Source organism: Thamnophis sirtalis, unplaced genomic scaffold (genome assembly GCF_051295495.1).
Source record: "Thamnophis sirtalis isolate CommonGarterSnake01/CBP01778 unplaced genomic scaffold, rThaSir2_p1.2 scaffold_5, whole genome shotgun sequence".
NCBI classification, from domain to species: Eukaryota; Metazoa; Chordata; class Lepidosauria; order Squamata; family Natricidae; genus Thamnophis; species Thamnophis sirtalis.
In genome coordinates this window covers 82914742-83203099 of record NW_028261385.1, presented here as the reverse complement: position 1 = coordinate 83203099, position 288358 = coordinate 82914742, and positions in this window count along the sequence as shown.

Sequence of the window (288358 nt, the reverse complement as noted above, 5' to 3'; positions counted from 1 at the left end):
CAATATTTTTTACTACCGGTTCTGTAGGCATGGCTTGGTGGGTGTGGTGTGGCTTGGTAGGCGTAGCTTGGTGGGTGTGACAGGGGAAGAATACTGCAAAATCTCCATTCCCACCCCACTCTGGGGCCAGCCAGAGGTGGCATTTTCCGGTTCTCCGAACTCCTCAAAATTTCCGCTACCGGTTCTCCAAAGCCTGTTAGAACCTCCTAGGTTTCACCCCTGTTTGAGGGGCTCCAACAAAGATAATGGGATCAAATTATTTTCCAAAGCACCAAAAGACAAGATAAGAAACTGGATATAAACTAATCAAGGGGGGGAAAAAGCAACCCTAGAACAAAAGGAAAGATTTGCTAATAGTGAAAACAATCAACCAACGGAATAGCCTGCCTTCAGAAATTGTGGGTGTTTCATCACTCTTTCAAAAAGGCAACTGGACAACCATTTGCCTGAAATGGTATAGAGCAGGGGGTTGGACTAATAGACCTCCAAGGTCCTCACCAACTCTACTATTCTATGTTCTATGGGAAGGAAAGCTACTCAGAGCCTTGGGACTGCAGTAAGCACAAGAAATGTTGTTTCTTTAATACAAAAACGTGAGAAGAAACATGACTACCTTGCAAAATTAATTACAACAAAAACTTTTAGAAAACCTTAATTGTCAGCTAAACAGCCAAAGTTTTCACACTTTTATGCTAGGGAAAAATGTGTAAAACAATAAGGGATCTTTGGCCTCATTTACATTCACGTGAGAATCTAAGCTATCCCCGTGTGTTGCTATCCTTCCATCTTTGCATGTATTCTCATGTTGAATTTCAGAAAGCTGCATTGCAACTTAACTATTAATGAAAAATGTGATAACAAAAGAAGTTTTGTTTGCATTTAATCTGACATGAATGGGTTACATGCAGTAGTGGGATTCATTTTTTTTACTACCTGTTCTGTGGGTGTGGCTTGGTGGGCATGCCATGGCTTGGTGGGCGTGGCTTTGTGGGTGTGGCAGGGGAAGGATACTGTAAAATCTCCATTCTCCCCACTACTCCAGGGGAAGGTTACTGCAAAATCCTTATTCCCTCCTGATCAGCAGGGATTTGGGAGACAGAGAATAAATGGGGTGGGGCCAGTTAGAAGTGGTATTTACGGGTTCTCTGAACTACTCAAAATTTCCACTACCGGTTCTCCAGAACTGGTCAGAACCTGCTGAATATCACCTCTGGTTGCATGATTTTGTAAAGGAATTAGGGAAGAAAGTAACTGCTTTCATTCAGCTTCTCATTTCTACACTTGAGATACTCCCGATTCATAAAACAAAAATAAAAGTCCAACATATATTTGTATGCCCATTTTTCATATTACACCCATTTTGTGTGTACTTTTCTAAGAGTCTGGAGTTTTGAAAGCATATCCCTTTAGACACTTGGGCATATTATTTCTACCATCAGTAGCATTTTTTCCACACACGTGACCAGGAACATATATTTATTCGTTCATTGTTTCAGTTTTCAATGCAAAATCCAAAAAGGTGTAAATTAACTGATAGTTGTATAGTCATGGATCCACTGCTTCAGAAAGTGATTTGTCATCATTAATGGGAATTTGCAAATATAAAATGACCCATGTCTTTTCTGCTTACAATATTGGAAAGAATGGGCGGGGGAGTTCTGTAGGGAAATGATAGGTGAGGACAAAGATAGCATCTTTCTGTTACATCAGCATTTTTTTCAAATTGGATGCTCACTTACTTTATATATATATATATATATATATATATATATATATATGTATGTATGTATGTATGTATGTATGTATGTATGTATGTATGTATGTATGTATGTATGTATATATATATATATATATATATATATATATATATATATATATATATATATATATATATATATATATATATATATATATATATATATATATATATATATATATATATATATATATATATATATACTTAAAGTCTGAATTTAAAATCAACAACAATAACAACAAAGTAATTCATTGCACAAAGTGTGAAGCCAGATGTTCTGATAGAGAGCTTTCTTTCTGGGGTATGGCATCAAAATATGTTATGACTGCAAATATTGGCTCCAGTGGCCAGACAGTTCCTTTAACACAAAAGTCTTTGGTGATTTAAATTGAAGGCCCCATTAACCCCCCCTGTACCTGGCCTTTGTATTTAATTGATTCAGTTTCCCTCTTAATCATTTGCAATCTTTCCCCTTCCTGATCCCGGCACAGCACCTCCTTCCCAACTTACAAGCCATAATGGATCTCTATATCATACCGAGTTTGGAGGACTTATTCATTTTTCCTGCAAAAGTTAAATAAAGTGCAAAACTTTCAGCCCATCAATCCTTTAGCAAGCTGTCCAAGGTGACATTTCATTAGCACATTTTGTCAGTGGATAAATTGTACAGCATGCTCGGAAAGGAAGGTGGAAAACATCCAGTCCTTTTTCATTAGATCCATCTGAAGTTGAACCACTGGAGATTACATACAAAAAGCATGTGAGACAGTGGAAGCGGTACCCTGTCTATAAAGTACATTAATCATTCATTCCTTTCTGAGTGCCTTAAGTCAGTGCCATGTCTCTGGTTAGGCCCAAAACTGGCTATTCAATTTTGAGCTGCATGACAGATGCATTTCAAGGAAAATCACAGACATAACGACTCCTGCCAGGCTTGATAAAGTCCTCATTCATCAATTAAGAAGCTTCCAATAAAGCAAGACGGATTCGGCAAAATGAGCCCAGGCACGCAATAATATCGTCTATTTTGCCTTCTCTTCTCCGGCTTTTGCTGATCTCAGTATTTAAGGCTGATTTCATTTTTTCCCCATCCCTGTGAGCTCCAGAGGAGAATATATGCATGTTTTCAGACTTAAATCTTGGCATCAGATCTATGAAGGAAGCTAAACTGGAAGGTAGCGAATGACTTAAAGGCTTCCTATAAGTTTTGTGTCTGAAACAGATTTTTACAGTCCAGGACTTAGTGACGTGTGCTACGAAGGCTCAAAAAAAGCATCTTGACAAGTCATGAGGAAGCTGAATAAAAAAACTGAGTGGATGAAGGATGTATGGAACTATGCCATAATCCATGTTCCAAATACCTGGCAGCTATTCCACAGGGTGACTTCCAGAAACAGGAATGAAAAGACTGATACAATGTATCTATCCATACAGCTGATATAGGTAAAGATAAAGGTTCCCCTCGCACATATGTGCTAGTCGTTCCCGACTCTAGGGGGCAGTGCTCATCTCCATTTCAAAGCCGAAGAGACAGCACTGTCCGAAGATGTCTCCATGGTCCTATGGCTGGCATGACTAAATGGTTATCCCAAAGATATTTTTTGAAGCAGTAGCTGGACTTTCTGATTTTTCTTTGGAAACATTTCATTTCTCATCCAAGAAGCTTCTTCAGTTCTGAACTCAGTTGCTTCTTTAAAAAGCATCCTTGGTATAGAAAGCATAAATTCAGAATTAAAATAAAATAAGATTTCCTTTTGGAACATCATCCCAGGTTGCTCCTGGGAGGGTCCCCCCTCCCCCCGGATTGCAAAAGTAATACTTCGAGAAAACAAGAAACAGAACGAAAGAAACGCGAGAGGTGCAATTTTGATCAAGGAAGCGAAAGTATGAACGGCAGACCTGGACTGCAACTTGGGGTGGTGTGTGTGTGTGTGGGGGGGGGGGGGGGGAGATGGCTGAAATTCCTATATTGATTTTAAATAATTAAATTTTAATTATTGGGTGTAAACCCAGTTTGGGTTTTCTGTGCAGTCTTGGTTGCTTAAATGGCTTGAAATACCAATATGAGCTTTGGTAGGTCTCCATAGGAGGTAGCCAAATCTGACCATTTCTGATCAGACCACAAAGCTAAGCTGGTGATTATTTGGATGGAACAAAAGCTGCAAATGCCAGAACTGTAGTCTAAACTAAAATATAAAATAAAATAAAAAAACACAGAATAAAGGAATTCTAACCCTGGCCATTGTTGCCAGGAAAATGGCATTGATAAAATCCAAGTAATCACCAAGAATCAAACTCCACTCAAAGACACCTTTTTTTTTGTTTTAGCTCTCAATAATAAAACTGTCAGGCATAAAATTGAATTTTACAAAGGAATAGGTGGACAGGCAAGGGGAAAAACCCTCTAATTACTATAAAGTTATTGAAGTGACAATTTCAAGTTCAAGAGCGTTTTGTTGCTCTTTTTTTTTGAAACCCTCAAACTAAATGGCTGCACAAATCCAAAGTAACTTATCTATAAACCTTTGAAGAGAAGGAAGATTGCTCAAGCCGCTAATTGAGTTTCTTCTCTCCCAGAAGCTGTTTTGTGTTTCAACCCACTTCTCAGTGTCCTGGTGCTCCCCATAACTAAAACTATACTTGGGCTACAGCATAGTATGCTATAGTAAAATTATGAGAATCGTAGTGTAATAGGATAAAGTTATCCAACGTGTTTTATTTCCATCAGAGTTTTGTTTCTGGGGCTATCATCTATCCGCTTTATGGTGGATCCGTGTATAAATGAAATACATTGTGAGTGATTTTATTGCAGCCTCTCTCTTATTTCTGTAATTTGTTTGTGAGCTCAGTAGCTCTTGTCATTGCTGGTTTTCAATGCAAAATGCTATTGGAGGAACAGTTTGAGCACTGATCCACTGACATTCTGTTGCTTGTGGCTATTTCCAACTTCTGCAAATGAGAAAATCGTTCCCTCCGAATGTTTATTCTGATATATTGTATTTGCACCTTCATAATTGATAAGTGAACTAGTGTGCATCTTTGTGACCAAATTTCTGCCATTTTCTGAGGCACAAATCATTGGAAGAGGACAAAACAGGGTTGGTTTCCGGAGTAAGCGATAAAAATAGCCTGCCTCTTAGGGTGTTAGTTTGGAGTTGGTGGGTTTAATTCCAGCTTAGTATGAGTGGAATGGTTTTGGCACAGTGCTATAGAAGTGTTGCCAAAGGATCTTCATCCGATAGGCATCAGGATGGAAAGATACAGACCCAGGAGAAGGATGACTAGTTAATGCTTCAACCAGCAATCTTGCAGGAGCATCAGTCAATCAAATAATCACCTTTTTATTAATGTCAAAGACCAGCATGAGGAGGAAAAAAGTCACCAAAGGCCAGCACTTTAAAAGTATCTAAGGTACAGGTCATCCTCAACTAACAACCACAGTTGACTCCAAAATTTAGGCTGCTAAGTGAAACATTTGTTAAGTGAGTTTTGCCCTATTTACGACCTTTCTTGTCACAGTTGTTAAGTGAATCATTGGAGATGTTAAGTGAATTTGGCTTTCCAATTAACTTTGCTTGTCAGAAGTCACAAAAGCTGCTCAGGCCACTGCAACTTTTGTAAATATGAATCAGTCGCCAAGCATCTAAATTTTGATCCCATGACCACAGGAATGCTATCAAAAGAGTCATAAGTGTGAAAAAGGATCATAAGTCACTTTTTTTCAGTGCCATTGTAACATCAGATAGTCACTAAATGAACTGTTGTAACCTGAAAACTACCTGTACGTCAAAAGCTAAAAAATAATAATATATAAAAGGAGGATGTGTAACAATTTAGAAAAGAGCAGGGTGTTTTGTATATAGTTTTGGCTGCCATCTTAGCTTCTTTGACTTTCCTTGTGACACTCAGGCCTGGACAAAACAAAAAGTTTTGTCATCAACAACCGCAGCTGTGGGTACATCCTTTGAATTTACACAAATGAACACATCTTTGATTAACTGATCAAAGGAATGTAAGGCGTTGTCTTGCAGTGGGATATGACTGCAGCACGTAGCACAATCTTTTTATTTTATCAAACTAGGGGATGCTAAGTTGAATAGGCAATGCTAACTCATGTGCATAGGACTGCTAATTCATTATATACTAAAATATATTTGGGAACATCAAAACTTTTACTTAACACTGTAGTTTCCTGAATGCTTTTTATGTTTTTTTTAATCATTTTGTGATATTGTTCTATGTTCTTCTTTTGAGCTAACTATATTGTTAGCCACACAGAGTCAATGTTCAGCTAGACAATCACATAAAATCAATTTTTTTTAAAAAAAATACATTTTAAGGGTTGTATGCAGACTGTGACTTGTATATTGTTCACTCCACTCTTAACAAAGAATCATAGGGACTAGTCCTATCTCTGAGCTTTAAAGGACTTGGCTGCTTAGCAGTTAGCCCTTTTCATTTATTCCTTCATTTTTGGCTTAGGAAGATACTGCCACTTCCCCCTATGGCACCATTGCTTTGTTTTTACAATATTTTATATTACCATCCAATTAGCTCTGCTGCACACAGCACCATTTGGTAAGTGAGAATTTTGCCTTCATTACATTTTCATTACATTTCCAATAGTCTCTTATGCAACTGAGAAGTGGTTTATAGTATGATCAAAGACCTTAATGTACCACCTGTTCCAGGCTGTAATACTTGCCCTGTTTAATGGAATAAAGGTCAACATGGGAATTCCTTTAAACATGCAAGGGACAGAATTCATAAAGCTAATATCTTATACTGCAGATTACACGAGGGGCCCCATATATCTCCGTTTCGGTTTTCCCTTTCGCACATTTAGCGGAGGCTTGGGTCTCTGTATATAGTGCCAATGATGAATTTAAGTGTGGAGATTGCAACAGGAAAAGGGTTGTGTCCCTCTTGATGTTATTTTTAAAGAATATTACAGTGAAATAGCATCAATGTTGTTGCCATTTTTTATTTTTGCAGGTTGAAGATTACTTTAAAATATTTCACTCTTCCTTGAATCATATTTTGTTTTGGGATGTTTTCATCTATGAATGCCTTGCAATATTCCTGCCATATACATTCTCATATACATGAGAGCCAGTTTGGTCTAGTGCAGGGAGGAAGTCCCGGGGTGCTTAGATATGGCCTGTGGGGCTGCCCTGGAAACACTGAAGACTGGCATTGCCTCTGCCAGCAAAAACGAAGCTCGGAAGGGCTGCATGCAGCCCTCCCAAGGTCCGTTTTCACTGGCAGAGGGTTGCAGGAGGACGTGATAGCTGAAAATGGAGCTCAGGAGTCCATTTTCACAGGCAGAGTGCTTGGGCCACTACAGGTGCCCCTGACACAAGTGATGTAGAGCTGAGCATGCGCATGCTGGCCATGCCCCCTGCCCTCCCAACTTCAAACACAACGTTGATGTGGCCCTCAATGAAATTGAGTTTGATACCCCTAATCTAGTGGTTAAAGCCGGGCACCTCAACCTGTGGGCCATAGCCCATAGTGGGACATGAAGGGTTTGAAACTGGGCCATGGAAACCATTGACGAGTGCACTCATGTGCACATGCATCCTCACTTGGGTGAGAAGTGGGTGAGTGCCATCCCTTTGTGTGAACCATCCTCTCTCTCTCCCCCCTGCCAGTCGCAAAAGCTGGAAACGTTGGGGAACTCTGGTTTAAGACATTAGGCTAGAAACCAGGAGATTGTGAGTTCTAGTGCTACCTTGGGCATGACAGCTGGCTAGGTAACAATTGAAGAACTACAGGTTCCCCAGCCTTGTTCTATTTGATATGAAAATATGTTTTACTTACTTTGTGTATTGATATGTGTTATGCTTTTATGTAATTTATTTCACATCTGGGGACCTTGATGAGAAGCAAGGAACTACAGGCAATGCTGATGTCGCTTTCCTTGCTCATTAAAATAAGGTCCTTCAATTGTTCTGCCTCCTTGCAATCTAAACATGTTCTTCTGGTCTAATCTTCTCACTTAATTTTCTGCAACCTGCAAACTTGCTTTTGTTCTGCTGACTGAGAAGCAGAATGCCAACGCACCCAAGTAAATCTGCCCAGTGGTGAGATTCAAATAATTTAACAACTGGTTCTCTGCCCTAATGATTTCTTCCAACAACCAGTTCACCAAACTGCTCAGAAAGTTAATAACCGGTTCTCCTGAAGTGGTGCAAACTGGCTGAATCCCACCACTGGATCTGCCCCTCCTTTCTGTTTGTGTGTTGCATGTGCCTGATGTCATGATGTATATACAAAAGAATTGGAAAGGTGTTTTTTTTTTGTAGTGGCACAACACTGCTTTCATCATTTATTCCCTTTACAATATAAGTAATATAATAAAAGTGGTACTGACCTACATGACATTGGTTTCCTAGTCTGATCTACCTTGAAGGCCTGATTATCTACAATGGTGGGGAGATGAAAACAATATCCACAAACGTCTCTGTGATCTTCTAACAAGCCTTCTGCAACTCAGCTTATAATTATACTGCAAGCCTCCAATGGGTGTCATCCATTGATAATAAGACAGGCAGAGGTATCTAGACTATTGTAAGGATGTTGTGATGTGAAATGTCTCTTTGTAGTTCTCTTGGTGATTGATTGTTTTCTTTTTTAGTGCAATGAAAGTGACTTAGAGTCTCAGCGACTTAAGGAGGTGGGGTGGGGGGAGGAAGAGAAAGGGGCAGGTACAGGCTTCCAGAATCAGGACATTTATATTCTTAGATATGCTAAAAAACAAGCAAACCTCAAATTGCATGGTTGTTAGTGGAATAAATTAAGTCTATCTCTAGACTTTAGTTTGGGAGGAAGGATAGACTAGAAAAATGCAATCGGAAATTTGCAAAAGAGTTATGTCAAACTTGCCGACAGAACTCAAATTTTAAAACAACACAGATGCAAACAACAGCTTTGTTAAAAAGGAACGAGATAAAAAAACTATATATAGCACTACCATTTGGCAGTTCAAATGTCTCCAGGCTCAAGGTTGACTCAGCCTTCCATCTTTCTAGGTCAGTAAAATGAGGATCCAGATTGTTGAGGGCAATATGCTGACTCTGTAAACTGCTTAGAGAGGTCTGTAAAGCACCATGAAGCGGTATATAAGTCTAAGTGCTATTGCTATAAATATACATTTATTTATACATTTCTCTGATTTGCATGCACTTCAACATTCTGGAAATTCCAAAAACTTAGCCATGGACCTTTGTAGGAGGGGAAGTTATTCTACTGTAGAAATAAGCCAGGGGTTCAGCCTCTTGATCTTGGACTTGGGAATAATTGAACACCATACACACATACACACATGCTCACATCTGCGAACCAGTAGGGAAGGTAAGTGAATACCACCCCTGAGTCTTACCACGTTGATTCTTAACAACCCATGCACTATCCGCTGATATTTCAAGAGCTAAAAAAGAAAAGATATAAAAAGAACAAATACAAATATATAAAAAAATATCCTGTAAAATCCAAAGATAACACCAAGCTCCAAAGGGGGTAGCAAAGAACTTTATCCCATTAGATTTAGTTGCCATAAGGAAAAAGTTATTCTTAACCGAACAGAGGAATGGGAGTTGTGCTGAAGTATCCAATTATAGGTAAATCACTTTATATAAAGTTCAACAGAAAGACAGAACTTACACTATAGAGAGGCATTTTGGAAAATAAGAGCACTTAAGGAGTGGAAAATTTATTTGACTTAGACAAGGTATCCAAAGCCTGCCGTGATATTTTCAGTGAGTATTAAGAATTTATGGCAGGTTTGCAAACAGCAATAGATTCTTTGGTGAACTGTTGTGTTTTCGCTGTTGATTTAAAGCTCCAAGGCACTTTTCTTTGTTATGAGCAACTTTTCCACTGGTACATGGCAACCTGACAGCTCCAGTGAGCCCGTGTTGTGTTTATTTTTTTTAGGGATTAATATTAGAGGTTACAAATGTTAAGAGGTGTGAGTGTTGCTCAGACCGCTAAAACAAGGAAGAGATAATTATTTCCAGATGCATAAAAATACAAGCCAGGCTACATTAAGGTTTCACAAAGAAGGAAATAGTTTTGAAAAGGCACAGAAAAATGCAATAACAACACAATGATTTAACTTACAAGGGGCATTCTACCTCCTAAGAGGATAACAATGTTAAATGAAAGCTTGCATTTATGAATATATCAAGACAAGTCCTAACTGTTTTTGTATTGAAGATTTGTCTTCAAGTCATTTTCAATTCTTTGAACCACTTAGGTAGCTTTTCTGAATGAGGATATATATCAAGGGTGCCCAATCTTGGCAACTTTGAAGCTTGTGAACTTCAACTCCCAGAATTCCTTGGCCAGTCCACAAGTCTTAAAATAGTCAAGGCTGGATACCCCAGAAATAGAATGGAATAGAATGGAATGGAATAGAATAATAGAATGGAATGGAATAGAATAGAATGGAATAATAGAATGGAATGGAATGGAATAATAGAATGGAATGGAGTAGAATAGAATAATAGAATGGAATGGAATGGAATAGAATGTAATGGAATAGAAGAATAGAATAGAATAGAATAGAACCTTGGAGGTCTTCTAGTCCAGCCACAAGCTCAAGCAGGAGAACCTATACCATCTCAGACAAGTGACTGTCCAGTCTCTTCTTAAAAACTTCCAGTGATGAAGTGGCCACGATCACTGTTAGCAAGCTTCTCCTTAATTCCAGGTTGCTTCTCTCTTTGATTAGTTTTCAACTATTATTTCTTGTCCTGCCCTCTTGTGTTTTGGAGAATAATTTGACGCCCTCTTCTTTGTGGCAGTCTCTCAAATACTGACGTACTGCTCTCATGTCACCCCTAATTCTTTTTTTCTTGACTAGCCAGACCCAAAACCTGCAGCCATCCTTCATATGGTTTAGTCTCCAGGCCTTTGATCATGTTAGTTGATTTTTTTCTGAACTTTTTCCAAAGTCTCAACATCTTTTTTTTGTAGTATGGTGACCAAAATTGGTTGCAGTATTCCAGGTGTGGTCTTACTAGGTTTTGTAAAGCAGCGCTAAAACTTCATGTGATCTTGATTCTATGCCTCTGTTTATACAACCCATGACTGTATAAATTTATAGCTTTGTACATTCATTTATTTGATAGGCAGAATTTATCAGAAATTGAATGTGGGGGAACAACAATATAGTGAGGGATAAGTCCAGTTTCATTTTCTTGCTGGCATGGAACTCAAGTGAGCCAGCTGGGAGGATCTGTCTCTTTACATATGCTTCTCTCTGTGTGTCTGTGTTCATTGCATATTCATTCTTAAAAACATAAAAAATTAAACAGTTTAGTGATAATTAAAGTATTATATGGTCAAATTATAATTAACTTGTTAAGCAATAAGTTAGAAGCAATTTATGACTAATAATAACAATAGCAACATTTACTACTATATTTAAAATATTTAACGCCGTTAAAGCCGTTCTTGTACAGGACATCACAGAACAGAAGGCAGAGCAGCATGGCTTGAACCAAAACTGTGAATGAATGGGCACATCTTAAGCTGACACTGAAAGCTCGTAAAACTCAGCACCAGCCATAGCTGTTATGCAGATTGGTTTTCTTTCATCTAGTCAAACCTTTTGCCAAATGACTATATAGAATGACTCCAAGTGTTCATATTATGAGGTTAGGAAAAACTCTCAACATCTCACTTTTTACAAGTCAGCGGTTAAAGATGCTGAGCTTGTCAGCTGGAAAGCTGACAGCTCACGTTTGAAACCCGAGCGCCACACAATAGGTGAAAGCTCCTGTTCTTGTTCCAGCTCCTGCCAAACTAATAGTACAAAAGCAGGCAAATGCAAGTAGATAAACAGGTACCATTTTGGTGGGAAAGTTACGGTGTTCTGTGCACCTCAGCATATAGTCATACTGGTCACATGACCACAGATATATCTTTGGATAAGGCTGGCTCCTTTAGCTAAAAAATGGAGATGAGCACCATAACCCAGAGTTGGACATGATTGGGTAGAGGAATCCTTTAACTTTAGGCCTTATTATTTATGGTCCCTCTTAGCAACCTCTCTTTTCCCCTAAATAAAAAGCAACCTGAAGTTTTATTTTGTAAAGAAAGGACATTGGATTTTGTTCTGTACGTGTTGGATTTTTTTCTTTTTTCTTTTCCTGTGCAACAATGCTGAAATAGCATTTCTTCCTTTGCCACCTCATTCTATACTTTGGCTGGTCCTGAATTCTCTGTCTCTAGTTATTCAGATAGTAGGTGTATATGTTTGCCTGTATATTTATTTATTTATTAAATTTATGTACCACCCATCACACCTAAGTGATTCTGGGCTGTTTGCAAGATAGCCTTGTGTGTTTGTGTGTGTGTGTGTGTGCGTGTGTTCCAGAGTAACTCTGGAATGCCTAGAGCAATTTCATCCAAACTTGGTACACAGTTGACTTTACCCTCTGGAGAAAAATACTGTGGGGGTAAGACACCCCTAACACCCCACACGGTGTGTGTTTGGTTAAGATACAGCCTATTGTGCCATACTGCCATACTGGCTTCTACCATACAGCACAGTGGAGTTGCCATGGTAACGGCTTCACAGTACTCCACAAGGCGGTTTCCTCAGGTAAGGGGGAAAATCCAACATTAGAAATTACATTTGGTCCAGACATTTACCCACCATAAATAAAGACCCGGGCAATGCCAGGTTATTGGGTAGTATAACAATATAAATATTTGAATAAACATGCAGGTTAGAAAAGGTTTTTAAAAAATGAAAACTAACACGTTAGCAGTAAGGATGACTATGTTATCCATTCAGTCATGTCGCACACTCGCAAATCTAAGGGATGGGTCTCTTCACATCTTCTAATCTTGCAGTGCTTAAGTTTAGTTTAGTTTAGTTTAGTTTAGTTACTTTATTTGTATGCCGCCCTTTTCCCTGAGGGGACTCAGGGCGGCTCACAATTCAGGGGGAGGGAAGGACAAAACAAGTTACATACGTGAAGACAATACATCATTAAAAAGTGCAACAGTCATACTATTCGGGTGGGGTTGAAGTCTTTAGCCCCAGGCCTGTCGGGACAGCCAGGTTTTAAGGGCTACACGGAAGGTCTGGAGGGTGGTGAGGGTACGAATCTCCACGGGGAGTTCGTTCCAAAGGGTCGGAGCAGCCACCGAGAAGGCTCTCCTCCGGGTAGTTGCCAGTCGACATTGACCGGCTGATGGAATTCGGAGGAGGCCTAATCTATGGGATCTTATTGGCCTAGTGGAGGTAATTGGCAGTAGGCGGTCTCTCAAGTACCCAGATCCAATACCATGAAAGGCTTTGTAGGTGACAACTAGCACCTTGAAGCGCACCCGGAGATCAACAGGCAGCCAGTGCAGCTCGCGGAGGATAGGTGTTACGTGGGTGAAACGAGGTGCACCCACAATCGCTCGCGCGGCTGCATTCTGGACCAGCTGAAGTCGCCGAATACTCTTCAAGGGCAGCCCCATGTAGAGCACATTGCAGTACTCCAGCCTAGAGGTCACAAGGGCACGAGTGACTGTTGTGAGAGCCTCCCAGTTCAGGTAGGGGCGCAACTGGTGCACCAGGTGAACCTGGGCAAATGCCCCCCTGGTCACAGCTGACAAATGATGTTCAAAAGTCAGCTGTGGGTCCAGGAGGACTCCCAAGTTGCGGACCCTATCTGAGGGGCGTAGTATTTGACCCCCCAGCCTGAGAGATGGAACACTTGGCCAATTAGTGGGAGGGAAGCACAACAGCCACTCGGTCTTATCTGGATTGAGTACAAGCTTGTTAACCCCCATCCAGTCTCTGACAGCCTCAAGGCCCTGGCTCATCACGTCCATCGCTTCATTGAGTTGGCACGGGGTGGACAGATACAACTGTGTATCGTCCGCATACTGGTGGTATTTTATCCCGTGCCGTCGAATGATCTCGCCCAGCGGTTTCATGTAGATATTAAAAAGTAGGGGGGACACGACCGAACCCTGCAGCACCCCATACGTTAGGGGCCTAGGGGGTCGATCTCTGCCCTCCGACTAACACCGACTGCGACCTGTCCGAGAGGTAAGAGGAGAACCACCGTAAGACAGTGCCTCCCACCCCCACCTCCCGCAGTTGTCGCAGAAGGATACCATGGTCGATGGTATCGAAAGCCGCAGAGAGGTCAAGGAGTACCAGGATGGAGGCATGGCCTCCATCCCTGGCTCTCCAGAGATCATCGGTCAATGCGACCAAAGCGGTTTCTGTGCTGTAGCCAGGCCTGAAGCCAGACTGGAATGGATCAAGATAACTGGCTTCCTCCAAGGACCGCTGGAGCTGAAAGGCCACCACCTTCTCAACAACCTTCCCCATAAAGGGGAGGTTGGAAACTGGACGATAGTTGTTTAGAACGACTGGATCCAGAGATGGTTTCTTCAGGAGGGGTCTCACCACCGCCGCCTTTAAAGCGGGGGGGAAAGCCCCCCTCCCGAAGGGAGACGGCAACAACCGCCTGGATCCAGCCCCGTGTCACCTCCCTGCTGTTAACAACCAGCCAGGAGGGGCACGGGTCCAGCCCGCATGTGGAGGCACCTACAGCTCTCATGGCCTTGTCCACGTCCTCGGGGGTAACAGCTTGAAAATCAATCCAGCGATGACCTACCAGATTATCCCTTAGTGCCTCGGCTGGTTCTGCAGAATTGGAGTCCAGGTCCGCCCGAAACCGAGCAACTTTATCCGCGAGGAATTGGACGTAGTCCTCAGCCCTGCCATGAAAGGGGTCACCCGTATCCCTCCTATTTAGAAGGGAACGGGTTATCCTGAACAGGGCGGCTGGGCGCGACTCAGCGGAAGCAATCAGAGTGGCAATGTAAGTTCTTTTTGACGTCCTAATTGCCCGGATGTACTCTCTGATGCAGGATGTTAAAAGTGCTCGGTTCGATTCGGATTTACTGGATCTCCATTGGTGCTCTAGGCGTCTCTGTACTCTGTACTCAGTTTGTCTGTACTCTGGCTGGTGTCAGCATTGATGGTGTTCAGTCATTGTGTTCTTTGGCAGCCTGGTTTCCTTTTGCCGCTACCTTTTCCCAACATGATTGCTTTCTCCAGTGAATTCCCTCGCATGACATGTTCAAAATAAGTGCAATGCAGTTTTGTAATTTTGTCCCCCCTTCCAGTGACATGCCTGGCATTGTGCACTCCAGTACTACCAATATTAATATATTGTGTGCATTGTATACCTATACGTGTATGTTAGATGTATGGATAGGAAACAATACATCTGAGAATTAATCTTTGTGTGACAAAAACAGCACCAATCCATGAATAAGAGAGAAATATCATTTCAAAGAGATGTAAAAATGTCATCAGGAAAGAAATCACTCCCAAATTGGAAATCATGGAAGATTGACTATTGTGAGAATTCCTTGAAAGAGTACCAAAAAAAAAAAAAAAAAAAAAAAAAAAAAATCAGCCAGCTTAGCAACCATTTGTTGCAACTCTTATCTTTGTTCTAATGGTAATTCAGAAGTTGGAATATGCTACAGGTAGTCCTCGACTTATAACAGATTTTTTAGTGACTGTTCAAAGTTACAATGGCAGTGAAAAAGATGACTTATGGCCATGTCTCACAGTTACAACTTTTGCAGCATGCCCATGATCATGTGATCAAAATTCAGTTGCTTGTCTGTTCATATTTATGACTCTTCATATTTATCAACTGCAGTGATTCATTTAGCAGTGTAGGCAAGAAAAGTGGTAAAATGAGGCAAAACTCACTTAAATGTCCCAATTAACAACAGGAATTTTGGACTCAATTGTGGTTGTAAATTGAGGACTACCTGTACTAACCCTAAGTGGAGTATGTCATTTAGGTTAGTGATGGATTCCCACACCTTAATAAAGCCAAACAGATTCCTTGACTCGATTTTAGTGGCAATCTTGTCTTTCTGTCCTTTGCTGATGTATAGCTGCTCAGGTGACACGTTTTAAATTAGCTGTGTACAAAGTTAACATATGTGGATACACAGAATAATCTGAAGATGACATCTTCACCCAGGTGTAGAGGTATTTATTTATTTACCTGCAAGCACAAGTGAAAATAACTGCAAAGAGCTAAGAATTGAACTAATCTGTTGAACCACAGGCCCTTGAATGAGACATTGCCATTAAAAATGGAGTGTTTCCCTCCCACCCACCACCTTCATTCTGCTGCAGGAAACAAGTTGAGATAATTCGGAACTGTAAAACATTGGAAATTCTGCAGAGCAAAATTACAGGAACATCCCTAAAGGAAGAAGAAGAAAAAAAAGAGGAAGCATGGGGAAATAAATTAGTCCCATGATGTCAGATCTAGCTTCCAATTCTTCCTAGTTGTAATGCTAAAATGCTATAGTAGCAAGGAACCCAAATTATTATAAGGCAGGCAGTTTTGCATGAATATTAACCCTCCAAAGTTGTGATTGAGGGAGCAATTATAAATGTCATGTTATGCTGATACTGAATATAAATCACAACCACTTGAATTTAAAACTTACTGCTAAGTAAATGAAAAAGATATCCATAGAAAATAACCCATAGAACAGAAATTTCCCATCTCTTCCTTCCTTCCTCTTGGAATTCACTCCAGCTAAATATATTCCTGGGATTTTGGGGTGTGGGGAGAGCATGATGCTTTTGTAGATGTGCAGGGAACTTAATACTTTTCTCCTTTCACCTGAATAAAGGAACAACTTAAGATCTAACCCAAAATCTATATAGAGGTAGCCCTCGACTTAAAGTGTCTTATGACCATTTTTCACACCTACAATCATTGCGGCATCCCTATGGTCATGTGATCAAAAGCCAGATGCTTGGCAACTGGCTCATATTTATGACGATTGCAGAGTTCCAGGGTCATGAGATCACCTTTTGCAACTTTCTGACAAGGCCAACTCAATGGGGAAACCAGATTCGCTTAAAAACTGTGTAACTGAACAAATGCAGTGATTCACTTAATAACTGTGGCAAGAAAGATTGTAAAATGGGTCAAAACTCACTTAACAAATATCTCACTTAACCACAGTAATTTTGGGCTCAATTGTGATCGTAAGTCGAGAACTACCTGAAGATTTTGAATATCCCAAAATCAGCAAAGAGAAGGGGGTACATAAGGTTTTGAGAAAGCGTCACCTTCGAACATCAGGGCCACCCTGCTCCAGCCAACAAACAGGGCTTTCATATGTATGTGCAACTCATTTGCAAAACTTTCATTTCATTTCTTCTTCTTGTGCCATATCTGTCATGGGATGTTGGTGATCATGTTAGCAATCCTACTTTTATCAACAGCTGCACGAAAAAGTGCTGCTGAGTTTTGTTCAAATAAGTTCCTTAGATTTTGAAGCCATGATGTTCTTCTTCTGCCTGGACCTGGTTTGCCTTCAAAATCTTTCCTTGGAGGATTAAGTGAAGTGTGCCATATTTTGTGTCACATCACATGTCCAAAATATTCTAACTTCTGCTTTTTAATGGTTTTGATGATTTCCCTTGGCTTTCATTTAATCATTTCAATAATGACCATTAAAACACATCAGCCCATTTCACAGTTTCCCTAAAGTAGAGAATCTTGAAGTAAAATATCATATGCAGATTTAGGACCTCCCTGAAGGAGAGACATGCTATTTTTGCTGGATGTTTAACGGGCATCAAACTTTATATTTAAATATGCATCATTTGCTTTGTGAAGGTGTGAAAGCCTATCATTCATGTGTACTTGTGTACTTGTGTTACTGAAGTATAAATACAGGTGTCTAAAACTTGGTGTGTCATGATTGCTGAAAGCTGGGATGCACATGATTTGCCAGGTTGTTGAAAATTAAGTTACCATATTTTTCGGAGTATAAGACACACCGGAGTATAAGACGCACCAAGATTTTGAAGAGGAAATTTTTTTAAAAAAGTTTTTGCACTCTGCAAACCTCCCAGGATAACCCGCTCCCTCCTTAAGGGGAGGGATGTGGGCAATCCTCTACAGGGTAGGGCTGAGGAGTTCATCCAATTTCTCGCGGATAAAGTGGCTCGGCTTCGGGCAAACCTGGACTCCAATTGCGCAGAGCCAGCCGAGGTACTGGAGGAGGGTCTTGAGCGACATTGTTGGATTGATTTCCAGTCTGTTACTCCTGAGGAAGTGGACAAGGCCATCGGAGCAGTGAGTGCCTCCACATGTGTACTGGATCTGTGTCCCTCCTGGCTGGTCACGAACAGCAGGGAGGTGACACGGGGCTGGATCCAGGCGATAGTGACCGCTTCTCTTCGGGAAGGGTCCTTTCCCCCCCCTAAAGGTGGCGGTGGTGAGACCCCTACTGAAGAAGCCGTCTTTGGATCCAGCCGTTTTAAATAACTACCGTCCAGTCTCCAACCTCCCCTTTGTTGGGAAGGTTGTTGAGAAAGTGGTGGCCTCCCAGCTCCGGCGGTCCTTGGAGGAAACTGATTATCTAGACGCCTTCCAATCTGGTTTCAGGCCTGGCTACAGCACGGAAACTGCTTTGGTCGCACTGACCGATGATCTTTGGAGAGCCAGAGACAGGGATCGGGCCTCCGTTCTGGTTCTCCTTGACCTCTCAGCAGCCTTCGATACCATCAACCATGGTATCCTTCTGCAGCGGTTGCGAGAGGTGGGGTTGGGAGGCACCATCTGGTGGTTTTCCTCCTACCTCTCGGACAGGTCGCAGTTGGTGTTGGTTGGAGGGCAGAGGTCGACCCCTAGGCCCCTTAATTATGGGGTGCCGCAGGGGTTGGTCCTGTCCCCCCTCCTGTTTAACATCTACATGAAGCCGCTGGGAGAGATCATCCGACGGCACGCGATAAAATACCACCAGTATGCAGACGATAGTCAATTGTATCTGTCCGCCCCGTGCCAGCTTATTGAAGCGGTTGACGTGATGTGTCAGTGCCTGGAGGATGTTAGGGTCTGGATGGGGCTCTCAATCCTGACAAGACCGAGTGGCTTGTGTTTTTGCCTCCCACAAATTAGCTAGGTATTCCATCTCTCAGGCTGGGGGGTGAAATTATACGCCCCTCAGACAGGGTTCGCAATTTGGGAGTCCACAGCTGACTTTAGATCACCACTTGTCGGCTGTGACCAGGGGGGGCATTTGCCCAGGTTCGCCTGGTGCACCAATTGCGTCCCTAGCTGAATCGGGAGACTCTTACAACAGTCACTCATGCCCTTGTGACCTCAAGACTGGACTACTGCGATGCGCTCTACATGGGGCAGCCCTTGAAGAGTGTTCGGAGACTTCAGCTTGTCCAGAATGCAGCCGCGCGAGCGATTGTGGGTGCGCCTCGGTACACCCACGTTACACCTATCCTCCACGAGCTGCACTGGCTGCCTATTGGTCTCCGGATACGCTTCAAGGTGCTAGTCGTCACTTATAAAGCCCTACATGGTATTGGACCTGGGTACTTGAGAGACCGCCTTCTGCCAATTACCTCCCATAGACCCATTAGATCCCACAGATTAGGCCTCCTCCGAATTCCATCTACTGGCCAGTGCTGGCTGTCGACCACCCGGAGGAGGGCCTTCTCTGTGGCTGCTCTGGCCCTCTGGAATGATCTCCCCGTGGAGATTCGGACCCTCGCCAGCCTTCAGGCCTTTCATATAGCCGTTAAGACCTGGCTGGCCCAGCAGGCCTGGGGTTGTTGAGTTCCACCTCTACTCAAATTGGTTGTGCTTGTTGTGTTTTTTAAATTGTTTGTATTGTCCTGTTCTTGTTTTTGTCTTACTTTTTGTATTTGTTCTCCCCTCCCCTTGGCTTTTGTTCAGCCGCCCTGAGTCCCTTTGGGAATAGGGCGGCATACAAGTCGAATAAATCCAAATCCAAATCCAAAAATGGCCCATTTTTCATGAAAGCAGGCCTGTTTTTGTGAAAAAAAGAGGCACGGATATCCTTTAGGAAGTTTATAGAGTGCTGCTGGGGGCTGGGTGGGGAAGGAACTGGCTGTTTTTCGCTCATTTCTGCCCTCAGCCCCAGGAGCTCTCTGAAAGCCTTCTAAAAGCTATGCACAGCCATTTTGGTAAAGGGGCAAAGTTTCAGGAAGCAAAAACTGCTGTATTGAGTGTATAAGATGCACCCAGATTTTCAGCCTCTTTTTTGAGGGAAAAATGTGTGTCTTATACTCCGAAAAATACGGTATTTTCTATTATGGTGTGCTAGAGAAGGCAGGGAATGTGTCTTCTAGTAGGACTTATCAGAGTTTAGTGAGTTGCATCTGAGATGGCAAGTCAGAGTTTTCCTTTCCTTTTTGGCAAAAAACTTGCTGAGTGAGCTGGAATGGACCTTCCTCTGCCATATTAATGAAAATTTTGCAAAGCAGAACAAATGAAGTGACACATGGCTGGGTGGTTCTGAAAACAGAAATTGGCCATGGTAGTTTATAATGCAGCTCCAAGGGAGTGTTTCTCTTGAACCTTCATCAAAGTGAACCACACCATTGAAGATTTGCTCAGATCTAGTAGATAAGGTGTTCTTTATGCCATGGCCTTTTCTCTCTGTTTTTTTTCCTTTCACTGAGCTGAAATTCTAGCCTGAACAGAATAATTATTAAAGCTTTCAAGCTAATCTGGTTACTTGTCTTGATCTACTAAAGAATTTGTGTTAATCTATTTATATTTAGGACAGTTTAGCAGGCTTTGATCCTTTGCTTAATGAAGAAACATTTTAGAGTCTGAATGCTCTGCTACTTGCACCATGGGCATTTGGGAGATATTGTCAATCAAATCTTTCCCGCCACTGATCATCCATCGATAAAAGCCTCACAATTATGTGAAAATCCACTTTGGCTATTTTAGTAGAGAGAAGAACCTATGTGCAATTGAGTTTCTGACTTACTCAAGACACTTGGGCAGGAGTAAAGTCTGTGTTCCCTGAAATATCTCCTCTCTTTTAATGCAGAGACATAAAAAGTTCTTTTCAGCCTCAATCAGAAAGAACTATGGTTTAAAAAAAAAACCACAATCCTCACTAAGTCAAAGGAAAATTCACATTTCCTTATTAGGACGACTGATTTTAGAGGAGAACTCAAATATACTCTCTTTCTCAAAGGTGGATTCTCTTGTGGTTTCCAGGAAAGTTCAGTGGAACAATACATACATACATACATACATACATACATACATACATACATACATACATACATAAATGGCTCTGTGTGTGTATGTTCCAGCATAACTCTGGAATGCCTCAAGCAATTTCAACCAAATTTGGTACACAGATCTTTGTAGAAAAATGCTTTGTAGAAAAGACACTGCTAACACCCCCTTTTTTGGGTGGGTGTGTGTTCTGTTAAGATACAGTCTGTTGTGCCTTAAAATGGCTTCTACTGTACTGCCATAAAATGGCTTCTTCTGCACAGCGCAGTGGAGTTGTTATGGTAACGGCTTCACAGTACTCTACAAGTGGGCTCCCTCTGGTAAGGGGCGAAAATCCAACATTAGAAATTACATTTGGTCCAGACATTTTTCCCCTAAAAATAAATATTTGGACACACTGGGTTATCAGCTAGTATCTGATAAGAATTCCTGATGCTGAATCACTAAAAAATATTTCTCCAGAGGACTTGGTTTGAAGTGATTTGATTTTCTGATGAGAAATATTTTGGATCCTTATAATGATCACTGAATTTCCCCCAAATGAAAATAATGATTGGCACAAAACTGTATTCATTTCCAAGCAGGGACATGCAGTCAGGGGAGGCAGTGGAGGCAGGGCCTCACCAGTGTCATTAGGAAAAGAAAAGAATTTTTAAAATAATAAAAAGGCTGAGGTAGTTGCTGCCAGACTCCAGAGTCACAGTGACTCTGAGTCTGCTTAGTGCTAACTGAAGGGGGAGGCGAGAGAACTATGGGCCTCCTTTGCATAAGGATTTTTTTGGCTTTTAATCCTTGCTTAGAGTTAAGCAAGGGTTAAAAGGCGAAAAATTCCTTATGCAAAGGAGGCACGTGATTCTCCCGCCTCCTGATCTGGGAGCAGCAAATCATGCCTTGGCAGCCTTGCCTAAGTAAGTTGCTTTTTTATTTAATTTTTTACATTTTCATCATGGCGGGCGGACAAGAGGAGAGTTGAAATCCACAGCTGGAAAAGGTATGTGGATCAGACGGAGGGAGGGGAGGATTCAAAATGATAATTTAATTTGTAATTTTTTCTGAGGAATTTGTGTGTGTGTGTGCGTGTGTGTTTCTTTCGGGGGGTGAGGTGGCGGAGCACGGCAGCAGCAGGGACATTCTTGTCGCTGTATCTAACAGGCCAGGCGTCTCATGTTTATGTCCGCCATAAACACAAGATGCCTGGCCTGTTGGACACAGCGGTGGCGGGGGGAGGAATGGGCTGGGTGGGCTGGCTGGCTGGGGAGGGGGGAATCATGGCCGCTCAGGCCCCGGCGGCAGGGCTTTAAAGTGGCGGCAGGCACCGGTGGCAGGACTTTAAAGTCCCAGCACCATCCGCCATAGAGCGGGACCCAGTCCTTCTCTATGGCGGACGGCCTCAGGACTTTAAAGCCCTGCTGCCAGGGCCCTGCCGTGGCGGCAGGGCTTTAAAGTCCAGGTGCCACATCCGCCTAACTTGGCAAATCTGACTTTGCCTGACTTGGCAAATCTGCTCTCAGTACTGTTAGACAGGTCTTTTCTATTTCAAGAAGAGGCCTCCAGTCTGTACCACTGAAGCGTTTACTTTCCTTGCTTAGATGGCTGGACTGATACAGCCATAGAGTTTAATTATTAGCACTTTGATCCACCTCCTTTTCTGCCATGAAGCTTACTGAAGATCATTAAGCATGTAACTGTCTCTCAGGTTAATAATAATAATATATTGGGAAGAGAAAATTAGATAACCTGTATGTGTTGCCTAATCTCCTTGTAAAGACAAGCTATAGTGATAGTCAGATATTTGCTGTTACTTCTACAGTCTGACCTATAATCAATCCTAGCAAAACTAAATTATTTACCTGGACATCTACAGCCTGTCCAATAATTAATCTGGGGGGAAATGGATTAATTACAAATAGGTCTGGTTTCTTGGCCTTTTTGCATGCCCTGTAACCATCAGAGACAAAGTGCTGGATTAGACGAAGCTTGATTTGTATTCCATCAGAGCACTTGTTATATTTAGTTAAAATCTATTTTCTCATCCCAGTAGTGTGGTGGTTGTTTTGCTTCCTAAAGACATGTGGTGAGTCTCACGGCAGCTGAGCTTCTCCTGAAAATTTGCTGGGATTTGCAAATATTGCTTGCAAATGCGGCACCATAAACTGAGATTCTAATTGATGGCAACCTTCTTCAATTCATTGCTCAAGAGAGGAAATAATGGAGGGCGTGGGGAGAAATAGAAGTACACTTAGATGGTGATCTGGATGGTCTCATTTTCCAAAACTTTCTGTACTGTGGATATCTGCAAACAGTGGCTAACATTTTAGTCCTTTGGAATAGCAATACCATTGGGCAGAAGACATCAAAGTATAGCCAGCCGAACAAATAGGTTTAAAGATAGTTTCTATCCTTGGGCTGTCAGACTGTTCAATACAACTACAATCAGTCCATGCACACGCTAGTTTTTTTTTCTTTTTCTTTCTTCTTTCGTTTCTGCTATAATTTTGAACCAGTGAGGTTAAAACCAATTTCGTTGTATTTAAGTACAATGACAATAAAGATTATACTTAGTTTTATATAACTCCCCATAGTGTTTTACAGCACTTTCTGCGTGGTTTACAATGTCAGCATTATTTGCATATTGCTCCCAACAATCTGAGTCCTCATTTTATCAACCTTGGAAGGATGGAAGACCATGAGCCTCATCAAGATCAAAATCCAGGCTATCCGCAGAGTTTGCCTGTAATACTGCCTTCTAACCGCTGTGCCACAAATAGACAAGAGAGGAATCTTCTGTTTGGGTTCTTTCCTAAGCCATTGACCAACATTGTGACTGACTTTCCTCTACCCCTTTTTCTCCCTCTTGTCTCACTCATGGCTTGTCTGTGGAAAAATGATAACTTTCATTTTATTGACAACTAACTTATCAATAGTGTTATCAAGATTGATAACGAGATTGAGTGTTGTATCCAGAGGAAGTGGTCTTCTATATGACAATGTCCTTAGAGAAAACATCAGTTATGGGATGTTATACAGGTAGCCCTTGAGTTATGAATGTAATGGAGCCTGCCCGTTCTATCCGGGCAGGTGGCGCAGTGGTTAAATGCAGCACTGCAAGCTACTGCTAGATCAGCAGTTCAGCGGTTCAAATCCCACCGGCTCAGGGTTGACTCAGCCTTCCATCCTTCCGAGGTGGGTAAAATGAGGACCCAGATTGTTGGGGGCAATATGCTGACTCTCTGTAAACTGCTTAGAGAGGGCTGAAAGCCCTATGAAGCGGTATATAAGTCTACTGCTATTGCTATTGCTATCCATAACTCGAGAATTCATGGGAGTGAATGTCGTACCTTGATCAAGATCACTCCCTGCTTTTTGCCATATATTTGCTAATTTAATGCATGGGTGAATGTGTGGCTTGTTAAGTGCACATGAGATAACTTTGGATGGGGAAGGCCATGGGGGGGTAATGATGGAACAGACCACCCAAGGACTCCCCTGACCCATAGATTGCTCATTCTCCCTCTCCTGTGAATCCCACAATTGCTTCCCCTTCCATCTTGCTGTGCCGGGTGACTTACCTTATAAAGATCTCTCTCCTCTCCAGCCTGTTTCTTTGCCTGCTCCCTCCTTTCTCGTCAGCAAAGTGCTTGAAAATTGCATCCCTGTAGGTTTTGGCAGCCCTTTGCAAAAAGCTTTTGCCGGTAGAAACAGGGTTTCGAAGGGACGCACCCGCTCCTGCCCACTGTGACAAATCTGGCTATCCTATGAGACCCTCTCATCACTCAGGATGTGATCCTTTCGGGGTTGTGGTTTGCAGAAGTACCCAACTGGTTAGACTTCTGAAAATGGAGCTGTAGTCTAAGTTCTATGCAGAAATGTGATATTCACTCAGCACAAGCAAAGCGGCGACTATTATGGCTGGTGAGATTTACATTGAGAACTGGGAACATGAATGCCAAAAGCAAAGTTTAAAAAGCCTGATAGCAAGTATAAGGAAGTACATCCCATGGCCAGCTGGTTATGCCAATACCAGAGAGCCCACACTATTCAACTCCCGCTTCATATCAGTAATATATGGATATAAAGTTACATCATTATACATGGTCATACCAATTGCAGAACCACAAAAAAGAGCTATCAAATCTTCAAGGCCCTTCACAATTCCCTGATGCTTCAGAGCATGCTGGTACATCTATTTCACCAATTCTATGTGAGGCTGTGCCCAGCCCTATTTCATAATTCTCACTTGTGATGATAGCTGATTTGGCACATATTAACATCCTGTTTGGCACAGGCTAATAAAGGGCAACAACAACAGAAAACAACAACATTATCCTCTCTCCACTTACCAGCTGCATTATTTCAAATTCATTTAGAAATATATGAGATCCATCAGCTGCTATGATCCTTTTATCGTGGATGCATGGTAACCCACACAATTTGGTTTGCAACCCCTTCTGTTATCTCAGCTGAGCTGATAAAGTGTTGTGAGATTGTTGATAGCTTTCCACTAGATTACAACTAACAGAATTAAACAGCGAGTTAGAGAGAGGAGGTGCCCCCAAATGGAGTCAAACGATGCTGGGAAGAAGAACAATTGAGCCAACACAAACACTGTTTTGACACTTGACAAAAATGAACACAATATGAGGTAAGTAGTTTTGACTCTTCTCCATATTAATATACAAAGCTCTGCTAAAAAGAAAAAAAAGCACCAGATGCTAAATTATAGGAATTATAGCTTGCAATCATTTTAAATCCTCTTTTTTAAAAAACATGGGGGATAAAAGCAGCTTTCATTTGCATTTTGCACAAAGCAAGTACACCTAACCAGTCTCTCACGTAGTTCCCCCATCTTTGCTAATCAGGGAAGCAACCAAGCATGGCTTCTCAAATCCTGAGGCAGTGAGGCAAGCAATACCTCCTGCACTGAACTGAAGCTGGTGAAGAGGAATTAACTGGGCCAGCCTGAAGTTCTGATTGCAAATCTAGCTGTCCTCTGAGTATTTTACGGCAGATACAGTGCCATTTCCGCCGCCCTTGAAAATAGCCACAACCACCACCACCAAACTGGTTCTTATGAAGTTCATTACCTAGAAAATTAGCCCCACAAGAGAATGCAGAGCGTGTCAAGACACATTGAGGCTTATCCCATTCTGATTCATAGCAAAAGATTTCCCAGTAGCTCTCGTTGACTACTCAGTCATGCCTTTTCCTAGGAATTTTCTACTCCGGTCATGCTTTCATTTTATTGCTACTCTTGGGCCTTCAGCAAAGCCACTAATGCTTTAGCTTTGCCCTCCACTACTTCCTATTCCAAAGGGGGATATGATAATAGAGCAATTGATTTTGCATGCCGGCTTATAGCATTGACTGAGAGAATGGATTGGAAAGTGTTTTGTAACTTCAGCTGCTCCCAAAGGCTGCAGTTCAGACTGCCGCTGAAAGCTTAAGTGGAGGGAGAATCCCACTCTCTTCTAATCGTAGGGGTTGTAGTGACCCACTCCAGTTCAAAAGGTCTAGGGTAGGCCTAAGCTTCCAGAGGAACCAGAAACCCCAGGCTTAGTTTGTCTGGGGAGCATTCTGATTAGCTGAGAACTAAAAAAATAAATAAAACTAGGAAGAAGAAAGAAAATTAAAAAAATGACAATGCTACTGCAGTCAAGCGGCTACAAAAACTCAGTTAAAAGTAGGCATGTAACCCAGTGGTGAAATTAAAAAAAAAATTACTACTGGTTCTGTGGGGGTGGCTTGGTGGGTGTGGCAGGGGAAGGATACTGTAAAATCTCCATTCCCACCCCATTCTGGGGTTAGAGGTGGTATTTGCCGATTTTCCAAACTACTCAAAATTTCTACTACCAGTTCTGTCAGAACTCCTTCAGTTGAAAATCTTTCCTTGATGGTCATCAACCAGATAAAGTATGAGGCTTGCAGAGTAAGATTTTTTTGTTAAAAAAACCTCCCAGCAATTTCTGAAAAGTAAACCTCTGATCTTGTTAGATACTTAAAAGGGATGTTCACTGGTGTGTGTGTGTGTGTGTGTGTGTGTGTGTGTGTGTGTGTGTGTGTGAAAATCAAGATGATGACTGCAACTTTTTTTGATCAAAATCCCCCTCTTTTAAGCCTATGTGTCACAGCCTCCAGAAGTTGTGAATGCTCCAATACTGGAAGTTTTTAAGAAAATATTGGACAGCCATTTGTCTCAAATGGTATAGGGTTTCCTGCCTAAGCAGGGGTTGGACTAGAAGAGCTCCAAGATCCCTTCCACTTCTGTTATTTTATATTTTCACACGATGCACATGAAAGTGGATGAAGCATCAATCATACTATCATAACTTTTTTTCTTACTTTTTAAACTCCCATACTCCATGCCTGTGGACACCTTTTTTAGGTATCCAACATTGTCAGAGGTTTACGTTTCAGAAGCTGCTGCTTTTTTGAACTTTCTTCTCCTGCAAATTTCTTTGCCTCTTTGACGTGCATCAATTAAAGGTTTTCAACTGAAGTATTGTTGAATAGCTAATTTTAACTGGGTGATCTGAACCAGGCTTTCTTAAAAACCAGGAAGCGGAGTCTTGGTCCCAGAAAAACCTCCTTTATTCACACAACTGTGAATTCCTTTCATTCACAGTAAGCAAGACTTGGCAAACAGTCTTTCAGAGGAATATTTAACAACACGAACCTATCTCTATTGGAGAGCTGCCAGATAATTGTTTCCAAAGTCAGGGCAAGGCAGCGCTTGGCACAGTCTCTTATAGTCACAAACAGAACTTTTCACTCTTGAAACGACTGAATGAACAAATTGTTTTTTGCAAAAGCCCATTCCCCATTTGCTCCTCTTTTGCTTCCTATCAATCACCAATCTTGGGAATAAAGCCAATCACCTCCAAGGTGTGGCTTTATTCCCAAGTTGACCCTGCACACACACAGTTGAAACAGGCTCCAGCTTTTCCTGTGCCTCACTGCTGTCTAGCTCTCTCTATGCCTCTGATACGGAGCCCTCATCTGAACTTTCCTAACCCCCCAGGACTGACCCATGTTCCTCCCAAGCCTCCTCACAGGGTGTTTTGGGCTGGGTGTTTTAAATGGGCATTTTCAACCAAAATTGACTAAATTTGGCATAGGGGAGAGAGTGTCCTCCCCTCATATAATCATTCCAGAAAATTTATTGTCAGTTTGTTATGCCATTGTTTAGCCCCACTATGTCCAACCCACAGCCCACAAGTGGCATGTGACCCCAGATAGCTAGAATGCAGCCCCACAAGATTGTATAATTTAAAATAAACACATAAAGGAAGTTTGTTATTTATGTACATTAACTATATTATATATTTTATATGTAGCCCAAGACAATTCCTCTTCACTCAATGTGGCCCAGGCAACCAAAAGATTGGATACCCATGAATTAGCCCTTCAAGAATATTAATACAGGTAGTCCTCAACAATAAAGTCAAGTGAGACTGGAATGGAACAATTTTCCATGGCTAATTCGACACAGCCAATTCGCCATGGCCAACATGCCATGGCCAATTCACCATGGCAAACTCACTGTGGGATAACTCACTATGACCAACTTGCCATGGGATAACTACCATATTTTTCGGAGTATAAGACACACCGGAGTATTGTCAAAAATGGTATAGGGTTTCCTGACTAGGCAGGGGGTTGGACTAGAAGACCTGCAAGGTCCTTCCAACTCTGCTATTGTATAAGACGCACCCAGGTTTTGAAGAAGTAAATTTTTAAAAAGGTAGGTAGATAGAGGGATAGAGAGGGACAGAAAGAGAGAGAAATACAGTAGGTAGGTAGGGAGAGAGAGAGTAGTTAGGTAGGTAGGTAGATAAAGGGATAGAGAGAGAGAAAAAAGAGAGAGAGTAGGTAGGTAGGTAGGTAGAGGGATAGAGAAATAGAAAGAGATAGAGAGAGAAATACAGTAGATAGGTAGGGAGAGAGAAAGTAGGTAGGTTGGTAAGTAGATAAAGGGTTAGAGAGAGAGAAATAGAGAGAGAGAGAGGAATACAGTAGGTAGGTAGGGAGAGTGAGTGAGGGTAGGTAGCAGGGGTGGGTTTCAGGCGGTTCGCGGCGGTCTCCGCGAACCAGTTGGTCGGCGAACCCGGAAGTAAGTAACTTCCGGGAACACCGAAGGGTCCACCCGCCTGCGCACGTTTCTTACCCGGTTTTGACGAGTTCTGCGCTTTCACGCATGCGCAGGATGCATACAGCGCCTGCGCGATCCTCCAGGAGCAGCTGGAGCATCGCACAGACGCTAGTACGCATGTGTGCACTGCGCGCGTGCACAAGGACGCCGCCGGCCCCGTTCCAACCGAACCGGTTGGAACGGGGTGAGAAACCCACCCCTGGTAGGTAGGTAGGTAGGTAGGTAGGTAGGTAAAGGGATAGAGAGAGAAATAGAGAGAGAGAAAAATACAATACATAGGTATGGAGAGAGAGAGAGAGAGAGAGAGAGAGCGAGTACCGTATTTTCACGACCAAAAGCCGCACTGGATTATAAGCCGCAGTATCAATTAACGTTAATTTTTCAAACTTTTTCCACATATAAAGCGCACCGGGTTATAAGCCGCACATTTCCCGACGCTTCTGGACATCTGTTGCAGTCGCGAGGAGCGGCACGAGGGTTCTTGGCGCTCCGGGGGGCGCCGAGGGCGGCTGAGAGGGGCACGCGGCTTGGTTTCTCCTCCCTGGACGTCGCAGCGGCGGCCCCGGGCGCACCGATCTCTGTGTTTTTCGCATCGGGGCATGCTCTTGCAGCGCGCCCCGATGCAAAAGGCACTGGGATTGGTGAGTTTGGGGCTGCTGCTGCGGCGTCCAGGAAGGAGAAACCAAGCCGCGCGCCCCTCCCAGCCACCCTCGGCGCCCCCCGGAGCGCCAAGAACCCTCGTGCCGCTCCTCGCGACTGCAACAGATGTCCAGAAGCGGCTTTTGGGGCTGGTGGGGATTGGATTTCCGGCTCGGTGGCCCCTGTCGCTTCTGGACGTCTGTTGCGGTTGTGGGGAGCCGAGGAGAGTGTGGAGGGGAGCGCGCGACGGTTCTTGGCGCTCCGGGAGGCGGGAGAGGCGCGCGGTTTGATTTCTCCTCCCTGGACGTCGCGGCGGCGGCGGCCCCGGGCGCACCGATCTCTGTGTTTTTCGCATCGGTGCGTGCTGCAAGAGCATGCCCCGATGCGAAGGGTGCGGGGATCGGTGCGCTTGGGGCTGCTGCTGCGGCGTCCAGGGAGGAGAGGCCGGGCCGCGCGCCTCTCCCGCTTCCCGGAGCGCCGGGGGCCGTCGCGCGCTCTTCTCCGCGCTCTCCTCGGCTCCTCACAGCTGCGGTGGACGTCCAGAGGCGACAGGGGCTGTCGAGCTGGGGGTCCGGTCCCCATTGGCCCCAGGGGCCGCTTCTGGACATCTATTGCAGTCGCGAGGAGCAAAGCAGCTGGGAGATCTTTTTCCACATATAAAGCGCACCGGGTTATAAGCCGCACTGCCGATTTTGGATCAAATTTTAGGATTTTCAGTGCGGCTTATGGTCGTGAAAATACGGTAGTTAGGTAGGTAGATAAAGGGATAGAGAAAGAGAGAGAGATAGAGAAAAAAATGAGCACAAAATGACCCTTTTTAGCAAAAACGGGCTCATTTTTTGTCAAAGAAATTGCATGCATAGCCTTAGGGAGGCTTATAGAGTGCTGCTGGGGGCTGGGGGAAAACGGCCCATTTTTGGCTAATTTCTACCCTCCACAGCCCCCAAGAGCTCTCTGAAAGCCTCCATAAGGGTATGCACGGCCATTTTGGTGAAGGGCAGAGCTTTGGGAGGCAAAAAATGCTGTATTCGTTGTATAAGACGCACCCAGATTTTCAGCCTCTTTTTTGAGGAAAAAAGGTGCGTCTTATACTCTGAAAAATACGGTAGCTGCAGGACAATTCAATTCAATTCAATTGTTTAAAATAATTAAACCATTATTTTAGTTTTTGTCATTGTTCTGTCCCTTTATTGCATCTGTTAGTTCCCACATGGTTACTTTTCGTTATTTAGTATAATTCTAAAATTTTCTGGGACTTTAGGTAGGTTGGCTTCTTCTGTTGTGTAATTTTTTCCATAGATTTATTTTTTGTATCATATAACTTTTCATAATATTCTTTAACTATTTCTGTTATTGACTCATTTTGCAAATGTGTGTGACATTCCCATTTCACTTTGTCCATCCTTTTGCATTCTTTCTTTAGTGATTTTATTCTACTACTTCTTCAATTTTAGTCTAACTCTTGTCCTATGGTACATTGTCCTGTGGCAAGTTGGCCATGGCAAATTGGCTGCAGTGAATTGGCCACAGTGAATTGGCATAGGGATCAAATAGTCATGTTGTCGTGGTGGCTCAGTGGCTAAGATTCTGAGCTTGTCGATCAGAAAGGTCGGCACTTTGATGGTTCAAATCCCTTGTGCCGCATAACAGAGTGAGCTCCCATTAATTGTCCTAGCTTCTGCCAACCTAGCAGTTTGAAAACACGTAAAAAATGCAAGTAGAAAAATAGGGACAACCTTTGATGGGAAGGTAACAGCATTCCGTGCCCCTTCAGTGCTTAGTCATGCTGGCCGCATGACCACAGAGATGTCTTCGGACAGCTCTGGCTCTTCGGCTTTGAAACGGAGATGAGCACCTCCCCCAAGAGTCAGTAACGACTAGTATATATGTGCGAGGGGAACCTTTACTTTTAGCATGGCTCCAAGGGTGTATATTTATGCATCTGATGAACGAATGTGAACTGGCTTTGGACTGATCTGACCATGGAACTACCTGAAAGAGGCCTTACAATGCTAAAAACAACCTCCTTCTTTTCATCTGATGGATTGTGGCTTGCAAAGGTAGATGCTGCTTGAGTGCTACTGCCTGTCTTTGCAAGCTTTGAATAAATAAAGCTATACTCACCTTTCAGTTTCACTGCTGGGAAAGAGGATTTTTATCTTAGAGCAACCTCTCCAACCAAGGAGACGTTTTGCATATATACATAATGTTCATAAGAATTTTGACTAAATATAATGGATTTGGAGGCAATTTTCCACATCTGTTGGGTTGTTGTTGTTGTTGTTGTTGTTGTTGTTGTTGTTTTGCACAAATGTATGTTAGGGGTGATTGATGTACACTGCATCAGAACATCCAGCAACTGAATCTTGACTTGTGACTTTCTCTCTATGTATTTGTCTTTGTGTGTTTTGTGTATGTGAGCGTGATAGATAGACAAATAGATGACAGAAAAGAGATGATAAGGATAAATGATAGAGGATGGCTGGAGAGTTAGATGATAGAGATAGATAGATAGATAGATAGATAGATAGATAGATAGATAGATAGATAGATAGATAGATAGACAGACAGACAGACAGACAGACAGACAGACAGACAGACAGACAGACAGACAGACAGACAGACATTTTTATAGAGATAGGTTTAGAATTTTGAAACTCAGTGTTTACATTAGAAAGCAAACTGATTAAAATATTCCCCCATTCCTTGCCAACTCAGATCAAGCCGCATTATGTGCAGTGGACTTTATTCCCTTGCAAAAATATTCAGGCATGTGATCTATAGCATCTGAATGCTGGCTTTGTGGCACATTTATCAAAAGAAACCACCCTCTGCCCCCAGTCTAATTTACATTAGGATTTTCTTTTCCGCCTACCTTTTATTTAGCACCCCAATCAAGTCACTCCCTAAAGCTCCTGGTAGCTAATGAAAATAACCATCTCTTTCTTTCCTATTACTTAGCTTCATGGAGCTTTCCATTTTCCTCCTTACCAGATTGCTTATGCTGTTAAAAAGCTTTCTAGTTATCACCAATATGGTTATTTATGTTGCCACTTAACCACATTGGCCTCTGAGGCTTGTTTTACATGGCTGGACTTTCTGGAGATATATTCTAATGCAGAGTTGTCTTCTTTTTCATTCGTTTTTCTTAAACTGCCAGAGCAAAAGTTCTGTGCACAACATATTAATAGGCCACCAAGAAGCGGGAGACTTTTTCTCTTTCTAAGTAGGTGAGACAGGCAACCTATTAAACATTGCCATCTCATGGGACTAAGGAAGCGTGCTTTGCCTGTTGTGGTTACACACAAACACACACACACACACAAACACACACACACACACACACACACACACACACACAGACGTTGTGGAACAACCTTCCCCCAGAAATATGATGGCATCTTCTTTATTTTATTTTTATCACACCCTAACTTAAGGCAGGGACATGGTGGCTCAGTGACTAAGACGCTGAGCTTGTCGATCAGAAAGGTTGGCAGTTTGGCGGTTCGAATCCCTAGCGCTGAGTAATCGAGTCAGCTCCCGTTACTTGTGCCAGCTTCTGCTAACCTAGCAGTTCAAAAGCATGTAAAAAATGCAAGTAGAAAAATAGGGACCACTTTGGTGGAACAGCGTTCCGTGCGCCTTCAGCATTTAGTCATGCCAGCCACATGATCATGGAGACGTCTTCAGACAGCGCTGGCTCTTCGGCTTTGAAACAGAGATGAGCACTGCCCCCTAGAGTCGGGAATGACTAGCAAATATGTGCGAGGGGAACCTTTACCTTTAACTTAAGGCATTGAACATACCTAATGATCCTCTCTTCTCCTGCGTTCTACATAACAAGGTTGTTGTTATGTGGAATACAAGAGAAGAGAGGATCATTAAGTGGGGCTTAGAGGGGATGACTAGCCCAAGGTCACCCAGCTGACTTTTATGCTTAAGGCAGGACTAGAACTCACCATCTCCTGATTTCTAGCCTGGTGCCTTAACCATTAGACCAAACCGGATATTAATTTTTTTGTTAGCATAGCAGCATTCTTGTCTAAAGGGTTATATTTTATTTGCTGTTGAAAACTATTGAAAACTATGTTATTTTATATGCAATATTCCCTAACACAAACTTTTTTTTTTCAGGCCATGCAATCTGTTTGTTATAAAAATAAAAACTGGAACTCTATGGTCAAGAGGCAAAGCTTTAGTGACAGAACAGCAGCTACTGTAAAAAAAAAATTGTTTTGTTTTGCTCTTAGCCTTTCAGAAAATCCCATCAATTTTCATGGAAGCCATTTTGAAAAACCCTGTTTTAGCAAATAGTACAGAATCTTTATAAACATTTCATTGTGTACCCAGTTTTTAATTGAACTTGTTCATGCACAGGGAAAAAAATGTGGATCATCCTGCTTTCGTTCTCTGGTGTTTTTTTATGCAAAATTCCTAACTAGAAAATATTTTGGACGAGGGGAGGGTAAAGAAAAACTATTGATTTTTTTAAAATGAAGAGTTTAGTTTCTTACACACATTTCAGGCTTTTTAATGTTCCTCTCCGATAGATTTTTTTTAATTGAAAAAGATGAACATAAACGGTCTTTGATGTATGTATTAATTCTATTGCCCAATCCAGAATGATTAGAACATCCACATAGACTTCCAGTGGAACTGAATCTGTATGTATTTAGGATTGGATTAATTTAGTTTTCGTTTCCTAGGAATTAAAGGGATGAGTTGCAGTTTACGGAGACATTTACTCACCTATGGTCAGATAGTATGTTTCAGTAAATCCCCAAGTAAACAAAACCGACACTGTCTCTGCATGGAACAAAGTTAAGCACAATCCAAATGCATTCAATTTATCTGTGGTTTGTTTACAAGTTCAAAATAAGGGAACAGGGAATACGGCAGGGCAAAAATTTGGATGCCTTTTCTATCAGTACTTTGTAATACTTCCTTTGGTAGAAATAAAACTTCAAAATGGTTCTTGTAGCTAGTTAAGAGTCCCTTTATTCTTGTATTTGAATATTTTTCTACTCTTCCTTGTTGAATTCTTCTAACTTAAAGTAAAGGAGCTATGGTGGTGCAGTGGTTAGAATGCAGTAACTCTGCCTTCCACTGACCAGCTCCAGGGTGACTCAGCCTTACATCTTTCCGAGGTGGGTAGAACAAGGACCCAGATTGTTGGGGCAAAATGCTGACTCTGTAAACTGCTTAGAGAGGGCTGTAAAGTACTATGAAGCAGTATATAAGTCTAAGCATTATTGTTATTGCTATAAAGTAAAGGTTTCCCCTGTCCAGTTGAATCCAACTCTAGGGGGCAGTGCTCATCTCTGTTTCTTAGCCAAGGCAGCCAGCATTGTCCGAAGACACTTCCATGGTCATGTGGCCAGCCTGACTATATGTTGAGGCCAGAAGGGGTATTCTACCAGTTCAGACCAGTTTGCCCAAACCAGTAGCAAAAATCATGGGTGGCCCCACCCAACAGCCTGGCTCTATGGCATCCCATTAAGGCCCTTTCTTCGCCAAAGCCCATGTATGGAAGGCTTAGCACACATGCGCACACTCACATTTGTGAACTGGTAGGGAAGGTAAGTAAATACCACCCCTGGTTGAGGTACACAGAACGTTTTTACCTAGTACCTATTTATCTCCTTGATTTGCATGCTTTCGAACACTAAATGGGTAGGAGCTGGGGCAAGTAATGGGAACTCATGCAACACTTGAGTCTTGAATCTGGGCTGTCATGCTTTCCAGTTGACAAGCTCAGTATCTTTAACCACTGACTCCTTGTCCCTCTCCACCATCTTCTAGCTTTGCTCTCTGCATAACCGGCATGATTTAGAAGTCACAACCCCCCACAGCCCCCTGAGGTCGAACACAATCCTGATGTGGCCCTCAATAGAATCAAGTTTGACACACCTGTGTTACAGTCTCCTTCCAGAGATAAATGTGGCTTACCAAGGATCTCACCTCATTTTATCAGCAGTGGAGTTGAAAGTGACAATAACTGTCTTAAACTCCACCTGGGGAATTTCAAAAATTGAGGTTATTCTTGAATTTAGAACTTTTAAGTCCTAAAGCAAAGCCCTCTCTGAGGGCACACAAGCTGTTGCCCCAGCTCATCTCTATCACACATGTGCACGCACCTCCTGCTGGGCAGCTGATTTTCAGGTCTCTGCTGTGCATACACGGGGGGCATGCACACATGTGTAGGGGTGAAGGGAGCACGGGGGATACGATACTCCCCCTATGGTCCGTTTTTGGTTCCAAGTGGCTGCAGGGAGGTGTGCCAGGCTCAAAATGGGGTGGGGGGTCGTGTGTGCATGCATGGAGGGTGGGGAGGATCAGGGGGATCATGCATGCATGCACAGGGAGGTGGAGCACACAGGGCAGTGTCAAGCGCACATTGCATTTTTGGTATGGGCACATGAGTGTGTTTGCTGTCGCATGTGCACTTTCGGCACACAATGACAAAAAGCCATCACTGACCTAGGTCTTTCTTTGGATGGTTTTGGGCTAGCTGGTTCATCTCCCGCAAACCTTTTTAAACTTTATCAAAGAGATGAGAAAAAAAAGAAGGCGGCAAAATCTATTAAAATATAGTGGGGAAATGAAACAACAGGTATCCCAGCATCAGTGAACACTTCGAGCTCCATTAACTTGTATGCAGTTTTGCACAATGCCCCGCGAAAACCACCGAGTCTCATAAAAGAGCAGTTTGCATATTTTGCGCTTCAGGAAAAAAAAAAAAGAGGAATAAGGATGATTCAAACAATCAGGGACAGGATGTCTTGAAGGAGGAAACAATAGGGGGTTGTGTTTCTTCCTTGTGTTCACTGATACATTGTTTAAAAAGTGTTTGATTGAATGCAAGAATTCCATAATCTCTCTCTTATTGCTCATAAGCTTTGGTGCCATAAACTTTCCTAAATGCTAAGTTTCTGAAAATGCTGTGCAGGCAGATGGCAAATATGTGCCTAAATTCTATCCCAAAGCTGCAAACATGGCCATCTGTTTCTGTACTATCTCTCCGCTGCTTGTCCATTGACAATGTTTAGACGGTATTTGTAAATATGATCCAACATTACATGCTCAAGCCCATGACTGCTCTTTCATGAAAACAGGAGCAGATTGAAGCTTCTTTCAACTCTTCCCAGGACTTGATGACTTCATTGGCCTTTGAACTCATGAGTCTAGCTGGCGATTTGGATATCACAAATGTTGTGTAACAAATGTGTTGCTGCATAATGGGAAAACCCAGACACGAAGCTCACTGCTAGACTAAAATGATTTTGGAGCACCCAGTCTGAGAAGGAACTTGGTGTCATACCTTTTAACAGCAATTGCAGAGCAAACAAAAATTGAGTTCAAATACAGCGATTGCAAACAGGAAGAACATATCAGAAGATGTGAAGATTTAAAAAAATAAATTTAAAGGGAAGAAAGTGTGTGTGTGGGAGGGTGCATAGAAGTATTTTAAAGCTAGGCTTTTTCTTAAATAGCTTTTTAAGAAACAATGTAAAAAGTGAGCATACCTTTCAATGTTTTGCTACCTAAACAATAAGAGTAAAATATTGTTGTTGATGATGATGATGATTTGGGTATCAAATGGCTCTGTAATTTCCATCCATTGTGTCTCAGGCAGATGTCGGTGGCACAGCCTATTTGGCCATCCTAGGTCACTATTGAAGAACTGTAAACCGGGGGAAAAACAATGTTCATGTGAGAAATGTTGGGAAAGGTGATGCAGTCCCGTCTTCCTTGGTCAGCTGCAACCGTTTCTGCAATCTGCTTCTTTTTAACTGGAAATCTTGGCAAGGAACTAAGAATCGGGAAGGAGGCTTTTGGGAGAATAGAAGCACTAAGCTACTCTTAATCATCACTCCTCTTCCACATATCACTTTGTGCACCTGTTTCTTTGCAGCTGTTCAGCAAACAACTGGCTGTTATCAAACCTATAACTCTAAACTCAGTGCACTCTTCCTTTCTGGGTTTGAGTCTCTCAGTTGTGCTTTCACAATAGTTGGGACATATGGCCAAGACACTCTTAGTCACCTAGCCTAGTTTTAAGGATCACTTGCATCTGACTGGCTGATATAACCAGAGTAGCCCTGCCTACAGATACTAGAAAGCAGCAACTTATTAGGGGAGAGAGAGAGAGAGAGAGAGGGAGGGAGGGAGGGAGGGAGGGAGGGAGGGAGGGAGATGAGAAAGAGAAGTCAACTCTGTGCAGGTCTCATCCTTAAACCCTCAGATCAGTTGTTTTTCTTGATACAAACTATTTTATCACAAAAAAAGGTAAGGAGGACAAAGAGACCTTCTGTTCAAGAGAATCTGTTCACCGAAGTATTGGTCCTCAGTGACCCTAACAGATTTGAGCCAAAGTCAGTTAGCAGATGGCAAAGGGGTGAGAGTGCGGGAAAGCATGGCTAATACTCAATAAAAGTGTTTGCCTTTGTCCTATTTTGAATTTTTGAAAACTGTGAAAGAATTAGACATTGAAACAGCTTTAAGAATATAAACTGGATATTGGTCTGCATTTTTAACTCAATGCTGTTTTAGGGTTACCCTTTTTTACTGGCTTTTAAAATGTGCTAGATCTGGTTTTCCAAGATTTGTTTAGAATTATGCCTGGTTTCAAGATCCTATCTCTCAGGAAAGATCTACCATTAGGCATATCAAGATAGCAGATAGTGGAGAATAAGGAAGAGGAAAGATGTTTGATAATTGCAGAGCATTGTGTCTCACGTGACTGCTCCTATGGTGAATATGCTGTACCATTACCACTTTTAGAATAAATCAAATTGCCAGTCCAATCAGGATATTGGGATTAAAGAATTTCTGGAACCTTAATATTCAGATAAACCACCCATCAATAGACACATTGAGGTAAACTATATTTACACACCGTTCCAAATAGACAATTAAAAAAAGAGAAGACCAAAACACATCCTCTCCAGCAGCCAACATTCAGATAAGCAGGAATTAATACTAGACAAACAAACAGAAAACAATATCCAAATCAAGGAACCACCAATAAGAAAACTGCCATCAAAACTGGCAGGGTAAGCTAGTGTATAAACAGGAAGCAAACCCCACATCCACTACAGAGGTGATATTCAGCAGATTCTGACCAGTTCTGGAGAACCAATAGCAGAAATTTTGAATAGTTCAGAGAACCGGTAAATACCACCTGTGACTGGCCCCGCCCCCATCTATTTTCTGCCTCCTGAGTCCCAGCAGATTGGGAGGGAATGGGAATTTTGCAGTAACTTTCCCCCAGAGTGGGGTGGAAATGGAAATTTTACAGTATCCTTCCCCTACCACGCCCACCAAGCCATGCCATACTTACCAAGCCATGCCCACAGAATCGGTAGTAAAAAATTTTGAATCCCACCATTGATCTACTAGTCCCTGATGATATTACCTAGTTAGGTAATGAAATGTATGCAAGCAAATAACTAAGCTTGGAAAGCAGTTTTCCACAGCATGGGTTTTTCAGTTATCACTATCACTGCCTATGTGTTAATATTGCTTTGTTTTGCCAAGCCCACAAATACTTATTTGGCCAAAGTGCTCACAATAATTATAGGGAAATTCAGCATCTCTGGCAAGATGTCCAGCATGGAATACAATATACCATGTTTCAGCAATGAACAGTTTTAGAAATAAGTATGATGATCTGTTTCTTTTCAGTTTGTCATTATCATGTTTAATATTACTTCCTTCTCATGAGAAAAGTTCAGGGACATCCCAATATTTTCATAGAACACGTATTGTATTTGTGAATCTGAATCTACCCACCAATCCCCAAGGGGTCCATGGACCAATGATAAACCACTTTATCTAGCATCTGATTTAGATATTCCATATCATAAATGTCAAATCCATCAAATTACACCCAGCAAAGAGGTATTTTTTCTTTCTTTTTAAATCCAGGAAAGATATTTTCCATTAACAAATTCCATTGCCTGGCTGTGTTATTAATGACCAGTTTCTGGCTAACCTTCAAAAACTGTCCTGTCTATCATTCATTGCAGTAAGGAAGGTTGAATGTCATCAGAGCATTGAAACTCACCAGAAAGCTACAGAAATGAATAGCTGCCATTTAGAACTAAGGGAGAAAAGAAAGTATTATATCAGGGCAGCCTGCCTTGTACCTTGCTGATGGGGGTTTATTCAGTATTTCCATGCATACCAAGTAATGAAAAAAACTGTAACATCTACATAGATGTTCCTGCAATAAACTTTTCATAACCCTTTTTCATTCACTGAAGCTGTCATTGGTGGCATACTTGACTGTTGTTGTTAGTTGCGAAGTCATGTCTGACCCATCACAACCCCATGGACAACGTTTCTCCAGGCCTTCCCTACCATCCTCTGTAATCCATTTAAGATCATGCTGGCTGCTTTGGTGACTCCATCCAGCCACCTCATTCTCTGTCATCCCCTCCTTCTTTTGCCCTCAGTCTTTCCCAGTATTAGGCTCTTCTCCAGTGAGTCCTTCCTTCTCATTTGGTGGCCAAAGTATTTGTGTTTCATCTTCAGGATCTGGCCTTGTATAGTATAGTATAGTCTTTATTGTCATTGTACAAAATAAATACAATGAAATTGGTTTTAGCCTCACTGGTGCAAAATTATAGTGGAAACGAAAAAAGAAAGAAAAAGAAAAAAAACTAGTCATACATTTCTGCGTGTGCATGGAGTGATTGTGGTTGTATTTAAAAGTCTGACAGCCCAAGGATAGAAACTATTTTTAAACCTATTTGTTCGGCTGGCTATACTTTGATGTTTTCTGCCGAATGGTAGAAGTGTGAAGAGACACAGACTAGGGTGTGAATCATCTTTGAGTATCTTCCTTACTCTGCTAAAGCAGCAAGACCTGGCGATGTCATCCAGTGGTGTTAGAGGGCTACCAATGGTTTCTTGTGCTGAATTGATCACTCTCTGTAGTCAGCTGTTAAACCAGTATACCATACTATAATGCAATATGTGAGGACACTTTCTATGGTGGACCGATACAAAGAGGTCATTAACCATTGTTCCACCTGATTTTTTCACAGGACTCTAAGGAAATGAAGTCTCTGTTGGGCCTTTCCAATCACCAGGGATGTATTGTTTTTCCAGGTGAGATCTTGACTAATAAGCACTCTCTAAAGAGCAGTCAGGGTTGATCTCCTCTAGGACTGACTGGTTTGATTGCCTTGCTGTCCAAGGGACTCGCAGGAGTCTTCTCCAGCACCAGAGTTCAAAGTCCTCAATTCCTTCTTTCTTATGGTCCAACTTTCACATACTTCATTAGGTATCCTTTAATGGTGATACAGTGTGAACATCAAGAAACAGAGGGAATTAGTTGCTATATTTTTGTCTTTTACCACATGATGATGGAAGAGAAAAGTCATATTTGTTTAACTCAAATGCGGCTTTTGCTTGGATGAGTTTTCTCATCTGCACATTCTTTCTGCAGAACTCTAGTTATAAGTGTCCTGGGCCTATTCAAACCAATGAACCAGAATTAAAAGGTCCATTATCTGTTTGCTTAATCCCCAGTTCCAGCCATTTCCTACAAATTAAGCTGTGCTTAATGCATGATTTACTTTTACAGATATATGTCAATAAGAAGACAACTAGCTTGGTTTTGGTACCGAGAGGATTAAAGCCAGAGGGCTCTCAGATATGGCAGAAATGTACTTTGTTTTGGTAAGCCCTGTGATATGGATTTAACTATTCTGACAAATCTAACTATTTTCAATGAGTTTATAAATCAAGTATTGCAAAGAATCACATCTTCCTCCTCTCCACAATGTATAACCCAAGTATGAACATAGAAAGCAAATAAAAACTTTATGATAAGAATTGAAAAATTATAAGAATTTAACTTTTACAACATATTAGTACATTAAAACAGGTGTTTGTGATGCAAAATCTTCAAATAGGAGTATCACATGCCCTGATGAAAAAAAAATTGCAAAAAGTGACTTGGGGAAAATTGCCTCACCAATATATTAAAGTGAAAATTAGTTGGTCCATCCATCAGTCTTTCTGCAATTTACTTTTTCTCTTCATTAAGTATATATAATTTAATTTCCCTTGATTAACTACTAACCTTCAGTAAGAAAGCCTGTTTTGTTTAGTGGATAAATACACCAAGCTGGAAAGAGGGGACTGTAAGTTCTATCCTGTCTAAGGCACAAAGCCAACTGGATGACCTTAGGCCAGACACTCTATCTCAACCTTAGGAACGAGGCAATGGCAAACCATTTTCAAACTCTTGCCAAGAAAACTATGGGGACATGTTCAGATCATCACCAGTATTCTAGTGACTAATAGGAAATCTTCTGTAGGAGAACCTGACTAGGTGGCTCAGTAGCTAAGACACTGAGCTTGTCGATCAGAAAGGTTAGCAGTTCAGTGGTTCAAATCCCTAGTACAGATCTCCTGCATGAGCAGAGGTTTGGACTAGATGACCTACAAGGTCCCTTCCAACTCTGTTACTGTTAGATGACCAGCTTGAGCTTGAGGGAGGAGCCAAATGTATCATCAGTCCTGAGTCCCTTCCTACCTACAAGAGACCTTGAATTCCTTTGACTCTTATCAACCACCAATTTACTTTGATTGTTAGTAGTTCAGGTTCTTGTAGAAAGCTTAAACTTGCCATAGAGCTTTTGACTAATTTGAACTGCCTAGATTTTCTTATTTCTCTGTTGCTTGACACCTTTAATAAAAAGAATTGTATTTGGCTGTTCAAGATACCTTTAAAAACAAGTAACTAACAGAGGTAAGTGATTATTAAAGATATTATAAATCAGTGCAATGCAATTATTAGTCCAGTCTTTGTAAAAAAAAAAACATCCCACCAATCAGTTTACCAATAGACATTTTAGCTAAATAGAGACAAATCCAATCTATTACATGGAGGAATAGTGGGCTGCCTCCTCCTTAATTATAATAATGTGGCAAATGAAATTGTCTCCCTGCTTAACATTGGTTGTCTGAAATAGAAGCCTAAGGTTTAAGCTCAGATGGAAACATTCATGTGTATGCAAAACTTTCCTAGTGTAGGTTATTGCCCTACAGGCATAGTGTCCATCCCTTCACTAACACTATTAGTGCAAATGAAAGGCAGGAAGAGTTGTGAGCTAGTTCTAATGTGGTGGGTAGAATATGCAAAGGCAGAAGTCTTTGAAAGAAGTCTCAAGAGAAGTACGGAAACTGATGTGATTCATTGTATGATACCCCTAGTTCTGACTTATTGTCTGCAGCTGGAAAGGGGAACCGAGATTGTACTGTGATGTGATGGTAGCCACAACACATTCTTTTTTTTTAGTAATTTTTTTTATTTTTTCATGTTCATAATATATAATCACATGTATACTATTACATAGCCAACATCATTTTGTATTATTAAATGTTTACATCAATTCATCTTACCATCAACTCCCAAAACACAATTATTAGCTCTTCTGCTCTCCATACACCATATTTGTCCTTATCTATCACTTTCTTTTCCCTCTCTCCTCCCCCTCCCTACCTCCTTTCTTCCCTCTGTCAACCTTCTCTACTCTACTTCCCCTTCCTCTCTCCTTCTCCTCTCCCCCCTTTCCACTCCTCATTTCTCTCCTCCTCTTCCCCCCTCCTTGTCCTCTCTCTTATTCCTCTCTTCATCCCGTAGCTCTCTCCTTTTCTTTCCACTCTTCATCTCATTTACTTGGTGTATTTCAGCTTCTGAGCAAGCTCCATTTTATGTTGATGGTATTTATAGTTCCTTTTCGATATACATATTTAATTTTAACATATATTCTCCTCTTTTCTTAAAAAAATAGAACAAAAAAGTATACATATATAGTCATTGTACTTTAAAAAAATGCAGCCTAATTTTGGTCGAGATGTAGACCTGGTTACAATTCCCAGCTATTCTCATCATTATCTTTATATAATTATACATCCTTGCAAGCCCCCAATTTGTGATTCTGTCTTTAAATCCCAGTAATTTCCCACAACACATTCTGAGGAAGTGAAAAGTGTTTGTGTGGGTTTTTAAAAACCGTTTCTTGATTTGCATCTGCTGAAACCTATCACACAGACTGTGAATGGATGGATGGGTTCCCCCCTCTCCCCCAAAAAAGTATTTAAATGATTTGGGGAAGATATCTGCATAAATAAATAAGCATGGGCAACAAGCACACACATAACACACACACACACATTTATTATTCAATTTTTATCCCACTTTTATTACTTTTATAAGTCATTCAAGGAGGGGAACATACCTAAAACAGGTAGTTCCCAACTTACCACTCCAATTGAGCTCAAAATTTTTGTTGTAAAGTGAAACAGTTGTTAAGTGAGTTCGGTTCCATTTTATGAGTTTTCCTGCCCCAGTTGTTAAGTAAATCACTACAGTTGTTAAATTAGTAGCATGGTTGTTAAGTGAATCTGGATTCCCCATTGACTTTGCTTGTCAGATGGTCAAAAAATGGGTTCTCATGATCCCGGGGATACTGTGACCATCATAAATATGAGTCAAGCTTCTAAATTTTGATCATGTGACCATGGGAATGCTGCAACGGTCATAAGTGTGAAAAGTGGTTATAAGTCACTTATTTCAGTGCCGTTGTAACTTTGAAAGTCACTAAATGAACTGTGGTAAAGCAAGGAGTATCTGTATTTCTTTCTTCTATATTCTCCATAATTCTTCCACCCCACTCCACTCCTGGGAGATGGGTTGGGCTGAGAGACAGTGACTGGCCCAAAGTCACCCAGCTGGTTTTCATGCCTAAGGCAGAACTAGAACTCACAGTCTCCTGGTTTCTGCATCAGCACCTACCACTACACCAAACTGGCTCTCAGTGTACTTGTCACTGCACAGAAAAGAAGAAATGAATCTAACCAACAAATACTTCCACTTCTTTGCTTGCTTGTACAGGTGAACCTTCTTTTACACACAGAGTTCCCAGACTGACTGGGAAATTCTGGGAGTTGAAGTCCACACATTTTTAAAGTTCCCATAATTGAGAAGCAGTGCACTCAATGAAAAATGCAGCTTAGCTGTTTGATATCCACAAGGAGGCCTGTTTCTGCATGTTATATTCTCTGCATGAAAAGAATTAGATTCCCCTTGTGTATGTCTTTTAGTTTATTTATATTGTGATACCACAAATGCTTTCTTAGAACTAAGCCCCACTGATCTTAATGGAGCTTACTCCCAGCTGAGCCATATAGTGTTGCAGTCATCATAGATGGAAAAGCTGTTTGTTTGTTTAAAGCATTTATAAAATCCTAGCTGCTTTTCTGAATGACTTTGAAAGGTTCGCAAACAAATTGCGCTGATTTTGAATAATTACCTCTTTGGAACAATAGGCAATTTTACTACCTCATTTGCAGACTAGTGAGCAGCTTCTGTCCACTATGGGGAAACAATCAGAAACTTGGCTGCTATATCAAACAGGCAATAAAATAGCTTATTTAGCAAATTAAATTAGAAATTTTAATTTACTTGCTTTGCAGAGTCAGCAACAGTGGGATTGCTTGAAGATGTACTAAAAATATTTTGATGGAAATGTTATAAATCTTTGAAAAAATATCTTACAGAAAATGTAAGTCCATTTCTGTTCAATCATATCTTCAGAATATTCATTCCTCTTAAAGTGATATGCATGTTTCATTTTATTCTCTTATGTATTTATAGAAGTATTGTGAAATCTTCCTTCCTTCCTTCCTTCCTTCCTTCCTTCCTTCCTTCCTTCCTTCCTTCCTTCCTTCCTTCCTTCCTTCCTTCCTCCATCTGCTTATATTATAGGCTATAGAAAACATATGAGATTTAGTCCATCAATTGAATAACCCAATAAACTAGTGCACAATAAATAAACTATTAACTAGTACACAGTGTAGGAAATACAAACTATTAATAAGAAATAATATATCATTGGCATACAATGACCACTAGCAGTCAACTCGAGTCCTGGTTATAGGTATTGTAGCTTCCCATTTTTTAATAAGGCAGTGTTAGTGTTAGGTTTTTGAATATCAAATTAAAAATTTAAAAAAATATTATTGATGTCTTCCAATAGAGATAGATAGATAGATAGATAGATAGATAGATAGATAGATAGATAGGTAGGTAGGTAGGTAGGTAGGTAGGTAGGTAGGTAGGTAGGTAGGTAGGTAGGTAGGTAGGTAGGTAGGTAGGTAGATAGATAGATAGATAGATAGATAGATAGATAGATAGATAGATAGATTTAATTGGCTCTATGGATGGATGTTTAATCCTCTTCTAATAATAAAAAGTATCAGATTCTGAGTAGAATACTCATATTAATCTAATTAACAAAAGAAGAAGGAAATGCATATTTAAAGCTTCTTCAACATCCAAGGAGACCATCACTCAGGTTCATATTTTCTGAATACGCATCCAGAATGTCAGTTAGTTCTTTAGAATTATCAGACCTTCAGTAATAATTTATAAAGGCAGTTTGTGCAGGATGAATGATCATAAGCATTACTCCCTACAGTCTACCTACCAGGGTCACTGTCAACCCTTTTATATCATTATTTTAGTTTAAGCAGTCAGAGGCTCTTTTTCATCCTTCAAAATCATAGTTACCAAAATCCTACTGAAGGACGTTGGGAAAAAGATTTATTTAAGAAGTGGTTTTTGTAGATCTCTCATAATAATGGGGCGGAAAAAAATCAATATACATCTTATTTCATTCAATGAGATAACCATCCAGAACAAAAGCTTTTCCTGTTTTTATACTTTCAATAGAATCTATAATTTCTTGGAAAAATAAGAATGTAGCTGAAGAAGTCGCTTGCCTCATGCTTAATCTCACTGAGAACTATTTTATTCAAAAGATTAATTTCTTTGGTTATGTTTGACTTGATCTTTTATAGTCGAGAATACATTAATTTTCAAAATGTTGACTTGTTAAACCATAATCATTATATACTTTACACTGGGTGTCCTTAATAATAAAGATAATTGGTGTGTACCAAGGACCCGTGGGTAGCCAGAAGAACTGAGGCAGAGACAGGAATAAAAGGCTAACAAGTTTATTCCCTTAAAGTACAAGCTAACACTTCAGAACCGGCTTAGATAGGAACGCGCGCTGCTCGTTTGGACAGCTCCCTATTTATAGAGGAGCTGTCAAACGATCAGCCAATCGGCTGTCGAGCGCTTTCCCGCTCAAACCTTTAGTCAGCGCAAACTCAGAACACAACACTCCTCCCCCCTTAAGTTCGCGCAGGCGTAGTCCTGCAAGTAAGCTGGACGCCGCCTGATGCGGCCTGATGCCCTAGGCCCTTCTGCTTCGCTTGGAGGCTCTGGCTGTTCGACCGAGGACTCTGCATCGGAGGACGGCGATCGCCTGGGCCGCTGGAGAACGCAGGATGGTGCTGGCCCACCAGGTAAGTCGCCGCTTCGGTTTGGGACTGAGGCTGCCGGATCGCGGTTGACCTCCTCGTTTCCTGGCTCTGCGTTGGTTGTCGTGCCCGTCTGGGTTGGCAGGTCGGTTGACTGCTGCTGGCTTGTTGGAGGTTGGTGCCTGCTCCGCAACTGGTCGCAATGGCGCTTCCAGACTCTGCCGTCGAGGAGCCTGACCCTGTAGGAGCAGGGCCCGGTCTGATCGGTTATTATGCCCGGTAGCCACAAGGGATGTCCTACATAATTCCGGGCATACACTGCCTCCCCCTGGCTGAAGGAACGGGGTCCCCCCCGGGAATCTAACGGGGTGGCCACGGAGTAAGTGGGGTGCAAACGGTCTAAGGTTGTCCGCAGTCGGCGTCCCATAAGGAGCTCGGCCGGGCTAGTGTTAGTCTCTGGCGAGGGAGTCGTATGTTGGGCGAGTAAAAAAGCGTCAATCCTTTCCTGCCAGGGAAGGTGGTCTAGCTTGGCCAGAGACTCTTTGACGGAGCGGACAGCGCGCTCCGCCGAGCCATTGCTAGCGGGGTGGAACGGGGAGGTGAGGGCATGTCGGATGCCTTGGGAAGCAAGGAAGGCTTCAAACTTGGCAGCTGTCAGTTGCGGTCCATTGTCGGACACCAACACGTCGGGCAGGCCATGGGTGGCAAATAAGCGACGCAGGGTCGCTATTAGCGCATCTGCAGTGGTAGTGGACATGTGGACGACCTCGAGCCATTTCGAGAAAGCATCCACAACGACAAGGAGCATGCGGCCGTGAATTGGGCCAGCAAAATCAATGTGAATGCGGGACCATGGAGCCGAAGGTGGCTCCCACGATCGCGGCTCAGCTTTTGGTGGCAGCGCCTGGGCACTTTGGCATTTCAGGCAGCCGGCGACATGGTCGGCGATGCCTTGGTCTAGCTTAGGCCACCATACATAACTTCTACCTAAGGCTTTCATCCGGACAATTCCCGGGTGAGCGTGATGAAGCTGCCGCAAGACAGTAGTCCTCAGTGAGGCAGGTACGACAACCCTATGGCCCCATAGCAAACAGCCGCGCTGAACGGAGAGCTCCGCTAGGCGAGATTTAAAGGGAAGGTAAACGGTGTCTACGGGGTCCTTTGGCCACCCCCGCCTAACCCAGTCTAGCACCCGGGAAATTACCTGATCCCTTGCGGACTCCCGGGCGATGTCGGCGGCAGAGAGAGGAAGATTGAGGTCGTCGATTAGGAAGACCGGCGCGGCAGCAGCAGGGTCGTCCACGGCCTCTGGCAGGGGGCAGCGGCTGAGAGCATCAGCGTGGGCGATCTGCTTCCCTGGTCTGTGGTTCAGCTGATAATCGTAGGAGGCCAGGAACACGAACCAGCGGGTCATGCGTGGGGAGAGAACCTGTGGGGCAGGGCGATCTCCTGCCATCAGCCCTAGCAGGGGCTTGTGATCGGTGACAATTTGGAATGGGCGGCCGTACAAGTAATGGTGGAACCGGCGCACCCCAGCCACAATGGCAAGAGCCTCTTTATCAATTTGGGCATAGTTACGTTCAGCGGCAGAGAGCGTGCGGGAAAAATAGGCAACTGGCACCTCTGCTCCGCTGGGTAACTGATGAGACAGGACGGCGCCCACCCCATAGGGTGAAGCGTCACAAGCGAGCACAAGGGGCAAATGCTCGCTGTACTGCACCAGCACATCGTTGGAAACAAGCAGGTGCTTGACTGCTATGAATGCGGATGCTTCCCGGCGGCCCCACACCCAAGGGGCACCCGAGTCAAGGAGGCGATGCAGTGGCTCAGCGACTGTCGCCTTGTGGGGAAGGAAGACAGCGTAAAAATTAAGTAGGCCTAAAAAGGCCTGTAATTCAGCTCTGTTTTTCGGAGTAGGGGCCTCAACGATGGCTTTGGTTTTGGCAGCCGTGGGGTGGATGCCCTTGCCATCGATGAGGAACCCTAAGAATTCTATCTGGGATACCGCAACCTGGCATTTGTCTCTCTTAACCTTCAGGCCCACTTTCTGGAATCTTTGGAGAACCATGCGCAAACGTGCCATGAGTTCCTCCATGGAGGTGGCTGAAACAAGGACGTCGTCGAAATAGGGGACGACGCCTTGTAGTCCTTGGAGCAGCCTCTCCATTAAGCTCTGGAACAGTCCCGGGGCAATGCTGACCCCAAACTGCAGTCTGCGGCAACGGAACGCACCTCGGTGCGTGACAATTGTCTGTGCTTCAGCGGCTTCATCGTCCACGACCAGCTGTTGATAGGCTTGGGCGAGGTCGAGCTTCGCGAACACAGTCCCCTCGCCCAAGGTGTGCAGCAGATGTTGAACCACCGGTACTGGGTATGCGTGGGAAGGCAAGGCACGGTTGATGGAGCAGCGGTAATCAGCGCAAATCCTCACGCTGCCATCCGGCTTGATGGGTAGCACAATGGGTGTTTCCCATCTGGCATGGTCCACTGGCTCCAAAATGCCCTGAGCCACTAACTTGTCCAGTTCAGCGTCCACTTTTGGTTTGAGGGCGATGGGCACCCGGCGAGGCTTCATCCGCACCGGCTGTACGGACGGGTCGAGGTTAAAGGAAACCGGCGTGCCCGTGTACTTGCCTAATCTGCCATCGAAGACTTCGGGGAACTCGTTGACCAGGCAGTCGAGTGCGTTGGAGCTGAGGTGGTGAATTCCGTTGATCTGCAGACCCAGGGACTGGAACCAGTCGAGGCCGAGAAGGCTGGGCAGCCGTCCGTCGACTACGATGAGGGGTAGGCGGCCGTCAAACCCCTTGAACTGCACTCTGACCTTGCGGGTGCCAATTATTGGGATCAGGTTGCCCTGATAGTCTCTCAGTGTGATATGGCAATCGTTCAGCTGGCGTTTCGAAAGCTGCGGCACGATGCGTTTGATGGTGCTCCATGACACGATGGATGTGGCAGACCCAGTGTCGAGCTCCATCTCGCAGGGCTTCCCCTCGACCATGACTGTCAGTTGAATTTTCTTCTGAAGTTGGTTGCACGAGAGACTATGGTGAGAGTTACGGAGAATGGAATGGCAGTCCACTCTCGCTTTCTTAGGGCCCTCTGTTCTGGGACGATATGGCCGCGACCTCTCAGTCTGTGACTCGGACGAGGACATGGGCTGTGCGGCTCGGCACACTCGAGCGATGTGACCTTTCCTGCCACAGCGCTGGCAGAGGGCTTGCCTGAATCTGCACTCAGCTCTTTCGTGGTTACCTCCGCAACCACTACATGCAGATTTAGGCCTGCCCTTTTTCCGTTGCCAGCTCTTTCTGCTCGCCTCATCAAGGCGGTTGATGTCCTCATTATCTGCTTCAGCATCGGAATCTTCGCTTTCCGAGTCTGGCTGGCTGGTTACTGTGTTAAAGGCATTGGCAGGCTGCGCGGCGTTGGTGGCCCGGGCTTTCGCGATGGTGGCTAGGGAAGCAGCAGCTATTTCGGAGGCTCGAACTTCTTCGAAGGCCTTCTGGAACGACAAGTCTGATTTTGTTAGCAGCCTCTTCTGTAATTTGAGGTCGCGGAGGCCACACACTAAACGGTCGAGAAGGGCTTCATCTAAGTCCCGGAACTCGCAGTGCAGGGCGGCGGATCGTAGGGCAGCAACGTAGGCACTCACAGACTCCCCCTCAGCTTGGCTGCGCTGATGGAAGGCGTGCCGGCTGGCTATCTTAGACGGGGACGGAGCGTAATGGCTCTTCAGTTTGGCCATTAGCTCAGGCCACGGAACGGCCTTTATCGGGTCAGGAGCTGTCAGAGCTCTGGCTGTGTGGAAAACGTCTGAGCCACACACCGACAAGAAAAACGCGCATTTCCTCTCATCTGTCAGCTCGGTAAGGTCGTGTGCGACCAGGAAGCATTCAAATCGAGCCGTGTACGACTCCCATGTCTCGGCTCCATAGTTGAATGGCGCGAAATTTAACGTGGCCATTCCTGTCAGAACCAACGACGTCTCGTCGCGGTATGATTAAGCGCGGTTCTAGTGACTCAGCGAGTGACTTCAGCTATCAGTGACTTCAGCTTCTCGTACCTCAGTTTGGCAATCCCACCCTCGTCGCCAGTGGTGTGTACCAAGGACCCGTGGGTAGCCAGAAGAACTGAGGCAGAGACAGGAATAAAAGGCTAACAAGTTTATTCCCTTAAAGTACAAGCTAACACTTCAGAACCGGCTTAGATAGGAACGCGCGCTGCTCGTTTGGACAGCTCCCTATTTATAGAGGAGCTGTCAAACGATCAGCCAATCGGCTGTCGAGCGCTTTCCCGCTCAAACCTTTAGTCAGCGCAAACTCAGAACACAACACTCCTCCCCCCTTAAGTTCGCGCAGGCGTAGTCCTGCAAGTAAGCTGGACGCCGCCTGATGCGGCCTGATGCCCTAGGCCCTTCTGCTTCGCTTGGAGGCTCTGGCTGTTCGACCGAGGACTCTGCATCGGAGGACGGCGATCGCCAGTGGTGTGTACCAAGGACCCGTGGGTAGCCAGAAGAACTGAGGCAGAGACAGGAATAAAAGGCTAACAAGTTTATTCCCTTAAAGTACAAGCTAACACTTCAGAACCGGCTTAGATAGGAACGCGCGCTGCTCGTTTGGACAGCTCCCTATTTATAGAGGAGCTGTCAAACGATCAGCCAATCGGCTGTCGAGCGCTTTCCCGCTCAAACCTTTAGTCAGCGCAAACTCAGAACACAACAATAATGGTACAGTTGTAACTGTTTCAGCCAAGAGACTACTTATTCCCTTCAATCTCCATATCTTTTCTTTATATGATTCAATGAATATTTTGTTTCAAGTACATAAAGGGAATTTCGTTTCTGTTTCGCACCAATAAAAGCTTTTTTATAATTCGGATGTAGGTCATCTTGTATGTGTTTTCAAAAGTTTTCTTACTTTTCCCTCTACTTTTCAGCTTTTTTCCCCCATGATGCATTAATACTAATTTTGCCATAGATAAAAAACTGCCCTAAGACATTCCAAACAGAAAATAAATTTGCAGAATGAGTCTTGCTAGGATGAATATCTTCAAACACCTGTCCTATCAAACATTAGTAATTATTTACACTAAGTATAAAATGGATTGGGGATTAATTGGCATTACTGGAAATATTCATATATCAATTAATGTAAGAAACAGCAAGATAATCCCTTGTGGAAGAACATGCATTTCCTAGAAAAAAAAAACTTCAGATTTTAAGTTTCCTGATTTGGTGAAAGACTGTTTCTCTAGGACAGACTTTTATGTTCCAAGAAACTAATAAAGTAGCATATTGGACTAAAATATTTTTTTAAGTTTTAATGTGTAGGCATATGCATGCTCCAATATTTCTGTAGGTGAAAGAAAAAGAAAAGGTATTTATGTATCAGTAAGGGAGAATATTTGTAGTTCAGGGTTGAAATGAGGAGGTGCTCTCTGACTTCAGATGGGTTTTTGCAGACATTTCATTACCCAAACTAGGTAACATCATCAGTGCTAGTCTGCAAAAAAACCCAACAAGCTCAGAGAATACCATGGAGCCCTCATGTATATGTGTTGTGAAACCTCAATAACAAACAAGTAACAAAAAAAGGGTGGGAGAGAAGGGGAAGAATGGAGAGCCAGACCAAGATCTAAAGCAACAACAATAAACCATTTTTTAAAAAAACCTAAAAGAAGGAAGTCAAAACGAAATAAAACTATTCTGGATAGGTTTTACTGAAATCATAACAACTCCTTCTCCAGAGTTGGATTGGTGATTGCCTATTCCACATTTTAAAAAATGAAACTGTTAAAAAGACACTTGAAATATTGCCATTATTTAATTCAGATTAATTAAATTTGCTCTTGAATTATTATTGAAGAATATCCATGAAATATTTACTTCTTTGCTTTCTGTTCACGATTATAACTAGCTATGACTTATGCAGAATAAGGCCCCCTATTCAGAGGTGGTATTCAGCAGGTTCTGACCAGTTCTGGAGAACCAGTAGCAAAAATTATGAGTAGTTTGGAGAAACGGTAAATACCACCTTTGACTGGCCCTGCCCTCATCTATTCTCTGCCTCCCGAGTCCCAGCTGATCGGGAGGAAATGAAGATTTTGCAGTATCCTTCCCCTGCCATGCCCACCAAGCCACCCCACATAACCAGTAGTAAAAATCTTTGAATCCCACTACTGCCCCTATTGTATTTTTCAGGAATTTCCCAATAACAGAACAAACTTTTTGGGCTGAATGGAAATGGAAACCCATCTGATCAACACTTTTGGTTTCAAGTTTATAATCTGGTTGAAGTGGTAAAATTTCAGACAAACATTTTTTTCAAGAAAGCCACTGAAAGACCGATCTTCCTATATAATATAAGAACGTTTAGAAAATATATAGTTTTTTTCTTCAAGAAAATTTCTGCAGATGGCTCATTTTTTCATGAAGATTTTTACTTATTCTCAAAGTTTTTTCAGGTCTGTTGCAAATTGTTTATCACAATAATCAAACTGAATATTAATTCTCTGCTTTCAATTTTAAACAAAATAGCTTCAATTGTCTGTTCAAATCTTCAAATTTCTGGTTTAAATTCTCCACAAAATCTTTTATCTATATATAAATGGTCATTTGCATATCACTGGAAAGACCATTGAATGTAATGAGATCAGTTTAATTTTGATTTTTTTCTGATACCTATTAAATTTAGCCAAGATTATTACTGCATTCTCCCTCTTAAAAAGGTTAACATAATAAGGAATTCATTTTCTCAGTGGAGACCTTGGTGGTCTCCTAGGTTAGTTTTTTGCTTACAGCCATTTCATCACATAACTAGGTAACATCATCACTGCTCTTGCGTGTGGGGTTTATTTCCTGATTGTATTTAGTAGTTTGCATTGTTAGTGTGGATGGGGGTGTGGTTTTCTTTTCCCTTGGCAGTTCCTTGATTTCTCTTGATTTCTGTTTGTTTGTTTTTCTAGTATTAATCCATGCTTATCTGGGTATTTGCTCCTGGAGGGAACATGTTCTTTTTGTTTCCTTCTTTTATTGTCTCTTTTGAATGGTATGTAAATGAAGTTTTTTTTTCTATGTGTTTAATTATGGTTGATTTCTCTGAGTTCCAAATTTCCAAGAATTTTCTAATTTTCTTGGATTTAGCTTGGACTAAGATCTCGGTTTCCCAGTTGAAACAATGGTCTGCTAAATAGTCTGTTTACTGTTGTTAAATTAAGAAGTTCACATTGCATTTCCCCAATCTATTCAATCAGTTTAGATGAGTTCCTTATGGGGAATGGGATTGAAGTCCCTACAACCATAATAGGCTGCACTTAGAGGGAGGAGTTGCACATCATTGAGGCAATGATCTTAGCATTGAAGCTACGTTCTTTCAGTTATTATGTAGTATAATGCGTGTAGACCAGGAGTGTCAAACTTGCATCATCACGGTATCATCAGATGACATATCATAACTTTTTTCCCCTTTACTAAACCAGGCGTGGGCATGGCCAGTATGTGATGCATGTGGCCTGTGTGCCGCAAGTTTGTCAGCCCTGAATTAGACAGCACCAGAGGTGGGTTTCTGCCGGTTCAGCCTGGATCGGGAGAACCGGTAGTGGTGATGGTAGGAGCTCCGCCCACCCACCCGGAAACTTCTACATTTACACAGTACAATAATAATTAGCTCTGAGGTAATGATATTGTATTCTCTTCCCACCAAATATAATGTTTAGTTCTTCCTTTAGTTATGCAAGAGGAAAAATAATCAGCTTAGTTTTGTTCTATAAATATATTTACATAGATTGATATTCAATATTTTATTCAATATTCAGGTAAAGGATATATGATCCACCCCTGTACTGCAAGATATGGTGTTGTGGTCACTCCTAAAGTGGGCAACTTTGGACATGGAAGTATTTGAATATTGTAATACATTCACCCAGATCTGAACGATGCAACTGAATTTTAGTTTCTTAGATCATACAGGAAATATGTGTATTATGTACTATCCTGCACTTTCCTCATGTAAGGCAGGAATCTTCTGGATCAAATACATTCTTACTGGCCATGTGAGGATCATAAATAGTTGTGATCAAGACACCATAGAATATGATTACTTGGACAGAACAGATTTTTACCATCTTGTATAACTGCAGGATAATTGCTTTGGCACGAATAGAATTTTAGCACTTCCAGAAGTACCAATTTAGTTAAAACTGAATTAAACTAAACTTGTATGCCCATTTAAATCCTGTATATTTCTCTTTAAATGGCTTGTATTTGGACCTGCATAGTTCTGTATTTCCTGGAAACCTCTTAATCAGGCAATTTCTAATTAAACCACAAATTGCTGAAAGGCTGTGATCTCTTTACGAGTTTTCCAATGACAGGTGGGTGAGATTAGCAAAAGACTCTGTGTTTTTGTAGATATCACTTCCTTTCAGCCTCTCTAGGCCGGATTATATTGATGATTCAACAGGGTTGCTTGGTCTTCCAAGGCTGCCTCTAATCCATTCATCTACATCCATTTTTTCCCCCTGAGTTTCATACAACAAAAATAACAACTTACCAAAACATCAGAAGGCAGGCATTTAATCCAGGATGGAATTCTGGAGAATTACATAGTCACTCCAAGAAGTTCAAGATAATAATCCATTAACTGAATACGTTCAGTGTCTTATTTACACAAACAAACAAACAAACTAAATGAGATAGAGAATCTGTTGGCCACCTTGTGAATTTTAGAAAGCAAAATCAACCACCACTTCTGGAAAATTTCAGGGAACTTTTCCTAGCTTTTTTTCCCCCCAAAGAAAAAAGTAATATTAAATGTATGTATTTATTTATTATATTTATATGACAAGTATAAATTAAATTATAAATTAAAATTATAAATTGTTAAAATTTACATAACAAAGATTTTGTTATGGGCAGACTTCATCCTAGCGTGGATCTGCTGATAGTAAAACATCCATATTTACCTTCCATAAACTATCTTGCAGAATTCTTTTTAATCCTTAAGACTGGCAGATTTCCTCCCTCCTCCCTGTTTTTGAAATAATTCAAATTGTTGAAGGAACAGGTTTACAATGACCATGTATCCACATACCTTTGTACATCACTATTCAATTTAGAAAAATATTAACATCCCATACAAGAACATCATACATATATATATGTATATCAGTAGTGGGTTTCAATAAATTTTACTACCGGTTCTGTGGGCATGACTTGGTGGGAGTGGCATGATTTGATGGGCATGGCTTGGTGGGCATGGCAGGGCAAAGATACTGTAAAATCTCCATTCCCACCCCACTCTAGGGGAAGGTTACTGCAAAATCCCCATTTCCTCCCGATCAGCTGGGACTCGGGAGGCAGAGAATAGATGGGGGCAGGGGCAGTCAGAGTGGTATTCACCGGTTTTCCAAACTACTCAAAATTTCTGCTATCAGTTCTCAAGAACTGGTCAGAACCTGCTGAATACTACCTCTAATACATATACATATTCTTTTGAATAAAAGGAATTTGTTTTCTGTCAAGCTGAATAACAATGGTACAGAAAGTTATTGACAAGTATATGAATGCAAACTTCATATTTGTGGGTACATTTACACATATAATTAATAGATACATGCATATGTAATAGATAGCAGTATGCAATAGACACATCTTCCACAAATTTGAAGATTTTTCTGCCTTTTTTCTATTTCCTGTAACAAAGACTGAAGTTAGACAAAGCAATTTGCTGTCCATATCTTCAGTTGTTTGCTGAAGATATGGGCTGGGAATCACAATCTATCTGAGATAAATCAACAGTTAGAATTTTTGCTGGCGTACGTTTTGTGATGGCATCTCAGGTGTCGACCTGAACGGCTGGGGAGAGACAGAGAGAGAGAGAAGCAAGCTCTGGTGATTTAAATAGGTTTAGATGGCAAGTAAGGCACAACTAAGTGAGTGACTACGCAGTCACTTCAAATCTGGGTAATGAAAATCCACTCTGCTTGGAAACAGAACCGCTCTTGTGGCATGACAAGTAGACAATGAGGAAAGAAAGGCTGATACCATTAAGAATGCTTAAGCAATGTCTGATGCTTAAGTGGAAACTGATATGTAATTGGCTTTTACTTAGTGGCATCGTAATTACACCCTAGTACTAAATAGATTTTAAGTTGTAAGTGATTCAGGATTTGAATATTCCCTCCAATGCAAACAGCTCTGTATTGGCCATCAAGCAGTGTGTTGGCTTGGAAGAATCTGCTTCCCTCCATCTTTCCTTCCTCGGTGATTTATAACAGCCAATTCTTATTTGATCTCTCCGAGAACCGGGTCACTGTTATTCTCCAAGGGTAAATCAGAGGCCCAATAATCTGCAACCAGCCCAAGGCAAGTGGAGAGATAGTTACAGCGTTGAAGCGTTTGACCCTGATATACAGATTAAAATCCAACCGAGGTCTCTGGAGAACAAATACCTAAAATTACCAAGCCAAAGGGCTGGCAGGTATTGAAAGGTCTCTCTGGTGTTTTCTGGCTGCTTCTTGCTAATCGCAACAATCCATCAAATCTGAAGATCTCGGGAGGGGGGGATGGCCGGGACCTGCCTGGCCTGAAGGGGAAAAATGCCAGACATAAAAGAGAAAGAAAAGGAAGGAGTCACTATATAGCAGGGTTTAGGAGAAGCTGCCTAGGGAAGAGGAGACTTACTGGCCCTCTAGAGGAACAGGGACTCAGTACAAAAGAAGGACCAGTTTTATCTTTGACTAAAAGCTCTTTGATGGACTCCTTCAGACAAAACAGCAATCAGAAACACCCTGGGAAACATATATATTCATTTTTTCCCTCAATAATATTGACAACAGCTGTAAATGTGACAATAATTTTTGTTTTTTGATAAAAACAGGAAATATTACAAAATAGTAAGAAAAGATTCTCTTTCTTTCTTTCTTTCTTTCTTTCTTCTTTTCTTTTCTTTTCTTTTTTTCTCCCTCCCTCCCTCCCTAATTTCATAAGAATTCTATTCATTGCCAACCTTTCTCTAGTATGACCAACATAATGGGAAAGAAAGAATATAAATAGCATGATAGGTTGTTGTTTTTTAAAGAAGCCAATGGATAAATAAAGCATTCTGAGTTCCAGAAAAAAATAAGGATGGAAAATGTATGGGTAGAAAGACAGAACCTTTTTTTAAACAAATAAGCAAGCCAGCATTTTACATACTAAGAAAAAACCCTCATTTGTATCTTGTGATATCTTAAAGACTGAGGTATTTGTGTCTCATCCTGTGTCAGAAATACAGGAACTGGTAAGTGAAAATCATTCATTTAAATTTAAGAAGATTAAAAACTTTAATATTGAGATTTATTATTTGATATTTGGTTGTGAAGTGGTAAAATAACACTTTAAAAGTTTTGTAAAGACTTAAACTGAACTTTAGTTTGAAGAGCTGGAAACATAATGGCAAATCTAACTGCCCATGATAGACAGAAACTATTAAAATAATATGGGTAGTCCTCATCTTACATTAGTTTAGGAACTGTTTGGATTTATGATGGCCTGAAAAAAATGAATTACGACCAGTCCTCACTCTTATAATTGTTGTAGTGCCCCTCTGGTCACATGCTCAAAATGCAAACACTTAGCCACCATCATATATTTATGACAGTTGTCAATTCTACTAAAAAAATTGGTCCACTTTTATGACACATTTAGGATTTATACATTTTTGATAAATAAAATATTAATATTCTAAAGGGTTTGAAGTTATCAACTTATCATTACGAAGAGGACAAAAATTACATTTCTGTAATTTAAATATCTTTGGGTTATATTCTTTTCCTTTTTAGAGGAGTCTTGGTGAAGTCAGAGAAAAAACATTCAGAAACCTACCTGTAGAAATTTCCAGGGTCCTTCCCTTTACAACTCCAGTTGAAGGAATCAAGGAGCAATGCGTGCAAAAGAACATAGTTAGAAAAACTGGAGAACTTTGGTAAACAGAAAAATCAATCAATGTTAGCTGCATGAATAAGTGAAAAAAATCAGGCATAATAAAATGCTATGATTTCTTTATGTTTGATAACTCACTCCTAAATTCACTCTCCAGTCTGCTTTCTCTTCTTGGGGAAGACTTCACTTAGTGCTTCAAGATAGCGCCATTAATTGTGAGATCTGAATTCAGAGGGTTGCAAATTATTTAAATCTACAACTGGAGAACAGATCAAGATCTCCTTGTAGTTCAAAATCTGGCTTCTTTTGGAATTATGGGTTCAACCAGGGTTGGGGTAGCATTATTTGAATCTGGTAGTTGGAAAGGGAATTAACTAGCCTTTTCCTCCACCTACTGTAATTTCCCACTCAATACTCCCTATGTGGTAATCAGATTTAGAGGGGAAGATCAGAATTGCTTGATTGCAAGCATTTTCTAGCTACTGCATCAGGAGAGCTGGTTAGAAAACTCACAGCATGGGATATTTTGTTTGCATCTTTGAAATTAGCATTTAACAAAAGGGTTGTCAAAAATATTCTCATTTTTGTGGAGCTTATTATAAAAATACAAACAAATACGTTTTAATAACGGAAGACATAGCTTCCTTGGAGGGAAGGTGAGATTAGAGTACATCTCACATTCCTTAAGTCCTCTACACTGTATTTGGTACTCTCCAATGGTGGAATTCAAATAATTTAACAACCAGTTCTCTGCCTGAATGACCAACTGGGTAGGAATGGCTCGGTGGTCATGTCGATGTGTGCTTCGCCTTAGCTGTTACAATGTAATAAGGGTAACCGGAGAGGCAGTTGCTGTAAGCAGGGCAATAAAGGCTAGAAAGCAGGCTAGAAACAACACCAGAATGTTTCCTTCCTCCCTTCCTTGCAGGGTTAGCCCTGTAAAGTGGAAAAACAAAAACAAAATGAGATTTCTTCCAACAACTGGTTTTCCCAACTACTTAGAAAGTTAACAACCAGTTATCCTGAATACAAACTGGCTGAATCTCACCACTGGTGCTCTCTAAGGTCAAGAAATGGATGGTTGGAAAAAGGGAATTGTAGGAGAGTATGAAGTAAGTAGAATGGGGAAGGCTAAGGATTTCATGGGATCTAAGGCTTCCCAGCCATTGCAGCATATCTCCAATATTGGTTTTCAAAAATGAACCATGGGAAATGAGCTTAAGATTTGTATAATTTTCTCTTTGGAGTAAGAGAAAAACTTTTAAGCTGAGAGGGGAAAAATAGAACACCAATAGAAATCAACTCTAATATGGCCTCCCTGTCAGTCCTGCCTCCTCTGCTTGTCTGATAAATTTTAATGGTGTAGGCCACGGATGTCAAACACGTGGTTGTAACATTACCATCATGTGACACATCACGATGTTCTTCCCCTTTCCTTCAGGTGGGCATGTCTTATTTTCCACATATATTTTATTTCTGTTAAGTATATAAATGTTATATATGAAAAGGTTAATTTCATCTCATTTGGGACTTAGAACGCTATTTACTCATCGTATAATTTCCAGTGGGCTTTGAAAAGTTTCGTGCTTTCTGAGCTAGATATATTTTTCCTTATTGTTCATGTCTCTCTCTTTCCTTTCATCCTGTTTTTGCAGATTAAATGTTTTAGGCGCTTGTTAATTTTAATAAATAAATATCAACCTATATATAACTGTCTGAACTGAATGACATGTGCACTTGCTCTGATTTGACTGGGTGAAAATTCAATTGGAAATTGCCCATAATAAATTTCCAACAATATGAATATTTTCCTACAGTCAAATAAGAATATGAAATAGTTTGATCTCTATTCATTTATAACACAGGATATTGAGGACTGCCTAAATATGAAAGATGACATGTAAGTTCCATATGTCTCTGAATATTTCTAAAACATAGCTACTGAAGACCCATCTTCACCTATGAAATGTGACATACCAAGCAGGTTCCTTTATATACATCCTAAGTTGTTTTCATGGGACACTTTTTTTACTTTTTAAAGATCTGGCAGGATGGGCATGTTCCAGGTCCCTTCTGTGAAACAATGTCCTCAAATGGGACTCAGGAGGGGTGGCATTTCTGTAGTGACACCTGCCTTTTCCCATGAAACCTGGATGGCCCCAACCTTCTAGGCTTTCCATGAGTTTCTAAAGATCTGGGTTTTTCCTTGGTTCTCGGGCCAGGAAATCAAGATCGTGGAGCCCAGAATGTGTGTTGGTTTGGTGTGGTTAGACAGATTGTGAGCATTTTTAATTATGTGTTGCCTTATGACTTTGACCATTAGAGAATCTGAAGGATCAAGTTAGGGATAGATTGTCATGAAGAACGTCTATCTATGTAGTTGCTGAGATGTCAGGCTTAGCCCCTGAATTGCCAAAATCAATTCATCCAGAGCTTAACTCTTTATTTGATTACACACAATAATCAGGATCTTTCCAGACTAAACCCTTACTTTTCTCATCCTAACAGATATACTGTGGGAGATTCTAAAGAGTGGCTATCTTTACTCTCTTGCTCTGTATCCTATACAATTCCAGGCTGTGTAACCTCTTGTGTCCCATCCACCCCCAACCTTTCTGGGATGTTCTCCCTCCTTTCTGGAAAGCTGCTGCTTCACTATTGTCCAGTGATGGGTTACCTTTTCCGGACTGAATGCCCAAAGTGCATGCCCAACCTCCCAAAACACAATGTGTGCATGCCCCTGCATGCAACCCACCCCCCTGCGTATGTGTGCATGGCTTCCCTGCACATGCCCTGCCCCCGTGCATGACACACAGCCCTGTGCATGCATGCATGCATGCCCCCTGCATGTGCCCCGCCCCTGCTCGTACATGCCCCCCAATGCACCCCTCCCCACATGTGCAGCAGAGACCTGACAACCAGGCCAGCAGGAGGCACGCGCACATGTGCGGCGGAGATGAACTGGGGTGACGGCTCATGTGCCCACTGAGGGTGCTAAGTGCCACCTGTGGCATGTGTGCCACAGGGTTCCACCACAAAAGCGCGTAGGACAAAATCGCGCTCGACAAAAGCGCGCTGTGACGTCATCACAGCGCGACGAAAAAGATCGAAAAAATGTAAAAATAAAGCTAAAACCTTCCCCTAACCCCCCCAAACCTAACCCTAAACCTAACCCTAAACCTAACTCTTAACCTAACCCTAAACCTAACCCTAAACCTAACCGTTAAAGTAACGAAAAACGTAACGCTAACCCTTATCCTAACCCTAACGCTAACGCTAACGCTCTAAAGCTAACCCTAACCCTTAACCTAACCCTAACCCTAACCCTAACCCTAACCCTAACCCTAACCCTTACCTTTATGTGAATCGGCTTGCTTTAATTTAATTTTTATTAATTTTTATTTGAATTTTTCGATCTTTTTCGTCGCGCTGTGATGACGTCAAAGGCGCGATTTTGTCGATCGCGCTTTTGCCGTCCGCGCTTTTGACGGGTCACGGTGCCACAGGTCCGCCATCACGGCTATAGTCCATCATACCGGCTCCCCTCTGTAGATGCCATCTCACACATCAGAGTTTGACAACAACTTTTGATGGCACATAATTGATCAAAGGATGTGACTTTGATATTGTGTTATGTTTGACATTATTTTATGTACCTGTCTGTTAAGTACCCAGGATTTTGTAGTTAAGATGGACAGCTATACAGTCTTTAAAACAATTCTTGTTTTGATTTAATTGTATAATTTAGCATATTCAGAGATAGTCATGCAATGTATCTCCATATCCCGGAAACTTCCCTTCAAGGTGAGAAATGTCCCCACTCTTAATGGAGGTCCAGAAAGTTTTAAAGACTTGGTTTTCCCAGATGGCCTATAGAGATGGATTTGGGAACCTTCCATGCAAGACTGTTTTACAGTTTATATCAAATCTTTATTTTGTTTTATTATAATAATCATTATGGTACTTTATTTTATACACTATAAACATCCAAATTAATTGAGATGGGGTGAACTTCAAGGAAGAATGGATAGAATTAAAGTACACTTGCTAAATTTATTTTAATTTGATAAAATGGAATATAACAAACTTAGGAATGATAGTGAAATGCAATGCTAAAGCTGAATGTAGCAATATAGCAAGGACTGTGATCAGGTTTAAATACTGGTTTCTGCAATGGGAAGAAAGAATCAAGGAGTGAATGATAGCATGGTGGCCATGGGCTCTTCTGTAAGCAGCAGAACAACAATTGTGATGATGCTCCATCAATTTCATTCCTTTGGGTTCTAAGTGTGGCAACTTCTTCCATGATGGTTATGGATCTGTTTTGCAGATGCTGCTGAATGGCAATCAAGAATAGCAATAGCACATAGACTTATATATCACTCCAGAGTGCAGGGGTGTCAAACTCAATTTCATTGAGGGCATGAGGGTTGTGTGGCCAGGGTGGGCATGGCCATCTTGATGTCACTCATCATGTTTTTTGACCTTTTTGGCCTTCTGCAGCCCTCTGCCAGTGAAAGGGGAGCTTGGGAGGCTGCATGTGACCTGCTGGGTTCCATTTTCACTGGCAGAGGACTGCAGGACACATCGTGGCTGAAAAAGGAGCCCAGGTGGGCCACATGCAGCCTCCCTAAGCTCCATTTTCATTGGCAGAGGGCCTTAGAAGGCTGTCATGGCCAAAAATGGAGCCCGGGGTGGGGGGACATGTCACATGTGGCTCTCCGAATTTCCACTTTCACTGGCAGACGCACTGCAAGCCGGTCCTTCACTGTTTCCAGAGCAGGCCCGTGGGCCACATCTAAGTACCCCATGGGCCAGATCCAGCCCCGAGCCTTGAGATTGACATCCCTGCCATAGTGCTTTACAGCAGGGGTCCCCAACCCCTATGCCATGGCTCACTCCAGGCCATGGCCTATTCAGAACCGGGCAGTATGAGTGATGGGCTGACATGCAGGTGCACATGCAGCTCCACTCGCATGTACAATAGGGTGGCACACACATGCATGCATGCTGGCCCACCACTCACATGAGTGGAACTGCACCTATGTGCATGCCAGTCTGCCACTCGTGTGCTCAATTCTCCTCTCCTCTCCAGCTTGGCCATCAAGCTGCAAAGGTTGGGGATCGCTGTTTTACATCCCTCTTTGAGCTGTTTACAAGTGTCAGCATGTTGTTCCTCACAATCTGGGTCTGTATATATTAAGTGATTGTACAGTACAGTGTTTCTCAACCTTGGCAACTTTAAGATGTATAGACCTCAAATTCAGAGACTTGAAGTCTACCCATCTTAAAGCTGCAAGGCTAAAAAATGCTGATATTCAGAAAAATGAAGCTGGACTCAACAACCAACCCCATTTTCACCTTGATTTCAAAGTAAAGACATGGTGGCTCAGTGGCTAAGACGCTGAGCTTGTTGATCAGAAAGGCTGGCAGTTTGGTGGTTCGAATCCCTAGCACCGCGTAACAGAGTGAGCTCCCGTTACTTGTCCCAGCTTCTGCCAACCTAGCAGTTCGAAAGCGTATAAAAATGGAAGTAGAAAAAATAGGAACCACCTTTGGTGGGAAGGTAACAGCGTTCCGTGTGCCTTCAGCATTTAATCATTCAGACAGCACTGGCTCTTCAACGTTGAAAAGGAGATGAGCACCACCCCTTAGATTCAGGAACAACTAGCACATATGTGTGAGGGGAACCTTTCCCTTTCCCTAATCCTTTGAGCTTGGTGTGGTAATGTCTTCTCCATAGATCCTACCTTGAAGAAATTCACCCATCCTCATTTCAGAGAGAAGCTTCCCACGCAACTCCTTTCTCTCCCATTGCTTGTTTTCTGGAGAATGTGTGAACAGCCTTTCCTCCTAAGGCTCTTCTAAACAAATGGATAATCTGTTGCCTACGTCTTGGCTTTAGTTAAGCCCAGCCTAAGACTCAGAAAGAATCTAAATTGCTTACCATCACTTCACACAGATACCCATTTAGCTCAGGATTCAGGCTTAGGCCTTTCCCAATTAGCAGGCAGCCATTGTTGAATAAAGTAATTTAAGTCTCTCTGGGATGTACGATCACCAGTGGCTTTTCTATTAAAGGCTTCCGTTTTGATGTGGAGCTGACAGTTCTCTATTCTTGCCTCAGTGCTTCCTGTGTTGTGCCGGTAATGTTTTCTGACATTCCATCTCTTTTCAAAATAACCTGGTGGCTTGTTTTTCCATCCATCTGTTTTGACTTTTGACGAAAGGAAAAAAAAAACATTCCTTGGAGAGCACTGAAGAGAGTTTTGAACCAGAAAAAAACTCTGCTTAAATAACATAAATTAACAAACACATACCAAAAAATAAGAAGCTGGTAAGCCACACAAAATTACTTCTTGTTATCATCAGCTATTAAACCTTGAAAGCTATTGCAAGGGCAGGGGAAGGCAGGGGGAGGAAGAAAAAAAAAAGGAAAACACATTAAGAAACAGAAGGATGCTCCAAAATGCCACGTGTCCTGCTTACAAACCAATTCTGAGCTTTCCCTGGTGAATCTAAATAGGTACCTTCATCCAGCCATTATTTTTAAGTGTAACTGGTACTAGAAGTTTTAGGGTAGTTGTAAAGTTGATGTTATAGGAACTCATCACCTGCTACCAGTCAGTTGCAATACTGATTGCATCCTATGAAGTAGGGAGACAATTTTTAGGGACAGAAAAATCCTCTTTTGGGGCAGTAGGGGAAGTGAAGGCGACAGCTTACATATAAAAACATTATATTTTATAAAGTATTGACCAATTCTTCAATTGATACCTTTTCTAATTGGAAACAGAGTTGCCCAACAGGAGCCAATCGTATCATATCATATACCCATGATGGTGAACCTATGGCACACATACATGAATTGCCTGGCATGAGCAGTGCCTTGCACAGCAGCATCACCTGTTCCTCTTTCGGATTTCTGGCGTGCATGCACATATGATGATCAACTGTCTTTGTGCGTGCGGCAGTGCCAGAAACTGGAAAAGCTGGTCTTCCATTTTCCAGCATGAGCATGCACTCTGGCCAGCTGATTGTCATGCATGCAAGCGCACCAGTAACCAGAAGTCTAGCTGGCCAGTACGCATGTGCCTGCCATAAACTGGAAGTGCATTTTCCGGTGTGCACATTCCCCCTGGTCGCATCCCAGACGAGTGTGCATACTCTCTTTTGGCACTTGGTGCCGAAAAGATTCACCATCACTGTCATATAATGTTGCTCCAACAGATGTGAGAAACAGGGTGGTGAAAAATGGCTACCCTCTTTGGGATATTATAGTCATTGTTGCAACCTTTCAGGATCACTTGCAAAGAGTGGTCAAAGGTTTCCTCTTTTGCGTGACTTTAATATAAATTTTTCCCTCCCTGTTCTGAGAGTTTGCATTTTTGGGTCATTTCCCCCTCTATAAAATAACAACATCATTGTTGCAAATTTATCAATCCTAATCAGATGAATAAAATGATTTTAATGAATAGATTTAATGTAACTTGCAAGTTTATGACTTGTAAAGCAGCTTGGTAAAGAAAATGTAACATTTTCTTATGATCTTGTCTAAAATTTGGGCTTAGAAATGACTCCAGGTTTTTGGGGGTGTATCTAAATCATATCCATTTTTAAGCACTTCTCAACTGGAAATAAATGCTGAGGTACTCTCTTATTTACAAACACACACACACACATACACACACAAACACTGTTTGTGTGTGTGGGTATATGTATATATCTCTATATCTATGTATATCATCTATATCTCTATCTATCTAATCTATCTACCTATCATCTATATCATCTTTCCTCTTTCTCTCTCTCTCTTTCTCTCTCTCTGTACGTACATACATACACACATGCCAGTTATTTTATTTACTTTAATTATTATTTTAATTAACTATTTTGAAAGATTTACATAGCGACCCAACTTTTCAAAATGCCACAATATAAGCAAAATGTTGTAGTTTTTTAGTACAAGACTCCAAAGCAAGAACCAAACACAAGGTCTTCTAATGTCCTAAAACATCCAAAAAGCTTCATCAGTTGTGATTAGATAGAGTGGGGATGGAAGGACTTTGAGACAACAATGACCTAGATAACTGAGAATTTCCGTAAACATTAAAATTTCAAAGACGGTAAAAGAAAATCAAAATCCATTGGTAAAGCAGGTTTAGTAAAAGACTACAAGTATTCTCTCTTCGTTTACAATTACTATAATTATGATAGGCAAACTCCATCTAGTTTTTGGCATAATGATTTACTCATCAAAGACGTTATTGTCTCCAGTTTTTAGCCTTTCTTGTAGATATTTGTTTACAAGAGAGTCTCATGGAGTGAAAGTCAAACTGACAGTCACAACACATTAAAAAGTGATGAGCCTTTGATTGGACAGTCACAGAAGCTATCTTGACTTTTTTTTTAACTGCCTCTGGGGAAGCCCCGGTTTATTGTTGATTGTGCCAGAAAGGGCAGTAATAAGTTCTAGCTCCATCATCCAGGTGCCTGAGCTACATATTTTAGGTGGCAACATCTGTGCTAGTTTCTCTTCTCTAATTGTAAAGCTAAGTAACCTTTGTGGGATTTATAGTTTAATTTGGAGGGGGGAGGGGTACAAATGTTGATTAGGGATGTGGTGACATCACAGTGGCTGCAAAGACCATTCTGTAGTTTTGGAGGTTTCAGGTACACAATGTGTGGAAGGAAAGCCAAAATACGTATTGCTGAAAAATTGTGCTTTTAGTAGCAACTTTCTGCTGAAGTGTTCTGGGGAGATCCATACAACCTTTAGATAATAGGCTGCTACCCCTATACCAGGGGTACAGTTCAGGAGGTTGTGACAGGTTCTGGAGAACTGGTAGCAGAAATTTTGAGTAGTTCAGAGAACCGGCACATACCACCTCTAACCGGCCCAACCTACATCTATTCTAGTTCCAGCTGATCGGGAGGAAATGGGGATTTGCAGTAACATTCCCCTGGAGTTGGGAGGGAATGGAAATTTTACAGTATCCTTCCCCTGCCATGCCCACCAAGCCATGCCCACAGAGTGGGGTGGCCCCAGAGTGGCGTGGGAATGGAGACTTTGCAATATCCTTCCCCCAGGAGTGGGGAGGAAATGGGGATTTTGCAGTATCCTTCCCCTGGAGTGAGGTGGGAATGGAGATTTTGCAGTATCCTTCCCCTGCCACACCCACCAAGCCACGCCCACAGAATTGGTAGTAAAAAAATGAATTTCACTACTTCCTTATACTGCGGATTACAACTTCTAAGAATATTATTGTATTAAAAGATTGTAATATTGCAGAGCCTTGATGGTGCAGTGGTTAGAATGCAGTACTACAGGCTACTTCTGCTGACTGTCAACTGCCAGCAGTTCGGCAGTTCGATTCTCACCAGCTCAAAATTGACTCAGTTTTCTATCCTTCTGAAGTCGGTAAAATAAGGAGCCAGATTGTTGGGGTAAATAGGCTGACTTTGTAAACCACTTATAGAAGGTTGTAAAGCACTGTAAAGCGGTATATAAGTCTAAGTGCTTATTGCTATTGCTAACACATCACATTCAATATGTTCTTTAAGCAAGAAAGTCTTTATTTTATTTTATTTTTACATTATAATTGATCTCAGACACACTTGTATAAGCCAGAAGGCGTTTCCTTTGTCATTTGTATTTCTTCCTTTGGAATAAAAATAAAAATGAAAATGTGTCTTCAAGGTGATCTTCCTGCTGTGGATTTTAAAACAATGAAGACAATTTCCTGTATTCTTGCCTGCAGTCACCCATACTTTACACATAAACTCTATAATGTTCTTCAAAGATTATTAGTGCAACATTTGAACAAAGTGTTTTCTCCACTAAATTATGCTCTGAGCTACATTATACACACACACACATACACACACACTATATATATATATATAATACTGGATTTGTTGATCATACAAATATAAAAGCAGAATTTAATCCTGTAATTTTAATTCAGACATCCCTCATATAAAGATCATAAATATGTAAATCAATTTCTTAAAAAAATGATGAGGGTTATTTAGTCATTGAATAGTCTGTTCTATAAATGAGTCTTATTACAAATATTTACTAAGCTTCAATTTAATTCATATTGATGATAATGTCTTGTCTTTTGAAGCTCTACAGTGGCTTGTCTTTAGAAAATTCCATTAGAGGCAAAGTCTGAAATATGATGTAAGTGCAGAAGGAATCTTTTGTATTTCAATGCTTGCAGGTTTGAGTAAAAACTGGAAAATATAAGTTATGTTGTACACAGGTTCTTAAAGATCCATTGTTTTATTAAATAATATTTAAAGCATACCAAGTGCATATTTACCGTGTATCTGTAGCAAAGGTGAACACAAGCAAGTTCTGGAGCACATAACACCAGACATGTTACCGGAAGGAAAAAATCGTGTCATGTGAGGGAATTAACTGGAGAAAGCAATTATGTTTTGCAGAGTTAGCCATAAAAGGAAACCAGGCCTCCAAAGAACATGATGGTTGGAGACCACCAAAAGCATAGAACAACTCAAAGAAGCAGTGCAAGATCAGAAGATGATGGAGAGACCTGACCCAGAGAATCACTAAGAGTCAGACATGAATGGATAACATTTTCAATGACATCAATGTGGGAACGACCTTGAGAGACCTAGAAGAGATGCAGCCAAGGGAATGGCCAGATAATGGGCAGCATAGCCCACAGCAGAAATGTGGACAGGGCAAGCAACTCAAAAGGAGCTCTCTCTAATTTCCTGGATTCTAATCGTAACAGAAAAAGAGAAGTACTATCAGACTTTCAAAATTCTGTTAATGTGACCATACCTTGAAGTAGAATTATTTCATCTGGGTAATGTTTTCTGTCTGGATTACCTTACAAAACTGGTAATATCAGAGTCCAGCTTTGGCCAAAAGCCTATGCAGGAAAATGTAACATATTGCCAGTCTCCTCCCAAAGGCTATAAAAGAACAAAGATATCTGCATCCAGAATGAACTTTTTCGATGACTTGAAAGCATGGGAGGGACAAAGTGTTCACAGACTGAGTACTGTTTGGATTTCATGTTCTCTGCATTTTGGCAGAGCTTGGAAAAGTATCTTAGTTGACACAGTTATTCATTACTGTTGTTGCACATCACACCTCTTAATACAGTCATTACATCTATAACTACACTAAAAATGATGTGTGTTCTGTATTTGTTGTTGTTAAACTGAATATTAGATAGATAATATTAAGTAGAGCTTTTTCCATATCCCCTTCATAGCCCTCCAATTGGCAAATGCATGCTAATAATTTATTTTCACATACCTTGCTCTATGATAGACTGAGCAAAAGACCCAGAAGCATTCAAATCCACAAACTTCCCACCTACATTTTTTGCTGAATAGCCATCATAACATAGTTTTTTGGTTTCCACTAACTTCCTGCTTAGGAATTTCATCAAAAAAAACGAGTTGAAGGGAAAAGCATCGCCACCAAGCTGATTATTCTTCTATGATGGTTTCTTGAATGGGCAACAGTCTTCCTGTCCCAGCAGATAATCAAAATCAGCAGCAAGTTATCAAGTCCAGCTTTAGTCAAGATATTTGGCATTATGGAGTGTTTGGGTTACAAGATTATAAATAGTTCACAGTTTAGTTACAACTGCATTTGCCACTGAACTATTCTTCATGATTCTTCTTAGGATTTTTAGCTAAATATTCTGCCATATTTATGAATCAATTAAGTATTGCAGTTGCAAATGACAACTCCAAGATCACTGATGATTCCATTATAACCATCAAGCTTCAGACAGGTTGCCCTAACTCATCATGGTTGCCTCTGCCTGTAAGGTCCCTCAGAGCAAATTCTTAGCAACATTTCACCCAAATTCCAAGGATTTCAACCATTCTGGTTGAAATACATTAAATAATATTATTGCATCCAGGGTGGGCTTCGAAATTTTTAGCAAGGGGTTCTCCGCCTAGTTGCTGGGTGGGCATGGCCATGGTGGACATGGCCTAGTCGGCCTCCTGCACCATGGGGGGGGGAGTTTTCACCCTCCCCGGACCCCAGAGACTTTCCTCCAAAAATGGCCTCCCTAGGCTCCATAGTCTCTCTGGAGGCCAGAAATTGGCCTGTTTCCAGCCTTCCCAAACTTCTGGTAGGCCCATTTTTTGCCCACCCCAAGCCTCCATGTGCGCCCTGCACTTACCTGCATCAAAATGGGTCACATGAGGACTCTTTGGAGAGGAGGGGAGGATGGGTGGGTGGGCCAGTCAGGAATGGGATTTGGGGGGGTTCTTCGAACTGTACAGAATCTTAGATAGAGGTTCCCCCAAACCTATGTGAATCCCCAGCAGCCTACCCCTGATTGCATCTAAAATATTATTTAATCCATGTTTTCTCTAATAAAATGATCCCACTTCTGCATGGCTTCTTTGCAATTCAATTTTGAGGACGTCATCTTTTTCCCATGGTAGAGATGTTTTAAGTGGTATGCTTTTAGGATCTGGGAAGAATTAAAACAAGTAAAAATATATATTCCAGTATCCTAAATACTTTCATATGGGTCGGTCCAGGCTACAATGCAGCGTTGATGCTTTAGTATCTACAATGAAGCTTAATATTTTTTTAAAAAAAACAGTTATATAAAAGCTGAATTTAAGGGGGAAATGGTATGGAAGGGGGAATGGATAGGTTTTTATCCATCAATCAAAGCCAACTTGATTTGAAATGTAGGTTCTTGGCTAAAATATCACAAGAATTATAACTATCTTAGCTACTGAACAATTTTTTTTTGAAAAGATTAAAAATGACATGTCAGCTCCTGCCTTCCGAACTAAGCATCTGTAATGCACAATCACACTGTGTCTTGCTAGCAACTTTTTCCCTTGAGAGATATTAAAATCCTTTTAAGAGTCTTCCTTCATCTAATATATAATCCCCCTGAGGGATCTTGGCAATTAACATGAGGGAGTTGATGCTTTAACTTACACACTAGCCAAACATATTTTAGACAACAATTTCATTTGACTAAATTTGCTTGACTATAAATAACTTCCTGTTGAAAATGGTAAATACATTTTAATAGTTATGTCTTATTTCTCCTCAACTTGACTGAACTACTGATCTCCAACAAGCAAAAACTAATTTCTAAATGCAAAACAATTATGGAATAATTTGGTTGGACTATAGTAAATGAGATGATTCAACTCCCTGCACAGTCCAGATTTATGGCATATTCAACAGATGGCTGTCTACTATGAAGATTGGCAACAAATAATAATTTGAATGCTCATCCTCAGAGTTCTATGTATTCGCCAGAAATCTATCTCTGTTACATTTCAGCAATATTTCCCTGAGATTTAATGAGTAGACTTCAGAATTTTATGATATCTTGGTGAAATGTGAAAATTGGATTTTCTTATCAAATGTCCAGCAAAATTTTGAAGTCCTGTAAGATTCTCCAATTTTAACATTTTATTTAAATTTGGGGAAGTTCTATTACTGTTCTGAGAAATAATGAACACTATGATACCCCATAGAAGATGGGTGTCAAACTCAATTTCATTGAGGGCTGCATCAGGGCTGTAGTTGACTTTGGAGGGCCAGGCAGGCATGGCTGACTGGGTGGGCATGGCCAGCTTGACACCACTTCCCAAACTGGTGGCATATTTCCTCTTTGCACTGGGTATACTGGCTGAAGCCACTCTGGCTTGCTGTTTCCTCTTTGCATTAGATAGACCAGGCTGAAGCCATGCTGGCTTGATGTTTCCTCTTCACATTGGGTAGACTGGGCTGAAGCGACACAGGATGCCCCCTTTCATTTTCCAGGACAGTTCCACAGACCAGATCTGACCACATCACTGGCCAGATCCGACTACATCCAGCCCTCAGGCCTTGAGTTTGACACTCCTGCCATAGAATGTAACTTCAAGGAAAATGTTCATTTTTAATTTGCCTAACAATAAATGGAACACAGTGGATCAGTGGCTAGGACTCTGAGCTTGTCAATCGAAAGCAGTTTGAATCCCTGGTGCCATACAATGGAGTGAGCTCCCTGTCAGTGTTCCAAGTATCATGTAGAATTAAATCAGAGTCCAAGGCAAAATGATCCTTAAAGTTCCAATTTAATAAATCAGACATCTTAGCACATCTGTGTAATCCCAATTCTGGATGTTACATCACATTCCCACCCAGTTGAAAGTTCATGATCTTGTCCCCACACCCACAAATCCATCACATGGTCCAATCTTTTTGTTCCACACTGGCATCTCCACCCAGCTGCTTCCGTTCAGGTGTAAAAGTGCAGAGACAAAAGATGACCTTGGTCTTCTAGAAAAGACTGACAACAACACATTCCACAATCCTACTCCTTTCTATTCCCCCCTCCCATCAACTATACTAATGAAACAGCATAATGAAATAAGAGAAAGTGTGGCAGGCCAAAATTCTAAAAGGAATATAATTGCAGGCCTGACACTCCCGTTACTTGTTCCAGATTCTACCAATCTAGCAGTTTGAAAGCACATAAAAATGCAAGTAGAAAAATAGGGACCACCTTTGGTGGGAAGTTAACAGCGTTCCATGCACCTTCGGCGTTTAGTCATGCCAGCCACTTGATCATGGAGATGTCTTTGGAAGCACTGGCTCTTTGGCTTAGAAACGGAGATGTGCACCACCCCCTAGAATCAAGAACTACTATCACATATGTGCGAGGAGAACCTTTACCTTTAACAATAAATGTTTAATGTCTAACTATGTAGCAACTCCTAGTCAGCCATTGCTGATCCTGGAATGCTAAACAGGAGGTGAATATTAAGGTATATCAGACCTTTAGGCTTCCTCAGGAAGTCAAATGAAACACCCAGTAAAACACCCTATCAAATCACCTCCAAACTTTTGCAAGAAGACTATGCAAATACAGATGTGTTCATGAAATTCCCAGGGGTCTTGCTTACCTCAAAGAGGTTTAATCTCTTCCTATATGCTTGCTATATGAGGAGAATAAATTACCTTAACTGTTCTAAATGCAAACTGGGAGCAATGAGAAATCCCAGTTTTGACAAATGTGTGAGTGTTGTTTGTACCTTCCTTTCCCTATTGTTTTGTAGCAAATCTTAGCTTCTTTTTTTATTCTCTCTAATGCATTTATTCTGAAAGCATGTGCATACTTCCATCTGACTTTATATTTTAAACAGGGTGTTGTGTCCAGCTATGTTGTTTGCCTCCTGATTTCTCTTTTAAGTTGTGAGTTTGCTTTAATTCTTTGAATTAAGACGATCACTTTTCCAACAAAAATAACATCAACAAGAAATTGTACTTAAGGTAAAAGTAAAGGAAAAAGCAACTGTTTTATTAGCTAGAGAGAAGAGATTGGCAGCATCCATAGGCAAAATATATGAGCAAGTTTCTTTTTATACGCACCTGACTGCACTTTTAATAGATTCTCATTACTGTCTGACCTTAATGATTGTAAACCTGCTGTGTACATCTGCTGTACTTTTGAGCTAGAGGCTGGTTGTGGTCTAATGGCAGCTGGTCTGGCTGTTTTTCTGTTTCCATCTTCAGTGTGGCCAACTCAATAGCTAGCTTCTTCACTGAAGCAAAGATTACTTGCATATTCCACACACACATATGTAAAGAATGAAAGAAGCAAACTGGCTCTCTTCTTGGGAATATGCTAAGAGCATATACCAAACAGATTGACAGTGGTAGGAGTAGATATTCGTAAGAACAGAAAATATCCAGCCCTCAGCTTTCCTGTGCTTTTCCCTGGTCAATTCTTGGAACTCACCTAATTAGTTATGGACTTCTGGACTATGAATTCAGCATTTCTCAAATAACTGTCAACAGTTGCAGTCATATATTAGCTTTCGCTGATTCTGATTAGGCTTCATTTAGCTGACTTCTGGAGTCAGCCAAAATGTAGATTGAGCAAAAACAGGACAAAGGAGTTGAAGGACTAATTATGGAATAAGGCGAGTAGAACAAGACGTTTGCCAAAGAAACCTTGACGGGCTGACAGCAACGGAAGTGATTGTGACAGACTGTGTGACACTCTCAAGAGAAGAAATTTGGAAGGACAACAAATGAATGTTCAGCATAATGGAGAAGCCAAAATATGTGAGGCAAGACTGTTGAGTGGCAGAGAGGTCAAGAAGAGGTGAAGAATCTGTTTTTTTAAAAAAAAACCTGGTTAATTCCCCAAGAAATGTACTTCATGATTGGGCCATCCTTCCCTTTGGCCTTTAAGGAACAGGGAAGTTGTTCTTGGCCAGAGTCTTCATCAAAAGGCCACTGACAAGGGAGTTATCAGTATTTGGGGGTAAATTGTGGCTATCAAAGTAGTTGGAAGAGAACAAAATTGGTGTAAAACTATCAATGTAACATAAATAATCCATCATCTTCCTTGAAACTGAAAATGAGGCAAACCCCCCCCCCCCCATGACTAAACCTGAATTATTGATGCAGATGCTCTGCATTAGGAATAACAAGGAGGGTACCCAATTTCAAGTATTCCAAATAGCTTTTGGGTGCTAGGCGCTTATAGTTCAGAGAATGTATGATAAACATGTTTACTGATTTATACATCTTGAACTAATGTGTGGATTGAAAGATAGTTACTGTTCCAGTTCAGCAATTCTCCAAATGTCCGGCTTTTTAAAATGCATGTTTTATCATAAAAGGCTGATCAGAATACGTTTATCATGCAATGCATATAAAAGTGCCTGCTGTGTTCCAAAAAACATTCATAGAACTTCTGTGTGCTTATTATCATTTTAAAAGGCTGACTAATGAAGAACTAGAATGGATTGAACTTTTGCAAAACTGACACAGATCAGCATTTCCCTGACCATAATTTTTTAAACAAAAATTAGACTAAGCAAATATTTACTGCAACCTGACCTAGCAAACTATTAAAATATAAGATGATTTTTTAAAAAAGGCTTACATACTGTTAATTTTCAAACAAATCAAATATACTGTTTCCAATTTTTAGCATTCCACTTCATTGACACCTATTGATACTGACATCTGAATGAGCATTTTAGGTATATTCCTTATTTTTCTTTTCTTCCATTAATGCCATCTGATGAGATTTATAATGTCAACAAGAAAGATACCAATATGGCAAAGGGGGAGGAAGAAAAAGATGAGAAGCAAGAGGAGGATGAAGATGAAGGATATCTAAACATGTGACACATCAATGTGTTTTCATTCTTACAAGAATCTGGTTATGTAAGTTGGTAATGTCACATTGCAGGTGAGATGAGATGAGGGGAAGTCAAGAAATTACCTTCCCTAAGACAATCTTGTAGATTTCAATGACAAAGAAAATTTTAAAATATGTTATAAGGAGAGGGATCTTTCTTGAGAATACCTTAAGCGACAATCCTATAACCCATTGACCTCAGAAAGATTTCTTTTTCAACAAGGATGCTGTCAGCTTTTCTTTACATGCTTCCTTCCAGATGTGGAGCTCCTACAAGCTTGAAGACTTGGGAATTGTAGGTCCTTACAACTGGAGGGCATAAGTTGTGGAAAATTTATCCTCTGCCCAAATGAAGCTAATAAAAAAACATCAGCTCCATTTACCTGGGAAAACATAATTCATAATTTTTGAATGCATGGCAGTAGCCAATCCTTATGAGACCTTTGCAGTGTGTATCTGATTAGCATGTCCCACAGCACTGGTAAAAGAGAGCTAAAAGGATTATGTGTTCTATTTCTGAAGTGCACAGATCACATTTAGCTGAGTAATTTTTCCTAGCTGGAAAAACCAGTAGTTCCTCTTCACTTTGAAATGTTTCAGCTGCTTGCAGACAAATGTTCACGTAGCCATGTGTAACTTATTCTTTCTCCATGGAAGACAGTATAGTCTTGCTGGCTAAAGCAACAAAATCTGGGGTCAAGATAATAGTATCCTGTGGGAAGAAAGTGACACAGAACCATTTTCTTATGGAGCCAAACTTCATAATATATGATGTCAGCAGTTTATCAGAGGAAAGATTTGTTTGCTTCTGGACTAGTTGCATGATATGGGGAAAAATAAAACACAATTGTACCTAGATAGAAGATGGTAGTATAGTACATTTTAAGAGAAATAGAAAGACTTAAAGACTACTATGTTCCACCTGGTCCTTCTTTAATGTTTTCCTTGAATATAGACTGATATTTCTGAATGTATTAAACATACATGGATATTGGCCTTTTTTAACAGTGTCATTCCACATCACCAATCATTTCTATGTAATGATGCACAACATGACTTAATTAATTATATAAGTAGATGAAGGATCAGCTGAATAATCAAAAACTAATTAAAGGTTTAGAAATTTGGGGGAGCTCCTAGCATGCCAATAGTACTTCACCACATTAACAGAATCTAACCCAATATGGAAAATCAGGAAAGATGGATAAAATACTTTTCTTTTGATCAATGATTGATTAGTTTATTTGTGCTTAATTCTAACTCTTGGATTAAATCAAGAGACTGGAATTAGAATCACCACCTACAATGCGTCTAGTTCAAATGCAATATGTCTACCTAGACAACCCACCAACCTAATAAATTGAATTTGATCTCACCAAATAATATAGTTAAAATAAAATCATCTGCTATTTAATAATCAAGCCAAATAGTAATTGAATTACTAATAGGATTTTCAATGCATTTGATGTCAAGAATAGACTTTTTCCTAGTGAAATGTAATCTGTGACACTGACTTAAAGATAGAAACAGTGAAACATCAGCTTTGCTGCAAGCTTAATTGTTGGATAATAAACTTGGAATGAGAAGTTCCCAAACAAGAAGAAAAGGCTCTCATATGATAGAGATGTAGGAGTGATGATTATTTCCAAAGTTCAAATATTTCTAGTTTCTAATGAAGAAACATGTTTATAAATGGTTTGCCCTTGTCTTTTTCTTAAAGCTGAGGGAAAGTTGTGGGCTTAAAGTCACCCAGTTGGATTTGTGCCCGAGGCAGAACTAGAACTTCAGTCTCTGGGTTTCTGCCCTAATGCCTCAAAGACACTAAATGACTAAACGGATGAATAACATGGATATCTGTAATAGCATTGAAGCTGATGTGACTTCACTTGACTAGACAGCTTATTTTGCAGAAAACAACCACATAGACAGGGCCAACTAAAAGATTGGTAAGCCTGGAGAGAAAGAATACCTACTGAATGTAAATTATCTACATTATTGACCCCTCTCCTACTTCCTAGACAAAATGGCTTATTCAAACCTTATATCAAGCTTTGGGATCAGACTCCATTGAGATTGCTTCCATCATGTATATGTCTGCATGTGAAGGATCAGGTTCACACATGAAGATTCAATTAAACTGATTTATTGGTAAAAGACTATGCACAGGAATCTTCTCATCTGTCAGCACCTGGTTAGAGTTAGATAAGATTCAATAACATTCAAGGGGGAGAGAGGGGATTGGACTTAGTTTGCTTGTGATACGTAGGAATTCTAGGTTGATACCCCTTTTCACTCTGCCCCCCAGGCTCTGCCATTTCATCCCCCACAGTATGTGCAAGAGAAAGAGACAATGAGGAAGGTCATAGAGAAAAAGTCCACTTCTGATGACCACTAGATCATCTCCTTAATGCTTCCAGTACTGATTTCTGATTTGATTTGATTTGAAATGCCAACCGTCTCATCATTTTTCTGCCAAGTTAATGATATCATTTCAGGTATCTTCAGTTAATCTCGAAGAAAATGATTCATTATGAAGTCAGTATTAGTTATCTTTTCCTACATGAGTGCAATCATTAAAGGGAGGAAGAAAATTTAATGAGATTATTTTTTCATCAACAATATATAACTTGAACTAATTACCATTTAATTTAATTTTCCCTGCTTGTGAAGATTAGAGAGCAGAAAGGTGGACATTTTCATTGCTTTATTAACTCCCTTGTGAATTCATGTGTACTTCAGCTTCTGCTTTGTTCTTTTTTTAAAAAGCAGTGGTTGTGCACTCTACTGCTTAGACACTGGTTTAAAATTAGTCTAAGGGGCAACACTGAAAGACTGAAGTAATGTTTAATGAAATAAAGTTCTTATTCATGAGAAGTAAGGAAATAAGGAAAACTGAGTTACTTGTCCTTTTGAATCAGTTCTTTGCTTCTTCTCTATTCTTCATTGAATCCTCAACATTGATGTCTCTTTGGAATCAATGGGACTTAGATCTATATTGCCAGCTATGGACTACATCAAAAATTGCTAAATAAAAATAAATATACCTTCAGTTATATCTCCAAATTATGGAAGCCTTCGTGTTGAGGAAATGGATCCTGGATTTTTCAGTTAACCATCATCATGATATACGTAAGAAATAATTCCTTCTTCAAAACATGCTTATTTATTATTTTATCACCAAAGATAAAATACAAAACAAAGAAAAGAAATGAAATGAAATGAAACTAAAAAATCAACACTAAAAACAACAACAAAAAAGCATAAAAAAGAAGAAAAAACCAAGTATCAAACTAATCTAATATTAAACAGAAGAAAAAAATCCACACTGGCTGAAGGCTGAAAGATACATCAAAAATATATTCTTACCCCTTTACATTAAAGGTAAAGGTTCCCCTTGCACATATGTGCTATTCATTCCTGACTCTCTGTTTCACAGCCGAAGAGCCAGCACTGTCTGAAGATGTCTCCATGATCATTTGGCCGGCATGACTAAATGTTGAAGGTGCACAGAACACTGTTACCTTCCCACCAAAGGTGGTTCCTATTTTTCTACTTGCATTTTACATACTTTTGAACTGCTAGGTTGGCGGAAGCTGGGACAAGTAACAGGAGCTCACTCTGTTACGTGGCGCTAGGGATTTGAACTGCCGAACTGCTGGCTTTTTTGATCGATAACCTCAGCGTCTTAGCCACTGAGCCATGATACCTCATGTGTCCCTTTACATTACAGATCTACAAATAGTTATAAACAGTCCCATCTGTATCTAACAAAAATGTTATATTCCATAAACAAATATCCTTATTTGTGGAAATCTATTTATCTAATAATTGAATTGACCCAACATTCATATATATCTATGGAAGCCTTGATGTTCAGGAAATGGAGCCTGGATTTTCCAGGTAACCATTATCATGAAAGAGAGTGTTCCTTCTTAGTTCCCCTCATGATGTTGATTTCCTCCATCTTCTCTTCTAAATAATTGATTTATTTAAGCCACTTTTCCCCACCTTGAGATGACAACAGATTGCTGTAATGGTGGGTGAATGATCTATTACTTTCTGAAAATAATGAGGAAGCTCAAGAAGACCATTATCGGTAGGTGAAACAGCAAACAGAGTCAGGTGAGACTTGCAGCTGTTCGGTTTCTCTGTGCCAGCTTGTGTATTGCCATTTCATTTGCTGTTCAGCTTCGAAGAGACTTTTAAAATCAGCCAAAACATTTGAATGTCTAATTGCTGTTTTTCATGGTGCCATGAAAAATCAAAAAGGAAATAATTAGCATCAGTCTTTGGTAATAAGGAAATGGTATCTGTCTTAGTCAGAAGAACATTTTGAATATTAACAAGATGAATGGGTGGGGGGGGAGAGAAAAAAATTCACAATCTATATAACTATATATCAATATATAGTGATATTTATACTGGTATAACTTTACTAATATTACTGAATATATGGAATGTAAAATCACATACTACTGTTTGTTGTCTCAAAAGCAAAAATGAACAATAAGATTAAACTTAAACAGGGAAAAACACTCAAACATTGAAATCCACACCTAACTATGTTTCCATTCAGCATGAAATATATTTACTTGGAAATAAATCCCATTGATTTCTAGTACAACTTTCATTCCAGAACAAATGCATGGGGTTTCAATGTTAGATTCCATTTTTACCATGTATGAACTATTATTTTTCTGTACTTTGGACTGTAAAAGAATTGAAGAACAAGACTTGAGTTAACTCACAGATCAGTGGTGGGATTCAATTTTTTTTTTACTATCGGTTCTGTGGGTGTAGCTTGGTGGGCATGGTGTGGCTTTGTGGGCGTGGAGGGGAAGGATACTGTAAAATTTCCATTTCTTTCCGATCAGCTGGGACTCATGAGACAGAGAATAGATGGGGTGGGGCCAGTCAAAGGTGGTAATTACTGGTTCTCTGAACTACTCACAATTTCCACTACCGGTTCTCAAGAACTAGTCCGAACCTGCTGAATATCACCTCTGTCACAGACATTTTCTTAACTTGTTTGAGGTAACTGAGAAGTTCTATTTCAAGGAAGTTCTGCTACTATGCCACATACATTATCTTTATGGATAGAGTGGTGGAACAAGAATTAAACAGGACGTATAATACTGCTTCATAATGGGAAGCTCAGAAGGTATTGCTCCTTTTTACAATGCTTCTCTTGAGGACTTTATCTAAGAAAAAGCCAAGAGAAGCCTTACTACATAATTACTCCAAAAAATTGAATCATTCCTTGTAGTGATAACACCATGGCATATTAAAATTGGACTCTGTTTAAAATGGATCAGTACTCAATCCATAAAAACTATAGCATCATCCCATCCTAAACCCCAAATGCTTTTTAGACAAAAGTCAATTTTCAACAATATCTGGAAGGCTACCATGGAGGATGATAATGCAGCTTCTTTTAAAAGGTTGTTCCACAGGAAAGATGCCATTATAGAAAATCATCTCCAGGCCTTGGCTTTTCATAACTAACAAAAATGGAGACCTACTAGCAGTTATTCCTCAGGAAGAATATACATAATAGGTCAACCACAGTTCTATCTAGAGATACAAAGATTCTGACTGTGCTACAATGGATCACTTTTCTGTCTGTAATTTAGATTCTAATCTGCAGTGGTGCAGTATTGCAGGCTACTTCTGCTGACTGCTGTCTGCCTCCAATTTGGCAGTTCGAGTCTCATCAGGCTCAAGGTTGACTCAGCCTTCCATTCTTCCAAGGTAGGTAAAATGTGGACCAAAATTGTTGGAGGCAAGATGCTGACTCTGTAAACCACTTAGAAAGGGCTGTAAAAGCACTGTGAAATGGTATATAAGTCTAATTGCTATTGCTAATCAAGGCGAATTGTGTCTTGGGACTGAGACTGGGTTCACCACAAGTTTCCAAAGCAGTTGTTCTCTGCCTTTTCCCTTTCTGGACTGCTTTTCTTGCTGGCTTGGGTCTAGAAAGATAAGACAATTGTCTTTGTGTAGGAACTAAGAAGGAAGATGCATTAATGATGTAATTAATATTGAATGATCCTCATTCCTTCTAGGGCTCCAGGGCAGTGTTTTCCAATCTTGGTAACTAGAAATGGTGTGGAACTCCCAGAATTTCCAGCCAGAAGTCCAAACCTCAAGTTGCGAAGACTGAAAAACAACCAATCTAGGGAATGTCAGCAATCAAGGTGTGTAGTTTGGCCCTTGTACCCAGCAGCTGCTGGAAATAGCAGGTGGATTGCTATGGAGAGCATGAGCACTAGAGCAAATTTCCAGTTTTGACTAATATGTGCTTAAGAACAATAGTCATTATGACACCACTTCCAGATGAAAAGCAGGTCGAATAGGAAAAATTGTGCCAGTCCCACTCAGATATGTCCTAAGCCTGTGATGGCGAAATTATGGCACATATGCCACAGGTGGCACGCAGAGCCGTCTCTGCAGATACGCCAGTCATCACCCAAGCCCAGCTCCACCATGCTTCTCGCCAGCCAGCTAGTCTTCAGGTTTGTGCTGTGCATACGTGGGGGTGGGGTGCATGTGCAGGGGTCCTTGGATTGCATTTTGGGGGTTCATGTGCATGCATGCTCCATGCCCCATTTTGGGCCTGGGAGGCCTCCTACACTAACCTGGAAGCCAAACCGGGACAGGGGGCTGCTCACATTGCATTTTGGGGTGCGCACAAATGGACGCGCATTCGCACATGTGCACGCTTTGAGCACTCAGTACCAAAAAGGTTCGCCATCACTGTCCTAAGCTGTGCTACACTATGTTCTTAAGCAAATGTTCTTTCCCTGCTTTTTCTACAAACCTTTGTAGAAATGTTTATTTATCTATTTGGAAATGTTTGTTTACCTTAAACCAAGGAAATTTTCTACTACAGCATGAATTCTATTTAACCTTTTACCTGTTTGATCATCGTTCAGGTAAATCAACTGGATTGCCCAATTCTATGCTTTTCTATGTACTGTCCTTTTCAGATCTTTTAATTTTACACATCTTCATCTTCACATATTTTATTTGTCTCTGACTGCTGAACACCAATTTTGATTTGATGTGGAATTCAGCCATAGAGACTGCAGCTACATTGAGAGGTGCTGGGCCAACACTTGTAAGGCTCTTGGGCAAATCTAATGGAAAAATAAAAAATGCAAATGATAAGGACAGTAAGAAAACAGGGCCATGCGAAAAGGTGGTCAATGGAAGCACCGGTAGCAATAAACCTGCAATAGAAGCAATGGTGACAGAATCAACCGAAGATCCCTTGCAGAATCTAGTTCGGATCTCTTGATCTAGTTTAGATTCTCTTTCTGTGCAGGTTACATGTTAAAAATGACTTTAAAGGCAGGTCTCACACTTATAAAGAGCCTGCATAAGACCTGATAAACACTACGGACAGTTTATCTTTTAGTGGCCACCTTATTCCTGGAGCTCTGAAATGATGATAAAGGACAGTGCTAACCACCTGCAAAGGATCATGCTTGCAGCAGCATAAAATAGCCAGTAAGCGTTGGACATATCCCAACCTCTGATCACATCAGAAGTGAGGATCCATTCTTATCCACTGCAAAAAACAAACTAACAACCTATTCTGAAAGTGGAACATTTTAGGATAACTGAGGTGTAGGCAGAGGATAAGAAGAAGATAACATTACAAGGACAGGGCAATAAACTGAGTGTGCAATTGCATTTTTTTTTGTCATGATAAATGGCAAGAAGGGAAAAGCCCACAGTGTTACATAATGCAGCATTGAAAATAATTACTGTATATTCAGTCAAAGCCTCTTGCCAGTAAATTTATTGTGACACTCTACACAATCTGACAAGTAAGGAAATCTCCCTACTACTTTTGTTCTCCCACTCATGACATTTATTACAGTGGTTTACTTATAGGAAGGGACATATTTGCTAGCTAGGCAATTTACTGTAGCGATCTTGCTAAAATGGCCCTCACACACAGCATCCAAAATTCAAGGTCTTAACTTGGTTGTCTTGGCACATGTCTTGAGATTTAGTTCTCATGTAGGATTTATCTTTCAAATCAGTTTGGTTACAGGTTTTATAAAGTTCCCATGAACAAATAATAGCAATGTTTGTAGTGCAGCTTGTCCAATAACTTTGATAACTGTTTCATAGTCAATTTAAAAATAATAATAATCCAAAGCTTGTATGAAGAAGATCTTGCCAACTGTGTATGAGTCATTGTCCCTGATCGGAGCAGTGACTCATGGCAGAATGGATATAGAATTATAATAAAGTTCTATTATTATTTTTTGCATTTGCAAAATATTGAGGCTATATACATAAAAGAGAAGGATTATCCTTCTCCAGATAGATCAAGGGAATAGATGCTGGTTTGAGAATTGTGCAGAATAGGTAATTAATATATACTTGGATGGATGTGAACAGGAATACCCAAGGAAGTAGGGAGAAATGATGCTGAATTCCATTCTGTTTGTGTCAAAATATTTCACCATGGATGCTAGTGAACCTCATTATAAGGAATTGCTGGAGAGTTGATGGCTTCTGGTAGCCAACTGACCAAATGAAGGGCATGTTCAAAATCTGCCTTCCTGTGTTGGAAGAAATGATGACCATCTAGCCCTAGTGGCATGGTGGTTAAAGTGCAGTATTGCAGGCTAACTCTGCCCAGAGCCTAGAGTTTGATCCTGATAGGGCTCAAAGTTGATTCATCCTTCCATCCTTCCAAGGTTGGTAAAATGACAGCCCAGATTGTTGGGGCCCATATGTAAATAATGCTTACGGTGTAGATCACCCAGAGAGATGTAAAGCACGATGGGGTGGGGGAAGGGGATGCAGTGGCCCAGTGGCAAAGACAATGAGCTTGTCAATCAGAAAGGTCAGCAGTTCGGTGGTTCGAATCCCTAGTGCTGTATAACGGAGTGAGCTCCTATTACTTGTCCCAGCTTCTGCCAACCTAGCAGTTTGAAAGCATGTAAAAATAGGTACCACTTTGATGGGAAGGTAACAGTGTTCTGTGCGCCTTTGGCATTTAGTCATGCTGGCCACATGACCACGGGGACATCTCCGGGGACAGCGCTGGCTCTTTGGCTTTGAAACGGAGATCATCACCACTGCCTAGAGTCAGGAATGACTAGCATATATGTGCGAGGGGAATTTTTACCTTTACCTTTATGGGGGAGGGATATATAAACCCAAATGCTATTTCTGTCTAGATATGTATTTAGGTCAGCAAGAAGCTTTCCATGATGTCATTCTAGTGCAACATTGTTTTGTCATTGCTCACAATTTGGAAAGAGCTGTTGTGGCATCTTGGCTGAATGACATCACGTCAACATGGGCACTTAATGGTGGGGGCAAGATGGCTCTAGAGATCAAAAGATCAGCTTTCTCTGAGAAACGACACCATATCATTTGTATTCACTGAGGACAGACACTGAGCCTCTGCTCATTTCATCAAAGAACTATTTATGAGGCTGTAAAAAAGATGAGTTTCTCCGAATAGTCTCCAAATTAAACTTTTTAAAGTTTAATGTTGGCACACAAGAATAATTACAGTTATAAACCATTAAACATTTAGAAGAAATTTATAGGATTAGAGGGAGAAAATTTACAGCTGTGGCCCTAATGCAATAAATTTCTCCTGCAAAAGCAGCTTCATGTAACATTTCAATCTAGCACTCTGCTATTATTATTATTATTATTATTATTATTATTATTATTATTATTATTATTTTCTTCTCTCTTTTTTTCTTTTTTTGAAAAAAAAAATACAAATATCATCAAAAAGCTCAGGTGATATTTTCAGTTATTATTTATACAGGAAGATGAATATGTTTCTTAAAAGCATTGATTAAAATCCAGCAGGAAATAGTCAAGATTCTTAAAATATATATTTTAAAACCAGCATAACCAATATTGGTCTTTACGCTCATTCTGTGACAGCTAGCTGCAGATCCTATAAAATCCTAGAAAGTGTTGCTGTTGCTGTTTATTTCATCCCCCAAATTACAAGCTAGCAATTATCTCATGCTCCAGGGATTTGTTTTGCACATTCATAAACCAGGGATGAAGATATATGACACTACAACTGAAGTAGACTATTTTCAGTGATGCATTATATGCCTTGTGGAAAACTTACCTGAATGCAAAATTCATTATTTAATGAATATATCCCTATCTCTATCCGGAAAAGAAAGTGAATATTGGTGCAACGTCTCACATAACACAGATCTGCGACTAAAAAGCTGTTTGATTATTTTCATCTAGTTTCCATGTATTTCCATGTATTTTGGTGTGCTGAAAACAAATAAAATATTGAAAAAACTCCTAGACATCATGATTTGCCACAACATGCAAAATTGTCTTCAAATTTATCATTTAAAAAAAAATGGTATTTTTTTTTATTATGGGCTTTTAACCTAATTTAAAGTCCAAATTACTATTAATTAATTCATATAAGTGCATTTAAGATATAAAATGCCAAAAAAAAAAATTAAAGGGTTTGTCCGAGTTATTTAAAAAAATTATAGGACTGTAAATCTGATGGTCAGCAATATATACATAAGCTAAGCAAGTTTTAAGTCTGTGCTTCTAATGGTAGAAGGGGTTAATCTTTCCTGAAGAATCTAGGGAGGAAGACAGAGAGCAGATAGCAGCATCTCCGGTCAGTGCAGGGGGCGTGGCCAGCACTGTGACGTCTCGTGTACAGACACAGAGCTGCTCTCTCTTGCATGCCACACTTGTGCATGAATCATCATCAGGTTCTTGGTTCTAGGCTGTTCAGACTTTTTCATCCCAATTCATGTTAGCTCGTCATTCTTCAACCATTATGTTATGGCTCCATGAAAGTGTATTAATTTGCCAGACAATTTCTGTTTCATCTGTGGTGAATATATAGTGTTTGAAGCAACAGCAGAATATTACAGACTTTGTGAAAAAAAGTATACTTTGCATACTTTGGACTAAAAATTGGAGATCAAGATAAAGTTTGGGCGCCTCATAAAGTGTGCAAACGGTGTGTTGAGGACCTCTGAAACTGGTTCAAGGGTAAGAAAAAATCTTTCCATTATGGGATTCCTATGGTATGGCGAGAGCAAAAGAACCATAGTGAAGACTGTTACTTTTGTTCATGCAATGTGAAAGGGTTTAATTCCAAATGGAAGCATTCCATTTCATACCCCAATCTTCACTCAGCAATTCGTCCCATTCCCCATGGCACAGATATACCAGTACTCAATTCCCCTGCTACCTTGGAAGAGATACCTAGCTCCAATGAAGTTGAAGTCATACCTGAACCAGATGATGAATCAAGTTCTCACTTTGAAGATGATACAAGACCAAAATTGTTTTCTCAGGAGGAGATGAATGATTTGGTAAGAGATTGAATTTTCCCTAAGATGCCACTGAGTTATTCGGATCAAGGCTGAAAAGCGGGAATTTATTGTTGCCAGGAGTGTCATCTTCATGGTTCAGACATCGTGAAAAGGAGTTCGTTCCTTACTTCACCCAGGAAGACAAGTTGGCATTGATGTCAAAGGTCTGATGGGTCGATTTAAAATCCAATATGATTCAGAGCAATGGTGTCTTTTTATAGATTCTTCAAAAAGAAGTCTCAAAGCAGTTTTACTCCACAACGGTTTTTATGCTTCCATACCTATAGGTCATTCCGTACAGTTGAGGGAAACTCATAAGAACTTGGAATTGGTTCTTTGTAAACTTAAATATGAAGACCATGGTTGGCAAGTGTGTGGGGACTTGAAGGTCTTGTGCATGCTGCTCGGGCAACAAGCTGGGTATACCAAATACCCTTGTTTTCTGTGTCTATGGGACAGTTGAGATCGACAAAATCACTGGACCAAGAAGAGTTGGCAGCTGAGGGTGCTAACAGTCGGTGAAAAAAATGTCCTCCGAGAAACTTTGGTACCTTCCCATAAAGTTCTTCTACCACCTCTCCACAAAAAATTGGGATTGATGAAGCAATTCATAAAATCACTTCCAAGAGATGGAGAATGCTTCAAATACTTGGTCACCAAGTTTCCATGCCTGTCGGATGCAAAATTAAAGGAAGGTGTGTTCATTGGACCAGACATTAGAAGGCTTATAGTTGATCAAGAGTTCGTCAATACCATGATGGATCCTCAAAAAGAAGGGTGGATTGCATTTAAAGAAGTCGTACAGAAATTTTTAGGCAATAACAAAGATCCTCACTACAAAAAGATTGTCGGAAGAATGCTGAAAGCATTTCAAGCTTTAGGTTGCCTGATGAGTTTGAAAGTGCATTTCCTCCAGTTCCACCTTGACTACTTTCCTGAAAATTTGGGAGCTGTGAGTAAGGTGAACGATTTCACCAAGACATTAAAGAGATGAAAAGGAGATACCAGGGAAAATGGAGCATTACAATGATGGCGGACTACTGTTGGATGCTTCAGAGATACATTCCAGATGCTACTCACAAGCGTAAATACACCAAGAGGTGCCTCACAAAAAAGAATTGAGTTTAGTGTGTGCAGGTGAGCTCATTTCAGTTAAAAAAAGGATTTTCATGAAAATATTGTAATAAAACTTTAATTTTTAAGTCTATTTCCATTTATTTTGAGGTATTGCCTTATTTAACACAGTTACCTAAATTGTCAAGAACCATGATGTCCTAATGGAGGTCATTTTCGGATTCAGTGCACCCAAAAACATAAAGATTACGTGGAATAACCAAAACAGCTCTTGATTATTATTATTTTTTTGCAGAATGTGAATTAGCAGTTCCATTAAGAGTGCCATCCAATTTGGGAAGGAGGAGCCACATCGCGACGTTACAACGTGCTGTCTCGATATTCTGAGACTGCCGTTGACACTTTTGCCACTGAGGGTTCCATTGAGACCTACACCATCCAGTAGAGATGGTGGTCAGGAAGACAAAGTCTTGCTGGTCTCAGGGATATCACAAAGTCCCTGATAGACCCAAGGGAAGTGCTTCAAGCCCATGGTGAACAGGCAGCCCCTAGGCTGATGAAGTCGGGACGCTCCGGAAGGAAGGAAGTGAAAAGAGAAAGTGAGTCCATCTGGTAAGTTTTTTTTCTATTTTGCTAAAGACTGCCCAAAGAAATGTTTCCTTAAAGCCAAATTGATCCTTAAACAAAAGAACTGAGCGGCGAAGATAATCCTAATGGGATCGCTGTAGAAAGTTTTTTTCCTTTGTCATTGTAACTATTTTTTGTGGATTGAAATGCTCGTCACATTCTCCATTTTTCCTCTTAAAGTGAACGAATTGATTTTTTTCCTTCTGCTTCTTGTTGCTTTATTTTTTGACTTCTGGATTAAAACCTTCCTTTTTATTTTAACAATTCTTCCTACTACTTGTTATTAAACCACACGAAAAGCAATCTAAAGAACTTTGTTTCCTACAGAAGGTGAAAATTAACTGCCAGTCAGAGTTTTTTTGAAACAATGTATCTCTTTCTTTATTTGACTTCACTAACTTTGCAGCTGAAGGGTTTGCAATTTGTTTACAGAAACTCATAAAAAACCAAGGACATGAACTGTTTTCACAGGTGCCTCTGAGAACTATTTTGGCAGAGAAAGAAAGAAAGAAAGAAAGAAAGAAAGAAAGAAAGAAAGAAAGAAAGAAAGAAAGGGGGAACAGAACCCTTCCTCTTTGAAGCCTCTGAGAACTATTTTGGCAGAGAAAGAAAGAAAGAAAGAAAGAAAGAAAGAAAGAAAGAAAGAAAGAAAGAAAGAAAGAAAGAAAGAAAGAAAGGGGGAACAGAACCCTTCCTCTTTGAAGACAGTTTTCCTACCTCATCATTAGGGACTACTTGGGTGTCAATAATTACATTATCATTTGTTTCTAATTTATTTCACCCCACGTGTTCTATAAACTTAGTACTAGCGCTACAGTGAACCTTAGCGGTGCCTTTCTCCCAAAACCTAAATGATCTATGGTTAGCCTCATATCCACAAAAAATAACTCACTTGTGATGGTATATGCATCCATGCTGGGGCTCTGAATGTATGTAGGTAACTCAAATCTGGTTTTCTGCCATGCCACCTAGTGAATGGCAACTCATCGGTTGTTGTATTCACCACATTATTTAAAACATGGTTACTACACATCATAGCTTCACCCCACAGTGTTTCCAGCAAACCTGAATCAGCTATCATAGTTCGAGCCATGGCCTGTAATGTTTGCCCCCTTCTTTCTACAAATGAGTTATGTTGTGGCCTATAAGGAGCAGAATGTTTGTGCTTGATTCCAGCTGTTCTTAACATTGTTTGGAATTTATAATTGGTAAACTCCATCCCATTATCAGTAACTACAGTAATAACCTTGGCTTTCATTTTTCTTTCCGCAAACCTCAGCCAATTAAAGAAATGCTGAAACGTTTCTGTTTTGTTTTTCATCAAGTAACAGAAACCGTATTGGGAATAATGATCCATGATACTCAAAACATAACAGGCATCTCCCAAACTGGGTTTCTTAGGTCCTATTATATCAGCAAAAACAACCTCCAGAGGTTCCTTTGTTTTAAAGCCATTCAGTCTGTTTGCTGGAGTAACTTTGCTTTTCTCCTGATTGCAAACATTGCAGTTTAAGTATTTTCTGCATGGTTTTAATTTTACTCCTTCTGCCAACTTAACAGTTTGTTGCAGCATCTTGAAATTAATGTGCCCCTGCATCTATGTAGTAAATGTATGCATTCGTCATGGGGTTTAACATTATGATAAGCTGTGTTAGCCATCTGGCCATCCGGTACAACATACAAACCATTTTTTAAAGTAGCAGTAACCCTGTTATCTGTTTTTTCATTAATACAGATGTCTCCCCTAATGGTTACCACATAGCCAATGTTAACCAGAGCCCTAACTGATACTAAGTTGAATTTCAGGTTAGGTACATATAACATTGGCAACTTCTCATTTAGGAATGAACAACATGCATTACCTTCACTAGATGCTTTCACCTTCCATCCATTTGCCAAACATACATGTTCCTTGCTCGTGGTCATTTTTACAAACCTTTTTCTATCTCTAGCAATGCACTGTGATGCTCCACTATCAACAACCTGCAAATCATGGTTGCTCCTGAAAAACCTCTTTCATAAAGGTTAAATCAGCTAACATATCTCCACCTTTCAGAAGACGTGCCCTAAATAGTTTTCATGTAAGATGTATGTGTGCATCTACAGTGTCACATACATAAATTCTCTTCAAATTCTCCCAACATCTTGCAGCAGAATTTTCTCCACAAATGTGTACTAATTGTTGGTCATTCAGTGTTAGACCCATAATACACAATGCCCGTTCATTGCATCACTGAAAATCTGCTATCTTCTGGACATCATCATCGTTATCTGAATTCCATGCAGTTATATCCAGTGGATTCTGTACAGCATCCTGTAAACCTTCCCTATGCAGGAGTAGACTGCATTTCATAGACCAGGAAACATAATTTGTTCCATCCATCCAGGTATAACTGCATGGAATCCAGATAACGATGATGATACCCCGAAGATAGCAGATTTTCAGTGATGCAACGAACGGGCATTGTGTATTATTGGGCCCATAACCAATAAGGTAAACTCCCCATTGGGAGAGCGAGTATGTTCAGTGAAGCGTTGTGAGTGTTGGAGAACACACAAACCAGCATACAGAGACACTGCAGTTTAAATAGGCTTTTACTTCCATGGAAATAGAGGTAGCAGAGTCCAACAAACAGTCCAAGTCATACATGGATAAGACAGTCAGTCATCAATGTCTTAAATTAAATTAAATTGAAGGGGAGAATGAAGAAATAGAAGATAAAGATAAGACAATAGATGAATTTAATAATGGAGCAAATGTTGGTAAAAATGGAAAGGGAATGTGGAAAATGGAATTCGACGAATTGGAGCTCTACCCCAGATTCCAGGACACAGAAGAGAAAAAAATACTAATGATGATAGACATAAGAAGAGAAAATTTTTCAGAAGCAAGATTGACAAACAAAGACAAGTTAACTTTAGTAGCAACTAGTGAGCAAGGAGATCATCTAAGAGACCCTTCAAGCAACAAAGTGAGGAGAGAAGCCTATAAAAACCTTATAAAAGAGACAAAAAGAAGACTGACTCCACAATTGGCAAGAGAGATAAGACTGTTTTGTTACTGGAAAGATACAGGTTGACAATGAAAGTTGGTAATAAAAAAATAGTTTTTTATTATTATTGGTGATTAATAAGTAGGAACTTTGTAACTCCTAGATTGTTTTAGATTGTTATTAAATTTTACTCACTAACAATTAATTAACCATAAATAATAATAATAATGAAATGATAATGGATACAGCGTAATGATATATATATATATATATATATATATATATATATATATATATATATATATATATATATATATATATATATATATATATATATATATATATGTTATGTTTATGTTATAACACACACACACACACACACACACACACACACACACACACACACACACACACACACACATATATATATATATATATATATATATATATATATATATATATGTTATATTTATGCTGATAAATAAATAAAGGGAGACTAGTATAGATCTATTTCAAGCTATTTAGCTCTCATCAGCTAGCCACACCCTTACTGGGAATCGAACCTGTGCTCTATTGCCTCTAAGGCAGATGTGTTAACCATTGAGCTACAGGGCTCGACTCCTTATCAACGAGGCCAGGGTGAAAGGTATATATTTAAAGTCACAACCCCTGGTATGCCCAAATATGGGAGGAAGGTCACACTTCCACTCTCTGTCTTCGGCTCGTCACAAGAGACCATCCAGACAGAAACCCAATATTTTTTACTGTTGCCTTTTTGTTACATTTGTTATATTTATGCTGATAAATAAATAAAGGGAGACTAGTATAGATCTATTTCAAGCTATTTAGCTCTCATCAGCTAGCCATACCCTTACTGGGAATCGAACCTGTGCTCTATTGCCTCTAAGGCAGATGTGTTAACCATTGAGCTACAGGGCTCGACTCCTTATCAGCGAGGCCAGGGTGAAAGGTATATATTTAAAGTCACAACCCCTGGTATGCCCAAATATATATGTATTGACAATTTAGTAAAAGAAATTTGGATATAAATTGTAAAGTGTGTCTTGGAAAAAAGACCTATAAAATTTTATTAACAAATTTTCATTTAGATCTTGTTATAAAGGTGTAAGGGTTTTTTTTGGGGGGGGTGTGTGGGGGCCCTGATGAGAGGAGATGGGGCATAAATAGTAAATGATTTTTAGCCAATTATAATAACAACAAGGAAATGTTAATGGTCATTGTTTAACAATATATACATGCTATGGTATTGGCTGAAGTAACTTAGATATAAATATTAGTCAGTGAGTTGGAAAAAAAGGGGGGAAGACTTAAAAATGTTATCTATTGACTTTTACTTAAAAGATGCTACAAAAGTGTAATGTTATTGGATTTTTTGAAATAGCTAATGAATGTCATTATGTGTTTGTGTCTTTAAGTATGAATGATTTGAGGTAAAAGCATGTTCAAATAATTGTAGTCAAATGAGAATTGGGGTACATTGATAGTAAGATATACAAAGACTTTTGACTTAAAGTGTATAATCTAATATGAACTGTAAGTAATGACTGTGGAAGAAATGCATGAAAGTTATCTGTAACCAATCGACACGCTTTCTACAAGATGTAAGGAAGGATGATTTTTTTGTGTGTGTTTTTGCTTAATTAAAATAAAAAAATCCAAAAAAAAAAAAAAAGAGTGCCATCCGATTTGGTTAAATCCTGCCACCAATATTTAATTGAACAAATTGCAAAAGGTTGGAAGATATATAAACTGAGACCAGGTTCTTTCAATGTAGGCAAATTAGAATGAGATCCCACCCAGACTTTCACTGGTGTTCTGAAGGAACACAGAAACATAAATATTTCTCCCCATATAAGGTAAACGTCAGTGCGGTGATGGACAGTTCTATCTTCCTATCCCAGTGAATGTGCCCCCCCTCCCTCAGGCCCTCCAATCTCAATCTGGAAAGAGATGTTAGAGATGCATCAAAGGACTGTTCACTGCTCTTTCCTAATATTCTCTTTCTGAAAGCAGGAACATTAAAAGGGGAGTTTGAATGAATCTTGGAAGGGCATATCAGTGGGTGTTTGCCTGAGGATAGATGGATGTTTGTCTTTCTATCTCAGTTATTTTATGCTCTACCATCATCCAGTCATCTACCTCACTCCTTTGCCTTTTTTTAATCCCCTTACAGGCAGGATGGGCAACATAAAAATTTAAACAAACAAACAAACAAACTAATAAATAAATCATACATACTGTACATACATACTGTACATACATACATACATACATACATACATACATACATACATACATACGGGATGCAATGGCTCAGTGGCTAAGACGCTGAGCTTGTCAATCAGAAAGGTCAGCAGTTCAGCAGTTCAGATCCTTAGCGTCGTGTAACAGAATGAGCTCCCATTACTTGTCCCAGTTTCTCCAACCTAGCAGTTCGAAAGCACATTAAAAATGCAAGTAGAAAAATAGGAACCACCTTTGGTGGGAAGGTAACAGTGTTCTGTGTGCCTTCGGCGTTTAGTCATGCCGGGACGACTAACACATATGTGCGAGTAGAAACTTTGCCTTTACCTTTACGTACATACATATTAAAGTAGCATTTGAGCACACTGCTTAAAAGTCTGTTCTTATTCATCATAAATTTCTAACCAATCTATAGATCCTTCAAAAATCGGGTAGGTTTTCATATCCAAGCACATTATTTGCCCTGATGTATTGGCTTCAAATAAAACTGTAAACAAACAAGACTGAATCCTAGAAGAATTTGCTCTCTTTATCCACAAAAAGGCCCAACAGGTAAGGTAATTGCAAACATAAATGGGAGGTGATTATAGTACATCTAGGGTAGGGCTGTCAAACACGCAGCCCACGAGCCAAATGCATCACGCACTGGCCAAGCCCATGCCCGGTTTAATGAAGCGGGGGAAAGTCATGATACATCACATGACAACACTGTGATGATGCGAGTTTGACACCTCTGATGGCCAAAGTGAATCCGGTAGCAGTAGGTTTTGAATTCTAGCCAGGAGATGTGGCTTCAACACATCCCAGGAACAACATCAGAGCTCTCCATCTAGAAGCCTAGTGTTGGGAACAGCTAAGAAACTGCTCAGGCAGGCGTGTGTGCACACACATACTCAGAAAGAACCAGTCCCTGTCACTATCGCACTTAGTAAAAGAAACAAGATGTTTCCTGATCTTCACATCTTTCCTCCAGGTATTTCAGAGGATGGAGATCTTGCACACCTTCAAACTGGAAAGGCTGTGCCAGCAGAAAAAATCCTTACATCTATTCATCTAAAATGGTGGGGGGGGGGGGAATTCCGGCTGCTAACTTCAGCATGGCTTATGTTCAGCTACAAATAAAAAGTAAAGGTGTTCTGGCACAAAGAGAAAATAAACCCCAGACCCTTCTGCATCTGTCTGACATTTGACAGGCTTCGTATCCTTATAAAAGTTTACTGTACCTGGAAATGTCACTGAACAGTTCAGCCATTTGTTGATTTCTAAATATAGAGGTACAGAATTTTGGATTTCAAAATAGAGAGAAATTGGGTGGCCTCCAGACTGGTGAATCAGTTTTGTGAAGCGCTGAATTAAGATCTGCACTAAATCTAACATTGCTACTCATGCTTACAATTAACCCATCACAAATCAATGTCAACGGATTTCCTTAGTATTGTATATACTCCAAAATAAGCTGGGTATCTTAGGTGTCAAAATATACCACACAAATTGAGTTTGGCTGATCTACAGATGAGTTTAAAAGTAAGTAATCAGAATAGAGTTAGAAGGGACCTTGGAGATCTTCTAGTCCAAGGGTGTCAAACTGAATGCCTGTGGGCCGGATTCAGCCCACGAGGTGCTTAGATCTGGCCTGCGGGGCCACCCTGGAAACAGCAAAGCACCCCACGTGAGTTCCATTTTTGCTGGCAGAGGGTTGCAAGAGGCAGTTGCAGTTGAAAATAGAGCTTGGGAGCCCGTTTTCGTGACAGAGTGCTCGAACCATGGGTGCCCCTGAAATGAGTGATGTAAAGCTGGCCACACCCATCCTGGCCACAGCCCCCTGAGGTCAAATACAACTGTGATGTGGCCTTCAATGAAATTGAGATTGCCACTCCTGTTCTAATCCAAATCCCTGCTCAAGTAGGAGAACTTATTCAGATAGGTGGATGTCAGGTCTCTTCTTAAACACCTCCAGTGATGAAGACCCACAACTTCTGAATGCAAGCTATTCCACTGGTTAATTGTCCTTGCTATTAGGCAGTGTCTCCTTAATTCCACGTTTCTTCTCTCCTTGATTAGTTTCCATCCATTGTTTCTTATCTTGCCTTCCGGTGCTTTGGAAAATAAGTGGACCCTTCTTCTTTGTGGCAGCTCCTCAAATACTGGATACATGTATCTATGTATATAAGGTAGGTGTGTGTGTGTGTGTACATGTTAGTTAGTATTTTTCAAAGTACCCGTATAACCCTTGTATCAGGAGTGGGATTCTACCGGTTTGGATTGGTTTGGGCATACCGGTAGTTCTGATGATCAGCTGGGAGTGAACCGGTTTGCTCCGACGATCAAGTGGGCTCACTTGCCCACCCCTGCATTTTACTGACTTTTACCTTCTCATTTGAGTGGCGTGGCAGAACAGATTGCCGCTCCTCAGCTTTTTTCCTCCCCAGCAGTAATGCAGAAGGTAATTTTTCTCTAAACTGATCACTCGCGCGATCACCGAACTGGTTGTTAAACCAGTAGGATCCCACCACTGCCTTGTATATTTGTGAATAAATCCATCCAGAGAAAAGCTGACCTTCACATTTTTAACCAAAATACTGTGAAAATGGATACTCCATATATGCAAATATATACCGTATGTACTATATTATTGCATAATAATATAAGTGATATGCTGAACATAACATAACATAACTTAGTTCAGCATTCTTAGCAGGAATCCTAATAATCAGCAAAGAATAAATTTGCCATTATTGGTAAGCCCTTGTTCTAAAGAAGCATACCAGCCTTTTAATATAGTCAGAATTCTGTGCCTGTTAAATTTAGGTTATCTAGTCCCAACACTCACCTAAGACTTTTCCTGATCTCCAACAAAAAACTACTTTCTTATAAACACATTATTTCCTGTTTTATTTTCTGGAACAGCTCAGGCAATCTTTCAAATACTTGTAGTTCTCAATTAATAACCACCCATTCAGTGATTGTTCAAAGTTATGGCCATTGTAGCACCCCTGCAGTCAAGTGATGGTGATTTGGGTACTTGGTAAACCACTTCACATGACAGTCGAAGTTACATGATCATCACTTGTAATCTTCCTTGCTGATTTTTGACAAGCAAAGTCAATAAGGAAGTCAGCAGAGGAAAAGTTGCAAGTTGTTCCTGTAAGTTGCTCCTGCTGCTTTTTATCCCAAGGAATCCATTATGGAATAGGAGATCCCAGGTATCTCTTACTCTGTAGTACAAGCCCACTCACAGCACAAACACACACACTGTATTCTGTAGTACATCCCCACTTGGTACTGCGTCACATGATCCCTTCCCTTACATCAGTGATGGCGAACCTATGACACGCGTGTCAGTGCTGACACGCGTAGCCATTTGGGGTGACACGCACAGGATTTCATGCGATTCATCCTCGGCTCCTGCACGGCCGCCGAGGATGAAAGAATCTGTGCTGGAGGAACGGGGGGGGCGGGACGTGTGATCTCCCCCGCCCACACTCACTTACTGTATCGCCGCCGCCCCTTTCTGAGCGCAGGGGCTGCTGATAAGGCGTGCGTGCCGTGCGCACACACGTCATCAGCGCGGCGAGGGAGGACCCGCAGGAGAGGAGCGCGGGAACAGTGCGCGCCTCTCTCCAGTCAGGCCGGCACAGAGAGTCTTATGTTTTTGTCAAAGTGAAACACAACGCGAGTTATGCTCAATTTTTTGCCGATTTTTGACACACCACGCCAAAAAGGTTGCCCATTACTGCCTTACATAGACCTCCATCTCCCCCTCCCATAGGCCCATATAGGAAACATAATTCTCATCAACAATATTCACTGTAAATCAGGGGTGGTATTCATTTACCTTCCCAACCGGTTTCCAAATGTGAGCTTGCGTGCCTTCCCGCCTGCACTTTTGGCAAAAAAAGGGGCATAAATGGGATGCCATAGAGCTGGAGCGGATAGCCGGGGTGATTTCCGCTACCAGTTCAGATGAACCGGTAGGAGAATACCACATCTGCTGTAAATTTTCAATAAAAAATTTCTCATTAAGCAGCCACAATTCATACTTTTGTTTACTATGGACTTACACATAGTATAGCAATGCAGCGATGTTATTTTAAAAAAGCCAGCTCAACAGGATTGAAATAATATTGAGCAATGGTAATTATCTTTCCATTTTTCAAAGGTCTCCCCCCCTGTGTTTGTGTGTATGCGTGTGCCTGTGTGTGTGTGTGTGTGTGTGTGTGTGTGTGTGTGCATGCGCATGCAGATGGCATGCATAAGGTGTAGAAAAGGAAGGGGAATAAAATCTGGGTTTTTATTTCTTTGTATGAAACACACATGAACCTGAAGAGTGATAGCTCGGACTAAGTTAGTGCTGATAATTACAGCTTTTATCTCCAGGCAACCGAGAAAGCTTCAATGAAATTCAACCTGAAAAAAATGTGAATTCTTGACTCTATGGGCATGATATGTAGTAGTCAACATCAAAGCCTAATAACCCTATTTGTTCGCCCTTTGCTTATTCATCCCACATACTCTTGATGGTGATGATTATAGCCTTTAACACTCCATGAAAAAAAACCTTTGTTTTCTCATTTGTACATGACATTATTGCTTGCCTCTTTTAAACACCATTCATAGAGTAGTAAGGAACTGTGTAGTCTTTCCACAGTAGACACCTTTTGCAAATATATAATTTAACTCCTTTCTAAAGTGTTTGTGTAATTACATAATTAAACAGCTAAACAGTATATTAAAGTTGGAGTTGTCTAAAGGCACTGAGGTAAATTCAGCTCAGTGTCAGCCCATAAACAGCTCAAAACTGCACTTGTTAATCTCCCAATGCTTTTGCAAACTTATTTACCAGGTTACACATGAATTTTTGCCAATCTTCCCCTTTATATGGAGGCAAATACCTGAAGTAGAAAGGAGAATGGGAAACGGATATGCCCACTGATGGCCTTGTACTGAACTAGCTGCAATGGCGAGAAAACCAAATATACTTAATGTGGCTCTAGCAATGACATTGAATGACTAGGTAGGAACAAGTATACTTTGCCATCTCTAGTTTGGATTGAGAGGTGGATCATGTCATTTGAACAATAGCGTTTGTTCCAAAGAAAGTCTGTTAACAAACCAAGATATCAACTCCCGTGAAAAGCTAGAACTACATTTATTATGATAAAATAAAATATCATTATGTTATTATGGTTATAATAATAAAATCTTGCAAGCTTGATTGTGCTGTATTGCCTCCTCTTCATATACTCCAGTGAATTAAGAAGCCTCTGCCTCAGCCATGTTCAATATTATATTATTCTGATTTTTTTAAAAAAAAACACCATCTCTTTGCCTAGGTAACATTCCTGTTTTTCCATCAAGATAATTATCCTTACTCTTAGAAGCAACCTGCTGCTGTGAAATTGCACTTGCTGCTGTGGCCTAGAGGTGGAGCTCTCTCCTCACAATCAGGAGGTTGTGAGTTCAATCCTAGGTAAAGGCAGATGTAGGGTCTCATGCTTGGGCAGGGGGTTGGACTAGATGACCTGCAACTCTGTTAATCTTTTAAAGCTGGTCTACTTGCAGCAGATACCTGTTGGTTACTCAATGGTGATTGCCTACAATTTCAATTTAGAGATATTTTGAACTACAACTCATTAGGCACTTCGGGTCTTTGGAAGTTGAAGCCCAAACAGCTGGTAACCATCAGTTTTTCTATTCCTGGTTCATAAGATACGCTTTGTTATATAGTTCATCTGTGGTTAAAGAAACATGACCCTAAACCAAGTGTGTCAAACTAGCAGCATCCATGGGCTGGATGCATCAGGTGCTGCCTCTGCCCGGATTAGCGAAGGGCAAAAAAGTCCCGATACGTCATATGACACTGCCATGAGGATGCAAGTTTGACACCCCTGAACTTTGTGCAATAGGTATAACACTCAACCTGTATAAGCTTTTATTTATTTGACTTGTTTGCCACCCATCTTGCCTACAGGTGGCTCTGGGCAACTTATTGAAAGCCAGTAAAACACTGAAGTAATAAATACTCATAATAATAATAATAATAATAATAATAATAATAACAACAACAACAACAACAACAACAACAATAGTAATATTTGGTTGGCCTCAGTAGGGGAATCTCAGTAACAAAAGTAGCAATTCGTTCCTTCAGAAAAGAGGGCATGTGTATGGACTCAGTGGGGACCTTAGTATCATATCATAGCTTCTATTCTTCTCAGTCTATTTCAACACTTTCAAAACTCAGATGACTCCAAGAGTCTTCTGTAGAAGGACAATATCTTCGAAGAAGCTCTTCCTGGTCTTTCAAGTACAGACACAACCTCCAATAACAAAAAGGGAATTGGACTAGTTGCTCGGTTTTATTCTTTGAAGAGAGGATCTTGAGTTGCTTTGCAAAATAGATTTGATATGTATGCGAGTGTGTATTTCAATAAAGCAGACCATAGGAAAGCTGTCTAGATCAGGGTGTCCAACCTTGGCAACTTTATGAACTGTGGATTTTAACTCCCTGAATTCTTCAGCCAACCATTTGTTATGTCCAAATGTGAAATTAGGAGTGCTTGAGGAATTTGAACACTGACTGTTTCAATGTCAACTGAATGCATGTTCTGTCAGTCTATATAAATCAGTGGTGGGTTCCGGATCCCTTTCCAACTGCACGCACATGGTCTGCGCATGCATTGTAGCTGCCAGCAATGCTTCTGCAAGCCTCCGCAATTCTCCAGCTGCTTGTCGGAGCATCAGACAGGCGCTGTATATGCCATGCACATGTGTGGAAGCACCAAAGGCTTTAAAGGACAGGTAAGGAGCTTGGGTGAGTGAGTGGGCCCTCTGGAGCACCGTACCAGAACGGTACCCAGTGCTCCAGGCAGGCTCCGGTACCCCATACTGGGGCGTACTTCCTGCAACCCACCACTGATATAAATTTAAAAAGACGTTTTTTGAGCAAAATAAGCACTATAGATAAATGCTCCTTAAATTGTAATCATCATTCTGTATTTATAAATACAACTATATTTGCAATAACACATTTACAACTTTTTGTGATTATGTTATTTTTGAAAGGGGTAAAAGTATTGAAGGCCTTAGTTAACATTTCAAACATTTGAAACAACACAGTGAAACGATATAAAACAATGGTTTTTCTCCTTTTAAAAATATTTATTTATTTGTTGATTTAAAAATTAAATTTACAGGGTACCGTAATCGTAGTGACTCTGGATTGATTCAAGATAAAAACAGCCAATATACTTGGCAAGTTAGTCTCAATGGATTAAAAAGCTAAATGTACTAAGATAAAAAAGATGCTTGTTAGGTTCTTAATAAATACTTAATACAAACTGAAGCTGATTGCACTCAATAAAGAAAGAGAAATCCAATATACCAGTGTCTTCAAAAGGATATTAAAAAAGGCAAGATGGTCAGCCCCACCTCTTTTTAATGGCCAGGCCAAGCTTTGATTGTGCAGTTATCATCTTGATTCTATACTCCAATGTCTACCCTTGCCTCTCTTCAAAATGAGATAGATACTAGTTTCTTATTGCTTAGAAATAGGTGGTGGTAATTTTCCTAAGTATGTTATTGTTAGCAGAGGTCCAAACGTACAGAGTAATTGGGACAGAGTTTGTTTCAAACCATATCTCTTTCAAAGATTTCCAAAGTTCCTAACTGCTGTATTATAATCCTCTCTAGGAACATAACACATTATTCTTATACACACTTAGATGTGGAGAGACCTGCTAAGTATGAATGAACCTCCATACTCTTCCCAAGTATTCTTGTCGTAGATGAGAAAATGAATGAAAAGCACAAGTCAATAATCTAACTAGGTGGTTATGACTTTATATCGTGTGCATATGGGTCTGCATCTGAAGGGAGAAATGGCTGCCATTATGTAAGGTGTTATGTCAATTAAGCATCAATTGACAGTTAAAAGAGCATTTATTGAAATTTAATAGGAAAGATGATGTGTAATCAAGTTTAAATTTATAAGACACAAATATAATTAGATTTTCAACACATAAAAATTGTAAGGAATATTAAGACACTTAATTAGGATTTTAAAAGCCAGCAATATCAAGTTAATAATTGTGACAACTAATAGAGTATCTAAATGTCAGTTATTTTATTAATTGATATTTAATTTGTCTTAGGCTGCCTTGGTAAATGTTAATTAAATGCCAGAAAATTCCCTACAATTTTACCATATTAATAATCCTAAATTATGCCTTTATTGCCCTTATAATTGTGAGTTAATTACTCAGCAGCCAGATTCACCCTCCTTTTTAGTAAAAGCTCAAAAGGACTTGCTTTTTGTTGTTGTTACGGGTCAACACAGGTCAACCTTCTCCACTAGTGTAATTTTCTTGGCTACTTAAAGCTGAGCAGTCCGTTGTTCAAACAGATATTTCCTCAACGCAAAGAAATATAAAACTGGCCTCCTTCCATTGTCTTACTGCAATATACTGATATTTAAAAAGCAGAGGCAAACCTGGGATTTTCTAGCTAGGATGAACATTGGAAGATCTGCAGATAGATCTACACTTGGTTCAAGTTACTCCTGACTCTTAGCTTTCACAGCTGGCTTCTGGTTGATATCTGGACTAGTCCATTGGATTAGTGAATTACTTTGAGTGAGGAAATGCTTTTATGGCAGGATCACTTGTACAAAGTTTATTAGATCAGTGACTCAGCTCTTCCTTCCCACCTTTTTTTTTCACTCATCTTTTTTTCCTTATCAACTTTCTTACAAATTGCTTTTTAGTTGACCTTTAATTTGCTAGTCAGCAGAACACATCATGAACTTCTGCTAATATCTCTTTCTTTATTTTTATGCACTTATTGTCCCTGTAAACAATAGGACCTATTGCACTATTCTGCAGGTACCTAATTATCCATTCCATATCTTCTTTTGTTTACCACTAATCACTTCTATCTCCAAATTTGGAATTTATTTCATCAGGGCTGCTGGTTTGAGAGGTCTTTAGGATAAGATGTTCTCTCGCTTCGCTCTTCTCTTACAACTACTAATTTGCTCATCCTCTTTCTTTAGGAAACTGCAACCCGCTCTTTATTCTCCCTCTGTAATGCCATGGGCATTAGCCCTAGAGCAATGTTTCCCAACCTCAGCAACTTAACAATATCTGAACCTCAACTCCCAGAATTCCCCAGCCACTATGAAGTCCAGACATCTTCAAATTGCCAAGACTGAGAAATACTGCTCTAGGGCTAATGTCCATGACATTACAGAAGGAAAATAAAGAGTGTGTTGCAGTTTCCAAATTATTGTTAAATTACAGAGACAAGCAAACAGGCACCAAAAATATAGTTTGGATTTGTAAAACCATTTTGTTCTTTCCCTCAATTCAAGGCACCATATTCTTAAAGCCAGCCAAGAAATTCTGGCCAATGAGGCAGAATATTTCCTGCTCAACTCACTACATTTGTGGGAATAAAAATGCAATAACAACAAAGAACGAACACTTGTTATCCTTTTGCAAAATCTTCAAATCTATTGCCTGAGGCACCCGTCTCCTCTACTTTATAAAAGGCCTGACCTGAATAAGGTAATGGACCTAGCACTGCGGAAAGTTTAAAATGTCAATACTTCACTCCAATAACTCTTGGATAGGAATGATATTGGTACCATCTTGAGAATTGGTACCATACTTTGATTTTTCGAAAGGACCTTTTACTATCATAAAGTATGCAAAATGTCAACAAACTCTCTTCCTAAATTTAGTCCAATTAAGAGATATTCAATGTACTTTCAGAACTGTTCTCCATTTTGCCAATATATAAGCAGCCATTCTTTTCACCTGGAAACATTCAAGAACTAATTACAAAGGTGAGAATTTCAGGTTGCATATCATATGCTAAAAAAATCTAAAGGACAGGCTCTTTCAGAGGAGTGTACACCATATTGTCTTTAATAAAGACGTACTGCACTTCAGCTGTGTTGGACTACTTTTAGTCCAACACAAAAATATATTAATTTTTGCATTTTTTCACCAAGATGCATCTTCTCTATTATTATTTTTTCCTGAAAATTCAGTATTACTGTAGCAGGCAAATGCCTGGACAACAACGGACTAATAAAAATGTGCATTCAAATAAAAATTTTGTGGTGGAAAACACCAGATGCAAAAGGTCCAGTGGATTTTGGATCCAGGGGGTAAATAGGTTGTCCACTACACTGCCAAATTAATTCCTTTTTAACTGAGTCAAACTATTGCCAATGTACATCACTGTCTTTCTTAATCTAGCTATCATTGTATTATAAAACTTGAATGATTCTCTGTGCTAATAAAGGTGTCATCTTGGCTTTGAAGATACAAGAAGGCAAGTATGAAGGTTTTATTTCTAATTAAATCATTTGGATTCAAGTTTCATTCAGAAATTGACATGTTATAGTAGTTCATCAGTAGATGCCTAGTGTAAAGACATCAGTTGTGTTATCTGTAATTTCATTTGGGAGCTCTCTAACAAAATTAGTAGATCTGGGCTCATCATAATAAGAATAGCTATGAATACATGAAAATCTATATTGATCCAGCTTTAGATCTAATAAAATTGATCTAAAATATAGCAAATGGCTTCTCTATCGTGCTTGCATGACTTTGATAAGAAAAGTACTGCTTTAGTTTCAATTTATCTGTCATCTGACTACATGATGACAGGAAGGTATTTTATTCATTTCATTATGACTATGGTTAAACTGTTCATTATGTCAATATGTCTCACACATTTATATCTTCAGGTTTCAGCTTTCATTCATTTTGGAATCTGGCTATGTTGTCTAAAAGTGTTTTTTTTCTTCTGTAACTTACCTATATGCTTTTCTTTTTAAAATAATTTTTATTGAAAGTTTTAAAAACAATAGTAAAATAAAATGCAAACTGAACTCAGAAAGAATGGAAAGAAAAAGAAAAAGAGAGTAAAGGGTGTGCAGAAAAAATGAGGAAAGGAATAAGAGAAAGAAAAAATAAATCTTTAAAGAAGTAGCTTCTGATTTTCATCACAAACCTAATGATTCTTATACCACCCAACAGTAGATGGAAATATCTTCTCCTCATAATCCATCCCTTATCTATACACAAATCCACAAATCATTAATATTTCATTCCTAGCATCAGCAATAATTCCATAAAGGGATCACAGATTTATATAGGCATATCTTATTTTAACCTTGATCAAATCAACCAACCAACTTTGTACACCTTCCTTTTACTGTTAGTAATTCTAACAGTCATAATCAATATAATTCTGTCAAATGATTCAATCTCCCTTCTATTTTTCTTTCTTTAAGACTTTAAACAACTTCTTTTGTAAGTCCAATAAAATGTCCTTATCTAGGTCAGGTTCTTTTCTTGTCATTTATATGTCCACTTCAGTTATATTTTCACTTTACTTTGCCATCCTTTTTTTAAAAAAAATCCAGTACTTCTACTTTTACAAATTCTTTATGCTATAATATTTTTGCATCAGGGAAAAATTATTTCATCTCTTTATCTTTTAAATCTTCCCAGACTTTTAATTACTTTCACATTAGTAAGTTCTTCTTTAATATCCTTTAGATGCTATCTATTCATTGAAGCATGCATCACTGCTGAGATTGAAGCTGCTATTTTTTTTGACATATTCTTCAAAATACTCCTGAAATATTTTAAATGTCATAGACATAGTGTTTCTTTCATTTTGCAAATTCCAAAGCCAATCAAAGACAAAATACAGGCTTTTCTTTCTTTCCCTTGTTAATTTGTTTGTAACTTTCTTGAATCAGAGTTTTATTTAGCTTTTTATTTATTTCTAATTCTTTAAGTTCTTAAGCTTATATTATTTTTTTCTGTTTTATTCAAGAATGAAGGTACACTCACCGATGCCTTTCAAACTTGCAGTTTGAAGATCTCTAATATCCTTAAGGTAGTTAAATAGACAATTTCTGAAAATGATTAGAAAGTGAGTTAGCAATCTTAGTATCCTCTATAAGTCCCCATCACTGTTGAGAACATGATAGCTCCTTTTGTCTCCTGCATTCAAACCATTGGAAACCACTGACCTGTGATCCCCTCATGAGGCATAGCCATCCAGAAAACAAGTGCACAATCTCCCATCTATTCCTTATCTGGTCTATTCACCAATCCTTCAGTCTTAGCCACATTGTCATCTCCGCTCATTTAGAGATATCTTAGCTCAGCATTCGTCACTAAGAACCTCAATTTTACCTTTATGTTTTTTCAAATGTTTTAAATACTGCCAAATAATAGGTTTATTAATGCGATATAAAGGTAAAGGTACAGTTCTAATCATTCACGACTCTAGGGGGCGATGTTCATCTCCGTTTCAAAGCCAAAAAGCCAGCACTGTCTGAAGATGTCTCTGTGGTCATGTGGCCAGCATGAGTAAACACCAAAGGTGAACAGAACGCTGTTACCTTCCCACCAAAGGTGGTTCCTATTTTTGTACTTGCAATTTTACATGCTTTCGAACTGCTAGGTTGGCAGAAGCTGGGACCAGTAAAGGAAGCTCACTCCATTATGCAGTGCTAGGGTTTCAAACCACCGAACTGCCTAACTTCTGATTGACAAGCACAGTGTCTTAGCCACTGAGCCACTACATCCATTCACAAAAGCTTTTAATAATTGTCTTTAACTGAAATACACAGGCTTAGAAACTCTCCCCCCCCCACTTTACAGTATCACTTGCAAGACTCCAAAAATAGTTTAGACTGCCCCTGATCAGTCTATTTTGTCTTGTTTCTGATTATTCAGAATAACAGGACTGTGTTTTCACTGGAAAGATTCTCTCTGTACTGTAAAGTCATTCAAGTGGCGATTCTGTTTTTTTTCCTTCTTCTTCTTTAACTGAGAAAGAAGGGCTCTATAAATAAGATTTCTTAAGGAAGAGATCTTCCAATTTCACAGATATCCTGACCAGTGGTGGGATTCAAAATTTTTTACTACTGGTTCTGGGGCTTGGCTTGGTGGGCATGGCATGGCTTTGTGGGCGTAACAGGGGAAGGATACTGTAAAATCTCCATTCCCTCCCCACTCCAGGGGAAGGTTACTGCAAAATCCCCATTTCCTCCTGATCAGCTGGGACTGGGGAGGCAGAGAATAGATGGGGGCGGGGCCAGTCAGAGGTGGTATTTATCAGTTCTCCGAACTACTCAAAATTTCCACTACCAGTTCTCCAGAACTGGTCAGAACCTGCTGAATACCACCTCTGATCCTGACCCAGGCACAGGAAGGATTTTTTTGTCTGTATGATTATGTAAATCTAATTACTATACATGCTGAACAAGAAGAGGAATGCATGTCCTCGATTTGTAAGCGAAAGAGGGAAGATAGCAAAGATACATTTAGAAAAGGAAAACAGAATAGAATTCATTATTGGCTAAGTGTGATTGGACACAGAAGGAATTTGTCTCTGGTGCATAAGTTTTCAGTATACATACAAACAACAAAATGATAAATCATGATCATAGTCATCATTAAAATACATTCATCATAAATCATAAGATAAATCAAAAGAATCATGAAGCAAAATTTCAAAACCTCTGCTATGAACCCAATGCAATCCATGTATGACAAATTTATAAGGACTTTTATACCTTATTTCTGCAGTCCAGGGAAGCAACAAAACACAAGACATATCGCAGTACCAATGCCAAAGGTAATTTTTCAAGAGGCAACTGGACTTTTTTTGTTTTTTATTTCCTTGAAGATGTTTTACTTCTCATCCAAGAAGCTTCTTCAGTTCCAAAGTCCATCAGAAGTTCAGTCCATCAGAACTGAAGAAGCTTCTTGGATGAGAAGTAAAACATCTTCAAGGAAAAACAAAGAAAGTGCAGTTGCCTTTGGGACAATCATGACCTGGATGACTGAGAATCTCCATAAACATTTACCAATGGGATTTGCATCAGAAGTGGGTCGCACCGGTTTGGGTAAACTGGTAGTGGAAATTGTGACTGGGTTGCTGAACCGGTAGGGATAGCAGGCTCACCACACCCCCGAACCAGTTCCCCGGCCATCACGGTGTAGTGGGGTTTTTTTGGGATGTTTTTAATGTTCTATTTACAGGCAACTGCGCGCACACACAGAGCAAATCATAAGCGCATCGAACTGGCAGCAATGCCGGCAGAAACCCACCTCTGATTTGCACTTAGTTGAATTGCTCCGAATTGTTCATAAGCTGGCTAATGCCATTTTAGAAGAAGAAATACATTTGTATATTTATTGTATTTATTATTGCATTCATAAACTTCCATAAGCCACATAACCTCTCACTGAACACAAGAAGGAAAGCAGATTCATGAGTAGGACCGTGTATTTATTCATTTTGTGTTATTTTTATAATTGTTATTGAGATTTTATTTCCAAAATATTTCAGCCGGCATTGGGACTATGCTAGGACATGCATTTCAGCTACAGATTTGGAGAAATTTCTTTGGATCTCACAGAAGGGGGTGCACCACACCCTCTTTTGGCTCAGGGGGAGGGAGGAAGATTTTAATGTTAGTGAGGAATGGGAAATATACTGAATAAGGGATATATGGCCATCCGTAAAAGCATCAGAATTTTAGTGGTATTAGTATTTTAAAGCAGTATTTGAGCAATTCAACCAGGTTAATAAAGAAACCATGTTTTTCTTTGTAAAAAAAAAACACCTCAGAATCTAAAAAGTTTTATTTTATTGGCTCCATTACACCAAGGGATAGTACACAAAAAGTGAGGCTCAAAATAAAACACTTTATTGAATAATAGAAGAAGGATAGTATCAATATATTTTTATCTGGTCAAGAAATTTCTCCACAATAGCCTTTTGGTGCTTAGTGATCCAATACTCATAGAGCTACTAATGGCTTTCTAATCTCATTGACTGTAATACTAGAGTTTTAAATCTATTTAGCTCAATTTTCTGACATGCATCGGAGACGAAAGGGCGTATTGACCGGCTTTGTGTTTTATTTTTATTAGATTAGAAAATGACCAGACTTTTGCATCACTAACATCACTTGGATTCTTTTCTCCTGCTGCTGTTTTTTTTAATTTTGGATGATGGAAGGAAGAAAATGAAAATGCAGTATGCTAATTAAGTTCATAGATTCAGACTCAATATTAATCTAGGCCAATTAAGTTCATTAGGGCAATTACATTATAGTTCAAATGTAGAATGAATTGTTATGATGCATTTTATTCATTGTTGCATACATACTGGTATACTCCAAATAGTGTATCATAGAATTTGGCGATGGAAACCTTAGTACAGTCTTGGGGAAAATGATTTATTTAGCCTAATTTATTTTCTCTCTACAAAGTTTCCTTGTGTAGCAAAGAGATTTGAAAATGACCTCTACTTAGGTCGATGGAGGCTATTTTAAGCCCTGATGAATTCAAGAATGATTTTTCAGACAGGACCATCACAGACTAGCTTTTCATTTCATAACAGCAATTCCCCTACATCAAAATGCTACTGTGCACAGGAATTAGCTTGAAAACTACCTCTGCTGACATCAATGGGAGCTATTGCCAAGTCTTATGGGGATTGATACACACACACACACACACACACACACACACACAGAGTGTGTGTGTGTTTGTGTGTGTGTGTAAGATTTTTTTTAAAAATCCAAGAGCAGAAGGAGGAAAATCTTGAGAATGAATTCTTCTAACTCTGAAAATGCTTTCTTAACTCAGGAAAATTTTAAGTATTCAGTCTTTCGGATTTTTACTATTAATTTGGAGTGAGGATCTGCCTTTTTATATCAATCAACAAAATATCATTTGTAATTATTCTTTTTCACTGTTGCACTTCCAAATCTGCTGCCGGATTTGAAGGCATTCTAAATCAGTTGCTCTCTAGACCCTTTTCTTTCTTTCTGCAATTTTCTTTGCAATCCCCCTTATCTTCTGACCCATATATAACCGCAATAATACATGGGTAAACAATAGATACAAACTCAAAGTAAACCGTTCCAACCTTGATTGCAGAAAATATGATTTCAGCAACAGATTGGTCAATACCTGGCTGGAGCCCATCCTTAGGAAAATTCTCTCTAGCAGAGTCTGCACTTTGAGCCATTCCGTGTGTAGTATCTATATGGTGCCTATTGTGTGTGGTTTTTTAGTTGTTGATTGGCTGGTTTTTATGTTGTTGGTTGTTTTTTCTATGTGCTGCCAAACCTTGGCCTCCTAAATACTTGATAAGCTCATGGTAAATAAGTATTCCTGTTCAGGGCCCCCTTTCCCCGGCTTTAATCACTTCCCTGGCTGTTTTTGTGCCTGCTCATTCAACAATCTTAGTAGCTGGAAAATTGAATGTATGTCCTTGTTCATTGCAATGTGAGAGTACCAATGAATTCAGGTCTCCTTGTCTGACCACTCGCTTGTGTTCTTGCAGTCTGGTTGTTAGTTTCCTCCTCATCTATCCTACATAGGCATAGGCAATCCATGCAGTTAAGTAGTTGTTTTCCTTCACTCAGTTTACTAGAATCACTTGCAAACTATTAGTGTAGGACAGTGTTTCGCAACCTTGTCTGAGAATTCTCAGTCCACATAACCTAAATTTGATAAAAGTGGAAAAATACTGCTGTGGAGAGTCTCATGAAACCTTTAGTATCTTAACCTCTGCCATAAGCAGCAATTTCAAAAGATTATTGGGTAGACATTATAAACAATTCCTTTTGGATCTCATAAAAACTTTAATTATAAAGATGTACCATAGTTTAAGGTGAAAAACAGTGTTCTTATTGTAATCTTATTAAAGGCACTAAAACAGATAACCAAATTGAAAAGGGAGATTTTCCTTTGTTCTTTCCCTATTTTTTAAAAAAATTTGGATGACTGCTAGATGGCTGCAAATAATTTTCAATTAATTTTTGTGGGCAACTAGTGGTCATCTGAGGTTTTGCAGTCCAGATGGGAATCCTAGTTCTGATGAGCAGCAACTTTCTAATCTATGCAAAGTGGGTTTTTTTTTCCAGTAAAGCTGTTAATTTTAAACTGGAAAAGGCATAAACTGGCCAAATGTTGTGGTCGAAGAATACAGGTTTTTTTTTATGACTGAGTTAACAGCTCTTGTACGTTATCCTATATTTATAAAACAGAAAGCCAAATTATACATTCAACTGAACTGTAACCATTTTTTTTCTAATTTGAGCCATTACAGTTTTAGTAAGCAGTTTAGAGCCCTTCAACCAATTCAGCCCTGGCCTAAGAGAATAATTACATAAATACCATTGACAATTGAGTAACGATTGGCATTAGGAATAGGCAAATAGTACAATATATTCTATAATAAAGTACTTTAAAATAACACGTACCATGAGTCAAAGTTCCTCCTATATAAAAAAAATTGTAAGTGCTATCTTTACATTTAAAGATTGCATTTGTATGTAGGGTTGGATGTCCCATTGTCAAACATTATATTTTAAAACAGTAGCAAATCTTTTAGCAATGAATGCTTCTGAGTATAGTTTTAAACTAATTAAATGTTATTAACATTAATATTTTAAGGGATTGGGCAATGGGCCAACTTACAGAAAATGGAGTATTTGCATTGCCAAAGTTGAGTTACATTTTCAGCCTCAGAAAAAGGGTTCCTAATTGTATATTTCTCATCTTTTGATGGGTGCCAGTTACTCATTGACTAAAAGGAAAACCTACTTCAAACCCCACCCCCTGCTAAAAAAAAGAACTTAAACAGTGTCTAGAAATACAAAGCCAGTATAATGAAGAACACTTCATTATACCATTTCTGATGACTTTCCGGGTTATAGTAATAGATGGCTTTTGGGGCCCTTCACTTTAATTGTGGCTATTTTTTATTTTTGTTGATTGGACAGCTTCACATTTTAAATATAGGATTGTTCTCTGGCAACCTTTGGAAGAGAGACCAGTTCTCTGTAAAAGAGTACATTATTTTGCCCAGTGCCAGGGCAATGATTAAGTGTCTAATGTCAGGCGCAAGAAATCAGGAACCAGGATTAGGTCCAAAATGAATACAAGTTTTTTTCATGCTTCCTCTAAACAAGAATCTGAATTACTAACAATCAAGGCAAATCGGCCATAGATAAGAGTCAACAGAATTCATGGAGGGATGGACTTAGGTCTTTTGTGGGAACGAAGAGACTCTAAACTAATGATGCACTTGACCTTTCCCTCATCTCCTACACCTAGGGAGTTGGTTCTTTTGGATCCAGAGAGAATGAGCATACAAGTGAATAAAGAAATGTTAAGCTTTATTATTAGTTCAAGCAAACATATTTAAAAGTATAATAAAATACATACCATGCAACAGGATACCCAAATGTCTTATAAACTGTAAGGAGCCCCTTAAATAATGACAGCAGAGGTTTGTTTGTTTGTGTGTTTGTGTGTGAGAGTGTGTGTAATACCAATATCAATTGCCAGTGGATAGCTGGCAAAATACCAATGCTAGGTTCTGGGCAGAAACTCCCAATAAACAACAACTCCAAGGTTTTTATCAAAATCTGGCACCATGACTTCATAGCCCTGTTATGGTCATGGATGCAAGACCTGGCCTTAACCCTGTGGGACATGACTCTGGGATGGGAACTGAAAGAGAATTTTACAGTTTTGCAGCTATATGAAGATTCCCCTTTATTTAGCAAGCAGGAATTTTTTTAAAAAAGCAGATTAGCTCAAAAATGACTGCTAAACTTCTATGAATGTGAAGAAGAAATCCAAATATGTCACTCAACTTTTCAAAATAACAATGGCCTTCTGCGTATCCACTCAATCTTTTGTGAGCCAGTGCTCCAAAGGATGTGAAACTTTACCGAGAACCAGCAAAGCTGCAAGAGCAGGAGAGCCCATCCGTTACAGATGCACACATCATAATCCACAAATATGGTCTTTGCCACTAATGCTTTTGTTTGTTCCAGCAATACAAAAAGTCCTCAAACAAGATGCCAAATGTTAAGCTGCTCTCTTCAATTCTTAGGATTTTCTTTTTAAGAGCAGTACTTTAAATAAAGGAGAGAAATGACCCTGTGGTTTTTTTTCAACCTCACCTCAGTGGTTTTCTTTCACTGCTAGGTGGTGGCCATTTTTAATTTTCCAGCATTGAAATTACCCACTGAATGGAGACCTTTGGGGAAAATGGTTAGTCAGTGAATGACCAATCTTATAGTATTTTTAGGAAAACCACTGGATAGAAAGAAAGGATGATTTGGCTTTAATCAAGTTAAGTATAAATTGCCAGGAGGTTCACATGTGATGTATCCCACAGATAACTCAAGCTACTTCTATTAGCATCAGTTTTCTACCTCATTAACTTTATTTAGCCAGTGGGAATGAAGAGACCATTTCATGCACCTATGCACCCAGAATTCATTCATGTCAAACAGTGTGGAAACTGGCAGGAAAGTGTCAACAGTCTAGAGCAAGTCTTTCAGACAGGGAAGGGAGCTGGCGTGCCCTTCTGCTGTGCAATCTTATGACTTCATTGGCTGCAATCCCATCACAGCAGGAATACATATTTCACCACGCAGGGCCTGGCATTCTTCTTGAAGAGCAAGAAATTGGTCTTGTTTTCATTTGCAGCTCCTCTGTTATTCATGCTCTGGTGTCAGAGAGATAACTTTTGCCTGCTAGCCTATCTGGTGCTTTCGAATGTGTGCTCTTGTTCTTTGTAGTTACATTCCTATTCTTCTCATTTCATGATGATTATCCCTCATTGAAATAGAAGATCAGGGGAGTTTAAGAATTAAGCTTTAAGAATGTCTGTGGAGATTCTCAGTCATCCAGGTCACGGTTGTCCCAAAGGTGCTCTTTCAAACAGCAACTGGACTTTTTGGTTTTTCTTTGAAGATGTTTCACTCAGTGATGGGTTTCAAAAATGTTCACTACCGGTTCAGTGGGCATGGCTATGTGGGGGCATGTGACTGAGTGGGCATGGCCAACATGACATCACTCACACCCACGCCCACTCAGTTACATGACCCCCACCCCCACCACCAAGCCACGCCCACAGGAAAGGGAAGGAAAATGTTTGGGATTTCTACCTATCTACCCCTGCCCTTCCTTCTCCAATTGCCCTCGTTTCCCCTCCTTTAGCAGCCACAGCCCTAGCCCCGCTTCCTCCCCCATCACCGCCTCTTTGTTTGGGCTGCTACCTTCCGCAGTGGCTGGTCCAGATTCCAGAAGGCAAGTTGTCCAGACTTTTTGGTGGCTCCCAGCCAGCCGCCATTGCTGGGAAGTGGCTAGCTGGCAAAGAAGCATCCCAGCCACCACCTCTTTGAGAGCCACTTTGCAAATCAGGTCTCAAAGAGGCGGCAGCTGCCTATAGGCAGCTGAAAAATATTGGAGGTCAGCAAAAAAGCTGCTGCCATCGATGCCATGTTCTTCGTGTGCATATACACCCCATTGCCTTGCAAGTCCAGACTGGTCTGTTGACTGCCTTTTTTTCTCAAAAATCATCTTTAAAGGGGGAAAAAAACAGAGAAGCTAAAATTTTGAGGCGCTATTGGAGTTTTTTCTCCTCTAACATATCTTCTATTTTTAAATGTTTTCCCATACTTCTTCCTTCTGCATTCAAAATGTTTGTCAACTTAAGAGTCTGAACTCCAGAGAGAATAATACAGCTGAGAAGAAGCAAAGATTTGGAATGGATAAAGAAATAATTACCACTGCTCCCTGCCTAAAATGGCTCCCTAAATTCCTTTAAAACAACAATTGAACAAACGATAAAAATAGAAAACACACAACCTCAAAACATAATATGCATTAGCATATAAAATAAAATTATCCCTTTAGGTTTCTTAACATCAGTTAGTTCTTCTTATAATACTTATGAGTATTATTCATAAATGATTGATTTCCTAGTTATGTTAAGTTGCATTAAATTACTTTTGCTTATTGTCTTCATGGAGGATTTTGTTTCAGATGCAGTTATCCCATTTCAGATCTCGTATGCCCTTAAGGGAGAGATAAAGTCTCTTTCAAGTTGAGATCCACTTCTGGTAACTTCATGGACTTATCTGTATATTTTTCTGCAAATGTAGGTGTGAATCAATGCCCAAACCTATCAGCCAGCCTGAAGTTTGTTTTCCAAATAAATTCTCACAATATTTTGTTTTCAATTTATTTTTGTTCCCCAAAGATTCTAATTCTATTAAGATTTTCATGACTATTACCCGCTACATCTTTAACTCAAACTTTATCCATAACATTAAGTTGTCATGTGAGCATAACTGCAGATAGAGAATTAAAGAAGCTTCTATTAGTCATATAGCCCCAAGTTTCAGAGAACTAACCAAACCTATAAATAAAAGAAAATACAATTATGCATTGCCTGGTAGCTATTGAGAATAAAAGTATTCTTTTTGATATGGAACATAGAGACATGATCAGTTTTATAGAATTTATTTCTTTTAAAAAATGAAACAAGGTAATAGTTTGACATTTCCAATTTGGGAAAATAGTTCCACATTTCAATATTTAAGAAATATCAGGGGGTACAGCAAACTATAATTTCTCATCTCTTTTGTTTTATCTTTTATCACCAGTTCTATCAATATTGAATATATAAGAAGCACCCTCTGAAAAATTTTCAATGTTCCAACTAACTAACAAATGTTCTTATTATCTAGAAGAGAAGGTCAACTGCTGCATATGTGCTTCCTGTTTACGGTCCTCCAGAGTGCATACATAAAGAAAATATTACACATTTTTTTTACATTTAGGTGGAGGGTTTCTGAAGCTGAAAGAGCCTTACAGATGCTTGTGACATCCATTTTGCCCTTTGAGGTCTCTGAACTGCCACAACAGAACCTACTTTTGGAAGGCTCTCCTCAATAGATCAAAATGTGGCCCTTGAATCAACAAAAGTTGATCCAACTAAGCCTGTAGATCTGTTACATCATGTTCTTAGGAGAGTAGAGAACCTAAGGTTAGCAGCAGTGGTGGGTTCCAGCAGCCCCTACTGCCAGTTTGCATGCGTGTTTGATGCGTGTGCACATACTCAGTACTATAAAAATGTGTGCATGCTGGGAGGAGGAGCCTACATTGCTATGAAATGGTTGCCTGATCTCGATGCTCCGAGATCACTGCCAATACTTTTTTCACTGGGTGGTCCAATCGGACCTAAGCCATCCCATAGAGATGGTGAACAGGAAGACTATGTTCTGCTGATCCCTGATTGATGCAGGAGTAGGGATGGCTCCAAAACGGAAGGAAATGGAAGAGAAAGTGTTTACAGCTGGTGAGGAATTTTTACCCATTTTAAAAGAGCCTGCCTATAAAAAACTTAAAGCTAATTTAAATCTAAGAATAAAAGAAATAAACGGCGGAATTAAGCTTTGGATGGTTTTGGTCTGTGTTATCTTAATTTTTAAACATTATTTTCATGGACTGAATTTATGCAAACCATTTGAAAGGAATGGATCAAGTTTTCTTCTTCTAATTTTTTTACTATTAATTTCATAACCTACGGACTAAACTTCTCCTTATTCATCACTACATGTGTCTTTTACTCTTTCTTCTCTATTTCATGTAAGAATTTGACTTTTTTTAAAAACTTGGAATATTAAAAGATACAAAAAGAACAAAGAGAATTGCAACAATTGTAACAACAAAAGGAGAAATAACTGCTACTCGAAGACTGAAAACTTGAGTACTGGAAACAAAATACTTTTACTTTCACTACTGATTATTCTGGTCTGGAACTTTAAAGTCTCACAGTTTGTTTATAGAAAGTGATAAGAAGTAAAGCACCATTTGTTTATACAAATGTTCCTTTGAAGTATATCCTTAACCAGAGATTTCATGGTGAATCTAGGTGTAACCTTGTAAAAATCTTCCAAGTCAGAGCAGCAATGTTTTAACAGCTAGAAACAATGGCTTATTTCCAACAACAGAGAGAAACTGTCAGCTTGCAAGAGATAATATTTGCAATACCGAAATTATCAAATACATTTGAGAAAATGTTTGAAAAATTAGAGCACCTAACAGAAAAATATGATGAAAAGGATGGAGATGCTTATCAAATGGGAAAAATAGAGGGTAGAGTTCCAAGCAATAAAGAGAAAAATGACTACAAAGAAATAAAATCTGCTGACATCTATGGTGAATGGCTTCTGTCTGGAAATGGAAAAAGTGGAATATGGAAAGGGGAACCAGATGGATGGGAACCCTATTTTAGATGGCTAGACACAGAAGAAGAAAAAATAAAAGAACTTATGGATTTAAAAGGATAAATTTTATTAGTAACACCATCGATAACAACACTGACAATTAAAGACAAGCTGATTAAGGAAAAAGAAGGGCATCGAAATTACATGAGAGAATCAATAAACAAGGAGTTGAAAAGAAGAGTCCATACAAACTTGATTAAAGAGATGATTAGAGGACTGATGCCACAAATGGCAGAAGACATGAGACTGTTTCATTACTGGAAAGATACCGGCTGATACATGAAAGTGTTTAATCTAAAACTAGTTGGACTTAGTGAAATTTAGTGACAATAGATATGGTTAAATAAACAATTGAAAATGATAATAATGTATACATATGTATTGGTATTACAAGTAGTAATTGGATATGAATATTGAATGGTACCTATGAAAAGAAGATGAGAAATGGTTTGGTTACATATAAAGATTAATAAAATAGAACTAAATTATGACAATGGATATAGTCAAATAAAGGAGAGATAATGATAATAATGTATATGTAGGTATGGGTACAACATGGGGAAATTGGATGTAAATTGTAAACAGTGATTTGGAAAGGAAGATTAGAAACCTTTGTTACTAAATGTTATTGATGTTTAGCTAGAATAGGCCATAAGGAATAGTGTTATTGGGATACTAGAAATAGCAAATGAGATGCCAGCATGTGGTTATGTCTTGAGTTTTTGTATGTTTTATGAGGAAGGATGTTTAAACAATTATAGTCAAACGAGAATGGGGGTAGGATGATGGTAATATGTACAAATATATTTGATTTAAAATACTAGAATTAATATGAATCATGGGTGACTGTGAAAGAAATGCACGAAAACTTTTTGTAACCAACTGATACACTTTCTACAGTATGTAAAGAAAGAGGATTTTTTTGTGTTGTGTCTGTTTTGAAAATTAAAAATTAAAAAAAACTTTTAATTAAAAAAGTGTGCATGCACAGTACTAAAAAAAACAAGATGGTGCCTCCTATAGTACCGCTGAGAGAACCAGTTGAGGGGCATGGCAGGCTGGGTCACTGCTAATTCCAGTGATCCATGCTGACAAGCTACTACCAGTTCGGCCGAACTGATCTGAATGGGTAGGAACCCACCACTGGCTTGCAGAGCATGATAAAGGAATGTACTGGCCTATCAATGCCACTGATGGAGTAAAGAATCTCCACAAATATATCACCAATAACGTCATCCGACACCAATATTGAAGTAAACTAGTGTCCAAGGCATTGAACTGGTTACTCGGGCACATGGCTGGCAAAGTCCCCAATAGTTAAGAATGATGCTGGCACCTCATTCCTGCTTCTAAATCTTTTGGAACTTAAGAAACCACATGGATTCATCACTTGTGAGGATCATGAGATCTGAAATGGGAATATTGGAGAGAAGGATGCTGTAGTGAAGCCATACAATTGCCCTCCACCTCCATCTCCCAGTAGTCAATGCTGGTTGTATCTGAGTGATATATCTAACCCATATTACCTATCCAGATTTTATTCCACTATGATGTTGAAACTCAGCCACTGGTTAACTTATGATTCAATGTGTCATTGTAGAAGTAACCTGCCCCCCTCCCCCACACACACACCACCACCATGGGTGGTCTTTGACTTACAACTGTTCATTTTGTCACCATTCAAAGTTACAACAGCACTGAAAAAAGTGACTTAGGTTCATTTTTACTTCCAACCGTTAACAGCATCCCCATGGTCACCTGATCAAAATTTGGATGCTTGGCCACTGGTTCATATTTATGATGGTTGCGGGGTCCTAGGGTCCTGTGAACACCTTTTGCAAACTTCTGACTAGCAAGGTCAATGGGGAGGCCAGATTCACTTAACAACTGTGTTGCTAATTTAAAAACTGCAGTGATTCACTTAACCACAGTGGCAAGAAAGGTCGTAAAATAGGGCAAAATTCATTTAAGAATTGTCTCGCTTAGCAATGTTGGACTCAATTGTGGTCGCAAGGCAAGGACTACCTGTAGTAGAAGGCAATACAGTTGTTCACACCTAGGGTGACATCTGTTTCAAAACACCCAACCACCCACATAAACACAAGCACACACACATCCTACGTCACCCAATGGGGAGATCTGCAGGGATATGTATTAAAAAAAAGTCAAGATGGACATTGTGACTGTGCAACTGGAGGCTCATGCTTTGCTCATTGAGATTGAGATTGAGATTTATTAGATTTATATGCCGCCCTTCTCCCAAGGACTCAGGGCGGCGTACAACAATTAAAAGAAACACATGATATAAAAGTAAAAATAAATAAATAAATGGAATATTCCAAACCCAATTAAAATTGACAATACATTTTTTTTAAAAAAATTCGAATTAAAATTAACAGTAATCAATACTGTATTTTGTTTTGTTCAGGCCAGGCTGGCTTGCTGGAAAAGCCAACTTTTTAGGGCGTGTCGGAAGGACCGGAGGTCGGGGATTATACGAAGCTCCGGGGGCAGCTCATTCCAGAGGGAAGGCACTCCCACAGAGAAGGCTCTCCCCCTGGGGGTCACTAGCTGACACTGTCTGGCCGAGGGCACCCTGAGGAAGCCAACTCTGTGGGATCGCACTGGACGATGGGAAGCTACCGGTGGCAGTAGGTGGTCTCACAGGTACCCTGGGCCTAAGCCATGGAGCGCTTTAAAGGTCATAATTAGTACATTAAATCGCACCTGGAAGACAACCGGCAACCAGTGCAGGCTGCCTAAAAGGGGTGTAACATGGGAGCACCTAGGTGCCCCCATGATAACCCGTGCAGCTGCATTCTGGACCAGTTGAAGCTTCTGGGTGCTCTTCAAGGGCAGCCCCATGTAGAGAGCGTTACAGTAGTCCAGGAGAGACAGGACGAGGGCATGAGTGACTGTGCACAGAGCATCCCGATCCAGGAAGGGGCGCAACTGACGTACCAGGCGAACCTGGTAAAAGGCCCCCCTGGTCACGGCCGTCAGGTGTTCTTCTAAATTAAGCCGCATATCCAGGAGGACGCCCAGATTGTGGGCCCTTTCTGACGGGGCTAAAATTTCTCCCCCTATCATCAAAGATGGAACAAGATGCACAAGGTCAGAGGCCGCAGAGGCACAACACGATCCAAAGCTCCCAGGCTTCCACTAGGGCTTCGGTCGAGTTGTGAGCAAGGGATTCAGGAAAAGTCCCAAGCTCCATCAGGAACCTTTCAGGGTCCATCAGGCGCCTGGGGCGGAACCATCTTGTCGGTTCTGCCTCCCTGCAGTGAGGGGTAGCAGTATGGAAGTCAAGCCTGATGCGGAAATGATCCGACCATGACAAGGGTTGGATAGAAATATTCCCTAAATCTAGATCATTCATCCACTGCCCAGAGACAAAAATCAGGTCAAGCGTGCGTCCCCTATTATGGGTGGGGTCTTGAATTAACTGAGTTAGGTCCATAGCCATCATGGAAGCCATGAACTCCCGAGCTGACTCAGATGTCTCGCCAATGGAAGGCAGATTGAAATCCCCCAGGATCATAAGCCTGGGGAAATCAACCACCAATCCAGCTAACATGTTCAGCAGCTCCGGCAGGGCTGATGAATTGGAATTGGAATTGGAATTGATTTTATTTGTAGGCCGCCCTTTTCCCTGAGGGGACTCAGGGCGGCTCACAGAAACCAGGGAGAGGGGAATACAATACAATACAGTACTAAGACGACAACACATAATAAAATAATACGCAACATGCATACAACATTCGGGCGGGGTAATGGTCCTTATCCCCAGGCCTGACGGGCGAGCCAGTTCTTCAAGGCTGTGCGGAAGGCCTGGACGATGAAACGTAGCAGGGAGACAGGTATGTAACAAAAAGGCTCACCTGAACTCCAAGGCCCCATTTCACAAAAAGGGACTCACACCCGCCTATCTGAGGCACAGCAACCTCCTGAGGTCTGAGACTTTTCCTAATAACCACCGCCACCCCCCCCCCACCCCTGCTCTGGGCTCTCAGCTGGTGAAATGCCCGGAAGCCTGGTGGACATAATTCACTAAGGGGAACACCCCCCTCATGGCCCAACCAGGTCTCCGTAATGCACGCCAGGTCTGCTCCACCCTCTTGTATGAGGTCGTAAATGAGGGGAGCCTTATATACCACGGACCTGGCATTAAGCGACACCAGCCGGAGACCAGGGTCCTGTAATCCTGAGCACCCAGGGGTGTGAGAAGGGTGATGAGGGTCGGAACGCGCGATCGCTCTTAAACAGCGGACCCGCATCCCCCGAACATAATTTGGCCCTCGGCCCCCACCATATCTGCCTCTCCCACAAACAGTAGAGATGGTGGACCCCCCAATGGAATGGCTTAATGTCTCCCCTGGAATCCCAACCCTTCCCAGCACTCCCGACCCGCACCCCTTAGTTAGCTCTGGCCTGTGCCCTGGCAGACGCCCCCCCCCCAAGCCTGTCTGAGCAATCCATATCAACCCTCCCCACCCTCCCCTTAAAATTTGATTAAAAAACCCCTGCTTACAGACCTCTTCGGAATGGGGAGAGGTCGACAGTAGACAGTCTAAAGTTAAAATTTTGTAGGTTTGGGGAAGAGACCCCAGAGTCAAGTAGTGCATTCCAGACATAGACCACTCTGTTGATGAAGTCGTATTTTCTGCAATGGAATTTGGAGGGGTTTACCTTATGTTTGTATCTATTGTGTGCTTGTGCATTGTTGTGGTTGAAGCTGAAGTAGTCATTGACAGGTAGAACATTGTAGCAGATAATTTTATGTACTACGCTTAGGACAGACTGAAGGCATTGTAGTTCTAAGTTGTCTAAGCCCAAAATTTCACATCTGAAATTTTGCAGAGGAGTGGAGGACTCTTCTCATGAAATATACTCTGGACTTGCTCAATTGTATTAATGTCCAATATACAGCATCGGTTCCAGAGAGATGAGCTGTATTCGAGAATTGGTCTGGCAAATGTTTTGTATGCTCTGGTTAGCAGTACAATATTTAGTATTCATTTATATCCCACAGTTCCTATTTTTATAAATAACTCAAAATGACAAACATATCTCATCCTCCTCCCTCCTCCCATTGACCATGGCAGGGCCCTGTAAGGTGAGTTGAACTGTGGGAGAGTGACTGATCCAAAGTCTCCAAGGTGATTTTCGGGCCTAACGCAGAATTAGAACTCTCAGTCTTCCGATTTCTATCCTGCTGCCTTAACCACTAGACCAATCTGGCTTTAATAAAAACAGTTCCAAACTTAGCAACTTTAAGATATGTGAACTTTAGCTCCAGAATTCATGAGCCAGCATGCTAAACTGAGGAATTCTAAGAGTTGAAATCCACACACCTTAAAGTTGCCAAGATTGAAAAACTGATCTGAAACATCAATTTTCTCCTCTTTCAGTTTGAAATATCTTGGAATATTTTACAAAGTCACGTAATCTTTATTTGACAAAAAATCCTCCACCAACCCAACAATGAAACCAGAATGCAGAAGGAAAATGAGTCAGTGAGGAAAACAAGAGAAAACAAGGTAATACCATTCTATTAGTGGCTTCCAGTACATTCAAGGATGCTTAGAGTGGCTCAGATCTCTCTCTCTCTCTCTCTCTCTCTCTCTCTCTCTCTCTCTCTCTCTCTCTCTCTCTCTCTCTCTCTCTCTCTCTCACTCACTCACTCACTCACTCTCTCACTCACTCACTCACTCACTCACTCACTCACTCACTTATATTTTACCCATTTCACCTAGAGGTGGCGCTAGGGGGCTTAGAATAAATAAAAACCACAATAACAAACATTTTAAAAAGAAATAGTAACACAAAAAGTGGTTTAAAATTGAAAAAGGGAGAGAAGGAAGAGACCAAGATGCACACAGGAAGAAGGTGGGATCTTGATTTAGTCTGCTAACCATCTTCAGAAATGGCATGCCCCTATTGGAGCTCCCGGCCAGCTGGTAGGGTCTTCAGGCCCTTTTAGAAAGCCAAAATACTGGGCATGGGTCTTATCTCAGGGACCATGATGTCTCAGAAGACAGGAGCCAATGGCAGAAAAGGCTGTTCTCCTATATCAGGTCAACTGGAATTCCTTGACTGACAGCTCCTCAGCTGCCCCTTCTGCTGGTGTGGCGGGGAGGACACTGGGATGAGACAGTTCCTTGGATAACCTTGACCCATGTCATGAAGGGCTTTAAAGGTAAGAACCAACACCTTGAATTGCAACCAGAAGCAAATTGGCAATCAGGTAAACCAAATTTATATGGCTCCCCTCTCCTGTTCTTCTTGGTAAGTTTCAGTTATAAGTTAAAATCAACATGCATCAACATTTACTATTTTTCCCCATAACAAGCCTTTAGTCAGTGAAGAGGAAGAGAGGAAGGAAAACACATTAAGCTCTTTTTTATGTACTATTAAAATTCAGAAACGTGTAATGCTTTGGTGCAGCCATGTCAGATACAGAATAAGTGCTGTCAGGATTCTGTTCAGATTTCAAAAGCTTTCAGATTGAATTTCTGGCTGGGCTAGACAATCTTTAATCATGTGCATGTTTAATCTGCAGTGGATTTGTTTGTATTAGAGCAAATATTATGGAACTGCAGTGTTAAGGAATCAAAATCTCTTTTACCAGAGAACAATAACTCCAAAGGAAAGTTATTTGCATATGTATGTGTGTCTCTTCACACACATACATTTATACCTCTACAAAGAACCCATGAGACAAGGAGGGGGCTAGAGATACAGTTGACTCCATCTATCATCATGGCTGGTTGTGGGTTATACTGGTAGGGGCTGGTGCCCATCAAGCTCACAATTTTTGCTTCCTTAGACTGAAGAAATACTTGCTATTAATGGGGATGCTTTTTGAAATCATGCAGTCCAGATTGTGGATAATAACATGTTTGCTTTTTGAATGGAGAGAGAATGCCCTCAGTTTTATGCACTTTTGCACAAAGGTTGAAGAGCGGTTAAAATAACAAGATTGGTAGGTGTAATGGGCTTTGAGGATAATTTTGAGAGACAGGAGGAAGAGACAACAGTTTGGTAACAGAATCCAAAGCAGGAAATGAGTAAGGAGAAAAAGTTTTCTGGAACATAAAGGCAGGAAGGGAAGGATGCATTCATACATTTAAGATTCAAGCGCCATGGTGGCACAGTGGTTAGAATGTAGCATTGCAGGCTAACTCTGCTGCCTGCCAGGAATTAAATTCTGACCTGCTCAAGTTTGACTTGGCCTTCCATCTTTCCAAGGTCAGCCAAATGAAGACCCAGATTTTTTGGGGACAATATGCTGACTTGGTAAACCCTTAGAGAGGGCTGTAAAGCACCATGGAGCGGTATATAAGTCTTAAGTGCTGTTGCTATTCTTTGAGGCTATTGTACCCTTTGAGGAGGTCGAAACCAAAATTATGAATACTAATACTACTTTAATCAGAGTCTTCCAACTGTTAATTTTGGTCCTTGCTTAATGACCCACAATCCTCACTTAATGGCACCAATGGTGACTGCTGCGATTGCATTGCAAAGTGATACAGTTGTGTGATGTCATGCTTTAAAACTTTAAAACTATGTCACTTAGCATTGGAAATTCCAGTCCCAATTACCTAATTGCCATTGTTAAGTGGGGATTAACTATATCACCTTGATTGGTGAGACCAGTCTGCATCAAATTACCTTTTTGCTCCTATCTGTAGCCCTTTAGCTCGTTATAGAGAAGATTGCTCATAGATTTGAATGTTAATACTTTACATGCTATCCATATGAATACCTTAATTTCCAAATAGTCAATGCCTGATAAGGAAAAAGAAACAGCAAAGAAAGACTTCCAGAATACACAAACAGATTCATGATTCCATTTTTGAAGCATTATTTTTCTAGCAAATCTATGAAGCATGTCTTGGACTTATTCTGACGATGGAATTTCTCTTTATATTTTCCCCACTACCCCTCTCTCTTTATGTTATTATTGAGAATATTGCTTGTATTGTAAATTTCAGACCTTTCAGCCACATATTTTCCAATTGTTCCATCTATAGATTATAATCAAAAATTTTAACCCCTTTACCATTAATAATTTTACTTGTTCTTCTTCTATATAGAAGAGGTTAGAACTTGCAGGAACCCACCTCTGATTTCTTGTCTATTTTTTTTTTTTAGACATTTTATTAGGATTTATAGGCTGCCCTTTTCCCTGAGGGGACTCAGGGCGGCTTACAATCACAGGGAAGGGGGTACAATATCAAAAGACAAACAGTGTGTGAACAGAAGAAAATAATAAAACACAACTTTCATTCAACAGTCAACACTCGGGCGGGTAAATTGGGAACCTATCCCCAGGCCTGATGGGAGAGCCAGGTCTTGAGGGCTGTGCGGAAGGTCTGGATGGTGGTGAGGGTACGGATCTCGACGGGGAGGTCGTTTCACAGGGTCGGAGCTGCAACAGAAAAGGCTCTCCTCCGTGTAGTCGCCAGTCGACATTGACTGGCGGATGGGATTCGGAGGAGGCCCAGTCTGTGCGATCTAATCGGTCGGAGGGAGGTGATCGGCAGAAGGCGGTCTCTCAAGTACCCAGATCCACTACCATGGAGTGCTTTAAAGGTGGTCATCAGTACCCTGAAGCACACCCGGAGATCGACAGGTAGCCAGTGCAGCTCGCGGAGGATGGGTGTAACGTGGGCGAACCACGGTGCACCCACTATCACTCGCGCGGCTGCATTCTGGACTAACTGCAGTCGCCGGATGCACTTCAAGGGCAACCCCATGTAGAGCCCATTGCAGTATTCCAGCCTAGAGATCACAAGGGCTCAGGTGACTGCTGCGAGAGCCTCCCGGTTTAGGTAGGGCCGCAACTGACGGACCAGGCGAACCTGGGCAAATGCCCCCCTGGTCACAGCCGACAACTGGTGGTCAAAAGTCAGCTGTGGATCCAGGAGGACTCCTAGGTTGCGGACCCTATCTGAGGGGTATAAAATTTGATCCCCCAGCCTAAGTGTTGGAACATTGGCCAACTTGTTGGGAGGGAAACACAACAGCCACTCGGTCTTGTCCGGGTTGAGTACCAGTTTGTTAGCGCTCATCCAGTTCTTAACGGCCTCAAGACCCTGGTTCATCACGTCCACCGCTTCATTGAGTTGGAACGGGGCGGACAGATACAGTTGCGTATCGTCCGCATATTGGTGGTATTTTATCCCGTGCCTCCGAATGATCTCGCCCAGCGGTTTCTTGCATATGTTAAATAGTAGGGGGGATAAGACCGAACCCTGTGGCACCCCGCATGTTAGGGGCCTCAGGGACGATCTCTGCCCCCCGACCAACACCGACTGCGACCTGTCCGAGAGGTAGGAGGAGAACCACTGCAAAACAGTGCCTCCCACCCCCACCTCCCGCAGTCGTCGCAGAAGGATACCATGGTCGATGGTATCGAAAGCCGCTGAGAGGTCAAGGAGAACCAGGATGGACGCATGGCCTCCATCTCTGGCCCTCCAGAGATCATCGGTCAATGCGACCAAAGCGGTTTCTGTGCTGTAACCAGGTCTGAAGCCGGACTGGAAGGGGTCAAGATAACTAGCTTCCTCCAAGGCCCGTTGAAGCTGAAAGGCCACCACCTTCTCCACAACCTTCCCAATAAAGGGGAGGTTGGAGACAGGACGATAGTTGTTTAAAATGGCTGGATCCAAGGATGGTTTCTTCAGGAGGGGTCTCACCACCGCCGTTTTGAGTGCGGCGGGGAAGTGCCCCTCCCGAAGGGAGGCGGTCACGACCACCTGGATCCAGCCATGTGTCACCTCGCTGCTGTTGGCAACCAGCCAGGAGGGACACGGGTCCAGAATACAGGTGGAGGCACTTACAGCTCGAATGGCCTTGTCCACATCCCCAGAGGCAACATCCTGGAACTCAACCCAGAGATGGTTTGCCAAGTAATCCTTCTGTGTCTCGGCTGGGTCTACTGCGGTGGAGTCCAAGTCCGACCGAAACCGAGCCACTTTGTCCACCAAGAACTGAGCATAGTCCTCAGCCCTACCCTGCAAGGGGTCTCCCGCATCCCTCCTATTGAGGAGGGAGCGGGTGATCCTAAACAGGGCGGCTGGGCATGACTCGGCGGACGCTACCAAGGCGGAGATGTGTGTTCTTTTGGCAGCTCTTAGTGCCCGGACGTAGTCCTTGGTGCAGGTAGTCAGAAGTGCTCGGTTCGCCTCGGACTTATCGGATCTCCACAGGTGCTCTAGGCGTCTCCTCCGGCGCTTCTTCTCCCGGAGCTCCTCGGTGAACCAAGGAGGTCTCCGGGATCCGCTGACCCGGAGGGGCCATAGTGGCGCAATCCGGTCAAGAGACTCCGACGCCGCCGAATACCAGGCGGCAACCAGAGTCTCCGCCGAACTGTGGGTGAGAGTATCAGGAATAACCCCAAGCTCTGTCTGGAACCTCAACAGGTCCATAAGTCGCCTGGGGCGGAACCACCTGGTCGGTTCCTCCTCCCTACGGTGGGGGTTTGGCCTCCAGAAGTCAAGCCTCAGTAGGCAGTGGTCTGACCATGACAGGGGTATGATCTTGTTACCCCTCAGACCAAGATCACACATCCACTGCTCTGAGAGGAATACGAGGTCGAGCATGTGACCCACTGCATGAGTTGGGCCCCAAATTACCTGGGTCAAGCCCATGGCTGTCATGGAAGCCATGAACTCCTGCGCCCCATCAGAGCGTTCAAATTAAAGTCCCCCAGAACTGTAAGCCTGGGAAACTCAACTGCCAGCTCGGCTACTGACTCGAGGAGCGAGGGGAGGGATGCTGCAACGCAGTTGGGAGGCAGGTACGTTAGCAGCAAACCCACTTGACCCTTGAGGTCCAACTTTATCAGCAGGGACTCACACCCGACAAGCTCCGGAGCAGGGACCCTACGAGGTAACAGAGACTCCCGGATAACAATAGTCACACCGCCACCCCTTCCCTGGGCTCTCGGCTGATGAAGCACCTGAAATCCCTCTGGGCACATCTCTACAAGGGGGACTCCTCCTTCTGTGCCCAGCCAGGTTTCAGTAATACATGCCAGGTCTGCCCTCTCGTCAACAATTAAGTCCCGGACGAGGGGAGCTTTGTGAACAAAGAAGTGTCTATGAAACACTTCTTGTTCTGACATTCACAAAGATGTTTTTGGACACAATCTGGCTTTGTGTCCATTCCATATTATCATTATGGCACTTCTATTAAAATCCACATTAACCTTGACTTTGTTGTACCACAGATACCCGTACTTCAATTTCTCATCAGCACCTGCTCTTTCATCCAAACCAAACAAGAAGTTACAAAATACAATTTTAAATCAGGTAAAACCAATCCTCCTTTTTTCTTTCCATCTTATAATGCCTTATATCAGTGTTTCTCAACCTTGGCGACTTTAAGTCGCCAAGGTTGAGAAACACTGCCTTATATTAATAATTCCCCCACCACTCCTTGCCACATGAAATTCTGGTTCATTTCAAACCAACTTTGTCTCACCGCATCACTAGAATTTTTTTTTAAAAAAGAGAGCCAACTTATATTTTTAAAAAACACTACTATTTGAATATCTGCGTGGATACGGGTGTATGTATATGTATATCCTTTAGTTTTTACAGTAGGTTCTGTTTATGAGCAAGGCAGCGACCCATTCAAACCTTAAAAATTCTACATCGGCCATAAATATGGTAATTTTAACATTTGCCACCTCTTTCTCTCCCAGAAGTGATGCTCTCAGCAGGCCTACCATTTTGACATTTTCTTTCGTTTTACAGAGATAAGCTTCTTCCCAGAGGCCCCAAGCTATTAGCATTCATAATATTAATTGCCAAAAATTACCAGCTTCAAGAAGTTTTTATCTAACAAAACTGCTCTGTGGCTACCTCAAGACAATTTAGTGCCATTTATGTCTCAAGCAAACACTTAAGAATGTAAATAAGAAGAAGCCCAGAGGATAATTAATATTTAAAAAGCAAAATGTCATGCTCAGCTAAGCAAGTTTCTTTTTTTAAAAATCCATAGGTTTTTTTTCTACTCTCTGCCTTTTTTAAAGTCACATGTTCCTCTCAGAAATCTGTCTGAAAACTTACCAGGGTAAGTTACAATTGATTAGTATGAAGTGGTTTACTGTAAAGTACTAAAACCTGGCCAAGGCCTAAACGCTGCCTATGCATGGGAACAAAATAACAACAAAACCCTTTGACAGAGCGCCTCTATTTAATGGGCTGCATTTCCAGCTAATTATGCATGGGATTTCAACTTGAATTTAGGAAACATCTAATATATATAAAAAGTGAAAGAAAAAATATTTAAAAAAATTGGATGTTGAGTCATTTTGATTGTTAGACACAGACCTCCTCATGTGAAATATTTCTTTATATATCTTTCTTATTAAATAAGACTGAGAGCATTTATAACTATTTGCAAACTCATTATGTAAAGGGAGGATAATTTATCGGGGGGTGGGTTCAGCATCCAGGAAAGGTGTTTTTTTAATGTTTAATGTTGGGTATTTGGGGTCATTTCCTCCCCCTTTTTGTACACTTTTTTCTTTAATTGTTGTTGTTACTGTTGGATGTATTTTTTCTGGGTTTTTTCCCCCCAGTTTTGTATTTTATTCCCAATGATAAAACATAATAAATATATATTTTTAAAAAGAAACATCTGTGCTATATTGGGCAGTAATTTAAAAAATAAACTGCCTTAAAAGTAAGTAGAATTTTCATGCTGATTGTTAGGAATATAATTTAATGGTTGGGTTGGAAATATATAAATCATATAGCAATGATGTACCTGTTTCTTTAAATCATACTGTAAAATGTGATTGGTTGCTGTTTTCCTCAATCGGCCATAAGAGGGAGCCAGAATGACTATTAGCTCTCTGTTTGTTAGATGCTGGGCTAATCTGATCTGAGTGTATTGGAAGCTGACCGTTAGAAAGTGCCCTGAGCTATAGTAAGTTTTGCAACTGCTAGCAAACTTTGAGTACTGAACTGTTTGTATGATTATGGACTATGTTATTTGGATTATCCCTTAACTGAAAGACATTGATGACTGACTGTCTTATCTGTGTATGACTTGGGCTGTTTGATGGACTCAGATACCTCTATTTCCACGAAAGTAAAAGCCTATTTAAATTGCAGTGTCTCTGTATGCTGGTTTGTGTGTTCCCCAACACAACTCTCACAACGCTTCTCTGAATATACTCGCTCCCCCAACTCCCTAACGCTTACCTAACACGGATACAACCCAAATTGCATACCTTGATCTGCATTGGACAGGCCTCAAAACAATTGCCAGTCAAAATCTCTACATAAGGCAATTATTTCTTCTATCCTGCTCATTTTATGCCTGGAAGCTGGATAAAGATAGCTCTGTGGCCAATGTTCCCTCTAATTTTTTTTGAGTGTGAGCGGAAAAGTATAGTGTTTGAGCTACATTTTCATGCCTGAGCACCTGAATTTTTTTCATAGATGTCACCCAAGACAACAATGAAATCAGTGTTATTTGAAACTCAATTCTACCATGTAAATATCCATTAAGTAAAGAAATCTCCCTATATAGGTAGTGCTCAATCTATGACCATAATTGAGCCCAACGTTTCTATTGCTAAGTGAGACATTTGTTAAGTGAGTTTTGCCCCATTTTACAACCTTTCTTGCTACAGTTAGGTGAATCACTGCAGTTAAATCAGTAACCTGGTTGTTAAGTCAATCTGACTTTCCTACCGACTATGCTTGGCAGAAGGTTGCAAAAGGTGACCCCAGGACACTGCAACCATCATAAATATGAGGCAGTTGCCAAAGATCCAAATTTTGATCATGTGGATATGGGGATGCTGCAATGATCATAAGTGTGAAGAACAGCCGTAAGTCACTTTTTTCAGTGTTGATGTAGCTTTAGTCATTAAGTGGTTGTAAGTTGAGGACTACTTGTATTCAAGTTCAATGGATGTTTCTCTATGGGAAAAGGATCAAAACTTCCCTCTATCCACATTTTCCATACTATGAATTACTTTATATGCTTTATATTTCCCCCCTGAATATCCAATAGTCTGCAGTGATATTAGCAAGTTATGAATAAATTACCAACTGATGTAGATTAGCAATTGGGGCACATAAAGAAACAAACAAAGAGGGGAGAGGAGGGAGGGGGAGGAAGGAAGGGAGGGAGGGAGGGAGTAAGAGAGAGACAGAGAGACAATAAAAGGAAAGAGGAGAAAGAGAAAAAGAAAGGGGAGAGGAGGGAGGGAGGATAAGAAAAAGAGGCTGAAAAAAGAAAGAGAGAGAAAGAGAAAGAGGAAAGGAAGGAAGAAGGAAGGAAGGAAGGAAAGAAAAAAGGAAGAAAGAAAAGAGGAGAGAAGAGAAGGAATAGAGGCCAAAAAAGCAAACAAGGAAAAGCAGGGAAAAAACTTTCACTGGAAAACACTATTTTTCCATCAGCGTAAAACTTTCCTAAACAAGGTTAATTTTCCGGATTTTGACTTTCTGGTCCAGACTTTATTGAGCAATAAAATCAAATAAAATCTGTGGAGCACCAGCTCGACTTCCCCTTCCTGTGAAAAAACCTCAAGCCCTAATGATCCGAATGCAGAGGCTGGATTCAGACAACATGTGCACACCCAGCGTGGGTTTCCACTTGCTTGTGTGGTGAGCGCTTCCCACAAACCCGTATCTCGGAAGTGGAGCCAATGGGGAGCCCAGCCATGGGGGCTTAGCTGACAAACCATGACAGAAGCATGCTCTGCACATCCCACAGAGAGTTGGCTGTTGCCACTGCTACTGCTGCCGCTTCCCCCCTCAGTAATTTTGATCCAGGAGGGAATGGCCTCCCTGTCAATCACATGCCAGCAGAGGGAGCCCAATCGTAACCCTAGGCAGCCACATTTCTGGCCAAAGGCCCGCCCTCCTCTGGGTTGTCCAGGTGCTATAATATCCCAGCCCAGCTGACAGAAGCCTCCTAGCTGCCTGCAGACTAAAGTCCATCATGTGAAAGATCACTGCATGGCAGTTGGAAACTGCTGCGCTGTGTTTTGTTGCCACCTGCGTGGCCACGCACCCACGCAGCTTAGAGGGAACATTGCCTGTGGGCCCAAATTCTTATCTATGTCTAGGGAAAGAGAAATTCCTGAACTGCTGCACTGTATTTGAGATTATTTCCATTTCTTGGTCCATTGCCACAGCAACCAGTTCATTGCCAAATTTAATGGCACAGTAAGAGGAAATAGTTAAATCAACAGCAAGCAGTATCTTAATTTGAGTGAAATGTCTTGACCCCACCCTTTTGTCTGCCCCAGCCTTTCTGCCCCCATTATTGGGCCTGCAACCCTTCGTGTGTCACTCAGGAGCCAAGGGTTGTTCTCCACACACAAGGTTGCTCACACTTTCAGCTGATAGTCGGTGGTAGGTAATGAGCTCTTTGCTCGAAGAATATTAAGGTGTACCAAAGGGTCTAGGGGCTTCAGTTCAGTTTATCCCTCTGCTAAGAGATATCCCCTTTACACTTCCCCCTCCTGCCCTTTGACACAATGAAAAAGCAAGTTGTGGCATCAACTGACTTCGTTGTTTTTGAAATGAGCACTTCTATTACGGATGTGTTTTAAGGCACAAGGACCCCTATGTACCTGGAATATTAATGACCAAATGTTGGGAATATTAATAACACCAACAAAAAAGCCATTTACAATATTGCAGGCTATTTGTGTTTAAATTAAAATCTCAGAGACAATACAAGTTGTAGAAACTGGTAGATGTAAATTCGTTTTCCATGGAGAGTCAAAAGATAAACTGAATGTTTCTGGAACATGAGTTTCACTTGTAACTGGTGGAAACTTTTATCTGGATATACTCCTCTCCTGGAGGATTATGTTCTGTGTGACTACTTTGACACCTGCAGTTCTGCTCCATTTTGTATATAGCAACCAGAGGTCAGTTGCTCCCGGTTCGGTCCAGATTAGGCAAACTGGTAGTAGCGGTGGTGGGAGGCTCCGCCCACCCACCCAGATGCTTCTGCGCATGTACGAGCGAACTGGTAGGAAAAAAAAGAAAACCCATGACTGATAGCAACCCTTTACTTTCTATCATCTGAAATAAAGGCTATCCTTAAAATGACTGTACTAGAACAAGGTTTTGAATAACTATTAAGTTATCAGGTAAGACAGAAAAAGCTGAGACTTTGCTGCCATCTAATGATTATCTGGATTTTTTCCCAGCCCTGATTACATATTAAAAAAAAAAAGCACTTTTCTTCCCTAGAACTTTTCTTTTTCTAAAAGAGACCATAAACACAAACAAAGCAGGAGAAAATGGAAGTTAATTCTGACGTTGCTTGCTACTATCAAAATGGCAGCTCACTGTGGAGGTCTGAAGCAAGTGCTTGAGGCAATGCTGTCAGCTAAAATCCTTAGGGGATGCCAGAAGGAAACTGGGAGGCCTGTACAGTCCAGGTGCCAGGCAGAAAGAAGACCAAGATACTCCTTTTTTAGGATCTATGAAATTAAGAGCTTTAGACAGAGGTGAAACTCAAAAAATTAGAATATCGTGCAAAAGTTCATTTATTTCAGTAATGCAACTTAAAAGGTGAAACTAATATATGAGATAGACTCATTACATGCAAAGCAAGATAGTTCAAGTCGTGATTTGTCATAATTGTGATGATAATGGCTTACAGCTCATGAAAACCCCAAATCCACAATCTCAGAAAATTAAAATATTACATGCAATCAGTAAAACAAGGATTGTACATAGAACAATATCAGACCTATGAAAAGTATAAGCATGCATATGTACTCAGTACTTGGTTTGGGCCCCTTTTGCAAAAATTACTGCCTCAATGTGATGTGGCAGGAAAGCTATCAGCCTGTGGCACTGCTGAGGTTCTATGGAAGACCAGGATGCTTCAATAGCGTCCTTCAGCTGTTCTGCATTGTTCGGTCTCATGTCTCTCATTTTTCTCTTGGCAATGCCCCTTAGATTCTCTATGGGGTTCAGGTCAGGTGAGCTTGCTGGCCAATCAAGCATAGTAATCCTAGGTCATTGAACAAGGTTTTGGTGCTTTTGGCAGTGTGGGTAGGTGCCACGTCCTGCTGGAAAATGAAGTCAGCCTCTCCATAAAGCTTGTCTGCAGAAGGAAGCATGAAGTGCTCCAAAATCTCCTGGTTAAACGGCTGCGTTGATCCTGGACTTAATGAAGCACAATGGACAAACACCAGTAGATGACATGGCTCCCCAAATCAACACAGACTGTGGAAACTTCACACTGGACTTCAAGCATCTTGCAGTGTGTGCCTCTCCATTCTTCCTCCATACTCTGGGTCCTTCGTTTCCAAATGAGATGCAAAAGTTGCTCTCATCAGGAAAGAGGACTTTGGACCACTGAGCAACAGACCAGATCTGTTTTTCTTTAGCCCAGGTAAGACGCTTCTGACATCGTTTGTTGTTCAGGAGTGGCTTGACAAGAGGAATACAACATTTGAAGCCCATGTTCAGGATCTGTCTCTGTGTGGTGGCTCGTGATGCACTGACTCCAGTCTCAGTCCACTCCTTGTGAAAGTCCTCAACCCTCTTGAATGGCCTTTTCCTGACAATCCTCTCCAGGCTCCGGTCATCCGTGCTGCTTGTGCACCTTTTCTTGCAGACTTCTCCCTTCCACATAACTTTCTATTAATATGCTTTGATACAGCACTTTGGGAACATCCAACTTCTTTTGCCATTACCTGTTGAGGCTTTCCCTTTCATGATCCATCTCTGTGTGGTGGCTCTTTTTTAAAAATATATATTTATTATTTTTACATTTAAAACAATGCAGTACCGCAGAGTCGAAATGACCATACATTCACATTATACACAATTAGTCTCAACCATTAACTATTAGCCTACTTAGGGCATTATCTATCCTTCTGTCCAATCACAATATATACAGTTTGTTCCAGTCTTGTCACCTTGTTTTATACCAATCATAAAGTCTGTTTCAGACTTCAAAATATTCTGATTCCCTTTGTTTTTAAGTTCAAGAGTGAGCCTATCTGCTTCCACACAGGCCAACACTTTTCTGATTATATCTAGCTCTGATGGTTTCTTTTTTCCAATACTGTGCATAAGTTATGCACACCGTAGTTAGTACATGTATAATTAGATAGAGTACATTTTACTTAAACCCCTCTGGTATTATGCCTAGGAGAAAAATTTCTGGTTTAAACAAAATTTGGTCTCCCACCATTTGTTCCAACCATGATTGAATCATTTTCCAATATCTTTTGGCCTCACTGCATGTCCATGTGTGTGGTGGCTCGTGATGCACTGACTCCAGCCTCTGTCCACTCCTTGTGAAAGTCCTCAACACTCTTGAATGGCCTTTTCCTGACAATCCTCTCCAGGCTGCGGTCATCTGTGCTGCTTGTGCACCTTTTTCTTGCACACTTCTCCCTTCCACATAACTTTCTATTAATGTGCTTTGATACAGTACTTTGGGAATTTCCAACTTCTTTTGCCATTACCTGTTGAGGCTTTCCGTCCTTATGAAGGGTGTCAATGATGGTTTTCTGCACAACTGTCAGGTCAGCAGTCTTTCCCATGATTGAGATTCCTACTGAACCAGACTGAGAGACCATTTAAAGGCTCAGGAACCCTTTGCAGGTGTTATGGCTTAATTAGCTGATTAGAGTGGGACACTTTGAGCCTAGAATATTGCACCTTTTCACAATATTCTAATTTTCTGAGATTGTAGATTTGGGGTTTTCATGAGCTGTAAGCCATAATCATCACAATTATGACAAATCACGGCTTGAACTATCTTGCTTTGCATGTAATGAGTCTATCTCATATTAGTTTCACCTTTTAAGATGCATTACTGAAATAAATGAACTTTTGCACAATATTCTAATTTTTCGAGTTTCACCTGTAAAGGGTTCAGGAATCTCTGTAACTGTAGATGTCAAATCACAGCTATGATTATTAATAGTGTAGTCCAGTGTTTCTTGATCTTGACCGTTTTAAGATGTTTGAACTTCAACTCTCAGAATTCCCAGCTTAACAGACTGTTTAAAGCAGGTTCTAACATGTTGGCTGAGGACTTCTGGGAGTTGAAGTCCAGACATCTTAATATTGCTGAAGTTGAAAAACACTGCTTTAGGCAAATCCCTGCTTTTTGATTGGCTATTGTGCAAAAGCAGGAATATTCCTTCACTACTCTGTAGTCTGTTTCAAGGAGGTTACTTGAAATATTGAATTATTATTTTGACTTATTATATTATGTTCCTTGAAATATAATAATTCTGAGCATCAATAATAAAATGCTCAGAATACCTGCTAGACATGAATTTAGACACTTGTTTTTAAGAGTTGGACACTCAACAAAAACATAATTTTCTTTCACCACCCTATCAGCTTTTCTATTTTTTTATTTCTTTTTGTTGCACTGATGTAGTTTTATAACAACCGTAAAGGCAGATTAGTATGTATTTGCAATAGTGAGGCAGGACATAAAGTAAAGCAGGACATAAGAATGAGACAAGACATGAAATGAGGCAAGACAGAAAGATGGAATAACTTTTAAGACTTGTAGAAGAACAGGAAATTTAAATGTCAAACCTCAAATTCACACCTGCCTCAAGTTCAGCTAAAGTTCATACATATGAGTTAAGTGCAGAGCTAACCACAAACGTACTGCCTGTAACTTAGATGCTTCTTTGCAAGTCACCTGTGACCTCGATCTACAAAAGGAGGAAAAGATATTTAGCTTCTTTAGCATAGTAACAGGGGCTATGACTCATGTAACCAACCAAAGCTAATTTCCGTGTTTTGCTGCTTTTAAAGAACATATAAGTACATGCTTTTCCATAAGAAAGATGTTTAGATGTCTTCTTTGGCTATCTTGCTCTGAACCTTTGCACAAATAAAGACTACTTCTTTGGTTCCGATGTCTGAGTCACTTAATTTTCTGCAACATTTTATGGCGACTCCGCTGGGATTTGGAGCGATATTTTGCTGAGGATGGCATGGACCAACCGGTGCCCAATCGAGGCCATCACACTCAACTTTCAGGCGCCATGGAGGATTTCTCTGGAAGGAGGCGTACGGCACCGCAGGGGTACTTGCTGGACAACCAACTGATCCAAGAACCTGAACGGACTCAAAATAAGTCAATAAACAATGCTGACTGAAAAGAAGACAGCTACAGGCAAGTATTGTGGTATTGAGAAATTGTAGCCCCACTCATTTGAGAATGGAAGAGGGGGCCTGATCACCCCCCTGGGTCCAGGATCAGCGCATCCTAATGTGACCCAAGAGTAAGCCATTGCAGTTCCTGTTAGGCACCGTTGGAACATCTGGCACCACAGATCAGTGGCAGTTTCTTAGAAAAGTGGGTGGTGGAGGAAGTGCCCCTCGGATACCTCTTCAATGCATGTTGAGGAATTTTAAGAAAGATTTTAGTGGAGATTATGGAGACCTTAAGGCCAATCCAGGAGACTTAAAGAAATTCTGTGAAAATGGTGGCTCAAGAGGTTCGAGTCCTCTATACCTGGCAGGAGTTTGAAGTGCAGCGATTATGGGCAGAAGAAAATCTACCAGGACATGCAGCTCACCATACACCATTGGTCATTCAAGTAAAGCCGCTGGCAGTGCCTATTCATCTCTGGCAGTGAAATTATCCTCGCCCCATTGCACAAGCAATTCAAGGCCATACTACCAAATACTTAAGAGCAGGTAATAAAAAGGTAAAGCCTGTCTGAATGGGAGATCCAAGCTAGAAACCTGGCCGAATGCAAACAGTGTGTGAACAAACATGTCTATACATCTTGATCTTTAAAAATATGCCAGCACCTGCTGGGAGATCCAAACTAGAAGATCCAATGGGCTCTACATGGGGTTGCCCTTGAAGTGCATCCGGCGGCTACAGCTAGTCCAGAATGCAGCCGCGCGAGTGATAGTGGGCGCACCGCGGTTCGCCCACGTTACACCCGTCCTCCGCGAGCTGCACTGGCTACCTGTTGGTCTCCGGGTGCGTTTCAGGGTACTGATGACCATCTTTAAAGCACTCCATGGTAGTGGATCTGGGTACTTGAGAGACCGCCTTCTGCCGATCACCTCCCTAAATCGACCAATTAGATCGCACAGACTGGGCCTCCTCCGAATCCCATCTGCCAGTCAATGCCGACTGGCGACCACACGGAGGAGAGCCTTTTCTGTTGCAGCTCCGACCCTGTGGAACGATCTCCCCGTTGAGATCCGTACCCTCACCACTATCCAGACCTTCCGCACAGCCCTCAAGATCTGGCTCTCCCAGCAGGCCTGGGGATAGGTTCCCAATTTACCCGCCCGAGTGTTTGATTGCTGAACGAAAGTTGTGTTTTTACTATTTTTTCTTTGTTCACATTCTGTGTTGTTTTGACACTGCACCCCCCTCCCTTGTGGTTGTAAGCCGCCCTGAGTCCCCTCAGGGAAAAGGGCGGCCTATAAATCCCAATAAACTCTATAATAAACTCTATAACTCTAGAAAAGAGAAGACACTGAACACCCCAGAGCAGAGACAGGTATTAACAATCTAGTGCTTAACGAGAACAAAAAAAGAGTTGTAAGGTGTGTAGTCCTGCGTGGACAGAATACAACATTCTTAGGAAAACCCTGAGATATAGTCAGTTACCAGGATGGGTAACAAGCCTCCAGGAGAAAACAAAAAAGAAAAGAAAAGGTGAGTCTCAATGGAATGTTTAGTTCCTGTGTTGTTTTAGCTTTGTATTTGTCTTTGTTGATGTGTTTAAGTTTTTTTTTGAGAGAGAGAGAGGGAGAGAGAGAGAGAGGGAGGGATGGGGAGAGAGGGAGAGGGAGTGTGTCTGACATCAGTGCCCTCCACCTGTGTATCCTTGACATGAAGTGGTTGACACTGAAGGGCTAGGAGACCCAGGGAGATAAAAGGAGGAATCAGATACCAGTCAGGAAGAACAAACGGTCCCAGTAGGTGGGACCAGGAAGAAGGAAACCAAAAAGGTTCCCAAAGGGACAGATCAAGTGGACCACAAACCTGGTCCAAGGGATCAGTTGAGACAGAACTCCAATTGCCCCTAAGGGAAATTGTATTGCCAGGAGCTGAAGGGGAGCTACGTAAGGTGTGTGTGTATGCTCCAATGGCTGATTTATATAATTGGAAAAATCAAATTCCTAATTATAGAAAGAATTGAGATCAGATGCATGTCCTTTTTGCATCCATTTTCTGAACTCAACAGCCTACTTGGGCAGAAATACAAGTCTGATGGAAATTTTATTAACCCCAGAGGAAAGAAGGCTGGTAAAGGGAGCCATGGATAAGGCTTTGCAGAAGGATCATGCAAAAGATCCGGACTGGACATGTTTACTGGAGGAACCAGATTGGGTACCTCAGTCCATTTGGCTGCAAAGCTATTGGACCTTGGTTTAGTTAGGACTCAAACAAAAGCTAAGAACTTAGGGAAGGTCTATCAAATTCAACAGAAAAAAGGATGAAAATCCAGGGGAATTCATAGAATGCATTTATCAAACCTTTAGGCAATATACCAAATTAGATCCTGAGGTTGAAGAAAATAAGAGAATGGTCAATATGATCTTCATTGGTCACTCTGCAGATGACATTGGGGCAAAAATTACAGAAGACAGAGGGGGGCTCAGGAAAGGCATCTCTGAACTTGTGGAATTAGCATATAAAGCATATATTAATTGGCTCAAATCTCAGAGAAGAAGGAACTTCAAAGGGCAATAAGAAATGCATTTTTTTCTTGCCAAGGCCCTTAGATAGGAAGAGACCAGGGGAACTGCCAGTAGAATTGTATGAGGAGGGATCCGTAGTTAGAATCCCACCTGGTCAGAGGAAGAGCCTTCCAGTTGGCAAAAGGGAAGATGGTTAATGTCTACACAGGCAGAAAAAGATGCATTTGGAGTTTTACATGCTCATGGAGCTATTTGGAAAGAAGGTGCTCACTGATTTTGTCACTTGATACATAGTGGCAAAAGGCACATATGCTGTTGTTAATAGGTTGCTACAGCCTGCCTCTATTGTGCACAAAACAACCCAAAGACAGGATGAAACTTCCTTTGGGAGTCCTTTCAGGGCTCCCAGGTGCTGTGTGGCAAATAGATTTCCCCCAAATTTCCCAGAAACTGGGATTTAGAGATCTTTTGGTTTTATGTGCACTTTTTCTGGGTGGGTTGAGGCTTTTCCATGCCATACAAACAAGGCTAGAGAAGTAGCCTACATATTAATGAAAGACATTGTGCCAAGATTTGGAGTGCCTTTGTATATCTCCTCAGATTCTGCAAAAATTGTGACTTTTCGGGAATTGACTCACCATTTTGCTAATTATGTCAATTATATTTTAAGTAGAAAATGGACAATTTTTGATTCATTGATCTGTAGAAATATTTTTTAGTAAGCAGGACGCTAACATTTGAGAGACTGGTGCCTCAGTTTCTGAGTTGGCTTTGTCTCAAAATGTACATACGAGGCATGAAATAAATTTGTATCAGAATTAAATTTGTTAAAAGTGTTAAAAATAGATCATGTCAAACCAATCTTATTTCATTCTTTGACAAAGTGACTAAATTAGTAGACCAATTAAATGCTGTGGACGTAGTAGCTTAAAAAATGTGAGATAAACAGCATCACCACCAGATGGATTTGTAACTGGCTACAAACACTCAATGGTTGAATAAACAGAGGCATAGAATCAAAATCACGGGAAATATTACTACTGCTTTATAAAGCCTTAGTAAGACCACACCTGGAATACTGCATCCAGTTTTGGTCACCACATTACAAAAAAAAATGTTTAGACTTTGGAAAAGGTGCAAAGAAGAGCAAAGATAATTAAAGGCCTGGAGACTAAAATGTGAAGAACGGTTGCAGGATTTGGGTTTGGCTAGTCTAGAGAAAAGGATTAGGGGTGACATGATAGCAGTATTCCAGTATTTCAGAGGCTGCCACAAAGAAGAGGAGGGAGTCAATTTATTTTCCAAAGCACCAAAGGGCAGAACAAGAAACAATGGATGGAAATTAATAAAGGACAAAAGCAACCTGGAATTAAGGAGAAACTTCCGAACAGTGAGGATAATTAACCAGTGGAACAGCTTGATTTCAGAAGTTGTGGGTGCTTCATCATTGGAGGTTTTTAAGAAGAAACTGGACAGTCACTTGTCTGAAATGGTATAGGATCTCCTGCTTGAGCAGGGAGCTGGACTAGAAGACCGCCAAGGTCCCTTCCAGCTCTATTCGGATTCTGTTTTGTAATCTGATTCTTTTGTAAGAATTTTGTAGAATAAATATTTTAAACATTTCCACTTAAAAAATCTTTATGGAAGTGTACTAGAATATCCATTTATATTCTGGTGATTTAGGAGCATTATAAGCCAATAAATAAATGATTGCCTAGCGTCACACAGGCCCCTGGTCCAAACTCATCTTAGATATTTCTCTTATCATAATTACCATGATTTACATAGTTTGCGACCATTTGAAGGGCAACTGCAGACTTTCAGAGGAAAGATCTACTCACAATATGAACACAATTGTCAATCCAAGAATACCTCTATAAACATAAGAGAATTGTATTGGATTTACAGCCCTAATGATGCTATCACTACAGTTAATTATGATTTGGCTCTCTGCATGTAGAGTGGCCTTCAGCCAATTACTGAATCATGAATGTCTGCTGGAAAGGAACCAGCCAGAACCCTTAAGGAGAATGGATATTTCAATTGTTTGGCTAGAATCCCTAAAAAATATGTGCCTGGGGCCTCACAGCTATTTACTATATGCAAAAGTGACAGATGTGGAATATGCATACATATGATTAATGGGGCAATCTGCTGAAATCACGGTGATCTATCTGGTTTTACTTGATAAAGGAGCATCACGTATTAGATGGAATGTGAAAATCTGCACAATTCTGGAAGTTATAATTTGGAGGATTTCAGGAAATCAATTGTATTGTCTAAGAGCCATGGTGGCTCAGTGGTTAGAATGCAGTGTAGCAGGCTAACTCTGCCAACTGTTAGCAGTTCGACTCTGATCAGCTCAATGTTGACTCAGCTTTCCATCCTTCTGAGGTCGATAAAATGAGGGCCCCAGATTGTTGAGGGCAATATGCTGAGTCTGTAAACTACTTAAGTAAAGCACTGTGAACTGGTATATAAGTGTTATTGCTTTTGTTGTAGACTCTTCCTTGGTCTTTAGTGATCTTGGCTGAGAATAATTGTTATTTTTTGTTAACCATCCTGGAATCATCAATGGGATTTAGGTTAAAATATTTGATTGATTATTAATATTGACCTATAAATGCCAATAGTTGCACTGTATATCAGGTTTCTGATAACTCATATTAGAGAGATACGAGCAAGCTTCCATGAATATGTATATTTGTAAGCATACATTTATATTCCTTCTTCCCATGTATGTGCCTGGGATTCCTATCACATCAGGTACTTCATCTCTATTTTCTCAACTTAATCAAGGAGGATCACCTTTCTCCAATTACTTAATTGTGTACAAGTTTTCCCACTAGGCTGTGTACATGCAGTATTCATGATCAAAGGAGGAAAGGCTCTCTCACATCTGCTAACAATAAATAAGTACATCTTATTTATCCTATTTCTACCCCACCCCAATGTGAGAGAAATATATCCTGTTCTCCTCAAAGCAATTAAGTTTTACATGTTTTCAGTGCATGGGGTATGATATTATGAAAACAGCAAGCAAATTTTAGCCTAAAATTATTTTCAATAAAAATGGGTTTTTAAAAAAATTAATGACACCATGATTGGGTAGCTTGCCACTGAATTTCATTAGGCCAACCAGGGAAGGCTCTTGAAGGTGTAAAAGCCAAGCTGGATGTGCATACAACCTGAAACTATAGGCTGCCTTGCCCTATTTTAAATATAGAAAGCTTGGCTGCCATGAAAACACCCCAAAATATCTGATGGCATTTATGTCTAATGAGATACTGTGAGACTATTCAATGAATTTATTCACAGTTGGAACTTGACCAAATTCTTCTTGGCAGATGGAACTTTTTTTTGTGAAAATCTGCTACTGCTGATAAGAATTAAGAGGGTTGGATTTGTTGGCCTATGACACAACTTTGAATTTTCAGGCACAATCTGCAATTCTGAATCAGTCATCATCCCTTAAAGTTTAGCACTTTCTTTTTTCTTTTTTCCTGTAATTTTTATTATACACAAACCTACAGCTTTTCTTTTTCATTTTAAAGTGAACAAATAAATAAAATTAAAGTTATCTTATACAGTTGATTAAAAAAGCCCAGCTACATTAATTTAGAAAATATAATTGCAATATTTGCAGAAATGACAGGCTTTACGTATTGTATTATAATTCTGATAAGTATCACAATCTATCTTGTGTTAGCATACATCCTGTCGACAATTTATGATTTTACCTCCAAAATTGTCCAATTACACTTGAATAGTAGTAACTTTTCTCACATGCACATTCACAGAGGTATGTACCTATCTACAGCTTCTAAAAATATTCAGATAAAATAATTTGCCAGTAGAAATGAGAATATATAATTGATTACATGAATATACCAAAAAAATCTTCGGCTGAGATTATTCAAATATAAACCCTGTGCAGTGGTGGGATGTTGCCGGATTAACAACCGGTTAGGTGAATGTGCACTTTGCGCCTAAAGCACTTTCACGCGGCGCTGAAAATGGAGCATTTTGAAGCTCAGCTGCTTATCTTTCAAGTCAGCAACAGTATGTAGAACAGCGAGGGGGGAAGAGGAATCAGCTGTGCCACGCAATTGAGATGAGCTATAAAGCAGGAAATAAAGGATAGGATAGGGCAGGGGAGGGTGGGTAGCATCAACTGATCGTTGGAGTTACCGCTTCACCTGAACCAGTCCGAACCAGCTGAATACCACCTCTGACCCTGTGGATTGAAAGGAAATATTTGAGATTTGAGATTTTATTAATATTTGTAGGCCGCCCTTTTCCCTGAGGGGACTCAGGGCGGCTCACATAAAATCAGGGAGGGGGAATACGAAGCAATGACAAAGACACATATAATAAAAGTAATAAGCAACATACATTCATCATTCGGGAGGGGCGGCTATCCTTGTCCCCAGGCCTGACGGGCTAGCCAGTTCTTAAGGGCTGTGCGGAAGGCCTGGACGGTGGCGAGGGTACGAATCTCCACGGGGAGTTCGTTCCAAAGGGTCGGGGCTACTACTGAGAAGGCCCTCCTCCTTGTGGTTGCCAGCCGGCATTGGCTGGCCGATGGGATACGGAGGAGGCCCAACCTGTGAGATCTAATTGGTCGCAGGGAGGTAATTGGCAGAAGGCGGTCTCTCAAGTATCCAGATCCACTACCATGCAGGGCTTTATGGGTGACTAATAGCACCTTGAAGCGCACCCGGAGATCGACAGGTAGCCAGCGCAGCTCGCGGAGGATAGGTGTTATGTGGGTGAACCGAGGTGCACCCACAATCACTCGCGCGGCCGCGTTCTGTACTAGCTGAAGTCGCCGGATGCTCCTCAAGGGCAGCCCCATGTAGAGCACATTGCAGTATTCCAGCCTAGAGGTCACAAGGGCCTGAGTGACTGTTGTGAGTGCCTCCCGATTCAGGTAGGGTCGCAACTGGCGCACCAGGCGAACCTGGGCGAATGCCCCCCTGGTCACAGCCGTCAGGTGGTGGTCAAACGATAGCTGTGGATCCAGGAGGACTCCCAAGTTGCGGACCCTGTATGTTGGATTGAAACTTATTTTCCTCTGCATCACCAGGGTGGGTTCCGGCACCTGCTACTGCTGGTTCGTTCAGAGATGTGCTTTGGACGTGCATGCCCTTGATTACGCTATGTGTACATGCATAGTAATAAAAAATGCTTCTGCGCATGCACAGAAGCAAAAAACAAGATGGCAGCACCTATGACACCGCCGATAGAACCGGTTTGGGGGCGTGGCAGGCCAAGTTACTACCTACTCAGCCAAACCGGTCCGAACTGGTAGGAGCCCACCTCTGCTCTGCATACTGAAGACTTAAGTCATTGGTACTTCGTTTTATTTCAATAGATCCAAAATTTTATTTTAAATATGAGGTTTGATTACATCGAGAACTATGATCTTATTTCCTATTTATTTATTATTTTAATACAGATAGTGCTTTAGCATCATGGGTAACCCTCTAAGATCAGGGGTGTCCAAACTTGGGAACTTTACTTATAACAGTTTATTTAGTGATTGTTCGAAGTTACAACAGCACTAATAAAAGTGACTTATGACCGTTTTTCACACTTATAACCTTTGTAGCGTCTCTATGATCATGTGATCAAAATTCAGATACTTGGCAACTGACCAATATTTATGACTGTTGCAATGTCCCAGGGTCATGTGATAATCTGTTGTGACTTTCTTCCAAGCAAAGTCAGTGGAGAAGCCACATTCCCTTAACAGCTGTCTTACTAACTTAATAGCTGCAGTGATTCACTTAACAACTGTGCAGGGAAGGTCATAAAATGGAGCAAAACTCATTTAATAGATGTGTCACTTAGCAACATAAATGTTGGGCTCAATTATGATCATAAATCAAGGACTACCTGTATTATATGCTGGCAAGGCAATACTCCATAAAAGGCCATAAAGCAATAAAATAGGAAATAAAATAAATCAAGAGGAGGGTGCAGTTTGGAAGGCCAACACCAAAAACCAAAAAAAAAAAAATTACCCATTGCAAATGTATGGGATAAGATAACAGACTTTGACCTTACATCTCTATATGTCAACTTGATTTAATCGATTCCACTCATCTAAGAACCAATTTCCCCCACAAACATTAGTGCAAACTAGTGGAAAAGCTACACATTATCAGAAAGTATTACTTCTCCGAACTGCAGGTTATTTTTAAAAGACAGCCAATTTGATTGACTCCAGCTCAAAGGTTCCATCACCCTTGGTAATGGGATTTTTATATTTCCCCATAAGGTTTGGGGAGCTGTTTTATTTTTGAAAAATACAAAAATGAAACATACAAATATGCAGCATATGCAAGCTCTTTTTGTGCCTATTGTCTTATACTGTGTTCTGCTTATAGTCATACAATGTTTTCTATAATATATTCTACTATTATGGTACATCAGCTACCATTTTTGTCCACCTATCGAGTGCTTCCCAAGGAACTGGGATAGGGAGATGTGGATATTTGATGGTGTTAGAGGTATCGTTGTAAGATGTAAGCTGTTCCTAGTACAGCTGCCTTTTGCAATTGACTGATGGTAAATTTGTGAATGTTGATAGTATCCAAGTGGTGCTCTAGTTGTTTTGGGATTGTTCCAAGGCACCTATTACTATTGGTATAATGTTGGTTTCTTTTGCCATAGTTGCTCCATTTCTATTTGCAAGTCTTTGTATTTTTATGTTATATTCTATTATTATTTGTGTTTCTATACTACATTATACCATTCTATACAAGTGTATTACTATTGCCACTGTACTACTAATAGCACTACTATGTAACAAATGTCTTAACTCTTACAGATTTTGATTTATTTTTAAATCTTCTTTCTCTAGGATTATTTCTTTTGCTATTTTTTTATTTATTAATGAGCAGCAGGTAAAAATTTAAAAAAATGTAAAATGGTACCTTGATACTCATTCTTAATTGGTTCCTGGGAGGCATGATGGGTACCAAAAACAATGAGTACCCCCCAAAAAATTTCCCCATAAGGAATAATGTAGTGAATCATATGGCAGCTGACACCAACAAGTTCTAGCTTGTGTGTTGAGTACTAAACAAACGATGAGTACCAGGACAAAAGTTTCCATGTCTAGATAGCAATAGCAATAGCTCTTAGACTTGCCATATTGTTCGGAGTATAAGACACACTTTTTTTCCTCAAAAAAGAGGTTGAAAATCTGGGTGCGTCTTATACATCGAATACAGCATTTTTTTGCCTCCCGAAGCCCCGCCCATTCACCAAAATGGCTGTGCATAGCCTTATGAAGGCTTTCAGAGAGCTCCTGGGGGCTGGAGAGGGCAGAAATAAGCCCCCAGCAGCACTCTATAAGCCTCCATAAGGCTATGCATGAAATTTTTTTGACAAAAAACAGGCCCATTTTCGAGAAAAACAGACCATTTTTTGCTCTTTTTTGCCCCCCCCATAGAGCATTCTGCAAGCCCCCCCCCCAATTCATGCCTTTTATTTGAAAAAAAACAGGCCCATTTTCGCGAAAAACGGCTCGTTTTTCAGAGGTTTGCAAAGCGCAAAAACTTTTTTCCCCTTTTAGAAAGCTCTTTAACTGATGAGAATTACATTGATCAAGCAGAAACAAAGTCTTAAGGTTTGTCAGCGATTTCCTTCTCCAGCACATGGATAAATACACCTGGAAACATTTACCTACCTACCTACTCTCGCTTTCTCCCTACCTATCTACTGTATTTCTCTCTCTCTCTTTCTATTTCTCTCTCTCTCTCCCTCTACCTACCTACCTACCTACCTACCTACCTACCTACCTACCTACCTACCTACCTACCTACGTACACACTCTCTCCCTGCCTACTGTATTTCTCTCTCACTCTATCCCTCTACCTACCTACCTATTCTCTCTCTCCCTACCTATCTACTGTATTTCCCTCTCTCTCTTTCTATTTCTCTCTCTATCCCTCTACCTACCTACCTACCTACCTACCTACCTACCTACCTACCTACACAGACTCTCTCTCCCTCCCTACCTACTGTATTTCTCTATATATATATCCCTACCTATCTACTCTCTCTCCCTACCTATCTCTGTATTTCTCTCTATATATATCTTTCTATTTCTCCCTCTCTCTCCCTCTACCTACCTACACGCTCTCTCTCCCTACCTACCTACTCTATTTCTCTATCTATCTCTTTTTCACTCTCTCTCTATCCCTTTATCTACCTAACTACCTACCTAACTACTCACTCTACCTACCTACCTACCTACCTACCTACCTACCTACCTACCTACCTACCTACCTACCAGTGACATGCGGTGAGCTTCATGGCCAGTGAGGCAAGCGCAAAAGCCCCACTGAAGCCCCGGCACCGCGTCCACCATAGAGCGGGAGTGCCTTGTCCGCCCTATGGCGGACGCAGTGCCGGGACTGCTGCCCGGGACGTGGCAGCAGGGCTTTAAAGTGGCGGCAGGGCCCAGGTGGCAGGACTTTAAAGTCCCGGCGCCATCTGCCATAGAGCGGGACCTGGTCCCACTCTATGGCGGACGCGGCACCAGGACTTTAAAGTCCTGCCACCACTTTAAAGCCCTGCCGCCAGGGCCTGAGCAGACATGATTCCCCCCTCCCCAGCCAGCCAGCCCATCCAGCCCATTCCTCCCCCCGCCACTGCTGTGTCCAACAGGCCAGGCATCTCACGTTTATAGCGGACATAAACGCGAGATGCCTGGCCTGTTGGACACAGCGGTGAGAACATCCCTGCCGCTGCCGCACTCCGCCGCCTCGCCCCCCGCCTCCACCGACCCCCACCACTGTGAAGAAATTACAAATACATTTTGAATCCCCCCCTCCCTCCGTCCGATCCACATACCTTTTCCAGTTGTGGATTTCAACTCTTCTCTTGTCCGCCCACCATGATGAAAATGTAAAAAAATTAACTAAAAACGCAACTTACTTAGGTTAGGCATGATTTTCTGCTCCCAGATCAGGAGGCGGGAGAATCACGTGCCTCCTTTGCATAAGGAATTTTTCACCTTTTAACCTTAACTCTGAGCAAGGGTTAAAAGGCGAAAAATTCCTTATGCAAAGGAGGCCCATAGTTCTCTCGCCTCCCCCTACAGTTAGCACTAAGCAGACTCAGAGTCACAGAGTCTGGCAGCAACTACCTTAGCCTTTTTAATTATTTTAAAAATTCTTTTCTTTTCTTCATGACACTGGTGAGGCCCCGCCTCCCCTGCCTCCCCTGTCTGCATGTTCCTGCTACCTACCTAACTACTGTATTTCTCTTTCTTTTTCTCCCTCTCTATCCCTCTATCTAATGACCTACTTTTTTAAAATTTGCCTCTTCAAAACCTTGGTGCATCTTATACTCCAGTGCATCTTATACTCTGAAAAATACAGTATATACAGCTTCACAGTGCTTTACAGCCCTCTCCAAGCAGTTTACAGAGTCAGCATATTGCCCCAGCAATCTGGGTCCTCATTTTACTGAGTTTGGAAGGCCAGAAGGCCAAGTCAACCTTGAACTGGTCAGAATTGAACTTCTGGCAGTCAGCAGAGTTAGCCTGCTAACCACTGTGCCACCACAGCTCTAAATACATTGAGTTTGAAACATACATACATACATACATACATACATACATACACACACACACACACACACACATACACACACACATACACACACACATACATACATACATACACACACACACACATATACATACACACATGCACACATACACAAATCTTGCTACAACAATAAATAATATTAACAAACAACAAAGCCTCCTATAGGCCTGTTGATGATAGTGGCCTTGTGATCAGAAGAGGGCAAAATTGGGAGAGTATAACTCAACAGACCTTTGCTGCAGTTGCCACATATTTTTTCCTCACTTTTCTTGGGGATCCTTCTACACAACTAACCATAAAAGAGGGGGTAGAAAGGAAGCCACTTTGTTTGAGGAAGGAATCTTATCAGCAGCAATATTTAGCAAGCCAATGGATTTGACAGGTCCATGGGAAGCTCATTATCTTCAACTTATTTATCCTACTTTCTGAAACTTTAATAATTTAATGCACAATTCATAGGTGTACATGCTGGAACATTCACAAAAAGGCAAATTATGGAAAAAGTCAGCACAGCCGATGGGGCTTTAATTATGTCCATTGCTTGACGAGAACAGGGGAAATTAAATTACTCCTATGACACTGAAAACTAAGGTCAATATACAGCTAGCAGCGTATAATCAACTACAGCCAAGTTTTAAACTGATGGTTACCAGTTTGGGGGCTTATTTTGGAGTGCTGCAGCTGACCTAGAAAGACCCGGATTCAAAGTCTTTAAAGCACAGCTTTATCACTGGGATGTATCTTGAGTCCTAAGATCATTATATGCAACTCTGCTCTATGGGTCAGAAAGGGCTGTCAGAGACTTGTGCACTACAAAGGACATAGCGAGAAGAAGGAACAAACAAGTTCCCAGAAATAATCCACACAAGAAGTTAGAGGATGTAATGTAATTCAAAAATTAGTAATTATAGAAGAATAATTCCCATATCCCGCCTCAAAATTCAGACATATACTACAAGAGCAGGACCAAGCTTGCTGAGTCTATTTTTTAAAAACAAATTTAAATTCCAGTAAGCTAGCTACAGGAAATGATATTGCTGAATCAAAACAAGCGTTCTGAAAGCAAGTTCATACTAAACAGCATGGCAACAGGAAATCAAACTGATACGGTAGAATCAGAACACCCAAAAGAGAAATGTTCCAAGGAGCTGCCACAAAGAAGAGGGAGTCAAGCTATTCCCCAAAGCACCTGAAGGTAGGACAAGAAGCAATGGAGGGACACTAATCGAGGAGAGAAGCAACTTAGAACTAAGGAGAAATCTCCTGACAGTTAGAACAATTAATCAGTGGAACAACTTGCCTCCAATTGAATGCCCCAACACTGGAAGCTTTTAAGAAGATGTTGGATAACCATTTGTCTGAAGTGGTGTAGGGTTTCATGCTTAAGCAGGGGGTTGGACTAGAAGACCTCCAAGGTCCAATTCTACTCTACTCTACTCTACTATGGTTCCTGGGGGTGCTAATATGCCCATGACCACCTGCCAGCATTATATGTATTAGCAAGGATGGTTCAGGGTACCAAATATGTTCCAAAATGCGATGGACAGTTACAACTCAGTGCTGTGTTTGGAAGTGTACACTCTAATCTAATAAGAACACAAAGATAAGCAGAGCAGTAAAGAATAAGGAATAAGGGAGAAGAGAGGATAATAGCATTCAAATAAATCAGTGCTTTATAACCAGTTAGGTCTTCTACAACCAACATTTTATGCATGGGCAAAGGGCAATCGTTCCCTCCAAAAAGCTAATCACAAAAGCGCCCATGACAAATCTAACCTTTCAAATGTACCCACCAATCTAAAAATGTTGAGGACCACTGTTCTTGAAGATGGATCAAGAGAGTGCATGAATGAAATTTATGGAATATAAATATATGGTGTGGAGTTACAAATAGTAAGACTCAGGTTCTAGTTCACCCTCAACCATAGAACCTGATAGGGTGACTTAGGCATATCACTTTCTTGAAGTTCAGCCTACCTCACATAGGGAGTGCTATGTATGTTACTTTGAGTTCTTAAATAAAACATAGGAAAAAATCCTTAAAAATAACCATTCATGCATTAAAAATGTTCTTCTGTATTTACTCTCTAAATAATTTGACAGTTCTGCTTTTGATACTATAATAAAACTTGCCAATTTTGGGTGGGTTTTTAGGAAATCTTTAGATCAGACTTCCCCAACCCATTTTTAATAAAATTTAAAATAAAATATATTTATTTAGAGATCAAAGTATGAGGAACTACTTTAGAAAACACATCTAGTTGTCTGTTTGAATTTTTATTTCTTTTCATAGAAAAGAATTGTGTTGGATCATATACTACTACTATGGGCCTTCAACCGTGTTTTTTTTTTAATCATCTTGAGCAAAATTCATAGCAAATCTATTTGTATCCCTAATTTATGATAACTATTTGCTTAACAGCACCTCTTTTTAAACTAACCTTCCAGAACGAAGGCTTTTTGAATATTTTTTTTGTCTTCTGTAGTCTTTTTAGTTCAGCTTGTTACAAAAGTACTTTGAATGGTGTACTCCCACTAAGCTTTAAGTTAACATCAGTTAAGCAGAAAGAAGATTTCCTAAGTAGATGGTCTGAAGAAAAATAGAACATAGAATAATATGGTTGCAAAGGATATTAGTTAGTTTTACAAATTAGTTTTACATCTATGGTACTACATATTGTCAGCACCTGTAGCTGTTTGGGCATTTACAAGCAATAGACTATGAAGATTTAGAGCAAAGGCAACAAAGGTACTCCTGGAAGCAAAGGTACTCTTAAGTGCCATTCATCTAAAAAGCAAATGAGTTTCAGTCAACAAGCTGAAGCTCCTTCAGTTCTTCTCCAGACTAACAAAGCTGCTTGAAATTATTTCAGAATATAATGAGCTATAATCAATTACAATTATTCATTGCTGGACATCTTGGCCTATTATTCAGCCTGGTGTAAATGTAATTGTCTTATTATAATGATATGAGTTGAGAGAGGTTCATAGAGATAAGGAGTCTAATGTATCAGACAATTACGTTCCATTCTCCATTAGCCCAAAGGAAGTCAGCTCAGTTTTCATTAGTCACAACCTATGACTTCTGCTTGGGAGGGGAAGAAAATAAAAAAAAGGCTTGGTGCTGGAATTGTTGTATTTGTATCTAGTTTGGGCCAAGTGCCAGCCTCTTAACAAATAAAACCTTCGCACTGTAGAAGGCCAACCTGTCTTTTCTCCTCCAAAAATCAATCACAAACTACCAATAACAAGCCTGTTGCCATGTCTTTTTTCTGACTTGAGTGCTATCTGGTTGCTATCTAAATACATTTTCTTCTCTAATATATCAGTACTGGGTATCTAATTCACTTTATGCCTGATACAAAAAAAAAGACCCTAACAAGATTAGTACTTAGTTTTTCGTTATAAATCCATGCATACACCCACTCCTGTGCCTTTCAAAACCAATTACCCTATGGCTTTACTTACTGAGAAGAATGGTTTGTTAAGTACTTGGAAGAGGCAAGGATAAAAATAATCCTTGTTAAAAGACTTTGGAGTTCAGCCTTTCCCCCACTTTTTCTCAACCCCCCTACCCCCCAAAAAAACACAAGCCAATCAACCAACCTTTTAATATTGACAAAATGGTTACTTACATCAGCTGCACATATAAACCTTGTGATGCTAAAAAAAATAATCTATAAACAATGATAATACAGTATTCTAATCATCTTAAAGTTGTCAAAATAGAGTAAGTATGTATGCCTGAAAGTCAGGGTTATTTATGCAAAAGAAGGGCATAACCAAAGTAACTGCAGTGCAAAACAATGCATAAGGGCTCTATTATTGTTGTTATTATAATTCTGCTCATGATGAGAGCAACAATAATACCAGGATGAAATTTGTCTTTCAATTTTTCAAAACTTTTCTTTTTTATGAAATAGAATTTTCTACTTCATTCCCAGGATGGTTTAGAATGTCTTTTGGTTATTTATTAAATTTCTGTACTGCTCATCTCCCCTGCAAGGTCAGTCTGGGCAGCTTCCAAATTATAGTAGCGGTTGAAGAAAGAATTAAAAGATTAAAACAAAGAAATATTAAAATGTTATTTTTAAAAACTGTACTAAAACCACATCTACAAGAGCCAAGAGGTGGATGGGATGGAGATAAGATCTGTCAGCACTGAAGGCCTTCTTTTTCTTTCTTTGGCTCTTCTGCCACACTTAATGCTGTGAGAAACTGGGAGGGGTGGGGGTTGCATGGAGTTGTGGGGATATCTAGCCATAATAGCAATCCTTTCTCTGAGAGCCAAGGACATTTGGCCTGTACCTGGAGTGGCATGACTGGGAGGCATCTCCAGTTGGGACTGTGCATTGATTGGACCATCTGATGGACATGTGGGTGCAGGGGAAGGGACTTGGGCTTTCTTTTGGGTGTGGAAACCCTGAAAGCTTTCAGATTCAGGATTTCCCAGATGTGCCAATATGACAGCTCTAATAAAATGGAACTTTGAGGAAAAAAGCCGGGTTTTGATACCCTTCAAAAGGGAAGGGAAAGTTCTCACCTCTGGTGCAGTGGTGGGTCCGGATTCCGTTGCAACCGGTATGCTGCAATGGGGCCTGGCATCCACCACATGCATGCGTGCAGCACGCAAGCAAAGCGCGCATGTGTACTTACTGCCTGCGAAGCTCCAACTGCTCAGCAGAGCATTGCACAGGCATCGTATGCTCCGGGTGTATGCGTGAAAGCCCTGATCAGCTCAAATACAGGTAAGGCGGGCAGGTGGGCCCTCTGGAGCACCATTCCAGAATGGTACCTGGTGCTCACAGCGGGCACCAGTATGCCCATACCAGGGCGTACCGGTAGTATCCCACCACTGCTCTGGTGGAACTTCATAGGGGATGAGGTTATAGCAGGAAGTGATGCTTATGAGATTACTGTGAAAAGGTGATGAATGTAATTGTTCTGCCTTACATTGCAGGCTCTCTGGCTGCCCTTGATTCCTAATATGAAAAAAAACTTTGTGGGAGTATGTCACACACCTGATGTTTACTCTGCCCTGGAGGATTTAATTGAAATAACAGGATCCAGAGAAGCTGTAAACCACATGAGAAATAATTGCACAATGCAAGGTAAACACACTTACAAGGTAAATGCACTTACACATACCTCTTGGCTATCTTGTAACTAATATAAATGTGGTTACTGTACATATATCCATTAGAATTTCACTGAATTATTTTTTGTTGAGTTAGATTAGGGTATTGAAAACAAAATTCAGAAGATAATTTCAGCACAATGCTAAAAAGCCACAATAGGAAGATAGCATGAGGAAAACCTTAGGAAGTTAAGGATATTATTATTTACGTTTCAGTTAAATATGTGATTTTTTTTTTTTTGCTAAGATTTATCCCAAGACATGGTAAAATTATTTTTTCCTTCAAAGCTCATAACTTCACAGTAGTAAACTTAAGGGAATTATTGTTGACAAGTGAAGCAAAAGTATGGATACATTTCCTTTCACAATCCTTAGCAATGCACATTTTTCCCCAGTTATTTTAATTTATAATAGCATAAAGTGACTGTTCAATAGGGAAGAAAATGGACTTTCTAGTGCCTGGATTGGCATGGATAAATAGAGGGACTATTTGGGGCAAGGAGGATTCAGATTTAGTGGACCTAAGAATTTTCTGGCATATTTCATTTTGTGTATCTCATTCTATTGACTCAAATAATATTGGTGGTATTGGGTGGGTTACAAATCTTCTAAAGTTGTCCTGATGACAGCTCCCCCCCACAAAAAAAGATATCTCCTTTAAAACTGGAGAAGTATTTCCACCTCTCTTATCTATTGTATGGGATACTGTGGCTCAGTGCCTAAGATACTGAGTTTGTCGATCAGAAAGGCAGTTTGGCGGTTCAAATCTCTAGCACCGCGTAATGGAGTGAGCTCCCATTACTTGTCCCAGCTTCTGCCAACCTAGCAGTTCAAAAGCATGTAAAAATGCAAGTAGAAAAAATGGGAACTACCTTTGGTGGGAAGGTAACAGCATTCTGTGCACCTTTACTGTTTAGTCATGCCGGCCACATGATCATGGAGACGTCTTTGGACAGCACTGGCTCTTTGGCTTTGGAACAGAGATGAGTACTGCCCCCTAGAGTCAGGAACAATTAGTACATATGTGTGAAGGGAACCTTTACCTTTGCCATAACCTTTTTTATCTATTGTAGTTGGCCTAAGATAGGGTACCACTGAAATTGACTCAGTAAGTATTTCAAAATTTTAAGATATTAATCCAAATCTAAAAAAGATCTATTAAATACGTGGTTGAGAAAGCTGGTAAGTGCCATGATTCTTACATTTCTGTTCTGACCCCCTCCATACGGTGAGTCACACTGACACAAGATTACTGTTAGCCAATTTAGCAACCCAGACTTCCACAGATAAGAAATACACACAAGAGCTTCTCCAGCCTTAGTATAACGGTTGTATCCAGCAAAAGGTCTCCTCCCAAAGTCTCTTCTTATATACTCTCTTGGGAGAAGCCTAATCACAACCACCTGGGCCCAATTATATTCTATGTCTCCGTAATTGGTGCTGGTGCTTATCAGCCCATCTCTGCCTGGTGTCCGGGACCAACTCCCTTTGCTCCTCCCCACTGCTCCAGGGCCTGATGTCGGGGACAAACTCTCTTTGGCTTTCACTGCTACTCCATGCCTCAGGTGCCTCCTGGTGGCCAACTAGCCTCTCTGGTCCCTGCTTGGAGACTGAACCCTGCCCAGGGTCCACCACATCTTCCAGAGCCGACTCATAGGGTCCCTCGCTATTGGAGTTTGTTGGCAGCTCCTGCTGGGTGACAACACATTTTTATATATCACACATCTACTACCATATTATATAATATGGGGGTAGCCACCATATCCTCACCTTCCAAATATCTTTCCCTGTGGGACATATATTATTCAATACTTTTCATGGTAGATTCCCCTCTCTCTGGAAATAGGTGATAGATCACAAGCTGTGCTCTTATAGGCTCTAACCGGTGTTCTTAATGTTGCTAAGCTTTGACCAAGCAAACCAAGTAGTAATCAATAGAATGAAGGACATGGAGTTCCAAGAAGAACTAAATAGGTTGCCTCTCCACAGTAGGGATAGAATTAAACAGGGTGTGTGGGAATTGGCAAGATATCTAAATGATCTGATATTCCCAAACCAAAGAATAGCTTTCTTCAGACAGATTTAAAATTCTCCCCTCAGCACTCCTTCAGGGCAGGTATAAGAGAATACCAATAGTAGAATGGGTATGTATATGTGGTAAAGGAGAAGTCAAAGACATCTCACATATTTTATTGTACTGTGAGTTATACAGAGTTTATAGGTCAACATATATTCTTCCCTTACTAGGGAGATTGCCAGGGAGAGCAGACAACGTTTATGTAGTTTTTCTCCTCCAGGACTCAAACCCATCTATCACGCATGCAGTGGCAACATTCAGTGTTGCTGCAATGTCCACAGAATTATAGCTGTCAACTTGTACCAATTTTTTGGAGATATCTCTAATAATTTTTGGAACATTATATTTACTCACATACTTATTGGCTTTTCACCCACGTAAACCAGGGAATGACCCTAACAGTTTGAGAACATGTATTTTCTTAACAAGGATGTTATTATCCACTATTAATGTCAGTACTATTTTTTTTAATATATTGTAAAAAGTGATGTCTATTGCTGGTCTATGACCATAATAAAGTTATATTCTATTCTTCCATTCTATTCATGGTAGATAAGAACACTTCTAAACAAGGCACTGTTCTCCATCAACCTGTTTTTTTAAAAATATTCTAAGATGGCCTATGGACTTATGATAGATACCTATTTAATTTTAACCAGAAGAACTTTGGAAGTAAGAATGTGAGTGGTACAAGGAAAGCATAGGTAGAAATGCTGAAGTTCAAGGCACCCTGTTCCATGATGTCTTACTTTTCCATCTTGAGTGGGCGGTCATATACATTGAATAACTAAATACACCTGGCAGAAGCTATCCAGGCATTTAACATAATATAGTTAAATTAGAATCTTTATGATGTTCTAGAATGTGTAGATGCAAAGATTTTTACATGGAAAGATTAATTATGGTGTTCACTCCCCTCCCCCTTTTTGTTTACAGAACAGTAATCTAGCCCTGGAACTGGACATAAATAACATTTCTGCAGTGAGAAACTGCAATGGAAAAGTGTGGATGACCTTGGTGGACAGGACAAAGAGATGCTACATAGCAAAGTGTCAGGGCCCCACAATCACTTAAATGTCAGAGAAAGAAACTTAGGATAGGAAGGATTTACCCTAATTGAACAGATGATTAAATGTGCTGGTGGGAAGTTTGTACTTTCAGATTGACAAGATTCTGTTAATGTAGAGGTACAATAAAGTAAATTTACCTCATCTAGTCCTGTTTCCTGTTTGGTTTACAGAGTTGACAGAAACTGTGGCTTCCAATGTAACTCCCATACCATCCTCTTCTCCATTCACCAATTCCTCCCAATCCATGTGATTGGAAAAATGAGGAACCACCTTTCCTTCCTTCTGACTTAGCATGACAGGAAAAGGAATACCTTCCCCTCCATGACAATCGGTATTGCTTCCTGTGGTATCGTGTCAACAGGAATGCTTGGACAGTCTTATCCCCTTTCACCTTTGGTCTTCATTGGTGTCTGTCTTTGGCTGCATCTAGCCAAACATACCTACCTTCATTGCCTCTCTCTTATGGCAAAATATTTTCTGATCTGGAAGGTTGAGGCACATCAGAGAGGTCTTTCTCCACACCTTGCCTCTCAGACATCCTATCTTCTGTCTTCTCTTCCTCCCTAATATCCAGATTGGTAACATTGCAAAACTAACTAATCAGGCAGTTTGAGTTTGTATAGGTATTCCAAATAGCAATGGTAAAAGAGATGTATGTGCATAATACACTCTCTTTCCAGGAACATGGAGCATTCAGGTGGCTTTTTCTAATCAAATGCTCAAGCAAATTCCCCAAGAGCCGAAGTGGCACAGTGGTTAAATGCAGCACTGCATTCTACTTCAGCTGACTGCAATTCTGCAGTTCAGCTGTTCAAATCTCACCGGCTCAGGGTTGACTCAGCCTTCCATCCTTCTGAGGTGGGTAAAATGAGGACCCGAATTGTTGTTGGGGGCAATATGCTGACTCTGTAAACCACTTAGAGAGGGCTGAATGCCCTATGAAACGGTATATAAGTCTAACTGCTATTGCTATTGCTATCTTGTGCATATTCCAATGTCTTCCAACTCAGTATTGCTCAAGATAACTTATCCATTGCTGGGTTGGAAGAGATTGGGACATTGTGTCCAAAGTTTGGAAGACTTTTCCTTTCTTTTTTTGCTAGTGTTGCTTTTCAGCAAACTGACTTCATTGGGGGGAAAAACCTTACCTATGAGAGGTTTTGAAAAGAGGATATTGTACAACATTTACTATATTTGACAGGAGGTGGAGGAGGAGGAAGAGGAGTATATCTGAAAGCACGAGCAATTCTTCAACTGCAGAGGAAAAATACAACATTCATTTCAGAAAGCATATGATAACTGATGTAGATTTATTGTTTACAAATGAGCAGTAAATTATGTTAGCTGTTCTGACATGTTTGGGGACTAAAGTGCAGCAGAATATAAAAATTGAATGATTAGATTATAAAATTACTGTGAAAACTTTGCCAGGATGACAGCGACGTTGAACTCCAAAGGATGAGAATGTTGGTTGTGACATGAGGACGTTCTCCAATTACTGTGAAACTAAGAAATCTGAAATTATTATTTTTTTCTTTCAAATTTACCTTAATTTATTTGAAAGTGCTGAGAGTAATTAGAGGTCAGCTGTATGCTGCTCCAGCCCCCATGCTGATCATGTGATCCCCACAACAGCATTTAATTGGCTCAACTCAGTGTCGGGAAATATGTTAATTTGAAATGGCATACAGTTCAGCATTAAGTATCAACACAGCAATTTCTTTTACCGTGCAGACTGAAGCTGAGGCTGAATGAAACAGAAGGAGAGCAGTGTTTCATTGTTGCCATCATGGTTAAATTGTTTGTTTTTGATTCAAAAACAAAACGGGACAGGACTTGGCAGTATGATGAGAAGAAAGTCTAGGAAAGTAATCTCGGGAATAAATTGTCAGTCCTGTTTCCTAAACCGATTCTGCCAGCTAATCAAGCACATGCAGATACTGTAATCTGGACTGGATGACAGTAAGCATTATTTTGCTACCACACAAAATTAAGGATGCTGTCCAATAGTTCACACACATTGTTAAGTCTCCTCTATTTGGTATTGGTATGACATCTTCCAATCTGTTGGCCACTGTGTTGTTCTCCAGATTTGTTGGTATGGTTTGATTAGAATTTTTTCCTGATTCCTCTTCTGATGCTGGTTGTATTTCTATAGTCATTCTATCAGTCCTTGTATCTTTCTGACTGATCAAACATTCAGTCAATCAATCAAAACTGTATTTCAGTCATAGACCAGCATAAGAAATTGTAATACTCCTCTGACCATCTTCTAGTAGTAGAGGTTCTTTCAATGTTAGAGGTTCTAAGTATGGAAAAACTTCTAAGTAGCTTGGGTGTTACTGTGCAGAATTTCAGAATAATCCTTCCATCTTTTTTGACCCTTATATTACTGTCAGCTTTTCTGCATCCTTTAGAATGTTTGTTTAATTTCTGGATACTTCCTTCCTACAATGGATTATTCTTTTAGTTTGTACACTTATATACCACCCGCTCCTAAGTGACTGTGTATATCTTTGGTTCTATGTATATCTTCATCTCTATCCCTTAAAAGAACTAGCAGCACAAAATCCTCTTAAAAACCCTCAAAATTGTCTATGTGGATATAGACTCATAGCTACATAAATAGATATATGGAAGAGGCTTGTCTTAATCTCACTGGCAATTTGTTTGATAGAATTTGATTGGTAATGATAGAATTTACTATTGATGCTACACGTTTTCATAGCAGAAAGTGCTCTGCCACAGTGTGTATGTAGTAGACTATATGAGAATAGAAATCTTATAAATAGCTTGGATGTAAGGACTTGGGGAGATATGATAGCAGTGTTTTAATTTTTGAGGGACTGCCACAAGGATGAGGGGGTCAAACTATTTTCCAAAGCACCAGAAGGCAGGAGAAGAAACCATGGATGGAAACTATTCAAAGAGAGAAGCAACCTAGAACTAAGGAGAAATCTCCTGACATTGAGGAAAATCAACTAGTAAAATGGCCTTTGCCTTCAGAAACTGTGCATTGCTTCATTGCTAGAGACTTTCAAAAAGAGACTGGACAACCATTTATTTGAAGTTATATAGGGTCTCCTGCTTCTGCAGGAGGTTGAACTAGATAACTTCCAAGCAGAGGTGGTATCCAGCTGGTTCAGATCAATTTGGATGAACCGGTAGCTGAAATTTTGAGTAGTTCAGAGAACCGGCAAATACCACCTCTGATCATCCCCATCCTCCTGCCTCGTCATTCCCTGTCCTATATTTCCTTGGTCTTTTTTTAGCTCAGCTGATTTGTGCAGCAGAGTGGATTTCCACACCTCAGCTGAGCTAAAAAAAAAAGCTCAGTTCACCAGCGCTGACACCGAGGGTGATCTTTAGTACCGTGCGCATGCATGAAGCACACATTAAGCCTGTGAGCGCAAAGCACACTCTCATAGCACCGGTAGAAAAAGATTTGGAATCCCACCACTGCTTCCAAGGTTCCTTCTAACTCTGTTATGCTATGTTCTAAGCTGCTTAGGTTTTCGTAGTTAAAGTAAGCATTTTGGATTATACTTATAGAATTACTGGGAATTGGTGTTACTTCTGATTACTTATGCTGCCATCTTCTGCAACTTTCAGACCATCTTCAAAGCTGATCTACAAAAAAGCATCTTGTGATCATGCAAATTTGAAGTTACTAGCACATATGTTTCCAACATCAGGTATCTCTCTTCCAGGCAGGGGTGCAGATGGTATGTCCTCTACACACCAGCATCCCACAGATTGAAAATCTGTTCATTAAAAATGAGTGGGACTTTATACAAAACCATCATATCACCCTAAATCTTAAGTCCATTTTATAGAAACACAAACAGCTCCTTATTATTCAAATTCCATCTTGGCTTATTCTTTATATCGGTGCCCTTATTAGAGTGTGCAGCAATGCAGATGTTGTAGACATTTTTAAAAATTCTGATCTTGCAGAGAACGAGAAATATTAAAGGCAACTTGACTCTAATGTTCCCGACGATGTTCCTTAGCAGTTTCATAGATATTAAATTGCATGAAATAAGCCCTTGTGGAACTTCTGAAAAAATCCTAAATGGTTAAACACAGAATTTCCAACAGTACCAACTCTTAATACCAGGGATGTGCATGCCACATGATTTTCAAGCTGGATTCTGTACCAGGATTCATATTTCCAAACCCCGAAGTAAAATACTGATTAAGGAGCACATTCTGAGGTATAACAGAGAAAACTAATGCATGAATTGATCGTTAACCAAATGCCATGGTTTTTATTATGACTATATATTGCATTCTCAAAATAATCTTAACCCATTGCCATTTCTCTTATTTTATGGCAAGTCAAAGGACATTAAAAATGGTCACTCATTAAAAAAACTCTTTTGTCTAATGTTGCTGCTTAATCCAATATCAGGATTTCTCTTTTATTGCATAAGCCGTAGGGATCTTTTCTTCACGTACAAAACCTGAACTTCAAAGTCCGAGTTCATTAGACAACTGACCTACAGTGGACCCGCTAGAGAAATTTCTTGGCATAAAGGTAGTGTTTTTAAATATTTCTACTGCCCTTGTAATGGTCAAGGTATTCCTGTCAATATTTAATTTGTATTGACCTTGATTACAATGCATAATGCTGATTGCATCTGTCTTTCAATGAAATCTGCAGGCTGGATATGACAAAAGTCTATTGATACACTTGATTTGCTTGGCAGACAGAAAGGAGGAAAATGGTGACTTTTCCACATCCTTTTGCATGACTTGTATATTATTAGCCAGGAGAAAAGTGTGACAATATCCTGAAACATTAGTCAATTTCTCCATTTCTTTGCTCGGATATGCACCTAGATGCAGATTGATTAGAAGGGGTTAGAGCAAAATCTTCACTCAGTAAACATTTGTTACCACAAAAGCAGGTGTTAATTGATCAAAATGCATTTATTCTATGTTTCTAAAATGTCTGATTCCAAAGGATTCCTCATGAGAGGTTACTTAACTGAAAATATAATATTTTATATACTTTATAAAGTCTTATAGAAATGCTGATTTCCTTTACTGTGTTGGAGGAAGATTTTTTTTTATTTAAGATAAATCTTTGGGGATAATTTATTTAGTCATATGTAACTTATTTATACTTATTTAAATGGATATAATCTAACTTTGGATTCACTCCAATGCTTTGAAAGAACTTTCCTTTGCATCACTATCTATATTATTCTCATTCTTCTTCCCTTGAATACACACAAACATATGATTTTAGGAGCAGTCCTCTTTTATTTTCTTATGCACATATGTTTTAACAGTTTTTTTATTTGGTTCTTTAGAACATCATTCCTCACCCCTTAAAATTAAATGTTCCATCATCTTGGTCTCATTTGTTCTCTAAAGCAATATGAGATTCACAGTATGCATTTCTAGGGGTTAGTCAAATATTATAACATAGCTTTTTACCTTTCCTAGAAATAATCATGAACTATTATGCTGTTCTTTTTAAAAGCATACACACCCCTTCCCTCTTTCTATTTCAAACATTCCACAGCAGATTTGATATTCATGAAAATCGAAGGACTAAAAACATTCCCTTCAGGATAACCTGAAGCTATGCAAGGTTTGATAACAATGCACTGAGACTGAATTATCATTTCTAAACTATAGTACCTTTCTTCTTCCGAGTTCAATCATTTCTAAACATCTTTTGTCAATTTTACATCAAACGGAATCTGTGGGATTCGAGCAAGAATAGCAACTTCTAGCTACTCCAAGGATGAATGAATTCAATCACAACCTATTGAAGTCAATAGGGCTTATGGGATCAGGAGCTTGCAAATATAAAGTACACGTGTGACCCATTGAACCGTGTGACCCATTGAGCCATCGTTTGAGGGAAAGATAGTGTAGCCTGATTAAACAAACTCTGAATTTCAGGCTGACCATTTCCCCCCCAACATTAGATGGTTTTGTGATCATTTAAGAAGACTATATACCATAAATAGAAATATAATTGTAGTGACAAATGAACTTCAATAATATGTTAATATATTTACTTACCTAACCAGTTCAATAGAATGACTATGGTGGGCAAAAAAAGCAGTGGGAATGGAAGGGAGTTCCTACTTCCTGCTGGCTTCCCCATTGATTGTGAGAAGCTGGAAGGGAACATCAGAAACCAAGATCATAATGGGAGCAGGAATGCTACAGCAGCCACAACATTAGAAACAAAACTGGTCTGAACATTGTGGGAATTTCATTTCCATAGTAGTAATGGATGACAGATTTTTATATAGATATACATATACATTCACTAATTTAAAGAATGTTTATGTATGTATGTATACACACACACACTTTAAGTTAGTGAATTTTAGATACCTTGGTTCAAAATCAGGTGCAGTATGTGCACTATTTGGATTAACATGAGGGTACAAAACAGAAAAAACAGTTAAAAACAAAGTGAATTTTAATAGTACATAGATAGATTCAAGAACATGGGAATTAATATCCTTTAGGAATGGATGAATCAAAAGTTTTTTTCTTTACTTATCCAAATTTTTTGCCCATTAAGTTCTTATGAACATTTATTGTGTCATTTTGTATGCCACTTTGTGCTATATATATGGAATCATTGCATTAAAGGTGATCTAATCTAGCCCCCTGCTCAGTGTAGGTTCTGCTAAAGTATTTCTGGCAAATGTCCACCCAGTTTGTGTTTGAAGATCACTTCTGAAGGAAATCTTGCCAGATCATGAGACAACCTGTTCCACATCTTGTACAGTAAGGGAGTTCCTCCTGATAGCTCTTTCGTTGTAATTTTAACCCATTGTTTCAGGTTGAGTATAACTCCATTCCTTCCCATGTGTGACAAATCTTAACATGCACTATTTAAATGCTACTGTAACATCTTCCATCAGTTGTCTTTTCTCTAGGCCATTAATTGTTTGTCAAATGTCTTGCGTTCCAGACTCCTCATTAGCTAAGTAGCTGATGCTACTGAAGCCTACTCCCTTTGCCACTGTCCTTTTTGAATTCAACTCAAAACTATACCCATGCTGTGGCCCGCCAGCAGCCAATGGAACTGGCAGCAGGTTTGGACAGTGAGAAGGTTGGAAAGGAACATGGGCCAGTCCTGAAGTCTGGGGAAGGCTCTGATGAGGGCTCTGTGTCGGAGGCAGAGAGAGGACCACGGCCATCTGACAGTTATCAGCTGCTTCAGAGTCAGACATCAGTGAGGTAGACGAACAGCTGGAGCCTGTTCCCAGTGTTGCATGCACAGAGTTGCCAGATGAAGAGAGCAGCTAAAGAACAGGGGTCAACCACAGTAAGGCCACAGGTGGACAATGAATAGTCCCTCCCAGAGGAAATGAAAGAAGAGCGAAAGGGGAGTGGAGTTTGCAGGAGACAATTAGTTCGCTTAATTGGTTCGTGACTATCCGAGACTCCTTGCCAAGTTTTGCAGATATCGGCCTGTCAGTTCTCCAAGCCAGATAAGGTCTGTGACTGTAAATCCTCCCTTGAAGGACATGAGCAGAATTCACAGTAAATCAATAAAAGGGTTTTTTGTCGGGACAAGGAGTTTGCTTCATGCTCTTGGGAAACCTAGGTCAGAACAATCCAATCCTTCTAACAGGGTCTGACCAGAGCAAAGTAAAACAATAACCATGATCTGGACTCTATGCTCCTGCTGATGCATCCCTAGATAGAGCAGCATTTACCCTTTTATCAGCTGCATCATACTGATGGCCCACATTTAATTATAGATAGCAAGGACAGCCATGATTAAGGTGACCAGACGTCCCGCTTTTGGTGGGACAGTCACGATTTTTAATAATTTGTCCCGTGTCCCGCAGCGTGTTCAAAAAGTCCCAATTTTCCAAAAGAAAGAAAACAATTTTAAAAAGGACACCATTAAAAAAAAAGTTTTTATTTCTCTGAAGTGTCGTTCCCGATGTGGCCTTTAGATGGCAGTGGTTTCCCTCTCTCTGCTCAGCTTGCTCGCAGCGCCTGACGAGGGGTGAAGCTCCCTCCCCTCCTGTGCATGCGCGCACCAACGCGCACCGTTTTTCTGCAGGGAGAGCGATGGCTTCCTGGCGGCGGCAGCGCGGCGAGGAGGAGGCTCGGTCCCGGGCCAAGCGGCTCAGCCATCGGAAGAGGGTTTTTTTGCCCGCTTCTCTCGGGCACCGCTCTCCCTGCAGCCATTTCTCCCTCTTTCTCCTTTTTGTCCTTTCTCCCCCTTCCCCCCCAAAAGAGAACGAGAGGGAGAAAGAGGAGGTGGGGGAGATGGTGGGATCGCTGCTTTCTGAGCTTGGTGCAGCAAGGTTCCCCCACCCCACCTCCTCTTTCAGAAAGAGGAGGTGTGAGGGAGATGGTGGGATCGCTGCTTTCTGAGCTTGGTGCAGCAAAGATCCCACTATCCTACTATTTTATTTTTCTTTATGTACACTGAGAGCATATTCACCAAAGACAAATTCCTTGTGTGTCCAATCACACTTGGCTAATAAACTATTCTACTCTACTCTACTCTACTCTACTCTACTCTACTCTACTCATTTCTATTTCAATTCTAACAAGGAGTTTAGCTTCTCTCTCTTGAAAATGTAAGCTAGCATAAGGCATTATAATGCAAGCTAGCCTTAACTTTCAAACAGTTCATTTAGTGACCAAAGTTACAATGGCATTGAAAAAAGTGACTGATGACCATTTTTCACACTTAGTGACCATTTTCACACTTAGCGACCATTGCAGCATCCTCATGGTCATGCGATAAAAATGTTGGTGTTTGGCAACAGATTCATATTTATGATGGTTTCAGTGTCCTGGGGTCATGTAATTTTTGTTGCTCCATACAAAATTTTTATTCAAGCCCCCCCCCCCCCCCCCGGTCAATGGTGTCCCTCTTTACCAATCTGAAAATCTGGTTACCTTAGCCATGATCCCCTACTACTACTGAATCAGTTCTCCTATATTTATATCTTAGAGCTTTGTTACCTAGATACAGAACTTTAGATGCCTTAATGTTAAATTCCATCCTTTTAATTTCAGTCTGCTGCTCAGGCCTGTTTAGGTTCTTTGAATCTTCTCTCTTTCATCTAAAGTATTAGCTATCTCTCCCACCTTCGTGCCATCTGCAAACTTTTTATGACTTTCCTTTAATAAAAGTATTGAACAGCCCTAGGTCCAGAATGGACTCCTGTGGCACTCAAATAGATACAGTGGTATTATATAGGCCCTATTTTACTATTTTATATCTCAAGGCATTTCATTAAATGGCTTGCTAAGATTTAGGTACACTATATCTCCACCATTCCCCTAATTACTAAGCTAGTAAGTCCATCAAAGAAGGAAATCAGGTTACTCTGGCACAATTTGTGTAAAATCCATATTGGCTCCCATATAGACTCTGTAATGACCTTTAGTAGGAGGGAATGCATACAAACTGTGTTTTAATTTTGAGTTTTCGTGGTAACGAATGGAAATAGGATAAAGTTTAACTTCTAATAGGAGAGAGAAGAGCAGATCCTAGAATTGGGGGGGGGGGGGGAGGAAGGAAAATCTTTAAAATTCCAAAATAACATGTTAAAAGAGAAAGAATATTTCCTTGTTATTATGTTAATCGATTGTGGATAAGGCAGATAACATTGCTTTTAATGACACTCAGATATGAATAACCTCAGTAAGTTCTTCCTATTTATTGATCTTCCAAGTAAAATTATGTTGAAATTTGCTGTTTTTAAAATAGTTTTCTTCTTGTTTTGCCACATTCTCAGGGAACTTATTTCAATCTACTTTCAGTGAAAATTTTAAACATATGATTGAGGATTTTTTCATTTCCTTTCCTTTCCTTTCCTTCTTCCATGTGGGAAGTATATGGAACAATGGTTCCAATGCAGGAGAGATGGTTGTTTAATAAAGGGGATGCTTTCATAGACCTTTTCTCACTTTGTAACTAATATATAAAATAACATAAAATTCAAATTCAGAATTTTAAAATAAGAGTTTCCCTTTTTTTGTTTTATTGAAAAAAATGTTTTGTAATGCATATCAGAATGAGGATGGATTAAAAATGTATTTAAATACAAAATGCATTTATTACTCAGCCCATGGCTCTAGGTAATATAAAGTACAATATAGATAATAATGTATAATTAACTTTGCCGGTAGTCCTCCACTTATGACCACAGTTCCATCACTAAGAAATGAAGTTGTTAAATGAGTTCCATCTGATTTTATGTCCTTTTCTGCCACAGTGAAAAAAATCACCACGGTTGTTAGGTGAATCACCCAGTCATTAAATGAATTCCCCCAATGACTTTGCTTGTCAGAAGCTATCAAGGAAGGTTGCAAATGGGAATCATATTGCCCCCGTGCACTTCAACTGTCATAAATACATGCCAGTTGCCAAACACCTAAATTTTGATCACATGACACTGAGCATGCTGTAATGGTTATAAGTATGAGGACTGGTTATAAGTCACTTTTTTCAGTGGTGTTGTAACTTTGAACAGTCATTAATGAATGGTTGTAAGTTGAGAACTACCACTATAATTTGATAATATAATAGTATACCATTAAGAAAAATGCATAAATCCAGTATGGGGAGAGTGGTGGTACTAATTAATGCCTAAAGCCCTCCAAAAGAAGCAGATGTTTTTCTAGTCTTTGGAAGGTATTTCAGAGGAATAAAGTCCTTAAAAATAATACCCACAAAAATGTTTGAGCCAACTGTAGCTGTTAGTAGACAACAACAACAACAAACCTTAGGAGGCACTTTGATCATCTGGTTTCTACACGCAAAATCTATCTGGGAAAAATGATCTTGAGGCTATCCTAAATCCTAAAAGTGATCAACAGCATTTTGAATTGCATATGAAAAAACCCTGATAAGGAAAGTTTCCTATGAAATGGTCATGAGCAATGAAGTGGCTACTTGAACTCTCCATATGTGGAGCTGGTTGTTTATGCCTAACATTATAGAAATATAGCATTCAATGAAGTACATTTGAGTAGTATATTATTCAGAAATAGGAGAGTACAAACACCCCTTATTTGGGGAGGGTGTAGGGAGGAGGCATAATAATAAAGTTAAGTTGAGGAAATAAAATGCAAGAAATACCATTAAGACAATAGACAAGGGTGGGATTCAGCCAGTTCGGACCGGTTCAGGCAAACCGGTAGCTCCGACGATCAGCTGAGAGTGAACCAGTTCACTCCAACAATCAGATTGACCCACCCCCACCCCTTGAACTTTACTTACCTATATCCTCTCAGCTGATTAGTGCGGCAGAGCGGATTGCTGCACCTCACCTGTGTTACTCCCCAAGAAGTAACTTGGAAGGTAAGTTTTGGTAAAACTGCAAAACACGCGATCACCGAACCGGATGTTAAATTGGCAGGATCCCACCACTGACAATGGGTTGCATTGGATTCGACTTAGCCCATTCCTTTTTTTTCCCCAAAATTCTGATCAGAAGATTAGTTCAGCTTAGATTGAATTTAAAAGCATATGTATGATAGACAACTGACAGTGATGAAAAAAGGAGAAGACTGAGAAAATTATGACTGGGTGGAATTGATGGTGTCCTCAATAAGCAAGAGTTAAGATAATTGCTAAGATCAATACAGGATGTGTTATAAGCAAGAAATTGTTTAATATAGCTTCATTATTTGTATAATGGCAGAGCATGTATATATGTTGTTAAATAAGCAATCCTTATCAAACGCTCTTTCTGCACTCACTGATGTACTGCAGTGTACAATTCACATCTAAAAAAATCATTAGATTCTGGTCACCTCAATATTAGCTGCAGATAATTTTCTTTCATGTTATCAGTTTCAGCAATCATCAATCTAGAGGGTGGGTGCTTGCATGCCCTTTCTACAAACGGATTTCACCTCAGAGTTCATTTATTATCTATGCAGGCAAGAGCTATTATACTCTCAGCCCACATGAGAAAGGGAGGGAAACATAGCACTAATGAGAGCCAGCTTAGTATAGAGCAGTGATGGCTAACCTTTTCCGGACCCAGGACCCAAAATGGCTAGCGGGAGGCGCATGCGCGGCGGAGCCAAACTGGGGCAACAGCTCACGTGCCATCAGGGAGGGTGCTGCATGCCACCTCTGGCACCCATGCCATAGATTCCCCATCATGGGTATAGAAATTAAAGCATCAGGCTATGTGCTAGAAGTCTGAGTTCTAGTCCTGCCCTAGACACAAAGTCAGGTAGATAACCTTGAGCTACTTCCAGTCCTAGGAAGACAACCATCTTCTGAAAATCCTTGCCAAAAAGTCCTCAGATCTAATCAGTTGCTAGTCCATATAGGTTTAACTCCTTTGGGGGGCACTTTCTTAACTTAGTTTTGCAAGTTGGTGAGGGGGGAATCAAAACTGTACCTGGAGGTTCAATGAGAAAGGAACAAGGATACTGTAGCTGTTATCTACAGTATCTGAAGAAAATTTACCATGGTCAAATTCTCTTGAATTGAATACAGTTCTCTGTAGGATCCAAGGTCAAATTAAAAATGTTCCAGAGTGTCATCAACAACTATATTTATGGTTGTGAATGAGTGTAATGGTTTTCTTCCATTGTCTCTCTTACCAAATGAAGATGACAAAACACAGAAATGAGGTTGCGAATAAGGCCCATCTCTCTGTATTTCAGGCCTTAACTCCTTTTCCTTGCAATGCTTTTGGGGGGGGGGGCTTGGAGTTTGGGGTAAGTCATTTCCAAGGGTACAAATTATGCAGCCTTTTCCATTTTGTGCATGAATATCAGCTTTGTTTCTATGTTTTTAAGAAATGTTAATTAGAATGGGTTTTAATCTGTTTTGTAAATTGGTTTTGGCTAGCACTGCATCAACATTTTCTTCTTTTTGACCATTTAAGATGTTTTCTTTGTTTTGCAAAAAGTAGACAGTTCAACAAAGTTCTTATTGCTGAATGGATTTGGATGGATTTTGTTTTTTGCATGCTTTTTATTCCAAATGCTACTGAATTTAGTTAAAAACAGTGACTGAGACTTTTTCTTTACTTAACCCTGATAGGAGCACAAATGTGTCTTGATAATTACTTTTTCTTCCATGTCCTCCTATTGTTGCGTTCATCCATTCCATCTATATCTGTTTTAGTATTTCCCCCTTCTCCTGAGACAATTTTTGTTGGCATTACACAATCAGAATCAGAATAGAGCTGGAAGGGACCTTAGAGGTCTAATCCAGCCCCCTGCTCAAAGGAGATCCTATATCATTTCAGACAAGTAACTGTCCAGTCTCTTCTTAAAAACCTCCAGCGATGGAGCATCCACAACTTCTGAAGGTGAGCTTTCCACTGGTTAATTGTCCTCACTGTTAGGAAGTTTCTCCTTAATTTCAGGTTGCTTCTCTCCTTGATTAGTTTCCATTCATTGTTTCTTGTCCTGCCTTCTGGTGCTTTGGAAAATAAATTGATCCCCTCCTCTTTGTGACCACCTCTCAAATAATGGAATACAAAAGCTTATAAAATACAAAATAAATTACAAAATATAATTTGACATGCTTCATTTGATTACTGCTACACTCAGTATTTGGGGACTCCTAGCTCCTGTGGGCCACTTTAGGCTGCAGTAAGCATGCCCCTTACCCAATTGCTTGGACTCTGCCCTCCATAGCCATTTTAACTTGGGGTGCAGGGCAGACCAGATAGCAAGCATCTGCAAAAAGCATATATGCACATAACTCCTAACCAGTGTTTTCTATAGTACTAACCTATATAAACTGCATGTTTAATACTATGTTGAAAGAGTTTTAAATTCATATTCAAAGGTAGCCCAGCCAACCAATTACAACTGGAGAAGAATGACATGGAATTTGAAGGATCTCTTGATGTTCACCTCCATGCAACTCTTCCTCCTCCTCCTCCTCCTCCTCCTCCTCCTCCTCCTCCTCCTCCTCCTCCTCCTCCTCCTCCTCCTCCTCCTCCATTCTTGCAACTGTGACCTTCTAGATGGGAAATGTAGATGGCTAAATGTAGCATTTTAAATAGCCATCCACACTCACCCAGGCTTGCCCTGTCCTGCTCCACATTAGGAAAGTGATTCATGGTTATTTTCCCATCACCCAGTGATAATTGCTTGAAGGGAGAATACAAACAGAAGAATTTTCTAATTTCCTTCTTTAACTTGGCCTGCAATAGGTAAATAAGGACAATAAGGACCATCAACACACCAATCAATAGGAAGGCACTACACAAATATGAAGCATAGAATAGCCCAAAGCAGCAGTCACCAACTGGTAGTCCACGAGGAGCAGAAATTCCAACTTGGGATCTGCTTCAGCCTCCTGGTGTGGGGCTTTGGACAAAGGCTGGAGGGAAGTGATGGCAAAGAGCTGGAAGGCCTTGTATCATGGCCTAGAACTGACTGACCATCTCAGCTCATTGAGCCTCCAGGTGCTGGTACCTGGCCTTGCACTCCCGCAGGTCTTCCCTCTGCTTGGAAAGCCTATACTCATAGTCTTCAGTGAGGTGCTTCTGCTGAGCCTCCTTCTTGGTCAGATCCAATTTGAACTGAGCCAGCTATTTTTCCAACTCTTTTTCATGGTGGCTACTTAGCTCCAAAAACTGCTTCCTATTGGGGCCCTAAGGAGCCCGGGTGGGCAGGCAAGGTGTGGCTGGGAGGGGAGGGTCGAGTAGAGGCCATCGAGGTGTGAGTGACATCAAGTTGGCCAGGCCCACCCAGTCAGATGACCACCTAGACACGCCTACCCAGCCAGTCATTAGGCAGATCATACTAGTGGTCCACGGGATTTAAAATTATGAATTTAATGGTCCCTGAGGTCCAAAAGGTTGAGGACCTCCGGCCCAAAGTACTTATTTTGGTAGAGAAAGGTCATTGAGGATGGGCTACAGCACAAGCCCAAAAGCTTGGAAGACTAAACCACTGGTCCTGGTGACTGACCCAGAGTAGATCTTGCAACAGTAGGGATCTTTTGCGAACTTCCCTATTCTGGAAGAATAGAAGTGGCTAATGGGAATAACAACAATGTTTGTAGCATTGAAGGACTGGTGGAAGGAATCGTGAAGAATATTCGTAAGTCTTTTATAGTCCACTTGTTTTTCCAGAAGTCAACCATCTCCCTGGTTTTCCACATTTCAGTTAAAACCCAGCAAAAGATGCTGTGAAGGACATTCTCTGTGGATTTTTGTTTTGTTTTGTTTTCAGTGATGAAAACAGGATAGTGTATTTACCAGAGAGCAGTGGTATCTACTTTCACTTTACAGTAACGAAACTCAGAAAACAACACATACACAGGAAACTTCTAAAGCATTCTGAAAATGTAGAAAAATCTATGACTCTTCTGAGGTGAAAAAAAAATGTTCAGGAAAAAAGAATTTATGAGGAAAAAAATCCCCAGGAACTCCCCCAAAATAGTTGCCCTAGGACTGCATTGAGTTCTTCTTTGTCTTACTTTAAAGGCAAACAAGAGAGGCCTTTTGGGTTGTTTCAGTGCAATTAGACACACAAATGCATCTCAAAGACAAAATGTTCTCATCAATTGAAATTCACCCTGCGGCAAAATATCAGAGGTTCTTGTAATAAAGAGCACCCTTGGGGATGCCCGGTTCACATTTTTGGGGGGCAGGTTGCATGAGAATGTGATGCCAACTGAATTATTTAATGAGAAATGTTAGCCACTTATCATGGCAGCCTTCCCTTAATATATTACTAATATAATGTTTTGCTTAGACAGCAAAAAGGAAAGGAATCCCTGACATTTGGTGACTTGGATTTACCTCCCCTGAACCATTAGTACAGGAAATCCTCAACTTACAACCACAACCGAGGCCAGGATTTCTGCTGCTAAGTAAGACATTTGTTAAGTGAATTTTGCCCCATTTAACAAACTTTCTTGCCACGCTTGTTAAATGAATCACTGCAGTACTTAAATTAGTAACCCAGTTGTTAAGTGAATCAGGCTTCCCCATTGATTTTGCTTGTCAGAAGGTTGAGAAAGGGCAACACATGACCCTGGGAACACTTTGACCATCATAAATATGAGTCAGTTGCCAAGCGTCTGAATTTTGATCACATGAGCATGGGAATGCTGGATGGTCATGAGTATGAAAAATGGCCATAGTCACTTTTTTCAGTGCCTTTGTCACTTTGAATGGTCACTAAGTGAACTGTTGTATGTCAAGGACTACCTGTATATGTTGCTATGGAAAGAGCACATCATTAGCCTATATATTTTTCAATAAGCATTTTTTCCTTCAAGTGTTGGTGAGATCTTTCCCTCCCTTATTTGCACTGTTACTGAAACAGAAGGAAAAAGTCTGAAAGATTCTCCTGAGGCCTCAAGGTCACATACAGATTCTGGTTACTTCAAAATGTAATACCAATTTCTAATGTAACAGAAAGAGTTAGGGGACAGTTAGTTAAATATATAACTGTCTAGTGGTCATATTTACGGTTTTCCATTTCAATTAAATGTAAAAGAAATCAACATAATTCTGCATCTTGGTCCCATCATCCCTTCCTTTTTTAATTTGTAAATGATCTCATGCCACTCAAAAAATCAAGCCCAGAAAAAAGTACTCTAAAGTGCATTGTAGTTGTTTGTGTGTCGGACCGCACATATACTTTGGTGCATTCCACTGAAATAAGAGCCGAGGTGGTGCAGTGGTTAGGGTGCAGTACTGCAGGCCACTTTAGCTGACTGTGATCTGCAGTTCAGTGGTTCAAATCTCACCGGCTCAAGGTCGACTCAGCCTTCCATCCTTCCGAGGTGGGTGAAATGAGGACCCGGACTGTGGGGGCAAGTTGCTGACTCAATTTGCTAAAAAAAATTGTAAACCGCTTAGAGAAGGCTGAAAGCCCTATGAAGCGGTATATAAGTCTAATAAATAAATATCAAAGATAGTTTTCCTTAGCTCAAAAACATTGGTTCTTTTTTTAAAAAAAAGTTTTTTTTTAATTTTAATTGAACAAAAACACAAAAAAGGAATCATCCTTCATTACATCTTGTAGAAAGCATGTTGATTGGTTACAGATAATTTTCGTGCACTTCTTCCCCAGTCATTACTTATAGTTCATATTAGATTATACACCTTAAATCAAAAATCTTTGTATATCTTACTATCAATGTACCACAATTCTCATTTGACTACAATTATTTGAATATGCTTTTACCTCAAATCATTCATACTTAAAGACACAACCACATAATGGCATTCATTAGCTATTTCAAAAAATCCTCCAATAACATTATACCAAGAATTGGTTCTTGAGCCATTTTCTCTTTAAAGCATGCCAAGCATATTCCCCACCGAAGTCTTGTAAATTTATCTGTTAAGCAATTTAAGGTATGTTGTTCCATTTGAATTTTTAAAGTCAATGGGATCAAAACTAATCAAACGCATGAAATAATATAGGATTTTGTTCAGGCTGGAAATTGTTTTAGCAAAAATGTTGGGAAAGGAAAGAAGAGGGGTAAATATTTTATGGCATGGAAATAAACCCTCATTAAAAATATTTTTAGATTTTTTTAATTCATGAGATTGAATATATAATATTGGGCAGTATATAAAAAAAATGAAGTGCTGAAAATGTCTTTGCAAAGTACCAGTTACCTGCCATTGAGATTAAAGGTATAGAGGTGTGTAAGGATATTGAGAATGGCAAAAGCTGAAGTGCCCAGCTCCTTCTTGCTGGGATTAGCTCACACATTAGTGAATGAATGTGCTTCTACACTTCTAGAGCAGTGTAGAGTAGTACAATTAAAGTACAATATAGTTCTTAAAGCAATATAAAAGCACTGAGGTCATCAGTAAATTTGGGGCAAGACATTATCAATATGCTGATAGTACTTGATACATCTCCATGATATCTAATTCAGGAGAGACAGAGTTCTTGATTGAAGTCTAGATGAAGTGCTCACTCTAAGGGGGTTGTGCTTTCACCCCAAAAAATGTCAGATATATAGTGTCGGGAAAAATCTGATTATGAGCATAGCTGCACTTAATAACAATTGAACAGACAGCACACCACAAAATATCTCACTTTAGAATTCAGAGGTTTACTAGAATTTAAAGCATAGCAAACATAAGCCACTTCTATTGATCACCTTGAAATAAGGGTCAATTGGACAAGCAGTCAAAGGGACGTCTTGAGGCCAATTGGCAACCTCCCCTCACAGTGGTGGGTTTCAAAAATTGTTCGAACCTACTCTGTGGGTGTGGCCTCCTTTGTGGGAGTGGCTTGCTGCCCATGTGACTGGATGGGAGTGGCTTGCCGCACATGTGACCGGATATGAAGATGCCGACGACACTTGTCAGAACCACCTTAAATTACCTCACACACAGCACTGACATGCATAAGAATATGATGTAAACTTGTTTTTTAAAAGGCATCTTTGGTTTGCGTTAAAACAACTTCAACACACAATGTTCTGATTGCACCACAAATGCAGTAGTCATCCTTACCTTTCACAGAGGCACTGAGTTTTATAAATATGAGCATGATAGTGTAGAATAATCATATCCAAGGACCAGTGGTGGGTTTCAAAATTTTTTGGAACCTCTTCTGTAGGTGTGGCCTGCTTTCCGGGTCCACTGGTGGAACCTCTTCTAACTGGTTCGGTAGATTTGATGAACCAGTTCTACCGAATAGGTGCAAACTGGTAGGAACCCACCTCTGTCCCCTTATTCACCTTTGTCTTTTATACCTTAAAACCACAAACCACATGACTTTCAAGATCTGTCCATACTGTCCTAGCAACAGGGGCAGTTTTTCATTCCTTTAACCTCAATGTCACAACATAGTTATTTCTACATGTACTTTACACTTGCTCTTTTCCCAATGCCTCAGCACCCCTCATTTTGGCATCTAGAGAAGTCCATTTCAGCTACCATTTCATCAGATGCACAGGCTGATTACAAATTTTCCCTTATACTTGCATCAGGCAATTAATGTCAATATGGAACCCATCTCAGCCTCCCCAAACTTTACTGTGCTAGAAGGGGGGCCCCATTATTTTCCCTTTACAATAGTTATAGTTGGAGGAGAGTTGGAGGTAGCATCAACATTAGAGCGGTGGTGGCACACTGGTGGCAATGCAGTACTGCAGGCTACTTTTGCTGACTGTTGGCTGACTGCAATTTGGCAGATCGAATCTCACCAGGCTCAAGGTTGACTCAACTTTCCATCCTTCCGAGGTCAGTAAAATGAGGACCCAGATTGTTGGGGGCAAGATGCTGACTCTGTAAACTGCTTAGAGAGGGCTGTAAGGCAGTACATACATCTAAGTGCTATTGTTATTATCATTGGAGGATCAATTTTTGTGTGTGTAATAATTTCCTTTAATTCTTAGAAATGAGAGGCTGTACCCCCTTTCCAGTACTGAGTTCTGGATCCCGTTCCAACTGTACTGGTTGGAACAGGCCCAGCATCACCCACATGGATGCGCACAGTGCGCGCATGCATTGTACCTGCCATCGGTGCCTCCGCAAGCCTCCGCGACACTCCAGCTGCTCGGTGGAGCATTGTGCAAGTGCTGTATGCACCATGCACGTGCACGGAAGTGCCGAAGGCTTTAAAGGATAGGTAAGGAGCTCCGGCAGGTGGGTGGGCCCTCTGGGCAGGCTCTGGTACCCCTGTACTGGGGCGTACCGCCTGCAACCCACCACTGCCCCTTTCCATTAAAAGCATAGGAGGAGGAGAATTGCTTCTTTCCAAAGTAAAATCGACTTAGGATTTGTGCTGTAAGGTGGGGTGGCACTTAAAGATGGAGGGGGTAAGAGAAGAAACAATCTTTAGAATGTAGGCACACTAAGGGAGTTTATGTACCTACATGTGTTTTAGGTTCCATTTTCAGCCACAATGCAGTTTAGTATTTGTTGGTCCTACGAAGGATTTCTGAATTTGGGATCCATCTCTTCAGGTTACTAGGAGCAGTAGAAGCATGTTTTTTGAGGTGATTGTGATGTTATCATAATCACATTTTTCATAATCGTATAATTAAGAGAATGGACAGTCACATGTCTAAAATGGTATAGGGTCTCCTGCTTGAGCAGGGGGCTGGACTAGTAGACCTCTAAGGTACTTTCTGGCTCTATTCTGATTGAGTGATTGATTGATTACATGTTAATTGTACTGAAATTGTAAATAACATTATAAAATTTGAAAGGAGGTGTATTGGTTGGAATAATGGTGTTTTTCTCTTAATAACACATTAATTAAGGTACTGGCCTAGAAACCAGGAGACTGTGAGCTCTGGTCCTGCCTTAGGCATGAAAACTAGTTGGGTGACTTTGAGTTAGTCACTCTCAGCTTACCACCTCACAAGGTTGTTCTTATAGAGAAAATTGGAGGAGGAAGGTTATTGGGTATATGTTCTCTACCTTGAGTTACTTACAAAGCAATAAAAGTGGGATAGAAATCTAATAACTAAATATATGAAAATAATCAGAGCTTTATTCCCCCCCCCCCACAATTTTCTTCTTATGCTTTAATCATTTTTATTAGTAAATCACTTCAAGACATGCTGTCTTGAGACTTGCAAACAAATAAAGCAAGAGTGTAGGCAGTTTGCTGTCTTGGGAAGAGGAAGGATTTTCTAACCTCTAATTCAGTGTTTCAGAACTTTGGCAAGTTTTAAGATGTGCGGACTTCAACTTCCAAAATTCCACAGTCAGCATGGCTGGTTGTGGAATTCTGGGAGTTGAAGTCCACACATCTTAAAGTTGCTAAGGTTGAGAAGCACTGCTCTAATGGCTAACTCCTATTTTTACTTCTGAGACTGTTCGGTATTTTTCCTCCCATTCCTAATTCAGTATAAGGTTGCATGATGGCCAGTTTTCCAAGAGGGGATTTTTCTTCTTTCTCTAGCCTCTTTTTCATTACACTGTTGTGCCCTTTGAGTCTCTTTAAGGCCTGAAGTTTAAGAAGGAATGTCCTTAATCAATTGGCTTTAATTAGGCTGTCACAGCTAAATAGAGGAACACACAAGGATTACTGAGAGTTAACTGGAACTCATCTCACTCACGTTTAATATTAGCTGTTCACCTGACTGAATGATAAAGGTAAAGTTTCCCCTAGCACATATGTGCTAGTCGTTCCCAACTCTAGGGGGTGGTACTCATCTCTGTTTCAAAGCCGAAGAGCCAGCACTGTCCAAAGACGTTTCTGTGGTCATGTGGCTGGCATGACTAAATGCCGAAGACACATGGAATGCTGTTACCTTCCTACCAAAGGTGGTCCCTATTTTTCTACTTGCATTTTTACATGCAGAAGCTGGGAGAAGTAACAGGAGCTCACTCTGTTATGTGGCACTAGAGATTCAAACTGCTGAACTGCCGACCTTCTGATCAACAAGCTCAGCGTCTTAGCCACTGAGTCACCGCATCCCCTGACTGCAAAGATAGGTGTATTTTATTTTGTAGTAGGGCTCTACAAATATTCAAACTGGAGGCATCCAATTTGATTTGACAATTTGACTGAATATCTTAGTTAAACTGACTTTAAAAATTGGCCTAAACTGGCACGTCGAATTGGATGCCTCTGAAATGACAAAGTACATGCTTTGGAAATCTAAATCAAATTGGCCTAATTAGACAAATGTGTCCAAACTGATTTAAATCACCAAACTGAATTAAAATCACACCAGTTATATATGCTGAGTTTCATCGCTTTTGCAAAGACCCTCTGTGTTAGGGTCCAGGGTCCATATTTAGCCTGTATACAGAGGGAAGAAAGCTGGTTTGCTCCAACACAGAGTTCTATGTTGAAAGCTGGTCTTTTGACAGACCTGGACAAAAGCATGGCTTCTCTGAAGAATTCACCATGGATTCATACCACCTTTCTTCTTGGTTCCATCAGTGAAATTGTGTTCTTAATTTCCCATTCCTTTTCACTATTCACTTTTTTATGGTTCTTTATTTTTTAAAAAAAGTTAATATTTTTAATGGAATGCAACGGTGGCTTTGAGAGCCAGTTTGGTGTAATAGTTAAGGTATGAGGCTAGAAACTGAGAGATCATGATTTACATGATTTACCTTAGACATAAAGATAATAGGATGATCTTGTGCCAGTCCCTGACTCTCAGCCCTAGGAAGAAGACAATGGCAAACCATTTCTGAAATATCTTGCCAAGAAAACTGCAGGGACTTGTCAAGGCAGTTTCCAAGAATTGGACATGACTGAACAGAAGAAAACAAATGGTGGCTTTTTGTCAAAATTGAACATGGACTGCAATATCCACTCTCAATCTTCAATCACTCCAGTGATGTATGTATGTATGTATGTATGCATATGTGTGCGTAATTGTATTTATATTTATGTAGAAGATCAATTATTTGTCAGAAAAGAGTTTTCTGCACAAATTTTACCTGCTTTCATCTGTAACTAATATACAAGTATGGCTAATACTGTCCAGGGCTTCTTTTTTGATTGGGAATCCTAAATCCTGATTTGATACCCTGCTGAAACATTGACATGTGAAGAAGACGCATTGACTAAGATTGTGCAGTTAATCTCCGGCGTGTGTTGCCTCTAAGCTATTTAGCACAGGGTTTCTTGCCAGTATGACACACGGATCACACTTCAGAATTCAGTGAACCTTCTCAACCCTAGTAGGCCTGTGGTCAAATGCTCAAATTCTACAGTCAAGGGTTAAAACTGTTGTGATGGTACAGAAGCTGGATGTGACACACCCACTGATCCCACATTATCCATGATTAACCCTGCCATGAAAAAGAGCAATGAAGCAACCTCTGGTAATAGATACAGGGCACCAGTGAAGGAAATTAAATATTTTATTTATCTATCACATACTATCATTAAGGAGAATTAAGTGCAACCTTAGGCAATGTAGATTCAGCTTCAAAATACATGAAACAGTACTTGAAAATAAATATGCAATTCAGTAGCTACAGGTAAGTAGTAATAAACAGTGTCTGTCTGTCTCCTTCCATCCACCTCCCTCCCTCCTCCCACCTTCTTTCTCTTTCTCTCTTTCTCCCTCTCTCCCTTTCCCCCTCCCCCTCTTCCTTCTCTCTCTCTTTCTCTCACTCTCAGTGTGTGTGTGTGTGTGTGTGTGTGTGTGTGTGTGTGTGTGTGTTTCAGGGAACCTGAAAGTTTCTTTAGTTGCAATGAAGAGAACAATGATGTGGTTGGATGCTGTATATAGCTGGAACTGAGATTTTATGGGTTTGCAAGAGGCTTTGTTTTTTCAAACTGTATTAAGCTTATTCTAAAGCTTCCCAGCGTTTTAGTAATTCCCACTTCAGCAAGGTAACAAACCATGACACACACATCTTTTCAGCAATTTTCAGCAATTGAGCTTTGGCAGCAAATTTAAAGGCAAGTTTTTTAAAAAAGTTAATATAGGGGGAGCATATATGATCCAGAGTCTGAAGGTTGCTCATCCCTCAAATAGAAGAGGATAAATCATCTCAACTCATCAATGCTAGCTTTGTGCATGCCTGGCACATTAGCCATCAATAAATGTTCAGCAGTAATCGGAACTATCCTTTGGGATTAAATTTTATTGCTCTTTTTTCCTGAAGATGTTGAGTCAAACTACAGGTTAAATTATATAGGAAGTGCGCAGCTGACCTTTAATAATATATATTTTTTTATTTTAGTGTAACTGGCAAGATCTGGAACAGAGCCACCTTGCATGATTTGGGGAGAGAAAGACCTTTAAACCATTTCTGATTTCTTGCTATCTCATGTGGTGGTTGGGGGAGGGGGGAGGGAAACAGCTAGGGAAGATTTAAAGCAATCTTACTCATCTGTAGTGATTTGGATAGGAATCACACATTTACCATGAATGTATAAAAAAAGCAAAAGTTCAAGTACATAGCATATACATGCATATATACATATATATTGTTTATCCAATAATATATGGGTTGTGCCTAAATGCAGCCAGCGAAAGTGAATATAAACTTGAATAAATAACTATCTGTAAGTAACATTATGGGATGTGGTGGCTCAGTGGCCTAAGACACTGATCTTGTCCATTAGAAAGGTCTGCAGTTTGGTGCTTCAAATCCCTAGTGCTGCGTAACAGAGTGAACTCCCGTTACTTGTCCCAGCTTCTGCCAACCTAGCAGTTCAAAAGCCTGTAAAAATGCAAGTAGAAAAATAGGGACCACCTTTGGTGGGAAGATAACAACATTCCGTGTGCTTTTCGGCATTTATTCATGCCAGCCACATGATCACGGAGACGTCTTCGGACAGCGCTGGCTCTTCAGAAACAGAGAAGCACCGCACCCTAGAGTCCGGAATGACTAGCACATATGTACAAGGGGAACCTTTTACCTTTACCTTAAGTAACATATAGGAAGTGCGCAGCTGACCTCTAATAATATTTTTTTTATTTTAGTGTAACTGGCAAGATCTCTGTTAGAAGGGGCTTTTGTGAGCGTTTGGTAGCTTGTTGTTATACTTCCATGGCTCTAGTCAGCCCTGCTAGGCATTATATGACTGGAATCTAATTCATCTGAAGAGCACAAGCTAGAGATGGCTGCTCTACCAGAAAATCTGAACTATGAAACTGGACACGTATCTTTCAGTAATGCTATATGGATGGCAAGAACATCAAATAATGATTCCTTCCATCACTCATGCCTTTGGAACCCACTACTGCTAAAATCTGTGTAGACATCAGGAAACTCTTGGACTGTGTTTTGCAACATTATGCTCTTAAATGCACATTGTCAGGTAGAAGCTTCTTTTTCTCTTGAACTAGCCTGTTTTTAAGAGAATGTGTATCTTTGCGGGGACTGTGTTTCTCTCTTTTTATTGGGATGAGCTACAGAATCATTGTTGGATTAAAATACACACGTTAATGGGAAAATCTTCCACTGAACACAGTGGGGCTTGTTTCTGGATGGATATGCAGAAGATTGTATTGTAAGTCCTGCCAATTTACTTAGGATGGGGATACAACAAACACAAAGGAGAAATTTAATTATGCATGTTTATATTGATGCTTAAAAAAACTGAAAAATTGAAGATCCCATGTAATTTATCAGCTGAATACACTGGGACTTACTATTTAATAAATATATTTTGGATTATGTCATTTATATTGCTTAGATTTGGATGGACAATACCTATCAAACTGCAGTGAATCTCTATCTCTCTGTTGCTTTCTTTCTTCTGCCCCCTTCCTCCTTCCTTCTTCCCCTCCCCCTCCCCCCCTCTCGCTCTTTCTCCTTCTTTCTTTCTCTCTTAGAAAGTAGGATTATGAAGTACTTTGGAAATAATTGAGAAATACTCATTAGAGACTCTAGGAGCATGAGCTTTTAAAGCTTCCACATCTTTTCCTGTACCTACCTTCAACTGATGCCTGATGATCCTGGGAAAACCCTAAATTAGAAACTTTAAAGATTTGTAAACAGATGCTATGTTTGTGCCCTAGGTATCAAATTCAATGCATTAAAAAGATTTCTGTCCTTCCTTTAATTAGAGGATCTGAAGCAAAATTACCAAGAAAGAGTATTGGATGAATATGGCTTTGTGTGATAGAGGACCAAAGCCAGGGTTATATCAAAATCATCTTGGAAAATGTTATTTTAGGAAGAACATAAGTGCAAGAGAACTATAACCCCATGAGCACTTTTTGAATGTGTGCAGTGTGCAAATGAGAATCAGCAAATGGGAAGAGGAGAGTTGAGGGTGGCAGAATCATAATTATAAATCTGTTTCATTTAGCCATTATGAGGTCAGTGTATGTATGGGTTGTCATGGGCTGTATCAGTGGAGTGGAGACTTCAGATCTGTTCTGGTCCATTATTGCAAAGCCGAGGGCATGATGCAAGATCCACAGCTTGAGGACATAGGTAACATGCCCCCCCCCCCCACATCATGAAAAGGACCATGTTCTCTTAGCCCTTCATGCTTTCCTAAATGAACTCTTGTTGTACAGTGTTTATGCCCTTGCCTTAAACATTTCAAACAAGCAACATTTCAAACTAGAGATGGTATTTAGTTGGTTCAGACTGGTTCGGGTGAACTAGTAGTGGAGATCGTGGGTGGAGGTACTTGGCTGATAGGAATAAAAGTGAATATTATGCATTCTGAAGCTATTATTAAAACAACACCCAACACTGGGAAATATGAAAGATGCTTAATAGTTTTCTAAACAGGTCTTGATTAACCTCCGCGCAAGCAATGTTTGGTCAATGAATCAAAAAGCACTGTAGCCTCAAATTACCTGCCAAGCTTTCTAAAATGCTGTAACAGCTTTCTAACAATGCTCATTTTCTGTTATCTGCAAATGGTTTTTATAAGTCTTTAATTGACATGTTTATTGGAGAGGGTCAACAGTACTCCCTGATAACTATATTTAGCAGCAAATTGCCCCACAGGCTAAAATGGCTCAAATGCCTCATTCCTGCAAAGTCTCATTTCTGCCTATTTCGTGAACTGTGTAACGGCTCACTGACTCACATCATTTAGTTATCATTATATGAGAAGGAATTTGCAGGAGCAGATATCTAAAATACCTCCTGGCCTACAAGCTTTTTCAAGTCGTGCCTGTTCCCCCCTCAGGAGAAATTCAGAGAGTCATCGCCGTATGACAGATATGTGATTTCTCCCATTTCCCGCCACCTAAAACAGCAGCTATTGTAAAACAACAAAATTATAGTCTTCATTTCCTCTGGAGTGAGGTCTCTAGAAACACACCTCATTTAGAGGAAGTTGGGAGGGTAAAAATAAAACTGAATTGGGAAAGCACGGCGCACAAGAAAGAATATTTGAAACGTTGCGTGCCAGTGGAAACAAAGACCCATCTCAAAAATAATGGTTCCTGTGAATAAAGAAGCTACTTTAGGATTTGCAATTCTGACAAATGATAATCTAGCACCTCGGCTTAACAATTCTCGTGAAAGAACACACTCTTCTGTCACAGCAAGCAAAGAAGTGGAAGGAAACATCTAGAAAGAGTACAGAAAAGGGCAACAAAGTTGATAAGGGATCTGGAGGTTAAACTGTTAAGATGAACGGTGGAGGCAACCTGGCATGTCTGGTGTTACAATGAAAAGGACCAGAAGTGATATGGTAGTAGTCTTCCAATATTTAAGGGGATGTCCCAGAAAAGGGGGAGTCAACCTGTTCAGCAAGATGCAGTTCAGTGGTGAGAAAAGTAAGGGATAAAAGCACTTAGGAAGGAAAAATCAAATGCCCAGGTATAGAATTGGCAGTATCTGGCTCAACAGTAGTAAGTATGAGAGGGATCTAGGGTGTCCTAGTGGACTATCACTTAAGTATGAGCCCCAGGTTGCTGCAGCTGCCAAAAAAGCCAATGCAGTCCTAGGCTGCATCAACAGAAGAACAGCCTCAAGACAATGAGAAGTGATAGTACCGCTTTACACCATGCTGGTGAAGCCACACTTGGAATACTGTGTCCTGTTTTGGTCACCAAAGATGATGCTGAGATTGTAGAAGGAGTGCGGAGAACAGCAACAAAGATGATTAAGGGACAGGACCAGAGATGGTATTCAGCCAGTTCGGAGTGGTTCAGGCAAACTGGTAGCTCCGATGATCAGCTGGCCCCGCCCACCCACCCCTGCCCTATCCTGTCCTTTATTACCTGCTTTCTAGCTCATCTCAATCAGGTGGCACAGCTGATTTCCCTCCCCCTTCGCTGTTCTACTTACCATTGCTGACTTGGAAGGTAAAGAGCTGAGCCTCTAAATGCTCCATTTTCAGCGCTGCACTTTAGCCACATATGCATGCAAAGTACGCGCTCAGCAAACTGGTTGCTAAACTGGCACCATCCCACCACTGGACTGGATGCTAAATACATGAAGAACAGTTGCAGGAGCTGGATATGTATAGTTTTATGAAAAGGAGGACTGGGGGTGACATGATAGCAGTGTTTCAATATTTGAGGGCTGTCACAGAAAAAAAAAGGGGGGGGGCGCAACCTATTCTCCAAAGCACTTGAAAGCAGAACAAGAAGTAATGGGTGGAAGCAGGGGTGAAATGTTCTGAAGTCTGCTACCGGTTTGCTTCTAGTAAATATAAATCTCACGGCACAGCTGATTGTCGCGCAACTGATTATCGGAACTACCAGTTTGCTCAAACCGGTAGCATTTTTTACTACCCGTTCGGGCAAACCGGCCCAAATCGGTAGCATTTCACTGCTGGGTGGGATCTTATTAAAGAGAGATCCAACCTAGAAATAAGGAGAGATTTTCTGTCAGTCAGAACAATTAGCCAATGGAATAGCTTTCAAGTTATTTTTAAAATTAAAATACATATATTAGTAGATAGCTTGCCTCCCAAGACTTAAAACATTGTTTATCTAATTTCCAGGAAGCGTAGCCATGACTAGTATTTTGCTGCCGAAACAGTAAGAACAGTCTCCATGACAAAGCTATTTGCTCTTAGCTCTGTGGATCATGGCTCACTTCTTTAGATTCATGAAGTATTGTTCTGCAGGCAAAATGTCATATCTCCACAGACAGTTGTTGTTCTGGAGCAGGAAAAGAGAGGAAGGATGAAAGAAAAGGTGAAAGATAGAATTGCTCTACAAGCGACTAAGCATAACGTAGCAGTTAGCTGTGACCAAGACACTGTAGTACTGAATGGCTAATTAACATGTGTAGTGTGATAAGAAACCTTGGGCCTCATTTAATTTGTGTGCAATGGGGTTAATCTCCTAATGAATTCTGCCCTGGCTATTTCCTGATAAAAATCCCAATTCTTTTTCTCAAGGACTGCCACCTAGAGGTCAAAGGAAGAGCTGCTGTTGTTTGGATACTATTTCTAATTTCAGATTTGAGTCCATTTATTCTTTAGTACAGAAACTGGCCAGATTGCTTTAGGCTACCGCATACAGCTTATAAAAGTTCCCATCCTGCTGCCCGCCCACCATAAGTCTCTTGTATTTTCTTTGCTGCCCTCTAATGGTCACCTAGATCTCTGCAGCCCCAGAGTGGTGGTCCTACTTTGTTCACTAACAAAGTATGGTGAATCATTGCCCCTTACAACATTTGAAAATGAGAAAAAGTATGTTTCCTTGAAGTTGTGGACAATGTCACATTGTTATTATTATGTGAGCCAGATGTTTAGACTGGATATGACATTTTTGTCCACCTATCGAATTGTTCCCAAGAACCTAGGATAGTTGTTTAACAATATTAAAGGTATCATCACAGAATGTAAGTTATTCCAAGTAAAGTTGACATTCACAATTGACTGATGGTGAGTTTGTCAATGCCAATCGTGTTCAAGTAGTGCTTGGACATTTTGGAATTGAACTCAAGATCCTATTACTGTACTATTGGTGCTATCTTTGCTTCCTTTTGCCACCGTGATTCTACTTCTATTTGCAGGCCTTTATATTTTGTGATTTTCTCCAGTTCTTTCTCTTCTATTCTGCTGTCTCATTTTCTATTACTTTGTCTGCAAGTGCTCCCACCAGTTCTTGCTTGCAGGCAAGTGTTATGTTTTGCACACATTTCAATGCACCATTGTTGCTATTTTGTTTGCAGACAGTCAGTGCAATTTTCTTGCAGCAGCTAATTAGGTGGTCCACTGTTTCTTTAGCTTCTTTACAGAAGTGACATTTGTTGTCTGTTGCTCTTTTCTGAATTCTAGCTTTGGTTTGGTTCTTAGGGGTTGTTCTTATGCAGCCAGAATTAGCTCTTTCCTTCATTTTTCCTGCTCTTAGCCATTGCCAGGTCTGTTATTATCGACTTTGCCTGCTGTTTGTTTAATGTATTGGCCATGTAATACTTTACCTTGACTCATCTCTTTTCTATTCTTCATTCAGTTTACCTTCATGTCATCTCCTACTGTACACTTCAATGCACCTTCTTCACTGTCTTCAGATATTCTTTCAATGCCTTTTATTTACTTTAGATGTCTGGTATACAGACAATGGCAACTAATTCCTTTGATGTTGAAGGTGGGGTATTTTTTAATTCAGTTGCCATTTATCTATATAGATAAAAGGCAAATACCACTTACCCATCATGAAATCTCCAGAATCGTAAAGCCTACAAACTTGAAATTTGGCATGTATGTTCCCCTTGGCTTCTAGGTGCTCGCTAAGAAAGGATTTTTTGAAATGACCATCAGATCATTAATATTTCTTATATAGTAATTAACATGCTCTGATGTTAAGGAGTTCTACTCCTCCTCCCCACCTGAAAAGAACTCTGTTCCACCTGCCAATTGCCTCACATTCCTTTACCTCAGTTCAAACTGACAGACATTTCACTCCTTCACTCAAGAGAGATCTGGGGCTCCTTACAGTACTACACGTCGGTACCTCATCAAAATGTCTACACCTTCCACCTATGGAATTGCTTCCGGACTCAAGGCAGAAGGAGCCATATTCCCTTATGTGTTTCAATCACTGACCAAACTGAGCCAATTTTTCCTGCATAGCTCGATCACATGGTTTTGTTGTGAAGCATAGGTATCCAGCTAGTATCCTATATATTTAATGTACTTTAAAAAATTGATTTCCATGGTAACTTTGTTCCTATTGCTGCAAAGTACAATACCCAGAGCTGTTAATCAGAAGTGATATATATCTTACAAATAAGAAAAAATAAATAAATACTGTAATTCAAAAAAATGCAATTGTTCTCTGAAACCTCCATTTTCTGTGAACCCTGAATTTTTTTTGTATAAAAGTTATTTTTTATTTTAGACCAACAAAGACAAACAAAACATGAAACAAGAAACCATCATCAATTATATATACATATAGCATGTCATTTGGTTACAAGCATTTGTGCATCACCGCTTTCAATTATATATAAAAATACAAATTTTCCATCAAGTATACATAGGTACGTTATTATCATTATAGATCATATGTTCAGCTTACAATTGTTATTCCTTCATTTTAAACAAATATTCTAGAGATTAGATTCATGTATATACCAACATTCCATTGCATCATTATTAGGCTATTTAGTAATAATATATCTTTCTAGTATCACATTCTATTGTTCTTGCAATATGAAAAAGTTCTCCAACATTTTATACTTGTGCATCACCATTTTCAGTTTTATATAAAGTCACAGATTATCCATCAAATATACATAGGTACGTTGTTATCATTGTACATCATATATTCAACTACAATTGTTATTCCTTTGATTCAAATATATACCAATATTCCATTGCATTATTTAAATCTATTTAATAATAATATGTCTTTATGGTATCACCTATCTCATTCTATTATTACAATATGAAAGACTTCTCCAAAATTTTCCATTTCCATATTTTTTTTTATCTAACCACTGATAGAACAAATCTCATACCTTATAAAATTGTTCATTTTCTTGTTGTCTAATTTCAAATGTCAGTTTACTCATTTCAGCACATTCCATTATTTTTCGAATAACTTCCTCCTGCATTGGTATTTTCTCATTTTTCCAATTTTTTGCAACTACAAATACTTGACGTCGCGGTGAAATGATGGACTTTCCTGGGGTTCAGGGATTGCTACTGAATTCTGGTCGCAGGACAATCCAATCTGGACCTAAACCATCCCAAAGAGATGGTGACAGGTAGGGTTATATCCTGTTGATTCCAGAGATACCTGCAAAGTCTTTGGTGATCTTGGGAAAAGCCCCTCTTGTTGGCAACTACGAGTCAGCCATTAGGCTGCTGGAACTGCTGACAGCTCCGTAACGCAAGGGCAGGAGAGAAGCATGTTGTTTTGGTGAGAGTTTTATTTTTTTTCTTTATTGGAGAGAGAACACCCTAAATCTGGAGATTTAATTTAAAATAAAGATTGAAGAGAGAGCAAGCAGCGGACTTAAGGCATGGTCAATTGAAGGTTTCTTTTTTCCCTTTTTTCTGCCAGAAGCCTGACTGGACTTTCATTGCAATTCACTTTTTAAATTGGACTGATCCCACCTCACATTAGGTGGATTAAAACAGAATTTTTTTTGAAGATGAGTAAAAAAAATAACAACCATTAGCTCCACAACAACAACCCCCTTCTCTTCACCTGCAGGAGGACAACGATCAATACAGATGATGCTTCAACAGGAAAAATACAAGGGAGTAACATTAGAGGCGATTATGCAAGGAATACAAAAACTACAAGTAAACAGAGAAAGCATTGAAAAGAGAACAGAAACCATTGAAAAAAGAACAGAGAATATGGAAAAGAGAATTGAGATGATAGAACAATGAACAGAAAATATAGAACAAAAGACAAGTAAAACAGAGGGGAAAATGAAAATATCCAACAATTGATGATGAAATATAAGGACAGACTACAAAAAATTGAAGATGAACAAAGAGAGAAGAAAATTGAGGCCATTGACAGTAGATTGAGTACGGTGCAAAAAGATAACAGTGGAATATTGGGATGGGAGATGGATCGGTCAGAATTTTTCTTAAGATTTCAAAATATAGAAGAAGAAAAAGGAGAGAACTTGGCACAAATAATATCAGAAATTCTGACAGATGTGTTAGAGACAACCCAACAGAAGATGATGGATGATATAGATGATATGTTTTGAGTTTACACAAGATATGCAGCAAGAAATGCCTCCCAAGGGAAGTTCATGTAAGATTCACTAAGAAAATAATTAAGTCACAAATACTACAGAAAACAAAAGATAGAAAACTGGAATATAAAGGCAAGGAGATTGTCGTTCTGAAACAAATTCCAAGAAAAGTGACAGAGACAAGAAGAGAATATCAATTCCTGACTAAGATTTTACTTTAAAAAGGCATCAATTATAGATGGCTTATACTAGAAGGTTTAATATTTGCATGGCATGGACAAAGATACAGAACAGATACAACTGAAAAAACAGAAGCATTCTTCATAGAACATCTGAGAGGGAAGGCTGAGAAGGCTGGAAAAGAAGAACTATTGGTAGAACTCCAAGAGAAAGTAGAAGGTGCTGTAGGCAATATTGAAACAGAAGAAGGTGCTGTAGGTGGGATTGAAACAGAAGAAGGTGCTGTAGCTGTTGATATTAGAGAACCACGAGAACCGAGATCAACTACAGCTATAAATCCTACTTATAAAACATAAACATGAAAGAAAAAATGATTACAATCAATATAAATGGACTTAACTCAGCAATTAAAAGAAGAAGAATATATCACAAATTAGAAAAATTAAAATTGGACATAATCTGTCTACAAGAAGTGCATATTGAAAAACAATATGAACACTTATTGGTGTAGCCAAAACTTGGGGAAAGATTTACCCCATTGGCAAGCTGTAAGAAAAGAGGAATGATTTTTTACATTAAAGATACAATTCCAGTGAAATCAATTTATACAGATGAAGATGGAAGAATGCTGATGGTGGAAATTATGGACAACACTAAGAAAATACTTTTAATTGCAATTTATGCTCCTAACAATAAACAAGATGAATTCTATAAAAAACTACACAGGAAAATAATTCGTGACCCGTCAAAAGCGCGGACGACAAAAGCGCGATCGACAAAATCGCGCCTTTGACGTCATCACAGCGCGACGAAAAAGATCGAAAAATTCAAATAAAAATTAATAAAAATTAAATTAAAGCAAGCCGATTCACATAAAGGTAAGGGTTAGGGTTAGGGTTAGGGTTAGGGTAAGGGTAAGGGTTAGGGTTAGCTTTAGAGCGTTAGCGTTAGCGTTAGGGTTAGGATAAGGGTTAGCGTTACGTTTTTCGTTACTTTAACGGTTAGGTTTAGGGTTAGGTTTAGGGTTAGGTTAAGAGTTAGGGTTAGGGTTAGGTTTAGGGTTAGGTTTGGGGGGGTTAGGGGAAGGTTTTACCTTTATTTTTACATTTTTTCGATCTTTTTCGTCGCGCTGTGATGACGTCACAGCGCGCTTTTGTCGAGCGCGCTTTTGTCCTACGCGCTTTTGTGGTGGAACCAAATAATTGATGTGGACTGTGCCAATATTTGTATGAGGGGAGATTTTAATGGAATTGTAGATCAGAATATGGATTATAAAACACAAAAAACAACAAAGCTAAATAGAAAACCACTCCCCAAATCCCATTTTTAATGATAGACTACACAAGAAAGAGAAATATAAAGAAAAAAACCCAAATATTTAAAGGTTTAGAGAATGACTATAAAGCTCTTGAAAAAGAGTTACAGAAATCCCCACAAAAAAAAGGACATTAAAATAAAAATGAACATAAATAAGACAAAATAGACTTGCTGGAAAAGGAGGAACTAGCACAAAAAATTAGAGGTGCTAAACAGAATTACTTCGAAAATGCAAACAAACCAGGTAGATGGTTGATGTATAAACTGAAAAAAGAGAGAGAATCAAAGAAAATGTTGCAATTAAGAGATGATCAAGGGCAAATTTGTTATGGAAATGCTGAGAAGAAGAAAATTATACAAGACTACTACAGTAAGCTGTATGAACAAGAGAATATAGAAGAGGGAGGAGTTAAACAATACCTACAAGAAGCCAACTTCCCCCAGATACCTGAAGAAATTGAGACAATACTAGAAGGCAAAATAACCATAATGGAATTAACCAAAGCAGTTAAAAAACAAAGCAACGGAAAGGCTCCAGGCCCAGACGGGTTGCCAGTGGAATTTTATAAGAGACTCCAGGAATCGTTGTCTCTTCCACTATTAGAAGTTATGAATGAGGTGATGTCAGAGAGCAGGATGCCCAAATCATGGTCAGAAGCATATATTGCACTTTTGCCAAAAGAGGAGGCTGATCTATCACAAATTAAGAACTATAGACCCATCTCCTTGTTAAACTCAAACTATAAGTTATTTGCTTCAATATTAGCAGAAAGACTCAAAAAATACTTAAATTGTTTTATTCACCCTGATCAAAATGGGTTTCTACCAAAGAGACAAATTAAAGATAATATGAGATAATTCTGGACACTTTGGAATCTTATGAGCATACTCCAAAAAACAAATGGCTTCGATGTTTTTAGATGCACAGAAAGCATTTGATAATGTGAATTGGTGATTTATGTTTTTACAACTGGAACAGATGAATTTTGGTAAGAAATTTACCCAAGCCATACAAACCATATACTACAAACAAACAGCAAAGTTAATGATAAATGGAGAACTGACAGATTCTATTGAAATAAAGAAAGGTATGAGACAAGGTTGCCCACTATCACCTCTACTTTTTTAACATTAGAAGTTTTAAATAGAAAGATGGGAGAAGAAAAAGAAATAAAAGGAATGAAAATCAAAAAAGAAGAATATAAACTACAAGCATTTGCAGATGACCTGGTTTTTATCCTTGAGGACCCATTAGAAATGGCACCCAAATTGATAGAAAGAATAGAGGAATATGGAAAAGTAGCAAGTTTGAAAATAAATAACCATAAAATGAAGATTTTGACAAAGAATATACACTATATTGCCAAAAGTATTCGCTCACAACTGAGTCTGATTATGTGGATGGAATACTTTTGGCAATATAGTGTATCATCAAGACAAAAGGAAGAATTGGCGGAAACTTTGGAGATTCAAGTCACAAATAAGGTCAACTATTTGGGGATATACTTAACTGAAAGATGCAGCACACTCAAAGAGAATAATTATTATAAATTTAAGCAGCAGATTGCGACTGACTTGATGAAATGGGGAAACCTACAACTATCAATGATAGGGAGAATATCTACAATCAAAATGAACATCCTACCCAGAATCTTATATTTGTTTCAGACAATTCCAATTAGATTAGGGAAAGATTTTTTTGAAGAATTAAATAAAATAGTGCTGACGTTTATTTGACAGGGGGGAAAAGCAAGAATAAAATTAAAATTGTTACAAGATGCTAGAATAAGAGGAGAATTGGTTTTACCTAACTGGGAATTATATTACCAGGCAACAAGTCTGATGTGGGTTAAGGAGTGGATAACATTAAGGAATTCCAGATTATTGACTGTAGAAGGACATGACCTACTGTTGGGATGACATGCTTTTTTATGGTATAAAGGAACTAAAACACGGGGTTATTTTGGAAGACATTATTTATGGGAGGCTTTGTTACTGAATTGGGAGAAGATCAAAAGGCAATATTATTTAAAAATTCCAGTCTGGCTATCAACTATTGAAGCTTTTTCATATCCAATAATATACAAAAAGGAACAAACAATTAGATATGGTGAAATATTGAATGCAGACGGTGAATTTAAATCTATGCAAGAGTTGAAACAGGAAGGAATAGGAATGAATTGGTTTTCATATGTGCAAATAAAATAGATATGATAAAGATCGTAAAATAGAACGTTTCTATGATAAAATGACTGAATTTGATAAAATTTTGACAGGTACTGATGAAAAAGTAATTTAAAAATTATATGGACATTTACTAGAGGTTAAGTTAAAGGAAGAACAAGTTAAAGTAACTATGACACCTTGGGGGGAAAATTTTGGACATGGGATTGAACTAGAGAAATGGCAGAAATTGTGGTCTCAAAATTACAAAATGACAATGTCAACAGCATACAAGGAAAATGTGTATGTTATACAGGTGGCACCTACCCCCAACGAGAATAGCAAGAATGTTCAAGAACAAGTCAGAAAAGTGTTGGAAATGTCATCAGACACTGGGTTCATATTACCATATGTGGTGGACTTGCATAGAAGCTAAAAGATACTGGACTAAAATCCACACACGGTTGGAGAAAATGATACAAAAACACATAGACTTTAAATCAGAGATTTCTTTATTGGGAATCATAACAGAAACATATAATAAAGATGTGAAATATTAGATTGTAAATGTTTTAACAGCAGCTAGAATTGTATGTGAACCCTGAATTTTATTAACTACTCCCCTTCCCCTTTTTCTCTTGTACAGATGGAATTAATTTCATTTAATTGCTTCATTCTAACTGACATTTGCTAGAAGAAAAATCTACTGTGCGGCTCCAAGGAATGTTGAACACAATTTCTTTTCACAATCTTGCATTGTGGGTTTTCCTCTGGTAGTAAAAAAAAAGTTCCAGTTTCACATCTAGTCAAAACTTCCACTATTTCATCTATTGATCCAATGATTCAGCAAGGAAAATTTATCTACTGGGAAGGTCATGTAAAACTTTTTTTTTCAAGGGCTGGAAGTTTTCTTTGTGAATATGGAACAAATTTCTTTTATTTAGCTATGCAAAGGCTATCTCTCCCCAATGACCTGACATAGACCCAGCCAAAACCATCCATAATGAAAATCAATGGCACCAAGTCACTAAACAATTACTCCATCTTCTTTAAAAATGCTTGAGTCTTAAAAAAAAAAAAAAAGAGGAAAAACCCTAAGGATTCAATGACTGATTAATTTGCCATTTTGTCTAGGAGATTGCACAAATTGCATAACTTAAGGAAATCACCCCTTTGTTGTGCTCTTTAAAAGGTGACCAGGATCAAAATTGCAAGGCTCAGCATTTTCACTGAAAAAAACTTTAGGTCTTGGCAAATTGGTATATATGAATCTGTCAATTGAATAAAATTGTTTTCCTGGCATAATTTAATCTGGTTGTATATAAACAAGGCAATCACAAGCCATGCATTATTATTCAGCCTTGCTTTACTAGGTAAAGCAAATCTATTTTCTTGGTAAGTGTTTTTTGTCAGTGTTTGAACTTGTTTTTTCTAGAGTGGAAAGAAAGAGGATGCTTCAAAAAAAATCATTCAATTTCCAAGTGTTGTTCAATCTGTTCCTTTTTTATTATTATTTCTTTTCCTTCTTTATTTATATGTTGTTGCTTAAATACCTACAATATTGTATTTATACGTTTAGAAAATGCTGTATTGTAGCATTTAACATTTAATCAAATTGCTTGTTGTGCTTTTGCCTTTCCTTCTTATTTTGTGCTTTTGAGAGAGTATTGTCTCCTGGCAGCTGCCTAGACCATGGGGGTCAAACTCGCTGCATCATGTTGCCATCACATGATGTATCATGAAGTTTTTTTCCCTTCACGGAGCTGGGTTGGGCGTGGTCTGCACGTGATGAATCCGGCCCATGGGCTGCCAGTTTGACACCCCTATCCTAGGCAAGATTTCAGAAGTGACTTGCCATGGTCAGCTTCATAGGCCTGAGAAAGAGCCAATCAGCCTAAGGCAAGACTAAAACTTATCTCAAAGGTGCTTGTTTTCAAGAGGTAACTGGATTTTATGGTTTTTCTTTGAAGACGTTTCGCTTCTTATCCCAAAAGCTTCTTCATCTCAGAAGTAACATATATTTTCATGTTGAATGACACAGTGGCACAGTGCTTAGAATGCAGTATTTCAGCCTAATTCTCCCGACGGCTAGCAGTTCGATTCTGACTGGCTCAAAGTTGACTCAGCCTTCCATTTCTCCAAGATCGGTAAAATGAGGACCCAGATTGTTGGAGGCACTATGCTGATTCTGTAAATTGCTTAGAGAGGGCTGGAAAGCACTGTGAAACTATATAAATGCTATTGCTATTCCTAGTTAATAAAATATAGCTGATGAAGAGAGGATAGACTCAGTGTAGAATATATGTAAACCTACCTAAATATAAAGAGGACGAAGAGGTTGTTTGTTTATTTGTTTGTTTGCCACCCCAACTCCAATGGACTCCCACTATTGAGTATAGATTATTCTTACATAGTCCATAATGTAAGCCTTTTCCCACTTCCGAAAAGTATTTATCAAAGTTACATGTGTCAAGTCACTCTTGAGCTACACAGCAAATGTTTCTGATTTTGAATCCAAAGAAAAATGTTTAAATTCTTTGTTTGTGTGACCCGCTGCAGTGTCAAGTTCTTCCAGTGGCAAAAATCAATACTGGATTATAGGCATTATCACAGAAGCCAAAGATCATAGTCAACACAAATAGGCTGAAAGAAGGGGAGAAATTAAATGAGATGTAGTGTTAACTCAACCTCAGTGATCAAAGTCTAAAATGAGGGGCTGTCTGAGCTCAGTCAGTCTAGAGATTGTTCTTTGACTAGGAAGTCCTTTCCTCTTATTTCAGATATGTGTGGAGTGCCGGGGTTATTCAAAGGTGAAGGAATTGTATTCTGTATACTTTAAAGCATTTCATTCTGTGTTTATCACTTTGTGAGCCTTTTCAGTTAAAGAGACAGATCTGCTTCTAAAGGGTAGCTTCTAGGGCAAGGATTGCAAAATACTGAAAGATTTGGAAGTCAGCAATAAAATAAAGTCTAATGAAATAAAACCAAATCAAATAAATCTGCCCAATAACCAGAACATTGTTACATTCAATGGACAATACACTTCTGTTTTTCACTCCACACGGCTCTGTGAGCAGAATTATTACCTTCTTAGATCTTTGTTAAGAATAAAGTCTGTGCTATAATCATTAAAAGCGAGGAGAAAAGGAAAATGTTAAAGCAGAAGAGTGACACAATAATCCATGTTGCTCTTCTAATATTAACTATATACCAGTCAGGAACTGACACTACATTCTTTAGCTTGGAAAAACAGCCTCATATTGTCAGTATGTGTGTGTGTGTGTGTGTGTTTGTGTGTGTGTGTGTGTGTGTGTGTATAAACATCTATCCAAGATTGGTTTCACTTCCTAAATCCCCTATAAAACTGCAACATTTCTTTTAAAGCTACTTCTTTTAAAGAGAATCCACCTTTAGGTGAAATGGCAACGTATAAAATAGCATTTGAGAGCCAGTTTGGGCTAGTGGTTAAGGCACTGGGCTAGAAAGCAAGAGATTGTGAGTTCAAGTCCTTCCTTGACCTTAAAAGACATCTGGATGACCTTAGGTCGGTTACTCTTGGCCCAATTCACCTCACAGAGTTTGTGGGAGAAATAGGAAGAAGAAGGTGTGTTGTATATCTTCACTGCCTTGAGTTATTTGTAAAAATAATAAAAGTGGGATATAAGCAAATAAAAATAAAATTTGTCAGAGTTTGTTGCATAAATTCAAATCCATTAAACACACTGATAACTGATTCAGCTGGATTCATTAAGTTCTTTACATACATAAGAATAGATGAGTAAATGTACCATACCAACAAGTAGTTCTTCCAAGTAAACACAAGGCAGGAGAGTTACAGGGAAACACAAGCCGTTAGTTTCATTTTCAGCAAACAAGCCCAGACAGACTGCTTGTTTACTTCTCAGAGCAGGAGATCAGAGCTCAGAGCTTACAGACTAGTTTCAGTTTCAATTCTCAACTAAGCCTTGCCCAGACTCCAAACTTAAGTTTCTGTTTCCAAAACAGCCCTCATTGGCTGACTCAGTTGCTATTCCTATTCATTGGCTGACCTTGTTACCATGTCTCCATTCAACCCCCATTGGTTAATCTATTCCAATCCATGAATATTTATACTCTGACAAAATTCTGTATGGGTGTATGGAAAGGATAAGGACAATTATATAAGATTATGTTGGAAGAAATGTCCTTCTGGGTTCGGCTCCAAGTGGGGAAAAAGACACTGGAGACATGGAGGCTGCTTGGAAAGATGGTTTTAATGGTGGACAGGACCACATGGCTTGAGTCCTGAACAGAAAAGGTGATCACATGCTTCAATGTTGGTGGAGAAAAGAGAAGGAAGGGACGAAGAGAAGCTGAGACCCTGGTTTTATGCCCTCTCTGGCCTTTGATCATGAGCTTGTATTCTGATTGGTTGTCAGACTCCCATGTGCCCATGCATGGGCAACTCTTTAGGCTGCGTTTTGAATCCAGGTTGGGTTGAGTTCTCAATCAAACCTGTGGGTAAAGGGCCAATATTATCATGCCTTAATCCCATCCCCCTGGAGCTGAAGGGGAAAACTCTTTATTATGTAAAGTGGTCTAGCTTAGGCTTTAATGGCTCATTGACAAAGGGAGATGGGCAAGAAGCTGCAGGCATCTATTCTGTCTTTTAAAACATGTTTCTTTCTTTTCACATCCAGAGAAATATTCCACCTTTTCAATATTTCCTAGGATATTTCATTTTTCTGGAAGAGGGCTGGGTGATAACTTCCTACAGTTATAATTAAAGGTCTTGCAGTGAATGTTAGGGTAGTAGCAAGTATATCCAGCAGAAAAATACTCTCTGCAGAGTATTTATGCTAAAAGGAGAAGGATAGGACTGATGTGAACAAGATGATACTATATTTCTCCATTTTTAATACTGTACCTACATGAGTATGCTTGACGGGAAACCTGTGGCCCAAGGATAACAGAAAACAGCAAACATTATAGTTGTAATTCCATATCTATACACTGCTTTAAAGGTGCAGGAACTCCAGCTCCTAGAATTCCCTAGCCAGGATGCTGGCTGGGGAATTCTGGGAGTTGAAGTCTGCATATCTTAAAGTGGCCAAGGTTGAGAAATATTGCAGTGTATAGTTATAGGCACATGATAAATACATTAAAAACAAATCATACAATTATTATGACATGGCATACAATGGCACTGGAGCTCTTTCTCAATCTCAAATTTGCATGCTATCTGTCCAATTCAGCTCCCAACCCACACTTAAGCCATGGACAAATTTATCTGTCATAAGGGTTTTTTTTATAATTGGAAAAAAAGAAACCTTCCTTCCCATCAAACAGCATATCTGAATGATTCTTCAAAGATTCAGATATCTCCAAATGCTTTTCTCCATACCTCAAGAGTACTGGTAATCATTCTGTTCCATGAGATTCAATGAAGTACGTGTCTCCTCCATTTGCTCAACTTGCTTCACAGCTTGGCAACTTCTCAACTTCATTTCTACCCTCCTGGATTGAATGTGTCAGATTAGTGCAAAGGCCAAGTGCTAAACTGATCTTGTTCTGCCCCCTCTACCACCGCCACCACCACACTACCACCCAGCTGGTTTTTGCACAAAATAAAAATCTCTGCCTCACTGTAACCTGCTTGATCTGTGTTATGTTCTCATGCTGTAAATAGCACTTACCTAAAATTACCAGATTCAGAGAAATGGGACTATCATAGGTGAGGTGGAAAGCAGGGAAGTACTTTGCAGCATGTTGTGGCTATTGTGTAATAGCTGGTGGTATCATATACATGATATCAGGTATTCCCAGAGTGTAGCCAAACTCAAAGGGAGACCAAGCTCAAAGCATTAATGATTATGCAGAACAGATTATTCAAAAGTTGGTTGATTTGCAAACTGTTACAGAAGGAGTTGAGTAGCACTTAAGACATCTGTTTGGGAATGGCCAAGAATGGCAAACTAGCTGATTCCTCTTTTTTTAAATAACATAATTGCCATCTATTATACATAGGTTTATTCTAGCCATTTACTCATTTTTATTCAAGTTATTCATTATTCATTCAGTAGTCACTTCAACAAGGTTAGATTTCAAATTAGTTTAAATCAACATTCTCTTACTTTATTTCACTGCAGATATCTATAAGCAAGGTCAGGGTGTTTTTGGCTTTAAAGAAACTATGTTAAATAATGTATGTCTCTCAAAGCATCTTTCATTTCCCTTACTTGGAGTTATATTTGCTTTTTAAAACAAAATAGCCGGAGAGATTACTGCCATGCTGTATGGATACAATGCTTGGGATTATAGTCTAAATCATTCTGGCAAACTGTGTTTAGATTGTCATGGTCCATCATTCTAACACAGAGGGCTACTGCATAATGGGTTTGTAGGAATAATCCAATAAAGTAAGCAGGTTCGGGAACTTAACGGCAAGCCATTGTGGTTTCACATTAGGGTAGGAATATTTATTGTGTATATGCTGAGTGGCTTTGTGAGTTTGCCACCATTCAAGGGGTATATGCTGCTATTCCAGAGGGAAGCATAACTGTAATGGACTGACAAAAGGGAAGAGAATTGGTTAGAGGGTGGAAAAACACAGTGATGAAATTTGCATGAAAGCACAGAGAACGTACAAAATGCATATGGACAATAAGTTGACTAGGAAGTCTCACTCACGTAGTTCTTGTAGTAACATTAAATGCAATAAAATGATGGCAACCAATATTTTCTCTGTATTTTGGGCACTGTCAGTTAATTTTACATACAATATTCATTCTCTATAATTTGATATTAAGAATTATAGTATCTCTCTATACCCAGAAATCCAAAATCACTGTTGTGGCCCACCAGCAGCCAGAGGAGCTGGCAGCAGAGTTGGTCAATGAGGAGGTTTGGGAGGAACATGGGTCAATACTGGAGGCTGGGGAAGGCTTTGATGAGGGCTCTGCGTTGGAGGCAGAGGTGGAGCCAAGGCCGTCTGACAGTTCTCAGCTACCTTCGGTGTTAGATATCACAAACAATACTAATGGTTTTCACTAAGGTCCTCTGTTCCAGTGGGAACAGAGATTCAATCTGATTGGTCGAAGGGTCTGACAGCTCCCTATAAAAGGGCTGCTGTCAGACTGAACCTTCGCTGGATTGTACATAGTTGACTTGTACTAATAAAGAGTTGTTTGTTACTCTGAAGCCTGAGAGTGCCTTCAATCACCCGATGTAACACAGAGGAACAGCTGGCGCCTCTTCCCAGTGTGCGCATGTACAGAACTGACAGAAGAAAAAAGCAACTAAGAAATCAGGGTCGACTTGGGAGTAAGGCCACAGGTGGATGATGAATGGTCCCTCCCATAGGAAATAAAAGAGGAATGATAGGGGAGGGGACTTTTGCAGGAAAAAAAATTGTTCGTTTGTTCATTCATTTCAGGAGTATGAAGATCTGTCCGTGAATCTCAGAGACTCTGTGCCAAATCTTTTCTTGCACAGCACTGCATTTGGAAAATATTTACATGGCAGCTTTCCAAGCTAGATAAGGCCTTTAGTCATAACTTCACCTTTGAAAGACTGTTTACCAAGCCTTTGCTGAATGTGAATTAGAGGAATTCACATTCATTTAATAAAAGGGGTTTTGTCAGAACCAGGAATCTGCTTCATGCTTTTTGGGGAGGCCTAGATCAGAACAATCACACCTTCACATACGGTGTAAAATAGATGACTGTTATCTATCCATACATGCATACATACATACATACATTCATACTTTCTGTGTTCTCAATAAATCCTATATTCTTTTAGCAAAAAGTGACCCATTTAATTCCGCTTTCTGTTGCATTTTGAATCAGTTGTAGATGGCACTCCTTCTGGCCTCCATCCTTTCTCTTCAGTTTTTACAGGGTCAGAATAAATGGACCTGTCAGCTGCCAATTGCTCAGGCTCATGCAGGCTGCTTGGGTCAATCAGTGCCAGAGGACAGCAACTTCATCAATGCCAGTGGCACGCCAACGTTCAAACCAAAGCTCACATTCCTTGGGGATGTGGATATATTTCTTTCTCCAGAATATATGGAGATGCACAGAATTCCTGCCACCTTCTCTTTACTGAAACCTACTGCAGTTTGACTCTATCAAGAACTTCTGTTCTCATGGTTGCTTTTTCTTACGGGTTTAAAATATTAATGCTCTGAGTCAGAGCATTTCTTCCGGTATCAGAGATGGTGTGACTTTCATCATCCTGTTCCGCCCCCTAATAAGCTATTAAACTACTAAACAAATGGTGGTGACATAAGCTGCAGTTGTCACTTCTACTCTCTATCTCTCAGGCTTTTTGTGCTGCTTCCAACTGATGGTAATTTTAGATTATTTAAGAACCAGTTTGGTCTAGTGGTTAAAGCATCAGGCGAGAAACCAGGAGACCATAGTTCTAATCCCTCTTTGGACATGAAGCCAGCTGGTGATCTTCAGCCAGTCCCTCCATCTCTCTCTCTCCAAAAAAGCTTGCTGAAACACCTGCAGGTCATTGTCAAGGCAGTCAATGGGGGTAAAAACCCTGTCTGGAACACACACATGCAAATATATACCTAGTGATTATAAAACCGCATTCAGTGAGACAGGTTCAAAAGGGGTGGATAAATATAGGAATAAATATTAGAAGGGGATTAAGAATATGTAATTTTTACTTTAGCTACACTTCAGCTGTGATCACTCCATTCTTTCCCTTGTCTATCTGTGAATGGTCCCCAATACCTTCCACAAGACTTATTTCAACCTGAGTCCAAAAATATGTGTGCATCCATGGAGTAGATCTTTTTTGGAACACAATTCAAGGCTCCGTAGACACCAGAACCACATTATGTTCCGCATTTTTAACTGACTCCTACCTTTCTTTATCCCAGATTGCTAGAGTGGGAGGGCGTCACTGCATCCTTCTTCTCTTCATGGGATTTCCAGGATAATTTTACTGGCATCTTGAGAACAGGATTCTAGATTAGTCTAGACTTTTGCTCAGCTCCAACAGGATCCTCGTGTTATATTTTTAACAAGAGAGACATGTGCCAAACAGTGTAACATCCCTTAAATAACGAATATGAGTAGGCAGGGGAGACTGCACCAGCTGCTTTTCAAGAAATCTGTTATTTTCACAGTATGTTCCAAAGACTTTTGAGTTTCCTTGGAAACTTATCAGGGGCTTCTCAGTTCCTCAAGAGGATAATAGTAGCAGCAGACCAGACTTCACCAAATCTGCAACTATTTTAACAAGTTCCTCAGAGCAGAGACCCATCTATCCCTCAATATGTGAAGTGCCAGAGCCTCCTGGTTATTTTCTATCAACAGATAACAATTAAGCATTGGATCCAGATATAATCCTACCTTGAATAGGCTCATGGTAAGTAAGGGGACCAATTACAAATTATTTAAATGCAACCGATTTCAATGCACTGCATCAGTCATCCAACACAGTAATATTGTCTTCCTTCATTGTGCAGGTTGTTGCATCTGTTCTAACAGACATTATGAGGCCCACAATGATTCATTTTTGTTCTCTGCATAATCTTCACACGCACTGTGTTGATCTCTGAATGTTCTTCTTTGAGTCCCCTGACAGAATGGAAAAAGCAAGAGGGAACCTTAGAGGTGACATTTTCGATTACGGGGTGTCATTTCCAGGAAAATTTCTAGTGTCTCAAAACCAGGGGAAAGACCTGTTCATCCTATAAAAACATTCTAAAATCAGCAACTTTTTCATACCTACATTGGCCCTGCCTTTCCTGCTGTTTCCCGCAGGCTTCTGTGTTTTGTGGTGTTATTCGTATTTATATTCATGTCACTGACTTTGAAAATGTGTTATTTGAAATATTAACAAACAAACAAACAACCGGCATCCTGAATTATCCGAGGTTACATCTTAGGCTACGGTCCAAATTTTATAGTACATATTGTTGTTGGGTTATTTGGTTTTTTTGTTTGTTTGTTTGTTTTTGTTTGCAAAAGTCAAAGGATGCCTCACCAGACAAAATAAGCTGAAACTCACAATGATAAATTAAATATCTAATTTGTGCCATTAGTTGACTCAAGTGAACCTTTCATGCTCGCAATATTTCCTTCTATATTTTTTCCCCTGCCAAGGCCAAGGTTTAATAGGGTATGTCTTGATATTTAAAATGTTAAGATTGCCTTGCTTCTGAAGAAGTATTTGAGGCAATCTGCAACAAGTATATTATGTGCACAATGAGATTATAAACTCTAAAGGAGTTCAAGAAAACATGGACATTAACAGACATGTAAAAGGACTCTGATCTCACTTTAAAACACTAATGTTGTCTGTCAGTGTCAACACTGAAACCTTTGAGTAGTTTTCCTGGTAGTGCTTTGTTGTTGTTTTTTGTCTTCTGGGCTACTGGACAACTTTGTTGTATCCTGGTGGCCTCTTTCAAGTATTAATTAAGGCTGTGCTTGATTAGCTTCTTGAAAATCTCCCAAAATTTTCTAAGAGCTTTTCTCTTCCTAACCTTATTAAAACCAAGCCTCAAATAATGCTTACGGAAGTCAGTTAGTAGGCATGTTTAAAAACAATGGAATGGCATAGTTAAGACATAATAATGAAAGAATCAAGTAATTCTAGTTTTTTCTCAGCATTTTCTTTTTCTAGTCATAAGACTCTTTTTTCTATTTCCACACCAGTTTGATTGCATGTATTTTTAAAATCTTTGCAGAAAAGAAGCATTCATTTCTATGTGAATTTTACCTATTCAATAGATATGAGTTTGCAGGCATTTTGAATAATTTACCTATTTTGGGGGAGCAATTTCCTTTAATGTGCTACTGTGAATGTTATTTTCATGAATGTGCATATTACAGTTTGCACTTATTTATACCTTTGAAATGTAGGTTTCTAAGCTAGCGACATCACTCTACACATATTATTTTCATAACAAATCCATAGAAAGAATCCATTCTTCCTATAGAACTTAAGGGAAGAATGACATAGGAGACATAAATTTCCTATCTTTTGATTGATTTGAGTGTTTATGCCCTTTTTTTAAAAGCTGCTTTTCAGAAAACCCTCTGTTCCTATTCTTATAAAGGCTACAGATGCCATGATATGTAAAAGGGACAGGTTATTCTTTTTCAAAGATTCACAAAATAATGTGTGAATTTTGCTCGTGCTTCCCTATATCTGTAAATCATGGCATACAAAAAAGCTACATCCATGGGTTGATTTCCAACAAGAGCTATTGCAAGGGTGACATGATTGCATTGTTGAAGGATTTGAAAGGCTTTCACACACACACACACACACAAATACTCTCATAGCACAGGATGTAGAAGAATACCCTTAAGTACCAGAAAGCAGATTCTAATGATAGCAACAGTTCAAGAGTGGGACTATTAGAAAGGTACATTCCTTTGATGGTTGCCTTGAAGCAGAAGCTCTACAGACTTTGGTTGGGTGGTATTTTAATTTAGATTTCTATCCTGAACTCAATTAGATAAATATTTCCAGCCAGGGGTCAGCTTCAAAAGTTCCAGCAATGGGTTCCCTGCCCCATTGCTGGGTGGCCATGGCCATGGTGGGTGTGGCCTAGTCAGCCTCCTGTACCATGGTGGGGAGGGCATTTTTTGCCCTCCCCAGACTCCGGAGGCTTCCTTTGAGCCTCTGGGAGGGTAAAAACTGCTTCCCCCAGGCTCCAGAGGTGCCGAGAAGCTCTGGAGGCCCCCCAGAAGCTGGAAACAGGCCCTCCTGTTTCCCTCCTCATCAAGCCTCCATGTGGGCCCTGCATTTACCCGGCATGATAAACAGGCTGCGTGGAGACTCCTGGGAGAGTGGGGTGGTGGTGGCAGGGATAGGGTATGGTGGGCGGAGCCAGCCTTGGCAGCATTTAGGGGTTTGATGAACCAGTCAGAATCCTAACTAGAGAATCACCCAAACCCATGCAAACCCCCAGCAGCCCACCCCTGGTTCCAGCTCTATGGCTTGTTATTCAAAGGTCTGGATTTCTGAACTGGGATTTGGATTAAGATGCTAAAAATCAGATTAGGAAAGCTCTGAACTGGTTTAGAGGAAATGAAAGCACTTGAACCAATTCTGAACCATGTTTCTTCTTTTATCTCCGTATATGAAGTCCCAGGTAAGAAAACCCATTCTCAGACCCTCAAGGCTTTTAAAATAAATAATTCTAAGATTATTATATCCCCCCCTCAATCATGTCTGATTTTTGGACACAGCCTGGGCAAGTCCTTGAAGTTTTTTTGACAAGGTTTTTCATAAACGGTTTGCCCTCACCTCCTTCCTATGTCTAAGAAGAACGACTAACCAAAGTCACCCAACTGGCTTCGTGCCTAAGGGGGACTAGAATTCATAGTCTCCCGGTTTCTAGCCTGATGCTTTAACCACTATACCAAAATGGCTTTCCATAGTCTAAGTAAAAGAAAAAGATTCCCCTTGCACATATGTGCTAGTCGTTCCCGATTCTAGTGGGAGATGCTCATCTCTATTTCAAAGCCTAAGAGCCGGTGCTATCTGAAGATGTCTCTGTTGTCATGTGGCTGGCATGAAACGCTGAAGGTGCATGGAACACTGTTACCTTTCCACCAAAGGTGGTTCCTATTTTTCTACTTGCATTTTTACATGCTTTCGAACTGCTAGGTTGGCAGAAGCTGGGACAAGTAACAGGAGCTCACTCCATTATGTGGCACTAGACATTCAAACTGCTGAACTGCCGGCCTTCTGATCAACCAGCTCAGCATCTTAGCCACTGAGTCACCATGTCCCTTATAGTTTAAGAAAACACACAGATGAAATCTGGTAGTGATGATCTGAAAATCTGTTTCCTGAGCAACTTTTGAGTGAACTTGTGTCTACTTTCAAAATGAGACTCAGAAAGATCTAAATAAAGCCTTCCAAAGAACATCTGGCATCGCAAACAGATTTTTAAAGTTTTGGGAGAAGATATGCTTGAAGTGCCCTTTTCTTCCAATAGAAAGATGGCATATATTTAAAAGAAGCTAAACATGGTTCACTTTATCAATTCATATTTTATGTCTTTCTTAAATATTTGGCCCTGTGAAGATTCAAGTTTTCTTTACCTTCAGCACCAGTTATGCTATTTAATTTTTTTAAAGTTAATTATATATCAGATTTATCTTTGGCTAAAAATCCTTTGCTATGATAAGGCTATACTAAAGAACTCTTTTATGGGAAAGAGGATGATGGAAGGAATGGAAGTTGGTTAGTCAGAAAGTTACTTATTCCCTGAATGAATTGTCAATAAAATGTATTGACTCAACCACTTCCATTATTTAAACTTCTACATAGTTCTCACCATAACTTCATAGCTCGCGTTCTAATGAAAGGATTCCAGATGTAGGTGATCTTCCTATAGCAAAAGCTAAAAAACCCCACAATAATAGTCCTTTCCTTGAACATTCTTTGATGCAGTGATGACAAACTTATAACACACATGTCAAAGCTGACACATTAAAATGTTCTGGATGACACGTGAGCAGTCACGAACAACTATTCTCCCTGTTTTATCAAAGAAACTAAATGAACACAAATACAAGAAATGTATGAACCACCTTGAATCACTAGAGGCTTAAAATGGATTCTTACTATTTATATCAGCACGTGATCTGGTTACATCCAGAATTGTGATGGATGGTGACATGAAAGAGAGAGCAACTTGCAAAATGCATTAGGAGCATGGCAGCTGCACCATTGTCTTCCAACTGCTGCAGTGGTGGGATTCATTTTTTTTAACTACTGGTTCTGTGGGTGTGGCTTGGTGGGCGTGTCATGGGAAGGATACTGTAAAATCTCCATTCCCTCCCCACTCCAGGGGAAGGATACTGCAAAATCCCCATTTTCCTCCTGATCAGCTGGGACTCAAGAGGCAGAGAATAGATGGGGGCGGGGCCAGTCAGAGGTGGTATTTGCCAGTTCTCCGAACTACTCAAAATTTCCACTACCAATTCTCCAGAACTGGTCAGAACCTACTGAATACCACCTCTGAAGTGTTGCATGGAATGGTTGTTTGCAAAGTGTAAGCATAGAAGATATTTTGGACATGAACTGCCATGTCCAAAATGAACGTGATCATGTGAAATCAGCTTTTGCATTAGTGTGAAGAAGAAGTGCGTTGATTATAAATGAAGATGTACAGAAATGTTTCTCTTGTGTGGGGAGGGAGAAAACACACCAGTGGAGACAAGTGAGGCATTTTCCTAATTTTGAACACTGATTCCAATAGGTTCACCCTTCATTGCTTTTAGGAAGTAAAATGAGACAGTCTCCATACCCACACTGGAAAGAAACGGGTTATTGTTAAAGCTGAGGGCTAATATGGGGATCTTAATTTTTCAGTGATTCTGTAAGGCTCAGCTTAAGAGAACTTTCTGAATGCAACGGAGGCTTAAAATAATTCTTTAAAACCTTGCTAAAAATAATTAATGTCTTAGAATTAAGAACTGGCATGGCCTTTCCAAGCTACCTAATCTAATATTATTTAGTGCAGGAAATTCAGGAGATTGGTTTCTTTCTTTAGGGGAAAAAATGTAGTGGTGTTTTGTTTTATTTATTTATTTTTAATTATGTGACTATATATATAAACTTACACCCTTTCCCGATCACAGTAGCAACCTCTGAGTGAAGTTGTATGAAAAGACCTTTTTGGGTTGCATTTCACAAAGGGCATTTTGCTTCTGTTTTGCTGACAGTGTAAGAATGTTCTTTTTATAATTCCACTCATTTCATTCAGCACCATGGTGATGCATTTAAGCCTGTGTATGACTGTGTAATAATGTATAAATCACAATGGACTATAGGGCCTATTTCTCTCTTATTAAAAAGAAATTGCTGTCATATCAGGGAGCTTGCTGACAAAATAGTTCTACTGGTAGAATCACTGAGCTCATAAGGCCCAGCACCTTCCCACCGCTCGTAAACAGGAATGGCTCTATTTTTCTGTGAGAATCAGGATTTCATGAGAAAGGAAATGGAGGCAGCATTATTTTATATTAGTGCCAAATTAATGTTGCATCGGCACTAAGCAGCATTCCCCCTGAATCAGCCCCCTCCTCAAATTATATCATGTCAAGGTGGCAATGAAAAATGGGCCTATTTTTATAGCCTTCCACCAACCCACTTAACTATTTTAAATAGCAACCTCTGAAGAAGGACCATTATTTTCAACGAGAGTTCTTAACTGGGAGATTTGCAGATATTGTAATTCCACAATGGCATTAAAGCAAACCTATTTTAGCATCCTATGAAGATTCAACCCCCCCCCCCATCTCTCTCTTATTTTTTTCCCCCAAAGCAAATCTTGTGCATTCTAATTTTGTCCTCTCATCTTCACACATAAAACATCATAATTTGTGCTGTGCCATTTCAAATCTTCCCCTACCACGGTGTGCTTTTGTAGGCAACATCTGCAGTTAAGGATGTGCTAAACACTTATTACTGAGATCAAGTGTTTACCTTCCAAAATTTGTCTTCTTTCATTCGTTTTTGAAAAGAAAACCCTTCAAGTAATTCCTTACCACCATACAAATAATGCCCTTGAAAGGTATTATAAGGCTGCTCTTTCCTAGAAGAAAAACTAAATGATCCCAGTGAAACTTATTTTAGAGTAGAAATGCCTCAAACTGCATGAGAAAGTCCATTATTTGGATGCTGAAAATCACTAACAAGGTTTACACTAATGACAATATTTATCTTATAGATACTTATTTCCTTGAAACATAGGCATTTTTTCCCTCTATAATAAATCCACTTAATTTTTCCAGTTGGTTTTGTTTGAATTTCAGCATGCTAAAATTTAGATTTTTTTTAAAAAGAGAAATATCCTAAATATATACAGCTGAAAATAAAAAGTTTATTATTAATAAATGTTTTTCATTTTTAGATTAAATAGAATTCTGTTAACTATTCCTGTTTTCATTTTCATGGTGTTTACATCACGTAAATAGTTATCTTCCAGTAGTCATTAAAAAATACCTTTCTTTTTGAATACTCCATTATGAATTCTTAGCTACTACATCCCATTCTTTTGGGGATGGGGGCAGTAGAATATGGGTGAAGAATTATTGGGGCTGTTGCTATGTTACCACAGAATGTCCTCTGCACTATTTCCTCTGTATTTCCTTGCTGCAAAAGACACAAGGAAGCAGCATGCAACGTGACAACTTTAAAATTCCAGGCAACAGCTTAGGCACCAAGATCCACAACAACTTCAGAGATATTTTACCTAAGTTGTTTTTCTTCCTGGATTAATTCTATTGGTCATTTTATCCAATTAGAGATTATGGGTAAAGCATGTGGCACTACAGCCAATCAGAAGAGCTGCTTGATCCAGTGAATGAAGGCAATTCAGAGCAATGGTAAAGAATTCTGGAAGCATTTTTTTCAGAGTGCCAACATATTGAAAATTTTCAAACAGAGAGAGAAAGCTAGAGAAAAGTTCCATGAAGATGGGCTCTAGCACAAGTCTGAAAGCTTGGAAGAGAAAACCTCTGGATCCCAGTGACCAACCCAGATTGGATTCCGCAACATTATCCTTGGGACATGTATATTCACTTTTATTTGTAAAACTTTCAAACGTGTTTGGGAAAAGAATAGAGAGCACTTTAATTGAAATCTAGAACCTATCATTTGAAAATGATAAATTACAGAAAAAAATGGGGGTTAAATACGATATGTTTAAATAAACAGGTAATCCTTGTTTAATGTCCACTCATTCAGTGATTGTTCAAAATTACAATGAGGGAGACTTTGTAGCATCCCTGCTGTTATGTGATTGCAATTCTGATGCTTGGACAATTGGATCACAATTGTGATGTCACAACATCCTGTAGCCACAAGGTCATCGTTTGTAAGCTTCTGGCTTCTAACAAGCAAAGTCAACGGGAAGACAGAGGGAGATTAGAAATGGTGACTACTTGTTTGCTATAACTCTGTGTGATTTGCCTAACAACAATAGCTAAGACTGCCACAACTTCCATCTTACGTCAGCTAGTCACATGTTGTCACACTTCACAACCCTATTGATTAACAATAGAGCTGCCATTTCCAGTTATCGTTGTTAAATCTGTACTATCTGTACAATTTGTGTCTCTCTCTGTGTGTGTATGTTATATAGTGGATATAGTCCTCGCAGCTACAACTGACAGCTCGGCAGCAGCCAGGCGCATCTTAGCCAATCAGATGCGCCTGTCAGATGCCGGGCTGTCAAGCTTGAGCAAGCCGAGTATAAAAGGCAGCGCGTTTCCAACGGCTCCCCGATCTACTTCATAGCTGCGGAAGATACCGGTCTACTGTTCGGATCTCCCGATCTACCGCTCTGTCTTCCCTATCTACCGCGCACAGCTACAAGCCTGTCCAGTCTACTTCATTGTTATTGTTACAACGTTCCTTGTTATATTAAAGTGGTTACAGTTACCTTCGAGCCTCTGTCTTTCCTTGTGAAGATCTAATAGTGTATGTGTGTGTGTATGTGTGTGTGTATGTGAGAGAGAGAGACTGAGACTTGACTATAAAGAGGTAGATACATAAGGAGATAAAGATGAAGATAGATTGATACAGAGATAGAGACATATTAGAGTTATTAATTTATTCCACTATGTTGAATATGTATTGAGGGAGAAGACGAACATGGTTTTAAAGCTGGAGGACAAAACTCAAATGACGTACAGTGAATAATGTATTATGCTGACACTACTCTAATAGCTACAATTGCAAATTATTTGAAAACTCTACCAACGAAAGTACAGTGGAAGAAAAACAAGATGAAAAGACAAGGCATAATGATAACAGGTCCACCAATCAGCATTAGAATTGAGAATGAAGAGTTGGTGGAGGGCTGCTTCCTTTTAAGATCAACTGTCAACAGTAAAGTCACCAGAAGTCAAAAACTATGCTATTAAATGTATTGGCTGGCAACTCCAGTGGACTTAGATATTCAGATGCTACAATGGTGAGCAGAAGGATGCAGGCAGTGGTTTTACCAGTGCTATTTGGTAGGTGCCAATGTTGGATTTTGAAGAAGCAGGATAGGAAGAGTGTGATGGCTCAGTGGCTAAGACACTGAGTTTGTCGATCAGAAGGTTGGCAGATCAGCAGTTTGAATCCCTAATGCCATGTAACGAAGTGAGGTCCCATTACTTGTCCCAACTTCTGCCAACCCAACAGTTTGAAAGCACATAAAAAAATGCAAGTAAAAAAATAGGGACCACCTTTGGTGGGAAGGTAACAGCATTTCTTGTACCTTTCGGCATCTTGTACCTTTCGGCCAGCCACATGACCATGGGGACGTCTTCAGACAGCGCTGGCTCCTCAGCTTAGAAATGGAGATGAGCACCACCCCCTAGAGAGGGAAACAACTAGCACACATGTGCAGGGCAACCTTTACCTTTAACTTAAAGAATAGAATACCATGGTCATTAAAGAAAACAAACAATGGATCACAGAGCAAACCAGCCCACAATTTTCATGAGGCACATCAGGTTCAATATTTTTTGTACACATTATGCAAAGACAGCTCTCTGGAAAAGGTTCTAATGCCAGGAAAAATGGAAGGAAAGAGAAGAAAAGGAAACAACAGCAAGGTGGATGGACCTAGTTACAGCAGCAATGGGTACACCACTGAGAGACCCAGAGAGCCAGGTTGGAGATACATCATCCTGGAGAACATCTATCCATCTGGTTGCTAAGACTCAGCACTAACTGAAAGGCACATAGTCAATCACTATCTTCACATATGATTCACATTTGAATCCTAAGTATAGATTCTGTATTATACAAATATCTTTTTTGAAGCTTGTAAAAAAGCAATAACATTCATTGTCACTTAACAGGGCGTTAACTGCTAGAAGAGACATTAATCATGTGCTGCCTGTACTGAAAAGTGTTATTAGCTGCTAGTTGCCTGCCAGGCACAATTTACACTACTAATGTTGACAGTTAAAGTTCCAAATAGCTTACGGCCTGATTATCTGAAGAAGCACCTCTGCTGCTATGAACTTCCTAGTAACTTTGATCATCTGAAGAAGCTTTTTTAAGACCATTACTCACCCACCTATCCATGTTGGAAGCATAGCTATATGGTCTACAAAAAAGTTTTCTGTAAAGTTCCCAGGTAACAACAGGTATTTCCCAATACCTGCTCCCACTCTTCCCATACTTAAGAAAAGTTAAGATGCTGGCTGCAACCATATGATGGAAATTATGCCTCCTTTTCCTTTCCTTTCCATTTCATTTTGTTTCATTCCTCTCCTCCCCTCCCCTCTCCACTCCTCTCCTCTCCTCTCCTTTCCTTCCTTAATTTCTTTCTTTCTTTCTCCTTCCTTCTTTCCTTCCTTCCTTTCTTTTTCTTTCAAAAAAGGAATGTGTTTTAGGAGAAAGAAACTGATGTCACGATAGTATGACATGTGACCTTGAAGTTCCGAGATTGCAGTCAACACTTTTGCTGCTGGACGGTTCATCTGGACCTAAACCGTTCCGAAGAGACAGTGACAGGGAAGAGTACATCTTGCTGATTTCAGGGACATTGCAAAGTCCCTGATTGATCCAAGAGAATCTCTTCTAGCCGGTGACAAAAAGCACAGCCTCAAGCTGCTGAAGTTGGGACAGCTCCACAACGGGAGGAAAGCAGAAAGAGAAAGTGTGTCCATCTGGTGAGGAAATCTTATTTTTATAAAAGACTGCCCAAAAAAGATTGAAGTTAAATTAAACTGGTAAAGAAAAGGAAATAAGCAGCGAAACTAAGCTTTTTGGACAGTGTGTTATCTTTTTTTATTTTATTTTTTTCTATCGATGGACATTTTGTGAACATTTTTTACTTTTTAAAGTGAAAGTATTGGATTTTCTTCTTCTATTTCTTTTTTACCTATAGATTAAATCTTTTTCTTTATTTCTACAATACTGGTTGGGATGGATTCTTTCTTTTTATTTTGTTTCATTTAAGAATTTTGTTTCTTCTAAGCCTGAAATATAAAGAAGATATAAAAGGAATATAAAGAGGGTAGTAATCTTAGAGGGAAAAGAAGTTACACTGCCACTTGGAGGTTGGAGGTTGAGACATGGAAACATTGTTTTTTCTTTTTTCCCTTTGATCATGTTGACCTTGCACTTCAAAGGCTTCCACTTGTTTATATAGAAGAGCCTGGGTTGTTTATGCAGGTGCTCTCTGCATGCTTGTTGGTAGCTGGAAAGAAGTGAAAACAAAGATTTGTTTTTAAACTAGAGTGGCAGTGTTTACTAATTGGAAGGATGGCACTACATCAAAAAGAAACCATAACATTACAACAGATTATGTTTGGAATTCAAAAATTATTAGAAACAACAGAGAGAATTGAGAAGAGATGGGAAAATATTGAAAATGTAAATTTTAATATGGTAAAACCTGATGGAAAAATGGAAGATATCTAGCAAATGGAAAAAGTAGAGGCTAGAGTCCTAAAATCCAAGGGGAAAATGAACAAAGAGGCAAGATAACCGTGGATATTGACAGTGAACTGAGTGTGATTGGAGATGGAAAGAGTGGAACAAGGAAAGGGAAGATAGATGGAAAGGTGTTTTACTTCAGATTTCAAGGTATAGAAGAAGAAAAAAGAGAAGAATTGATGGACTTAAGGAGAGAAACTTTAACAAAAACACTATTGATAACCAAAGATAAGCCGATTAAAGAAGCTGATGACAAGATATGTAACAAGCAACTAGTTGCGAAGAGAATTCCAAACAAATTTGATTAAGGAAATAACCAGAAGATTAATTCCACAAATGGCAAAAGAAATAGGACTACACTATTACTGGAAAGACACAGGTTGAGATATGAAAATCAATAATAAAAACACTAGTTAAATTTAGTTAAAATTTATGTTAAATTATGTTAAAAATGTAGTGATAATGGATAAAGTTAGGTAAATAATTGATAATGATAACAATGTATACACATGTATTGGTTTGATAAGAGGAAATTTGGTATAAATTTTAAATGGTGAAAAAGGGGGGAAAGTAAGTTAAACTTAGTTAAACTATTGTTAAATAAATGACTGATAATAATAATGCAATAATGTGTATTGACATGATAAAAGGGAAATTGGATATAAATTGTAAACAATGATTAAAAAAAGAGGTCTAAAAGTTTTGTTATTAAACATAATTAATTTTTATTTTGAATGTGTTATAAAAGTATAATGTGGCTGGATGATATTGAAAATAGATAAGGAAATGCCACTATGTGGCTTTGTTTTAAATTTTGGAATGTTTGTTATAAAGGGACGTTAAAACAACTATAGTCATATGAAGGATGAGGTATGATGATAGCAATATATATAAATATATGTGATGTAAAATATATAATTTGATATGAATCATAGGTGATGACTGTGGAAGGGATGCATGAAAGTTCTTTGTAACCAATTGACACACTTTCTACAATTTGTAATGGAAGATGATTTTAAGGTGTTCGTTTGTGTATATTCAAAGAATAAAAAATTTTTAAAAAGGAGTGAGTTTTCAAATAAACAATTGCTAAGCTTCAATTCTAAATTTAATTACAGTTAAAGTTTACTCCTGCCATTTGTTTGCACTTTTATAAATATTGCTTTAAGCTGCCTTCAATGATTATGCAATAGAAAGATAGGATGTAAATCTCATACTAAATACTAATCAAACCAATGACCAAATAATAATATTTGCTACTCAGGAAATAATGAATTAAGACTTTATGGAACATGTTGACTACTTTTAGAGGCTTAAGGTCTATCTTTGTTCTGTGACAATCTTCCAGAGACTAAACTCTGAGAAATGGATGATACCAGGATTAAAAACCTAAGTGATTTATGATATTTAAATTTAATTTTTAAGTAAAAGGACTTTCCAAAAACTTCATTTCCTTTTTTGATCAGATTAAAAGCTATAATTAGTTGGCATTTTTGGGAAGAACTATGAGAGTTGCCCCACCTACAAACTTTTAGAAGTAACTAGCTGATAACCCGGCATTTATTTATAGGGGAGAAATGTCCGGACCAAACATAATTTCTAACGTTACCAGAGGGAGCCCCCTTGTGGAATACTGTGAAGCCGTTATTTCACTGCGCAGTACAGTAGAAGCCATTTTATGACAGTACAGTAGAAGCCATTTGAAGGCACAACAGGCTGTATCTTACAGAACACACACCCCGAGAGGTGTTAAGGGTGTCTTGCCCCCACAGTATTTGTTTCCAGAGTGTAAATCATCTGTGTACCAAGTTTGGTTTAAATTCTTCAAGGGTTCCAGAGTTATGCTGGAAAACACACACACACACACACACACACACACACACACACACACACACACACACACACACAACTTTACATGAACTCCACCTTAAAGTTTGAACTCCACCTCATTTTATGATTGAGTCAGCAGTTCAGAGCCAATGGAAATATGGGATTGGACCAGAGAAGGCTCGTTAAGGTCTGACAGCAAAAGAAAGATAATCTAGTTTTTACTTTCCCATCTTTCAGGAGTTTCAGCTGAATCCTAATAATTTCTTCTTGGCCTTCTGCCGGGCATTTAAAGGTCAAGGAAATTTAGGTCACTAAAAAAGCTGGTTTAAGTGTATTCCTTGCATAGTACACAATGAGAGGAATTATTGTAGTTGTAATTACAATAGTAATCAATAGTAAAAACAGGAAAGATTGGAAATGCCGGCCTTCTGCCCAGAAAAATTATTCCCTCCTCCTAGAGAAATGATTTGCATTGTCCTGACAGATCTCAATACACTTAAATTCTTTCTTGTTTTAAAACCAATTTTATACACATCTTCAACAGGGGCAAAAACAGTATTTCTCTCTTTTTTATACACAATACCACTATCCAAATTACATTGATTCTAAAAGGAGAGAAGTAATATTGCTGCCTGCTTAAGTTTTCTTTACTTTTCATTATGATGACATTAGAGGGGAGGGTGATGTGTTTGAGGGAATATGACAGCTCCAGACTGCATATCTGGGTGAGTGACAAGATTATAATGTCTGTTTATGAAGTTGGCAGGTACAAAGCCAAGAGGAGGGGGAGGGCTAGAGAACGAGAGGAATCTAATCTTGCTGAATTTAGACTGCCCCATCAGAATTCATACAAACAATAAAGCATCTCTATCACAGCTTCCTTTTTTTTTAATTTTTAGGTACACAGAGAGAGATACATTTTGACCATGCTAATAATGTTCTTTATTGTCTTGATTGCATTCATGAATTAGGACTTTTTTTTTCCAAAAGAAAAAGAGAACCCTTTAGATAGAATGTGTCATATCTACTTGCAGGGCAGAATGAGGGCTTTTAAAAAAAAAAATCAGAGATTAAAAATCTATGCTGTTCAGAAAGCTTGACAAGCTGTGCTTCCTCTTCCATGGAACTGAAATGGCTTATAGCTGTGATGGTGAACCTAAGGCATCTGCATCGCCCCAGGTCAGCTCCACCGCACATGTGCATGCACCTCCCACTGACCAGATGGTTTTCAGGTCTCTGCAATGCATGCATGGAGGGAGGAGCAAGTGCTGGGGTCACACGTGCATGTAAGGGGGAATGTGCATGCACGGGGCCGCACGGACATGCATGGGGGAATGCAGAAGGTCATGCACGCATGTGCATGCAAGGGGGCATGGGGCATGGGAGGGGTTGCACTCACAGTGTGTGGGTGTGCACATGCTTTCGGCACACAGCAACGAAAAGGTTAGCCATCACTGGCTTATAGGATTGGAAGGGCTCTTGAAGGTCATCTAGAACGGGGGTCTCCAAATTTGGCAAATTTAAGACTAGTAGACTTCAACTCCCAGAATTCCCCAGCCCACATGGGAAGTTGAAGTCCACAAGTCTTGCCAAACTTGAAGTTTCCTGATCTAGAACACTGTTTTTCAAGCATGCTGGGTAGGGAATTCTGAGAATGCAGCTGTCTTGGAGTTGCCAATATCGAGAAACACCGATCTAGCCCAATACTTTGCTCAGGGTAGCATCTCTGACAGATGACTGCCTCTGTTTGAGGATCAATTCACCTGATAACTTTGCTGTAAGCTCATAAGCCAGGAGGTTCCACCTGGCATCTAACCTGAACTTTTTTCCCTTCTAACTTTAACTACTTCCTGGCCTTCTCCCAGGACCCCAAAGATCAAGGAAATTTAGCTCCCTGGGTCAATTGTGAAAATAATTCCACCCCTTTTTTCTGCATCCACCTTTCACTGCTACCTCTCAGTCAAGTTAAGTTTCTGGGAAACTATATGGTGGATATTTTATGTCTAAATAAAGTTTTGGTTTTGCCAATTTTTGCTTTTACATTTGATTCTTGGGGAGGAGGTGTTTGTCCCAACATTGTCAATATATACTAATTTAGAAGCAAGTATCTAACTGCCTAATCCAATTTGGTCTGGTTTCAGGAATTAGCATACTAAGGTCATTTTTGGGGCTCATGGGCTAATTATTCCTCTTCTACTCACACCCTCTCCCCAAGAGGAACAGAAGGGTGTATGAAAACTAAACAATAAAAATATCTCTTAAATACTTAACAAGATGGAAGTGCTGTTGAGTCAAAGGCTGCCTTATCCTCAGATTGTACCATCCTTAACTCTTAAGCAGGTTAAGAACAGACTTACTGTCCATGGCCAGAACCAAACAGAATAGAGACAGAGAGGAAAAGGATGTGAAGTCCCACTGCATGAGCAAAAGTTTGTTTACATAACAGTGGGTTTTTTTTTAAAAAAAGAAATGCTTTATTTGAAGCCTTCAACCCACCCCTCCCAATTTTTATGTAAATACTGACTTTTTGGGAGGGATACAATATAAATAAGTAATGGTAAAAGTTCCCCAGACATATGTGCTAATTGTTCCCGACTCTAGGGGGAGGTGCTCATCTCTGTTTCAAAGCCAAAGAGCCAGCGCTGTCCAAAGACGTCTCCGTGGTCATGAGGTTGGCATGACTAAATGCCGAAGGTGCACAGAGCACCATTACCTTTCCACCAAAGGTGGTTCCTATTTTTCTACTTGCATTTTTACATGCTTTTGAACTGCTAGGTTGGCAGAAACTGAGACAAGTAACGGGAGCTCACTCCGTTACGCGGCACTAGGGATTCAAAGTGCTGAACTGCCGAACTTCTGATCTACAAGCTCAGCGTCTTAGCCATTCAGCCACCCACTCTTACAATAATATAAATACATACCTTTAAAAATCAGATGAAAGACAGACAGACATGGTAAGTGGCTCCCTACAATGGACATGAGTCTTCCTCCCAAGAGTAGACTAAATTTATGCCACAAAAGTAACCATTATTATGGGTTTGAGCTGATGTTATCATATCTTGCTGATCCTCAATAGCAAGATATATATTTTAGAAAGAGCAATAAATTATGGGTGCATCTGTTTTCATAGAAATTGCAAAATACTGTAACTACATGTAAACCATTAGTATGATATTTCCTGGGCTTAAGAGTTATCATATTTTACCTTTGAATTTTTTCCCCAAGTACTCCTGCGTAGAACACATCAAAGTAGATCTAGTATGTTGGTATTGGTATTGGTATTTTATTATTTGTATGCCGCCCTTCTCCGGGAGGACTCAGGGCAGCGAACAATTCAAAGGGGAAAAAAAGGGGGAACATAAAAGACAAAATACAAATAATAAAAGTAGACAACAGTCGCACCACCATACATGTCGAGAGGGGAGGGAACTCATCACCCCCAGGCAAAGCCAGGTTTTGACGGCTTTTCGGAAGGCCTGGAGAGAGGTGAGGGTCCGAATCCCTGCGGGGAGTTCATTCCAGAGGGCCGGAGCTGCCACAGAGAAGGCCCTCCCCCGGGTAATAGCCAGGTGGCATTGGCTGGTAGATGGCACCTGGAGGAGGCCAACCCTGTGAGATCTAATGGGTCTGTGGGAGGTAATTGGCAGCAGGCGGTCTCTCAAGTACCCAGATCCAATACCATGAAGGGCTTTGTTAATTACAATTTTATGTAGTTTTTGTTTCTCCTTCTTTCTTCATTGTCTCCGCCCCCCCCCCCTTTAAGTCTTAACCTCTTTAACTTCCCCTACAGAAAAAAAATGCAATTAAATGTTTGGAAAGTGAGATGGACTGTATCCAAAAAAGCATGCTTCCGGGGTGCAGACAGATGGCATTGCCTAATTGATCGAACCTGGAGTGCACCAACGCTACCAGATTAAACCATCTGATTAAACCAGCTGAGCAGATACTATGGGAGAAAGACGGTTGCTCAAATAACCAGAAATTATGTCATAAAGGGCTTTATAGATAGCAACCAGCTCCTTGAATTGCAACTAGAAGGAAACTGGCAAGTAGTAAAACCAAGTATGTTGCTACACATCATTGCTGCTCCATTAGAGAGCTCAATTTTTAGGTGGTCTTCAGGAGCAGCTCCATGTAAACATATTGCAGTAATCAAACCATGAGGTATCCAGAGCATGAGTGAGTGGTCTGAAGGCCCCCCTGATCTAGGAAAGAGTGCAACTGGAACACCAGATGAAGCTGGAGAAAAGCCTTCCTGGCCAAATCTGCCCCTGCTCATGGAGCAAGAGCTGTGAGTCCATAAAAACTCTCAAATTGTATAGTATCCTTGAATGGGGAAGTGGAACCCCATCCAAGGTCAAATATGGATGTAGCAGCATTAATATTGGCCAAACCTAGAAGATCTCCTCGGAATATGAAATCATCATCATCCTCACCTAGGATGACAGCAACAACCAGTATCAACCATCAGTGCCAGTCAATGTGATACATTTTTAAAGGTTCAGTGTGACTAAGTTTCATGTTTAATGAATAAAAGAGATAATCATCATCGTCATCATCATACCATCCAATATTTAAAATTTTATGAACAGATTATTATTTAGAATATTAAAGCAGTGAAGTCAATATACAATAGCAAAATCTATTGCAATCTATTATTGGTAGAAGAACTATTATTTAAGCATAATATAGTTCCATGAATAATATTATATGTGCCTGGAAAAGGAAAAAATACTTAACTTGGGGCTATAAATATATCAATAAAGGTGAGAAGGCTACTTTGATATAGACCAGGGGTCCCCATCCCCTGGGCTGCAACCGATACTGGCCCATGGCCTGTTTGGGATCGAGCAGCGTAAGCAGTGGGCAAGCATGTGAAGCTTTATTTGCGCATGTATGGGAAAAGGTTGTACATGCAAAACCATCCCCTGCCCCCACCAACACCAGCAACAATGCCACATGGCACAGTCAAAAAAGGGAACTGATGTTATAGAGGACCAAGTTGCTATTGGGGACCAGTGAGACATGGTAACAACAGGATCAAACTCACAACAATGGTCCCATTCCAGAGATGGGTTGCTGCTGGTTCGGTCTGGTTTGGCTGAACCGATAGTGGCCTGGAACAGCTGAGAGTGAACCAATTTGGTGGCTCTTTTGGCCCTCCCGCCCATACTCTTTACCTGTTTTTATGGCAAAAGGCAATTTGTGCACGCACGCACAGCGTACGGTGCCTGTGCAAGCCCCAACAATCAGCTGGTTGTTGCAGGGACAATGGATTGCGTACATGTATGCAGCGCGAATCAGGCGCATGCACAAATGGAACTCTCGCGCACGAGATCAGTGAACCAGTAGTGAAGGTAAGTGCAACCCACCACTGTCCCATTCCTTGCACAGATGTAGTCTTCTCATTCATGCCCATTGCATTGAGCCTTTCTAAGTCATGCACAGCTGAGATCATTTTTGGAATAGAACCATTGCAAGATCTCCCCCACTGACTAGCTGGTCTGAAGGCTGCTGCAGTGGTTCCTCTTTTCTATTGACAGCTGGCTTAGTCATTCTTTATTGGCATTGGGCGAGTAGGCGCTAAGATGAAGTCACTGCTGAGCAGATCATGTCTTTATAATACCGTAGGGTAGCTTGTAAAAGTGATGTTACATGCTGTTTGCTAATAGGAAGCATTCTGAAGGTGCAGTTTCAAGGAAGCAATATTGCTTCAGATTAGTAAAGAGCTTTTGTTGATGAAGAGAGACAGCAAACACAGGACTGTGCCGGCCGCTCCCTTTCCCTCCAAGAAGAAGATGTAATTTTACACTGTAATATAGTGTGTATCATAGGGTATATAGATTACAGCTGAAGTTTCTGGCAGAGATAGTGCTCCAGGCTTCCTTAGATAAAGGGAAGAGAATAGAGCTCATGACTCATCAGACAACATTAAGAGATTAATAAGGTGGTTATACATGAACGGATGACACTTTTGGGGTAGTGTGTGTTGCTTTCTTGTTTTTTAATCAAATGGGAGAAAGAAGGGAGCAGCCTGTGTGGCAACCAGTCTATTGTGCTGCCTGTACAGAACTAAAAAAGAGCAAAAGGCCATTTGTTGCCTGCCAATGTTCTTTCAATAGACTGGCTCAGGTGGGTGTAAAGCCAAAAATAAAAAAAAAACCCTATCCCAAACCTTTTTTCTTCAATTGGAGGAATTTAAGAACCCGTTTTAAAAGTGAAAAATTATGTTTTAGCCTAATCAGGTTTTGCTTCCACAGTCCCTGAAGGAGTGGTTGTTGACTCAGGACAACTACTATTATTATTACTGCTGCTGCTGCTTATGGTTCATGTCAGTGGTGGAATTCAATTTTTTTTACTACCAGTTCTGTGGGCATGGTTTGGTGGGCATAGCAGGGGGAAGGATTCTAAAAAATCCCCATTCCCTCCCTACTCCTGGGAGAAGGATACTGAAAAATCCCCAATCCCTCCCTACTCCTGGGGGAAGGATATTGCAAAATCTCCATTCCTACCCCACTCAGCCAGAGGTGGTATTTGCTGTTTCTCCGAACTACTTAAAATTTCTGCTACTCGTTCTCCAGAACCTGCTGAATTTCACTCCTGGTTCATGTGTTAGGATGCTGGGTTGGAGCAGGGATGAAATCAGCTTACCTTTGCTACCGGTTCGCAAATGTGAGCCTGTGCATGCACAGAGCGTCAAAAGTGGGACATCATGATGTCCGGGCATGTGGGCAGAGCCTTCCGCCACTACTGCTACCGGTTCACCCGAACCAGATAGAACTGGATGAATTGCACCACTGGGTTAGAGGTTAGCAAGCCTGCTTTCAAGACTCAAGCGCTGCTGTGGGGCAGGGTGAGCTCCTGTCCTGCCAGGGACATGGAAAGAGCCCCCAACTGGGTGTCCCCCAGGCAATAGTGATGTCATTGACTAATCATTTCAGCCCGGAAGCATCTCAGTGCTTCTGACATGAGTTTGATGCAATGCCAACCATGATTGTAGCCCTTGGAGAAATACCTTAGGGACTTCTTCAATACTTGGGGACATTTTTAAATTTATCAGAGCTGAACAGGCTAATTTTACAAAAGGAAAAAAAAATCCCATCCTGCTACGAATTGCCCATGTTCTCAGTGATTACCTTAATAATTCTTGATTAGGAATCAAATGTTTATGCTCCTGCCAATCTCAGAAGAAGCAATGGGTAGAAACTAATCAAGGAGAGAAGCAACCTAGAAGAAATTTGCTGACAGTGAGAACAATTAATCAGTGGAATGACTTGCCTCTAGAAATTGTAAACGCTCCAACACTGGAAGTTTTAAAGAAGAGAGTGTACAACCATTTGTCTGAAATGGTATAGGGTTTCCTGCCTGAAAAGGGGGTCAGACTAGAAGACCTCCAAGGTCCCTTCCACTCTGTTATTCCATTCCATTCCATTCCATTTCCTATTCTAAAGTAATTGTAGATTACCAGTAATAATATTAGTAATAATATAAAGCTGTAGCCAAAGCCTGTAACTTTATTGAAAGTCCTTTATAATTTGCTCTAAGAATGAACTGTTCTTTTTAGGTGATCCCTCACTTGATGAGCTGTAGTGATTTCCTGATCTGCTAACAAGCTCAAACTGTAAAGTAGCTATCAGTCAATGTGTTTAAGTGCACAGCTACCATTAACTTCAAATGGGATATTACTCTTGGAATTACTTCCACAAATTAAATCACTCAAAGGCTTAGAGAAATAACTGACACCAATCACTCTGAATCCTCTGCATGCCGTTCTTGGCTGCGAACCTTTTTTGTGTTCCTCCGAGTTGCACGTTTCAAAGTTGGCAAGTTGTATTTCAGGAAAATTAGCTCTGCATACAGAGAGGAAGAGAGAATTAACTTGTGAGTGTTTTAGGTCATCAAGCCCTTTTATGTGCTTAACTGAGATTCATTTATTAAGATTTACTGAGGCTGTACTCCACACGCACACACCCAAAAAAGAAGGGGAAATGATGTGTTAAACATTTGTCACATTGGAATTGCTGAATTAAATTCTTTTGAGGCGTGAGTTAAAGAGTTATGCTTCCTTCCCCAGTTCATAATACAGTAATTTGGATCAAAGCATACAACATAATGTTAATATTTCTGAGTGTTATTTCTGAGCCAGGTCAGCAGCAATCTTGAAGATGCAAGGGGCGAGGGGGTTTAAAAAAGTCAAAATGGCGCTTGTGGCAGTCCTAAACTAAACCTAGCCAAAACAGGGAGCCAGATTGTCTGAAAATGCTTTCGTGGCCATGTGACTGGCATGATTGTATGCCAAGGCACATGGAAATGCTGTTACCTTCCCACCAAAGAGGTTACCTATTTATCTACTCCCATTTATCTACTCCCAACTGCTAGGTTGGCAGCAGCTGAGCAAGAACCAGGAGCTCACCCCATTGCACAGAACTCAGGTTTTGAATGGGGACTGATCCAGGGGTGGGTTCCAGCAGGCACTACTGCCAGTTTGCTTATGTGCATGCCACGCATGTTTTACAATTGTTTTGTGCATGCGCAGAACCGAAAAACAAGAGGGTGGCGCCTATTGCACCGCCCAGAGAACTGGTTCAGGGACTTGCAGGCCTGGCTCACTGCCGGTTCCAGCAACCTGGGCCGCCAAACCACTACCAGATTGGCTGAACTGGTCCAAACTGGTAGGAACCCACCACTGGACTGATCTGAAATCATCCCAAGCTTTTTTCTTTTCCTTCATCCTTTTCTAAATTTGAGATTGCTTCACCATCTTTCTACTTCTGTATGAGAATTCAGTTTTAACAAATATATTCATTTTATTGTGAGCTTTCTCTAACATAAACATTGGAATATATTATTTTAATGAATTCATCCCTCCCACAGATGTGTATTGTCATGTGCATTCTCTGTCAGTTTCTGTGTACTGTAAAATGCATTCTTTATATTTTGTTTGTTTGTTTGAGGTTGGAGAATTGCCTTGCAAAATTTTAAGGCTAGAGAAAAACAAAGTTAGGCCCAGATATGCCTTAAAGGAAGTTCAACAGAGAAAGACAGAAGATCATAGTGGAGAGAACCATACAATTCAAGACTGTCAATACTTTCATTGATTTTTATGGTAGCTTGACCCCCACTTTTTATAAAAAAATATTCATGATTAATGAATTTAGGATGTGCCATCAAAGAAGTTTTTTTCCTCATATTTGTAGGCCTCCAGACTCTGTTCTATTATTTCATTTCATCTTGATACCATTTTCAGAAGTAATTCTTTTTCTGCATCATTGCCCCCATGAACTGTTATTTTGGTTCAACAGTGATATCCTCAGGCTATGGTCAAAAAAGTCAAGATGTTGGCCACAATGATGTGATTGATAAAAAAACAACAACAGGCAGAACTTTGATTGCAATGTTGTAGCTGTCATGTTGACTTTTCCTAAAAAAAAAAAATCATACCTTGAGAATAACTGGGAGATATCCTCCCCCCCCCCCAAAAAAAAACCGACGTATAGTGAAGAAAAATGAAAATTGCTATATTCTCATGTTTGCAATGTATAAATTAGTCTTCCTGGGAGTTAAAATAGATTTTCACCAGAGAAGGACATTCCTTGCCTTAGTGTTATGTTGATTATATATTAAACTATGTATTCCATTTAACCGACTTCTTTTCAGTGGATCTCACAAACATACTGAATATTGGTGATGTGAGCATTCTGTGCATTTTGACCAAGCCAGTAAGATTACTTTACCTCATTCACCAAGATCAACCTGATTAAGATGGTACTAAGTAAGATTGCAGAGGCATCACCCTGCCAAAAAAAGTGTGTATAGTCAAGGCTATGGTTTTCCCATAGTAATGCATGGCTGTGAAAGTTGGACCATAAGAAAGGTTGCATGCCAAAGAATTGAGGCCTTTGAACTATGGTGCTGGAGAAGACTCCTGCAAGTCCCTTGGATTGCAAGGTGATCCAACTGATTAGTCCTAGAGGAGATCAACTCTGACTGCTCTTTAGAAGGCCAGATCCTATAGATGAAACTCAAATACTGTGGCCACCTAATGAGAAGGAAGGACTCACTGGAGAAGAGCCTAATGCTGGGAAAGATTGAGGGCAAAAGAAGAATGGGACAACAGAGAATGAGGTGGCTGGATGAAGTCACTGAAGCAGTAGGCGTGAGCTTAAATGGACTCCAGAGGATGGTAGAGGACCGAAAGGCCTGGAGGAATCTTGTCCATGGGGCTGTGATGGGTCGGATATGACTTTGCAACTAACAACAACAACAAAGTAAGATTCAAACTGTAGATTGAATGTTTCAAAGTACCCATGCCATTATGAACATTAGGGTATGGTGTTGAAGCATATATTTACCCAAGTTTTTCCATAAACTGGCTCCTTAGGTTTTTAAAACCAATCTATATGATCCTTTTTAGGAGAAACCAAAGATAAAAGTATGCTATGTGTGCTTCTTAATCATCTCATTTCTTAGCTGCTTCTTTATCAAAAATAAAGCCTCTTTGTTAGGCTTCCCAGAGTAGTATTAAGAAGAAGAATCATTGTAGGTTGTAATGCCTGGTTTACAGCTTTATATATTTTGCAAAGCAAGACATTGTACCTTATTCATGGTTAAAACAAACCATTGGATTGTGTGATATATGAGTCTAACCAATATGATCTGATGACCACTTTCAGCTACATTTCTGGATCTTTATCCTTGTGCATTTTGTTTTGCTGGTGAAAAAAGTGAAATGTCCCTCCGATAACCAGCCTTCTGGAGTGAGCTTGAAATAATTGGTTTCTTTCTGTGTCAACCTTTTAAACTAAAAAGAGAAACACAAAAAATATAGAGCTCTATGAAATTATCAAGGCAATTCAACCTGCATGTTTCACGCAGAGAATTAGCATTGTTAGGTGAAAGTATGAAGATACCATCTCCAGCCCTGAACAAAAAAAAAATTGTGAAATGGTTTCCTTATCAGTGAGGTTAATGAAGATGTCAGCAAATGGGATGAGGTTTTGCCAAATGAGATTGCTTTCACCTCCAGTCCAACTTGAAAAAGGTGTTAATCAGTACGTTAATCTTATCAGCAGATGAAGAGCTAACTTTGGGACAGTCCGTTTCTGTTTTCATGGGGAGAGGAACCCCTAAAAGATAATTATTTTCAAAATCCAGATTGCCCAAAATGATTTTTCACTTTACTTGTACTGAAAGCTCTTGCAAATTGAAGACATAAAGAGATTGGAAGAACACCTAGAAGGTAGAATCATGAATGAGTTACCAGGCGTTTCTGAGAATTCTATGTGTACTGCTATACTTCCAGGTAGGCAGGAAATAAAATGATCATACATGCCTTGATTTTTATTATTGTTGTGTTATATTTTCTCAAAACCCTGCAATTCCAATAATATATATATGAAATCCATTATAAAAATAAATGATAATACTGTTCTAAGTCTATGAATCCATGGAGATAAATTTTGTAGAATTGTAACGAGAAATTGGAAGGTCTCCATACAACTAAGGAAGGAAGGAAGGGAGGGAGGGAGGGAGGGAGGGAGGGGGAAGGGGAAAGTCTGTATTTCAGATTATATTACACCCAAATTCAGGAAAAATGTCATTAAACCTGGATTACTAAAATAAACCAACCACAGAACTTGGCTTAAAAAGAAGCCTTGTTTCAAAGGCCACATTTCAATGTGTCACTGATTAGAGAATAAACTGTGGTTAATCATAAGCTGAATGTCATCATTTCAATCTCACCAGAGAGGAAGGAGGGGAGAAAACATGTAAAACATAGTTCTCAGGACAATAAATTATGGCATGAAGTCATTTTATAACTTTTATTTTACCATTGAAGTGATATTGGAAGACTAAAAAAACAAGATTTTTAGTTTTCCCTCAGTTCCTATCCAATTGATTGACAATGTGATCTCAAGTTGGTGTCAATTATCTATCCCCAACCTTGGCCTTCAGTTTAATGGCATGCCTATTACAACTACAATCAAATCCATCCACTTTACTACTGGTCATCCCTATCTTCTCTTTCCTTTTAGCTTTCCCAACATTATTGTTTTCTCAAGAGAACTACATTTTTTCATATATGAATGTGAAACTATCCAAAATAATAGAATTGGAGCCTGGGCATTTGGGTCACAAGTGAGAATTCTGGATCAATTTGTTCTATGAATCATTTGCTTGTTTTCTTAGCTATCTTTGGAATTATCAGAAGTCTTTTCCAACAACAAGTTCAAACCTTGCGATACTTTTTTTCTGCCCTGCTTCTTGAAAGTCCAACTTTCACAGCCATGGGGTGTAATAGGGAACACTATTGCCTGCATTAATTCACAGCTTGGAGATTTGATTCAGAGACAATTTCATTCAGTCTCCAAATTAAATCAGCTTTCTTAATTGAATTGAAAAATGGATTCAGATCATCAAATTGGACATGTTGGATGATTCTGCACATACACAGTTTCTTCCAAGTCACTTTGGAAATCAAAATTGATCCAATCGGAATTGATCATTCAAAGGTCTAATTTGAGTCAGTTTTCTCAACTGATTTCAATTATTGGATGGGATCAATTTCCTGAACTGAATCAATAATTTAAATTGGGTTTTGCAAGATATCCATATCGCTAGTAATCAAAAACTCAAATGAAACTGGGCTAGATGGGGGTGGGGAAGGAAATCTGTATAGAGGAAGTTAAAAATATGTATCTAAAAGCAGATCACATGGTTGGAAATGGTTTCAATTTACCCATCAAGGATCTGAATGCAACTAATGGCTAGTCTTAAGATTTACATTTAAGCATAATTGTTTTATGATGGATTATAAAACAAGTCAGTCTGACCAGTTTACACAATCCTGTAAGCCTCCAACTACATTCTTTAACTATTTATTCACCAAATTTATATCCCAAATGTCCATGTTTAAAAACAATCCCAAAGTGGAATATAATTCCATTAAAATGAGGGAGAAAAAATAATTTAGTCAAAAGCCAATAACAATTTAAGAAAGAATTAAATCAAATATGTTCAAAACCATAAGTTTGGAACTAGGAATTATTTAAATTCATGTTGCAGTTTGGTATATTTCTCTGAATTTAAACCAAAACCAGAACTCAAATTATAGCACACAAAATAATATGTGTGACTCTGGTCAGTGAGTCGGTATATAGGAACTTCAGGTTGCAAGGATCAGCTGATATCTGCCTCAACATTGTTTCTTGCCTCATAAGATTAAATCACTCTGATGCTTCAAATGGAAGGGAAAGGGCTTTTTCTACTCAGATCTGTGGAAGTGGAACTTCTTGATTATAACAAAATACCACTCTCTAACCCTACATGAGGGGTGCAATGGTTCGGCGGTTAAAAGATGCAGAGTTTGGAATCTAGAAAGCTGACCCAAGCGCTGCACGATGGGTTGAGCTCCTGTTATTTGCTCCAGCTCCTGCCAGTTCAAAAGCATGCAAATGCAAGTAAATAAATAGGTACCACTTCGGTGGGGAGGTAACAGCATTCCATCTCCTTGGCATATAATCATGTGGATCACATGACCACAGAAATGTCCTCAATGCTGGCTCTTTCAGATAAGCGTCACTTTCTAGAGTCAATATGACTAGACGGAGGAATTACCATTACCTTCTACATGAAATGCATATGACATTCTAGTCCAAACCTGTTTCATTTCTTAGCATGTTACCTTGTGCAAAATGGTTCATGTCTGTATAAATAAAAAAGGAAACATAATTGTCAAAGACATCATTATAACATTTCTCAGATATGTTTTTAACTCTGCATGCATCAAAGATTTTAATCAAGTTCCCAACTGCAAGAACTATCCACAGGTAATGCCCCTACCCACTAAAATCAAATGAGCCTCATAGGGCATAGGGTGAAGTTTTAAGAACCATTATTGAAAGAAATACAACTTTTAATATCATTTTTTTAATCAATCCCACTTGTGATCTGAGTAGAAATGCCCATGTTTGACCTTGATGACTTTGTGCCTTCGAAAATCTTGTGAGCCAAACAGATGGCATTTCAAAGGCAGCTCCCCCAAAAGGGTAAAGCTCACCATCTGACATTATACACTTCCTAAGTCCCCAAGTTTGCTTAAATAAATGAAGTGTTGAGTTTCTATCAGTAGTTTTAACCCAAGCGCTTAAGAGGGTTTTCTTTTTTTTTCTTTTTTTGCTTGTGTTTGTCATTATGAATCTTTTTAAAGAAATCTGCCTGGAATATATTTGCCCTCAAAATGGCATACTCCTTTAAAAAAAAAACAATTCCAGGACATTATAAACAAATATAGTGAATGGGGCCTGCCATGTTTATTGCTCCTGGCTAGGAAGATTAACTTTTTTAAAAAGTGTATATTTGCATTAAAAGCTGTGTTATAACTATCTGAACATATAAAACATCACTGATACAGAAAGTTTCAGGGTAAAAGGGTAAACATGACAGGGTTCTCTAAAGCATATCATAAGGCTATTTATTGTTTTTATTTTAATTTATCCAGATACTTCTACCCAGAAGGCATCTGTCTTAAATAAATAATATAATCTTTAAAATCCAGCAGATATAAATCTGACTAAAAAGGAAAGTCTTAACTTCTTTCGAGAATTAGAAAGGCTGGCGGATTAAAGCTACTTTAAGGACATTTATTTCATAGTTTGGGAGTGATACAAGATAAACCCCGCTCTTACTGTCAGGGAATTCTGCAGCAAAGTGAGAGACGCTGACCCAACATTGCAGTTTTATATAAATAAATACATTTAACATTTATATTTACAACAGACAAAAGAGTCAGATACACAGGAACCTCATGTGGTAAATCATGAGGTAAATGCATTTCCATTTCATCTGAAACATGGTGAGCGAACTCAAGTCCAGCCAATTTTGAACAAATGCAATGCATCATGCAACGCATCAAATATTAGCTGAGATCACCATGAATTTCATTTTAGTAGTACAGCTAACTTCTTTCAGTTTAATCATTAGTTTAACAGAGTAAAATTTGTTGATTGACTTATGTAAACCAACATTTGTAGTTTTGAGCATTTTTCTTTTTATCAGTGAAAGTCTAAATCAAGGGCAGGTTTACTTAGGTGGCTGTTATATTTCTTATATTGTGAATATTTCAGGGAGTGCCAAGTGAAATAGTAGAATATAGTCTTTACTTCTAACATCATTTTTATTCATTATTAAATTGCAACCTTCCTTCAATATGCCACATGTCAATCTATAAAACAATCTTGATACACTGATGATATAAAACTTCACTTCAGCTTTTTCATTCAGCTAAATGGTTATATTCACAGATTATATTGCCTGGCATTCTTTGTATTTTGTTTGAAATAAGATTATCCCAAAGGAAACTTTGTCTTGATGGTTCTGAATGTCATACTTTTAGTCATTTTCTATCCACTGCAGGATGAAGGCCTCTTCCGCCTGTTTCCAAACTATATGGTCTTGAGTTTTCTTTTGCCAATTGGGGCCACAATACTTGCTGATGCCGTGGATCCATCTTGTTTTAGGTTTTTTTCATGGATGCTTTTTATCAAGTGGGATCCATTCTATGATTGTCTTGGTCCAACTGCCATCAGTTCTTCTTGCTATGTGACCAGTCCATTTCCATTTCAATTAATTTACTCTCTTGATGATATCCTATACTTTTGTTTGTTCTCTAATCCGTGTGCAGGTCTTTCTATCTTTCTTGTAAAGCATGTATCTTTCCATGGCAAGTAATATTTTCAATATGAAAAAGTAAGGCCAGTCTTTTTGAAAATGAAAAATGTAGGAATATATTTAGGATCAGGCATAAGAGTTTGATTATTACAAATGCAATGCTTTAAACTTCAGCTCTGTGGCTGATTCATTTAGGATGGTTCCCACTTCCCAGGCATGGTAGACAAAGAGGTATAGATTCTATTATTGGTTAATGGGTAATACTGAAGTTTTATGAATGCAATGTCTTAATCCTATTCTTTCTCTATCCACATAAACCCTGGATAGCTTCCTCTAAGCCTATTAACTTATTTTCAGGGTTTTCTGAGTTCTTAGAGAAGTAGCTTTATGCACCGAGTTCAAGTAACATACAATCTTTGTTTTTTTTATTTCTGCCTCTCCTTTAAGTGTCATAAAAGTATCTCTCCCTCTTCCTTTCTAACGTTCCATTTTCACAGTGTTTTGTTAGCCCATCACTCACACTGTAGGAGTTCTGTTTTTCCCCTCTCTTGGAGATTCGAAATGGTGAGTCACTTTGAAGTAAATTTCATCTTTTATCTCAGATTGTTGACTATTACTGCTTGCAGGTAACTTTCAACTCTCAGCTGATTCTACTTCTTTTTTTTTTGTTAAGGCCAACAACAATTCAGTTTTTTTTACTGGCTGTCCAATATTGTTCTCTTCTTAAATTTCTTTAGATTTTCTTTAGATAACCTGTTTCATCTTTTTGGCTCCAATACATGGTCCCTTTCTCCAACACATTCTACCCTCTGGTGTTACTTTCCTCCCAGTAACTAGGAATTCAGCCCACCCTTTCTGAATTAGCAGCTGACAAGTACAATACAATACAATAGCAGAGTTGGAAGGGACCTTGGAGGTCTTCTAGTCCAACCCCCTGCCTAGGCAGGAAACCCTATACCATTCCAGACAAATGGCTATCCAACATCTTCTTAAAGACTTCCAGTGTTGGGGCTTTCACAAGTTCTGGAGGCAAGCTGTTCCACTGATTAATTGTTCTAACTGTCAGGAAATTTCTCCTCAGTTCTAAGTTGATTCTCTTCTTGATTAGTTTCCACCCATTGCTTCTTGTTCTACCCTCAGGTGCCTTGGAGAATAGTTTGATTCCCTCTTCTTTGTGGCAAACCCTGAGATATTGGAACACTGCTATCATGTCTCCCCTAGCCCTTCTTTTCATTAAACTAGAGATACCCAGTTCCTGCAATCGTTCTTCATATGTTTTAGCCTCCAGTCCCCTAATCATCTTTGTTGCTCTTCTCTGCACTCTTTCTAGAGTCTTCACATCTTTTCTACATCATGGCAACCAAACTGAATGCATTATTTCAAGTGTGGCCTTACCAAGGCATTATAAAGTGGTATTAACACTTCACATGATCTTGATTCCATCCCTCTGTTTATGTAGCCCAGAACTGTGCTGGCTTTTTTGGCAGCTCCTGCACACTGCTGACTCATATTTAAGTAAGCAGAGAATGTAGAGTAGTTTTGTATCTTTCCAAAAGCTTCCTTTACTCCTTGGGCAGAGGGTTGGACTAGAAGAACTCCAAGTTCCCTTCCAACCCTATGACTTTATGAGTCTACAACTCCAGGTGGTAGAAGGCATCAGTATGCTATATATAGCATACTATATATAGTATAGTATATACTATATACAGAGGTCTCCAACTTTATCAGTTTTAAGACTTATGGACATCAACTCCCAGAATTCCACAATCAGCCATGCTAGCTGGGGAATTCTGGGAGCTGAAGTCCACAAGTCTTAAAGTTGCAAAGGTTGGAGCCCCCTGTGCTACACTCATGCTTCTCTCTATGCATATGTAGAGCTTTCTCCCCTATACCTTTCCCTTAAAAACAAAACAAAGCAAAATATTTCCTTCTTCTTTAAAAGATTCTGCTTCTTTATTTCATCTGTCTACCCATCTGTGGTGATTACTGCAGAATCTTTACCAGGTCTTGATTTTTTTTAAAAAAAACACGTGTTGCAACCTTATGTAATTCGCAGTGAATGATCCAATTGGAAGAGATGACAGTTGGTATTTTTCATTCTTTCTAATCACATTAACAGTTGTGGTTCATGTAGTTGACAGAAAATTACTGTACATTTTCTTCCCAATAAATACATTCTACTGCTCATTTTAGAGAATAGGCCTTCTTCCCAACAGTATAAACCTTTTTTGGATAGTTTCTATCACCTGACTCGTGTAGGAACATAGCCTCTCAACTTACATCAGAGGCATCCATCTGGGAAGGTAACAGGTTGACTAAAATCAGGTCTTCTCAGGACTGGCTGTTGCAAATAGCTTTTCCGCCCATTTTATTTCTCAAATGCCTCCGCTTTGTTTATCTTATCCTATTTGGCTCAGACTTTTTCACTGCATCTAAGAAGTTGCACTCAGATTGAAAAACTGTTATAAACAAAATTTACCATGCTGCAATTCTACAAACCCTAAGAATTATATCACTTCTTTCTTTGTATTTGGAGAACTAAACCTTGAATCACCTCTACTTTATCCTTTTCAACTTCCGCTGCCTGTTTCAAAGACTTGAATTCTTGAAATGTTGAGTGGCATTTCACCAAATTTATACTCAGACTATGTCCTTCAAGTAGCTAATACTTTGTGTAGATGCTTTAAGTGTTCCTCTCGAATAGCACAAGAGACTATTATAGCACTTCATACTGCCTTCTATAACCAGTTAAAAAACTTCCTTTCTATGAGCCCATAATGTCTCAATTTAGGATAAAGTCAAGGCAACTAGATGGTTGCTCAGAGTTTATTAGCTGGATGCTCTTCCTGATGTCTACAAGGAGTTTCCAGCAAAAAGTAATTTCTTTGGGCTTGGGTCAGTGGTGGGTTTCAAATTTTTTTAGAACCTTTTCTGTAGGTGTGGCCTGCTTTGTGGGAGTGGCTTGCTGGCCATGTGACCAGGTGGGAGTAGCTTGCCAGCCATGTGACTGGGTGGGCATGGCTAACTTGTAAAATGTGCTGAAACTCACTTAACAAGACTCTTGCTTAGCAACCAAAATGTTGGCTCAGAAACTCTGGCATTTGAAGCAGGCAAGTCTTAAAGCTGTCAAGTTACAAGACCATTGCACCCCCAGCTCTTTAGAAAAAAACCCCAGGGGTATTCAAACTTGACAGCTTTAAGACTTGTGGACTTCAACTCCCAGAATTCCTCCTCTCGCTCTTCATCTTGATGATGTGCAGATGGGCGGGGGGGGGGAGGGAGCTGGAACCGGTTCTAAATGGCACTGTAGATTTGTGGATCTATAGAAGAGGTTAGAACTGGCAGGAACCCACCCCTGGCTCTGGTAGAGAAACATCTGCCATTATCTAGGATTGAACTCTCAACCTTCTGAGTGAGAAGCGGGCATCTTCACCACTAGGCCACTATGCTGCTCTGCCCTCTACAACCAGTTGTTTCTTCTGAAAAATTTCCAGGGCTAAATTTAAACTGTATAGCATTTGGTAAACTGAACTCTTCCTTCCTTAGAGAGGAATTTGCAAATATCTTTGCATCAAATCTAGGATTGGTAAATATGGATAAATATCATGGTTCAATCTAGTTTATCTAGCAGACTGTCCATTCTTTGTTAATTGTCAAACTTGACCACTTGACTAACTCTCTGCAGGCTTGCACAAAATCTAATATCTGCATTACATATTACTAAGGTAGCAACTCGAAAGGAGAACACAATACATTATGGTGATGGCTCAATCACCTATACCCACAATTTTATGAATTATTCTTGTAATACATTATATATATTTTTTTAATCAGATTTGGTTTTTATTGTATTGCTCGTTTTATAAATACTCATCTATTCAATGTTCAGCATAGTTGAAATTCCCAGCTCTGTAATCACTTTTAAAAACATGTTTAAGAACTTAAAGTCATTATTTTGAAGCAATAACATGTCTGGATTTACCTATATTTCTGATTTTTATAGATATAAAAATTTATAAGTCTGGGCTAGCAGCTCTATTCTTACAATTACTAATTTTTCTTCCCGACTATATCACATCTACATCTATATCACATTGAAAAATTAAAGAACTAAAAAAGTATTAATATGGGTCAGATGCTTTCAACAATAATAAAAGAAAAGAAAATCATCAATTCCCTGATAATCAACTCAAGAGCAGAAGTTTTGTGTTCCATCTTCCCTAGTACAACACATTTTAAATCATACTTATTTTTCCCTTCTACATTTCTTCTTTACTTCTTCCAATTTTATTCCTACTCCCACAAACATCTACATTTCTCCTAATTCTGTTAGCCTCCCAACTTGATGGTTTCCTAATAAATTAATCTACTTCGTATCTGATAAACATTTTTCCCCAAATTCCAAGCTCAGTGAAAAAGAGCATGTAGCTGGTTCTCTTAGGAATGGACATGTATGAGAACGTTATCCCAAAGATGTATTTTTTTTAAGGGAATTGGACTTTGTTTTTCTAGTTTGTCCAGAACTAAAGAGGTTTCTTGGATAAGAAGCGAAACATCTTCAAGGAAAAACAAAGTCAGTTGACTTTTGAAAAAAAGCATCTTTAGGGCAACCATGACCTGGATGTCTGAGAATCTCCATAGACATATGTGAATGTTACTTCCTGCTCCTAGAAGTATGCATAATTATGTGAAACTCTGCATAAACAAACTAATAGAGCTTTTAAATTTAGGTAGACTTTCAGATTATGGGCACTGCAGTGGTGGGATTCATTTTTTTTACTACCAGTTCTGTGGGCGTGGCTTGGTGGACATGGCATGGCTTGGTGGGCATGGCTTGGTGGACATGGTAGGGGAAAGATACTATAAAATCTCCATCCCCACCACATTCCAGGAGAAGGTTACTGCAAAATCCCCATTCCCTCCCAATCATCTGGGACTCAGAAAACAGAGAATAGATGGGGGTGGGGCCAGTCAGAAGTTGCATTTACCGGTTCTCCGAACTACTCAAAATTTCCACTACCAGTTCTCCAGAACTGGTCAGAACCTTTTTGAATATCACCTCTGGTGTACTGGATATAGGTGGAAAAGCTTGTTTGACAAAAATCCTCCCCAGTTGGTGAGTTGAAATTCTGGATTTGAATTAATGGCTATTTGTGCATCAGAAATAGTGGTTCCCACTTAGGGGTTCACCAAAACATAAACCTGCTGTTTGTATGTCAGACTTTTCTGAAAAGATTTCATTGCACCTATGAGTACCTAAACACATGGGAACAGAGAACTCCTGGCTATGTCTCAGAGAGATAATAAGGTATCTGGCCTTGGGAAAGAGGTTCACAGTTAATATGATATTATATAAAGGGCTTCATGGAACTCTTACTTTAATTTCACCACTAGCTATTTATTGAAAAGCAATGCTTCAATGGTTCTAATACTAAATGTAGCCAGTGCCAAGAGGAATAGTCAAAAGTGGTGATGTAGAACAATATTCAGAGAATTCCCAAGCAGACCTGGAAATGAAAATGTGTCATAGGTTCACATATCTTCTGCTAAGTGGACCACAGCTGAAAATTAAAACTGCATATATACTTACTGGATAATGGACGTCATAGGTGGTATTCAGAAGGTTCTAACCAGTTCTGGAGAACTGGCAGTGGAAATTTTGAGTAGTTCGTAGAACCATGAATACCTCCTCTGAGTGGCTCTGCCCCCTTCTATTCTCTGTCTCCCGAGTCCCAGCTGGGAAATGGGGATTTTGCAGTATCCTTTCCCCTGTCATGCCCACTAAGCCAGGTCCACAGAACTAGTTAATTAACTAGATAATTTTTTTTTGAATCCCACCACTGATGGATGTGCAATATATTGCTATAACACTATTGTGGCTTGATTCTTTTTACAGTCTTAAAGTGGTCCTAATCAGATTCCATGGAGTCTGATCATTCTTTTCCCTGTGATGAAAATGGTTACAAAGAAGTAATTGCAGCAATCACAATTTTTTTTCTATTGTCTCTGTGTCAACGGAATGAAAGGTTTGAAGCTCCGTTTGTGTAAAATGACTTCTGATAAGGATAAGGTTGCATTAAAAGTAGGCCAATTCTGAGTGGATAGATAATGTATATGCCCAAAATTGTTTAATAAATAAATAATAAATAAATGATGAGAATTTGTTCTCAATGTTGTACAGAAAATGAAAATTGCTATAATCATGGTTGATCTCACAGCATCTGTCAGCACCTCTTCATTGGATAATCAGGAAAGAAAACCACAAGACTCCATTGATAGAAATCAAGTGTACTTTTACTAATTATAAATGAACAGAAGTGTAGCAAAGCGAAGTCTGATTATTTAGGCGCGAAAGCAAATGATATATTGTCTAACCCATTCCCCACCCCTTGGCATCCCATGCACAGTCCAATCATAATTCTCCCAAGTGTCAGGTGCGAGATAACTTCGAAAGGCATCACCAAGATGGAATGTTGGTGCCGTTGGCCTTGGCGGGAAACCTCCTCCACATGCGCAGTAAGACGGGCAGTAGAAACTCCAGAATCTTCCTCCAGCACAACAATCAGTCCCCTCCCAAATACCATGCCCTCCCTCCCCGTTTCAATGACAGCTGAAGCAGCAGCAAAGCAGAGACTGACAGCATCAGAATGAATTACCTTTGGATTCATACTACAATATAATTACTAATCATTATATTGATCTTGCATTTTAATTTTTATGTTAATTTGAGCTTTAAGAAATAGCTTCCTGTAGATTTTCTTAGGTAGACTGTAATCCCCTCTTAGTTTTCATGTAAAAACTAGCAACCTTGGCAGTTTCTCTTACATGTATTCGAATAAATATTTATTTCTATTTTGTTAGGTACCATCATCTCATTGTTACTTTACAAGATAGATTCACATAAGACATGGATGTGTTGTAGTTTTAATGATTCCTTAAATTCAGTAGAAGTATCTTTCTAGACATGGCCTAAAATCCCTTTGGAATTCTGAGTTGCTAAGAAAAGATTTCCTAAGTCACATTATGTTTTCCATACTGGATGTGATAAAAAAAAAATCCAACCCATTTGAATATTTTGATTATTCCCTATCACTGACCTTGTCTAGATATATTTTATCAATGTTCTCTTTTTTTCTGGGCAGATAGGCACTTCTTTAATAAATTTTGGATAGTATGTCTATGGAGATTCTCAATCATCCAGGTCATGGTTTTCCCAAAGGTGCTTTTCTTTAGTGAAGAACTGAAGAAGATTCACAGATGAGAAGCAAAACATTTTCAAGGAAAAAAACCCAAGAAAGTCCAGTTGACTTTTGGAAAATCACCTTCTGGATAGTATATGGTCAGTATTTTTATACTGAAGAATGATTAAAGTAGGATCTATAGCTATAAATAAGGATAATATTCGAGGGCAGAACCTTGATTTGTAATAAACCAACATCAATTTAATATCATTTAATTAAAAAAAATTGTTTCAAAATAATCACATCAGTTGAGCCAGAAACCAATAATGAACAAATTCTGAGGAAAATACTTTGTCAGATCCTAATGTCATTATTTCTTTTGTGGTATTTGGGGCCAGGACTGAAGAGTGATAAACATTCTCTAATTAAAGAGAGAGAAAAAGAAAAGTTTTGCCTATATTCAACCAGGACGTTCATGTTGGCAGGAAGACTTTTAACTGGGAACGTCACCGCTTACAGATTGCTCTTCTCTTCTTCTCTTAGCCATCCCATTATATGAACAGAAGGAGGACACAAGTGCACTTCCCATGTGAAATGAATATGTCTGATCCTCTCCTCTTGCTGTGATGGAAGAGCAGACGTTGGGCAATCTGTTTGAAATGAGCAACTGTGTCAGTTTCCATGGTTGCTCAGCTCTTAATGCAGAAGATGATGATATTACCGTAAAAGGCCCATGCCATTCAACAAGGCTGTCATTTGTTTACATTTCTCCTTTAAAAAAAAAAATCTGTTCCAGCCGCACAATCCTGTCGCCCAAGGCAGTTCACTGTAATAAGCACAAAATAAATAAAAATAAATGAGACTAGATTTTTTTTAAAAAAGAGGATAAATTAAATTGCATGAAATCCATTAAAAAGAAAGCCATCAAGGGAAATGAATTAAAATTAGTGTACCTGGGGGTATTTGTAATTATTGAATTGGAGGACCAAAGAAGAGGCAAAGGCATTATTCTTCATATGTTACCCAACAGTTCAGTAAAAAGCATCAAATACTACAATCAATGGTTGAGTGCCAAATTTAACCACCTTGTTTCCAGAGAACTATTGATGCATTAACAAAAAAATATGTGAACCCGGCAATCCAATATTCAGAATATTCAGAGAACATTCCACATTAACATTTGTCCTGGTAAATTTTAAAATGAAGGAGTTGCAAAGTGAACATTTCAGCAACATTCATACAATTCCAGAGAGAAAGGAAAAAAGCCTTCATCCTTCATACCAACAGGCAGTTTCTTCAGCCCAAGCTAGAGCTGAGTGACAGAGTAGGGTATGACATGGTGCCCATCACCAGAATTAGGCAACGTAAAATAGAGAACAAGGCTTACAAAGTTTGAATCCTTAAACAGAAGCTCTCCTTGCAAACTGCTTGATAATCCCCTTCTAGGATCCTGAGTAAATGAGTAAACAGATATCAGGAATTTAGTCATGGATTTCTTATTTTGCATCAAGGATTGTAATATTTGGTTTCGCCATAGTGTTATTTCTATTCTGTAGCATTGTTGCATAGTGTGATAGTGTGCGTTTGGGGAAATTATAGCTCATGCCTGTTTTGGAAGGAAACTGTAAGGAAAATTCTTCCAGTTATTGCATTCTGTTTACATTCTGAATGTAGATAGGAAATAATTCTCCTTCTCCCATGGTTCGCTTGCCTCGTTAGCTAGAAACACGCTATAAAACCTGCCCTTTTCTCTGTCAACTATTGCATTTTTTTTCACAAGCAGGTAGCAAATATGGAGATCTTTATTTTCAAGTGTGGTGGTTTGAAACTACACTGGGGGGAAAAAAACCAGCAGAATATGCTCAGTAAGCTTAATGCTCCATTATAATCAAAACCAAATTCATACATTTTTAAAGGAAGCAACAGCCACAGGATCTGGCAAATCTAGCAAACCGCTTTTTGCTTACCAAGTTTAATCAACCCATTTTTTTAAAATCCTAATGTCTATTTGGTTTGTCTATTGATTGTTGTTGCTGTTGTCACTGGTCCTAATTATTAAGGTGACTGTTGTATTTTTGTCTTTTGTGTGTGTGTGTGTGTGTGTGTGTGTATGTGTGTGTTCATTCTTGGATGTTGAGCTACTACAGTAGATTGCCACTGTTAAACTTTTTGTGTGTTTTTTTAAATAAATGTTATTAGAATAAAGGATGCAGAATAAAAATTACACAAAATTTATAATGGAGAAAGAGAGAAAAGAATGAAAGAAAAGAAGAGCAAACGCAAAAATGCAGAAATCAAAGAAAAGAAAAAAAGTTTATACAGAAATAGTTTTTGATTTTCCTTTACAGTAATTATAAGTATAAATATAAGTTAACCTCTTACTCTATCGTTACAGTATTGTCCACATTTTTCTATTATTTGTATTCTAAACAGCTTTTCCAACAGGATTGTATGCTTTTTTAAATAAGCAATTCTCCTCTGAGGTATCATCAGGGATGTTCCCTTAAAAGGGGGAGGGAGAAAATACAGATCTGAGCGGATTTTCTTTCATTGTTGTACCTCTATTGTTTCATATTGTTCAGCTTTCCAAGCTTTGGGAGATTCCAAGTCATCCAAATATTTTGTTATCAGAAGCGGATGCATTTCCTGTGAAGGCTTCCATCTCAAATAAAAATCTCAAATTGCATCAATTGTCCATTTCCTTGTTTCTTTATATGTCCTCTTTTAAGAGAGACAGCAGATAGCATATCAAGAATCAGAAGTTAAAACTCATTCTCCCCAAACCTAGGCCAGACTGGTAAGCTAAAAAAAATGCTTTCTTTTAACTTAAATAATAAAAAAGAATACCTTTTGCTGAAAATGTGGTTAAATTCATTAATGGAGCCAAAGGAGAGTGAGACAGAGAAAAGTTTATAGAAGAAAGTAGAAACAGGCTGGCATCTAACTTTCTGTTACAACCATTATTTTATATATATAGCTATTTCTTTGTGAAATGGACCTTAGCCTAGGTAATAAAACAGTTTCTTCTGAATGACTTGGAAAATGTTGCTGTACTGCTATTTCTGTTTATTGCATTCAGGAGCAGATTGAAGATCAGGACAAGACAATGGTATCCAATTGCAGTTTTGATTGATTGCTTATGGCGATTACTCCAGATAAATAGTTTTGTCTTAAACTTGTAGCAAAATTAAGGTGAAGGAATGTTTGCCATATTTGCATAGTTCCCAATTTCGTATTGAAGCTGTCTTTTTCATTGTAATCCCATGTGATATTTCCTGGTATTACAAATATATCAAGCAGATAATGGTGATGATGATGATGGTGGTGGTGGTGGTGGTGGTGGTGGTGATGATGATGATGATGATGATGATGATGATGATGATGATAAAGAAGAAGAAGAAGAAGAAGAAGAAGAAGAAGAAGAAGAAGAAGAAGAAGAAGAAGAAGAAGAAGAAGAAGAAGAAAGTGTACATGTGTGTCATCCAGATGTTTAGTCATTCAAATGCTGGCATTTTTATCTACCTATCAAACTGTCAAGTCCTTCCCAGGGATCTGGGATAGACAAATGTTGTTTGATGGTGTTATACAGTATGTATTGCCGCAGGATGTAAACTGTTCCAAGGGAAGCAGTCTTTTGTAATTGACCGATGCTGATTTTGTCCGTTCCAATGATGTTCAAGTGGTGCTCTAGTTATGGTTTGTTTCACAGTCATGGTTATTATTATTTAATGAGGCATGCCCACCTGAATTTGTTCAGGTAGAGTGGGTGTGCTCCAAGTCCCTTTAATTACACAGTGCTGAATGCTCGCTTGTGGACAAAGGAAGTGTGCCTTCTCTGTCATGGTCCCAATGCTCTGGAACAGCATCCTGAGCTTCCAAAAATTCCATAAGATCTGCCTCTTTCTCAATATTGGGGTTAATTGTGATTGTTATGTATCAATAGTGCCCCTATTATGTGTTTTGTATTGGTTATTATTCTACCTGTTTTAATCCAAGCCGCCTGTTTACATGGGTCTAACATTTTAACTGTTTTTACTAGTTTTTTGGGTGGGATTTTATAAGCTGCCCATAGTCTTCTGAAGTGGGCATCCATAACAAATCTATTAAATTAAATTGGATTATGTTAAATTATTTGAGGGCTCGTTGTGTTCTTTTCCTCAGTGTGGTTCCCTTAGTGTTGAATGAATGGGAAGAAAATAAGAAAAGGAAGAATGAAAAAAATGATTATATTGTAAAAAGAAAGTCTGCACCAAATGCATTAGGTAAATATTGAAATCCTGAATGAACAAGTAGCTAATTTGCCTCTTAAAATTTTATAGCATGTTCATTCAGGGGCTAAGCTTTTACATAATTAAGTAAAGCAATTTAAATTTAAATTTTCCACCAGGAGAGAAAATTATGACCAATTTCACATATTTGATGTTTCTTTTTCTTTTCTTTTTTAAAAAAACCTACGGGTACATGGAGTTACTAGCATTTCAATACTTGCACAATCTTGGCAATTCAAGAAACAACTAAATTAATTTCCATACCACTTGAGGAATATTTGGTTCATGCAATCAGTTTTTCTACGGACTATGCCCCCATATGCCATGATAACTAAAGAATGGGCTAAAGCAATCCTGGGCATTTTATAGTCCCCAGGCCACATCCAGCCCTTTGGCTGTCCCTATGTGGCTTGCTTTTATTTTTAAAATAAAAATAATTGATTGGTTTTTTTTTCAATTTGCGTGTGTGTGTGTATGTGTGTGTGTGTGTGTGTTTGTGTGTGTGTGTGTGTGTGTGTGTGTGTGTGTGTGTGTGTGCATGCCTCTGAATCTTATAAGCCCCTATTGATTTGGCCCGTCACAATAATTCCAGTTTTTCATGTGACCTCTTGCAGAGGTGGTATTCAGCAGGTTCTGACCAGTTCTGGAGAACTGGTAGCGGAAATTGTGAGTAGTTCAGAAAACTGGTAAATGCCACCTCTGACTGATGCCGCTCCCATCTATTCTCTGCCTACTGAGTCCAGCTGATTGGGAGGAAATGGAGATTTTACAGTATTCTTCCTCTGGAGTGGGGAGGGAATGGAGATTTTACAGTATTCTTCCCCTGCCATGCCTACCCAGCTGGTAGTAAAACAATTTGTATCCCACCACTGGTCTCTTGGTAAAATTAATTGCCCACTTCTTGGCTAAAGCCTCTGAATCAACTTTAAGACCCCCAAGGAATTGTTCCAAATAAACCCACTTCATGATTCCAATACATCAGAATGACAACAGATACACAATACACAATGACCTTATAATGCAAATCCCTCACTTTCATACTTGTGTTTTCGTGCAAGTAAGGAAATCATGGCTTTGGTGAAATGATGTCATGCTACATTTTTATTATTGGCCCATCCCACAAAATAAGTTTTTTCTGAATCTGTGCTTTATTATTTCTCTAAAATAAGCTTGATAAGATTGATTTGTATCAATCTTTCTTGCATTGCACTTAATCCTGGTTCTGGTTCCAGTTCCAGTTCCAGTTCTGTTTTTGGTTTCAGTTGCGGTTCCGGTCTGGTCCTGGTTCCAGTTGTACTTCCTGTTGCAGTCCCAATTCCTGGTTCTGGTTCCAGTTCCTGTTTACTCCTGGTCCTGGTTCCAGTTCCAATTCTAGTCCTGGTTCTGGATCTGATTCCAGTTCCGGTTCCAATCCTGTATCTGTATCTGATTCTGTTTCTAGTTCCGGTTCCGATTCCTGTTGTGGTCCTGGTCCTGGTTCCGGTTCCAATCCTGGTTCTGGATCTGGATCTGGTTCTGGATCTGGATCTGGTTCTATTTGTAGTTCTAATTCCAGTTCCTGTTCTGGTCCTGGTTCCAGTTCCAGTTCCAATCCTAGTTCTTGATTCTGGTTCTACTTCTGGTTCTGGTTGTAATCCTAATCCTGATTCCGGTCTCAGTTCTAGTTCCAGTTCCAGTTCTAATTCTGGTCCTGGTTCCAGTTCCAGTATCAATTTTGTCTCTCTGCCTCTCTCTCCATTCACTATTGCAGATGTTTGTGTATATCTGTCTGTCTGTATGTCTGTCTTTGCGCCCCACAACTGCTCTACTAAAATATCAGAAAACTTCCTGGTAGCTAGACCACTTTCTATTCAATCAGTATTTAGTGCCAGCCAGCACCATTATTGGAACCATTTGCAAAGTAGCAAATCTTGCATGGCAGCCATTTGTGAGTGAATCCATTGCATGCTCTCAAAATTCCAGATGTATATCTTCCTTAAAAAATTGCCAACTCCAGAGTTTCTAAAAGCAAGTCTGGCAACTTGTCAAAGGGAAAAGACATGATGGAATGAAAGAAAGTGATCTATACAGTGAACTGGATGCATGCCATGCTGTGTACAAAGTACTGAAATAAAAAAGAGTCATGGATAATTACAATTCCGCTTTGCCAAACCTTTCCCAATAATTCAGAATGCCAGCATCCAGGGAGAAGTTTGATGAGAATTTTCATAGGCCTTCCCGCAAAGCTTTTCTTTTCAACAGTCAGAACTGTAATGTCCACCATCAATCCATCTCCGTATGTATGAATTGATTCATATACATTCAATTCGTCATCATGACTATAACTTTGTTGTTTGTATTTTATGACTCATGTTTATTGCTTTTATTAGTATCCTATTAAGATAATGTTGGTTGCTTTTATTTAGTATCCTATGACTAAGATACTAAGATAACACTGAATGTTGTATCTTATTGGATTTGGATTTTACTTTATTTATATGCCGCCCTTTTCCCTGAGGGGACTCAGGGCAGCTCACAATCCAAGGGGGGGGGAGGACAAGAACAAATTACACACATAAAGACAATACATCGTTAAAAAGCACAACAGTCATACTATTCGGGTGGGGTTGAAGCCTTTAGCCCCAGGCCTGTCGGGACAGCCAGGTTTTGAGGGCTATGCGGAAGGTCTGAAGGGTGGTGATTTATGATTATTGTATTTTATGATTATGATCATGCTTATCACTTGCATGTACACTGAGAGCTTATTCACCAGAGACAAATTCCTTGTGTGTCCAATCAAACTTTATAAATAGATAAATAAAGAATTATATTCTGTTCTGTTCTATTCTATTCTATTTGTAACCTGCAAAATCTGGATACAATTGATTTCAGCTATTTTGTTCCTCTTTTTTTCTCTTAAAAGGAAAAATGAGGAGGGAAGAGAGTCTCAAAATATAAAAAGTTATAATAAAGAGAACACAATATCCTAAAGAAAAGATATGGGAAATTCTTAGATTATTGAAGATATTTGTTAAATGGATAATACTTTGAACAGAAATATCTATTTTGAAGGAATTCATAGACCAGGAAAGAGTAAGAACTGCATTGTGACAATAAGCAATTTATTCTTCCCTTTTAAATAGCAGCAGTAAGTTCTTTGGTATCTGTATCGCAACTAAGAAAAATGTGAGTTATCACTATAGCCTCCAAAAATGCCTAAGAAATATTGTTAATGGTCCCATGAATTTAAGCGTGATCCACATTTAAAAAGACAATGAATTTCTCCATAAGTGATTGCCTATGAGTGCTACTTTATTCAGGTTGACCTGGAAGAACTTGGCATGTTCTCAGAATTGGAAATGACATTTAATTATGTCTTGCTTCTTTTTTCATTGCCCAGATGAACTGGATCTCCACAACTAGAGAGGGATATTCATCATGAAAATGCATATTTTTAAAAAAGATTCTTGGAACCTTCAGTTCTATAGACGACACTCATATTCAGACTAAAAGGTTCTCGCCCCCATGAACTCCAAAGGACAGAAGGGCGAAAACAATGAATTAGAAATTGCACAGAGCTTCATAACTGCTTTCTGTCAATGCATCTTACTGCCCATCGCAGCTGGAAAAAATACCCTTGCCCTGTGTTGAAAGGCAGATGGGCTTTTGGACCTAATATCCAATTTCTTTCTCAGATGGATCTTGTTTTTTTTGGGGGGGGGGGAGTATTGCAACTATCTTGAAATTAAGTCAAGGTTTTGGTACTTATCTACCTTACCATTTACTTTTAATATTGGGGTATATATTATTATTTCCAAAGCAGTTGTCTATATCAGTCCCATAGTCTTACAGACATTTGCTCCATGCAAAAGTTGATCGTAAGTTTATATATAAATCTGATAATGATTTAGAAGTCCTACACATAAAGTTCTTCTTTATTTATGAACTTCAATAATATAGTCAGAATTCTGTCAAAGCAAAGAAAAGGGAGAAATCAGGAATAGAGAAGTGGGAGAAAAGACTTACTAGGAAAAAATCAGACAAATAGAAATTGTTATATAGGAAAATATAATGCTGAGATAAGGGGTTTACTCCTAAATATGACAATAAAATTGAGTTGCTAACTGATTGAATATGATAATGGAAAGCTAATTAAATAAAGGTTAAAATATATGGAATATGGACAAATATGAAACTGATATGGGGAGATTGTAAATCAGAGGTTTGTGATTCACTTTTATACATGATAATTAAACTGAGTTGTTAATTGATTAGGACAATAGAAGGACAATTAAGCATGTGTTAAAATATACAAAATATGGGCATATATAGAACTTCTAAAATGATGAACAAAGTGAGATGTGTACTGCTCTATATAGTGGATTAAGGAAATTGTAATGAACATTGAACAGTAAGGATTGCTATTTATAGACAATTAAGGGCAACTGTTGTGACTCAGCAGCAGCTTGCTGTAAGTTGCATCGGGATGCAAGAATAATGAGGAGCTGTTATTCGTTAGGGTCGTCTTCTGCAGATAAAAGACGGATGGTGCCATGCCTTAGTTGCAGAAGTCAACGTTCGTGGTTCGTCGTTCGCTGTGTGTGGTTCATCATTTTGAGATTCAAAGAGGTACTTGGATAAGTGATTTGCTTTCTGTAAACCTGGTTTGTTGTAAGAGCTTTTTGTTTTTGCTTTTGCTGTGTAACTTTTTGCCAGAGACTTTATCTACGTTTAATTTTGGGCTCGCAGCCAGCTTGAGCCAGGACTGATAAATATATTTCCTTTGAAGTTCTGTCTGACTGTCATTTGTGAACGAGTGAAGAGGGGGGGGGGTCAGAACAGGTAACCTAAAGCAAGATATGAAAAAATAGAGAGGGAACATGAAATATACTTACAATGGGAAACTATTGAAATTTTAAGACAGAATCACAAAGTGGGGGCGTGTACGGATGCATAAATATATAAATATAATGATGATAATAGCTGGGAATTGTAACCAGGTCTACATCTTGCCAAAACTAGGCTGGGGGGGGGGGTTAAAGCACCATGACTATATACTATATATGTATACATTTTTTTTCTTTTTTAAAAAAGGAGGAAGATAATGTTTAAATTAAATATGTATATTGAAAAGGAATTATAAATACCATCAACATAAAATGGAACTTGCTCAGAAGCTGAAATAAACCAAATAAATGAGATGAAGAACTGGCTAGCCCGTCAGGCCTGGGGATAAAGATAGTTGCCCCTCCCGAATGATGAATGCATGTTGCCTATTGTTTTTATTATATGTGTCTATGTTACTGTTTGCATTTCCCCTTCCCTGATTTTATGTGAGCCGCCCTGAGTCCCCTTAGGGAAAAGGGCGGCCTACAAATTTCAATAAAATCAAAATCAAATCAAAATGAAGAGTGTGAAGTAGAGGAGAGAGGTAAGGGAAGAAGAGTGGGATAGGAGAGAGGGTTGGGGGGAAGAGGAGGAGAGAAAGAAGGAGTGGAAAGGGGAGAGAGGAGAGGAGAAGGAGAGAGGAAGAGAAAATAGAGAAGAGAAGGATGACAGAGGGAGGAAAGGAGGTAGGGAGGGGGAGGAGAGAGGGAGAAGAAAGTGATGGATAAGGTACATATATGGTGTATGGAGAGCAGAAGAGCCAATAATTGTTTTTGGGAGTTGATGGTAAAACAAATTGTGTAAACATTTAATAATACAATACGATGTTGACTATGTAATAGTATATGTTATATGTTATGAAAATGAAAAAATAAAAAACTTCATATAAAAAAGAATATAGTCAGAATTCTATAATGCCTGAAGTAGAACTCAATTGAAGTCTAATCCTAGTCCTAAATTGCAGCCTAATTTAATCCTAAATTGTAGTCTAATACTAATTCAAAATTATTAGAAAGAATAGCTCCAAGGTTTTCCAAAATAGATAGTACCACTTTGCATGCAACGTCATCTTGAAATACTAATTGAATGTTAATCAATCCATAGATAGAAAAAAAGGGGGGATTCTTTCTTTTCACTTCGGTCACACTAATTTGGAAGGGTTATGTTCCCAGATAATGTTCTGCCATTAATCCTGCCTCTAAAATACAAGGTCATCTTGTTGCTGAAATATAACTACAAGTGACCCCTTTGACTATGCATGATACATGGCACAATTCTGTGGAAGTACCTCAAATATGAAGGAGATTTAAACAGCAGCTAAAGTACCACTTTAAAAAAAAGAAAATCAGCCATAGTTGACCATTATGAATGTGAAGTGACTAGAAGTATTTGAGAAAAGTATGTTGAAATCCCCAAAGTTTAATGAATTAACGAATAAGATTTACTAAAGCCAGAAGGCCTCTCTCTGTTTATACTTGCCTTCTTCCAATAACTAAAAGGAAGCAAAATCCAATGATATCATAAATTATGCAAAATCGGATAAATTGTGCAAATGTGCACAATTTGCAAAATATAAAAAGGTCAGATCCATTCTTGACTTTGGATTTTGCATGCCATTTCAATGATTCTTAGTTAATAAAACAGTATAACATAAAACAGTCTCATAGCATACAGAGACATAACATTAATACATTATGAATGTCATTAATATCAAACTCTTACTTAGAATTATGAATACCTCTAACTGTTATGTCCCATTTTTAGAATTTTAATGCCTTTCCATATCTGAATGTAAATAAGCTGGCAGTTCTTTCCCACAGTTTTGTTTTGGTTGATGAAAAATATCAAACCTTGCCATCTCTCAAGAAAAGAATATGGTTTGGGTTGTCCTCTTGGAAGATGTTAGAAATGGGTTAATTTTCTGCTGCTGCTACAATGCAGTACTTGTGTGTGTGTGTGTGTGTGTGTGTGTGTGTGTGTGTGTGTGTGTTGCATTTGTGCTGATAAATAAATAAAGGGAGACTAGTATAGATCTATTTCAAGCTATTTAGCTCTCATCAGCTAGATAGATCTGTGCTAGTCTCCCTTTATTTATTTATCAGCACAAATGCAACACAAATGTAACAAAGGCAACAGTAAAAGTAATGGCTTTCTGTCGTGATGGTCTCTTGTGATGAGCCGATAGACAGAGAATGGAAGCAGTAGACTTCCTCCCATATTTGGGCATACCAGGGGTTGTGACACTAAATACATACCTATTTCCCTGGCTCAACTGATAAAGGAGGAGAACCTTGTGGCTTAATGGTTAACACATCTGCCTAAAATGTAATACAGCACAGGTTCTAATCCCAGTAAGGGTATGGCTAGCTGATGAGAGCTAAATAGCTTGAAATAGATCTATACTAGTCTCCCTTTATTTATTTATCAACACAAATACAACATACATACATACATACATACATACATACATACATACATACATACATACATATATATATATATATATATATATATATATATATGTGTGTGTGTGTGTGTGTGTGTATGTATGTATGTATGTATGTATGTATGTATGTGTGTGTGTGTGTTAGAAATTTTAAATTAAAAACACTTCCATTTCTTAATACAAACTAGCTGATAACCCGGCGTTGAACGGATATTTATTTATCCTAATCCTGTATTAGGCAGGAAAAGCTCTGATTTTGGCAACAATTAAATTAGTTACAAATGTTTTCTTTGTGCCCCCAGAAGCCATACATTTGTCCTCAAAAATAATCAAAGTCTTGTTGAAAATGTCCGGACCAAAATGTTGGATTTTTCCCCTTACCAGAGGGAGCCCCCTTGAGGAGTACTGTGAAGCTGTTACCATGGCAACTCCACTATGTTGTACAGTAGAAGCCATTTTACGACAATATGGTAGAAGCCATTTTAAGGGACAACAGGCTGTATCTTAACAGAACACACACCCTGAGGGGTGTTAGGGATGTCTTACCCTCACAGTATTTGTTTCCAGTATTTGGTTCATCTGTGAACCAAGTTTGGTCAAAGCATTCCAGAGCTATGCTGGAACACACACACACACACACACACACACACACAGACACACACACACACACACACACATTTGTGTGTGTGTGTGTGTGCGTATGTATATACTCTTTATATTTCATTTTCTTATTGTCTTCAATGTCATAGTTCTGAGCAATGAATCCAATTGAATCAGGAATCAGAAACTCCATTCAGGCTTAAAAGACCTGTTATTAAGGACATTGTATAGGCACTCAGAAAGTTGAAGCTAGCTCTGGGAAATTCCCACGCTTCAGAGTAATAAAAAAAATAGAAACTCCCCCCTCCCTCAGGTGTCCCGAGTCACCTTAACCAATTTAGTCCAGCAATAGCTTCCACCTCGGTCTCAGCAGATATTCATGGCCATGACCTTGGTTCCCTACTGGTTCGCAAATGTGAGTGCACATGCCACATCTGCATATGTGCTCCACCTTCTGCGCATGCACAGTTCTAGCACATTATGTCAGGGTGGGTGAGCGGAGCCTACTGCAGCTGCTGCTACCGGTTTGCCCGAACCAGAGAGAACCAGTTGAATACCATCTCTGGTTCCCATGCTGCATCTGGTGGATGTTTTGTCTAGTGGAGTCAGGCACAGTATTCCAGTTCTTCCCAACTCCCCCCGCCCCTTGAAGAGTGGCAACTAAGAAACAAAGTGAAAGTAAATATGGTTTTGATCGAAGTCGTTTTGAAGTTGACATTCAATGCATAATCCCACCAAAGTTGACTGTGGGTTTATTCTAAGTTTGTGAGTGAGGATTTGCATATTCAGATAAGCATATTTCACTTTCTCATTGAAATTATCCCAAAGCACAGATTTATTTTTAGTTATAGATCCCAGTTTCCACAAAGTCATATACCAATTCTAAATTGTTTTGAAACAACTTGCTCTAATTATAACTGAGGATGAGAATATGGGGTGCAGACTCAAATATTATTCCATTTTCAGTCACTGCTCATAGATCATTTCTCCAAACTGATTTTAATTCACAAAGGAGTCTAAATTTTGCTTCGGCTGACTTAATTATATTTTGAATTAATTATTCACATTTAGTAAACTGCCTTTTAATAGCTTCAACATTGTACTGAGAAGACAAAAAGAAATATATTTATAGTGATTTAAGTCAGATAGGATAGTTATATGAAAACTTTTGCTGTCTTTATTTCAAGGGAAGAAAATTTTCTTGTCAAAATGTGATGTAACGTAGTGAGGAGGTGAGTTCCCAGAAGGATGTGCTTTCCAGAGGAATAAGAGGTAACTGAGCTGAGATATTACTTATGAGAGAAAGAGAAAGAAGACAGCCCCTCTCTAATAGTTCATAATGTATAACCTAGATGCAGAAAGTAGAATGTTCAGTCTGGCAAGATTCTGTCTGTAGGTGTGAAACAATAAACAACTCAGCTTGGAAGAATGGACCAGACAAAAATTTCTCTCTCATTTCAATCCAGTTCCCTTTTGTCCTTCATTGTCTACAGTTATCTCCTTACAAGAGGGATGTTTTACTGCTAATATATACTGTAATTGATTTCATAAAGGGTTAGAGGTGGAATTAATAAATTTTTAATATTTATCAGCACTGAGCATAAACTTTTAATTCTTTTTAAAGATCTGAAAAATATTTTTAGCTTTGTAATATATTTTAAGACAAGGAATATACAATCTATTGTGTTTTATTTCAGTTTAGATTACTCTGTATAGAACCTTTGGCTTTTTATTTGCATGTATGAAAGGCACAAATACTTTTGCCGTATTTAAATTGAGGAAAAAAAAAGATATTAGTTGAACGTTTACCCATTTTAACAGTCCTGAACATTTTGTTGATATGTTTTTGTCTTTTTATTGGGAAAGAAACCAATAGACATGATGGTGCAAATGGCAGGGAATGTTGGAAGTGTAATCTTTTAGGACAAACACACACACAATATACACACAAATATACAAATTATGCAAAATCAGATAAACTGTGCAAATGGGCACAATTTGCAAACTATAAAAATGTCAGATCCATTCTTGACTGGATTTTGCATGCCATTTTAGTGAGTGTTAGTGAATAAAGCAGTGTAACATAACACAGTCTCATAGCATACAGAGACATAATTTGTACTTTCTTTGATAAGATTTTGACATATTGTTTGAAGACCTAGTTCCTTAGAGAGGGGCCTAATGATGAGAAAGATTTAGAAGGAAAGAGGGGAAGAAGAAGACCAACAGTAAGGTGGAGAGAGCCAGTGATGATGAGTCTACCTTTGGAAAAGACCAGCTTAGGGGCAAATAGAGGAGAATATCTATCTATCTAGTTGCTAAGAGTGTTTATGTCACCCAATCATTCAATTAATAAGGTATTAAAGGAGTCTATTATTTGGGCAATAGTCTAGGCACATGCAAGTGTTTAATAAGCATCCTAAAAACTCAATAGTCATTGTCTGGCTTGAATTTATCAACATTGGAAGAATCAAAGAAGAGTTTTTATTAAATTTAACCTTTGTGAATTCCAATATGCATAGTCCCATCAGTAATGTCTGAGCCACTGTATAACAATAACAAACAGTATGAATCATAACCAAAGCAGCTCAGACTTTGAAAGTTCTGAAATAATTCCTGGTTGGAATCAAATTTAAAGAAATTCTGTTGCTGTTCAATGTCATCTGAAAAATAAGACTTTTCATATAGCCAATTATTTTACCACTTGGTTCAAAAATTGGTCTCTCAGAGCAAACATACTTTGACATAAAACCGCCATCACCGAGCCAACTTTATGCATGGCTCATCTTAAATCACAGACGAAATTCCTAAAGGTTGCTGCACAGCTGTATCTAAGCCCTCTTCATGGGCTATAGAGTCTAGAGCTGCAAGTGCAATCAATAGTTTACTTTCAGAGCTTCAAGTCCAGTCAATAATTTACTTTTTATCTGGAAAACTGGCTTATGCATCTTTTACATAGAAATAAATATTGTATGGAGGTTGCTATTAAATATATTAAGTATACATAAATAAGCTAAAAGCTAATCATTTAACAGCTCTGGGTGACTTATTGATACAATAAGAATAACAAATTCATCTTTAAAACAAGAAATATAAAATGCTAAAAACCTCCCAGAGTACATTAAAATTGTGGTTCTCAATGATGTTTATACATGTATGGATGTATTTTTGTAAGTTTTTATGCAGTTACTAAAATAAACCCTTAGTACAGCCCGGTCAAGGACTACAATAGAATAACAAAGTTGGAAGGGACCTTGGAGATCTTCTAGTCCAACCACCTGCAAGGCAAGAAACCCTATACCATTTCACATAACTTCTGAAGGCAAATTGTTGCACTGATTAATTGTTCTGTCAGGAAATTTCTCCTCAGTTCTAAGTTGCTTCTCTCCTTGATTAGTTCCCACCCATTGCTTCTTGTCCTACCCTCAGGTACTTTGCAGAATAGTTTGACTCCCTCTTCTTTGTGGCAACCCCTGAGATATTGGAACATTCCTATCATGTTTCCCCTAGTCCTTCTTTTCATTAAATTAGACATACCCAGTTCCTGCAACCTTTGGAGAAGGTTCACTAATGATACATCCAACAGATGACTTTGCAAGAAGCATGAAACAAGGAAAGTAAACTTTGGTGTGAAAAAAATAAATAAAATAGCAGATATTATTTCAATTATTTCAATCAATTATTTCAGTTGCTAATAGGGAGCCTCAGCCTTAAAAAACTATACTGGAATTTCTCCTGAAAAAAAAAATCAGTATTTTTTTTCCTGGTTATTAGAAAGAATATCAAGAGGTCACTGAAAGTGAATGAGTTGTGTATAATAAACTTGCTTTTAAAAAATAAAGTAATTTCTTCAAAAAATAAAATAACTCCTTCCCTAATTTAATCTGAAGGGATGGTGGGGGGAGGAAAGAGGGCAGAAAGGAAATAAATAAATAAATAAATAAATAAATAAATAAATAAAGAAAGAAAGAAAGAAAGAAAGAAAGAAAGAAAGAAAGAAAGAAAGAAAGAAAGAAAGAAAGAATGAATGAATTTTATTTTAAAGAGTATGACATTTGCATGTTTTCAGGCACAAAATATTTTTATTGGACTATTTACCATGAGTAACATGCTGACTTTTTTAAAAAAAAGCTATAATACTCGTTATTTGCTAGACTCCTGGAACATAATTGCAGATATTTTGACATGTTTCAGAAATAGCAGCATAAACCTCCAGTAAGTTGTAGATGGGACTTTTCTGCACAATAAAGTTAACAACTGGAACCAGTAACTAATACAAGCACTACAGGACACCTGCCATAAGGGTCATATGTATGTAAATAATAGTATTAGAGCTCTTAGCTCAATACTATTAGTACTTGAGAAACTTGGTTGCACTGCAATTCAAACAGAAAATTAGTATCAGCAGGAAATGCAAAATATAAAGTGAAATTATACCTTCAAACACCCAATTAAGGCTGAATGTATGAAACAAATTAATCCCATTATAGCATTTAGGATTTTTGAAATGTAACACACTGTAATTTATTTGCCCTAATTTTAATCAATGATAGAACAGCTGTTAAATGTAATGCAATACAAAGTATTTACCATTGCAAAAATACCAAACAAAATGTATGACTGCAGGCTGTGCTGTAGTGTTGCAATTTTTTCCCTTCTCCTGAGAGAAAGAGATGGACACAGAGGAATCAATGTGCAAACTTTGCCAGTGTAAAGGTAGTGTTGCATAATAGCAATGTGCTATAAAGTCAGGCAGTTATGTAGTCCCAGGTGAGTGAATCAAAATAAGGTTAGTTCTTAGCAGCAAAGAAGAATGTTAAAGTATAAAATTGGAAGACATCTTTATGGTCTTGTTCAAAAATAAATGTGTATTTTTCATGCAACTCCCATTATTGAGACCCCATTTCAAAATATTTTTCAGATAGTATGTGACTTATGTTTATAAATGTTGTCTGTCTTTCAGGAATTCCTCCAATTTTTCCCCATTGCAAGAAATCTCGGAGATGGTGTGACAGCAGCTAAGTCAAAGTCACCAAGTCAATTTTCATAGCTGAGGGAATATGAACCAGGTTCTCAACAATCCTAATTCAACACTGATCATTACACCAGTATTTCAACAGAAGGGAATATTTGTAGCTCAGGGTTGAACTGTGAGATCCTCGGTGCTCTGTGAGTTTGGTGGTTTTCTTGTAGACATTCATAAAATGTCTTCAAAGGACATCATACAACATTAAGAGTTGGAAGTTTGGAAGTTTATTGGTATTTGTATGCTGCCCACTCCCAGGGGACTCTGGGCGGCTTACAGACAAACAAGGGAATATAAAATTAAAAATAGAAATATAATTATTTTAAAATTACACAACATACATACCACTTAAAATGGGGCTGGATGCTGATCAACAGCCCCAGGCCTGCCGGAACAGACAGGTCTTAGTGGCTTTATGGAAGGCCGGAAGAGTAGCGAGGGTCCGGATCTCTACGGGGAGATCATTCCATAGGGCCGGGGCAGCAACAGAGAGGCCCACCCCCTGGGAGGTCGCCAGCCGACATTGACCCACTGATGGCACCTGGAGGAGGCCCAATCTGTGTGATCTTATCAGTCTTTGGGAGGTAAATGGCAGGAGGCGGTCTCTCAGGTAGCCAGGTCCTAAGCCATGGTGGTGCAGTGGTTAGAATGCAGTACTACAGCCTACTTCTGTTGACCGCCAGCTGCCAGAAGTTTAGCAGTTCAAATCTCATCGGCTCAAGCTTGACACAGCCTTCCATCCTTCTGAGGTGGGTAAAATGAGGACCGAGATTATTGGGGGAAAATATGCTGACTCTATAAACCACTATCTATGCAGCAAATTCATTCAATGATGCTATCAATCAAACTACTTGATATTGGGATAAGTTGAAGTATGTTCCATTCAGTATATTCTCCAACTGTTCCTCCTCCTTGGCCCACTTGGAAACCCACCTGAAGATTCTTTGTGGATGATGAATACCCAAATGTTCTTTAGACATTGAGTCTCTGAGTAGTTTCCCTCAAGCTGGAATTCCAGGAGCTATTCAGTGTTATTGGCTGATGTTTATACTGGTCTGGCTTTGGTGATATCTGGAAAGTTTAGGACTGTTTCTGTGCTCCCTGCTTTGCTTTTCATTCTACAAACCGTAGTTCTATTACATTCCAGATTACTTTTTGGGGCAGTGCGTGTATGTGTATTTTAAATTGTTTGAATGCTGTAAGCTGCCCTGAGGCCATTTGCGCCAGGAAGTGAACTCTATCTGTTTTTAGCCTGTGTATAAATAAAGCTAGTGGAGTCTCTTGACTGTGCCATCTCCCATCTCCCTTGTATTCTGATTAGTGAGTTTGTATAAGGCTTTCAAAAGACCTGGGGTGACATGCAAAGAGTGGAATTTGAAATTTCCTCATCTGGAGTGGAGAGAACTAAAGATTCTGATGTTATTGTAAGCACGAGCATTCTAATCAGTGGTTTTTCAGCTATAGGAAACTGTGGGTCTTTCATGTAAAGTGGCGCAGTCAGTTGCTAATTACTCTGTCACTAGCTGTAACTAATGCCCATCATGCTTGTTAGTTGCTGATTGCTTTCTGAGCCTCAATTCAGTGTCCTGTCAGGCAAAATTATTGTGGCAATGTAGCAAAACTAATTAGATGATGACCTCCGTGCTGGGCAGCTATCTTTAGTGTCAGCTTGAGTTTTTTTGGATTCTTTTTTTTCTTTTTGTTTTGGCTGTATATTTTTAAGGCAATGAATGTAGATTTATTTACATTCCTACAAGTTATGTTTTATTGAGGAGGACGGGAGAATCCGGAGGATTCCACACAGTCCTTCCAAACAGGTGATTGCTGTGCCATAGTGGAAAGAAGTGAAGCGATACTCACGGAGCCAGATAAGGCTGATGGGGCTGTTAAAGATTGCTGACAAAAATTCTTCACAGGAGCTGCAAGTCTTTCATGTCTACAGAAGCTGCAGTTGACCAAAAATACAACATCTTTCCCCATTTCATTAACACAGTCATTCATCCAATGAGGAAGAAGAATGTTTTCACAAAATGGTTTCTGGCCTTGACTGGTAGTTGTGGAAGGCAGTGATCAGTGTCATTCTGAATTGACTCTGCTGATGCTTCATCTGTCTGGTAGGCTTTCAGATCCAGAATGTTTTGAAAATGAAACTTTGGATGAATAACTTGGAAAATACAAGACAAGGCAGAACAAATTTAATGGTTGTAAGATCAATAAAGAAAGTGCCAACTTAGAACTAAGGAGAATTTTCCTGCCAGTGAGAATGGTTAACCAATGGAGCAGCTAAATGCCTATGAAGATTCTCAGCCATCCAGGACATGGTTGTCTCAAAGGTGCTTTTTCAAAAGGAAATTGGACTTTGTTTTTCTTTTGTTTTCCTTTGCTTTTCCTGTGTTGCAAGCACAATTCTTTCAGTAGTTCCCAAAAGATCCCACATCCATTTGCACTACTCAGGTGACCCTGGGGGCACAGATAAGCCTCCAAGTGGCCTCAAGAACTCTCAGAGAGAATGCTAATGACGAGATGACTTCAATCCTTCCATTCTCCACCATCCAGTCAGAACTGTAGAGGCTTCTTAAAAAGAGAAGTGAAATGTCTTCAAGGCAAAACAAAGTCCAGTTGCCTTTTTTAAAAAGCACCTTTGGGACAATAAAACAGCTTGACTCTTGTGAGTGCTCTATCACTAGCGGTTTTCAAAATAAGATTGGACAATCATTTGTCTGGCATGATATAGGGTCTCCTTCTTGAACAGAGGGTTGGACTAGATGGCTTCCAAGGTCCGTTTCAATGGTAATATTCTATGTTCAATGCTCTGGACATAGTGGTGTGATGTGAAAGGTCTAATGTCCTTTCTTGACCCACTGCAAACATCAGTTGGAATTCTTTATCATTGTATTTATTTATGTGTTCAATTTCTATAAACTGAATTGAATTTCAACTTCATCAACCCCATCTACAAGGTAATCTCTTAGCAAGTCTTTTCAAAAGTCCCCCAAATTTTAACATTCTGAAAAATTAGATGCCATAAGCAGTAAAGCCTGCTCCAAGTTGTTGAACTCATCTGTGAAATTTAAATCTCTGTACGATGACTGATGGCACCGGGAAGAAATGATCCTGCAATAATTTCATAAGTTGATCAAAAAACGGTGTCAGCTTTGATGAAAAAGAGCAACGAGTGCTCTCATTATAACAATACCTGGGCCCCACCGGCAGTCAATAGGAAAGCTCAATTTTCTTCAGAGCTATTTTGATTGCTTGAAGATTAAAGGAAAACCTCTCTGCCTTTGAGTTCCCGGACTTCTGACTGTGCTGACTTCACAATATTAAATTCTCCAGTCTGTCCAGATTCAGTGTTCAGGTTTCCAATTTGAGATTATTTCCAACTACCCTGTTTCCCTGAAAATAAGACCTCCCCAGATAATAAACCCAATTGGGCTTTTGAGCACATGCACTAAAATAAGCCCCCTCCAAAAAGCAAGCCCTTCCTGAAAATGTTGCAACACAGCAGCAGCCATGAGGTAACCATGCTTGCCTCTTCCTTCACCTCAAAAATAATAAGACCTCCCTGAAAATGAGGCCAAGCACTTATTTTGGGAGTCAAAAGAAAATAAGACCCTGTCTTATTTTCGGGGAAACACGATACTTATCAGAGCACTAAAACTAAGACTGTATATCAGGCTTGTCAGATGTTACATCTTTTCTATCCTGCTTTACAGAGTAAAAAGTTGGTCTCTGATGGAAAACCACTTGAAGAAACTAGAAACAATTGAAATGTGGATTTACAGACGGCTGTTACGTATAAGATGGGTTGACAAAATCAGAAATGAGGAGGTGAGAAGCCACCTGGGAAAGCCAAGGTAAATCATCAGAGCCATTAAAAAGCGAAAGTTAGAATATTTTGGACATCCAGAAAAATGTGGCATACTTCATTTAATCCTCCAGGGAAAGATTGAAGGCAAATGCGGCCCAGGCAGAAGAAGAAGATCATGGCTTCAAAACCTAAGGGACTGGTTTGGACAAAACTCAACAGCACTTTTTCTTGCGGCTGTTGACAAAAATATGATTGCCAACATGATCGCCAACATCTGATGACGGATATGGCACAAGAAGAAGAATCAGAGCACTTGACTAATAGAGACTTTCTTGCTGATCTTCAGTTGTCAGCAAACCATGCCCTGTTCCTTAATGAAGTTGTGTTGTGATGGAGTAAATCAGTGAAAATACACAGGAGCAAACACAACTGTTCTTTACAAATATAGAGCTAATATAGTTGACCAAAACTACGAGTAGTCAACATTTGTTTAAAAATGGTTCAAAGTTACAAAAACATTGAAAAAAGTGACTGATGACTGATCATCGCCCTTATGGTCGTCACAGCAACCCCATGGTGATGTGACCAAAATTTGGGCACTTGGCAAACGGACTATATTTATCATGGTTGCAGCATCCCAGGGTTTTGTGACCACCATTTGTGATCTTCCCAGCTGTCTCTGGGATGGTCAAGCAAATTCAATGAGGGAAGTCAGATTCATTTAACAACCGCATGATTCCCGTAACTGATTCACTTGATCACCATGGCAAAAAAGGATATAAAATTGGCTGACACTCACTTAACATCCGCCTTGCTTAACAACACAAATTCAGGTCCCAGTTGAGGTCATAAGTCAAGAATTACCTGTTCACCTAATAGTTGCAGCTCTGTCAAAAACCACAAGTGCTGCCGTGGATTGAAATGTTGTTCCTGTCACACAGAAATAATAAGAAGTAAACTTTGTTATTATTGATCACAATGGAAAGCTGCTTTTGATTTCTAAACTTTTCTTTAATTTTGAATGACTTCCTATCAGAGCCATTCTGTAGGTCATTGTCCATATTTATATACATATTTCAAAGATGGCTAATTGAGGTCAGAAAGTCCAGGGCCATCCACTAAATACATATACTTAGATACATGTATTACTTAACGTCTGTCAGAGAAGAGCAACAAAAATGATTAGGGGGTTGGATGCTAAAATGTAAGAAGAACAGTTACAGGAATTGGGAATGTCTAATGACAACAAGCAATGGGATGACATGATAGCACTGTACTTGAGGGGCTCCTACAAAGAAGAGTGGGTCAAACTATTTTCCAAAGCACCAATAGGCAAGACAAGAAACAATGGCTGGTAACTAACCAAGGACAGAAGCAACCTGGAATTAAGGAGAAATTTCCTAATGGTGAGAGCAATTATCCAATGGAACTTGCTTTCAGAAGTTGCAGCTGCTCCATCACTGAAGTCTTTCAAAAAGAGACTGGACAATCATTTGTTTGAAATGATATAGATAAGGTCTCTTGCTTGAGCAGGGGAATTGGATTAGAAGACCTCCAAGATTCCCTTCCAACTCTATTATTCTATGTTCTGTGCCTCATTTTATGTCCATCCTTCCATTTGCATTTTACTCTTGATTTGAAGGAATTGGTTTTACAGGGTCAGCATTCCTCATTTGGTGTTCATCTGGGATGGAAAGAGTGAAGGTGAAAGAGATCAAATTAAAAATGAAAGTTACCATAGGGAACCTTTAATAATTTTAATAAAACTTTTTTTATGATAAAAGCCTGTAATTATCACTCTTTTCATTTTTCTGCATAAGTTATAAGTCCTAATTTACAGGAACTACTGTTCCATAGAGTGGGTCAAAAACCCAGTTCTCTAATGCAAAATGAGATTTCAGCTCCCTGCACATTAGAGCCATTTCCATAACGCAGGTTGCTGCTAAAGAGCCATTGGCTCAGGTTTTTTTTTTTAAGTGCCTAGTTCCTTTCATTAGGAAACTCAGTCCTTTCATGGTAAAAAAGCTTTGATGATCCTCTCAATGGTGTTGAAAGGCGTTGGACTGGTTGAATTTAATTTACCAGGTGAGTAATCTTCCTAGGAACCAGAGGTTAGATCCAATTAAACTGAGTTGAATTGTTCAAGTCAAAACACCTCCATTATCTTCTCCTTTTTCTTCCTTTAGATATTTCAATGGGGAAAAAAATACTGGTGGTGGTGTGACCCAGTTCAGAAATTTCTGTACCCCATCTGAACAGTTTGAGATTGTCCTGAATTTTGGGTCTATTCGTTCTGTCCTTGTGCTACCCCTTCCTTTCTCCCTTCACAATATATTTTTTGTTATCGATGTAAAACAAAAGTGCACAACTTTTTTTCCAGACTTATGGCTGCACCTTATCCTCCAGTCAGCAGGCTTGAGGATGAACTGCAAAAAAATCGTGGGCAAACTCAAAACAAAAACACAATTTCACTCTATTCAATTGACTTTTAGCCTTATAAAATATAATTAATATCATTGCTGTCTAATAGAACAACCCAGCCCCATTGACTTTGATTGTCAAAGGTCCCAAAAGTTCATCAGATGACTCCCGAGATACTACAATGTCATTGTTATGCATTGTTATGTATTGAATAACAATTCAATTATGTTATTTAACTTAATAACTTAACAGTTATTAACATAATAACTTAACATAACATAATAATTTAAAATAACATAACAAAATAACTTAACAGTTATGTGTTAAGCCCTGCTAAAGTGAAACTAACCTTTAACTAGATATCTCTAACTAGATATCTGCAACTGTTTTGGAGGGAAACTGAGAATATTCATATTTGAGCGGGCTTTTTTGAGTATTGTGATTGGTTACAGCCCTGTGGGCCCAGAGTATAAATTACAGGGATTTGCCTGTTGTTCCACAGTTCTAGTTTTGAGTTAATAAATGCTGTTGTATCTATGCTGGTCTGTTCTTGTATACTGAAGCTAACTACCCAATAGTCATACATATGAGTCAGTTGTCAAGCGTCTGAATTTTGATCACATGATCATGGGAATTCAATCTCTAAAAGATCCCTTGGGATATGCAGAACATAGCCCCCATTGGCAACATCTTAAATAGTGTTTAGGTTGGTCTTTAGCACCCAGTGACAACCACACCTTTTCCTGGATTCCTGGATCACTTGATCCAGGAAAATGATACAACCACTTTAGGGTCAGTGTTATGTTTGCATTCCTGGCCTTGTAAAATCAGAACCTTTGCATACGCCTGATTGCTAATCATGAATTTAACATTTCCCTTGTTCTGTCCCATTAAATAAAACACTCTGGTATCACCTTTATAAGATCTTGAGAGGGAGATGCATATACCCCTGGAGTGTCAAGTTGTGCATTTGTGATTAAAACACCCACCATGAACTTCAAAAAAGGCAAGTCCCAACGAGAGCTTTCTAAAGCATAAGACTATAAAACAGAACTAATATAAGGCTAATATTATAAATATTATATTATTATAACTCACTAATGATAAGACTATAAAACAGAACTCAAAAACATACTGTCAATATTAATACAGTTGTATGCATAATTACTTTTATATCATGTAAAATATAATAAGTGCTTTGAAAAAGTTCTTAACGCATGAGAGAACCTCTGGCTGCTGGGTAGCATCTGATCTGCTATTTTTTTTAAATAAAAATAAAAATTAGATTATAATATAACATATAAATGGAAATAAGGATAGCAGGGAAAGAGAACGAAAGGAAAAGAGAAGTGTGGGATAAAAGCACAGTAGAATAAAAATAAAGTTAAAGACTTTTTACATATTTAGAAACTAGTCGTTTTGATAGCAACAAATGGATTTAATCAGAAAATTCCAAGATTTCTATATATATTTTTTAAAAAAATGTCTGGAACTGTTAAAGGTAGTTCTTGATTTACAGCCATTTGCTTAGTGACCATTTGAAATTACAACTGCACTGAAAACAGTGACTTTTCACCGTTTTTCACACTTACAACTGTTGCAGCATCCCTGTGATCACATGCTCAAAATTTGGGCGCTTGGCAACTGACTTGTATTTAAAACAGTTGCTACGTCCCAGGGTCATGTGATCACCTTTTGCAAACTTCTGACAAGCAAAGTCAATGGGAAAGCCAGAATCACTTAACAGCCCTGTCACTAAACAACTGCACTGATTCACTTAACAACTGTGGCAAGGAAGCTCGTAAAATGGAACAAAACTCACTTCAGAACTGTCTTGCTTAGCAATGGAAATTTTGGGCTCAGTTGTAGAGGTAAGTCAAGGACTTCCTAGTGTCAAGGTTTCAACTAACACAACTCCAAACCAAAGAACTCCGAGGCACACAAGGTCTCCTCAAAACACATTTTATTAGGGCGTGTCCTATTGGCACAATGCGGGTGAAAACCGAATCTAGGTTCCCACTGGTTTTCCCCCCCAATTAAAAAGTTTATCAGTTCCCCAGAGGTGTCAAACCCATGGTCCAATCAGCATGCAATCCAAATGTGGGATGGTCTCCATCTCCACCTACCTCCAACCACCTGCACATATGATCTTGGTTCATATGTGGACCAAGGGGAAACAATGTTGTTTTGGTTATAGCACCGCAGCTATCTCTACACCTCCCTCCCTATCCCTCAACTCCAGTCTGTGATAGAATTGAAGCTTTGGAGAAAAGAAAATCCCCAGTAGAACAGGAAAATGCCCACCTTCCAACCAGCTTCAAGGTTACACCTAGATATGATTCAGGCTGGACTGCTAGGGTTCGCCCAGGTTCTGGAGAACCCATAGCTAACATTATGGCTTGTTTGGAGAACCTCCAAATCCCATTCTTGGCTGGCCCTACCCACCCCCACCCCACCCAGCTCCTCCTAGGAGTTTCCATGCAGCCTGTTATGGATATAAGGTAAGTTCAGGGCCCTTATGGAGGCTCGAGAAAGGGAGGAAACAGGCCTCCTGGAAGTTCTGGAAGGTCCGGAGCCCAGGGGAGGCAGTTTTTGCCCTCCCAGGAGCTCAAGGAAAGCCTCCAGATCTTGGGGAAGGCAAAAACATCCCATCCCACCATGGTACAGGAGGTCAACTAGGCCATGCCCACCATGGCCACGCCCACCCAGCAACCGGGCAGAGAACCCATTGCTGAAATTCTTGAAGCCCACCCCAGATATGATTCTCTTGGCCTAAGCAGGCCCAATATAAACAGGAAAATGAGAAAATGGATTTAGATCTTGGGTTACATTGGTCGATCCTTCCCAAGGTACCTTCACAGCACTTTCACTGCTTCAGGACTTTTGTTTCCTTCCATCGAGCAGCACAGAATGAGGAGCCCATGTTGTATAGCAGTGAACATGTTATCTAAGCTTCCTTTTGCCTTGAGTTGTGGAAGTTCACTGGGCAACTTTGCCAACTGTGGTTGTTGTGGGGGAAAATGGGAAGTGGCTCTGTGTCCAAGCCTAGGAATACTATACCCATGGAAATCCCGGTTCAGTTTTTATTGTTTTCATTGTTTCATTTATTAATGTCTGGTTTTGATCCAGGCTGCCATGCCTACTTTCATGTTTAAGTGTTTTTAATTCTAGGATATTGTAAGTCATACAGAGACTTCTGAAATGAGTAAGCATAATAAACTTAATAAATAATAGCAATAAACAAATAACATAGACACACCCTTCCCTCTCCTTCCCTTTTCTTTCCTTTTCCTTCCATTTTCTACTATTTCCATCCATCCATCCATCCTTTCTTTCTTCATTCATTCTTTTCTTCCTTCCCTCTCCCCTTCCTTCTTCATTTATTTTCCACTATTTCTTTCTTCCTTCCTTCCTTTACCTCCCCCTCCCCTTCCCATCTCCTCCTCCTCCTCCTCCTCCTCCTCCTCCTCCTCTCTCTGTCCTCTGTCTTTCTCTCTCTCTCTCTCTCTCTTTCTTTCCTTCGTCCCTTTGTTTTAAGCTGCAGACTGGGAACTCAGTGAATTACTGCAGCTAATGTAATCTGTACCTTCAGAATTCACCCAGTCGAATTCAGATTCTCCTGAATAACCTAGAGAGCTAAGGACAAGATGGATGAGCTGCCAAGCTGCAGCCAGCTTTTTTCCTTCGTTTTTCAGGTAGCAGCTGCAGCAACATCAAACCCTATAGTCATCTTTGGATGGAAAAGTAGAAAGGTAAAATCAATGGGAGCAGTAAAAACGGCAATGCCTTTTTGTCACATTTTATGACCTCATCACAAAGAAGATCCTTGGAGTTATCACTCTTTGCATTACACTGATAATTGATTTGGCTTGATAAGCTCACCACACGACATTAGCTTTCTGAACCGTATATTTTATATTAAAGCTCTGTAATAACCATTAGTTTAAGTAATGAAATTGATATGTTTGACGGTATTGACAAATTCTGTATTACCAAGGTCAGCCTAGGGTTTTCCTCATGATGCCAATTTAAACTGATCAAACAAAAATAATATTCCCTGCTCCCCCATTAAGAAAAGTTCCATCTAAGCTTGGATACAGGTTATGCTGCAAGTTTTTCTTATTAAAAGCTTTTGAACAGTTCTTTTTTTTTTCACTTCCACCTTAATTTGCATGGCAATTTCAATAACATTGCTTTTGTTGTGATATTTTTGAGCTTATTTATTCTTGCAAGGAGTGCTGGTTTCCAAAAATATCCCCATCGTTCTATATACTTCCTAAATGCCAATATTTCTTGATCTAAGAATAATCTCATGCCATGGCATTTTTTCTGAGAAAAAATTTCTTACTCAGAAGTGAGAAGCCATGCAGGTGGTGGAATAGCGTTAGCAAATTTAAGATGTTTGGACTTCAAATCCCAGAATTTCCCATCAAGCTGTGCTTCAGGAGCATATACTTTTTGTAGCTCTCTATTCTAAGAAGACATGCCAGATACTGTATGTGCGTTTAGGAAATTACAGATACAGATTAACAGAGTTGGAAGGGACCTTGTAGGTCATCTACTGATAGTCCAAATCCCCACCCAAACTGACCCTACACCATTTTTGACAGATGGCAGTCCAGTCTCTTCCTGAAACTTCCAGTGATGAAGCTCCAACAACTTTTGAAGGCACACTGTTCCATTGGTTGATTGTTTTCATTGACAGAAAATTTCTCCTTATTTCCAGGTTGAATCTCTCCTTGGTCAGTTTAAATCCATTATTCCTTGTCTGGCCTTCAGCTGCTTTGGAAAATAGCTTGACCTCCTCCTCTCTGTGGCAGCCTCTCAAGTATTGGAACACTGCTATCATGTGTCACCTGGTCCTTCCCTTCACTAGACTAGCCATGCCCAATTCCTGCAACCATTCATCGTATGTTTTAGCTCCAGTCCCCTAATCATCTTGGTTGCTCTTCTCTGCACTCTTTCTAGAGTCTCAACATCTTTTTATAATGTGGTGACCAAAACTGGATGCAGTACTCTAGGTGTGGTCTTACTAAGGCTTTATAGAGTGGTATTAGTACCTTACTTGATCTTGATTGTATTAATGCTAATGCAGCTGCACACTGTTGGCTCATATTTAATTCTGGGAGTTCAATTCCAGACATCTTAAAGCTGCTAAGGTTGAGAAATCACCAGTGTAGACTATTGGGTGATGATTACATAGGGAAAAACTGGACACTCAGATACTTTTTGACTACCTCATAACTGAAGTAAGTACCAGAGGTTTTCAGCAGAGGATTGTTTTTGATTTGACACTGAAGTGTATCTAAGTTTCGATATTAGAATAAGCGATGATGGGGTGTGTTTTTTAGCAAAACCTCTGCAGAAGCCTAGAAAGTATGGAGATAAGTAGTATGCTGTAGCGCTTTGCATGTTGCTGACGTATGGAAAATATGATGTACCATTGAAGTACTGTGTTATTTGCCTTTGATTTGCTCTTCAACATTCTGATAGAAATCCAAGCTAAGTGACACTACTGTTTGAACACACATGTTTGAACATTTATAGCAATAGCAATAGCAGTTAGACTTATATACCGCTTCATAGGGCTTTCAGTCCTTTCTAAGTGGTTTACAGAGTCAGCAAATTGCCCCCATAGTCTGGGTCCTCATTTCACCCACTTCAGAAGGATGGAAGGCTGAGTCAACCTTGAGCCGGTGAGATTAGAACCGCTGAACTGCAGATAACAGTCAGCTGAAGTGGCCTGCAATACTGCACCCTAACCACTGCGCTACCTCGGCTCTTATTTATTATAGTAGGTAACATAGTGGAATTTTGAAAGGCTTTGATCTATCTCTGTTTTAATTGTACTAATAAATATGTATCTATTAAATAGAGCACACCATGGAGTTAACATTTTCCAGAGTCACCTTGCCCGACTCCTTCCCATTCATGATTGACATGCAGCCCTAATGCATTACCACTGAGAAAATGCAAACCTGATGAATCAGCATCATTGCTGGCACTCATAGCATAAGGGTGCATGTGAATTGTACACTTGAAGATAGCAGTACACACACACACACACACACACACACACATGCCAGTTTGAGAAGCAGAAAGCTTATGCATGTAGTTTTTCTTGGCATCTGTCAAGTAATCTCAAAACTGTTTCATTGAGAATAGGGAATAGTTTTGTTTATTTCTGTGAAAGGGGCTATCAGAATAAAACCCACATATCTGTTGGAATGTGCAACAGAAATTAATGTGAATTAAGAATTACAAGATAAATGCATGAAATTGAGCAATCCAGTAAGAAGATTAATTGGTTCTGTTGGCATCTTGCACAAAATAGTCCCCTATCAATAATCCTTCCCATTGGTAACTGCTCAAGTATTAACCTGCAAAATCTTTCACCAGGAGATAATTCTGCAGAGTACATTCTTAAATCCATCTTTAAAAAAAAAAAAAAGCAAAATTAACATAAACTCACATTGTTTACAAAAACAAAATAGAGAGAGTTCATGAATCAATATTTATTCTGCACCACAAAGGTCCAAATTCATAACTCTGAGTAATTAATTTCTAAGCAGGGCTTTAAAAAACAATAACAGTTTAGACATTTTTGCCTAACACTTAAAAAGTTAGTCTTGACCATTTCAGGAAGTAATCAGATTGTTTAGGCTTACTTCATGAGGATTATTGTAATTGTAACACAGCATCAAATGCACTATAGGAATAAAGGACTCTGTTTCATACTAAGCCACCTCACTGGGATTCATATAACTTGTCACTGTCAGTCACATTTAGCAATAGATATCTATACATTTGCAGAGAGGACTTTTCTGACTCTACCTGAAGATTAACCAAAGCTGTCTTAAATGTCTTAAGAATTGGGTGGAGTCACTGAGTCTCTTCGGAAGCTAATGTAAGAATTTCAATGGTTGTAGCAAAAGAGTAGCCTGATTAAGTATATTGTGAATAATTGCATTAATTATATTTGATTACTTTATTTTCATTAAAGGTAAAGGTTCCCTCACACATGTGTACCAGTTGTTTCTGGCTCTATGAGGTGGTGCTTATCTCCGTTTCTAAGCAGAAGAGCCAGCGCTGTCTGAAGATGTCTCCGGGGTCATGTGGCCGGCATGACTAAATGGCACACAGAGTGCTGTTACTTTCCCACCAAAATAGTCCCTATTTTTCTACTTGCATTTTTTACATGCTTTTGAACTGCTAGGTTGGCAGAAGCTGGGACAAGTAACAAGAACTCACTCCGTTACGCGGTGCTAGGGATTCGAACTGCTGAACTGCCAACCTTCTGATCGACAAGCTCAGCGTCTTAGCCACTGAGCGACTACGTTACATTAAATGAAATCAAATTTCAGCACCTTATTACCCTGAATTGGAAGGACAGACATCCTATCCTGGAGGATACCATGTTTGATAGTATTTCAAAGATCAAGAGAATTAACAAGATTACATGCCACCTTGGCTTGGAAGACTGTCTGGAGAAGGCTCAATCTCTAGTATTAAAATCTGGATATATTGCTCTGACACTTGCTATATGCACTTACATGGAACTTATTTCCATTGCAATTCTGAATAGGTATAAATAGGAGAGGATCATTAAACATTAGCAATCTTTTTCTAGACTGTGTGTCTTCAATTAAAGGAAAAGAGGCTTAGTCTGAGCTACAGAGATCATTTCCCTTTTGTTCAAAATATCACCTAAACTAACAATCTAGAAAACCCAATGAAGGTAAGATGAGATCCTTTCCCATATTGTGGAGATGTTTTTATTATGATTCAAAAAGGTAGAGGAATCTGGTAGGACAATTGGAATACGTAAAATCATGGATAGGGATTGAATCTGTCCATTTCTGTCCCCTATCCCCATCCCCACCTGTTCATTGAGTATGACAACAAAATGAAAATAAAAATAACCACAGAGATGGAATACATAGAGAGATCCTGTTTTCATGAGGCCCGTCTAGAATCTTGTCCTGGCAACAGGTAGTGAAGGGAACAATTAACCCTCTAATAAATATGAAAGGGTTGATTATGAGGATTTAATTTAATAAGGAAGCCTACATCTTTTTTAAATGAACTCCTTTACAGTAAATCAGCTATATCAATTAAATGAATTCTAGTGACATGTTAAACTTTCATTTTTGACCCGTTCAAGTATATCATACAAACAGATCACTTAAAACAGTTACAGTAGTCCAGGTTAATTGGCTTCCACACTGTTAGTGTAACATAAAGATCTAGCTCATCCGGGCCAATTTGGCATATGGTGTTGTGTCCTCTCAACGCAGCCGACAGGCGGGGCCAGAGCAGCCAATGCCTGATTGGCTTAGGCGCGCCTGCCGACTGGCGGGAAAATTGCTGGCCGCCCATTTGCCAACCGACTGACAGCTCGGATATAAAAGAGCTGTCAGTTGGGCTGGCGCTGTCCGCGTTCTGAAGTTACAGTTGTAGTTGCCTGTTGAATAAACCGTTCTTGTTTTACCTCACGCCTCGAACTTATTACTGGCGATGAGGATGTCGGACACTGACCCCGTCATCGTCCCTGCCCTGGCTCCTTCCTCTGTCTTTGCTGCATTTCGGCCAGAGGCCGAATCATGGGATGCCTTCATGGAAAGGTTCGAGGTTTTCCTCATGGCTCACGATCTTTCAGAGCTTCCTGAGGGGAGGCGACGGGGCACTTTCCTCCATTATTGCGGCCCCGAGATTTTTGCCACTGCCCGGGTCCTAGTTGCACCGGCACCGGTACATTCCATGCCCCTCGATGTCCTGATGGAGCGGCTCAAGATCCACTATGAGCCTTCGCCCTCAAAATATACCTGCCGGCAATATTTCCGGCATTGTATTCAAAGACAGGGCCAATCCATCACCCAGTATGTTGCCGAACTCCGTGCAGCTGCCATAAACTGCGAGTTTCCAGATTTAGAGGATGCCCTCCTCGAACAATTCATCTACAGGCTCCTCGACATAAACCTCCACAGGAAGATACTAGCGCGCACCGAACTCTCCATGAAGATTGCTGTAGATGACGTCCGGGCCTACGAGATGGATGGGCAATCCACTCCTGATGTCCGCTGGTTCCCGCCATCGGCGTTACCGGCACTGCCCAACTCTGTTGTCCACAGCCAGATGCTGTTCCATGACCCTTGGGCAGACGCTGCATCCACCGTCGACCGTCTGCGAGATGGCGGCGTATGCCTCAGTTGTGACGGCTGCCATCCCAGGGCTTCCTGCCGATTCTGCATGGCCATCTGTCGCCGCTGCAGCAAGAAGGGCCACATCTCGAATGTCTGCCGCTCTGCTTCAGGGGAACTGTGAACCCCGCGGCCTCCTCCACCTCCTCTGCCTGCTCAGCCTCCTGTGAGCTGCCACCAGCCTCCAGGCTCCTCTTCCTCCGCCCACATGAACTGCTATGCTGTCTCCACTCCAGAGCCATCACTGCCCGATTGGCAGGCCGATTCCGCTGCCTCGTCCTCCTATGGCGGCCAGGGTAAGATGCATCTCCGTATCTTACTCGCAGGCCGCCCCTGCAAGATGGAGCTGGACACGGGCTCCGCCCGCACCATCATGTCATGGGACACCCTGAGATCACTTATCCCTACCTTCAAGGCTAGCCAGCAGCGCCCAGCAGACTGCCTCCTCCGGGACTATCAGGGGAAGGCCATTCCCATTCTGGATTGTGGCCAATTCCCTGTTTCCTTCCGGAAATTCAGGGGCTCCCTATCCCTTGTTGTTGTCCAGCCACCCCTGGCTTTCCTCCTTGGGATGGACTGGTTCAGGGCTTTGGGGCTGAGCATCTCTGGAATCAACTCCCTATGCTTAACGTCCTCCCTCAAGGCCCTCCTATCAGAGTTCGATGACGTTTTCTCCAACACCCTTGGGTGCTACAAGGGCCCCCCTATCTCCCTAAATTTGGATCCTTTGGTGGCGCCCATCCACCTAAAGGCCCGATGGGTTCCCTTCGCCCTCTGGGCTCGCGTGGACTCCGAGCTCGACAAGCTTGTCGCTCAAGGTGTCCTGGAGCCCGTTGACCACGCCCTCTGGGAAACCCCCATAGTACTGCCACTAAAATCTGACGGCTCCCTGAGGGTCTGTGCCAATTACAAGGCGACCCTGAACAAGGCCTTACAAGCCCACCCATACCCCGTGCCGGTTGTGCAGCACGTCCTGCACTCCTTGGGCCAGGGCCAGATCTTTGCTAAGCTGGACCTGGCCCAAGCCTACCAGCAATTGCCAGTAGATGAGGCCTCTGCCACCGCACAGACCATAGTAACACACCGCGGCACCTTCAAGTGCCGCCGCCTACAGTTCGGGGTCAGTGTGGCCCCAGAGATCTTCCAAAGCCTTATGGAACGGGTGCTCCATGGCATACCAGGGGTCGTCCCTTACTTTGACGATGTCCTGATTGCCACCAAGGATCAATCAGGACTCGTCAAAATGCGAAGGGAGGTCCTCTCCAGGTTCCGGGCCACCGGCCTGCACTTAAAGCGCTCTAAGTGCAAGCTCGGCGTGCCATCCATGGAATTCCTAGGATTCCTGGTGGATTCCCGTGGAATCCATCCCACCCCCTCCAAAGTAGAGGCCATCGCCTCTGCCCCCACGCCCACCACGAAGGCTGAGCTCCAGGCTTTCCTGGGGCTTCTGAACTTTTATGCCTCCTTTATTCTGCACAAAGCCTCTGTCGCGGAGCCCCTGCATCACCTCCTCTATGCCTCCACCCCCTGGGTTTGGACAGACCGCAAAGCGCAGGTGCTCGTGGCTGTCAAAACTCTCCTTACTTCTGCCCCTGTGCTCGTCGAGTATGACGAGCACCTTCCACTCCTCCTGGCGTGTGACGCCTCTCCCTATGGGGTGGGGGCTGTCCTCAGCCACGCCTACCCCGACAGCTCCAAGGCACCCATTGCGTTCTACTACCGCACCTTGTCCAAACCTGAGCGAAATTACAGCCAGTTGGACAAGGAGGCCTTTGCGGCCGTTGCGGGAGTAAAATGGTTTCACCCTTACCTATACGGCCGCCCCTTTACGTTAGTCACCGACCACAAACCCCTACTTGGCATCCTCGCGTGTGACCGTCCCACTTCTGCCATCCTTTCACCGCGCATGGGAAGCTGGTCGGAATTCCTATCCGCCTACTCATAAACCCTTATCTACCAACCAGGCAACAGCTGGGCAATGCCAATGCCCTAAGCCGCTGCCCTCTACCCCAGGAGGTCATGGACCCAGCTCCCTCAGTCTCGGTCGCTGCTCTGAGCGACGACGTTAACTGCCCTCTCTCTGCCACCGACGTGTCGCTGGCCTCCCGTTCTGACCCCCTCCTCCAGAGGGTCCTGGATGCCGTCCAGTGGGGTTGGACAGAGGAAACCCGCTCTGGCGAATTCCTCCCGTTCTACGGCCGCCGAGACGATTACAGGACTGCCTGCTCTGGGGCTCCAGGGTTGTAATTCCGGCTGCCCTCCACAAGCAAGTCCCCACCAGTCTCCATGAAGGGCACCCGGGCATAGTGCGGATGAAGGCTCTAGGCCGCAGCTATGCCTGGTGGCCCTCCATGGACACGGACATCGCCGCCTGGGTTCAGCGGTGCCCGCCCTGCCAGGCCTTTTGGCCGGCTCCCCCCGCAATTCCTACCCACTCCTGGGAGATCCCTTCCTCCCCTTGGAGCCGCCTCCATATTGATTTCTTTGGCCCTCTAGAGGGCCGAACGTTCTTATTGGTTTATTTAGGTTTATTGGGATTTATATGCCGCCCTTTTCCCTGAGGGGACTCAGGGCGGCTTACAACCACAGGGGAGGGGAAGTGCAAGGTCAAAACAAAACAATTGGTGAACAAAAGAAAAATAATAAAACACAACTTTCATTCAACAATCAAACACTCGGGCGGGTGATTGGAAACCTATTCCCAGGCCTGCTGGGAGAGCCAGATCTTGAGGGCTGCGCGGAAGGTCTGGATCGTGGTGAGGGTGCGGATTTCCATGGGGAGCTCGTTCCATAGGGTCGGGGCAGCAGCAGAGAAGGCTCTCCTCCGTGTGGTCGCCAGTCGGCATTGACTGGCTGATGGAATTCGGAGGAGGCCTAGTCTGTGCGATCTAATTGGTCGATTTAGGGAGGTAATCGGCAGAAGGCGGTCTCTCAAGTACCCAGATCCACTACCATGGAGTGCTTTAAAGGTGGTCATTAGTATCCTGAAGCGCACCCGGAGACCAACAGGTAGCCAGTGCAGCTCGCGGAGGACAGGTGTAACGTGGGCGAACCGAGGTGCGCCCACTATCACTCGCGCGGCAGCATTTTGGACTAGCTGTAGTCGCCGGATGCACCTCAGGGGCAACCCCATGTAGAGCCCATTGCAGTATTCCAGTCTAGAGATCACAAGGGCTCGAGTGACTGTTGTGAGGGCCCCCCGATCTAGGTAGGGCCGCAACTGGCGGACCAGGCGAACCTGGGCAAATGCCCCCCTGGTCACAGCTGACAGCTGGTGGTCAAAAGTCAGCTGTGGATCCAGGAGGACTCCTAAGTTGCGGACCCTATCTGAGGGGTATAAAATTTGACCCCCCAGCCTAAGCGTTGGTGTATTAGCCAAATTATTGGGGGGGAAACACAACAGCCACTCGGTTTTATCCGGGTTGAGCACCAGTTTGTTAGCACTCATCCAGTTCTTAACGGCCTCCAGACCCTGGTTCATCACGTCCACCGCTTCATTGAGTTGGCACGGGGCGGACAGATACAATTGCGTATCGTCCGCGTATTGATGGTATTTTATCCCGTGCCTCCGAATGATCTCGCCCAGCGGTTTCATGTATATGTTAAATAGTAGGGGGGATAAGACCGAACCCTGGGGTACCCCACATGTTAGGGGCCTCAGGGACGATCTCTGCCCCCCGACTAACACCGACTGCGACCTGTCCGAGAGGTAGGAGGAGAACCACCGCAGAACAGTGCCTCCCACTCCCACCTCCCGCAGTCGTCGCAGAAGGATACCATGGTCGATGGTATCGAAAGCCGCTGAGAGGTCAAGGAGAACCAGGATGGACGCATAGCCTCCATCTCTGGCCCTCCAGAGATCATCGGTCAATGCGACCAAAGCGGTTTCTGTGCTGTAACCAGGTCTGAAGCCGGACTGGAAGGGGTCAAGATAGCTAGCTTCCTCCAAGGCCCGTCGAAGCTGAAAGGCCACCACCTTCTCAACAACCTTCCCGATAAAGGGAAGGTTGGAGACAGGACGAAAGTTGTTTAAGATGGCTGGATCTAACGATGGTTTCTTTAGGAGGGGTCTCACCACCGCCGTTTTGAGTACGGCGGGGAAGTGCCCCTCCCGAAGGGAGGCGGTGACAACCGCCTGGATCCAGCCATGTGTCACCTCCCTGCTGTTAGCCACCAGCCAGGAGGGACACGGGTCCAGAATACAAGTGGAGGCACTTACAGCTCGGATGGCCTTGTCCACATCCCCAGAGGCAACTTCCTGGAACTCAACCCAGAGTTGATGTGGCAGATGATCCTCCTGTGTCTCAGCTGGATCTACTGCGGTGGAGTCCAAGTCCGATCGAAACCGAGCTACTTTGTCCGCCAAGAATTGAGCATAATCCTCAGCCCTACCCTGCAAGGGGTCTCCCGCATCCCTCCTATTAAGGAGGGAGCGGGTTATCCTGAACAGGGCGGCTGGGCGTGACTCGGCGGACGCAACCAAGGAAGAAATATATGATCTTTTTGTAGTTCTTAATGCTCGCACATAGTCCTTGGTGCAGGTGGTTAAGAGTGCTCGGTTTGCCTCGGACTTATCGGACCTCCACTGGTGCTCTAGGCATCTCCTCCGGCGTTTCTTCTCCCGGAGTTCCTCGGTGAACCAGGGAACTCTCCGGGATCCACTGACCCGGAGGGGCCGTAGTGGCGCAATCCGGTCGAGAGACTCCGACGCCGCCGAGTACCAGGCGGCAGCCAGAGTCTCCGCCGAACTGTGGGCGAGGGTATCAGGAATAACCCCAAGCTCCGTCTGGAACCTCTGAGGGTCCATAAGTCGCCTGGGGCGGAACCACCTGGTCGGTTCCTCCTCCCTACGGTGGGGGTTTGGCCTCCGGAAGTCAAGCCTCAGTAGGCAATGGTCTGACCACGACAGGGGTATGATCTCATTACCCCTCAGACCAAGATCACACATCCACTGCTCCGAGAGGAATACGAGGTCGAGCATGTGACCCGCTGCATGGGTTGTGCCCCGAATTACCTGGGTCAAGCCCATGGCTGTCATGGAAGCCATGAACTCCTGCGCCCCGTCAGAGTGTTCACCGAGCGATGGCAAGTTGAAATCCCCCAGAACAATAAGCCTGGGGAACTCAACTGCCAGCTCGGCTACTGACTCGAGGAGCGAGGGGAGGGATGCTGCAACGCAGTTGGGAGGCAGGTACGTTAGCAGCAAACCCACTTGACCCTTGAGGTCCAACTTTATCAGCAGAGACTCACACCCGACAAGCTCCGGAGCAGGGACCCTACGAGGTAACAGAGACTCCCGGATTACAATAGCCACACCGCCACCCCTTCCCTGGGCTCTCGGCTGATGAAGCACCTGAAATCCCTCTGGGCACATCTCTACGAGGGGGACTCCTCCTTCTGTGCCCAGCCAGGTTTCAGTAATACATGCCAGGTCTGCCCTCTCGTCAACAATTAAGTCCCGGACGAGGGGAGCTTTGTGAACAACAGACCTGGCATTTAGCGACAACAGCCTGAGCCCAGGGTCCTGACTACTCGCGCCATCTGGTCTTGGAGTGGGACTCCTAGGGCCGGAAGGAGGGATCTCTGTAATGTAGCGAACCCTCCTTCCCCGGTAATGGCCAGCCCTAAGGTCCCCGCCGTATCTGCCTCTCCCTGTCACGACCGCTATGCTCCGACCCACTCCCATGTCCATGGTCCCCCCAACCACCCCAGTTCCTCCCGCCTTCCCCAGCAGGTCCTCCGAGTCAAACATTCTCATTTATCCACTCTAACAATCCCACGTAAAAATTTAAAACATATAAAATACAAAGGTAACAATTACTAAAAGTGGGCCATTCATTCAATTCCAAACAACTCCCATACACTCAACATTCTATTTAAAATTGCGCAGCTATAATATATAATAATATGGAAACAGTGGAGGAAGCGATGGCCTGCTCCTCTCCCTTCTTATGTCCTGGGGAGGTGTCCTTAGCCACCACGTCAAAAGTACGTAGTATGTAAGGTGGCTGTAGACAAACAAAATTGAGTATAAAGCTCCAGAGTTCGTAAATGGCTCCCATATAGTCTTGTCCCACTGGTGGAGGTTAGCGGGCTGTATATTCGAAGGTCTCTTTCCCAAGGATATATAAGGCCCCCAATGTAGGGGACCAGAGTTCGAGGCTGACTTGCACCGCTCTTGCAAATGGAGGGAAAAATGCTGGTATTTTCGGGGCTCAATCCTTGTCCCTGTAGCCGCCATCCTCTATCATTCCCTGCCAGTTGGTCACAATCCTACTCCTCCTAGTGGTTAAGTGAGCAGGGAGCAAGGTCCGGAGGGGGCTACAACGATGGTAAATAGTAAAGCAGCAGATGACAAATAATAAAATAGGTAACCAATAGTAAAGTGAGCAGAGATAGATCCGAGGGGGGGGGGGCGTCTGGGGCAGTAGCAAGCACAGCCCTTCAATCTGTGGATTCAATGCAGCCTCCAACGGCTTCCGACAGCCCCCTTCTTTAAAATAAGCTAAATCAAAAATTAGTCCCTCTCAGCTCACTAGTCACCAAGACTCACAGACGTACAGTCACAGTCACAACCACTCAGCTCCAATGAAGTCAGTAGGCTGGCTGAAAAGGAAGATGTAGAAATGTAATGCTGTGAGTCAGCTGTTTGGGGCCGCCATTTCCTCCATGCTTTCCTCCACAATGTTTTTCTTTTCAGCTTCAGCAGCTGCTATTCCGCTGCTCTGGGATGGCTAATAGGACCAGGGGCCAGTAGGTAATTGGCCAAGGGGCTCACCAGCAGCACCAGGGGCTTCCAAGAGATGGTAAAGTGGTGGGGGGGGGCTCCGGACGCCCGCGCGCCGCTCTCACCGCCGCGCGCCGCCGTCGCCGCCTTCCTCGCACAGCTGGGTGGCCCAGGACCAGGGGCCAGTAGGTAATTGGCCAGGGGGCTCACCAGCAACACCAGGGGCTTCCAAGAGATGGTAAAGTGGTGGGGGAGGCTCCAGACGCCCGCGCGCCGCTCTCACCGCCGCGCGCCGCCGTCGCCGCCTTCCTCGCACAGCTGGGTGGCCCAGGACCTGGGGCCAGTAGGTAATTGGCCAAGGGGCTCACCAGCAGCACCAGGGGCTTCCAAGAGATGGTAAAGTGGTGGGGGAGGCTCCGGACGCCCGCGCGCCGCTCTCACCGCCGCGCGCCGCCGTCGCCGCCTTCCTCACACAGCTGGGTGGCCCGGGCTGCCGCTATAACAAGATACGAGCCTCCGATTTTCAGCGGGTCCTGTGGGTTCCGAAGCTCTTAGGCTCTCCCAGGAGCTGTTTCCAACAGTTTTTGCGGTCCGTTTGGAGGCTTCCCGGAGCTTTTTTCGCCAGGTTGATGTGGAGCGAAAAGCCCGGTCGCCATTCCAAACCCGCGCATGTGTTCTTCCTGGTAGTGGACGCCCTGTCCAAAGGGGTTGAAATCTGTCCTATGACTTCCACCACGGCGGGTGCCACCATTCAAATTCTCCACTCCCTCTTCTCTACCCACGGAATTCCGGACGTCATCGTCTCTGATAATGGGCCCCAATTTCAGTCCTATTCCTTCCTCTCCTTCCTAGCTTCCCTGGGAATAAGGCACACCCCTACGGCCCCCTACCACCCGGCTGCCAATGGGTTGGCTGAACGAGTGGTGCGGTCTGCCAAGGAAGGCCTTGCCAGATTGGGCCACCTTCCCTGGCCCCACCGGCTCCACATCTACTTGCTCGCCCAGCATTCTACCCCATGCACCTCCACGGAGAAAAGCCCAGCTGAGGTCCTCATGGGCCGCCGCCTGCGGACCACGTTTGACAGGCTACACACCTCCTTCTCTCCCACTTCTCAGCCTCGCTGAACCACCTAGGCTTTCTGGTGGGGGAGGGGGTATTTGCACAAAACTTTATGGCGGACCCTAAATGGCTGCTCTTATAGGGTCCTGCTGGCTGACGGAAGAATATGGAGGCGCCATGTGAACCAACTATGGCGCTGGGCACCAGAGAGTCAGCAACCCCATCAGCCGTGCCTGAGCAGCCTCTGCAGCCGGGGTCTGCCTACCCAGCAGCTGTTCATCCTAACCAGCCACCGCCTGCTGGGGGCCACTCGTCTCTAGCCGCGACCGCAGATCTGCAAACGATGCAGCTGGGGCCTGCTTGCCCAGCGACCGCTTTCCCTGTCCAGCTGTGCCTAATCGCGGCTACACCTGCTCACTCCACCTGCCCCGCAGCGCGCCTCCGCCAACAACGCAGTCCAGCTAGAACTGGGGGCCTACCTTTGACTCGCCCATTAGACTCCGGGGCTGGGCCTTCCCATTGGCCACATCACGAAGAAAGAACACCTCCTCTTTTCTCAAAGGACACTCCCAGTCTGAGAAGATCTCAGCGCATGCGCAGGAGGCCTGAATACTTAAAGGATTACGGATGCGCTATCTGGAGGGAAGGGGTGTTGCGTCTTTGCAACGCAGCCAACAGGCGGGGCCGGAGCAGCTGATGCCTGATTGGCTCAGGCGTGCCTGCCAGCTGGCGGGAAAATCACTAGCCGCCCATTGGCCAGCCGACTGACAGCTCGGATATATAAAGAGCTGTCAGTTGGGCTGGCGCTGTCCACGTTCTGAAGTTACAGTTGTAGTTGCCTGTTGAATAAACCGTTCTTGTTTTACCTCATGCCTCGAACTTATTATACCTGTTGTACCTTTCAACAGTCCATGCAGCCTGGCAAAGACAGATAACTTTGGACAACTGAAGCTGAGTCCAAATGCTTGAACGTTGAACATTCAGCATTTTCTCAACCAGTGTAGAAAATATAAACCTAGATACGTGATGGTGAACCTATGGCCCATGTGCCAGAGGTGGCACGCAGAGCTCTCTCTGCTGGCACATGTGCTGTCGCCCCAGATCAGATCTCCATGGCGTTTCTTTTGTGAACTTCTGTTTCCCTGCAAATGATGAAACAGAAGCTCACGAAAGAAAAAGATCTCACCTCTTGCTGGTGTTGGGATGTCCCACCTCCCACCAGCCAGCTAATCTTCAGGTCTCTGCTACACATGTGTGCATGTCCTTGCATGCAAGTGTGCATGTTTGTGCATGCACACGTTCACACACACATTTCAGTTTGGGCATGTGCGCGCAGACAGTTTGGACACTCGGTGGATAAAAGGTTCGCCATCCCTGCCCAAGATAATTCTTGATTTAAGAATAGATTTAAATAAAACAAAAACTTCCCTTGTGAAGAGATTACTAGATACATTTAAAATGAAATCAAGGAGAGTTCTTTCGAAAAAGATTTGCATGTTCTAGCCTTGTATGATACTAATATCCTCCCCGAAGTATATCTTCAAAATGGAGTTTGTCTCTTTCATTACTCGTAAATCAACATCTGTGGCATTGTATAAAAGAAAGTTAAGAGTGACTGAAGTAATAATGAAAGGCTGATTAGGCTGTGTGTTATTAATCCAATCTGAGTTTTTATTACTCAGCAGGAATTTTCTGAAGACTTAATATTCTCTCATATAAAAGGAATAGGGAAGAATGATTGAAAATGATTAAAAAATATGATTGGGGGGAAAATATTCATTTCAGCCATGAATGAAAATTGGCAATGAATGAACTACCCATTTTGTCAGGTCCTTAGTAATGCTATTTAAGAACAAACCATAGCAAAGATTAAAATATGCTGAAAACAGATTTGAGGGTTAGGAGAAGATGAAAAGAAATTCTTCAGGTCTCCTATTTTCTAATTATGTATTTTGAACTCGGAAACAATTTCATTAGGACTAAATTGTCTCTATATCTGAACAGATTAAAGCCATTTCAACAACTGAACAGTCAAATCTCTTCACCAATGGGATTCAGTTTGAAGAACATCCCTTCCTCTTGTTTGCACAGGAAAACTGGAAAGGGATGTAGAACAGAATAGAATTGGAATGGAATAGAATAGAATAGAATAGAATAATAGAACAGAGCAGAGCAGAACAGAAAAGAACAGAACAGAATAACAGAGTTGGAAGGGACCTTGGAGGTCTTCTAAACCAACCCTCTGCATGGCAGGAAACCCTATACCATTTCAGACAAATGGTTATCCAATCTCTTCTGAAAAACATCCGGGGGACAAGTTGTTCTACTGATGAATGTGTAGTGTTATCATTTAACTCCTGGACTAGACAAATTGATGTTCTAAGACTGGATCAGCAATTTGTGCTTCTGTGTTTTTTACATGAAACCCTATCAGTGCTATACCTATCAGATACATACATGCAGTACATATTTATGGGTAGTATGTGTCTTATCAATCTTTCATCCTCTACCAGAGGCCTGGGAGTTAGATGGTTGTGCACATCTGTTCCTGACAGTGCACTCATCTGGACAAAGAGCTCTGACATTGTTCCTGGGATCTGTTGGAGCCTTTCTCTCTGGTTAGGTGGCACATCCCTGAGTGCCCCTTCCATCCCTGGGATCATGTTGGTCTTTACTTTCCACATTCTCTCTCTTCCTCCTTCAGCTCTTGGAATTTCTGCAGCTTCTCCTTCTTCCTGATATTGCTATCACTTGCTACTGCTACACCTATTGCCACTGCTGTCTTCTTGCCCTCATCTAGTGTTTGTTGCATTGTATTACCATGCTTTAGGCAACAGAGTATTTCAACATATAAGAAAAAAGCCCATCCAATGTTTTTAAATAGTTTAATTATATATTGTACACTTTTTGCTGCAAAGTTCTGTTTAAATGAAAATGAGACCGATACCGAATAATCTATTCTGCAGAATGCCACCAGCTACCTTCTAAGACAGCTGATAGCTTCCACTCTGACAAAGAGGCATTGATCAGGATCCAACTCCTTATTCCCTACCTAGAAGACTGGACCAATTGGATGGACAAGCATGAAGCCTACACATGGAATTGCTGACATAACAAAGGATCTTGTCTTCCCAAAGGTGCTTTTTCAAGAAGCAACTGGACTTTCTGGTTTTCTTTGAAGACGCTTCGCTTCTCATCCAAAAAGCCACTTCAGCAGCTGAAGAAGCATCTTGGATGAGAAGTGAAATGTCTTCAAAGAAAAACCAGAAAGTCCAGTTGCTTCTTGAAAAAGCACCTTTGGGACAACCATGACCTGGATGACTGAGAATCTCAGCTTTTTTTTTTTTTTTTTTTTTGCGCTAAAGCCTGCAGTTCTTCCCTTCTCTTTTTTCTGTAGATTTCAACTCTAATCTCTTCAAAGGAGAACTCCTCTACTTTAGCATAGACTCTCTCTTTATAATACATGGGCTTTCTTTTCTTGACCATCTTGATGATGGCTTTGCACACGATATAGTGGATCTTCCTCTTTTCCAGGTAGACAAAGGATCTTTCTCTAGGTTTACAGGCTTAAAAATCTCCTAGATGTTTGATGCTTGTTTGTTTATATGTTGCTGTTTATTTGAAAACAATATGCTATGCCATTCAAAAAGCTGTGGACGACTCACATAATCATAAAAATCCTCGACCTTTCCTCACAAATACAATTATATCGATTCTAAATTCAATTAAGATCAATCTAAGATTAAGCTGATTGTTTATATTTTTTAATTCAAATTATTTATTAGAATTGGAGTTTTATTAGATTTTTATGAGAAAACTTTATAGAAATAAAAGTTAAGAAAAGTTAAGAAAAAGATTAAAGCAAAGAACAGAAAGAGAAAAAAGATAAAGATAATAAAAAGCAACTTCCATTTTTACAGCAGTTACAAATAACCTTATTATTTCTGCTTCCTCTTTAAAATTACATTATATAGTTCTTTCCTATCCCATATTCAATCCTTTGTAATCAGCAAATCCACAAATAACCATTTCATTTTTTCTATTTTCAGCTAACATCCACAAAATGTTTCTAGTCTTTTGTAAAAGTATTTATTGTTTTATCCCTGATAAACAGGTCAATTTTGCCATTTCTGTAACTTCTGCTATCTTCAGAATCCAATCCTCCATTGTGAGTATTTCAGTATTTCTTGTTCAGCATATAATAGTCTTGCTGCAGTTATCACATACATATACAAAACCAATCTTCCTTGAATCTTTTCTAATAAGAAAGTAAGTCTCTATTTTAAAAGTTCTGATTTTCTGATCTTTAAAATTATTTGTGTCACCACATGTGTTTGTATCCAATAATCTTTTTTTTGCTCTTTCAGAAGTAGTCTAAAATTAAAATTAAACTGATAACTCCTCAAACTAAATGTCATCCTATGTTCAGTGGAGAAGCACTGTCTTCTCCACCCTATTAAAAGATAATAAAAAAGCTAGTTTAACTTCTAAGCCAAGGTGGCGCCACTGAGCCAAGGTGGCGCAGTGGTTAAATGCAGCACTGCAGGCTACTGCTAGATCAGCAGGTCAGCGGTTCAAATCTCACCGGCTCAGGGTTGACTCAGCCTTCCATCCTTCCGAGGTGGGTAAAATGAGGACCCAGATTGTTGGGGGCAATATGCTGACTCTCTGTAAACCGCTTAGAGAGGCCTGAAAGGCCTATGAAGCGGTATATAAGTCTACTGCTATTGCTATTGCTATATTCTTGTTACAAAACATACTGTTTCATATAGACAGATAGTTTAGCTTTCTGTGTTTCACCTCATTCTCTTCCCAAGCATGGGGATGTATAGAATTCCCTGTCAATTTACACCCACAGGATAAGTAGATTCTGCTCAGAGAAGATTGTCCCAAGATGTCAAGAGCCAAAGCCAATTTCAATTGTTTCTGGAAATAGATTGGCAACTAATTCAGTACTTGTAAAGCTCAGGTGTTAACCTTCTGAAACAACACTTGCTTGAAGAGGTTTCCTTCAAAGGCATCCCCAAGAAAGGTCAATCAATCAGAAGAGAGCTGGAAGGGACCTTGGAGGTCATCTAGCCCTGATCAAACAGGAGACCCTATACCATTTCAGCCAAATAGCTGTGTATGGAGTGGCTTGGTGGGTGTGGCTTGGTGGGTATGGCAGGGGAAGGATACTGTAAAATCTCTATTCCCTCCCCACTCCAGGGGAAGGTTACTGCAAAATCCCCATTTCCTCCCAATCAGCTGGGACTTGGGAGGCAGAGATAGATGTATTGTAAAGGTGTGTTGTGAGGGACAGAGACGCAGGAGCCATGGATGCAAGACAGATCTTTATTATGACAGAGATGACAGCGATTCGAACTTTCCCTGAACGGCCAGGGTATTTATACTAGCACTCAGACCAACTGTCAAAACGACCAGCCAATCAGGCCGCAGCTGGTATTTGCATATTCAATATTCAACACTCCTTCCCCCCAGTTCTAAAGACTATATTCAACACTCCTTCCCCCCAGTTCTAAAGACTATTTGCATATTCAAACTCTCTCCTTCCCCCCAGTTCTGCGCATGCTCGGCCTCGCTGTTGCTAGATTGCTGGTGAGTCCTTCGTAGCGAAAATTGGGAACCAGGATAGAAATCAGGTCCTTTGGGGTCTTTGCAGCGGGGGGAGGCTCTCGTTGTGTTTTAGGAAGGCTCTCGTTGGTTTTTAGAGTTTTAGGAAGGCTCTCGTTGGTTTTTAGAGTCTCGGACGGCTCTCGCTGGGTCGAGAGGCAAGCGGTGGCCGCGTAGAGAGAGCTTCAGTCGTCCTGGGCTCCTCGAGTGCTCTTTTGGAAGAAGCGGCATGGAACTAGGCTTTGGAGAGGCTAGCGGCGGAGCTGTAGATGGAGGCAAAGCGGAGGCAAGCGGATTGCACATGTGTAAAGGCGTGCGAGTGGCTTTATAGTTAAGGCGGCCGAATCCAGATGAATAATTCAGGTTTGATAGTGTAACAAGGAGTGGCCAGAGGAGTAGGTCAGCCTGGTGTATATAGTGAGTGTGCTAGCGAGTGTATATAGCGAGACGGCCGTGTTGGAGAGGCTGTGCGGTTGTTAGCGGGGATCGGTCGAGCGGCTGCTACCAGAGGGCAGACTTCAGAGGCGGTTACTGGTGGAAACTTTGGTTACTGATGAAAGCTTCGGCTCTTCAAATTTATGCAGGCTGAGCCCCTTCAAATTTAGACAGGCTGAGCGAGCGTAGCCGGTGCATGCTAGGTGGCAGCTTGGAGAACGAGGCGGTTTTCTGAACGCGGCCGTTGGAACGAGGCGGTTGGTTGAACGCGTCGGTTGGTTCCTTGGGCCTCTCGACAGCCATGTAATGCTGAGAGTGCGGGTTAGCTGTCGCGGTCCATAGCTCATCCCTGAGTAGCGGTGGCGGCTCCAGTCGAGGTTAAGCATAGAAAGCCCGTCCCTCGGACAGATGGAGGCCGCGCCTGATTGCTTACTCAGGTTGGCTAAAACTTGGGCGGCTCTGACAGGCCCTCAATGGAGGAAAGAAAAGAAACTTTTTTCCTGCGTTCACGTTGGCTGATGTTGTTCCCTCGCTTCTGTCTTAGGCTCTGCGGGAATCGCAAATCCCACCTTCGTTGCCAGTATTGTAAAGGTGTGTTGTGAGGGACAGAGACGCAGGAGCCATGGATGCAAGACAGATCTTTATTATGACAGAGATGACAGCGATTCGAACTTTCCCTGAACGGCCAGGGTATTTATACTAGCACTCAGACCAACTGTCAAAATGACCAGCCAATCAGGCCGCAGCTGGTATTTGCATATTCAATATTCAACAAGATGGGGGCAGGGCAGTGGTGGGATTCAAATAATTTAACAACCAGTTCTCAGCCCTAATGATCATCTCGGTAGTTGGGGCTCGGTGGTCATGTGACTGGGTGGGCGTGGCCAAATCAAGGTCACTCAGGTCGATGGGCACTTCACCTTACCTGTTACAATGTCATAAGGGTTAACCGGAGAGGCAGTTTCTGTAAGCAGGTCAATAAAGATTAGGCTAGAAACAACACTAGAATATTTCCTTCCTGCCTTCCTTACAGGATTAGCCCTGTAAAGTGGGAAAAAAACAAAAGATTTCTTCCAACAATTGGTTCTCTGAACTACTTAGAAGTTACCAAACGGTTCTGCCAAATAGGTGGGAACTGGCTGAATCCCACCACTGGGGCGAGGCCAGTCAGAGGTGGTATTTACCCGTTCTCCAAACTATTCAAAATTTCCACTACCAGTTCTCCAGAACTGGTCAGAATCTGTTGAATACCACCTCTGGTCTTACTAAGGCTTTATAAAGTGGTAATAATACCATGTGCTTTCGATTCTATGCCTCTGTAAAAGGAGAAACTACAGTCTCTGATATAATGACAACATGTTTTGTGAAAGTACCAGTACTTGGAAAATTTTATTTGATGAAGCAAAAATCACCATTGAATCTACTACTTATAATCTCCCATACATTATCACTCTTTTTGGAAGTCCACATAAGCCCAATAAATGGACTAATCAGAAAAAGCTGACGATAGGATTAAAATCAGTGTTGCCTGCTTATGACTGCGTATATTACAGACATCCTGAAAAGAGACAGGAAAAGGTAATATATGTGCAGGTACCTACTGAACATGCTTTTGCTCGCACTGAAGTGGAAGAAATAGAAGCTGCAGGACCAGTATTATATTTACCTAGAGGATGGTTTTTATTCTGTGGCTTGCATGCTTATGCATATGTACCTTCTCATGCCATAGGGGGTCCTTGTACTTGACTACTTATATGGCGGTAACACATTTTAATGATATTGATCAGAAAACAGCTTTTATTTATGAGATGATGAATCAAAGTGTGTATCATAAGGATAGAGTACCGCCTAAGAAGGTGGTACCTCATATATATCATAGACATCATAGACGTACTCAACATAAGCAGGATATAGATGATAGAAGATAGGCTTAAGATACAGAAGGATCTTGACAAACTTGAACATTAGACACTACCTAATAAAATGAAATTCAATGGTGAAAAGAGTAAGGTTCTACATTTAGGCAAGAAAAACAAAATGCACAGGTACAGTATAGGTGGTACCTTGCTCAATAGTAGTAACTGTGAGAGGGATCTTGGAATCCTGGACAACCATTTAAATATGAGCCAGCAGTGTGCAGCAGCTGCCAAAAAAGCCAACACAGTTCTAGGCTGCATAAATAGAGGGACAGAATCAAGATCACGCAAAGTGTTAATACCACTTTATAATGCCTTGGTAAGGCCACACTTGGAATACTGCATTCAGTTTTGGTCACCCCGATGTAGAAAAGATGTGGAGACTCTAGAAAGAGTGCAGAGAAGAGCAACAAAGATGATTAGGGGACTGGAGACTAAAACATATGAAGAACGGTTGCAGGAACTGGGTATGTCTAGTTTAATGAAAAGAAGGACTAGGGAAGACATGATAGCAGTCTTCCAATATCTCAGGGGTTGCCACAAAGAAGAAGG